The following is a 231,222-nucleotide window of genomic DNA, read 5'->3' on the forward strand; positions in this document are numbered from 1 at the left end:
GACAGGGCCTTTCAGTCGGTGGCCCCAAGACTGTGGAAGATTTTGCCCCTGCCACTTAGTGTTGCTGACTCTGTGGAGGTTTATAAAAAGCAGCTGAAGACATTTTATTTTCCCAGGCTTTTATGTGATGATTTTATTGCGTTTCTAATGCTTGCTTCTTTGTATAATTTAAGGTTGATTTTTTCGTACAGCGCTTTTGTGATTTTATGTCTGTGAAAAACGCTCTATAAATAAACTTTGCTAACTAGATGACACAGACTTAGAGAAGATATGCAGCATATTGAAGGACCTAAGCTTCCTCTACAAGTAGAGTCTCCTCTGTCCTTTCTTTTAGATAGCTTCATTGTTGCATCTCCAGTCCAGTCTGTTTTCCAGATGAACATCAAGCTATTTATAGTCTTCTACCACTTTCATGTCTTCTCCCAAACAGTGTTTCACCTAACCATGTTTCTTTTGAAATCTACAATCATCTCCAACAGCAACAACAATAACAATAACTTGCATGGCCAGTGCTGATCCAACGTCGTTTAGCCTTACATCACATCCAGAAACCTTATGTCTTCTGACATCAGCCTGCCTCTCCGTCCTTCACACCAGACTGATAAATGTTAGTAAAAGAGCTTTCAGAGTCACAAACAGGTTTCTTTGATATGCTCTTCATGTCCACATCTGCAACACTCCATTCCTGGACATATTTTTAACGAATATACATATCCAGTTGTTTTTATTTTATTTTTATTTTAACCCTGATCTTTGTGAATTAAGAATCTGTGAAAGTTTTAGGAATTTTCACACATCTTCAAATCTTCTAAAATAGTAATCTTGGTCCTGTAACATTTGATACACAATGAACCAAAACGTATTTTATAAATTAGGGTGTAAGCCCCCTTTCCCTCACTCTCTCTACTAAAGTCAGAAATATCTCACAAGGCAGCACAGACAAAATGGCAGCAACACCTCCTCTATCCCCTGAAGTTTATTTAAAGAATACTGCAGCATAGACATTACTCGGCCAAGATGTTAAACACTCTCCAGATACACAAGCACATCTCTGCACCCCATATTGTACCAGCTCATCATCTGCACTGTTTGCCTGGTGCCAAACTAATACATCTGCAAATGAAAGCACGGGAGCCAAATTTCAAATTAAGTGACCTCCAGCAGACCTGGGATATCTGCTGCTTCCAGGCACCAGGAGCTTTAAGGAAATCTGGATTTAGGGGGCTGCCAGAGAAACCATCTGTGTGCTGGGACTGCTTAAGCTCCATCAGATGTGCTGTCACCCTTAACTCTGCTTCTCCATCTGCACTTCAATGTTTGAAAACTGACTAAGAGCAAACAGTAAATTCCCTTTGCTTTTGGTATTCTCTTAGTATTCATCAATGCTGAACTGTCTAGTTGTTAAAGTCACATGGATGTAAAGTCAATACTGAGAGTTTCTGATGTTAGAGTCAAGATGGGAGTTTCTCACAACAGAGATATGTATTCCATCAAGTTTAGATTTGGTCATGGTAAAAAGAAAGTCTGCCCTCTTTTATTGGACAGAATTCAACTGTGGTGATAGAGAAGCCAGTCCACTGAGTTTACTCTTCTCAGAGTCACTTGTTGCTGCTCAGAGATCCAGGGAAATCTGCAGTCTGTGGTGCCCTACATTGTTTCTTAGCATACTAATATGCTAGATGGGAATTTGTGGATTTGTTTATTAATTATTGATTAAGAAGCATTTCTGTTGCAAAAATCTGGCTTCAAATCCTCTCTGATTACTCTTAAGCATGGAGATTATTAGTTAAGCAAATTTGGTAGACTGAGCACTAAGACATCCCAAACTGTGACAGAGATGGTTCATTCCTTGATTTCTTCTCACATAAAGTATTTAATTATGTTTTTACTTGCCTCTGTAAAATTTCTCTGCAGCTGTTCAACTTTTGACCAGATCCTCCAACTGCTTCCATGTTCCAGCATTACTGATGACTCTTCACCGGCTCCCTGTTCAATACAAATTACGGTTTAAGGTTGTTGGGTTTTTTTTGGACTTTTGCACCTTTGAAGAACCTTTATAAATTCCTGAGTCTCTCTGGCTGTATGCCACCACGACCCTGAGGCTGACTGATTCGTGGGCTGTTATCTATCCCTAAGTCAAGGCTGAATACTAAAACAATAAACTGAACTCAGTCTTTTCCATCTACTTCATGTGGACTCAATGGTGCTGCTAAAAAAGCAGTTGAAGACTGTTTTTCTTGTAATATTTTGCTATGAAGCACCAAATGATTTATAAGTGTTATCTAAACTACATTTTCATTCTTATCCTACAGTTTTAGATAGGTTTTCTGCTGCTAATTTAATTTTACACAAACATTTCCACTTCAGCATCATGTTTGTTTGATGAATAAGTGTTTTTTGAAATTCTGATTCCAAATCAGAATCATATTTATTGGCCAAGCTGTGTGCACAAACAAGGAATTTGACTAAATTAGACTAAAGATGAATAGGTATATGGATCAGATTCTCGTGTCCACTGCTAAATATGGTGAAAGACCTATGATGTTGTGGGGCTGATCACTGAAGCAGCATCAATGAGGACTAGAGAAATTGTTCAGAGAACAAGATCTCTCAAAATCCTCCTATAAACAGTTCAGAGGACATGTTATGCTCTTATGTCTTCCAGGTGAAGTTTCAGCACAGGCTAGCTTGTTTCAGTGTGAAAATGAAGATATGAACAATGGTTTAAGTCTATAAGAGTGTAAACAATTGAGCAACAAGATATAGAAATATTGGTAACTTTCCACTTTTTAAACTGGCTCCTAACCCTTCTCCTTTTAACTCTAACCTCAAAAGTTGGTAACCCTGGTAGAACACCTGTGCTTCTGCTTATTTCAAGCATTTTGGTCATGATTGATGGTTGTTGAGGAGCCTAATGGCATCAGAACAGTATCAGACACATGATCTGTAAATTAATTACAGAAAAAAAACATACACTAAATTAGCTAAGAGCATAGGAACCAACATGAGAACAATATTGGGAGGCAGTAAACTAATTCTTCTTCTTTGTAACCTCATGCATTAAAGAAACCAGAAAGCTTAAAGGGGTGAAGGGATATTATGTAAAATCGACTATTTTGAGCTATACATCATGTTGTAATGTTATTCATTGATCAAGAACATACCTGAAATGTTACCTTGATTCTTTCGTGCATGTAAACTGCAGGACATTGACCCTGAAGGCCTTGATTTGAGAACCCATGATCTAGTTTGAAGAATAAGCAGCTCTTGAGGATTGGACTTGGGCACCCTGCAGTACAATACACTGAATAAGTAAGTATACTTACTTATTCAGTGTATTGTACTGAATACAATACAGTACAACTGTACTGCAAGAGAAGCAGAGCTTTAAAAAATTAGAAAATGCAAAAGTAATTTCAAATATAAGACCCAAAATACAGAATTTAGACAAAAGTAACCGGAGAATCTGTACATTTTGTCTTCTTTTGAGCTCAAAGATACTTGCCTTTGATTTAAAGAATAATCTTTTCCGACCGTCAAAGATGTATTTCCAGCTATTGATTTCTGAACCTCCCTGTTGGGAGGTTTCCGCCATACAAAACATCTGATTGGGCAAGTTTCAGTGGTGCCACCCTGTCCCCCAGTGGTCATATATTGGTACTGCAGGGATCGGATTAAAGAGCATTGCTAGAAATACCCGGAAGGAAAGCAAACACTAATAGACAACAGTGTGTGAAACAGAGGTAATATAGCATAACGATGAGTGGGGCTGTGAATTTTAAAAACTGTGGCTCTGTGCTGATAACAGGAGCAAACCGCGGACTCGGGCTGCAGATGGTCGAAAGTTTGGCGAGTGGAGGTTTCTCACCGGGGAAGATTATAGCCACGACAAGAAACCTCACCGGTGCGCAGGTACTCTGACTCTTTAAAATGCAGTTTCTTATAATTCCCTGCTTTAATTCCCTCATCCATAAAATGATAATATAATTTGGAGCCATGACGAGCTCTCCAGGATAACAGAAAATATGCAGAAAGGAAATTAGCTTTACAGCAGTCAACCAGATGTCGCTATTGTGCTCTCACCAAAAATAATTCCTTGAGAAGTGACTTTTTGTTTATTTTTGACTTACAGAAACTTCAGGAACTGGCCCAGAAGTACGCCAACGTCCACATCGTAACTTTGGGTAAGACCAAGAGGAAGGAAATAATGTAGAAACATGACATGATGAAATAGAATATGTTCAGAAATCTAACATTGCACAAAACTGTGATCATAAGATTTTTACAAAATCAAATGAGTCACAAAATATAAACGCATCATTGTGTCTTAAGTGTAATATTACAAATGAGACATGAGGAAAAAAAATAAGAGTGATGCAACAGTATGCAAAATATCTGCCTGGTGAAAACATCCAAACATACAAAATATTTAATTTGTGTCTATATTTTGGATTTTCAGTTTAGTTTTTGAAGACATTGATTTACTACTTTGTTTTTTTTTTGTGGTAATGGTGCCCTTTATTCAGCAGTAGCTGAAAGGAAAATGGAAAAGATAGAAATGAGATAGAAAATGACTATCAAGAAATGAACATTCTCTAGATGGAAAGGAAAATGAACAGAATAATTCACCAAACAATAACAAAAAACAAAAGTGTTAATAAAATAAGACGAAAACTGAAAGTCTTTCAGCTTATCTGTCCGTTAGACCATCTGTCTTTCTTTATTCAACGATAGCTGGAAGGAAAAAGGAAAAGGCATCAATACATTAATTCTTCCATTAACCTACCTGTTCATCAATCTACCCATCGAAATTTGAGTCTGGAATCATTGGATTTTGCACATGACAAGGATTTTGGTTTGTTTTGGGTAATCTGCTGTGTTCCTCATGTAGATGCAGTGAATCAGGAGAGCATAGAGAAATGTGCTGAGGAGGTCGGCCAGCTGGTGAAGGAAGAGGGCCTGAACTGCCTGATAAACAACGCAGGCATCAAGGTGGTGGCCGACTTCCATTCTGTCACGGCAGAGAAAATGATGGAAAGCTTCCACACCAACGCTGTCGCTCCTCTGATGATAACGAAGGTAATTTGAAGCTTTCCAGAATTCTGACGGCAAAAAAATAAATAAAGCGCTTTCAAAGAAAACCACTCATCTGTTTTCCCAGTCATAAGCGGGACACTGCGTGGGTTATTTCTGATTGTATAGGACACTAACACAAAAATGACCTTGGTAATGAAATTTTACTAAAGTCCCTGAGCCCCGAGCTGTCTGCATGTCATAAATATTAATTAGGACTTTTGGTTGTGGTAAGCCTTAGAGGACAGGCCAGAGGCGACAGAGCAGCACCCTGTGCAGTTGAAAATATGAGCACTAATCAGGGGCCTGCCAGCAGGACAGATTCTTGCTGACACAAAGTTTGAAGGACATTTTTGTTTAAACTGCAAGGCCATAGTCCTGCATAAAGTCCCTCAGTAATGACTGGGAACGGTGACTCACGTCGAGTGGAAATCTGGTACTGTTCTCTTGCTGAGGGCTTTAAAACTTTATCCTTCTATCTTGTAATAAGTAAGAGAAAGCTCTAACATTTGATGTTTGTAGCCTTATATTTTGTCTTTATCACAGCAAGTATTTTGTTTTCATTTGAAGATCTGATAGTGTTATGTTTTGGGGTTTTTTCTCGGAAAATACTGGAAATATTTTCCCACTTGGAAAATAAATGATTAATCGGAAGCGAACAGTTGGACACAACCTTTTAAAATGTGATATTTTGTGTTTCACATAATCAAGACTTTTGAAGCCAAGGGTGAAATACTTCAAAGGGTATTTGTAGATGTTATACCAAAAGAAAACACAAAACACATTGTTTTGAGTCCTCATAAGTTATTAAGAGAGTCTTCTGTGTATTATTCTACCAGCTTTGCACATGTAGAGGATCAGCTTTTTTATGCAAAACTGCTCAAGATCAGTAGATTTGCAGTGAAGTGCGGTTCTACAGAGTTCTGACTCTAAAGTACAAAATGTATCACACACTCTTTAGATATTTGTTTGTAACGCCTTCCATATCGTGATCATGCAGAACTGACTCATAATGTTCCAATGGGTTGCATTGAATTCTGAGGTTGGAAACATTTAACAAGTATGGATGCTTCAGCAAGTTGCTGTGTCTTTTTAGTTTTTATATCTAGCAACTAATATTGGCTCAATCTGATATCAGGAGTATTTTCAAAAGATTTTAACATTTTTCCAAAATGTTAACACGGACTCAGATTTTCTACATGCCATTTTTTGCTTTCTGGAAGTGAGGCCAGCTTGGACCTCTTTGTCTCTGACTAATCAGCTGATTGGTCATGAGATTGTAACTGTTACAATCAGATGCACAACATAGATGGCACCTTTTTAAAACTGTATTAACAATTATGATGTGTTTTACAAAATTAATGGAAACCTTCTGTTGTTATACTGCCACCAGAGGGAAGCACTAACATAGTCTGTGCATTTCAGATAGCAGCTTTGCTGCAGATTCTTGAAATTAAAAGAAAAAACTACAAATAAAGTAGCAGCTGGCCATTAAACTGGTTGTGCCTATTGTACATTTGAATGTAAATGTCTGGTTTTGATTGTGATCTTGATCTACAATGTTTTATTTTTTGTCATCTGTCAGGCATTCCTGCCTTTGTTAAAGCGGGCAGCAAGCAGAGGAGCATCAAGAACAATGGGGATCCAGAGAGCAGCCGTTATTAACATGTCATCTCTGCTGGGTTCTGTGGAGCTTAACTGGGGCGAGAATTCCAACAACTTCAAATGGTACCCTTACAGAACATCCAAGGTATTAAAACACTGGACCCACTGGACCTCATCATAATGGTACCACATATATGGAGTTTCTTTTTCTCTTTGCACTTGTTGACTAGTTGACTCAAATTTAGCATTTTGACTACCTGGCTGTAAAGAGAAGCCTTTGGTGTGTTTGTGACCTAATTAACTGCACGTATATGAAAACACACTAAGATAGAGATTCCTCTGCTGCACTGTGGAAAGATTCCCATGATTTACTTTTAAAGACAAGGAAAGACCTGTTTGGATTTGTTTTTGGTTTATACTGTCAAGATTTCTAGGTGTTCTGGTTTGAAAACATAATGATATTTGGGTTACCTGCTGCTTGTCTCCTCAGAGCGCTCTGAACATGGTTAGTCGCTGTATGGCACTAGACCTGGAGCCTGATGGGATCCTCTGCATGATGATACATCCTGGCTGGGTTCGCACAGACATGGGAGGCTCTGAGGTAAGAACCTACTGTGGGTGATGTTTGTGCCCTGTTTTTTTTTTTACAGAAAGCTATTAAAAGCAAAAAGATTATCAAAATGAGATTCTACATTTAGGGTTAATTTGAAATAACGTGAAAAGTGCTCTGTAGAATATACTAGCCTGGAATCTATCGGCTGTGACGGCTTTATTTGGAGTGTGGAAGGTCGTTCTACTAATTTTGAGGAGCATTATGGTGACATAACGGTGGTCTCTTTTTTTGTTTTACTTTTGTTTGTTGCAGGCGCCTCTGAGTCCTGAGGAGAGCATTGCATCGGTCTTGACCGTGATTGGTGGGCTGACTGAAAAGGACCATGGGTCATTTCTGGATTTTACAGGAGAGCAGTTGCCATGGTGACCTGTTGATCAGCATGTTAACAAGCAGTATGATTTTAACAACATCAACCAAATAAAATTGTAACAACAGTGTGAATTTATATTAATAAATGTGCGTCAGAGGCAGTGAGTTGCCAGAAATTGCTTCTCGTCCGAACCTACGACAAACTAGGTGGGAAGTCTATCTCTAAGTTCCACTTTTGCTTCAACAGACCTTTTATTTATATAAATAGGTATGTTGATTTGATATAATGTGGTCGTCACTTGATGACCAAAAAGACCCAAATTATTTTTGATCATCAAGTGGTGATGATGGCTAAATGTATGCAGGCGTGAAACAGTTGTAAAGTAAAGGCAACCTGGTTATATTGCATGTTCCCTGTGGAAGCACTGCCCTACATAATCCTTAGAGAACGTTTGTCAATGAAAGTGTTTATCAATTAATCAATTTATTCTTTAAGATAAAATATTTTTCTCAACTTGTGGTCTGGGTCATTATTGAATTTGCTTTTTTTTTTTTTTTTTTCTTCCTGCAATGTCTCTTCAAACACCAAGAAAACTGACTGAACGCATATTTTCTACACTGTCTGCATCGTAAAACAGCTATGAGGCCGTATGTGAAGAGGATCATTCAGCAGCTGGTTTCTATCGATAGCATCACCTGAATGTGTGTTTTCTCACTTCCAAGTTTATTGAAGTGTGAGGTAAATTCCAGAAAGAGACGCTGTGAGACACTGGCCTTGTGCCCCACTTTAAACAAACAACATATGCAACAGGCTAATGCCCTGTAGTAACCCCGCATCGAAAGCTTTACTGTTCCATGCACTCAGATTGTGCAATCAGCGGACGCTAAAGTAGATGGACAGTAGCAGGATGTGGTGCTATTTTTCTCAGCTGAGAATTTACTTGATATCCAGGACTCTGCTGTTAATAAACACTTAAGAGATGCCTCATCCTTCAGCTAGTCATCGACTATATACATGTTTAAGGTCAACATCTCTTTGAGAAGCATCTTTTTGGTGCTGAAATTCTATTTGTCTGTAAAACAGTGTTGTCTGCTGTTTTTCACAGATTTAAACAAGAGGATTTGGAACATACGGCTAAAAATCAAAGTGACTTTTTAAAATTTATGCACAGTTGAAACATCAACCTGAAATACATAGTTTCGGAAGCTTATCAGACAAAAAATTAATAAATAAAAAAAATAGAACATGTTTGGACAATTAGAGGCAGTTTGCCAAAATAAAATAAAAAATGGTTTCATATCAGAACCTATTTGGGGAGTAAAACAGCAGTTGGTTCTCCATTTGTTTCTGTAAAAGCCTACTTATAGTGTATAATTCCTTCCGAAGCTGGATGTTACCGTGACCGTGAAGGCAGCATCAGAAAGTTCAGGCAGTGCAGACTCGTCCCAGCTGGAGGCCGAAGGGAAACTGTTACAGTTATAATCTCATGCAAATGTTTCACTTCACGAAGTCCTGTTTTCACCAACCAGAACTTATATGAGCGCTTTTTAAGTTACCTCTGAGTCGAAAACTAGTATTTTACGGGGGGATTTTTTTTATTCCTCTTTTATTTATGCTACTCAAAGAATAAATGTTTGTACTGCAGCCCCTTTTGTTAATCATTGACGTCCTGTTCTAAACAAAACACGCGTGATCGAGAAGAATCAATAGGACAGTACGTAACCAGTGCACGTTTTATTTGCCTCAGCCTGCATTAATCCCTCCGCTTTAAAGTAGTTTAACTCTTATCTTCAGTGTAAATCAGGCATGCACCATCGCATATGGTAAAAAATCAGCCTGCGGCTCGTCTCGGTGTGAGTGACCTCTCTCCGTATTTGTTGCGCCCTCGTCGTCAGCAGCTGCTCACGAAGCGCCGAGCGGGGCCGCCGCAGCTGCCCGACAGAGAAGATGGGGTCAGCGGGTCGCATGTGCTGGGCGCTGCTCGCAGTGGTTCTGCTGGGGCTTCATCACTCCGCCGGCTTCTGGATCGTCAACGTCGTTTTCCCACCCAGCACTAAACCCAAAGTACCGAGCAACAACACGTCGCCGCTCATTATAGGTAAGAGGAGAGGTCTCTTCCGTCATTTCAGGTCGTTTAAATGTATACTTCACCGAACGCGATGGATGTTTGAGGAACATCTTCCCTATTCAAACTTCCTGATAAATTATCTGTGGGGGATATGAAATCTATCAGGGCGTCTGATCTGACTGTATTCTAATATGTGCTACTCATCTATATTTTTAAAAGTAACCATCACGCCCTGTGAACTACTTCGCATTTCCAAACTTATGTGTTTTTATTCAGATTTAAAGTCATAAACAAAAAAAAACAAACAAAAAAAAAAAACAAAGGTTCACAATTTTGAAGTGGGCCACAAAACTGCTAAAACATACTATTTCTCATAAAAGAGAGTATAGCTCTGGGAATCACCCAAAAGCGTCCATGGTAACACTGGAGAAGCTGCAGAGATCCACAGCTCTGGTGGAAGAGTAATAATTATTTTTGGTCAGTTCCACAGATCTAACCTTTATGTAAAAGTGGTAAGAAGAAAACTTTAAGAAGTCTTGTTTAAAGTATGAAAGAAGGTTCTCTGATCAGAAGAAAACCAATGTATATCCTTTTGCCCTACATCCTAAATGCTACATATGGTAGTGAAAATATATATAGGGCAACTCAGGAAAAAGAAAAGGCTTTGAGACAGAGGTTCACCTTCCACCAGTAGTCTAAGCATAGATCCAGAGCTGCAAATCTCCACATGTTAGAATGGTCCAGTCAAAGTCCAGACCTAAATTTAATCAAGAATCAGTGGCAAGACACAAAAATTGATGTTGCTAGGCACTCCATCTAATATGATTGATCTTGTGACTTGTGGAAAGCTGATAGTCATATGCTTGAAGTCTTGCAGCTGCACCTGTAATGAAAGATAGTTTTTCAAAGTTTTTGACCCAGATAAAATGTGGAAAAGTAAAATATTCCCTCCCAAGAAAGAGTTCTCCTCCTCAGTGTTTTTCATATTTTTCTTTTTCAGGTTAAATGTAATTCGATTCTTAGATCAGTCACAATATCTACTTGTTCAACGTAGACAGTTCTTTCATTAAGGTGATGTTTTCAGCATCAGAGTTCGATTAGCTCCTGTAGGACTCAACACAAGGATGCTAAAACACCTGACTGTGGGAAACGGACTTCCTTATTTGGAGCATGATCAAATAGAGCAGAAGATACAAGGTAGATGGTAAATAACAGTTACTCTTCAAGAGCTCAAAGAGCAGGTTTTTGTTAAAAACAAGTTTGAATGTTCAGTACTGGGAAAATGCCATGAGTCATTCCTAGTTTCTTTGTATTTTCCTTTCAAACAGACTGAATGTCCTGCAATCAGACCATTATCAGATGAATGTTCTTTAAACCGTTTAGCTCTGACTTGCATTTTTTAGACATAAAGCCTCATACACCCAAGGGGTGACCCAGTTATTCAAGACTTGAGATTCAGTTGTCACATAATATGACATGAAACAATACCAAAAATGAATCTTCAAGGTCCTCAATAAAAAAAGACTCATAAAAGACACAACACAAGCTGGACATACCAAACAACTAATTAAAGAAAAATCTATGATAAAATTCCAACTGTTATCTGAAAACAAATTTGTGCCTCATTGATTGGCAAAATAAAATGATGTGGCCTGAAAGATATTAGAAAAACGTGCCTATGTTTGATATTGCCTCATGCTTCTTGTTGTTTTAAGTGGGCTTAACTACTCAGCCACTGAGATCTACAGTATATCCAGTGTGGCCATCAAGGACAGTGAAACGCCAACCAGCAGGCCAAGTACGATGCTGCTAAATAGAGATTTGGTACATACAGATTTGATCTGTTTTATACTTTTTGTGTCACACCTAAATGTTTCAGATTCATCATGGGTGTTTGAGTATCAAAGATAACCTGACTAAACTCAAAATGTAGCTTTCACTAACTTTGACTAGGCCACTCTAAAACCTTAATTTTTGGGACATTCACAGGTGTTTGGCAAATTTAAGATGATGTTTAGGTTTGTTTTGATCAGAAGTGGTTTTGGCTTTGGAACCTTCCTATGGATGCTATTTCTGTCTTGTCTCTTTCTAATTGTTGAATCATCATCAGTTATTTTTCACTTCCTGGCTGAGCTGTCAATGCACGGTTGGCATAATTTTGTTGGAAGGTCATTCCCAGGAAAGTTTCACCAATGTTCTGTGTTTTCTCCATCAGTGGATAATACCTCGTACTGTGATTTGCTTAGAAATTACTTTATAAAACTTTCTAGTCTTATATACAACAATTATTTCATTGCCACCTTTAAATTCCTTCAGCATAATATGTTTTGGTTTTAGAGCTGTAGACTTCATGTTGTCTGAGAGGATCATTTTAACCAATTTCTTGAAAGGCTTGGCAGTAACCAAGCGGGGGTTGGCTTGTAAAATTTTACAAAAAAAAATCATTAATCACAGTTTGCATGAAATGTAATTACTAACGGTTGCATTCAAGCGATATTTTTGCAGATCAGTGATGATTGCAATTCAATGCAGTGTGTTGATAATGAAGATTTATCGTTCCGCAGGTGACCATTTTGCTGCATTTCTTTGTTATTAAATACAACACCTTGAAGTATGTGTATGATGTTTTCTGTTCAGTGCCTGGGAACTTGGGGAACCGTCTTGAAGCCAAAATAGACAAACCAACATTGGTTCACTGGTTCTGCTACAAGAAAACTGAAAACTGGTTTCCTCTGTGGATCGACCTCAACATGTTCATGCCAATAGGTGTGGACTGCTGGATAGATAACATCAGGTAACACACACTGTCTTAAGTTGTCCAACAACACCTGTGATTCTGCTGGTGTCTCGTTCTCTCTTTTACATTCAAATCAATACTTTGTTTTACTCTGAATCGATTGATATCCCGACTTTAAAACTTGTCTATTTTTCAGTTATTTTATCAATTTATTTTGTCGCTCATGTTTTTTCTTTCCTCCCTTCAGACTTATTTACAACAGGACAACACGACGCTCATCCAACTCACCAGGGGTGCAGGTCAGAGTGCCGGGATTTGGGGAAACCTACTCCATAGAGTTTCTTGACTACAACAAACTGGCAGGTAAGACGACTGAACCAGGGTTAACTAAAAGCCTTTCTACTTCAACTCACTAAATTGATTTTAAATTTGGTTTTCATATGTTTGTATGCAAGTTACTAGAGTATGACTCTGTTCTTTCGAGGTTACTTTCATACTATGGTGGAACATTTGGTCAACGTCGGCTATGTCCGGAACGAGACGGTTCGTGGAGCGCCGTACGATTGGAGATTAGCACCAAGTAAGTGGGTGTCCTGTTAAAACGCCTAATGTGGGCCAAGTTTTTCATCCATTTTTTATTGCAACTGTAACCACTAGCATTGAAACAAACTTAACACACAGTACAACACAACCACCACCATGCTTGACAGTTTTGTGATGTGTTCTTAGGTCTAAAAGTCAAACGCAGGTTAATGAACTGGTTATCAATCATGTAAAGCTAATTAATCGTTTATCTCAGTGCCTCTGCATCAACAGAGGGAGGAATTTCAGGTGGTGATTCTGGAATGAACCTGGACGTTTGATTTGGTCCAGAAAGAACTCATCGTCCCTCTCCTGTCTTCACAGATGAGAACACAGCCTATTTTCTGAAGCTGCAGGAGTTGGTTGAGGAGATGTACAACCAGTACCAGAAACCAGTTTACCTACTGGGACACAGCATGGGCTCCCACTACGTCCTCTACTTCCTCAACCATCAGCCAAAGGCCTGGAAGGACAAGTATATCAGGGGTTTTATTTCCCTTGGAGCTCCGTGGGGGGGCGCTGTTAAAGCACTCAGAGTTTTGACCTCAGGTAAAGTTTACTGGAACAGAATCTGCAGCAGATGATTAATGGATTATAGCAGAAACTTGATGTTTTTTTAATTTGGCACCAAGTCAGGATGTGCTGGTGAGTTTGTAGCTTCTTGCTGTTCACTTCCTACTAAAATTCACTGCAGGTGAAAATGACGGCATTCCGATGCTTTCCAACGTCAAGATCCGCGAGGAGCAGAGGATGATGACCACTAATCCCTGGTTGCTGCCGTCAGAGGAGGTTTGGCCAGAGGACCATGTTTTCATCTCCACCCCAGCCTTTAACTACACCCATCGGGACTACAAGCGTCTTTTCACAGACATCAGCTTTGAGGATGGCTGGTAACTGAGAGCTTTTATGCTCTTTTTATAGCTTCAACCAACAAAATTATGCTTTTAAGACACTTTTATATGGATATTTATTTATTTTTTCCTGCACCAACTTTATACAGTACACATGTGAAGGAGGATGTTTTGGTCAGAACCTTTTGTCTTGCATGTAGATCTATTTGTTGGTAAACTATTAAAATATTTAACTCACTCACAAGATTTGAAGCATCTTCGTTGCATTCCTGAAAACTTTCCACATCTTAAGTAAATGGCTTTTGGCATTTATCTAAGCTGAAATTAAATTCAAATGTGTTTTGACATGTTTGTTTTAGGGATACGGACTATCTCAGCTTTGACTTTCTTAAGATGTGGTGTATCAGTGCCCCATGCTGGTGATGGAAGTTATATCCTCCACCAAAGGGTTTTTTAGCAGCTTCAGTTCCTGTAAAGCTAATTTGAAAATGACTACAGATGCTTTCAAAACAAAATCATGTGGATTATGTAAGAATAAACAGCAATAATAATAAAACAGGTCTTTTTTTTACTGATTGCAGGCACATGTGGGAGGACACCAAGAACCTCACCAGTGCTCTCCACCCGCCCGGTGTAGAGGTGTGGTGCATGTACGGTGTGGGGCTTCCGACGCCCGTAACCCATACTTATGACGAGGAGTTTCCCGACGGGGACCCGGTGGACTTTGTTTACGCCGACGGGGACGACACGGTGGACAGCTTCAGCATGGGCTTGTGCAAGCGCTGGGTGGGGCAGCAGGAGAGGCCCGTCCACGTGACAGAGTACAGAGGCCTGGCCCACCTAGATATGGTGTTCCATGAGAAAGTGCTCAATCAGATCCAGCAAATCCTGGAGGGTAAATCTGATGTTCCCGAAGAGGTCGACGTCCGGTCAGATGCTATATAGCAGTCCTGTGTTTGATATTACTGGATTCCTGTGTATACATGTAAAAATAAGTATATTTGGTCACTAGGTTCAGCTCTGAAGGGGTCTAACTCTGACCTTCTCATTTAAACTAAAGTATTGGTTTATCTGTTCTCTGTTTATTCCCATATATATATGTGTGTGTGTGTGTATATACATATATATATGTGTATATATACATATATATATATTTATATATATATATATGTTTATATGGCTGGTAACTTACATAAACACATACGTATTTGTGTTTATATACATATGTATATGTGTATATTTACACATATATGTGTGTATATATACATATATATATATGTGTGTATAGGGTCTACCTTTTTAGATCCGCATCAAATCAATGTTATTTTTAAAGCATATGTTCCACCAACTCGAAGGTAACAGCTGTTTTTGTAATGTAAGTTTTCTTTCGAGTTTATTTTTTTGTAGAGTTCAGAGATAAAGTGGAATAAATTTGGCAGTTCAGTGTACAGTTTAGATAACTTCACTGAATATTGTCTGTTCCTCTAAACTAAACTATGCTGTAAGTTTAAAATCAATTTAGTGAGTTGAAGTAGAAAGGCTTTTAGTTAACCCTGGTTCAGTCGTCTTACCTAAACTTACTGTGATGGTGTAAAAAAAAATTGGATAATCTTTTTATATCCAAAATTCACTTTTAAGTTTGTCTGTGATGTCTCTAGATTTTGACATGGAAAGCAAGTGTTCCACGTGTATGAAACTGAGATCAACGGTACAACAGTGTTGTCCAGATTTATAAACAGTATACAAACAGCTGGACTGATGAAACCAACAATGTGATATCCTTTAAACTCTAATGATGACTGTTGGATGGTCAGGATACTGCTAGATAATCTATTGCTGCATTCATGATGCCACTATTTATGTCCTCTGGTATCGATTTTTGACATGCAATCATTTAAATACTGGATAAAATTGCAGTGGATCTAAAAAGTGTGTACATCCATATAAAAATGCCTGTTTTTTGTTTAAAAAAAAATGGCACCATGATTATTTCAATGTGTTTTTCTGTCTTTAATGTAACACATAACCCATACATTCAAATGAAACATCTCTATCTAAAGGAAACATCTGGCATTAACATTGTTACAGATGTGTGCACAACTTTAAATGAACATTTTGTTGAGGCACCTTTCAGGTCAGTTTCAGCATACAGTTTCCTTTAGTTCACATTTTGCCAACAATTAAAGAGAATTTGATTAACCTGAATAAAAATTAACCCTGTAGGAAAACATTTACTTTTACATCTTTTAGGTAAAGCTATAATGTTCAGAGAAAAATTAAAATAATGTCATTGTATATATTTTTTTTCAGGAAATTGTAAAGGATAGATGTCATATTAAAGATGCAAAAATTTCCAAAATATTATTCACGGTCTCCTTTTTCAATTCACAAAACGCTGTCATTTTTATCAAACGTGTGTGTGAACTTTTTGTCTCCTCCATCTTTCTAAATCAAATTCTTCATGGTCATCTGTTTTTCTTTGTTGGGGCCTGCCATGCAAAGCAATGGCAGGAACCTATTACTATTGTCGGAGAGAAGCGTCTCTTTAATCTTTATTTTTCTTCCGTAACCGTTAATGCGGCTCGTACCGCTGGGTGCACACCTACAAATGAGGTATCAAAACGTGCAGAAAATTCACGCCATTGGAGCTATTACTTCTGGTGGGATTTGGGCTTAACGTGGCGACATAATTCGCAAAAAACTACGAAAAAAACCCCATTATAACTCAATGGGAAAAATCCTAGAAATACCCTATTTTTGAGGATTTGCTGTGTCGTCACAAATTCACCTAGAAATGCCATTCAAATTTCATTTTGTAGATACGTCTGTGATCTCTTCGAAAGTGAAGACGGCTCGTCGATACCAGTTACGGTTTGTCCACAATTTGCCTCTAAGCGACCCAAACTTTCTCATTTTTGCTCAAATTACAGTGACAGCCGATCTCGGTTCAGATCTGGGCACAACATTTCTTTCTCTCATCGCTGTAAATGTTCTGAGTGAGGTACAGATATGAATCTCGGGACTATCGCAGAAGACATATTGAACTGTCATACGCTTAAAACGCTTTTCGAATATGTATTACGGTTCCCGAACAAGAAGGATTTGTTTCCAATGCTTTTTGTCAGTAAAACGTGTTTGCTCAAACACACAATTGTGTGTTTGAGAGCTCAGAGCTCAGAGCTCACACCCTGCTGAGACCATTATTTGCCATAGCAACGGATCTCAAGAGGCTATTGGCTGCTGGTTTGGACTACGAATACGCATCGCTGTAGTTCTATCTATAGTGGACCGCTCAGTTGAAACAGAGGTTGACTGAACTGGCCTTTACAACTAATTGCTGCTATGGGCTGTATATAACTGATTTAACTCAGTAACTGTTACACATGGGATTAGTTTTGAACTTTAAAATTAAGCATTTTGAAAATTTCACAATAAAAGCCCTGAATATTTTTACATGACGTAATTGCTCTTTTTTGGCTTTATGTGACTTTTTCATCCAAAGCACTGTTACACGTGGTATTAGTTTGGCCCTCTGAAATGAAGCATACTGAACATTTCAAAATAAAAGCCTTGAATATTTTTACATCAACTACTTGCTTTTTCAGCATTATATAACTGATTTAACTCAGTAACTGTTACACATGGGATTAGTTTGGCCCTTTGAAATGAAGCTTAACAAAAATTTCAAAATAAAAGCCTTGAATATTTTTACATCAGAAAATTGCTCTTTTGAGCTGTATATAACTGATTTAACCCAGCAATTGTTACACATGGGATTAGTGTGGCAATTTAAAATTAAGCTTGATGAAAATTTCAAAATAAAAGCCTTGAATATTTTTACATCAGGTCATTGCTCTTTTTGGCTTTATTTGACTTTTTCATCCAAAGCACTGTTACACATGGTATTAGTTTGGCCCTTTGAAATGAAGCATACTGAAAATTTCAAAATAAAAGCCTTGAATATTTTTACATGACGTAATTGCTCTTTTTGGCTTTATTTGACTTTTTCATCCAAAGCACTGTTACACATGGTATTAGTTTGGCCCTTTGAAATGAAGCATACTGAAAATTTCAAAATAAAAGCCTTGAATATTTTTACATGACGTAATTGCTCTTTTTGGCTTTATTTGACTTTTTCATCCAAAGCACTGTTACACATGGTATTAGTTTGGCCCTTTGAAATGAAGCATACTGAAAATTTCAAAATAAAAGCCTTGAATATTTTTACATGACGTAACTGCTCTTTTTGGCTTTATTTGACGTTTTCATCCAAAGCACTGATAAACATAGGATTAGTTTGGCGCTTTGAAATGAAGCTTAACAAACATTTCAAAATAAAAGCCTTGAATATTTTTACATCAGCTACTTGTGTTTTGAGCATTATATAACTATTTTAACCCAATGACTGTTACGCATGGGATTAGTTTGGCCCTTTGAAATGAAGTTTAACAAAACTTCCAAAATAAAAGCCTTGACAACATTTTAAATCATACTGAATGGTGCACGTCCGCCTCGCTTAACGTTCTTGCGGTTCTCCGCGTGCCACTGATTACGTCGCGGCGTTCTTTAGCGTCGACGCCGATTTGTGGCGTGACGACGCCGGGCCCAAGCCCGACGGGCGCGCCTTGGCAGGCCCCGGCTAAATTTCTTCCGAAATTTTCTAGTTTGTTTTGTTGCTGTTCTTGTTTCACACTGAATTTATTTTTAATATGAATGCTTTTCATTTTTGAATGCTTCCTCTAAATAAAGAATGTTCAGGCTCCATACTATTCCACGCTGAAATTTAAAAGGCTTTATGAACGACTGAAGATAAAAACCTGAGGAGTAAAAAAAGAAAAAACGCAGCGAAATAGTTATTTCCAATAATCGTTTTAAATATTGATTCATGTGGCTTACTCAGCATCACTAAACTGGAACCCTATACAATCTATTTACACAAAATAAATTTATACAAAGTATTTTTCACAAATATTACTTTTTGTTATTAATGTGTTTATCCTCGCAATTAAGAAAATGAATGGTAGAAAAAAGACTGGGAGAAAAATATTTACAAAATGTATTTGATTGTAGGTCAATAAGAAAAAAAAAAAGCTAACAATAAGCTTTACGAAAATCTTTGAGATTTAGCAAAGAGCCTTACAAATTACAAATGATCTTGTGTTTTAGGTAAGAGAAATGAACAAAGTCTGAAAACACTTAAATAGTGCATACTGTTTCCCTTTTTTATTCTGGAAAATCGTAAACTCAAATTCCAGACATTTCGGGATTGTGAGGGAATCCTGTGCACTGACAAAAAAAAACAACTAAACAACTAACGCTTGTATCGATTATTCGTCGCTCATCACGTCTGGATCACATCTGCGGTCGATTACTCATGGCTGCTGTTTGAGTTGCTCGGCAATCTGCACCTCGTGATCTGCAGTTGTTTACTCGTCATCGGCATCTGAAGTGGTTTGATCAGATGATCGAAGGCATTTAACCCGACAGCAGAAACAGCCGGCGGCAGTGCCCGCTAACAGACGCAGAGGAGCCGACAGTGACCCACCGGCTATGCCACATCGGGAGCCATGGCGGGTTGGCACCGGTTAACAGCCCTCCCCGTCGGCTTGTTGTTGTTATTGTTTTTGGAACCGAGCAGAGGAAGACCCGCAGAAAAATGCCTCCAGAACAACTCATGTCAGAGCCAGAGACCCCCTGTCGTCCTCAGTAAGGCGTATATTTTTGTCCTGTGTCATATCCGGGTGTAAAATGTCATCTTAGAGTTAAAACCAAATGCTGCCAGGTTCTTTTTTAATTCATGCTGGGGTACAGGGTGTACCAGCAACGAGGAAACTGTATTCAAGAAAGTCCACGTCTGTAGATTTCCGCGTTGAGAATAGAGGCGTGTTGGGCTCAGATTTAAGGTTTTTACTCATGTAACGGACCATTTCGCTGTTTTACAGGATTCCCCCTCTGATAAGGTTTAGTTAGGAATGTGACAGGTGTTGTTGAGTCGAGTTCAGTTCGGCATCACGTTGCGCGTTCACACGGCGTTTTACGGCTACAGCCTCATGGTGTATTCAAGTACACTTGATAACTTCGGACACTTGACAACTCCAAAGATTTATCATCAAATGTCGAACTCTTTTGCAAACACTTCCCAAATAACACCCTTTTTTTATTTTTATTTGTTTGTTTAACCATTTTCTATTGGCTTTGTTCAGTAACCTGACTAAACCTGCTGTCTGTTGGGTTGGGTATGTTGGCTAAATCTCCTGAAGAGTTGTTTGTAAAAATAAATTATTTCATCTCAGAAAGCTTTAATATAATTTTAATAATACAAGGTTAAAATGTGTAGGTAAATAATTCTTTGAATACTGTGTCTTAATAATTTATATTGAAAAAAGTGTGAACCAAAATCATAAAAATAACTATTATAAAAAAAATCTTAAGTTACTGTCATAACATATTCTGTCTTAGTATGTTGAAAATAAATGATGGTAAATTAACATAGCAGTCAATTTGCCGTCACTTTTAACAACAGCAACAGAGGACATTATGCCTGTAAACATGCATTCTTTTATGGACATTGTAGTTAGATCCTAAAATTAAGATATAAATTGTGCCCAGTAATCAGAATCAGAACATGGCTTGCTCTAGCTAAGCTTGTTTTTGGATATCAAATCAGAAAATTTTTGGAATATAGGTTCTTGAAATCAGACTATTCGATTTAAAAAACGAAAAACAATTTTCCAGTAAATCAAACTAAACTTCAGAATTAAATTTCAACTATGAGCCTCAGCTAAACAATTATTGTTTCAAATTATAATTATAATCACTGTCCAGTACCGTGGACAGTTGCACCAAGGAAATGATGCGTCAAACTAGGATACAAATATGTAGATTTTCAGTCTTGTGGCACAAGGGAAGAAGAAATAAAAATTAATATTAATGTCTGTACATAAATCCATTCGTAATTCTATACTTTGGTGATTAGACTATTTTCAGATATGATTTGATAAAATTTGAGTATTTTTAAAGTGGCCAATATAGAACAAGTTGGAGTTTTGGTTAGTGGATGTAATTTTATCAGGTCAGTGTACACCCGTAAAAGCTTCTAAAAACGATAAAAAATAAAAAATCTTGATATTTATGGGGGGGAAATATCCTTTGCAGTTATTTTTAATATGGATATCTTTTTGCACGATTTGACTTGAATGCACCACGGATTTAAAATGTGGTGGTAAACGTTGGTGTAGAAGCGCCTGTAAAATCAAACACAACACACCTCCAGAAACTTTTTTTTTGTCAATCACAGTGAAACTATTTCCCTTATTATAAAAAACATTAAAAGTATTTTTTTTTTTTTTTTTTTTTTACCTGTAAGTCGACTTTTAATTATCCAGTCAAAAAATCAATTTCATTTTTTAACGGAAAAAACACTCCCAAAGAATACAGTTTGTGATTTGTAAAATCTCCCTTTAATTTATGAAATCAAAAAATAATTATTTTAATTGTATTTTGAGGTAATTTATAGGTTAGCATGTAGCATTCAACATCTACTAGGAGGGGTGAAGGGATATTTTGTTTCACATGAGGTTCTTTAAATGTGGCTGTTTCTTTTTTCTACTCATATTTTGCACAAAAGTAACTGTTTTACACCATATAGCTCTTTCACAATAACCTTATCGTTAATTCTCTTTCAAACATTTTAAACAGTTGTTCACATTTTAGTAGCTAAGACATCTAAATCAGTTGTTACTGAGGAAATGCAGAAAGAAAATACATTTTGACCAGTTCTTTGCCACTTTTTCAGTTTATATACCAGTAGTTTATTTACACTCCTCTCTGCTTTACATTATTCCTCCATTGGAAAACAAGCTGGAAACATGAGGAATGACTCAAGACCTGTTTATCATGTGTGAGGCCTGAAGAGTCCAGAAGTCTTCTGGTCATATGACTCCACTCAGCCTGAATTTGTCTCCTCAGCACAGCAGCCATTTAGCTTTACTGATTACCTAATTACACCTCTGGGGAGTTTTCCACTGTGTTTAGTTCTCAATAACTCTTCTTTATGATTCAGTTTAAAACATTTGTCTAATTTTCTGGGGCAAAAAATCTCGTTCTGTGGTTGGAGAGTTGAGTTTGGAGACGTTTATCTCTGTTCAAACCACAGGCTCTGTCTGAACACATTAGCTTGATAAGGCTGTGGAGCTGCTCTGATCTCCAACGTGTTGTCTGATTAAACTTGTGGAAAAGAGAAATAACAGCCTGATAAACTCCCATTATTTTGTAACTCGGGACAGATTTCTTCCAAAAACATTTTTCGGAGAATCAGCACCCTTCACTTGGGACAACTCTGTGAAATCAAGAATCGTTTTCACAACTCGGATCAATGTGGTGTCTGTTTTCAGGGAGATTATTTCTGAGTGTCCTGCCGTTTGCTCTGATTGCGCAGCAGCCGGTGGAGAAATGCTGCAGCAACCTTTGACTAAGATCGATGTACAGTGTACAATCAAACATGTGGCCCTCATGTTTGACTTTGTGTTGCGTCACCTTTTCACGATGACGAAAGGCTGAATGATGATCATATGTATGGCAAAAAATACTATTCTTGATTTCACTGTCTTTCTCTTTTTCAGTGTTTGAATGGAGGGTGCACATTTACACATTAAATAGCTAATAATCTTGATTAGTCAGGGTTAGGGTCTGTTTATTTTTGTTTTTAGCAATGGGGTAAAATTAAGTGAAAGGAAAACATTAGAAGTATTGAGAATTTTTATAAACTGAAGCGATCAGCAGCTGTATGTTTGCTCAGATAGTGAAACGGTTCATGATTTCAGCTCATCATCACCTGAGCTGCATTCCAGTTTCACACCCTAACTGAATAACATGTCCGGACAGATTTCTTTACAATTGGAGCCTTGGTATTAAAATGCTTGCAGAATGCGGTTGGCCCTGCTTAAAATCAACAAGACGGCATTGCTGCGTCAAAACCTGGATACTGCAGCTTTCTTGCTCCTCTTCATGTTTCTTTTTCAATGAAACCAGGCAGGCAGGGATTTCCACTCCACAGCACGTGTGTGTGTGCGTGTGTATCACAGCTGGAGTCTGAAGATCGCCTTTTACTTTCAGTTTTCAACTGTGTGCTGATATTTAATTACCTGTAATGTTCTCTGTTCTTTTTCTCCCTGGTTTATCTGTGTTCATGTCTTCAATTGTTTTGCAGCGATTATTTTCTTTAACCTGCCATTTACATGAGAATTACATTTAATTAGATATTTTTAAAAAATAAACATGTTACATTTTCACACTTTAAGCTGCTTTCATAATGTTTTCAAATATAAACAGGTTTTTAATTTTACCCATTTTTGCACAAATTTCTTTCAACTTTATTTACTGATTTTTAAAAAAAAAAAATTTTGTCAGATAAAAGGTCAGCCATTTGGTCCTCTAAGCAGTTGGATGTATTTTTGTGGTTTAAAACATTCTCAGCAGACTCTTTGGTCAGTTTGTGAGGTGACTCTGCGTGTTGCTTGTTGCAGTCCCGGGGGATCTGGGGAACCAGCTGGAGGCAAAGCTGGATAAACCCAGCGTGGTCCACTACGTCTGCTACAAGAAGACAGAAGACTTCTTCACTCTGTGGCTCAACCTGGAGCTGCTGGTGCCCTACGCCATCGACTGCTGGATAGACAACATCAGGTGCGCGTCTCTTTCAGAGCCTAATTAAGGTTTGAACGGTGTTTAAAAAATTATAGGCCTTATTTCTTATAGCTGACTAAAAAGCTTCCCAGCGGTAAAAAGTGAAAAGGTCATTTGTTTTCTTCTGTCAGAAAAGGCTTTTTGCTTCTTTATTCAGGCTTTACGTAATGCTGCGTGAAGAGTCTCTAACTCCAGTCCTCAGCAGCTACTCCACACACACCTGAATCAAATAAATGGCTTCTTAGCAGGCCTTTCCAAAGTCAATGGGATGTAAAAGAGGTAATTCCACCACCTGATTCTCTTGAGGACAGGAGTTGTAAAATCCCTGCTGCAAACCAACTCTTATTGCTTTAGACTTTTATTTTTAAACAGACGGTATTAAAGTCTGTCACTTCAATACTGCATTAGCAAAGTTTTTCTTTGGACCTTGGCTGTCATTAACTCATTAACAGCATCGAGATCTTAAGTTTGGCTGCTGATTGGCTGGTTGGAAAAATCAAATTTCTCCCCAATCCAGTAATGCACCACAGCTAAGAATCTTGTACTGCTGCTCTTTGGTGTGAAAGTTACTACTGAGGAAAGGAGATAAGAATATCTATTTTCAGCATATAGAGGGTGATTAAAATATACAGTACAGACCAAAAGTTTGGACACACCTTTCTAATTCAATGGGTTTTCTTTATTTTCATGGCTATTTATAAGGCAAGAAATCCCACTTATTAACCTGACAGGGCACACCTATGAAGTGAAAACCATTTCAGGCGACTACCTCTTGAAGCTCATCAAGAAAATGCAGAGTGTGTGCAAAGCAGTAATCACAGCAAAAGGTTGCTACTTTGAAGAAACTAGAATATAAGGGGTATTTTCAGTTGTTTTACACTTTTTTGTTTAGTGCATATTTCCACATGTGTTATTCATAGTTTTGATGCCTTCTGTGTGAATCTACAATGTCAATAGTCATGAAAATAAAGGAAACTCATTGAATTAAAAGGTGTGTCCAAACTTTTGGTCTGTACTGTATGTGTGAGAGAGAAAAACAATATTAAGAATATTAATAATGTTACATAAAAATACTTAAATGATTCATCACGATGACAATGATGATGACAAATTATGGTGACATTTTAATTCCACAGCAAACGGTCCTAACAGTCCTGCAACCTGTTCCTTTAAGCTGGATAGTCATCAAATGTTGCAGCTGTTGGTTAAAACCCAAACATTTGCTCTCACATCTGCTTGGTGGACACAAAAACCAGGGATGGAGAAGTTCCATTCCCACATCATAAATAATGTGGTGAACTCTGGGACTGAAAACAGGAACTGTTTCTGTTCAAGTTGAACTGCCAAAACTCGGTGGGCCACACGGATGCAGAACTGATCCAAATCTGCGTGTGTCTACTTCTGCAGGCTGATCTACAACAGTACCACACACACCTCCGACGCTCCACCAGGTGTGGAAGTTCGAGTCCCGGGGTTCGGAAAGACATATTCCTTGGAGTATCTGGACCCCAGCAAGCGCAGTGTGGGTGAGTGAAAGATGCCTGGGAGAGACCTCTGAGCTGCACCAACCTGAGGACCTTGGACCTCAACAAAACTCAAATAACTTCTTCTCAGAGACATTTCCAGGTCCCACAACATGTAGCAAACACATGTTAGCTACATAAATTATGGATTATCCCATTAATAGATAAAAAAAACTGGAAAAAATGTTTGAAATCTTCAATTTGGTGCAACCCCTCATTCCGACCAAGCATTGATAGAAGAATAAGTCATTTTTATTAGAAAAGAATTAGATCTAGCCTCAGGATGAGCGGCATATGCCAGGGCTTCAGAAAACAGGGAACTGAGAGAAAAGCTCACAAGCCCACGGCGAAGAGTACGTCTGCTTTCAATCTGTCTGCATAGCCATCATTAACAGAAAGCCTTAAGAAGTCCTGTTTGCAGTCTACAGATGGTTTGCCACAAACCATGAAGGGGACACAGCCAGCATGTGGAAGAAGATGCTCCGATCAGATGACAATAAAATTAAACGTTTCTGCCTTTTATGTAAAATTTTGTGCGCTGCGGAAAACAAACACTGCACTTTAACACACTTTCTGCAACCATGCACATTTATTGTGGTAGCATCATGCTGTGGGATGCTAGATACTGTAAAAACAAAAACCGAAAAAGATTAGAGGCTGGGTTGGAGTCTTTTCTCCACCGTCCATTGGGTCAGCGACCGTGAGCATACAGCCAGAGCTACAGTGGAGTTGTTTAGATTAAAGCATGCTCATGTTGACGTAGTCCAAGTTCAGGCCTAAATCTAGTTGAGAACTTGACATATTTACCATCAAAGTTAAATGATTTAAAATACAGAGTGATCTCTGCAAAAACCAACTGTCACAGATGTTCTCTGATGAACACAATACACTGTCAGCTATTCTACAGTGAAACAAGCTAAGCATATTTCCACAATTTGTTTTTTAAAGAAAACAAATATTGGGTGTACATAAACGTATATGTGCCACCTTTATGCTCAACATTGCTAAATTTTTATTTATTCATTTTTAACTCTGTGCTACAACCATCTGGTGTATTTATCTAACATACCTCATGTTTGTATATTCCAGGCATGTATTTCTTCAGCATTGTGCAGGCGATGGTGGAGTGGGGCTACACCAGAGACGATGACGTGAGAGGAGCGCCGTACGACTGGAGGAAAGCTCCGAGTAGGCACCGACGCTAAAACAACAAAATGTCACAACTCAGCCTGTGGGCAGAGCCTCAGTTCTGTTTCTTTGGGGGGGTTTTCTAGATGAAAATGGAAAATATTTCAAGGATCTGACGAAGATGATCGAGGAGATGGCGGAGAAGGCGGGGCGCCCCGTGCTACTCATCGCCCACAGCATGGGGAACATGTACACGCTGTACTTCCTGAACCAGCAGACGCAGGCCTGGAAAGACAAATACATCAAAGCTTTCATCTGTCTAGGACCACCATGGGCCGGCGTGGCCAAAACCTTCCGCGTGGTCACATCCGGTAAGAGACAATCAGGAGCGTGAACGCTGTGCTGACATTCAAAACATCAAAACCAAACAAACATCAGAAACCAAAAATATGTTGCTTTAAAGCATGGAAGCATAAACAATACCGATGCTTTGAAAAGGCTTGCAAAAGTAGTTTTTTAATTGCTTATTTTGTGAATGGAGAGTGTACATCTTTCATTCAAGCTCACAAAAAAATCAAAAAGTTATTCAATTTTTTTCTTCTTCTAATTGTTCAAAATGTAAACAGAGGCCTGTGAATATGAATGTGAGATGGGATGGGATTTCTCTTCCATTTCAGATAAACTTTGTTGTGCTTCTGTCCATCAAAGGCTGCGTGAAACTGTAACATAAGATCCAGAAGAAACATCTTGCACTTCTCAGGAAACCAGATAGTGAAACTCTGGGTCAGAAATAATCTCCTGATTTTCAGTTCTCTGTACCTCATTTTCTTTGTTCCCCAAAATTTAGGTGACAATGACCACATCTCGGTGATCAGCCCACTGAAGATTCGCTCACAGCAACGGACCGCCGTCTCCACCAGCTGGCTCCTCCCGTATGCCCACACCTGGCCCAAAGATCAGGTCTGTAATCAGTGACTTAATACTTAAATTATTCACATCTGACTCTGAATATTATTTTAATTGCCAGCATTTGGTCTCCTCTCCTCCATCTTTTGTTCAGGTTTTCCTCTGTAGATAGTCTGTTGACCTTTTACCTGTTTATTACCACATTGACCAAAATGATGTCCTACTGAAAGAAATGTTACAAACAGCACAGGGATCAGAACTGGTAAAAGTTCTTGGATTAATCCCATTCTGCTGCCTTATTTAATCTTTTTGTTTTCCACCTCTAGGTTTTTGTCCAAACCCCCACCAACAACTACACCGTGCAGGACTACGAGAAATTCTACTCGGACATCGGTTTTGCAGAAGGCTGGCTGATGCGTAAGGACACCGAGCCGCTGGTGTCTGACCTGACCGCCCCCGGTGTTGCCGTCCACTGCCTGTACGGCAACGGCATCCCCACGCCGGAGGCCTTCCGGTATTCGGACAAGTTCCCAGACGTGGAGCCTGAGGTGATGTACGGCAACGGGGACGGGACGGTCAACCTGCGGAGCGCCGTCCAGTGCAAGCGGTGGGTGGGGCAGCAGAAGCAGCCCGTCACGCTCAAAGAGTTGCCAGGCAACGAGCACGTAAACATGCTGACTAACATCACCACCGTGGAGTACATCAAGTCTGTGCTTTTCTCCCCGTGATGCTGCCAAAAGCCTGACGTTCATGCCAACAAATGTCCCAACTCAGTGTTCAGATTTTACTTGAGAAATCCTGAAAGCTTTTTTTTTTTATATATATATATATATATGACTAATGCGTGTAACCCTGAAATCTAAGGATGTCGAGATGTTTTTGTGGTTAAGACTTAATACTTTTCTATCGGTCTTGGATTTTCACAAAGTTTAGATTTTATTCAACAACTTGTTACAGGATAAAAGAATGTGTGTCAAAAAGCGGGGGATGATTTATTAATGCTGCGAGAGATTTCTGAAGCTCTTTGTAACAGAAAATTTAAAGCAGATTATGATCACCCTGTTATTTTTTTTTAAATGATTTTGAATTTTTGTGTCTTATTTTCATTTAACTTGTGAAATTTGTTGATTATGTTTTGCACAGAGCTAAGCTGTTGTGGTTGGCAATACAGAAGTATCAGACTGCCGCAACTCCAACACTGCAAAAACACAAAGTCTTACCAAGCATTCTTGGTCTAGTTTCTAGTGCAAAATATCTTAATACACTTGAAATAAGACAAAACTATCTGACAAGTAACTTTTCCGCAAGATACAGGAGCTTATTTCAAGTAAATAATTAATATTAATAAAAAAGTACTGTTACACTGACAGGTTATTTCACTTATAACAAAACATTTTTCCCGTGTTATAAGTGACAGTCTGCCAGTGGTACTAGAACTTTTTTTTTTTTTTTACTTAAAATGAGCGCTTGCTGAAAAGCTACTTGTAAGTTACCTTTGTCTTAATTCAAGTGTATTAAGACACATGAGCAACTAGACAAAAATACTTGGTAAGATTTTGTGTTTTTGCAGTGAGACTTTTTTAAAGAATGATTTTATGATCTACATCTTGGTTTGTAAAAAAATATTCTGAAAGTTGAGTAATGCAGGGAAAAGATCACACACATCAAAAAAAGGAACGGCTAATCTACTTGGTCCATTTTCCTGTTTGAATCTTTTTGTTTGGGTTTGGTTTCAAAGAGGTGCCTTAAAAGGCTTTAATTGCATGAAGCTGGAAAGAGGAGACTCTTCCTGACCGACATGGATCATCTCCTAGATGTTTTATACTTTTCCTCGCTGTTTTAAGTTGTTAAATGTTCAGACCTTTTAGAGAAACCCAAATCCTGCTGTGCAGATGTGGAGAGAAAACTCTGGACCTACGTGACTGTACTGTGCCATGAAGCCCTCACTGACCAAAATGATATTACTATAAAGTTTCACTTCTGCTGTAAGTGATTATAAATGTGTATCATAAACGAGCTGCCTTCTGTAGAGTAAAATACTTCAAGTGAACCACTCATGACTCAGTTTTATTTTTAGTTAGAGCATCATAAAACACATTTCTCTCATTTAGCATTTGCCATTATTTATTTTTTTCCTTGTCTATATATATTAGTAATCTTGATACTGCATAGAGCTGAGTAATGTCATGTCATATGACATAGGAAATGGCTATTATGTGAAATTTAAATCGCTGCACAGCTTTCAGGATTTACATGTTTTCAACTTTGTTTATTCTTTGACTTTGAAAAGAGTTATTTTGTTTTTTCTCTTCTGAATTTACTTCCCTTACGTTCAGCATTTGCCGGTTTTAATGGAGCAATGAGACATAGAGAAAAAAATGCTTCCTCATTCTCATAAGTCTTATAAGCAAATGACCTTCTCTATTTTCTTGTGAATATCAGCCTGTGACTCACTGAGGTTTCAGAGCTAAGTAAAAGCCCAGCTTCCTCTCAGCGACGCTGTCTTTGCATCATAGCAGCTTCCAGCGCACGCAATAAAAATTGGTTTTGTGAAGAACAAGTCACCAACAAAAAGATGTACAAAACAAGTAGCAGCTTTATTTAGTTTATTTTTGGTACAAAAAAAACCAACCTGTGGCTCTACACTGCCTGATGATGCTTGTAAGCCGTCGTCTGTAACATCTGTTTTTTTGCAGCTGTGAGTCGCAGACTCAATGCCAGTCTGCTCACTCACGAGGTCTTTAGTGAGAAACGAAAAGTCTTGTTTCCTGTCCTGCAGCGAACTTCTACACAGTCCAACCTCAACAGAAACGGCCCTTCTTCACGATTATCTACCATAATCTGTAACAAGGGAAAAAAAGGGGGAAAAAAATGAAATAAAACCACATTTTATTTCAGACCAACCAAAAACATCGGTGTACTCCACTAAAATTTGATGTGGCAGGTCAACAAAGTAGAATGTAATTGGGAAATAAAAAGAAAAAATATGTAGTTGTTTTTTTATGTTTAACTAAAACTCTGAAAAGCGTGGTTTGCATTTGTATAAAAAACCCCTTCAATCCGACTCCACATTGACCACATTTTGAAAACCTTTTATTCCACTTCACAAATGCACTACCTTAAATTGGTCTATCAAATAAAATCCTGATAAAATATGCGGACTTTTGTGAAAAAAAGTTCAAGGTGTATGAATAGTTTGTAAAGCAATGATCATGCCAGTAATTTGTGTTTCAGAGCAAGGGTCACAACGGGATTTTGTTTTATTTTTTAAAACACAAAAGATATCAAAAATCACAAGAGAATCACAGAGAAGTATAAAGAAAAAGCCAAGGTTTTGTAAAGTCATAGATGTCCACCTGGTATTTTACTTTAAATAACTTCTTGAATGTTTTGTATGCAGAAGGCTTGGTGACTGTTTCTTTGTGGCCTCTCAAAGTTAACAGTCTGAAGTTTTACAGTAGAACAATTAAAGACGCATCAAATGGACTGAAAACTGCATTACACTCAGAATATGTCCCAATGAAGCTGGTGATGTTCTACTAAAATCCAAACAAAAAAAATTAACTGAACTATTTGCATATATTTCCTTTTGAGCATGAACTAACCGGTGGCAGAAAAAGATAAGTGTGCACCTCCCTGGTGGTTTTGGGTCACACGTAAATTATGTCCTAATAAAACACCTTCAACTCTTTCCTCATTTATTGGTACTCCTTATCAAGATATGTACAAAAAAAGGCTTTAAAAATTTGTTTACAGCAGCATTTTTTGATATCTTATCAGGTGAATACGTACAGTACGTATCTGCCTGACTTGAATATTAACTTGTCTTTTCCGCTTTGAAGAGCAGCTTAGAGACATTTTTGCATCATATTTGTGCTGCAGGTGACTGCAGAGCCATTTAAAGATTCATGGACACATGATCAACATAGTAAATAAAAAACTATTTTCAAAGAATTATTTAATATAAATTATTAGGGCTAGCAATAAATGATTTAGATAAAAAAAATTATAATTACAAAAAGTCTATTTTTCAAACAATTTGATTAATTAAAGAGTTAACTAAATCTCTTTAACGTGTGAGATTGTGCTGGTGCAATAAAAAGGACAAAAGTGGTCCAACAACTTCATGCAAATATGTTTTCTGTTCCCTCTGTGTAATTAAAACTGGCCTCAATAAGTATCATCTTGTGACACAATAAAAGCAAAATTTTACATACAGACTAATAACATCTGAGCACCTGCAGCTCCTGTAAGAGTTCCTTCATCTTCTCCGTCTGGTCTCCCACACACCAGGCCAGACTCACGTGGAAAGATGGTTCCTACAACACAAAGCCGAGAGAAACCTAGTGAGAAACTTAAGAAGGTGGGCATTTCTGGCTTTTAAATAATTATCTAGTTTTACTTTTTTTACGTTGTGATTTGTGTTTGAACAAAATTTCCTTCTTTGGTCTGTTTCAGCACTTGCTTCTGGATTTTAATTTAATTTCATTTACAAATCAAACTGAAAACAGTTATTGTGACAGCCTAAAAGACATCCGAACCCAGTTCCACCTAAACTGTTCTTTATGCCAATTTCCCAAGTAAATATCAAAATAAAAAAGAGTTTGAGTGAAATTTAACTGACCTTATAAAAAGTGTCCAATTGAAACTCGGTCATTGTTTTGTCGACAACTCGGACCAGATCCAACAACTGAGCATGACCGGTGGACACTTCCATCCCCAAGAAGGTCCTGATGTGGAACAGCATTTAAAGACACAGGGAAGGGGAAACGGCGGTAATCATTAAGGTATCAGTAAGCCTAGATAAAATGAAATATGTCTGAGGATAAAATGTATCCTCAGAAAATAAAAAATGACCTGTTAAGTCACAACTTAACTGTGAACCACAGAGAGGATAGAGGATTCAGAGAATGGCCAGTCAAATACATTCTGTTGCAATATTCTACCCAATGTACCATGTACACTTAGTATCAATTAATGAAGGCTTTAAAGTCCTTCAGTATATTTGACTTCCATATAAACATGTACATGTTTATTGAGGTTATTTTGTTGCGCTCCCATAAAACATTTTGCTTCTTCTCACAGCCTGGTTATTGCTCAGAAATATGGGATGGTGTGGCTTGAACATACAGTTATATTGTAGTGATTTAATGCGTTGATTGGATGAGCATCACCTTTTAGAGTGGCAGCATCAAACAAGCATGGCTTTTCTGACAATTCATAAATTAAGTAACATTTTTTTAAGAAACTTTTGATTTAAATTTGAATATTTCAAGTTAAATTAAAGTAAATGTTTCCAAAGGAAATTTTGAGATAAATGCTTTGAAGACATTACCTTGTCCTCTCAGCGTTGCAGTAGACCTTCAGCATTGCTGCTGAACACGCAAACCTGCCAACAGGATAAAGCTTTTATGAGAATGTCAACAGAATGACAACAGCTGTGATTTTTTTTAAATTGTTTGTTTCCTGTAGACTTCATATTTATCAAATTCATCACATGCCATCAGTAACAACTAGTATATGTTAAACAGTCAAGAAAGACTACGCAAGTAAGTATATCTGAAAATGGAAAAACTTATAGTTGAGGAAAACTATTGTTTGGAGACTTGGTATTGTTACATTGTGAAAGTAATACAGCTTTCACAAAAAAACATGCTTATTTCACAAAAGATTTTTTTCTTTTATCAATTAATAATTTAAATTTATTAAACAACCAATCTAAAACTTCAACTTTTGGGATGTCTACCATTGCTCAGGATCCACTGTACACAGTTTTTAAGAAATTGGCAGGAAGTCAGTTTCATCTAACAACAGATGATCTATGGTTGACACAATAAGTTACTTTCCCTTTATTTCTAATACTTCCTGATCTACTTAAGGATTAAGATGATGCTGAATGAAATTGACTGTGCTTAGGCTGTAGTTGAATAGACGCAGGGTCAATAAGACACCTCTGGTGGTTCAGTTTGAGGACAACATTAAATCCTAATTAAATCCACAATTCTGTTTGCAGAAATGTAGCTACAAACTTGGAAAGCATCTCCACCGTACTGTTCAGATTCTTAATAGTAACGCATTAGTTATTTGTGTGCACCTCCCTCACTATGTTCTAGGGAGTACAAATATAGATTCCACACAGAAGTGCGTGTCTTTGTTACATCTTTCACATATGCTTTGAACTTTTTCTGGTACTTTTGTGTGTGTGACTTCTCACAAACAAGTTTAGATTTTTCTTCTGAAGCGCTTAGCTAAAAATCTAAAATTTGAATTCAGTTTGTTTGCCTGCAAATCAAGGAGTGATAAACAAACCTTCCGCATTGAGAAAGGCCCGACTGGAGGCTTTGTGTAAATGGCTGGATCCAGTGGTGCCTGAGCACCACCGTCTGAGACAGACTCAGGTGGAACTCCTCCTGCTGCGTCAGCATCAGACCATGAGCCCCCAAGGCTGACAGCAACTCCTCTAAAAGCTCCTCAAATTCCTCCTCAGGAGGGTCTGACACAAAAATGAGCCACATAGTTAAGAACCAGGATAGAGAAGGGTGTACAAAAAACTGTTCTGGTTGCTTCTTACAAGGCAGGTAAACATAAGTGGCCCAATTTCCTCTCTCGTGCTTGAAGGAGCGGATGCGTCCACCATGAAGGGAGCTGTCTTCATTCAGTGCTTCATCGTCGTCATCAGGGAACATGCTCAGGAGGCAACCGGGCAGAGGCAGTCTGCAGGACATGCACGTTTTATTTTCACCTGAAATAATCAGACTGAAGAATTTGCGAATTAAGTTTGTATTCCTATGGAGCAAGTATTTGCTCTTTAAACTGTGGATGTCCCACCAAAGAATGGTTATGGCTTTGTCGGAAATGGTGAAGCTGTCAAATATATTGAATTTCTAACATTTCAAATATCTAATTTTGTCCAGCTACTAAACAAATGGCTTTCATTTGCATTTAATAATAATAATAATTTACAAATACAGACAGACACAACTTTGTACTTTGCACACACCTCGTTTTAGGATCCAGCTCCTCGGTTCTGGCTTTCTTCTTGGTTGGAAGGTCTCGGGTTCCCTCATCTTCCTCCACTGATCTTCGGCTATTTCGACTCCTCGCTTCACTTCCGGGTTCACTGTCCTCCTCAGAGCTGCTGCTGTAACCAACCAACATCCCGAACCATCAGGGCATCGTACAGATAAGTTAGATACTTGATATAGACCAGATGTTGGTTCCAGTCGTAGCTTCAAAGCCACAAAAATAATTACGTTTCCGAACAGCCTGCTCTATTCCGATGTAAACAACCGCTTGTTACCTTAATTCATGTCCGACCGAAACAAACAGTCCGCCTCTAAAGCGTTCTGCTTAAGCTGAACGATTTAGTGAGTTTCTTAGGTTAATTAACAACTTTAAAATATATATTTTAAAATGTGAATATTAAAGATTATCTCAAACTGGGAGATAAATCTATTCCCAGTTTAACCTGAGAAGAAGGTCAAGTGGATGAAAAAATGTCAGATTAGAAGATTTTTAATTACATTTGGCATCAATTTCCAGTTTTAAACCCTGTTTTGAACCCTGGCTTAAAACCTGGTTTAAAACTTTGTGATATTTTTTAACATAGATTTTTTTTTCTTCATTAAAGTAGTTTGTAACTTCTTTTGGAAGAGACCATACACAACGACAACATGAGAACTTCAGTCCATGTGTAATCAGATTTAATGTTAGTGGTTAATGTTCACCTTGATCTTTCTGGTTGTATAAAATAAGAGTAAGACATTAAATAATGTCATTTGTTAAATTACAACATAATATACCAAATTTTATTTAATTAATTTCCCTTTGGGACCAATAAAATATTTTTTAATTTGAATTTAATACGGACAGATTTTATGAATTCCCAGTTGCTGCTTAATGGATTATAAAGTAGATTAGATTCTGTTTGTAAAATATAATGTTCCTCAAATCAGCCAATGAACTATTTATCAGAATCCTCAACAGTATTTAAGTAGGAGCTGTTATATAAGAGACCACTGGCATAATATTAACAGAAATAATGAATATTTCAAAATAAATTGGGATCACATCCATGTGACTTGAGAGCAGACATGTGAGACCCCAATTCTGGATTCAGGTAGCAGTGGATCAGGATGACAACAACAAGAACAACATCCTCATATAAGTCCTCTTAAACTTCAGAACACACTGTTGTTGTATCTTCATTCTTGATATGTGTCCATATTGGCTGAGATTGATTGTTTAGTGAGGAAGAGGAAGGTAATCATTCAGACAGGAGTGTTGGTTATTTGCTCTCTTTTTTTTTTTTTACTTTTCTCCTTAGTTTCAACATTTATGATATTTACCTTTAACTTATACCTAAATTTGTCCACTGTGGTACAATAAGATATATTTCTATTCTATTCTATGTTTTCATAGTCTCAAACTGTATTATATAACATTGTTTTTCGCTTCAATTTTAACAATATGCTTATTGGCTAATTGTACCAAATTGGATTTTAATTGTTAATTAATTTATTGTTTTAATTTTCAATTTACACGAGGATGCACACCATGCCACCGTGACATTGTGTGACATTGTCTCGGGAACATACGACAATAAACGTGAATCGAGCTGAATTGAAAGCCATCACACACACCATGCCCACTGTGTGTCTGTCTGTGTGTGTTCATGCCAATTAACTCTTGTGTGTTCATGTTCCCGTGCGCGGCCAGGGGCTCCGCAGCTAGCCCTCAGTTAGCCTCTAATTAATAACAAAATCACCATCTTCTCGCCAGTCGAGAGGATGCATCATGAGCCCGATAAATGATTCGAAGCGGAGCCGTTAAGGGTTGATACGGGACAGTTTAATGACCCTACATTTTCGGCCCCCGGCTCCTGGAACCCCAGCGCTACAACAAGGCGAGCATCAGAGCTCCGTCTGCGGACGTAAAGAGGAAACCCTCCGGTTAATTTATTTTTGGGGAGCAGCTAACCTTCGTCATATTGAACCGTGATTTCCCCTTAGGACTGGTAGAAAGCTCCAGGTATGTAAATGTGTTCATTTCCCTGCCGTTAGGAACGTGTCACCGTTGCTGTCGCTTCGCGGTCGTTTGTGTTCCCGGGGCTAACCCGGTGTTGTGCACAATCTAGCACTCACGCCAAAAAGAGAAGCTACGTCGTAGAAGCACACGGATGAAAGGAACAGCTCTTGAAACAATAGTTTGAGTGATAATTTAGAGTTCGTCTCTATCTGTACAGCACTAGACAAAGAATTTGAATCTTCAATATTTAAACGTGACGCTCTAAGCTGCGAGGGGAGCTGTTTATAGCCGGGAAGCGTTTTCCAGCACAACACCTGGCTAATGCTTCCTCTGTGGCTCTGTTAGCATGTGGCTAGGCTAGCAGGCTATCTCTCCCTGGTTACCCTGATCTTTGCCTGGAGACTTAAAAAAAAAAAAACGTTACGATGCGCAGACTCCGTTCATCAATTATTTCACTTCGAATCGCCCAGCATTTGGAATTGTGTAAAAACGCATCGTAAACACACAAAGACGAATTGATTTTCAAAGAAAACATTCACCCCTTTAAAATCATTCTATTCCAGTTGTGTTGACTTCATTTGTTTAGTGTTTTTGCTCTTAATAAATAAGGCGCGTCCCACAAAACACTTACGTTTGTGGTACAAATTCCTTTTGCACCAATTTGTATTGAATTTAATACCATATCCCGTGCAGGGAATTGCAGAGCTGGTAGAAATTGAATTTGCTTTATTGTTATGAAATTTAGTGCATTTCATATTGTTTATAAACACCATATCACACCATTGGTCTTCTCAATGTATTTAATTACTAAACACAAGACTCAAGGTCGTTTTTAGTCCAAATCAGTCCAGTAAAAATGCTGTTTAGAAACAATCAGATTCAGGCCAATTAAGAACATGCGTGGGGAAATGGTGGAAAGAAACAATTATCTTTTGACTACAAGAAACTTGCATCTGCAGAAGACTGAGCAGGTGATATCATCTGCCTTGACTGGATGTGTTTTGAAAAGGACGTGAGACTGATGCAAATGGTTTTGCCAAATAATAGCTGTCAAGAGAAAGAAGAAACCCAAGATGGGAACAATAATGACTGATCAAGAGTGAAAGGAAATGTGGTGGGGGGAAAAAAAGATGCTCAGAGATTACTGTCCGCTATTTGTCTATTACATCCTAATAATAAAGAATTATAGTAGTATTAGTAGCCTAGAAGTAAAAAACACACAGAGCACCACTTTAGCTATGTCACTCTGACACAATATTTGCAATTTTGTTAGCATTGCGTAAATGAAAGAGAGCAATCCTGCAATTAAACATATTATTTAAGCATTTTTTCATTTTTCCTCACTGATTACCAATAAAAATGTTACTGTACTGTCAAAGCATACAGCTGTGTTTTACAATTTTCTGGAATAATGGATTTCAAAGAATCTTAATTAAATAAGATCACAGAAAATTTTATTTCTGTGCTGTGTATTTATGTTCAGAACATGAGACATGTCGTGTCTCATGTTCTGAAAATCCCAAAAATTGTTGCATATTCAGGTTTACTACAGAGCCAGACAGGTTTAATGCCTCTTATGGAAAAGGTAGAAAATTTAATTGATGAATTTATGTGTTATTCCAAGTCCAACATTACATTTGAGTAAGGAAAACAATCACATATTAGAATATTTTTTTAACTAAACAACCAGTGCTACAATATTTGGTAGCACTAATAGTCCCTACAAGTTTGTTACTTGAAGTCTGCTTATAGAGGGGTAGCATAAAAATTCTAGATTAGTTTGAAAACTAAAGATTGCATTGTTTTGATGTTCTTCTGTTGTGTCAAAATCAGCAGTGTTGATGTGTGTCAATGTAAAAATTCATAATTTTATTTTTATTAAACTAAGAACAGAAAAGGTACGCAATTCTTTTAAAAGATCATGTTGATATTGCAGCTTTTTAAATCATCAGTTGCCTCCATTTTCCACCCATCTGTTTAAGGCAATCATGTTGTCTGCACCACATTAGATGTGCCCCTTATGTGTACCCCTACAACTAGAGTTCTATCAGTAGAAATAATATTGTAGAGTTTCATCAGAAGTCTGTGTGCACTGCACAATCTGCCTCAGCTGCTGTAAAGCAAAGATTGCAACATTACTAAAGACCTCTAAAAGATCAGGTTGAGCTAAAGTTTCAGAGATTTCAGGCTAAAGCTAAAAACGGATTGCTAAAACAACCGAGCAATCTTTTTCATTAGAGTCTGGTTTCCTCATAAAGTACTATGAGTACTCTGTTTCTTCATGTGGTATTTCTGACAGTTTGTGTTTTCTTCCAGATGTAACTCAAGGATAAAGTGAAAGTTGTGCATCTCCCCCCATTTTTCCCAACATCTGCTTTTCTTCAGTGGGTTCCAGTTTAAGCCTTAATAGCCTGGTCACGGCTCCTTCGTCGAGCTAAGAGATGGAGTGAGTTTTTCCCCCTTCACACATTCGGAAGCCTGCGGCCAATTACTCAAAATGTCTCTCTTTCCCTCTTTAGCTGGGCCACTCCAGCTGGCAAACTGAATCCGTACTCGCGAGCCCGCATGACGGAGGCCTGGCAGCAGCACGCCGTAGCTCCGCCTCCGGTTGTCCACACCATCCCAGCAGGAGCTGAAAACGCTTTGAGCTGTACAGTGTATGGGATCGTACTGCAGCCGGACTCCTCATCGTTGCAGCAGCAGCAGCATGGAGGCGGACAGCAGCATGCGGGAGCTCAACAACATACAGGCGGACAGCAGGGGCAACATCCTTCTCAAGCCCAGCAAAGCTCTTTGCAGGTGGGAACAGAGTCAGGACACAAGTGTGGGACGTGTGGACACGACATCTCCCACCTGGCTAACCCGCTTGAACACCAGTGCATGGTGAGTCAGGACAGGTCATTCCAGTGCACTCAGTGTCTAAAGATCTTCCATCAGGCCACAGACTTACTGGAGCACCAGTGTGTTCAGGTGGAGCAAAAGCCGTTTGTGTGTGGAGTGTGTAAGATGGGCTTCTCCCTTCTTACCTCGTTGGCTCAGCACCACACGTCGCACAACAGCAGCAACCCCATGAAGTGTTCCATATGCGAGAAGACGTATCGGCTGGGCTCCTCCGGGAACACGACACCCACATCCTCGAGCAGCTCCCAGCCGTCCAGCAGCGACGGGGCGTCGGCGAGCAGCAGCTCGTCCATCTTACCTTTCCCCTCGGCTCGGGACCGACCATACAAGTGCTCCGTCTGCCAGAAGGGCTTCAAGCACCTCTCAGAACTCACGCGACACGAGAGGGTGCACACAGGGGAGAAACCCTTCAAATGCGACACGTGCGACAAGGCTTTCAGCCAGTCGTCGCACCTACAGCACCACCAGCGGACGCACAGCAACGAGAGGCCGTTCAAGTGCGCTGTGTGCGAAAAGAGCTTCAAGCACCGCTCGCACCTCGTCCGCCACATGTACGTTCACTCGGGCGAGCACTTGTTCAAGTGCAACTTGTGCGAGCTGCACTTCAAAGAGTCTTCGGAACTGCTTCACCATCCCTGCCACCCGCAGGGTTCCCGACCGTTTCGCTGCGCCACATGCGGTAAGGGGTTTAAACGGCCGTCAGACCTGCGGCAGCACGAGCGCACGCACTCCGAGGAGCGGCCCTTTCACTGCGACGAGTGCCAGATGAGCTTCAAACAACATTACGCGCTCGTGCGCCACAGACGGACGCACAAAGACCCCTCTGACCGGCCTTTCAGATGCAGTTTGTGCGACAAAGGCTTCATGCAGCCCTCGCACCTTCTCTATCACCAGCACGTCCACGGCATGGACAACCTGTTCAAGTGCGCCTCCTGCCAGAAGGAGTTCAGCCAGTCAGGAGAGCTACTCAGACATAAGTGTGGGGAGTCATCCAACTCCTCGCCGGACAAGCCGTACAAATGCGACGTCTGTGGAAAGGGATACAAAAAGAGCTCCACCTTGCAGCGCCACCAGAACTCCCACTGCCAGGAGAAGCCGCTGAAGTGCTCGCTCTGCGACCGGCGCTTCCTGTCCTCCTCGGAGTTCGTCCAGCATCGCTGCGACCCTTCCAGGGAGAAGCCCCTCAAGTGCACTGACTGCGAGAAGCGCTTCAAGTACTCGTCGGACCTGAACCGCCACCGGCGTGTGCACACGGGAGAGAAGCCCTTCAAATGCGACCATTGCAGCAAGGGTTTTAAACAGCGCGAGCACTTGACCAAACACCAGAGCACGCACTCCCGGGAGGGCCAGTTCAAGTGCGTCTGGTGCGGAGAGCGCTTCAGTGACTTGGGCTCTTTGCAGGATCACACTGTGCAGCACACGTCCGATGGAGACGGTTACAATGTGCCACAGTGCATGTGAACCATGACTTTTTAAAAAATTTTCCTGAATAAACAGAACCATCAGCATTCCACCCACAGGCTGTTTATGAACCCAAACGTCACTCTCGTTCAGGGCAGCCCTGGGCTGCATACCGTTTTCAGATTTCTTTGATCACAGTAAATTGGAAATTCTAGGTCTGGTTGAACAGTCAAGAAATAAACTCTCCAATTTTCATTTTTTTAGGTATTTCTCTAACGTATGAAAACACTGAGAGACAAAAGATATATTCAAATTTATTTAGTTTTGTAGCAAAACTAAACTTAGATGTTTTAAAGAACATTGGACAAAAATTGCACTTAAACTAGAGATGCATCAATTAGTCAAACAGTGATTAGGATTGGCCAATGGTTTCATCATTCAATGCTACGAATTTAGAGATGGACCATATATAAAATCTCACTCTTAATTACAAAATCAATCTGTGGAACATCACAATCGCAAAGGACCATTTGTATGCAATATTTGATGCATAAACTGGCATGGTCTTGGAACCTCTTCCTTTTCTGTGTGATTCAAAACTATCAAACAACTGTTAACACATTTTATTTTCTCTTTTATTTGATATAGAGGTTTGAGAGGAAAACTGGAATCAATAGTTAAAGCCCAAATATCGGTCTCAGTCCAGAAAATCTTGATTGGTGCATCTTTAATTAAGATGAATCTTTTGTATCCCATTGAATCATAGATTATTTATTACATATAAATCATGTCGGTAAACTAAAATACAACGCTAAGTTAAACTTAATTTCAAAAATGTGTAATTGAAAAAGTTAAAGATGATTTAAAACCTACAAATCATGTCTTGGGACGATTTTAAATCCCTCATATTTATTTAGATGCACTGCAGAAACATTTTTAATATCTCCTTTATTTTCATAAAGGATGGCCTGGCATTTTCTATCAGAAAATATTTCCGGTTTAATTCATTCTTTTAGGAATCTTCTTGAGTTAAAAGAATGTTCAACTGGACTCTTCTCTTTTCTTCTATTTATTTGTCCAGCCCATGCTCAGTGATAGCATTATGGAGGTTAAAACAGATTTATTCCACTGCTAGTGCCGCTGTCAGGCCTCTTCTGGTTCATGATTACTCTAAAATATTTGACTTTACACATTAACTCCCAACTACGTTCAATTGACATTCAATTTTAAACTGTTTTCCCATTTTGCTGGTGTGAACCTGAGGGGACCTCAAAGCGACATTGAGCATCTACAGCAAAATGTTATCTCTACAAATCATTCAAACATTCTTGCTGTTTGCTACTAAAACATGCGTTCTAGTAATACGAATGGATCCATTCGATCCTCCTAAAACATTTACTGTTCTTCGATTTAATTTGTCCGTTTTGCCTTTTTTCTTTCCCTTTTGTTTGCCTTAGTTTTTCTCCCTCTTCTCTTATGTTTAATACTTTTAGAAAAAGATGAGAATTACCAGCAGAGTATTTGAAACTTCTGCTCCTTACCCACAGTTATGATGAAAAGAGAGTACACCCTCCTTCAGTTCTAGAGTTTGACATATCAAGACATAATGATAATGAGCTGGTCTTTATGAGGTTCCACACTTTTTTATAGGCTGACACACAACTGAGTTTAAGCTGTTGTCATTAATTAAACAAAGATAAAGTAGAAAAACTAAGTGCACATCCCGGTTCAATCACCCTTAGCAGTAATAACGTTAAAGCTTTTTTTGTGTCATTATATCAGTCCCTCAAATTGTTGTTGTACTTAACGCTGGTACACTGTCCTTGGATTTCTGCAAACACAGTGCCGTGAATTATAGCTCAACCTCTCTACGTCAGTCTTGTCTGTGCAAATTACTCTCCGTTGTTCCAGAGGTTTTGTAGCTCATTCAGATGCAACATTGTGAATCTCGTTGTCCCGCAATTATTTTTACAGAGAGAAGAACTGTTCTTCTTCAGCCCTTTCAAAAAAAAAAAAAAAATCACAGTCTTCAGTCTTTTCTAACTATTCTGTCAGGAACTTTAATTTGCTAAATGAGGCCTGGAGAGTCTGAGATGCAACTCTTAGATTTTTTTACACTTTTTTTGAGCACTGCACAACCCGATGCAGAGATAAATACTGTTTGGACACTAACTTATGGAAACTTCTGTTCCTTTCTTTTATATAGTCTGTTTCACTGAAGAACGATGGACTACAAATTATGCTGTAATAAGAAGTTTATGGGCAACTTCCATTTTGCCATTGTGTTATCTTATTTTTCCACTTACTTTTCCATTTTCACTTCATCTTTTACAAGTAGTGACTGTGTGGAATCTGCTTTGTATCACTGAATTCAGATCTAAATCACTTTAGAACCGGGCTACATCCTGACATGTGAAATTAGAGAGTGTACTTTCTTTTTATTGTGACTGGAGCTTCACATCTAACTGTGTATCTTTATAGTACCATTGTGAACCTATTGTCACATTCAGATAGCAGAGGGAATAAACGTGCTCCCCATGTTTATTTCAGCTGCTGCTAGTATTACTGTACCAGTATATGATGCTGTGCCATGTAGGGTTCAGACTTTCTACAGAACTGAATTTAACCACCAGTTAAAGTCCAAATGATTCAATCTAATGAAACCTGCCAGTTTAGACATATATAGAATTATTCATATATTTAAATTCATTGTTCTCATCATACTCCTGCAGAGGTCAGTGTTGAGGGATAATACGTATTGAATCCTCTCTCAGCGTGTACATATGAGCCAAAATGATCGGAAATATCAGAAGTTGTTTTTCTGAAGATTTTTCCTAAATTTTTTACTATGTGAAATGTTTCGACAAATGCTCTCTTTTTTTGTGGTTGATGTTTTTCTGGTCTGTGTAGTTTTATGGTGCCAGTGTGTTACCGGGACTCTCAAAGAGAAACCTTTGTGAGAGTCTGATTGTGTGAATGTAAAATCTGTGTTTTAAACAGGTGATTTCAGAGCGATAAGAAACAGGTGATTTCTCAGCGATAAGAACTGATTTGACTGTCTCTCCGCCTTTGTTTTTTTTTTTTTTTGTTAAAGTTTGTCCAAGCTGAGCTGCTCCTGTAGGACGGTTCTGCACCTCTGTGCTAAAAGACTTAGGAGTTTATTCTGTTGTTTCCTGTTAAGTTGTGTCTGTCGGGGCGGGTTTGTTCCTGAATCATCATCTAAAATTGCCAAGAGATTGTTGTGTCTCTCAAGAAGCCACTTTGTTTACGTGTTGACTGTGACTGCCTTCGTTTTTTGTTTTTTTTTGTCCACCTTTCCTCTCCTATACGGTTTGAGTGCAGTATTAAATACATGTTTTGAAGACTTTTCTACAAAATGAGGAATTGTTTAGTCCATTTCAATTCAGCCTTAAAATGTTTGCTTTATGCCTCGTCTCTTAATCATTCAATGTTAAAAAGCTAACCATAAATCCTTCTTTTATTACTTTATCATTTTTGCAGACTTTGAGGTCAAGTTTGACTGTGTTTTTATGGTTTGTGCTTGTTTATTTGTTATCTAGATCTTTTATTAAATTGGTATAATATGTGTTTTGTGGGAGTGGGAGACCAGGGCTTTGGGGTTAGTTTAAAATTTAAAAGTTTGCATTTGAAAGCTTTTCAGATCCAGAAACATAATTCATCTGTTCAAAGCCAAAGAACTCCAGTTGCAATTGTGTATTTTATTTGTATTGGAGTATTGCAAATTCTCAGAAAAAAGAAGTCTATCCTTCATATGTTGTTGGTAGAAAAGGAAATCTACTCCATAGCTATCAAAGGGAGTGGGAATCTTCTTTATAGGCATAATTCCAACCTCAATTATTACTGGTTTTACTGGAAAAGAAAAAATACCATCATCAGTCAACCCAGTCATGCCCACTTTCGTACCTCTAAACCCCTAACCCCGTTGAACCCTGATGTTTTCCTCCTCTCTGCATGCTTGCAGTTAGTTTTTGTGTTTGCTTTTTTTTGTTGTTCTTTCCCTCTTCACAGCACTTTTCCTTCCTGTTTTACAGCGTTTTTATTTTTTAATTGTTCTGTGGTTTATGTGAACGTTGAAGAAAAAACTTGGAAAACAAAAAACTTTGTTGCATAGTACAGTTCATTCTGAGATCATCTGTACGTTTGTAGCATCCATTTACACAGAGCACTAACAAATAAAACTTTTTTTCATTTATAATTATACGAGTGGTGACGTTATCTGAAGAAGATCAATTTAGGTGGCTATATAACTTTTCATTTTCCTGGAGGTTTCAGTTTTTAGATTTTTATTCATATTCATTACTAATTCAAGAGAATTCAGAGTTTAAAAAACATTTCCTAGTTAAACAACTAATTTTATCATGTAGCTCTCAAATATCAGTAAATGGAGTTTATCTTAATCATAAGGATTTTATAACTTAATTACAACCTTTTTTACTTGTTTATTTTTCTATAATTTAGTCTATATAACACTACATGTCATTCCACAGCCCATTATGAAAGCTCTATATTTTAAGTTCCAAGAGTTGAATAATTAATTTAATTATTACATATTATTATTATATTGGTAAGGCTGGATGTAAATATATGTATTTATTTAATGTATCATTGAGTACGTAATTGTTAATAATTCATAAGGTACATCGTAATAAAAAGTTAAATTAATTTGTACATCACGGTTCAATTTCATATTATTTTCAAATTTATCCGGTTATTTCATGGGTCTGTTGCTATACTTGAAATAAAAACCTGACTCTTTAACCTGTAAAAAGAAAATAAAAATAAATCATGTGTCAAGAGATACAAAAATATATTTTCTAATTGATATAATTGTGTTTTTAATATATTGCGACACATACAAAGAATAAATACGTTTTTTTTTTTAACTTTACACAACCGTAGTCATTTCCTGTCACCAGATGGCGCTGCGGCCTTGTTGACGCTTGACGCATGGCGCAGTTTACCCCGGATACCAGCGGTTTCACATCCCGGGTATCTCCCGCCCTCCTGCTCCTCCTTCGCCCGCTCCGCCTCCCTTCCTGCGTTCTCCACCACCGGGGAGGTCCATAGGCTGCCGAGCTAACTCCCGAAACCCGGGCCCCTGAAGTTTGCGTGCGGCACCGGGAAGACAAGGTCCCGCTTGCCCCGCACAGCCGCTTGCACATGACGCGGGCTCCGCTGATGTTCGTACCCGGAGCCGAGCGCTCCCCTACGGTGCGACATCTCGGCGCTACCGTGAGCTAACAACATCGATCTTCGCTGCGGCTTCCACCGCCCCCTCTCTGCCTCTGGTCGACCCCGCTACCGATCTGTCATATCGAGCGTTGATTGATTAGCTGGCTCTGGAGCTCCGGGGGCATCCCGCCTATCATCGTCCATCATTCGGTGCAGGAATCCCGATCAGAAAGCCTCCTTTTCTCTGCTTCTCTTCTGCTTTTTTAGGGTCCGCCTCCTCTCTACCTCAGCAGCCCCGATGCCGCCTGGTCCATATCCCTGTGTGTAGCACCATCATCTCCTACTTCTATTATAAACCTTCATCGGGTCTGTTGCCTTTAATAATCCGACCAAGAAGCGCTTCAAGGCGACTACAGCCTGCGACGACCCCCGCGGACATCTCTGGTCCTCAAGTCTGATTTTTCCTCTCCTCTCTGCAAACCAGCTGGCTGGCGTGTTCCACTTTCCTCCCACACGCAGCTGCCCCACCGTTCCTTAAATCCTCACCAGCTTCCCAGAGTCGGTCCAACCATCCACACCGCGGCAGGCCTCCGTGACGCCCGACCCGCGGCGTCCGAGCCACGGGTCCCACCATGCCGGGTCCGGTGGCCGGGAGCAAGGCCCGTGTGTACGCAGACGTCAACACCCTGAAGAGCCGGGAGTACTGGGACTACGAGGCCCATGTTCCAAACTGGAAGTAAGGATATTTCAGCTTAGCTGTATTCATCTGTGTGGAGATTGCAGAGGGGAAATTGTGGCAGATGGGGGTTTATTATTAAACACGGAGCTGTGAGGGTGTGATGACACCACGGTTGTCCTCCAGTCTGTCTGACACTTCGTTCCCCCGCATCTCTGTCCTTTCCTCCGTGTCTGTTGTCTAAATGCCCTGAGATCTGAGCCAGAAACTCCTTATCTGTGGATGAGATTTTGCAACAGAAGACCTGATTTCACGCAGAGCCTAAACAATACTTTTTTGTGTGATTTTTGTCACACATGCTGCTCTTCTGTTTGTCTCTGCAGCAACCAGGAGGACTACCAGCTGGTCCGTAAGCTGGGCAGAGGGAAGTACAGTGAGGTGTTCGAGGCCATCAACATCACTAACAATGAGAAGGTTGTGGTCAAGATCCTCAAGGTGAGCAAGTCTCATACTGCTGCCACTAATATTAGAAAAAAGAAAAATCAATTGGGAATTATTTCATGAATTCAGAATCATATCATATTAAAATTAAACACTATATAAAAGTGACTTTTTAGTTCAGAAATGTTTTGCCATGACATGCACATTCCAGGGGAACATCGCTGACTTGACAGTCACTGACACTCCCCACAAGGAGGGTCAAACACAAAAGGTCATTGCTGAAGAAACAGGATGTTCACAGGGTGAACAGCCTGTATCAAACATATTAATGGGAAGTTTGGTGGAAGAAAAAAGTGCAACAGAAAAAACTGATGCATGTGGTTTTTCTGTCAGTTTCCAGTTGTTGAGTTGTTTTCTGCACCTGTTTCCTCCTCACTAAGTCTTTTCCTCCAAATTCCTAAGTCTTGTCTAAGGTTGACCCAAAGGCCTGCTGGAGGTTAAAGCAAACACTTCTGTACATCTTTCATCTTTCAGTCATGCAATAGAGACTCTTTTGGATACTGAGTCTTGACAGATAAAAGTAAATGCCCCTTTGTGATTTGACACAGACAGGCATGCAGCATGTGATTTGTTTTGGGATCCATTTTCCACACTATTTCTTGGCACTGTTGAAAAACAATCCAAAAAATCCAAAGTTTTTTGGATTTATAAAACTTAACATTGTCCAGGACCAGATAAGTATGGACTAAAAAAAACCCTAAATTGCTTAAACAAGCTGAATTATTATTTGTCTGTGTGCAAAATAGTAATTTTACTGGAGGATTGCAGAGGAGATGACTGGACAGATCTGGATGTTGTCTGCAGTAATGTGGTTGATGCTCTGGTCCATCCACATTCCACCCCTTACCTGTGAAAAATGAGACCCTCCAGACAGCTGGCTTACTCAGCATTAGAGATAAACTGGAGATCTCATAGTTGAGTCCTTGCGGTTCCACATCTGAAGGGTTGATTTGGGGTAGTTTGAGTGTCTGATTAGGAATGCCTAATGTGAAGGAGATGTGGATACAGAACCCACCAGGGGGACCGTATGTTGGTTCTTGCCTTAAAACATTTAGGGACTGAACTGGACAGTCTCTCCTGGACATACCAAAATAGCTGACTAGTCAAATGGCCAGTAATAAAATCAAATAAAAATCCAGGTATATATTTTATACGTTACATCCTCATCTTTTCAGGCTTTGATCTTTAATGGTCAGGAGACGATGAATTCAATTTTGTTGAGTTTTAGTCAGATGGTTTTTTTGCAGAACATGGAACCTGGAGATGATATTTGGGGGTTTTAAGATAAAAACAAATTAATCTAAAATCTTCAAGATGCAAAATAAATGCTGTAGTAAGCCAGACTCAAAGAACCAAGCATTTCAGGAGCCGCCATTTTACAGCTTGAACAGGTAGTCTGTCTGTAGTCGCAGCTTTGGCTCTAATTGCAGACGAACGAACCTCTCCCGCTGCTGTTGGAAATCCGAGCAGAAGATTAAAAACACAGCCATAGATTGTTGCTGCATATCTGCACATGTAAGCAAATAAACCAACTTGGCTACTACGGTTCTTGTGCAGCCAGATGATTACTTTCTACAAATGTTTTCAGTCTGTAGGTTTCAGTGCTGAAGTGGGTCAGTGTTAAAGGTGTCCTACTCTGCTGTGATTGGTCGGTTGTTTCGCAGATGAGCATCAGCAGACAAGGATCTGGGTGTCTGGACGGGCTTTAATTTAATGATCTGGTTCTTACAAGGGTCTACTTGATTTCAGTCTAACCTGACAGGCAAAACGAGTTTTACACTGTTGCTACAAACTAAGTACACCCCACGATTCAACAGCCTGTAGACGCCACCTTCAATAGAAATAACCTGAAGGCATTTTATATCCATCTTCATCAAAGTGCTGTGGAGGAATAAAGACCTGCTCTGCTTTCAGACACAAGGCCTCACATCTGACTCCAGCACACATTAATGTGCAGCAGACTTTAGGGTTGACTGAGAGACGCAAAGCAGACCCAAATTATCATCTTACCACCGCCGTGCCTGGCACTTGGTATTCCGAACAAGCAGAACCTGTTCAGGCTTTTCCTGCTTGTCTTGTCATGAATGTTGTCATTTAACATGTAAACTGAGGGATGCAGAGGCTGATGTCGGGCCCTTTGGTGCTTTGCAGTTTCATTCAGTTTTGCACTTTTTAATTGTTGATGTGAAATTGCTCACAGATTGATTCCTGGGAGGATTGGCAGCTTTTTAAAAGATGTTTTCTTCTTGGAAATACTTTTTCTCACTATCAAAATATGAATTTTAAAAAATTCAGGAATCTGCTGATGCTCTATCACATTTTCCAAATAGATGATCAGCATTCATTTCTTCTTTGTGGTTGTTACTGATGTCTCTCCATCTTGGTGTGGTGTTAGCAAACAACTGTATGCGCTAACCTAGCAAGATGCCCAAACTCCTGCTTTTATAAAGGCGCTCACTAGAGCCAGGCAAGATATCACACATTTGTATTACCATTACTGTGTCAGTCTGTGTGATATTAGTGTTGCAAAGAATTCTGTGGAGTGCAGTTTTTGTAGGTAATTATAATCCAAGTGTCAGGAACGTACAATTTTCATGCAAATAATATATTCTGCTTGCTGGATGGAGTCTCTGTGTCCAAGTAACTGAAGGCCATAGAATGTTTTGGAAGCATCATAATGAAAGAGTAACAATGAGTGAAGAAATAGGCAATTTTTCTCAGCTCATTGTAATATTTAGCAATGAAATTTGTCACTATATGGGGTCCTTAAAGGGTTATTTCTTTAAAATAACCACTGAAATAAGCTCCTGTGCTGCTCCAGTTCCCGTTCAGCCGCAAAGATTACAAGATGACCCAAAAATAAGAGGAGGTGTCTCAGCCGAGAGGCGAGGATTAGCCGTCAGTCAGTTAAATGTGAGCGTGGAGCTGAAGGAGAAAGATGCTGAGGAGAGCAGAGAGCAGCAGCGCTGAGGAGAGCAGCATCAGCAGATTCCTGAAACTGCATGTTGGCAAACATTCCTGCTCTCCCATATTAATGTAATTTTGCTTCTTCGTCTCCCCATCTGAGACTTCGCCATTAAATTGTTAATTTTATTTATTTATTTATTTTTTTTTGCTTTTCATCCATCGATTCAGCCTGTCAAGAAGAAGAAAATCAAGCGAGAGATTAAGATCCTGGAAAACCTGCGAGGGGGGACCAACATAATCCGTCTCGTGGACACAGTCAAAGACCCGGTGGTAGGCCTGCTCGTCTTATGGTTTTTAATTTGTATTTATTTTTTTATGGAAATACAGCTCAGATTAAGAGCTGGTGTTGGGAATGGAATATTTGAGTGAATTACAATTTTTGGGGTTAATAATCAGACGTTTTGCTACTTTTGCGATGCACCAATATGATTTTTTTCAGTCGCCTTAAGCTTTTAGAGCCTTCAGTTTGTGATGAAATTAAAACGTATGACATCCATAAAGAGAGTCTACTTGTAAAGTAGTACTAACACATTTTGATATTGAAGTCACTGGAGATATTCTGTGTGCAAAATAAGATGACACTTTAAGCTCGACTATTGAGTTGCTTGGAAACTCGCCTGGCTAAGTGTGTTTATTTAAGTTTTTTATTGTATTTTGAGGACAAAACGAGCGTTTGGGCTCTGACATGCTTTTGGATGACCTTTTTCAACTCAGACAAATCTTTATTTTACCAAGAACTGGAAAGCTGTTGAAAGACAGATTGCTAAAAAAAAATCTTTGATATGTTGCGTGTTTAGTCGGCGTGTGCTTACAAGCACATTTCTTTGATGCTGGACTCGGTCAAAAACTAGAGAACAAGAACAAGTGAACTTGAACTTTTTTGTTCGGAGTGAAAATATTATGAAGAGCTCGGGAAGGAAGAATACTTTTTAAGCTCTGACTCAGCCAGGACGCTCTGCAGCGCTGCAGCAGGATCTCTTTTGTGTCTGTTCCTGTAAGTGAACCGGGAGCAAGAAAATGAACATTTATGGTTTATAGTTTTGAGCAGTTTGATTGAAACAGAGCTTCAGCAGCTTCTGTCTGTTTTTCTGACTCTGTGTCTCTCTGGTGGCCACGCAGTCGAGGACTCCGGCACTCGTGTTTGAATCCATCAATAACACAGACTTTAAGGTACAATCGCCGCCTCCCTTTTCCTCTTGATGCCGTCTCCTTTCTGCCATTCTTTAGTTAGATTTTGCTACAGCAGCCGCCCTGATGCAGCTTTTGTTTCATCTCTGCAGGAGTTGTACCAGAAGTTGACAGATTATGACATTCGTTTCTACATGTACGAACTACTGAAGGTGAGATGTGCTTACTACGCCTTCCTCCCCCTCTCCGTTCCCTCATTGAGATCAGATCTCAGTTCCTCTCTTTTATTTTACTTCTTTTTTCCATGTTCCACCACCAGGCTCTGGATTACTGTCACAGTATGGGAATCATGCACCGCGACGTCAAACCTCACAACGTGATGATCGACCACCAGTTAAGAAAGGTAGGTGGTGCTTTAAATAGCCTCCCATTTGTTTTCGTTTCCTCCACTGAACCCCCCCCCACACGCTGAATATTATCTGTCATCCTGCTGCTGAAGCTCCCGGTTTATTTTCCTCTGCGGCTTTTATTGTGTTTTTCCCCCATTTTGAAGAGGAGCAGGTATTGCATTAATGCGAGCTTTCAGCCCTCGTGTGGGTGCATTTGGAGTTAGATTATTAAAACAACAGCGGAGGTCATTTCCATCTGAATAAACAAGCTTCCTGTTGTTACAACAAACATTTTCCCATTTAATGAATGTCCCTGTTTTCTCAATGTGAGAGGAGCGCCTGAAAGAACAGACACAGTTTGAACAAATGCTCCAATTTTAAGGGGTTTCAAAATGCCTGAATTGTGGATAAAGTTTCTTGAGAAGTACATGGAACTGAGTCTGCTGCATTTATCAAATGTAATAATCACTTTTTCAAAAGTAGTCATCTGCAAAGGTGATTTAAAACAAGAACTGGGTGCTGAAACTGAGGTGAGAAATATACATGGCTGCCTAATTAACTAAAATTGAGTCAAATGTTCCCTGGCAGGTTTGAAAGTCATCCCCAGACTTTCTGTAGCCTTCAACAAGCTTCAGGGATAATTCTGATCGGATATTTGAGCTCCTCTTTTGTAGAATTGGTTCATTTACATGTACAAACATGTAGTCCTGTTTTTTCCATTATTCCATCCACGCTGTCCCACAGCATGATGCTACCACGAACGTACAGGATCCATTGTATTGAAAGCCTCAACTTGACACTTTTCTACTTATGACTGTAGATTATTTCCACTAGATATTGCCTTTGTGGTTAGAAACTCCGTCCTTTGAGGGGTTTTGTTCATTTCTGTCGACTTGTTCCCTCAGAGTGCCTTTAGTACCAAACTAAATTCAAGGTTGTAGAATTTGGTGGCAGTTGTTGTTCCTGGTTTTATACACTTTTTTTAATGCACCAGTACAACGTGGGAGTGTGTTATGATTCAGCACGCTGCATCTCATTGTAAAGGTTTGTGGGGTTTGAACAACTGGTGACAACTTTCTAAGAAAACTACTGGAGATTTTAGTCCTAGCTGAGCAAAAGCATAAGTTTGCTTTGTCCAGCAGGGGGCAGCAGATGAACACAGGAGTGCTGCGGCTGCATGTGTTAGAGGTGCTGCTGTGTTCGTTTGCTGTTCAACAAAGGACTGATTCTATTGTGTTTCCTCTACAGCTACGCCTTATAGACTGGGGGCTGGCAGAGTTTTACCACCCGTCCCAGGAGTACAACGTCAGAGTGGCCTCTCGATACTTTAAAGGCCCCGAACTTCTGGTGGACTACCAGGTAGCATCAACCTGAAACCAAACAGCTTATTTATAAAATACATTTACAAACCAACAGGTTTGCCCAAAGCTCTTTACAAAACACATAAAACCAAGAAATTAAAAAAAATATTAGAACCTTCATAAAATTAGGGCTATTAAGGAGGATGTTGACTGAAACTGGGCCATTGGGTTTGTGAGAAAAGGTGTTTTAGAAAGAGACTTAAAGCAGGAAGTAAAGACGTCTTCATGCATTGTTTATCGGCAGGTTGTCTCAACCAAAGTGGCTTTATCTGCAAGGCAGAGCTGATTTGTTTATTAAATTTTGTCTCTGAGTCCATATTGTTGCACAGGGTTGGGTCTGATGCCTCCTGTTCTTTTCACCAGCTGGGTGTCTTTGTGTTGCAGATGTATGACTACAGTTTAGACATGTGGAGTCTGGGATGCATGCTGGCCAGCATGATCTTTCAGAAAGAACCATTCTTCCACGGACAAGACAATTACGACCAGGTACCTGACCTGAACACAGCGGAACGCTCATTATTATCAGTTTACCACCCATCACAGTGGGTGGTAAACTGATAATTGAAGGAAAATGTTTTTTAGAAGTCTTGTTTTTAAAAGGTTTATGGTCTGATTCTGTTTGGTTTTGGTTTGCAGCTGGTGAGAATTGCCAAAGTCCTGGGGACCGACGAGCTGTTTGGTTACCTGCGGAAATATCACATCGAACTGGACCCACGCTTCAAAGACCTGCTAGGACAGTAAGTCCACTCCACATCTGACCGTCCTCAGACTGCTCAGAGGCACAGCTGCTGGAAATGTCCACAAGCAACTCCAGAGACAGCTAGCTGCACAGGATTAAACACCATTTGTTATAGAAAGTGAATGCAGTCAATTCAAAAACAGAGCAATACTCTTTCATGTAGAGTATAATTCCTGAGAACCCAGAGCACAAAATGAAAAATCCTCTGGTCCCCACCAAGTCTTTAAATGAGGAAAATGTGTGAAGAATGAACAAAAACTAACTCTTTAAAAGTGGCATCACAATCAACAAAAACTTACTTGAAATGATCTCGAGATTCGGCAGCAATAACTAGAAGTAGCTGTTTATCATTTTCTTATATTGTCATTCAATTTGTCTCATTACAACAGTTCAATCCTGCTGAGGTCTGTACTGTACTTTGACTAGGCTATTGGAAAATCTTGACTTGTCTTTTTCAGCCATCTTCAGCAGTAGTTCTGCCACTCTGTTTGGTGTCATTGTCTTATTTTTAGCCCAGTTTGGGCCAAGCTTCAGCTATCAGGTGAACTGTTATTTCACGTATTTCACTGTGGAATACCCTTTTATACAGATGTTCAGAGTTGATTCAGATTGATTCAATGACTGCAAAGTCCCCAGTTCCTGTGGTTGCAAGACAAGCCCATATTATCACCCCTCCAGTCCTTTGTTGACAGTTGATACAAGGTGTTTGCACTCATACATTTGGCTTAGTTTTCCCCAAATGTTGTAGTTGTACTTGGTGAGACATCCAGTCCTAAGTATGTCTGTAACTGTATTAAAGGATTTCCACTTGTAGGTAATCTTTCCTCCCCTTGAGAATCATAGACTTTGAATTATTCAGAAACAGCCAAGTAATCCTTCCCAGATTGATGGACAGAAACCATTTCTTTGTAAGGTTGTTGGTGATGTTGTTCAGTTTCATTGCTATAAGACACACCTGTCTGCTGCGGAGCAGCAATCTCTTGCTACGCTGATGGTAATGAGCTAGTCTGGGCTTTCCACCTGCAGCTCAGATGAGCATCATGACCTGCGAAAAAGAAGCCTTAATATTTGACTAATCATGAATGATCTGGTGTAGTATTTGTTCAAACTTTTACTAAGCTTAGCAAATGTGTGCATGCTTTATTTCTGTCTATGCAGGCAGAGCAGGAAGCGATGGGAACAGTTTGTGCAGACTGAGAACCAGCATTTAGTGAGTCCTGAAGCTCTGGACCTGCTGGATAAGCTGCTCCGCTACGACCACCAACAGAGACTGACAGCCACTGAGGCCATGGAACACCCCTACTTCTGTAAGCATCACATCTACACTTTCAGTAGTTCACCAAAAATCTGGTGGGGCTGATCTAATTGAGTAAATGTGCAAAACTGAAAGTGGCTCCCCTTTTTTGTCCCTGCAGATCCTGTAGTAAAGGAGCAGTCTCTATCAAACTCTGACAACAACATGGTTTCTAGTGGCAACAGTACAGCACGATGAAAGGTAAATGTTGTTTAATATTACTGCAGTATTTTTTTTTCTCATTGTGAAAAATGTCAGACGCAATGGCTTAGTTTGTTCTAGAGTGGATGTGCCTGATCTTCTGGAAATTGTTGCTCTTCTAAAAGTGTTGTTGATAGGTGATTTTAACTATTTCAGACATTTTCTGGGAGTTGAAGCTGATAACTAACATTTTTTACAGAGATCTAATTATTTTTTTGTCAAGAGTAATCAATAAAATAAGTGTTTCTTTGTTAAAAGCAGTGACTTAGAGTATAATGTATTTATTATGTTTTCGCTATCGATTTATTGTTCAAGTTTTACTGGTTCAATTTCGGGCTCCTTATAACTAACTTGGCATTCAGAGCCTCCCGTTCAAATTGCTCAGTGACTCAGTGATTTGTTTGTAGGTGTAATCATTAAAATCAATGGTCCTTCATTTTTTAATTATTATTATTTTATGTCATTTAAAAAAAAAAAACATTACCAAAGCTATCGACTTGGTTTAGAAAAAAAAAAAATCAAAGAAATAGTCATTCTTATTTTGGCTGCCTGATGTTATTCTCTTTAATTTCACTAAGTTTATATTTGTTTGTCTTTATCTCAATGGAAGGAGGACCCGTGTTCTTCAATCATGTCAGTGAACTCTAAAAAGTTACCACTACTCATTTGGTCTCATTTGTCATGCCTAAAAGATTCCTCCAGAGCTTCTTCCTTTTATCTCTAGAGGGCGCTATAGGTCAGTAAGACCTATAATACTGGAATAAAAAACAAATGTTGCCTTGCAGCTTGGCCTCGGATGCAGCTGACTGCTACTAAGAACAATTCAGCTTTTTGAACAGCTTTCTGGATCATCAACTGGATAACACCATCATGATGCCGCTAAAGAGCCATGGCGCCGTCAGAGGAGAGCTTTCTTGTAATCGATTGCTCTCTTTTGCTCTTTTCACAGAAGTGGAAGGAAGATGGATGTCTGTTACCTCAACTTTGAAACCGCTTGTGTCAGAAACTTGTGACGAAGTGTACAGCAACAAATGGCTCAAAGCGACTCGGACCAGTTTACACATTCACAGAAACGTTCACACGGACAAACGTCAATGCAAGCACACGTCTCCAAACACAAACAGATGCAGAAACAAACACAAAAAAACCCGCCCTCCTCCTCTTCCTCTGTGTCGGTTTGTGATTGGCTCGTCCTGGTTTCCCGTCTGGCAATCTGACCAATGACCTCGAAGCTGCTGCTCCCCACTCCTTTGACTGCTTCCTGTCCTGTCCTGTCTGGGTCTCATGTAGGTCAACGAAGACATTTAAAGTCCTCTTGTTTGTCATCCTTTCATCCCCACTTTTATGTTTCCTTCTTCCTTGACTGCATCAGCATGGAGAATGAACAGGAGGTCTGATTTTTTTTTATTTTTCTTTCCCTGCCCATCTTTGCCTTTCCATCTTCCTCCTCCCCAACAGACCACAGGCGTCTTAGCACTACTCCAGATCTGATGGCATGGTGGACTCTCTAGATAATATGATAAATATAATATTAATGACAAATAAATGATTTTTATTTAGATGAATCTATTATGTTGTAAGTGGTTTTATTCCTCCTGGGCAATAATTTGTTAAAAAGATGAAGATTTATTTGTTTACAGAATGTCTAAATGTGGTGAAAAAGTTCAGGTTGTTCATGTGGGGCAAACTTACACACAGTTTCTTTGTTTTGGTTAAACTTGGATTGGACATGTGGACTAATAAGCCCCATTTTAAATTTGCTTTCTTGTTGTGGAGTTGTGAGGGAGGAGTGCTCTGCGGGACGGGAGCTCCAAGCCTCCCGTAAATAGTCGGCACATTTGTGAGCAGGCATTTAGGAACCCCTGAATGTCTGCCACGGGAGACTTAAGGATTTCTCAAACATGCATGAAAGAATCAAAGCGACACTCCAGGTATGTTTGTGATGAAGAAAATACATTATAACTTGATATAGAGTTCAGAAGAGCAGATTTTTTACCTAACATTCCCATCACCCCTTTTTTTTATATAAAAAAAAACAGGAAATGTTGGAAGTTTTTATTTATTGTGAATTTTCTCTAATCAAAACAAGTTATACATTTCTCAGGTATACTCATAAATAACACCCTCTAATAACTGGTTAAATGTCCATCAGCAAGTTGCAGAAAAACCAGATGCTTTTTTGTAGCCTTAAACAAACTACTGACATACTGCCTGGATATTTGATGACTGTTCTTAGCAGAACTGGTCCGGTTTCTTTAAATTGGTTGGTTGCCTAGTAGGAACCAAGCTGATAATTATGTCTGATGGGTATAGAGTTTATCTTCTGTCTTAGGAGCTTCAGTCACTGTCTTGACTGTTGGATGCTTGGGATTTGTCTGTAATGTATCATCTCACTCTCGGTTTGAACCCTGTTCTAGATGTTCCAGTTCCAGTTCCAGCAAAGTGACTTGTCAGCATCACCTTTACTGGTGTGTAGGTTTGCAGAGGTGCAGTCAGCTAGTATTTAAGCTAGAAATGTTTACATTGCTTTTAGAAATCATAAACATGATCAGCTTCATTATGACAACTTTTAGACTTGCTGTGTTGAACAAAAGTTATGAAAATCCATATAGTTTGTCCCAGATTAAGGAATAAGACTCTGGACAGTAGATTAGTTATTAGTTGATTAATTTTCTCTCTGCAGGTGTGTTTGTCTATTACCATTCAATGAGCACAAATTCAAAAACCTTCATCAAGTTGCCATTATTGCAAATTAAATTGATGCAAAGGTTGAGGATTTTTCTGGACAGGAAAAAAAACTCAAATAGTGAACTTTCAAAATTTTGCTTGAGAGTGGTACAGTAAACATTTAGATTGATGTCAAGGTTGCAAAAAAATTGACCCAGGGTGGCACAGTACCCCAGTACAGGTCACCAATGAGTTGTTGTTTTTCTTGATTGCAGCTCTGAGGTATCACCTTCCTGCTTGTACAGAAACCAGAGCTTTAGCTTCCTGTTGGACAAACTGAGGCTCACATTCAGATCCACCCTGAAACACACACACATCCACTTCTCACATGCACCTAAGGCATGAAACATTCAACAGACGACTAGTCCAATTAATACTATACCCTTCAGAAAAACATTGGTCAGCTCTCTGCTGTTCTAATGTAAAGCTGAGCTGTAGTTTCCACCTAACCTTACACGGCTTTATGTTGTTTTAAATGAAGTACGTTTCTTACTGACTTTTCCTTTGGTACATTTAATCTCCAAATGCCAAAAACAATAGGTTCAGCTGTAAGGGGTCCTTTTCAGCATGCATCTTTAGAATTGTGGATGTTTCAAAACGTTTCACAGTTTTTATTTGGCCATTTCTTGAAGAACTGTGCAAAGAGTTGATATTTGACTTGAAATTTTAAAAGAATCCGGTGTTGCTTTCTGTTGCTTTTATTGAGGCACTCGTAGGAAGTCGTATGTTTTTTTTGCTAAATTCTAAAACAATGAGAAATTTTATTACATTCTTCAAATTGAACAATCGTCAGATGCCTGAAGGTGCCACTTTCATCTGTTTGGTGTACATATTACTCAAGGACCACTCAGAGAGAAAGAAGTCATTATTTTAAAAAATAAATAAAAAAGAAATCTGATTAGTTTACAAATGGACAACAACATTTTCACCACAACACGTATCCTGACGTCATGTTGTCATGTGCAGACTGTAAGATACTTTAAGAAGTCCCCAAAACCCTAAAATGTCACCATTGGCCTGCAGTTTGATTTTCTGCTGTTTGTATGAAAGTGCATATATCTACAATTAAATTTGAGCAAGTAGAAAACTTTTATTCTCTAAGGAAAACATTAAGGCTTAACACTGCTAGAGTGATAAAGACCAGGGTTTCTTGGATAACATTCTTTGAACAGATAAATGTAAAATGTAATTATTCTGACGTTGTTTGGGGGTTCTTTGACCTGCTCACCATCACAGAATTTGCCATGAATTTTAAGAATCAAAGGCTGCTTGAGGAAAACTTTAACTGTAAAAAAGTTAAAATTGAAACAGAAGTGGTTCCTGTGACATGAAAAAAGTTCAGAACACATCAGTACGGCCAACAATATCTGGACAGGAATTAAGAAATGGAAAGACCTGGACCTAGTCAAAGCTCAGATTGCATGAGGACTAGGCTAAACGTTTCTCAGGACGATGTCAGAGACTGGTAAGTGTCCATGATCAGGTGACTGAAAGCAGAAGAGCAAATTCACTCCGAGTCAGAGTCGATGGCCCAGTGAATGAAGAGTGTCCCTTTCAAATAATTCGAATAATCACCACAACAGTCCAAAACAAGCCTAAATACATTTCCATCTCTATGTATTTTTCCACCAGCACCACCTGCACCCAAGCATGGTGTGATCAGTTTATGGAGTCTGCTTGGTGGAACATGAATTAAAATCGATATATTGTTGTTTTTAAAACGCTCATTTGCTTTATTCCTCGTTGTTGCTTGGCTGTTACATTCCCAAATTTTCAGTTTTGTATAGTAGGATGTACATCTGATTTTAGTGTTTTTGCAGTAATTTGCAACTCAACAAGCACTTAATTCGAGCTTGCATTTGTCTCTTCAGGTTTTCATTAAATAAAAATATGTATTTTTATTTGAAATAACATTTTCCAGTTTTAGTCAGATAAAGAATGAGTAAATTCTCCATTTTATCTGAATTTCCCATGTTTTGTTCAATAATATAGGCACAAATGTATGAATACTGTGGGGGAAAAAACAAGCAGACCAGCTAACATTTCACAAATGTAAAATTTTATTTTATCCTGTAATTCAAACGGGACAAACATGCCATAAATTTATATTAATCACGTGTTGAAGTTTTCTTCTTAACTTTAATAGAGACATCATTGTTGTCATGTTATATCATTATTGGAATAAGTCAACCAAAGTCCAGAAGAAAGAAAATATATTATATCTGTCATAAAGATGGACACTGTAGAGACAAAGTGAAAACAGAAATGTAGCTTAAATGATTTTTTTGAGAAGCTCTCCACTTTCATCTCAGGCACTCCTGAAGGGCAACCACTCAATCCTCCACCAACATATTTGTACACACAACCAGCTGTCCAAATTCAAGTTATCCTCTTTTCCGGTTAGACTGAAAAAGTTGATGATGAGGAGAATCTCCCATGTCTCTTCGACAGTCAGAAGTGGGTGGTAAACTGGTTTCTGCTGGTTCAACACTGGAGTCGGTGGGTCAGCTAACTCGTTTTAAGCTGCGCTTGCGCCTGAGACAACAGGGGGCACATTTCCTCTCCGACTTGACCCCCGGTGACGCTGGGGCTTGAGATGAGGAGCCCTGCTTCCTGTGTGGACACAAAGAGAAACCGGACACAGAGGCTGAGAAACGAGAGGAGGAAGTGAGACCAAGTTTTTGTTCTCCAGAGAGACACTAAAGAAAGTGCTGAATTATTAACAGCTGACTCCCATGGCTCCTGTTAGAGAACGAGGGAGTGATCTGAGATGAACAGATGACCAAAACCTGCACAAACAGGCTGGGTGATCGCATGAAAACCAGAACAAACCTGTCCTTAAGGACCAGAGTCCTGCAGGATGTAGACCTCTGGTAGGGCTCAACTGATTAAAATTAAAGTGTTAATAAAAAACAAAGACACCTCTTAATGTCTCTTTTATTAAAAGTTATGACTTCTCAAAATCATATAATTAAAAAGTTAATAGCAAGAAATTAGTAGAAAATGTTACACATATCTAAATTTGGGATATTCTACTGCATTTTCTTCATGTTTTCACATTCCTGAAACTTTTGCATTTTTTGTCATGTAGCAACTACAAGTTCAGCGTAATGTATTTGGATTTTTTGTATTGAACAGAAAATATAGGACATGGACAGGAGTTAACAGTTTGAATTCAGCAACATCCAGTTTCCAGTAAACTCTGACCAGAAAATAATTTCCACAGCAGAATGAGCCCACCACCACGTGTTGAACAGGACATACATTAAATGGGACTCCTTCAGGCTGTTCCATAAAGGGCAGGTTTGTGGAGTGCATGAATAACACTCTTCTTCTCCCACCTGAGCCGTGAACCTCTGCAGCTCCTCCACAGGTAGCAGTGGGGTCTTAACTGATTTGTTGATTAATAATCTCCTAGCTTGGCGTGTCAATTTAGGTGGACGACCATGTCGTGTGTTTGGAGCAAGCTTTGCTCATTCCAACTGTTTTTGGCTGCAGCGACTGCAACAAATTATGTTTTAACCAAGCTGGATTGTGTTTGTCAACAATCATGATGTTTGTAGCAATATTTTAACATATATAACAGAGGTTTCGGTATTTTCATGACTTCTTTTTCAATATAATAACATTTCCACATTTGTGTCACACATTTGCCGTTTCTCACCTGGCGATTGCAGCAGCTTCTCTGTTCCTGACCTGCTTCATCACCTTTAGCATGTGGCAGATCTGCCATAGGGTCATTCTTGGGCCGTGGCAGGCCAGGCGGGGCAGTGGGGCACAACGAGGGCCCCGGTACTTGAGGAGAGACAGGTAGTTGCAGCCTGCAGGTCCTCTGCCAAACAGCTGCAGGGGCTGGACGCTGGCATAGCAGGACACAAACTGTGTGAGATGAAGCAGATTTTTACTTCCTGTGGAGAAGTAACTTTGTCACTTTACTTCATGTCTGTTAAATTTTCAGTGCAAATCAAAGCTTCAGATTTATTTAGTTTATTTTTTTTTTATCCAGTTCAAGTACATATGCTGTTCTCAAATGTAGAGTAGTTCTCTTTAAGCCATAATTTCCAGGCCACAAGGAACTATTTCAACTTTTAAAATGCAAAAAACAACAACAATAATACTATGGAGGCAATGTTTTTTGGTTTTTTTTCTGAAAACACAAAACCAACATCTTTAAATGTTTAGGAATTAAATAAAAACATGGGAGCTTATTTGGACATTATTGAATTTTCAATTAAGTTAAATTTATTTGGAAGAAAATTCAACAGCTTAACCGATTTGTGATGATATTTATTTCCCTGGTTTACAAAAACAAGAGATTTTTAAAATGGGTAAGCAATGAAAATACTTATAATCGTAGGGTCCACATCAGACAGAAATGTAGTTAAATTATGAATTTATTTATACAATACAATACAGGGCCTACTGTACTTCATTAATGCTGCTGCTGTTTCTACAGACCGAATTAACAAAATGCAAAAAAATGTGTGCTCAAGTTCTTCAATGCGACCGCTACTATAGAAGAACAATAATAAAACAATTTTACCGCTATTGGAACATGGAAAACATGCGATAAACATCCAAGTTCTGCTGTTGCTATTATCTCCCCAACCTGTTTATCAGCTGAAGCATAATTGAACCTGTAGCTGACGCAGCCAAACAGGATAAGGTCATCTGCATGTCATTAACACTTCAGATGATACACCCACATCCTAATGCATGCAACCATTTCATCAGTGTACGCGTCTACCTTTTTTGAAACTCACACACACACACACACACATATGCCTACAGAGCTGTACTGATTCATTTACAGCCTTTAGGAAAGCTGACACTTTAAGGCCTTGTTCTTTACTTTTATTGTATCACTGACATATAACAAATTTAAAAAGTCGTCAAACGTTCATGTTTGCGCTTTAAGCATAAACTTAATTCCTATTAATCAGCTTAATTTTTTTTTTTTTACATTTTAATATGCCCTTTTTTCAAGGTTTTTCAAAGTTTTTCTTGGCACTTTGGCTGCTTTTTCTTATTTTACTTATTGCTAGTCATAGTTTTGACTATTTTCAGATCAATGTTTTCTGCTTTGCTTTTTTTCCCCCTGTCATTTATCTCAAACCTGTAAATCAATCAGATTAAAAAATAAAGGCTCCTAAATTCAAGGCATGACCTGGTCTGGCACACACAGCAACGAAACAACTTTAGATCAGAGTTTTAGTCTCTTTCCTGATATAAAATTAAATTTTTGTCCAACAAGTTGTTCAGCTCTGTGACTCATTAATATATTATGATAAACCCTATGATCCTCTCCTCTTGCTCTCTCCTCCTTTTCCTCTGTCCACTTCATCACTGATAAAGATGCTTTGGCTTTTCTTTGACAACCTAACAGGAAGATATTTGAAATTTAAAAGCAAAATTTAGAAACTTGTCTTCAGTCTCCCGGCAACCAGCACAGCCAGCCTGACATACAGTAATAATCTTTTTTTATTATTATTTCTCAGCTACATAGCTGTCAAATACTGTTTATCCTGCCTCAGATGGCATTTTAGATCTCACAGTTCTTTTTCTGTTTGTTTGTTTATCCTCAACTGTTCGCAATTTTGAGGTGCATCTGGGGACAAAAAGAGTGAAATAGCATCCAGGTCATGTTAAAAACTTCATAAAACCTTATAGAAGCTAGTTAGTTATAGTAGTTAGCGTTTACAAATGACTGACAATCCATATTTATTTCTTTGTAGCTACATACAAATCGATACTCACAGGAACAACAGCAGCCATGGATGTGTGTTGATCCAGCAAGCTGATGAGAAACGACCATCAGCTTGCAACGTGTTCCCATCTTATAGATGTCGAGATGACCAGGCCTTAAACCAGACCAATCGCTGCTGAGAAACTAAAATGTCTCTCCTCCCACATCTGGCATCACCTCAGTTAGGTTACTCTCAATACGAAAACACACACACACACCCACCCCCACACACACACACACCCACCCCCACGCACCCACACACACACACACACCCCCACCCACGCCCACACGCACACACCCGCACACACACACCCACACACCCACACACACGCACGCATACCTGACAGACTCAGATTACAAGAACACTAACATGGTTTATTATTAAGGAGTCTTTTTGTTGTGCCTGGTATATTTAGAAGCTGCTGTAATACTGGGAAAAACAAGAACAATCATGTACAGTAGGTGGGGTGACCAGGTTAAAGAGTAAAAAAAATCAAAAACTGTAGAAACAATGACTGCACCAAAAGATACGCAGACAAAGTAGGCAGTAGCAGGTGATCATTGGAAGAATAAACATGTAGAAATCTGTAGAACTCTTTAATGGGACAGAAACAAGCCAGGTGTCACACAGACATGACACAAAGTGATTCTGGACAATGGGATGGACGCTTCGCTGCGCTTCATTCCGCCAATCGGGGCAATCTGATATGCTGCTGACGGAAAATGACAGACCCCTGTCAGCCCATTTTTGGCCATGTAAAACTGCAGCTACAAAGAGGAGGAATTAATTATGGATGTTGTTTGTTGTGTGACCATGCCGCAAACAACGTCAGAGGTGAAGTGCAGTATTTTGTGAACAGGCCAAAAAGTTACATTTTGACATCTGCTGTGTGACACGGCTTGCGGTAATTACAGCATGAAGCTTTCTTTTTTAACAAAGGATTTTGTTTAACCCTGCATCCATAAAGACCAGATTTATGTGCAGGTAACTGTTGTCCAGTCGACTGATTTTGCTCCTCCAGAGGATTTTGTTTTATCATCTAACTAACCCTGCTTTAAACACAAGTTTATCACTGACATGTTAGTTGTGTTCCTTGTTTTTTTGCTGTTTGTTCACTAATGTTCTCAAACAAACTTCCAGATCACTTGTATTTACACAGACACAAAATTACACACAGCTGGACTTCATTTACAAATAACATGACTGCTAAGGAAAGACCGATTTTATTTAGGGGTAACAGAGAGAAGTAGTCTGAACTCAAATTCATACCACATTTTCTGATTTTTATTCATAAAATGATTTTAAAATCATGCATCTTTCTCCTTTGACGTGAACATTATATGCTGTTTTGCAATCACATATAATCCGAACACAACTGAAATTTCTTTTTAAAGGTAAAAATGGTAACCATCAATTGAACATGAGAGTTTCTGCTGTGTTTTGGTGTCTGTTTTAGTCTGGATCTTGTTGAGGCATTGTTGTTGGTGCCTATCTCCAGCTGTCATTGGGTGAGATGCGGATAACAGCCTGGTTCATTCAGGCAACACAAAGACACACGGGACAAACAACCAGGACAGTATTACCATGCACTTCCATGGCGCTCCAAAAGAAAGCCTTCTGGAGTAAAAATAAATTGGTAAATATGGAACCCTCTGCCTTGAATCCATCAGGGGTGTCAAACTCCAGCCCTCAAGGGCCGCTGTCCTGCAACATTTAGATGTGCCTCTGCTGCACCACACCTGAATAGAATAATTAGGTCATTAGCAAGGCTCTGGAGAACTGATCTAATTAAGCCATTTCATTCCAGTGTTTTGTACCTGTGGCACATCTAAAAACTGCAGGACTGCGGCCCTTGAGGACTGGAGTTTGACACCTGCACCATAAACCAATGAGAAATACATTGAAAACTCTGAAAACAAGAAAGGCACAGAGTTTATATGGAATTAATTTTGAGTTTGCTTGAGAAGTCTAAATTTCAAAGAATATTTTGTGGCAATTTTTTGAAAACTTGTGGCATGGTTGTGGAAAAAGTACATGAAAAGAGGAAAAAAGGTCAAGGCTGGTAGAGAAAGCACTAATGAACATGTGCGTAATAAATGTAAAAAAAAATATTTTCTTAACTTAATTTACAGAGACAAACTCAAAAATATAATTTTTATGGTCTCAGGGGTGATTCCGGTGTTAGGAAAAAATGAAGTTACGTCCGTACCTAACTTCAGGAATATGTAACATAAAATAATACAAAATCATATATGTGAGTGATATGCTCTATGCTGGAAAGTCCAGGATTCTAAACTCAGCTTGGGGTTCATGATGAAGCTGGGAGTGGGAGAGGATGAGTGACAGAAAATGTGTTTTTGTGTGTGGACTGTGGAATTACAAAAGTCTTTACTCGTGTGTTATTCTGGTCCTGCGCTGCCACCTACTGTTTTCAGTAAGTGACAACCCAGGCACAATTGGATGAGCAGTTTTTATTTTCCAACATGGTGGAGGACCATGTGAGGATATAGAAGTAAGAATGAAGTGGCTCAAAGATCAGGACATTTACATTTTGGATTTGGAGAAAATCCCCGGATCTTAAATTCACTAAGAATTTGCGGTCAGTTCTCTAAAAGCAAATAAAAAAACCTAGACCAACTAACTGTGATGAATTTCACACACAAGACAAGAACAGAATTCATCCCAGTTTGTTATAATAAATTATATTTTTACACATTTTATTGACAGAACAAACAGACAAGTGTCTGGGTCACCTAAGAGAAACAGATGTTTAAGCACACAGTTGTTTTAAAAGCTATCTTATAAACATATATCCCTGCCAGCAGCATGTAGCCTCACTCATATGTTGACTCCTCCTCCTTATGTCAAGGTCACCTAGTAAGATTTACCATGAGTGGCAAAAGGCAACAGTTCCACTGTTTTGTTAATGAACTTTTCTTGTCTCTTATTACCTTTTCCATTTGTGGCAGATCTTATAAAGTATTTTCTTTATATATCGTTGAATTGTTCTATTTTGTGGAAATCACTTGCAGTTACTTTTCCTAAAAATGCCCTGTGTAAGTAAATCAATTTCAACGTGCAGCTCTAAACAGAATAAATAGACTGACGTCTGGACTTGGCCATTAAAACACCTTGTTTCTTTTCATTTTCTTTTTTTATGCTACTGCTAAGTAAGTATTATTGTTCCAAGATGCAGCCTTGTAAACCTAATTCATGGTGTCATGTTTCTTATTTAATTCTTCATAAGATGGCGTTCTTCAGTCTTTCTCTAAATGCCTTTAACTTGTTATAATATCTTATAACTTAAAACGTATGTGCACCTAGCATGCAGCAGCTTGTCACTTGTCTCCAGTTTACCAATAACTTTATGCATGAGGTGGGAGACATTGTCCAACAGTGACCTTATTTTTGCCAGTTATTTTGTCTCCCACCAGCAGCACTTGAGGAGGCATCCGAGGACAGAGTTGTCCTTCCTGACCGCTGCCTTTCAGCTAGAGACAAGCTGCAGATAACAATACTTGTCAACTTAATCTTAGGGTGAGATCTTCCCAGCTCTTATGTTTTAAGCATTAATTTTCACAGTTAAATTGTTACTATTGTTTAACATTGTTTTAACCGTGACTTTACCGATCGATGGTCCTATTAAGACACTAGATGGCGCCCTTGAACAGTCTCTTCTGTCAATATCGCCTTCAAAAAAATCCTGGAAATGTAGCTTATTTCAGAACTTTATTATATATATATATATATATATGAATATATATATATATATATATTCATATTCATATTCATATATATATATATATATATATATATATATATATATATATATATATATATATATATATATATATATATATATATATATATATATATATACATTTGTTCTAATTAACTGCTGTTTAAGCTGCTTCTTTTCCTGGGTTAGTTATACTTACGAATGTAACATAGATTAAAGTAGCTTATTCTAATAGAAGGCCAATATATAAACAATATTTGAGTTGCGACTTAATTTTAATAAACGGCGTATTTCCGACAGCAAATAAAAATAGCAAAGCTCATCGGTACGCCACCGATATGTTTTCACGTCAGGATAAATACTTGTCTATATATATAAGAAAAACATGATAACTCATGGTGACGTGATGGCACTCGCTTTTATTGATGAGGAAATGATGACATGACGCTACGAAACACGTATGTCACTTTCCAGTTGCCGCCCATGTTACACAAAAGTGTGGATAAGTGAGGTGTGTTAATTTGTCATCCTATAAAAAATATCAGTGAATATATATATAAAGTATCATGGTTGGTTTTTGCTCTTCACCCATCTCAAAGCAACAGGTGCCACTAAATCTGATGCTGCATTTACGGAACTTTGTGTTTCCTGGATCATGCTTAAATGTGTTTCATCACTATTAAAATAGGCAATAGTTTAAAACAAATAGCAACAGCATATGTGAGTGAGTTAGGTGTGTAAGGCTGTTCTACACACGTGTTCGTAATGTTATCCATGACTTAGTTAAACTTAATTTTTTTTTTCGTACACGCCTCCAACACCCCGCCTCTTGCGCCTCTTGTCATTTTGAGACTCAGCGTGCGAAGACTCAGTGAACGTCAGGTGTCAGGTCCTCAGAGGAGGTGCCATCAGTTCAATTTTTTCTGTTCTTTCGGACCCTTCACACACACACACGCCCTCACCCCACACTCAGGATGTCTCCGTCCACGTCCCCCCGGTTCTTCACCGAGAGGGAGGTGGCCCGCCACAGCACCAAGGATTCCTGCTGGGTGCTGCTGGGGACCAGAGTCTACGACGTAACCGCCTTCCTGCGGATGCACCCGGGCGGCGAAGCTCTGATACGGAGTCGCGCAGGGAAGGACCTCACCCAGGTGATGGAGGGACCCCCGCACCGGCACTCGCCGAATGCCCGGCGGTGGTTGGAGCAGTACTATATCGGGGAGCTGGACCGGGAAAGCGGCGCAGAAGAGGTACAGGTAAAACGCTCGTTAACTGGCCCCACCTGTTGCTTTCATCCTAATCCTCATCTCCGCTACTTGAAACACGAAGAATTCAGCATCTTTAATGGCTTTAAAATCTGTCAAGATTTGGATGCCTGACTTTCAAACAATAAGGTGGAAGTTTTTTTTTCCTTACTCAAGAAAAATTATTTATTTCAGAAAATCTATTGACTGGTGTCTCCCCCCACCATGTAGCAAACGCAGCTTTATTTATTGTTGCTTGGAAGTTTCGAGTGTATTTGACAGGTGACTTCACTCTTTCTGTTCAAATGTCTCTCTAACTTTAACCTGCTCAATGTATGGAGGCGATCAGCCGGTGACCCTGCTCAGGTGTTAAAATAGCCCATCCTGCTTTAATAGGGTCCTTCAACTTGTCTGCATTGTTGGGTCGGGTGTGTCTGAACTCCCTCTTGACAATACCCCATTGGTGAAACTGGTTTACTCACTGCATGTTCTTTACACCTTGGCAGTGTGGGCACATGTGAGGTCCTGCTGGAAAATATGAAAATCTCCATAAAGCTTGTTTAAAGTTTCCTGGTTGGCAACTGCGCTGACTTTGGACTTGATAAAACCTAGAGGAACAAAACAAGCAGATAACATAATTTCCCCAATTATCATGAGCTTTCAGTGGAACCGCTTGGATTGTGCGCCCCTCCTCCTCCAGACACTGAGAAATTGATTTCCAAATCCAATGTAGAATTGACTAAATAGAAGACTTTGTTCTAAAGAGCAACAGGCAAGTTTTTTTTTTCTTCTTACCCCAGGTAAGACGGTTCTGAATTTGTCCCTGAAGTGGCTTAACTAAAACAATACAACAGTCGTAGCCTTATGTCCTGGGAACATTTTTCTATGGTGGCTCTGATTATCTCCCCCTGATAATCAGATTGTCTTTGCTTCACAGCCCTATTTACACTCCATTTATTCCTGCTCATTGTGCACTTTTTTCCTATCTGTTTTCCCTTCCACTCAAATTTCCAGTATGACTGAAAATGACCCATTGTATTTATTGTGAACACACACAAGAAACACACACATTTCTTGTGTGTGTTTTTTTAGCAATATCCTTTTTTTGTTTGTTTGTTTTACTTCCCTTCCAAGATGTCTCTGCTGGACATCTGTGAAATCAGTGATTTTTAATTTTTTTCCCCCCTCATGATTGTTTTTGTCATTTAATGTCTGTATTTGTAGTCATTTTCATTGAAAACCAAAAGCCATACAGAAAATATGAGCAATTTTGTGAAGGTATTTTACTGTAATGGAAATTGAAATACAAAACATTGCTTGTAGTAATTTTCCCTCAGATTTTTTCAGCAACCTTCTGATCCAATATCATAATTTAGAAGATGTTTTTTTTGACCTCTTTATTTTGGAGCAGCAGGTCTTGTTCTGTATTTGTGTGCAAAATGGTTTTAATGAGTTGCATTTAATTTAGGATTTGTAAGCAACTGTCATAAAGTTGATTCTCTTGACTTTACTGGGCGTTTTCTGTCGTCCTAACAGAAGAAACTCCCTGCTCTCCTCCTCCTGGACTGTACCGATTGTAGGGGAGGGAATGAGGAAAAGCTCAAGGCAGGTTCAGTGGTTGTGTAATTCCCGTGTGGAGGAGGGGCACGCAGGTGACATGGCGGACCCGTGCGCTTGGTGTTGCGTGGGTGTGGAGGGCCTCGGTGTCAATGAATGATTCAGGCGAGTGAGAAGAAAGGAGAAGAAACTGGTTTGTCTTGTCCCATTAGAGGGGGATTTGAAATGTGGCGGTGGGGGGAGTTTGGTGGAGAAAGTGGAAAGTTTGCTCCTCTTGCTGTGGCATCAACTCAACCAGTTTTTGCTTTTAGTATTCCTGTGTGTGTGTGTGTGTGTGTTAGTCTCTGTGGACAGTTTTGCATAAATCTCTTGGTGAGAGAGTGCACATTTACATGTTTGCCCACTTACTAATCTATCCAGGCTGCATCTAAGGACAGAAAGTTCCACCAAAATAAGTATATCCTCCAGGCTTCAGGTACGACATACAGTACAGACCAAAAGTTTGGACACACCTTTCTAATTAAAATGGGTTTTCTTTATTTTCATCACTATTTATAAGGCAATAAATCCCACTTATTAGCCTGACAGGGCACAACTATGAAGTGAAAACCATTTCAGGTGACTACCTCTTGAAGCTCATCAAGCAAATGCAGAGTGTGTGCAAAGCAGTAATCACAGCAAAAGGTTGCTACTTTGAAGAAACTAGAATATAAGGGGTATTTTCAGTTGTTTTACACTTTTTTGTTTAGTGCATATTTCCACATGTGTTATTCATAGTTTTGATGCCTTCAGTGTGAATCTACAATGTCAATAGTCATGAAAATAAAGGAAACTCATTGAATTAAAAGGTGTGTCCAAACTTTTGGTCTGTACTATACATGGAAATGATTTTTGGCCTGCTCTTGTTTCAGTTAATCAACTTTCAGTTTGTTGGTGAAACAGAGAATGTGTCAAAGTCACACTGCATGCATTTTCACACCTTCTCACTGTGACTGGGTTGAGACTTTTTTTCCCCCCATTTCTGACGTAATTGATTCCATTACTTCAAAAGGTTTTCTGTTTGGAGAGAAGTCAACACTGGGGTCAGTGACTTACACCAGTTTGGGGCATATAGGGAGGCTTTGGCCTAAGTGTCATTCCCCCAATAACCTTGAAATAAAGATGCCATCAATAATCAGGACTACAGAATACGAAATACAACTAATAACCCTTCGTAGTTTTATATTGAACTTACAGATTCAATTGTATTTTAGTTCTGATCAGTTATTGAGCAATCTGGCCAACTAAAAGATAAACCTGAATGACGGCAGGCCTTTATCTGCAGACGAGTACGTCACCATCTTTTATCTTTGTACAAGGGATTTGTACTGAAAGGAAGATTCGGAAATGTTCTCAGTTTAGAGTTTGATGCAAATCTAATCTGAGTGGTTAATTTGTTTCATTTTCAGTTGGTGTTCATGGTTTATATTTACTATGCAATGGTTTGAACTCTGATTCAAGTATTCTTCAGGTTGGAATGAATATAGAAAAACAACTAAGTATTGCAAACTTATTGCTAAAGTTTATTCTACACGATAAATAACTAAATATTTAAAATGCAGTTTCCTCAACCAGTTTGGATTTTATGGTGGTATTTGTTTCCTATTCTTCCATCCTTCTTTCTTTGTCTGTTAATTCAGGCAACATTCAACCCCACCATTAAATCAGGCTTTTATCATCTTGTCCTTGTAGCCAGTCATGTCTGTCCTTCAGTCCAGCCAACCTTTTGTCCATTAGTCCTCTCAACAACCTTTTCATCCATCAGTCTGTCCAACCATCTAAGGCCTCAATCAACTAATCAACCCCTTTATACATTCTGATGTCTAACCAGTCCAGCTTTTATCAATCTTTTTGTGTATTCATTCATCGTATTTAAACTTTATGATTGGGAAAATGATCTTCTCCTTATCCACCCTCTTCCTGCATCGGACTGTAGTCTGATTAACTATGACACGTTAGCTTTTTCGGCGTTTGAGACTGTGAATGTAGTCTATTCTATATTTGGCAGGTATATTTCCTAATCTGATGTCTCTTCCTGTTATTCTGAGTATGCTAAAATGACATTGCCAACCACAAGTACTTGGTTGTCTCCAAAACAGGATGTTATTAGCAAGACTTCATCCTGTAATAGTGGTATACTCAATAAACTAATGTATCGGGTATAAACTAATACCCGATAAACTGAAGTAAGAGCTTATCGGGTGTGGGGAGATAAAAATATTTGTAGGTTATTAGTATCAGAAGGGCAGGAAATCATAATATCTTGTAACCTGCTTCTTTTTGGACAAATGTACAATTGCATGCCAGTGGGCATAGTGATTTGTTTTATTTTTTTCTTTTTACTTTGTGTCTGTCCAAAATAAATAATAAAATAATATATATGTGTATATAGTCTTCCAGGTATGGCAGGTCTACTTGCTCTGCTCATTTTGTCTGATCTGCCAGGAAAATGAGCAGGAAGGACTACATTGTCCTTGAGATTAAATTGCGTCCTCTTTTTACTTCTGTAGTCATTACTGTAGACAAATATTGGGTATAACTGTAAGCCAAAATGTTAATTTATAACCATATCCAATTACTATTTTAAAGTTATATCACCTACATAAGACTGTTGCTTAAATCACTCTGACTGTGTTCCAATGTGGTGGAGCTGAAAAACTGAATCATAATGAACTGAAGCATCAATAACCCAGTGGAAAAAATGATAAGATTTGCAGCAATGCATCATCATCATCATTGGTCAGATATGGTTTTTATCTTTTACTGCTCCCAGTTTCTGCTTATGGAAGGGCAATAAAGCATGTGCTGGTTTATAGCTGCTTTATAGTTCCACTTTCATGGCAGAAGTTCAACTATTTTTCAGCTTGTTCAACATGGATAAACTGAGGATGCTCACCAGTGAAATACAAATATGTAAGAGTAGTGGATATTTTAAATAGAAAATTAGCTTATTGAAATGTTAACAGTTAGGATAAATGTGATAAGTCTAATTTATTATACTGCTGTAAGAATTTAAAAGACCAAAAGGCACAAAGTAGGGCATAAGGAACTACATATCTTTTGCTGGTTGGATTTACAGGTGGTGTCTGACAATAGTCACGTTACTTTCAGATTGCACAAATAATAAAGAGCAGCTATTTCAAGTTATTGATCAGCCACATCAAGCGTGACTTTAGTTAGTGATTTGCCAAAATTTATAGAGATGGATTCCATAAAGAATGTAATCTTCCTTTTGACCTTGGTGGGAGTTAAATATCTACTCTAATATATGGGAATAGATGGTCTTATTCACCATGTTCTGAGATGTAATAAAAACAAATTGTTACAGGTGTTTGGAGGAGGGGAAACAAACCAAACGACTAAAAAAATTAAATAAGAAATCAAGTCTGAATAATGAGCTAAAACAGCAAATTTGTTTGAGAAACTTCAAAAACTTTTGCAACAGCTTGTTGTTGGACAATTGTGATTATATAAGTAATTGACTATCAATTATTCTGATGATTAATCTGTCAAAAAATGGCCCATCCAGAAGATTTTGCATTTAACCACTTAGGCCCTTTTTATTTGAAATGCATTAAAAGATGCAAACCTCCCACCCCCCAAAATAATAAGTTTGTGGAGTTAGAAAATAAGCATTGTATTTTATTGTATTGCCTAAAATGCTATAACATAGCCTTCCATTAGTGAATGCTTGGTCATTTGTAGCAAAAGATTCATCTGCAGCTAAAAAAATACTTCTAACATCAGCATGTGAAAAGCTCAGTTCTTTCTGCTTAAATGTGTATATTTTGTACAGTTCATTACTACCTTAAGTTGTTCATTCAGCAAATGGCCTTTGAGTGTGTACTAATGTTAATGATTGATTTGACTAAGTTAGTTGACAATTTTAATCAGTTCATTAAGATGAATTGTTTCCCTGGTTTGCAGACCTAATGTAAGTTTGATAAAGTAACACTTATAAACAACAAATAAGAAACATTTCCTTATCAGGCTACATGTTGGTACACGGTTAAAGCTGTTGTGAATAATGTGGATGCAGGATCTTGCTGGGTACAGGAGTTGATTACTGATTAAATGTATTTTGCATTTCATTGAAATCAGGTTACTCTTTCCTGCTCTGTCATTTAAATGCTCTGGAAACACTTTCAGGAGAAATTGTGATCTGAAATTCGGACCTCTTGGCAGTAAAACAGAAAATGTGTCATTTTTTTTGTGTGTCATCAACCTATCCCCACACTGTTTTAAGCAAGCTAGCTTTCAAATCAGAATTCAAATTTGTCATTTTATAACACTAAACGTGTCCAACACGGCTGTCTGGACGAATTGTGTTTTCTTTTTTAGTAGAATGTTTGGCTGACAAAGAGTCAGGGAATCATTAATTACAAGTAGTTTTTAGATTATCTCCATTCTAGTTACAGTTACAGGAGTTGTCTGGTAGATTTGGAGACAGAATTGATCTCCTGACCTTTAAGATGTCAGTGTGGATGGTCCAGTTTAAATATCAATCTGCTGGAGCAGAACCCTCGTAGCTGCTTGTGTCTATGACTATGTCAACATGTGCATGCATGTGTGTTTAGGAGCAGTTTTACAATCAAACAGAAGGCTGTTTAGACCCTCAACAGCTTGAACTGGTCAGCAACAGAAGATACATGGCTTCTGTTCAGAACCAGTGCTGGCAACTAGTTAGTCTGAGGGGAAAGTAAAACCACAACTTGATCCAATTTGGAGAAGGAGAGAAGGCGTTTTCCCAAAAACAACATTTTTATTCCTCAACTTTGCTGATCTGAAAGTTTGTTTTGTTACTTAGCTTTATTTAAAACGACAACAGCAATCACCTTAAGAAAATGTTGCTACCCATCAATCTGGGAAGGGTTAGGAGTCCATTTCCAAACAACTTAGTCGACCCGTTTACGTCCTGAAATATTTTTCGGAAAACACTTAAAACGGCTCCATATCTCACCAGGAGGGAGGTTACAGGCCATTTCAGACTGAACCTCAATATGTTAAATGTTGATGACAAGACGATTACAAAAAGTTTAAAAAAATCTTGTTTGGATAAGTGGAAGGAGAAAGCATATTATCTCTAATAGGAGTCCTGTAAAAGTTGTATTTGAAGGAATGATAATAATTCTCCTTTGAACAAATGAGACAAAAGATATCTGGGTATAATCTACAGTTCTGGGCACTTTAAAGTCACCAAGTCACTGATCTTTCTTATTTGGCTTCATTTTTGTTTAAAGTAAAATGTTTAATCTTGTTTTTGCACTCTTAAGGTTAGATTAAAAAAAAGAATCTGTTAAAGACCAACATTTTTGCAATATCCAGGTGCACCTTTGTTTGCTCTTTGCTGCTATCTCTGGCTTTATCTGAAATCAAAGCCGCTCTGCCTACCAATGTCAGAAATGCTCAAACATCTGACTCATTTTTGTTCCACCTGGAAAGCTTGTCACCATTTCTTTCTCACTATCATCGAGTTAAAATGTAAACAAATCTAAGGGTGAAGGGTCACAATGTAGCCACAAGGGTGTGAGCTTGGCAGGATAGTAGGCGCATTGTTGAATTAAACAAATGAATGAAAGAACAATGGGAACGGTATGGAGACCAGCAGAATCTGTTCATGTGGAGTAGAAAAGAAGTTGGATAGAGCACTTTGAAGGCTTTCTGAACGTTCAGAGAAACAAACAGTAGGAGTACAGCAAAGCTGAATTGGTGCAGTCCAGGGCTGAGCATGATGCCGGGTTCTAATAAGTGTTTGTGGATGGAATGCTGCGAGGCGAGTGGGTCAGGCTGGTGGAGCACAGGAATGTAGATTTTTATTGGCATGGCTCGTTCTCCACTCAATGATGGGATTGTCTTCTGTATGAAGGCGCAAGGAAGACGGGGAGGAAGGAACAGACACTTTGGTTAAAAAAAACAAAAAACAATCCCGTAAAAAATGGGTCAAAGTTGAACAGATTTAGAATAGTATAAATATTACAACATGGAAACAAGGTAGTAGTCAGAAAGAGGTGGATGGTTTTTTTAAGAGCATGTGGTTGGGTAAATCTGTGTTCTAGATGAAGACCTAGGTGATCTACAAGCCTCATTATAACCACAGGAGTTAGACCACCATCAAGAAAGTCTTACAATATTACCATCATAATACATGTGGACATGTGACAGTCTTTTGCACAGAACACTGTATGAGCGTCGATTAGTCGCTTCAACTGCTGCTGGTACAAAAGTTTTAGCCAGCCCACACACTGCTTTATGTTTTCCTTCCAACCTCCTACTAATATTTTAAATGTTTTTTGGTCAGGTCTTTGGACTTTGATGGCTGTTTTTCTTGTTTGTTTTCTGTCCAATTTTTTTATTTTTATTTTTTAAATGACAAGTTAATAATTAAAAGGCCTAAGAAGTATCAGTTATAATAAAGAGACTTTCAATTAGTAGCTCTATGGGAGTCACCTTGTTGGAGCTAATATCCTTTTTTTGTCTGTCAACAATATGGTTTATGGGTTCAGTTAAAAAATGGAAACGATGTGGGTCTTTGTGGGAGGTTGGTGGTAACAGGATGTCTAAATATAGATTTAAAAATAGGTTTTGCTGTCCATGTGTTATAACACAGTTTTTATCCTTCTGATTTTAGTGACATCAGCAAAAAACTATCCAAAAATGATCAAGTACCAGGGGGCAAAGACAAAAGAAGAACTTTAAAGACTTTGATAAATCCTGCAAAACTGTAAATCGAAACCACTTAAAATATAAACTGAAGGGTTTAACTTTGGCTAAAAGTGTTTTTGTAAAGCAAACAATTTGACTTTCTACGTTTAATAGCTTTAAAGAATTACACCAATATTTTAAAAAACTAGATAATTAACCTCAAACACAAATTATGTATTTTTAACTGTTACTTTTGTCAACATAAATATAATTCATGCTGGTAATTAATCTAACAATGACTATTAATTGAGGCCACAGCGAAGCACAGATTGTCCCAGGTTCTCGGATCCAACTCATGCGTCATCAGTTTTTCCCAACAAACCATTCGGGCGGACTGCCTCTTTTACAACTCCTGAGAGCTGCTTATCACCGTGGTGATGCATTACTTGGGATATTGTTTACCCTTGCTGCTATAGAGACACTGCAATTAGTGCTCAGGTGGAGGCCTCAAGTGGCTCCGCTCATCGCCACGATTACACCTGAAAAGTAGCGAGAGGGCAAGGTTCAGTAGGGAGGAGGGCGGGAGGGAATATATGTGGAGGAGTTTAATAAATGGACTAATACTGATGCCAGATGTGACTGTTTGATTTCTCTGCAAAATAAATCCAGATGTGATATTTGTTTAAAATTTTATTCAATACTGGTTTCCTGTTGTCCTACTCTTGTAGGTATTTGAGCCTTATGATGTATTGACCTTTTTAAAGCAGACAATGTACAATCAAATCATCTCGATCTCAAATTTTTGAGATTTTCATTGAAAAACCTTTTTGTTTTTGTTGGTGTTGCACTTAACTGGTCCTATAATTACACTTGTGTAGTTTTTTCCCCCTTTTGTTTACCATCAAAATACAAAAACAGCCATAAGATTTTAAAAATGGACAACAAAAACAAGCTACAAATCTTACTGAAAGGCTAAATAAACAACCTGATTTCTTAATGTAGTTTTTTACTCTATGAGTTACTTGGAATATGACAAAAGCTGTATTTTCTTAACACGGGGCTTTTGTGCATTTTGTTGGACAAACGTGTGTCTGCAAACAAGCAAACAGTTTGGCACACATGCTAAAGTGAAGCAGTCAGCCACACCCAAACGACGAGATCCCACAAAAGGCAGGAGAAACTATTTAGTTATACTTGTCTCTGGAAGACGAGGCATTGTCTTTTATAACACTTGGCTGTACTGACCCGTCAGGCTGTTGTCATTATCTCTCTCTGTGTTAGTTATATTCTATTACACACATGTATCAGACTGTACGTGTAGACAGGACAAAGAAAACTGTGATGTTTTTACATCCCTAAACCGTCTTCAGCTTAACAGGTTTAATCGTTTTATAGTTGAGATGTGGTTAACTACAACCGCTTTAAAATCATAGCAAACCATAACATTTGTTTATGTTAAGGGCTGCAGATGTTACTTTAGCAATTTAACTAAGGAGGAGAAATTATTTTGTTTCAAATGAATCATTGGCTGATGGATGACTGTGAAGCCATCCTAAGTGACATTAATATGAATGCATCAACTTATAAATTACCAATGTTACATAATTACCAATTTAATCAGGTTACTTTGTACTTTATCATAATTTATTAATGCATATTAAAAAGAATTGGTGCAGAAACATGTTAGTAATATTTGTGTTCTGTTTTATTTTCTTTGTATTGATGCACTGGATAGTTGATCATAAATAATAATGGGGGAAATAAAAACATTGAGTTGATGCCTTATGTTCTCATGTAGTCATTTAGTAACATGTTGTTTAAAAACTACTACAATTTGAGATTTTATGCATTTTTATTCATTTGCCATTTTTATTTTAATAAAGATAATTTCCCTTTTGGTACATTTAAAGTTAAAATAGAAACCACTGTAAAACATCTTAAAAATGAGGGAAACCCCCAAAATCAACAAGTCTGTACTTTAAAAAGAGTTATCTTAAACTACAGGAATAAAGGTTAATTATGCAGCTGAAATTCTGCATATATGACAAGTTATCTTTAAATTAAATACTTTTTACACAGTCCTTAGTACTGTAGATCTGCAGCAAGAATGTCCTGGGTTCAAGTCGCAAGGTAGGGTTGATTCTGTGTGAAGGTTTTTCTCCCCCAACACCAAAAGGCTTACATGTCTGACGATGGATCCATGAGGACACCAGTGCCTTCATGACAGTCAAGAAGTTCAAGTTTCATATACTGTATATTGTTTTAGGATCTAGTGGCCATTATAGAACAAGAAATGGGTAGGAAAATACAAAGGAGAGAGAAGGGAAAGTGGGAATCTGACCCAGGAGGACCACATGGAGAACGACAGATTGTGTAAGCATCTTACTGCCCCTTGACAAAAACAATGCAAGTCCTAAGGAATTCTTTGTACTTTAATTTTTCTGCATCTTAATTGTTAAAATTACTTTAAAATGTTAGAAAATTGGGGAAAATGGTTCAATGTCATTTGTTAAACTTTTCAACATCATGTGAGAATAATAAGGTCAAAAGTCTAATAATTAAAAGAATATGACCTCATAATGGGATGTTTAGTTACCCAGAAAGTTACTCATTAACAAAGAGCCTCTTCCTTAATTTTTCTTTACTATGGTAGAAAACCACTTTAACTTTTTCTTTTTGCCTTTCTGAAACTCAGACATCTACTCTTCTTCCCGTTTTTTATTGATAAATATGTATTTCCACATTGCATACAAACTCATCCGCACTAATTTGAGATGCAGCTTACAGTTTATATTTATCTTAGCCCTCTGCATGCAGCTCTAAAACAGGATCCCTCTATAAAGTTCATTAATGATTTATTTTACCTCTACAATGAACCTTGATTTCATCCAGGAGAACGGTAGGTGGATGTCTGGCAGTAATTTCTTCTCTTTAGGAGATGTAACGCTCACAAAGCAAACACACTAAGTGGATTCGCAGTGTGTTTTGTTGCAATTTGGCTCTGTGTGCTTGTGTGTGGTAACGCGACACCTTGTTCGCATGTTCGCTGCTACAGAGCGCCTCTGATTGTTGCACATGCTCAGATCAGGCACATGGAGAGGGGCCACAAAAATATGTGAAATCCTGAGTCCTTGTCACACAGGTTCGATGGGTTCTTTCAGTCGGGGAGGCCAGTTTCTTATCTGCAAACACTTGTCCATTCTTGTGTCGTCACCCTCACTCTCTTCGCCTTCCATCATTTGTTTTTGGCTGCATCTCCCATCTCTTGTTAAGCAACTCAGACATATATATATATATATATATATATAGTAAACTGAAACCAAACATGAGGGTTTATTTTTGAGTTTTGCATGCTAGCTTTGCACAACTTAAGCCTTGTTTACATTTGTCATTCATAAATTATGTGCTGTTGGAGAGGTTGACTCAAGATTTTGTTTTTGTTTTTAACAATGGACAACAATGAATGTTTGTCATTTATAACAGATCTCTGCCTTGTACAGCTGTAAACCATATCACTGTGTGGATACATACTGTATATTTGTTATACACTAGTTCAGTTTAAAAGTATGCTTCAGGAAATATGAATTAGCAGGACAAGTTTGAAAAATAAAATGTCAAACGTAAACATGCAACTCAGAATAAAGACAAATACGGTAAAATAAAGAAGTCTTTATTTGGAAGCTTTAGGGTTCCTTTTCTGTCTTAAAAGTGTGGAATTTTATGTCGCTTCATTTTGGATAAGTATGCAAAAATTAGATATAGAAACCTTTTTAGTTTCCAGACAATATCCATTTATTTATCTAGAAGATGCATGACTGCATAAAATTCAATAGCCTGTCACTGCTGGAGTCACTTAAACCAGTAATTAACGATCACTAATTTGATAATGGCAGCATTTTGTTAGATTCTGCAGCTCTATCTATAATATAAACCTGCTATTAATATAGTAATCCACATATTCCATTTAAGCCTTTACTATAAAAAACAGATACAGGATGCATGTCCTCAGACTTGTATAACCTCCATCAGTTAGTTGATTCAGTCAAAACACAAATATGGTAGTCATGCTAGTTTCCCTCAACCGGGAAAGCTGAATTAAAATTATTAGCCAGTTGTTGAAAAGAGACCTCACTAACAACCCAACTGAAGGTGATGTGGAAACCAACAAAAGTTTAAGCAGGCAAGGCCTACAGCAACTCTAACTTTAGTTGGTTGACCTGTTCTGGATTCTGGTTTTCAGTAGGGTTTGCCTGGAAATGGTTTTCCAAAACCCTGAACCGGAATGCAAACAGAGCTGTGCAGAACCCGATAACAAGCTGCTGAGGTAATTCATTCCTTTGAATCAGGTGTGTCTGAACTTTTAAACATCTAAAGCATACAGACGAGAGTACTCTGGGGATCCAGATTGAGAAATGCACATCAATAGCAGCACCTAAATTTATGGAGTTTAGAGAAAAAGCAGAAAATCTTTGATTATCAACCTCTAATTCTAAAACGTGTTGACTCCCTTAACGAAACATTGAATAGTTTTCGCCCAACATGTTACTTTGACACGATAAATTATGGTAGAGGAACTTTAATCTCGAGGCGTTTCAGCAATAGAGAGCAAGCGTTGTGGTGCAAAAAGATCAGCATGTGTAGATGTGAGGTATGCGATATGTGTGACTGAAACCAAGCAGTAGAGAAGTTAGTCAGTCGTCTGCTGTGTGAGTGTCCATCCTTGACATGTGGCCTGATTTTTCCTCCTGATGCTGACGTCATTGTTAAATTTTATTTGTTGTGGAAGGAAATGACTAAAAACTTAGTGTGTGGCTGTTTTTTTTCTTTTTAGACATCGAGTATTCTTAATTTGTTTAGTAATATGCTTAGTAGTTCACTCTATAGTTAGTTATATCATGAAACTCAAGTCTAAAACTGATATTAAATTATCTTAGGCTGATTTTAAAGTTTAAGCTTCTTAAAGCTTGTTGGTGAAGGTGTTTTTCCTCTTTATTTGTAAATAAATCAGTTTGGTGACTTGTTCTGTGTTAGTGAGAACCAATCATAAAAAATTACGGCTGTTTCATCATTATAAAACTCTTCAAAGTGGGAACCTTTGTCCTGTTATTTCCACAATGATCTCACGTTGGATACTTTCTGCTGTCACACCCAAGTATGAACGTGCAAACATGCTTCTACAGTTGCTGTGTTGTTTGTACACACCTATATTACTTTTATCCAGGTTCTCTAGTCTGATCCTATCATTCTTCAATTTGACCACAGTCTGATTTTAGTTATTATGACTAACATGACTAAGGTCTAAAAATCCTTCACTTGCTGCAATAAATAGGAATAAAGAAACCCTTTTGGACTCATTTAGTATAGAGCTGTCATGTTTATGAACTTCTAGTTTAACAAAATGTCATTGTGTTCAATGATTAACTTTTTAGTTCATTGTCATGCAAGTATATATATTTAACTCCAAGAGTGAGTGACTATTTTAAGACAAATGACTCTCATATTCAGAGAGCACATGAGTTTGATTATAAATGTAGATATGGGGCCATGGTGGATAAACTGTTCAACCTGTTGTTCAAGATCTCGTAGAACCACTTTCATCAGCAATAAATCATACTTTGACATCACGGTTTCTATTTTTCTTTCCATCATTGATTCAGTTCATCAAGGTTTATTGACTTTTGTCTCTGCACACAACAGCATCTCATCAGGTTGACATCTGGACTTTGATAGGAGAATTTCAATACCTTGATTCTTTTGTTTTTGTCATTCTGTTGTAATTTCACCACTGTTGTCCCAGTTTGAGGTGAGCTTGAGCTGCCGAACAAATGGCTTCTCCAATATCAGTGGTGCTGCAGAGGAGTTCATGGTCGACTCAGTGAGTTTAAGGTTCTACGGTCGCAAAATAACCCCACATCATCAGCCCTCCAACAGTGTGCTTTACAGTTTGTTAGTTTTTTTTTTTTTTTTTTTTTTTGCTGATTATTCTGTTTGGTTTTCTCTGCTTTGTGTTATGGCCAAACATCTCCATGTAGGTTTGAAAAGTCTCTAAGTAATACAACTTTCTGCTATTGCAAAGTGAAAATCTTTAGATGCAGAGGAACATTTGATGGTGGAATTCAATATTTTATTACGTGCTAAAGTCTAATGACTCTTAATTACCGAGTTATGGTTTATGTTACGTCTTTATCTCTAATGCTTATGGACCTTGTGTGGAAAAGGTGTATCTGAGGTTATTTGCCAGACATGGTTTTCTGCAGCTGCAAGGAAAAGAGATAAATTGGTTTGCATTAAACATTAAGACATAACATAACAATGAGGTTAACGTAATCATAAAACAATAGGCAATTTTTCCATCATATCCCTGTTTTTCATATTTTACCCTTAATATTTTTTTAATGAATTCCTTGAACATTCCTTGGAAAGAAATTGATTGCTAAGAATTTGTTTTCTTTGTTTCAAGAGATTTTGTTAGAAAATCAGATGAGCACAAAAAGGGATTTAAATTTGACGGTTTTCATTTGACCACCTCTGAACACTGGTCAGCAATTCAAACATTGAAAATGTGACTTTTGATCCGTTTCACGTATCAAAAGGTTTTTTTCTGTTCTATCCTTCATGTGAAAAGTAGGACCAAAAAAAGGCCTTCTCAAAATAAAAATTTGTATCTGATAGAAAAAGCATCTAGATTCAAAATATGTGATTGAGAGCAGCTTAGCTTTATTTATTCTGTGTGCAATGAACTTTGAACTGATTAGGCCTTTCCTGGGAAATACCATTTTCTGGTTTTCGTCTCAGGTCTGACCAGCCAAATTCTAATGACATTAATGAAGCCAAAAACAACAATAAAAATGATTAGCTGGGGGGGGGAAATCTGATTTCTGAAGGATTTGACTTGACAAGAACGGATCAGAGGTCATGAAGGGAAAATTGGTCGATTGGTGCATCCATGTTTCTAACAAGTTCCTCTAAAGTGTGAGCTTGCACAACCCTGACTGTGGGAACAAAATGCGTAGTTTCAAAGGTATGGGAGTTGCTGATGTCATTCTTACAACACCATCCTATCTTTATTGAAGTAATAAACTCCCCCAGCCAGACTTGGGTCGATTTGAGCCGCCCTTCCTATACCTGCTTTGTAACGAGAGATGTTATGAAAGCTCATTTTGATTTTAACCTGTAAAGTCTTGTCTTTTAAAAATGAGCATTCATAAACATGGTGGTTACTCCTTATATTTATCATCTCAGATGTTTGGAAAGAGTCAAACTACTTGTGTATATTAACCTGAAGAGCAATTCTGTCACAAAGAAGGCAATGATCTTTGCGTGAGAATATTTTTCTGATTTAAAAAAAATAAATGAATAAATCAGGTTTTACAGTGAGGAAACATTCAGTAGTTTCATAACTGTTATACTATTTGATCAGAATTAGCCTGACAAACCAACCAAAGCCAGATCTGCTTGAATATCTTGTTCCCAGAAGAAACGACTCTAACCTTGGCCCGTACAGAGTCCTGTGGTCCAACAGGGTCCCTATCTGTGGCAATAAAAAGCTTAGCAATAAAATGTAATGAGGAAATGAGAAAGAAAAAATTTTAGAAGTGACATGAAATATTCTTGAAATCTGTTTGGTTCTCACACTAAGCCAAAAAAATCTAAACTCAGACACTACAGTAAAACCCATCTGTTCCTAACTGAGTCCTAGATTTAAGCAAATCCAACTTCAAAAGAGCAATTCATCAATCAGCATAACATTATGACCACCTACACAGCACTGTTCTGTATTTAACATTAATCTTGCAGTACAACAGCTTTGGAAACTGAATGGTAGTCTAAAACCTGGAGAGGTCTGTTGTATCACTGGAGAGCTGAACCTCCAATGACACATTGGTTAAATAAGTATTTCACTTACTAATCTGTTCCACTTTATGAAAAGCAGTTTAGGTTTATTTCGTTTTTATAATCGGTGTGCAATATTTTTTTATTGATGAATAAACACCGACATAGATCTGCTTAATTCTTTAGGAGATTGGTAGAGATGCAAAAGATAATCCATAAACTTTTTGAAAACATTCTGTTCATTTCTCATAGCTTGATCTAGTGTGTTATTTGTTTTATAGCGCCTTTTTTAAAATTTTGCTTGTGTGCTAACAAATGTTGCATAAAACTTTAAAGCCTCATAAAGGTGAAGTGGATCATTCCAAGAATATTTTTTCTTTTAATGTTTCTGAACTATATTTAAACCCAGTTCAAAAATCTAGTTCATGTGATAATTAAACAAATGATAAACCTTTGAGCCAACTCACCACCGCACTATTCAGTTATTTTATTACCTGCCTAATTCCACTCTTTTGCTTCCTCTTCTTCCTCTTCTTGTAAATCTGGTGTTGTTAAAAAGTATTTGTCAGATTTCTGCTGGGCGTTTTTTCTTCTACTTGAATGTTTCAGATAAACCTAAAGAATTTTAGGAACAAATGAAAAACAAAGTCACTTTGTCTTAAAAGACACAATGCTTTGAGGAAACAATGGAACAGGGATGTTTGGCCTACAAACACTCCAAGAGCAGATTGAAGAGTCATCCAGGGTGTAAAAATAAAAAACAATATTTAAAAAGCGTTAAACACTTTTCATTGTTTTGTTTTTAATTGTTTAATTAAACTGGTGTTCCTATCAGGTTGTCGTCACAAACGAAAACATCCATTCAATCCATCTTCCTCGCCCCTCATCCTCCTCTCCCAGTGGAAGCGGACTGTAGTGTCTGTGTTGTGATGGTACCAGGCCACATCGCCGCCCCACTCCAACTGTCCTCTTTGTTTTTCTCATTCTTTCATGGCATTTGCCTCCTCTTCCTCCTGGGACAGAGCACGCCTTCTATTTTACTCTTCAAGCTTGCTTTCTCTGTAAATTGAGCTCATTCATGCTTTTTATTAAGATTGTTTTTGTTCACCTTGAAAAGGTTCCGTTAGTCTGAGAAGAGTACAAAAGAGTATCATTTATACTCTTTTTACTCTCCAATGTAAATTATTGTCTTAAACAAATTGGGGTGAGAGTCCAAAGAGTTTTGTTGGATTAATAGCGTTTTAAAAGTCTCAATGTTGTCCCCTTCCATTATAATCCCATTAATAGGTGTATTTCTCAGCCTGACAATAAATAGACCAATATAAAGTGAGAGTAATGTCAACATTGTTGCCAAACCACTCATTGTCTGGGTTCTTTTCTGAGGAGTTTACTCAGGCACTCCTGGATCCAATACGAACTCCCTCCTGTTTTCTTTATCGCTAACAAATAATACTTTCTTTTTTTTTTTTAAACAAAAAGTATGTAGACTCAAAATCTTTCTAGCTTCATAGTCCCACATGTGAATGTTTTTCATTCATTTACTGTAACTAAACATGTTTGAATACATCTTGTAATAAAATATGAGATTCAAGCTCTAAATTTCCAAAGAAAACTTTCATGTTATGACACTAATACTGACTTGCTTTGTTTGCTTGCCTGCTTGTGTCTGAAACCCGAGACTCGGTCCTAGTTTGACCCATTTTTAAGGATTTCTTGCGTTTTAATGGAATACTGCCACAGCGCTTTTTAGAACACTAACATGGATTTAAATGTATTTTATACATTTAAAACAACTGATCTTGTTTTATTTAATAGTCGGTACTCAGCAACATTTCAGTCTCTATAAAGAGGAAGTCTTAGTCATCTTATGACCGCTGTTCCTTTTGCGTTATAAATGTTTGTGAGTTTATAATTAAAACTGATTGTTGGTGCTGATTTCTGCCTGATTACTTGCTTTTCCTAAAGATCTCTTAAAAGCAGGGTTGTGAGGAGTATGTATGCGCAGACAGTATCTGCAATAGACAGCAGTAAAGTTTAATTTCAGATTGAAGACTCAGAAAATTTCTCAAGCCTTTTTTTTTCTCCCCATCAGCTGAACAACGCGTGTGTTGCACATGGACTTTGTGTGGGCTGATCAGTCCTCTGGGTTGGTTCAGTATATCTATCCAAAGGAAGTCAGCAATTTTTGGAGTTGATAAACTGGCTAACACTCAGTTAGAATTGCTCTAACACTCTGCCCAGAAGAATGCAAGTTGTCTTAGCTTGCATAATATAGATTTTCAGAGGAAACAGTTGAACTTAAGATGGTGGACACTCTCTTCAATGGGGCCTGATCTTACTAGCTCTTAGCTTGACTCCTTTATGAAAATTTCTCCTGGATTCCCTGAACTTGGAGCCCTCCAATGAGCTGTGGACTCTGGTTTTCATTGTCAATAGCACCAGCTTTCTCCAGACCTGCAAAGTTTGTAAATGGTTCATGTGTTAATATTTTGTTGAAACCTCAGTTTTGTCACAACCCGTTTTATGGATTTGTAAAGGAATGGGTTAAAATACTAAATAAAACAATGGGAACATGTAATAATGAAAAATTAAGTGAAATCATTATGAGATGTTACTAAATGCAAAGTAAGCCACCGAAAAACCAAATATGAGGTAAAGCCTGTGTGCCAGTGACTCGATAAGAGTAGCTTGGCTTCCTGAGACCGAACATTTTTACCAATCCATGTAATTAAGAACTAAATTTGATTTTATTGTGTTACAACTAGAAATGGAGTGGAATGTAAATAATTGAATTTCAGTCTGTCTAGCATGATTACAGCTAGACATTCTTTACAACCACAAACTTTATTTAATTTTACTGACTGAAGATCCAACTTTGTTCTAAGGGTGTCAAGCTTGTTACTATGACAACTTCTCTCTCAAAATGTGAAAAATACTGACCTTATTTTTTGGGGGCACCATTTGCTCATTGAGTGAAACAGTTCAACATAAATAACAGTGCAGTGTGAATAAGTATTGTTAGGCAGATTACTGTTCTCACCAGATGCTCAGGTCAGACTCAGCTAGGAAATTAAACAGTTTTCTCTGATCACATTGAGTTACTGGTTAACAGCTAATTTCAAATGTCATGCACAAAGAGAGAAATTATTTGTGCTGCCACTCATGTACAGAGCTTGCGTCAACAAATAAAACCTCGAAGGCACAAAGCGTTTTCACACCTAATGTATATATTTATTGCATAAAAGTGAAAGAAATTGTGTCATTTATACTCTTTTTACTCTCCAATTACTGCAACCCAACAGCACACTTCTTTGTTGTTCAAAGGTGAAGTCATATAACTAAAAATAAAAAGGCTTGCCAAGACTTTCCTGAATCACTTCCTGGTGGTTAATATCCTGTCCAGTGTATGTGTGCAAAGGAGGAAAAAAAAACCCCACCTGGTGGCACAGTTTGTAAATTTGCCTAATGAGCAAATATGGATGCATTATGACTTCCAAGCCTTTCCGCATTCACTGAAAGAGAAAACCATCTTGTGACATAAAATGCAAAATCAGTTGGACTCTCTTGCAGGTATTGTCTATGCTGGCTGGCATGTGATGCCTGCAAAAATGGATGCATTTATGGCTTAACAATTTTGTTTCTCATCATAAACAAAATTGATGTAAACTTTAAAGGGATCTGAGTTGGGATCAGACCTCCATTATAACTTGCAGAAATGTACTTTATTCTGAAAAATAGCTCAATATGACAGTGTACATCATTAATATCTGCAGGAGCGATCCGTCTGGAACGCTCTCGAAATAGGCGGGGATCTGACAGTCTAATTGTGTGCTCCAGCTCTTTAGCGAGTCCCACATCCAGCTCATCCAGAGAAAAGACAGATGCTCGTTCAGATGGCTTCTGACAAAGTCTTTGCTTCCGTTGTTCTGGAACGGGTGACTCTCCAAAATTTATCAGACCTGCATCGAATCCTGAATTTACAGTGTTTTGTTTGGAAACTGTTGTGACAACATCAGTGACGCACAGATATCCTACAACAGTGCCAGCTGGAACTGTTATGTCTCAAGGATTCATTCTGGAACAATAAAGTCAGCTGGTTCACAGCCACAGCATTACTTGGAATAACCATGGCTTGTAGCAACACACCAGCAGGAAGGGGATTTAAGGTTGAAGACTCCACTACCAAGAGGTCATCAGGAAGATGCTCTCTTCTCTTCATTCTCTTCTTTTAAATCCAAATTTCTTTCTGCATCTCTAGGCAGAAGACTGTATATTCCTAATGTCTGGACATGCACCTCAAATGTTTCCTCACATAGTTTAGCCAAGCGTTTTGGAAGATCGGCTTTTGCATTGGTGCCAATGATGACGGATTTGGTCTGGACCAAATCAGAGCTAGGATTGACAAAGTAGCTGGAGCTCCAGTCACTTTCTTAGGAAACTCCATATCTACTATCACAGCCGAGATATGGGTAGCTGGAATCAGTCAAACCCCATATGTCTAGTTTACTGACAGGATGAATGGATGCGTCAGACAGGTACTTCCTGCACCAGGATTCAAAGATGATGGTAACTCAGGAACTGCTGTCTAATAGGGCATCACATAGCTGTCCATTAATTTTTAAAGGTTCCAAGGACGGTGGCCCTAATAGCCCTTCTGGCAGCCCAACAGGTTGTAGGTTAGCCACTGCACTCTTTTTCACTGTAGCACTCTGCTCAACGCTTTCATCAGTAGGAGACTGTGCACTTGGGGTTTTAGCTTTTTTGAGTGCTTGAATAAGCTTCTGAATGAATTTATTTTGATTTTCAGGACTTCTGCGTTTACTTGCCATGTGTTTCTCCACAGCGGTAGCAAAAACGTTCATCCGCGTCGTTACTTCCTGTCTCTCCACTCTACTCTCCTATCCCTTCCTGACCCTCACCCAACCACGGACCAGTAAAGTTGCTTTGCTCTACCCCACTTCCTCTTACAAACATCAGCCCTTCAAAGTAAAATATGGTGAAGATTACGTTCATATAAAATGGTTTTAATTACATTTTTCCAAATTCTTTTAACTTATTATACCATATAACTTCAGTACGGCTTTTTGTTAACACTTATTTATAAAAAATGTAACATATTTAAGCAAACATGTTTAACACAGTCTAAATTATTATTCCTTCCACGAACTTAACTCGATAAAAAAAATACTTTTATATTGGACTGGGTTACATTTGCAAATCACTGATCTTAAACCCTAATGGCGAAAAGTACTATAATCAAATAGAGAGGACTCACTGTGCTCTTTAATGCATGTATCTTTTGGGTGATTTACACTTTTTAAAGTTGTAATTCCTTCCTTGGGATATCTCTCTTGTCTACGTGAAGTGTTCCCCCTGGTTTTACTTGCATCATAGTTGGTGTAATTCCAGTAAAACGTTGCCTCAAGTGTAATTTTTTTCTTTGTTGATGTTTTCGGTCTCTGATTCAGCTGCACATGACTCTGTTCTCATCATAGTTTTGCTGTCTTGCTTTGTTCCTTTGCTGAAAGCCCTCAAAACACCATTTCTCCTTTAGTCAAGTCATGCTGAATCATTCTGCACGACCAAATGTCGGGACTTTTTACTTGCTAGTTCATTGAAATGATCATTTATTGAGAAACAAAATGACAACCAAAACAAAGTGTTTCACAGGCAACTTTGATGTTTTCTATTTTCTTTATTGTTTTTTTATTAACTTTTGGCAGATCATAATCGATTATGCTTCAACTATTTATTTTTCATTATTAATTGAAGTCACAATCCAGCAACTGACTATAATTAATTTCTGTTCCCTCAAATTCATTTGAAGAGCTAAAACTGTCTCTGCAATTCCAGATTATCCACAAAGCACCTATAGGTAAACAAACTAAAGCCAATCGGTGCGTGTGGCTCATTTTACACCCACATGATGGTACATATATTACACACACTGCATGTTCTGTGTACATTTACATAGCAAAAATACTTAAAAATCTTCCATTTGTTAGTATTTCTCGTAGAATTGTCTGGTATTTTGCATAACCTTCTCAAAAGGATCAGTGACACGAGACGAATGTTCAATTTATTCACAGTAGACATGATGATATAGCACAAACTACAAGTTCAACATAGTTATAAGACTTAAGTGTAATGAAATATTACTGGTCTGTTGTAGTCTGAGGAGAACAGTCACGTTTTGAATTTTGGATTAGTGAATATTTCCTGAGTCACTGATATTATCATTGGTTGAAGTAGCAAAAGTTGTGGTGTTCAGCTTGACTCCAAGTTATGACTGCAGTTCTAAGAAGTGACAAATGCTTTGAGACATGAGTAGTTTAAACAGTTAAAATAAGTATTAATTGAATTTATCTCTAAATCATCAACCCTCCACCACTGTGCATCACAACTGGAGTGAGGGGCTGGTGGTGATTTTCTCCTGACTTGTTCAAGTCGTGGTTATAAAACGAGCCCAGAGCATCTCTCCTGTATTTCTTTTGTAACAACAAAACAATTGTGTGTCATTTGGTATGAGCTGTTGAACTGTGCTTTAAGCCTAGGATTTCTACTCTGATCTCATCTGCCCATCAGGCATTGTTCCACAAGTTTTTATTCCCTCAGAGGCAACTATGCAAACATGAGGCGTCCTGCTATATTCTTTTTGGTGCAAAGATTTTCTCCTGGAGACACTACCGAGAAAGGCATATTTGAGTGTGTTTTAATTATGGGACACCAAGAAACCTTTGTGTTTAATGGAATAGGCTATTGTCCTGTCATAAATGTCAACATTTATGTTGGCTAACTGAGAACTTGAGGTGTTGAGTTTCTCCATAATTCCCTCATCATACTGCTCAGTTTGACCTCAGGGTGAATTTGCAGAAACTTCCAAGTCCTGCCTGGAGAGTTTTGCACTTGTAAAAAGTATTTCTTTTGTAAAATGAGCCGCAACAGCAGCGTCTCTAAGTACATTGCTATTGACTTTCCCTCTTGGCATTGTGGAAACACATCTGTATGTTCCACAGCAGCAAACTGAAAGAATATCTGGTGTTATAGAGCTGGTTCCTGATGATGATGATCAGTGATTAGATGATCAGTGTGTGGGATAAGCAGCACCTGCTGGTCATTTTCCACATTGGATGGAGCAGCCCGTGTCTTTCCATTTTGACTTTATCTTTGCTTAATAAATAACGAGTATGAAATCAGCCGAGCATCATCAGTGTGTGCTGTTTTAATATCTCTGATATTTTGTAACAACAAAACGTCATGGATCAGCTTTATCACTGAAGCAGAACCACCCAGCAATAAATCTTTCTATTTTAGCGTAATAGTGCAGATTGGCTCATGTTCTATCTCTATTGGTTTCCATTGAATTTGATGCTCCTCTTAAATCTGTGGCTTATAAAACCATTATTTCCGGTCAGATTCCTTTAACCTGGATGACCTGCTTTAAGCTCACCCTGCTGGGGTTTCAAAGCTATGTCTAAGCAGAATTAAAATAAACACACTTGTTTCAACTATTGGAAAAAATAAACCCTCCTCGCCTTTTAAAGGAAACCCAGTTGGGACATTTACGTCTCTAATTCTGACATCATCTCAAAGCTTCAGAGTCTGATGACACACTGTTCAGGTCACATTTGTGTTTGTATGTATAAAGTGGGAAGAGGCGCCGCTTATTAAACAACACCAAGGTTATTTGCTGCCGTTACAAAGGGTGTGACATTTATTGCACTCACCAACAGAAAGCTGTGCCTCTGCTTTTTTTTTTTTTTTTTTTTAAATGGAAGATGTATGAAGAGTAAAAGGACAAAAAAATGTTTGTAGCTATTGCTGAAAATTTTTTTCTGAATTTCATTGTTCTAATTTTCTTCTACAACAAAAATCTCATACCGACTGAACTCTGGACTCATATTTTTACCCAAACTGGTTTAGGACCTTTGTCCTTCCTTTAAGTTCATAAAGATGTATGATAAAACCCAACAGGAACTTAACTATTTCATGACCAGAAAGTTTGGTTACACCAGAAATGTCACCCTATTAATATTTTAGGTTGAGGCGAATGTGAAATGGACGTTATTGCATATCAGAGGTGGTCTATATTCAGTATTAATTTTTTTGTCTAATCTTTGTGATGTATGCTGTTTGGGTTTCCATAAGGTCAGGATGAATCGGGAGCAAATGTAACCCGACTGCATTGATTTGTTTTGCATAAATTTGTCATATTCTTGATGAATTTCAACTATTTCATGCAGAACTGCTGCTGAAAACAAACAATTCAAATTCAATGAAGACTTTAGTAAACAAACGCCTGCCTTTTATTTGTTTCGGCCACAACAAGCTGGTGAGGTATAAAGTTGCAACACTAGGTATTAAATTGCAGAAGCAAAGTCTGTAATAAACTACAGCCAACCCTGAGCATGTGTCTCTCAGCAGCCTGGTGATGAATATTTAACCAGACTAGACCTAAAGGATGTGCAGCAGCATGTCATAAAGCTCAACAGATGTTCCAGTGAGTTTGTCTTTTAGTACTGCTAGTAGTAGGTTTCCAACAGTCTCCTCTTTGAACATGGTTTGGGTAAAGAAAATGGAGAAAATCAAAAATATTTATATTCCCATACTTTCTTCACTCACCCAAGTTGCATCCATCCATTCAGTTTTTTTGTGTGTTTTTTTTAAGGTTACTTCTTAACCACCATCCGTTTGCTGTACCCCATTAATTCACACAGGGTTGCACACACACTCATTCCTAGGAGCTGTTTAGAGTGAGTGATTAACCACACATCTGGGAGGGACCTGTGTATTTGGGGAGAACCCACACAAACCATGATATTCTTGCTGCATGGCAGCAATGGTGCTACCAGTTGTGGAACTGAATGTTGTATAAATGTCTATTAGACATCCAGAGTGAAGTTTGGCTGGAAAAACAACAGATCTAAAGCTAGGAAAAGTACAGAATGTTGACTCAAACTGTGGAGAAACCCTGTAGTATCCACTACACCTGTAATCTGGTATTTAACTTGTTGTTTACATCTGTTTTTTCTAGTCGCTTCAGCATTAATTCATATAAATATATATATATATATATTTCCATTGGAGACACCGAGTAAAAACGTCGGGCTACGCTAGTGTAGATTTTATCATTTTTTGACAATAGATTAGGCTCGTCTGATCAGAAATGTGATTTAAGAACATTGTTACTGATGGAACAGTTAAAATGGCGTCAACGTCATCACATCTCTGTAGTGTTTGTCCTAATATTTTGTTTCATTCATTTCAGCATAAAATATCAATATTAAATCCACAAATGTCATCCAACCAAAACAAAATACCCTAAACTTGCCTTTCTTGATCTCTGAACACAACCTGTGCATTACTGCCGTTTAGTTTTCCACAAATATTGAAGATACTATTTAAAGTATAGCGGCTGAAATTTTGAGCAAATGTGTAAATAATAACTTTTCTAAGGAATACAAAAGATTGAGTTGCTAGTTTGGATTAGAAAAAGCAGGATGCATCTCCTACATCTTACCTGAATATTGTGGTTGCATTGGCAGATATTTAGAAAAATATGCATTTTGAATACAAGGTGCCTAATATTTAGCTTGGGATCTGGTTTGCACTTTTTTTATAACCTACTGTATAAAATATTCAACTTGCAAAACAATTTGTGCCTTTCTTTTTTCTTTTTTTTTTTAGAATAAGCAATTTTTGTTTAATGAGCAACATTAAAACCAATTGAAGTCAGTTTATTTTTATGGGGTAAAAATGTTTCTATGCGTACGAGTGCCAGGATGAAACATTAAATATTTGGGGGGACGTGGATGAGATGTTTGTATCTGGTCTAAGTCTTAAACGGTGGACTGACCCTCCAGGTTGTGGGTCTTGATTTCTTATCAAGTGATTGTAGGATAGAGCCAGAGATGGACGGGCGAGTTGCTATGGTATGTTGCAGTGAAGATGTCAAAACTCTCAACCTACTGGTCCATCAACATTCCAGTCCTTACTTGTGGTCATGAGATAAAAGTTATGACGGAGAACTTTCTGCAGAGGTGGGCAGATCTCATCTTTAACGATAAGGGCTGCTGCTCTTATGCATTAAAAGGATCAGCTGAAGTGGTTTGAGAATCTGATCAGGAAGCTTCCTGGATGTCTTACGTTTTAGGTTTTAAAGACACATCCCACTGGGAGGAGACTATGTATGTCAAGCTCAGAAATTCTTGGAGGAGAGAAGAATATCACTTCTGCTCTGGAAACCGAAATGATTGTTTCCCCGTCTCCTTCAACTCACCTGATTATTAAAGGTTATTTCTTTGCATGTCTTAATTTCTTAAATTGCACATCTGATGTGCAGTGGGACAAACACGTTTAAAACTTGCAGGAGGAGTTTACCGCCTCCGCTTTAAGAGCACCAACTCGCACTCTAAAAGCCGGCAAATGCCTCAGGTTTCTAAACATAAATGAGAAAATGTTTAAGCGTCATGCTGTTTGAAAATCATGGCAACTGGAATAGCTGACGTAGCTGCTCAATGGTCACCGGTTGTAAATTGTTGCAGGTCATAAGCAGCAGCGATAACAAACGACTTTTACATTCAGGAGAGAGGAGCAAAGGTCAGAGTGGAATAATCAAATAGACTGGCTCATAGCAAACATTGTTCATCCTGACCCAATCATTAGGAGTCATTTTCAGTTCATCTGTTTCCTTACTACTTCTGCAGCCATTTTGTTGGCAGAAAAATGGCTTATTTAATTTTTTTTATACTCTTGTATAAAAACTGCCCACTAACCGACTTCTTGTATTTCTGATCACCTATTAAATGTGTTTCCTTCCGTTTCCTGTTTTCCTTCTAGACTCTGAGAGTGAGAAGAAAAGCCAGTGAAGAGGCAGAAGAAAAGTCTGCAGAAAAAACAAGTAAGGTGGAAGATGAGGATGAGAATTCCCCTTACAAGCTCTGCAGCTCCGTGGATCTAGACAAGGTGTGTTTTCAGCATTTTATACAACATCGTTCAGTCTCAATTCACCCCTCATTTCTTTATATCTGTGGATGCTAAAGTTGAAGGGGAGAGAAACGGCAAGCGGGTGATGTCCAAAACCCAAACTGTTAGGATTGCCAATGGCTGGATGGATTTTGAGTAAGAAAACAAAGAAACAAAGAAAAAGTCTCTTACTGTAAATGGTGTTTCAAAAGATAAAACGTATAAAAACACTAAAGACTTTCATACGAAACATCCAGAACTTGTTTTATTTGAGATTTGTGTTGCATTTGGCAGCTTTTTCTTAACAGTTTTCACAAGATTCTCACTTTGTAACTTTGAAATATAAATAAAGGTCTGAGATAAATTTTTCAGTGGATGCAAACTATAGCAATCAGGGGTTTCTTTGTTGATGAGCTTTTTGCAAACAAAAAGCTCATCAACTAAACATATAGACCAGTGATATATGTCTAGAATCTCAAAAATATCAGTTTCCAGAATTTACTATTTATTTTATGATCTAAAATATAAAACACTGACTTTCATTTAAAGGACACAACGAAGGAAGTGAGGTATAAAACAAGAATGCATTTTTTCCTTTGGTTGAATCTAATAAAATACCAAACTGGAAAGACTAGCTGAAATCCACAATTTTTAATAAAAACTCTGTAAAAAGTCCATAAAGCTGTCTTTAAAATGTTACAAAGAAACTCTAGCTGCTTGGAAGAACTCAAAAGTGGCTTAAGCTTTCCACAGTGCTGTTTCTCCGTCAGTCTTGGCCACTAAATTGGCTGAATTGGATTTAAGCTGCAGGTAAAATAACAGAAGATCCCGTTTGGGGTCAACAGCCGTTGAGTTACTGAACCGGGCCGCTCTCAAACTCTAGTGTGTTTGTAGACTTTGAATTTCCCACACTGTCAAATGGAGGCATGTGCAAACATGTGAGAAACACACTAGCTACCACCCAATGACATGTCAGAAAATGGGGCCTTAATTCATTTTCATGCAAATGCTAACATTGTTCAATGGAGAGGTGAGATTGGTTCATTCATTTAAACTGTGTTTTTTCACTAGCTGCTGCAAACCCAGGTCACTACACCCCTCCATGTGTCCGTGACAGATTCAACCTGTCTGGCTGGCTTTTTTTCGTCTCTAGGCAGCGTTTGTATTAAATAAGAAGCAACATTCTAGACTCTTCAATGTTTTACGAGATGCATTTGTCCCAAACAGAGTTCTCGGCTGTTGCTTTGGGGAAAGAAAAACCAAAAACTGTCAAAGCAGCTGGACACTTCAGCCTTTAAGTTCTCCCAGTAACGTGCACCCTTTCTTCATGACACTCCCTTCACAGAGCGGCAATGTGGTTTGATTTCGTCAACCCTGGGTTAAATTCACCAGGCGTTTGTTTAACTCTGCCTGCAGCCATCAAACTGCAGACATGTGGTGAAACAGTTTGGCGGCCGCTGCAGTTTTTCATAAATTTCCCCATTGGGTTCCATGCCAGAAGTCTATGTCATGATATTTGTCCTCACTGTGACTCAAGAATGTAAGGTATGTTTTTACACATGGCCTTGTTACCTTGTGTTGCTTCTCACGTGACAAACGCATGACGGTTCATATTAGATCACCTGCCCTCCCTATGCAAACAAACCTCACCTTTGAAAAATTAGACAATAGTTTTCAATTATTAAATTGTACAGTGGGCATTCATTAAATTAAGTGTATCATTAACAGTATAGACATTAACATAATGTGAAGTTTGAACAATATTTATGTATCTTGCCACCCAGTTGCCCAGATAAAATGATTCCAAGTTGAACAATGTTTACATTGCATGCATGATGGTTAATCCCAGTAAACCAATTAGACACAAAGTGAATGACTATGTATGAGCAGGATTAGCTGGACTTGTAGAATCAGAAGGATTCTTTAAGCATCCTCGTTGTGTTCAAAAATTGAGAAAATGGTAACAAAAATATTTTTCATGCAACAATCCTTAAGTATAAAACTATTTAGCCACTTGAGCTTCTTGTGGACATGTTGAGCGTCAGACTATGACACAAACTTCTACTTCTAGGAATAAATCTTTTGTAACTGTGAACTCCCGTCACCTCAGGAATGAACAATAAAACCCTACTTTCCATGAATCATTAAACTTAAACATAAACAACTTAAACACCTGAAGATGGCTTTCGACTAGAGAGCATGATGTAGTGCCATTTCACAAGTTTTGGGGGGGCATTTGGACAAACTTTAAAAAAGATCAGCAGCCTGAAATAACTATAATTTGGACATTTCCTATATTTTTTGATTCCTTTAAGAAAGGAATAAAAAAACCTTCTTTTTAAGACTTTTTCTGGTTCTCCAAGCTATCACCCCGACTGCTGCTTGCTGCAGGGGAACTGTTCTCTGTTTAAACTGTTTCTTTAAGATAACAATTACTTTCAGGAAGTTGCAAGAGTTGTTTGCTTTTCTTTACCACATGACAAACATTTTCACTTCTTTTTTTTTTTTCTTGTTCAACTTGATGCACATAAAGTATTTTCCTTTGACAAGTAACACAAAGCAGCTGGTTCACAGAACTCACTCTACCGGCTTGTTTAATTTAATTTCCTCGTATAGCACTGTTTTCCTGTTTGAAAAACTGATCAGAGCAGTCAGCTGGTTGCTGCTGTCACTGAATAGTCCCAGAAAAAGATGTGCCAGATAGCTAAGTCGTGTGTGTTTGGGCATATATTTACATAAAGCTCACTGTTGAGGTGGATATGGAAATGATCAGGGCTTCTCATAATTGTGGTATTATGTTTGTATTTCTCTGTGTATGTATCAGGGTTTAGGACAAATTCACCATCATCTGAGGTTTGATCAATATCTTTTAAACCACAATTAAAATTTTGATGATTTGCAGATAAAATCTGAATTTCCATCTCACCTCTCCAAGCTGAAGCATTTCTGTCAAAGCTACAACACTGACTATCAGATCAGTGTGGTTCTCCACAACACAGCAGTATGGCCCAAACGAGGCTGACAGCACAAGGAGCTATAAAATAAAAGTGTCGGCCTTTGGACTCATTGAAAGTCTTTAATTATTACAATCGTTATTGGGTTGAAGTAAACCTGCAGCATCGCACGCAGACAAATACACTTACCATTAGACTGCTTCCTGGTTTTAGCCAATCACTGGATGTTTAACTCTCTGCTGCCACCTGCTGGAGGGAATATGTAGCTCTTAGTAAAAACTTGGTTGTGCGTCTGTGCAGGATCTGGTGGACTGGCGGAAACCTCTGGCCTGGCAGGTCGGCAACCTGAGAGAGAAATATGATGCATGGGTTCACCAGCCAGTTGACAAACCCATCCGACTTTTTGGAAACCCATTCATGGAAGCTGCGACCAAAACGTCCTGGTAATAAATGTTACTTATTATGCTAAAAATGGCATATTCATCTCCTAAGTTGTAGTTTCAGTTTGAAAGATGCCTTTTTCTGCAGCAGACCTACAAATGCATCCCATTTATTTTGTTGTTAGAATTTTTATATAAGTTTTAATTTATAACAAGAAGGGTTACTAAACTCAATAATATTTGTAATGTAACCGCATTATTTTTTACCTACATATTAAACCAAGTTAAAAGTCTACAAGTTTTAACATTAAGAGTAAAATAACGTGACATAAAATCTGTTTAATGTTTTAACTTTTGTCTTCCCTAATATTCCTTAAAAATCTTAAACTGTTTTAAAAAGGAATTTGATATTCACTTACTACTGCATATTCACTGACTACTGGCACAACCCATGATCTTTTAGTTTAATTTTATCTAAGGCTCCAGAATGAGTCCTCTGACTACGGTCTCATCTGCAAGTTCAGTCAGGTTTTCCCTTGTGAAGGCACAGATGTGTGTTCAACAGTATGAACAGAAATGGGCTGAACACACAGGCTTGAGGAATCCCTGGGCTCAATGTGTTGGGAGATTATTTTATCACAATTCAGACTAACTGGTCCCTAGAGACATTTTTCTCTAGATTCTTAACTAGAGAAAAATGACAGTCTTTAAGCCAACCAGGAAAACTTTCTCTGTTGGTCTCTGCAGAATTAAAGTAATGCTGAGTGCTGCATAGCTACCTGTAATTGTAATGTTACAGGCATGATTAGGAGTACATAAATCTTACTTCAGGATAAGATTTATGTAGGGTTAGGGTTTAGAATCTCTCAAAATGGTTTATATAAATAAATGAGATGAAAAAACAAATACTGTATTGTTAGTATTGGAATAATTTATGTTTGAATGAGTCAGATTTTTAAAGTTTTAAAACATATTATTTGGACTGGATGTATTCTTTCTCTCACTTAAGGGACCAATACCAAACAAATGCTGATGAGGGGGGAAATTATTGAACCAAAATCCTAACAGACTGTAAATAAATACTGTACAGTCCAAATATGACCCTTTTATGATTCTTTCTGGTTTGTTGCTACAGGTACTGGGTCCCAATAGTCTGGCTTCCTATTGTCTTCTATCTTAGTTGGCACTGCTACACCACCCTGGCTCAGGGCAACACAAGGATAGAGCTCACCTCAGGTAGGACGCAGTCCTGCATGATGCTGCTGATGCTGCACAAGCAGTATGTAAATTTGTCTTCATTGCTGCACGTTTGGATTTGCAGATTTCTCCATACCGATCCCTAAGCATGTGTTTCCGGTCCTTTTCATGATTGGCTGGTTCTTGTGGACCTTCATTGAGTACTGCATCCACCGCTTCGTCTTCCACATGAAACCGCCGGCTCATAACTACTACCTCATTACGCTACACTTCCTTCTGCACGGGCAGCACCATAAAGTACAAAAGCTTTTATCTGTTGGTCATAAACCACTTTTTCTAATTAATTTCTCTTTCATTAGGTCAAAAAAATCTAAACATTTGTTGCAGACTTTTCAAAAATTAAAGCTTCATATTATAGAAGACACTTAATTATTTTCTTTTTATTAATTGCAACAGCATTTACTGAGGCTTATAAAATGTTTTTTAAACTGATTCAGAAATGTAATTTCTGATCCTTTAATTTTTTTTCAAATCTGTTGCATTAAAACCATAAACTTGAATGTATTTTACATTGATTTTTGTGACAAACAGAAAGTAGCAAATAATTATTAGATGAGTGCGTTTTATTTTTAAATGCAGATACTATGAAAGACAAAACAGCTCTGCCGGTCAATGATTAAATTACACACAGTTAGGTCACCACTAAAAGTAATTTGTTGCACTGGATTTCCTTTAGGGTGTCTGAGTAAAGTATGCTGAATGCAAATTCACAGATTTTTCTGGTTGCGTTTCTCTCCAGTCTCCCTACGATGGTTCTCGGCTGGTCTTTCCTCCTGGGTTGGCCTCCATAGTGGTGGGATTGTTCTACATGTCGCTCTGTAAGACGCTGCCGGAGACCATCAGTGTGTCGGTGTTTGTCGGCGGGCTGGGCGGCTACGTCGTGTACGACATGATCCACTACTATCTTCACTATGGCTCGCCAAAGAGAGGCTCATATCTGTACAGTCTGAAAGCCTACCATGTCAAACATCACTTTGAGCACCAAAGATCAGGTGAGCAAATCGGTTTAAGTGTCACATAAATTGAAACGGGCAAATTGTTGCCACTACTAGTAATCAGTTTGGACCTAGATGTGGTTTTGAACTTCTTTTTTTTTTTTAGAACTCTTGTAAACCTTCAACCCAGTTTATAGTTACTATCAGACTGTGGCTGTTCAGTTCACATAACTGCTTTTATAAGGTCTTTTTGACCCCCTGCTCCAGAGGAAATACTTAGAGTAACATAAGGGGACACAGCCGCTCTAATCGGCACAGGTTATTGTAAAGCTTTCTCATCCTAACTTCAGAGCCAGCCAACCCCATTCATAAATTATTCTCGCTTTTTCCCTACTTATTTGATTAAATGCTGAAAACCAGACAAACTTGATCTTCCCGACTCATTTCTAAAATTTCTGCCACAATATATCAGTAAAAAAAGTAACTAATGTCCTAGCATGGCTAGGATTTATGGCTTTTATGGCTGGGATGCCTCCCCATGCCTAAATGTACAATCTGGTGTTGAATTTACTTCTTCTTCCAAAAGTTTTTGTAAAAATTGGATCTTAGTTCTTTATAAAATTTAGAATGAGGCAGAATATTGCCATGTTGTGTTCAATGCAGACAAAAGACAGGTCTTTTGGCAGGTATAAAGGGAAAGGGCAGGGGTCATGAGGGCCGGTGTCCTCCGCTCCAACACACTTGAATCAAATGACTGAATCACCTCAATGCCCAGTCCAGCTCTCCAGAATAAAGCTGATGATCTCATTATTTGACTCGGGTGTGTTGAAGCAGAGACGTCTAAAAGTTGCAGGTCTGGATTTGAAAACCCCTGGACTAGGAGTCAAGCTGATGGCCCGTTTAAATAATTAATATGTTGCTTTTGTTTTTGATAGTAACTGCTTCACTCCATTAACATTTCTACGGTTCTTTAAACTACGATCACTCTGTTTTCTGATCTCTCTCTTGTGACGCTTCTCTTTGCAGGTTTTGGAATCACCACCACGTTCTGGGATCATCCCTTCAACACAGTCATTCCTGACGAGAAATTCTAACGTACGAATGGCTCTCCTCAAGGGCCTCTGGACTTAACAGCCTCCCTAATTAGTGACCCGTCCACCTGTTATAACCCCCCCCAACCCCTCCGGCATCCATAATGCTGCAGCAGCCAATGCAGCCATACTCACTGTAACACATTGTTTTCTACAGATCAGCCATACGAATGTGTGAGAACCAGTCTGATCTCTATTCTCACTGTGATTGTTTTTGCACTTCTGTGCCAATATTAATCAAGCAAACGTTAAACAGGTTGCCAGTCAGGAGTAAAGGGGTAATGCTTTAATAGTCTTTCAGGATTACGTGGAAATAATTTTTAAGAAACATTTGAACAGGTTAAAGCACAGAGGGAAAAGAAAGTGATAGATGGTGGATGGATGTGGCAACGGGTAATGTTGGAGAAAGTGTTTGAGCATCAATGATTCATCTTACCAGTTAAACCAACTTGGGTTAATTCGGTGTCCTTCCAGTTTGAAGGTTCGTCTCCAACTGCAACAAGACAAAACTCGCTGAAGACCAAACCTGTGAACAGACAATATTTTTCAGACGTCCTGATCAACTCCAAAGTCGGGCTTTAATTTATTAATCAGCAGGATTGAGGTTTTACTGTAGTTTGCAGGTGTGAGCTGCTGTTCCGGATCTTTGAAATGAGCACAATTCCACTTTAAAATTTGCTGTTTTTCTCCCTGTTTGATTTCACAAAAATGTACAAAAAATAGTATATATTTTTAAGATGTTTTGTACAAAAGAGGAGATGCTTTCATTGTAAGAGTTTGATGTCTGTGCATCGATGGATGGATTCTGTGTGAGTGGATTTAACGAGTGTTTTTAGGTGTCGTAGGGATGGAGCTGAAGGAATGAAGCCAGGTTGGTGGACGTCCTGCTGTGGGGATCTCGGGGTCAAAGGTTACAGGGAATTTTACACTCAGTTTGTTGAAAAAAAAAAATTAAAAGTTTCCCATATTTAAGCAAGGTGGCCAATGAAGACCAAGCACCGTAAAGACAGTTTTGTTTTTCTCCAAGAAAATTCTAGTATGAGCTGCACAGTTGCAGCTACTGTCATCTAGCGGCAACTGGTAGAACTGTTTACTCTCTTCTGATCATAACGAGTAACATTCCTGGAATTGACCATCACAACAAATTAGGCATAGAAATAAAAGTCTACAGTTTTCAGAATAAAAGATATTTGACTAAAATACATCTTAGGTTAGTTAAATATCGTTAACGGGAATCATTATTACAAATAAGTCGCATCCTGTATTGCACTGTTTGGTTTAAAGATTTGTTTGGGACCAGAATCTGTCTGGTTCCTTCAAAGACCTCAATATCACAGTGATGCATTCAGATTGAATTTTTCAGCCTTCATTGAGGCACAAGAGCCTTACAGTTTTGTGCCCAGGTTTTTGCATTTTTGGTTCCACTTCAGTGTGAAGCTCCTTGTTTATTAGACCCCTCGGATCCCTGCAGAGGGTGACGATTGAACGATCTGACTCGACAGCAAGACGTCCTGGCAGCAGCTGGCCGATCTCCAGCCGACTCCCTCAGCACAGCAGAGAAAGGAGCAGAACATAACTCATAATTTACAAGCATAGCACATGTAAAAGTCTCTTACAAAACTGTCTTATGCAAAGTTTCAGCCTTTACAAGCTTGATTGTATAAAAAGAGCATCTATTTTAGATAACCCAGTTATCACAGTTGCATTTGTTTTCTCAATAAAAATGTGAAGCAAAAAGTCTTATTGAGGGCGAACAGGGATGAGTTATAACTGATCCGTCATCAAAAATGTGAAATTTTGCCTTTTTTCTTTCTTTATAGATGGTAAAAATGTCAAAATTTCACTGAAGAGTTGATTTAATCTCTGACCTCTGAACAACGGGGTCTTTTTATTCCAAAGAACCAAAATATACAAATATGTATTTTTTGATGTCTATTAATTTTAGACATACTAATCTTATTTATGTGATAAACTAAAACTTCTGATTTTCACTTGTCTTTTTTTGTGTTAAAAGAAATGCAGCATAAATTTCCAATAATCTGTTTACTTTGAGTTTTAAATTTCTATGCAAAGGTAGACATGTTTGTAAATAAATGTCTGTATATTTCTGACACTGGTCTTTCCTGTGATTCATTTAAAGAACATAAAGCTCAAATATTTGAAGAATGGAAGCTCCTGGTGTCACACCCTAAACTGCCAATTAACACCTGCAAAGGTGTCAGGCTGTGACTGGTCTCCCAGACTGGGCCAGCAGGACACAATTATGACTGGGCAGATGTCCAGAAGCTGGTTGTTCAGAGTTCTGTGTCCAAGCATTTTCATAGAAAGTTGAGTGGAAGGAAAAAGCATGGTTGGAAAATGTCCGTTCATGAATTTTGGAGAGCTTTACAAGGAGTGGGCTGAGGCTGGAGTCAGTGCATCAAGAGACACAAAATGTGAAGCCCCCTCCTGAACTAGAGACATCAGAAACAACTTACCTAATCTGAGGAAAAGAACAGGACTGTTGCTCAATGCTCTAAGGTTCACTTTTCAGATAAAAGTAGTGTTTGCATATCATTTTGAAATTGGGGTCCCAGAGGAAGAACGGAGAGGCAAAGAATCGCTGCCTGCAGTCCGTGGTTTGGGGCGCCATGTCATCTGATGGTCCACTGTGTTCTCTGAAGTCCAACGCAGCTGTCTACCAGGAATGTTTAGAGCACTTCATTCTTCCCTCTGCTGACAAGCTGTGCATAGAGATGCAGATTTTATTTTCCAGTAGGACATGACACCTGCCCACACCAAAGGCACCATACACTGGTGCATTCACCACGGTGTTCCTGTTCTTGATCTGCCGGCAAACTCACCTGACCTGAACCCCATAGAGACTGTATGGACTGTTGTCAAGACGAAAACACCAGAGAAAATAATGCAGTGGACCTGAAAGCAGCGATCAAAGCACTCTGCGCTTCCATTACACCTACGCAGCGCCACAGGCTGATCAAGAGGATGCCTGTCAAGTAGAAAGCATAGAAATGATCAGTCTTTTGAGAAACCTGATATTTCTGCTTAAAATATCCTTTTTTGTATTTCATTATCTATAAGTCATAATCTCACTAAAAAACTTTAGCCACTGGCCATCTCCAGTGGTCTTTGAGTGGAAGGTGGGCTACATCCTGAATGACCAAGCAATGATTACCTCGCTCCAAAGAAAAAGCAGCTGTCATCACTTTGCATCAAAATGACCTCAACAACTTCAAAGTGAGATTCAGCTGCAGTGAATAAATCTTTAGGATTAAAATTTTGCAATTTTTACCTTTTTTAAAAAAAATTATTTTTAATAAAAAAGGTACAATGAGAATTAAGAGAATGCCAATTTGTCAGACTGCAGGAAGTCATCAGATCCAAGAGTGTCCAGCAAGAACCGTAATTAAGTTTATCAGCAGGAAGCCAACAAACTGCATCCCCACCAGCGCAGAGCTTGCTCAGCCTCGGCAGCAAGTGGGTGTGAGCACAGTTGAGGCCAAACGCTTTGGACAAGAAATGTAGGAAAGAAGCCAACTCTATGAAAGTACAAAGATGAACTGCAGAAAACTGGTCCAAATGTAAGAGCACAGAAGTCCTGGACATATGGTCAGGAAAATCCAGACCTTTTACTCAAATGAGTACTTGTGGTCATTACTGGAAAAGATTGATCACCTCCAAACAAAGCTAAAACAAGAATAGACCACCTATCAGACAGGATTTGGTCCAGAAGTTAACAGCATTGACATATTCGAATGGCAGGCTGGTTTGAACAACCTGTGATATAAATGGGGGGGTTGATTAAAATTTTGCAATTTTAACCTTTTTTTAAAAATTATTTTTAACAAAAAAGGTACAATGAAAATTAAGAGAGTGCCAATTTGACAGTCTGCAGGAAGTCATCAGATTTCTTTGGGTCAAAAAATTAGCAAAAACATAAGCTCACTTCTATCATTTAGGTGCCCATCTATGTATTTCAATTACGTGTTTATTAATGTTCACCATTTTATCTATTACTTTCTTCCTCATTTAAAATTACTGCAAGGATTTATTATTAACATCATCATCATTCTCCTTAGTTAAAGCTGGTATTTTCGTTTCTTTAGATGGTCACATTCATCTCTAACACCACAGAGGTTCACTTGGTGAGCTGCTCCAAAATCTCAGAAACCATTAGAGCATCGCTAGGTGGCAGCACGGTGCTCCTGGTGCATCTGATGTTGTCATGGGGTGGAGGAGGGGTGCATCAACCTCCTCCTGGTTAGAAACTGAACTGGACAAACCCCCTAAACACACAACATATAACGTTACAGAAAAAATTACAACTTTTTGGATTTTCTCTTAAAAAGTTATAAAACAGGGGCTGCCTGCCGCCAGAGGTTGTGGACCGACTATGCTTCATTTCATAAACATCTTAAAGATTTTTTTATTTTTTTTATTTGTTTTTAATAATTTCAAAAATCTACTCATTGCAGATGTTATTTCAGCGAGTGCCAGCTGTGGGGCAGTAGGACCCTGAGCTACTACTGCAACTGTAAAACCGTCAACTGGCAGGAGGGAGGAGTCTGAAACAAAACCAAACAACCGTCCACACCCTGCAGAGCCAGAGAGGTTCCTCCACATTCCTGTCCAACAACACCACACTGAGAGAAAGCGAAGAGGAAGAACTGTCTGGAGGTGGGTAAGAGTCTGCAGACGGACTTCTCTCTGGTTTCTACTCAGACGGTGCTGTCTTCATGCCGCTTTCTGTTTATGTGCATTCAGACAGGAGTTTACGGAGGGCCTGACGTAGGACTGGAGAGCAGAACCACCTCATCATCATCATCATTAGCGCCCTACTAGGTATAGTATTTCCTGACTCATCCTCTTCCTCATCCCTAAATGCCTTCCTGAGTGTCAACAGAATCTGTTCAGGAGCACTTCAGCAACAGCAGGAAGTGTTTAACCGCTTTCACTTCACTCTGTGTGTCTTAAAGTCACGGCGCAGTCACAACACGAGTTTTTTCTGGATCCGGAGTTTCACTGGAAGACACGCAACTTCCTGGAGAATTCAATGCAGATCCGTATTTTATGTCTGCAACCACGACTGAAATACCAGCAAATGTAAAGTTGGCTCAGGGTGACATGCAAATCTATATGGCTCCCCATGTCGCTATAAAAGAGCACATGATGCAAATGAAAATTGGGACTGTTACATGACTATAGAAATATGTTATTGCTACAGCCTAAATTCTTATTGATGTCTATCAGAGGCTGGTAAAACCTTTAAACAATGTGGAGGACAAAACTGGTTTAAATACACCTATTAATGGTTGCAGACTGGTAATAACCCAGTAATGACAACTTGAGATTTTGCTGTTGAAGTAAAATTGTTTTCTGAGCAACTTTCTGTTGTTTTTAAACCAGAAAACGATACGAAATGTATTGTGGCCTTAGGTCTTTCCTTTTATTCGTCTATTAACATAACAAGCTGCACTGTGTTTCTGTTATGTCAGCTACTGTATATCAAGATTTGTATTGGTTTTACTAACATGCATACCCAAATGAATAATTTAAATTCCTCGACCTTAAAAGAAATTATGGAATCAGCTGATATAAATAGAAACTGTTAAAGCTTCCTCTTCTTCACCTGGATTGGTTAAGCGTAGAACAGGGTGGATTTTTCACTTTTTAAAACAATTATATATAATTTCAATTTCTCCCCCAGTAAAAAAAAAGCTAAGTGGTAAAAATACAATTCAGTTTTAATCTGTTTAAGTTCAAAGTTTTATTAGTTCTTGTGAAGATAATCACCAAATTGAAAGAAATGCTGATAAAAATTCTAATGTATTTGTTTAACATGTCTGAATTTGCTACCACTTCTGAAAATCTGTGCACATGAAGACCAAACAGACTGTGGAGATGTAGCTGCACAGATGTCTTCTTGGAGAGTAATAATGACAGGGGTATAAATGTTCACTTTGGTTGTGGTTTGCTTCCAGTCTCACCATGAGTAAGGCAGCTGATGATGAAGGTGTGCCTGGTGGCCGAGGTGAACCACCAGGCACCTCGGCTCAGCAGCTGGGTGGAGAGGCTGCGGGCGGGAAGCTGCCGAGCAAACTGAGCGCTTCCTCCTTTACGCCGGGCTGGACCAAAGTCAGCTGCCCCTGCTGTGCCTCAGAGCGGGTCGAGCCGCTGGTTCGGGTGAAGCTCGGACCGAAGGTCGTCCCCGAGACGAAACGCTGGCTCATCAAACTGATTGGCGCTCCTCAGAAGGATGGAGGTAAGATCTCAGTTTCCAGTGGCTCCCTGGAGCAAAGAATACATACAGCTGATTAAATGTTTATGAGCATCTCAGTGTTGCAGCAAATCAATTCCAGTTCCAGTAACAGGCTAGATTTAGTCTGCATCAGATTTCTCACAGGATTTAGCAAACAAGCCAAACAAACAAACTTGTTAACACTGGGTTCTTACTTTGAAACACTCGCTTCAGGTGCAGGGTTACTGGCTCACCCAGGCGAGGACGCCACTGGTAACATCATCATGTTGTCTGCGCCGCGCTGTACGTTACTGCGAGCCACGGAGGAGCTGGGCTTGTGCAAGATCTACCACAACAATGAAATGGAGGCCTTCGCTTACAACGACAGAGACAACTTTAGAGATTCAGGTAGATAAGACAAACATGTATCCTGATGGAACATGTAGAGTGTCTTATATTTAAGGTCAGGACTGAAATAAGTAATGGTGTTCATTAAGAAAAGAAAATGCATCATACTTTTATAGCAATCTTTAAAATTTTTTTGGTTTTTTCCCCTCCAAGAGGCCACTGTGTAGCACAACACAAACGAACCCCTAATGTTTTCAGTTGTCACATTTAATTGATTCGTTGCATAGGTCTTCTATTGTTGCCAGATGACAATAATTATATTTACAGTTTATTGTTACATATTTAATTGGAAGAATTGCATTCAGATAATGATCTGGTCCTCAACAGCACGTTTGCTTTATGCTACTCTTTGAGCAAAGTTAACGGTAAACCTCTACATCAAGTGTTAGGCCAGCTAACAGTTCTCTGGGAATTATATTGTTTTGGTACCAAACCTTTCTTTGAAACTGAAAAACTGTTATTTTTGTTGTTTTATTTTTAACAGACTAAGTAATTAGGACAAATTGTGTCTTTGCGACCCATTTAAAACAGAATTTGCAGAGTTTTGCCTCCTGAAAAATACTTAAATTCTTGGAATCGAATGTTTAACATAGTGAGTCATTATTTCATCATAAGGAAGCAGCAGCCATAACGCTGCTGCCAAGCAATTATCTCTGTGCATGTGCAGACATCATCAGGCCGCAACCTTGTGACAACTAGTCCACATTTGGAGGTGGCAGCAGTAACTGCATCTAGGTTTTGTATATCTATTTTATCTTACCCACAATGAGGTTTTGTGAGTCACCTGAGGTAATAAACCTGGCAGTAAACATCAAAAGCATTAAGAATAGCGCTGCTTTAGACATAGAAAACCAGCATATTCGTATGATGGTTCTACATAAGTTTGATGTTTCCAAACTCAACTTTCCAGAATTCAATTTGCTTAATCTCCATTTTAAAACATAAAAAACTGAAGTTCACCATGAATTTATGGCAAATATTTCTACAATAGAAAGGGTTTTATGTGAAGTCTGGGAAACTAACTGGAAAGAAGAACAAAGAAGAGAAGATTGAAAATACCTTAAGGATAAAGGGAATAAATGACAGAACAAGACATAAAAGGAAACAGAAAGAAATAAGAAACAAAGTGGGTAGAGTACAAAGCAGGGTTTCCCCCAGTGAATTATAAGCCTGGCAGGCCACCAGGCTTTACTTGTGCAGTCAGTAATGTTACACATGTAACATGTGTAACAGACAACATGGAGGTGTTTCTAACGTTGGCTGAGCGACAGTACATCATAAAGTACGAGCTGGACGGTATGAGGGCCCAGAAGGACTTGAAGATACCCGGCATGCCCGACAGCCGCACACTGCAGAAGCGAGACAACATCTGTGAGTAGCCTCATTGTGTTTCATATCAACACAGAGAAAGAAGACACTCACATGCTACTGAATCATTTCGTATTTCCTCCAATACAAAAGACAATCTACCAGTGTTAGCTTGGATTTAAGTCTCCAGAGATGAATAATGCTGGTTCTACAGCCTGTTGGTGCTCCAGAATTTAACACCCCAACCCTGTTTGTGGAAAATTGCTTTCTTTATAGCATGCTCTTGTGTTCTTCCTCTTTTCCCCTCCCAGACAACCCCCAAATAAACACCATTTATCCAATAAAACCACAATCCTTCTCCTGCCTATCTCCAAACCATCCATCAGGCCTGGTTTCTCAAAGAATCCAAGCTGAGCTGTGCATCTGGTCTACTCATTTCTAATCCTGTCAATTTCAATCAAAACTAACACCTTCTGTTATGTCATAATCTGAAAAAAATGTGAATCGGTTATAGCAGATCTTGCTACATACAATCGATCTATCATGTTCCTCCCTATATCCCTTTATTCCCCTCTCTTCTGCATTAAGCACTGCCTTAAATGTTTGCCCCCAGGTAGCAGGGATGAAAAGCTCGAGACCAGTCTTGAGCTGTTTTTTCTGCTCTTGGCCTTGCAGGGTGCGGTCTATGTCCTGGAAAAACCGGCCTTGAATCCACACCTAATATGACCAATCTTTATTACTCTTACTGTTTTTTTAAATTTATTTATCATACAACTATTATAAGCTGATAACTTCAGTTTAGAGATTGTGCATCAATGAGTGGCTGAATTGTTAGTATATTATAACAAGTACTAGATTAACACCAAAACGTAGTTTTGGTTGAGTAATTGTCCTGAAATATTAGTCGAACTCTAAGAATTTGGCCTCAGTCTTGGAAGAACCAGCATTGACTCCATGCTTGCCAGATGCCATAAACTCATCCTGCCTGGATACCTCTAATTGGTTCAGCTTCAACATTCCTCCCATCTGATGGATTCTGTCTTGTTTCTTATAGACATTGATTCCTCCTCTCCAGACTCTCCTCTGCTTGCTTCCTTCTCTCAGTAGAGATCAGAGTATTGTCTGCAAACAATAGAGTTCACTTCAACTTCCACCAGTCCATCACCAATGCTTACACAATATATTCTCACCACCATTTAGACATAGCCTGTTATTCCTACAACACCTCATCACTATCTCACCATCTTCAGATGCCATGCACCACCCTCAGATATTACTTTTCCTCCCCTGACCTTCCTATAAATGACCACAGATCATTTGGACTATGTGCTACTGCAGGGCAAAAGCTAGGACAAGCAGGTGTCATTGTAGACACATTTCCTCTCCACAACCCGGGCAAACTAAAGGATCTTAGTAAATCTTGGTACTCTGGGAATCAACTGGCTCAGCCACTGGGTATGTCAATATAAATTTACATTTAAAACAATCTTCTGCCTTCCAAAGGAGTACATGACTAGATTAGCTGACAAAACTGTAACACTAATGCAATACATGCCTTCTGTCCATTTTCCCAGATAAAGTTAACGAATATTTTGGTAGTTCTGTGGCCTTCTACTTCAGCTTCCTTGATTTCTACACCTGGTCTCTCCTTCCACCGGCAATACTGGGCCTGTTCATCGCATATTTCTCAAGTAGGTTTGACGACTTATATTGATGGCTTTATGGCTTCATTTAGTGAAATGGATTTCACTGAATGGATTTGATGTACCTACATTTCCTTAGTTACATCAAGTATCTAAATTTCCTTAGCTACTTGATATAATTTAATAAAGTGATGAATGCAAACGATCAAAATTGTGCTTATTTTGTAATATAGTGAGACATTTTTTCTTCCAAATTTTTAAAAATCAAAAATCCATACTTCTCCAGACCCAAATTTAGATTTCTTTTTTTTAGTCCTTACTTTCTATGTGACATGGCTATGTACAGTACAGACCAAAAGTTTGGACACACAGTTTGGACACGACTGTGTGTCCAAACTTTTGGTCTGTATTCAGTACAGACCAAAAGTTTGGACACACAGTTTGGACACGACTGTGTGTCCAAACTTTTGGTCTGTACTGTATATGGAACCTGCAAACAGCAGCACAAAGAATCAAGACATACAGTAGATGGACAGATAGATGTCAAAGAATTATTGATCAAGACACTTAATAAGATTACAAGAATATCTGGTGCCTAGCCTGTAATAAGATATCCAGAGTTAAACATTTTCCTCAGGATCATGATGATTGTCTTGTTTTGGATCTAGCAGAATCAAACACAGGATGTTCATTTACATAATGTATAAATATGTTCCTGCCCATTGCAGGAGAGGTTCAGCGGGAAATGCTGCAGTCAGTCTCTGGGTCTCAGCAGGAGGAAGTCCAGGATGAACCAGAGCCTCTCATCAGCGGTCACATGCTTCAGGCCGTGTTCAGCATGCTCTGGTCCACAGTTGTCATAGAGCTGTGGAAACGCCGCAGTTCCTCACTGTCGTACCAATGGGGCACACTGAACCTCGCAGAACGCTTTGCAGAGCCACGGCCAGGTTTCCACGGCGACCTCGGGGTCAACCCTGTGACCGGTCGTGTGGAGCCACTTTTCCCCGAATGGAAGAGGGACCTGCGTATGGCGCTGGTGTCTGTCCCGGTGGTGGGGCTGTTCCTAGGTACGTTACCCAACAACAACCAAAGTGTGAGTCAAATGCTTCAGGTGTCTGATATACGCGTTACATTTCATCCTGCAGGACTGGTGGTTCTGGGGATGATGTGTTTCTACTGGGCAGAGGCCCGGGTGCAGTGGCTGCACAAAGATTGGAACTCCATGATATCTCAGACTTTCCTCTACGTGCCTTCAGTCCTCCATATTCTTTACACAAATATGCTTGCCAACCTATACAGGACAGTTGCCAATTCTCTGACAGAATATGGTGAGATGCATGAAGAAAACATATCAGGGAGAAGAAATGTATTAATGCAAATATCTATCAACTTAGGAAGGAGGCATGTGTTAGAGATGGTCTATTATAATTTATTTTGTCTAAAAAACTCAAACTGTAATATTTTTCTTAGAGAATCACAGAGAGGAGTCTGCCTACGACAACCATCTGACAGGCAAAATCTTAGTGGTCAGTTCTCTCTCTCTTTTGCTTTCTGGATATTCGCCCATTTTTAGCTCCAACCAGTCTACACTAATATGACTCTTTCCTTTTGCTTTTCAGTTCACCTTCTTCAATAACTTTGCAGTGCTCTTCCATATTGCCTTCTTCAAGCAGGATGTGACGCTGCTTCGAAAGGTAACAAAGATGTTCAGTCCAGCACTAGAGGTTCTGTGTCCAAGAAAATATTTCCTATAGTGATAACAAAAACTTACATTCCAATTTTTGTTTGGATAGGGGACATGAATCTACTTTGCTTCTTCGCAATCAAATTTTTTTTCTTTGGGAGGAAAGAAGTTGCTTACTCAGTGTGCAATCAGTAGATCAACACCATAAATCAAAATCTGCCATTTGTTTTTCTTTTACTTTCCCCATCAATTAAATAAGAAAAATAATTTTATGCATCAGATATAATGCTTGTTTGAGTCTGTTATCTTAGGACATTTGTTTTCCTAATAGGAATCTGATTTTTTTTTCTTTTAATTTAAATAAAAAATATATATGATTTAGAGATTTTTCTTTGTTTATTTAATGGAATCATTAATTTATTGCTAATTCATCCCTAACGTTCTAAAAAGATTTTTACTTTTTGTAAGTTGCAGGATTTTGATTACAAACGAGCTAATTCATGAGTGACTACAAGATATACAATCAGATTTTCACACGCTGTTTCAATCTGTTTAAAGCGTTTAGCTTCTTTGCTGATCATCTCTCAGCTGGTGAACCAGGTAACAGAGGTGGTCATACCTTTCCTTGTGGACCGATTCATTAGCGCCCCCCACAGGACAGAGAGCGAAGATGACCCAGAAGAGGACAAATTTCGGAACCAAGGCACCCTACCTACTTTTCCGGTGAGTGCTCCGAATCACATTAAACATCTCACAACAAAGCTTTGATTCAAAGCAACCTGCCAATCTGCTTTTTCAATCACAGGGACTGTTTGCAGAATACATTGAGCTGCTGGTGCAGTTTGGGTATTTGAGTCTTTTCTCCTGTGTGTTTCCTTTGACTGCTGTCCTGCTGCTCCTCAACAACCTAACAGAAATCAGATCGGACGCTTACAAAATTTGCAAACTCTTCCGCAAACCCTTTTGTCCTCCTGTGGCCAGTATGGGTGTGTGGAAGGTCAGCTGCAGTATACAACCATATTAAAACCCCCAAAAATATTTGTAGACCTCTGCTTATATCAGAGTCTTCCATTTTAGGTTGCCTTTGAGGTCTTGAGTTTTGTATCAGTGGTGTCCAACGCTTGGCTGCTGCTGCTGTCTCCACGCCTGCAGAAGATGAGTCAGGAGGCCGGGATGAGCAGCAGCAACCTTCTGATGGGGGCTGTTATGGTGGAGGTAAGAGCGAAGGTGGGATCCCAAATAATCCCTTCGTTGATGTCTGCTGGTGTAATTTCATCTCTGTGTATTTGCAGCATGTCCTGATATTAGTAAAGGTGATCATGGCAGCCCTGATACCAGATGAGCCTGACTGGATCCGGAAAAAGAGGGAGCATATTGAATACACATCCATGCAAGCCCTCAGACAGCAGGTTAGCTACCGTACTTTTAACTGACTTTGTCACATACTTGCTTCATTTCTCAGCTTTCTGAAGTATTTTGCTTATATTTTCCAGAAGCTGAACGTTCAACAGTCCTAATTTTGTTTCAAGATTGAAGTAGTGCTCAATGCCTCTGGAGGTAAAACCAAAGAGGACAACAGAACTCAAGAGTGTCCTGTATCGCCCCACAGCTGTGACTTTGCTCCAAGTGTTCTTGTTGACTTTACAACTTCACATAGTGCTTTTGCTATTTAAGCACGTAACATTTTATGCATAATGCAAGTGCAATTAACAAAAGCAGCTAAAAGTGTTTTTATTCTTAAAAATGCAGCAAATGGATTGCCATGACTGCATTCACTGCATAGGAGTCTTATGAGAGACTTTACTAAGGATACAAATTATACAGTTAATATTTAAAAAAGGGACACAGTATTTGAAGTTACTCATTGTGCCAAAAACAGGCAGAATATTTGCCTCATTGCTGCCACCTGGTGACAATAGGCAGTTAGTGTCCAGGATTTATATCAAGAGGACAATATCATTAAAAAGAAAGAGTGAGCTGACTTTAAAGCTACTTTTAGCAATATCTGATGTACATTGTCTTTACCCTGGTATTTAATAATAATAATAATAATAATAATAATAATAAAGTTACCAGGGATTCCTCTAGTTATGCTGTAATAACTCTTGGTGCATCTCAATGCAATACATGCTCAGAAACATTATGACCACAAAAATTCCATCTCTCGTAAACGTAACAATAACAAGACCTACCATATGAAATTGTAATTTTGCAGTACTAATATCTGAGTGACCTAAATACTGTTCATGCCACTTCTCACACACTAAACCACTTAATTTTAATGTCCAAAAAACACTTGAAGGTTAAGGGATTATTTTTATTCTGATTCTCATCGGACAAGAAGAGTTGCATTATTGTGCCTAGATACAACCTCTAAATTGCACATCCAAGAATCTGACTTTCAAATAATATCTTAAGAGGGTTTTAAGTACTGTCGTAGCTCTCCACACTTTTAGGAGGTATTTTTTCCTGGAAACTTAGCTGCTAGCTGCTTTTCTATTTAAACGCAGGTACAATAACTTGAATAAAACAACAGATACATGTGTTAAATAAATAAAAGCATTTTAAAATAGTTATCCACATTTTTAAGCAATTTATTGAACTAGATTAAAAAAATATTCTACTCGACTTTATCCATCAAAAGTATTCGCCAGCAAGTTAAGCAATGCCAAAGAGAAGTTGATCGGTATGCTCTGCAACTAAGTTTCTCTGCAGGTTACCAGTCAGATCTTCAGATGCTTAAATTATTTCATGATTGATTGTACCACAGAAAACAAAAAATTAAAAACAAATTCTACAATATTTGTACGTGATTTTTACTAAATGAATTCAAAAGGTGAATTCATGCTTTGAAAATTAACATTTGTTTGCATTTGTTAAGTTGCTGATAAATAACTATTCCTATCTACTGAATTGAAACCCTTGGTTGTAACAATTGATAGTTTGTATTCAATTATTTAGACCTAGCTATTAAGTTTAAGGGTTTAGACATTGTGTAACAACATGGAAATTTCCAAGCCTCTCAAAAGAAAGGCAAAAATGCTTTAACAGTACAGTTTTAAAACTGGAACACTAATTTATTTTTAAAAAATTAATACGTAAACGATGTAGGATAGGATGAAATTTGTATTGAAATTTACTGTATTCCCATTAGCTGTTTTTAAGTCTTATTGTTAGAAAAAAATACTACTATCTTGAATTCATATCTAGTGGGAAAAGGTTTTCTTTGCCATCTGCTGCAAAACTAAAATACCACAAACAGCTTTTTTCCCCAAATTTGCTTGGCATTCAACTGCTTGGGACAATACACTTGAAGGTCGATTAATAAAAGGTATAAACTGGGCAGGTACACAGGCTTCTGAAAAAAATGTTGAGTACCTTAAAATATATCAAATACATAAATTAAGCCACAAACACACATCTCACAGAACAAAACCCATACTGCTAATATATGACAGGGTTTACTTACAGAGTATTGTCCGTGGGCTTTATGGTCGCTTCCAAGGAGTGAATACTCTTCCTTCCCAAAGTCGAAACACTAAGTTACAAATTTGTCAAATTTCCGGCGCCATGTTGGCTTATGCTAGCGAACAGCTAGCTTATCCCAACGGCAAGCTAACAGCTAGTTGTTTTTTTTAACTGCACTTTATAGCATACTAAAATATAAATAAATAAGAGTTTAATTTGTTACATTTTCATATACTCCGCTGTTTACTTGACGTAAACGATAGAATCAAGCATCGGATGCCACAACACTGAAGTTAGCTTAAGTTTGTTGCACCGTTTTCATGGACTACAGAAAAACTACGGAAGGAGATTGGGCTCAGTGAAAAAAAGGGCCAAATTCAGGCTTTTTTTTCCCTCAGAATTTTGACATTAAAGTCATTTCTATAATTTATCAGCGTAATTAAGTTATCATTTATTACTGCGCTAAGAAAAGAAAAGACAAACTAAAACGTAAAGTCAAATTTTTATTTTTTTGCTTAGTAATTTTCAATTATGGTTAAGTGTTTTCTTAAATATCATTCATGAAAACATTTGTATTCTATGTTTCAGGTGTCAATAGGAAATTAATGCTACGGGAAGAGACCAAAGATATGCAGTGATATTGTTTTTAATATTTTGTTTTATTTTTTTATTTGTTTGTTTATTTTTTGTTTGTGCATCAATTTTGCAGTTTTATGGCCCCAACTGCATTAACTTAAAAGTCAAATAATGCATGTTGTTATCACGATGATACGTGTTCACCGATGATGGGTTTATTTTGGTATACTTAAAGTGCAGTTTTAAAACCGACAGTGAAAGTCGGTTTTTGTATATTTGTTCAATTTTGACTTATTGTATTTAAGTGTTAGTAGTCTTTTTAGCCACCAGGGGTCGCCACACACTGACCTTGATGGTGCTCCAGCTTGTAACATGCAATCCTGGTGGTTGCAGGTCTGAAGAGATCCTTTCAACCTGCTGCAGCTGTAGATTTGCAGACTTAACACAAAATATGGATGTGTGTGTATTTGCGTGTGTGTGTGTGGATGTGTGCGCGCGTGTGTGTATACTGGGTGCGCGGTGGAGGGATGTGTAGATGAAGACAATCTGATTTGAGGGTCAGGTTTTAAAAGATGGTAGTGTTTGCTGGTTGTAATAATAAAGTCACTTAAAAATGTGTTTATAGTGGCGTGTTTGTCTTTAAAGAATTAAAGTTACTAATTGTAATTTAAACCCTATTCTTTTTAAAGGTGTAGCTGAAGTTTTTGTTCTATTAATTTCTCTACTTACGTTTACTCAGCAGCCAGACATTCTTGTAATCTTTGAAATAGTTCTCAGAAGGTGAAATATGCGTTAAAATTTTTTTTTCGTTGGAGTGTGGCTGTTTCTTAAAGTGTAATTCTTAAATTGTAATTATAGTGTAATTGTTTTTTAGAATTTAAGGTAGGATAAGTAATATTCTGGAGAAACACAGCTTCAATAGAATTAATCCTTAATGTCCTGGATGTGAAATATCATGCAGCAGAGTGCTTTTAGCCAGATAAAAAAAACGAATATTTTTTGAGAACAAAATTTTTATGCGAGTTCATTAGAAATAAAACTCTCTTCATGCATCCATTCTGTTGCTTTAATCCATTTTAATAAATAAATAGAGAAAAATAGGTTCACAATCCAGGTTAAAATACAGGTCAGCAGACATTAAGAGAGACAGGACACAGGAACAAATAATTTCATCCCTCGTTTGCACGGGTTTGAAGCTTTCATGGCTGATGAGATATGAGTCATAATAGGATTTTCACGTGACGGGTGCTCTGTCTTTAGGCTGGGAGCGAACAATCACATGTCAGTGACAGTCACTGGATGCTGTTCGCTGAGCAGATTCTGCTTCTCTTCATAACAGTGGAAAAATATAGCACAAACAGGGCAGTTATATGGTAAAATAATACTACACAAAGGGACTCTTCAGCTACACAGTAAAAAGTCATTGTGTGATGGCCTGAATCTACACGAGTCCCCAGATACTGCTTGCAGAAAGCTACCGGCTACAGTGTTCATACTGTGTGCAATTCATCATTCAGTGGGTTATTATTAACAGTTAAGCAAAAACAATAGCTGTTCTGTCAGACCCAAGACACCTGGAGGTATATTGTGATAAATATCTGTAGCAACATGCAAAGTCCCACACATCTGTTCAGATAATTAATATCGTTGTCTTGTTATAAAATCATACCCTTAAGAAAAGGAAAGTTATGGAAGTATTTTCAAAACACAAAACACAAAGACCTGCATCCCTGTTATTAATACACAACAAGCTATTAAGTTAATAAGACTGTGGACATAAGAGAGCAGCAGATCACATGTCTCCCCGAGTCTCAGGCGTGTAATATACAGTGTCATATCATAACAGTCTTTATCATATGAGCTTATGTTAAGAGCTTTGAAACCGGAGTGACAACATGTGCAGCAGAAAAGTGAAACACTGGACAGCCGATAAATCACACCATCTTGAAGTCAAACCAACCCTGCAATTGGTTTTCCTTAATGGTTTGTTTTAAACCACACACACACCAAATAATTCATTCTAGTTAATCCAATTAATCTTGAAGAACAATTCTGCCATTTTACATGTTTTTTTTCCCATGTATTTGGGTGTAAAATACATATCTCCCATCCAAGTCTAAAGGATCTCCACTGGAGATTAAAGCAAAAGCTTCTATCGAATATGTTGTTCTACAGAGAACCCAAAACTGGAGGGACAAAGCAGTCCTGGCACAAGAAAGCAAGAAACCTTTTTAATATCTACAGCTTCCCATGTCACCCCATAACAAAGGATGCGGTTCATGTCAGACGTGGTTTCTAAATTGTTTTAAATCTAACCTCAAGTGTAAGAAAGCCTCCCATTGAGACACAGATTAAAACTGTCTCAATATTTATTACACAAGGACAAGGTAAAATCAGTAAAGCGGTGTGTGAAAAAATAAGTGGTAACACTTTATTTGACGGGTTGTGAATAAGACTGTGATGACGCTGTCAGAAACATGACATAACACCCGTCATGAACATGAGTAAGTCTTCATGAATATTTATGACTGATATCATAAAGTGTTATGACAACTTTAAACTTATTAAACTTTAGCTTTAATAACTTAAAGCTACACAATTTTTTTAATTTAATCAGTAATACTTTTATAACAAATTTATGTCAGATCATGATTTCTTGGTTAATGTCAAGTTGTCATAATGAAGACATTTTGAATAATGTCAACTTTGTATTAAAAGTGTCATGATTTACCGAATGACACTTTATGATATCAGTCATAAATATTCATTAAGACTTACTCATGTTCATGACAGGTGTTATGTCATGTTTCTGACAGTCTTATTCACAACCCGTCAAATATAGTGTTACCAAATCAGTACACTTTAGGTCTGCACAATAAATGACACATCTATAATTTTCATAATATCACTGCTTGCACTATGCATATTGCAAAGAACTGCCTGCTTGAGGCAATAAGTGTTAGCTGATTATTTAAGTGCCATGCATTTTATGCTCCCTATGCCTGATTTTCAATAAATTAGAACATGCATTCTGATGAGGCTCACATGTCAGATTAAATGTACCTTTTGAGAATCTTCCAGTAGGTAATAAACATACTTTTTTATTAAGCCCACATTTCTGTAATATAATGTTTTTAATTGGTCTCAATGGTCTGATGTCGTATCATAATTTTAAATGTGTTTTCATATAAAAAAAAAAGGAAAATCATCATAACAGAAAAAGAATTGAGAACATCTGAGTTACTGAAATTAATTTTTCAGTAATATTGAAGAGAATATGATGACTGAGTTTTATAAGGTTTTCAATAAGTCCTTGTTGATGAGATGGGAATAATGAATTTTATATTTGTTTTGATAGTTGGACTTGTTATCTGGGGTCTTTGTTCAACCCAAAGCAGAAAGACATCGCAGTAATACTTCTATACAAGCAGAAGCTTCGGTAATTTGTTGCTCTGCTGACACCAGGCCAACACGACAAGACTTAAGCTATGACCGTTGTAAATTCATTGTTTCTACCCATTAATGTGGGAATGATTGTAAGGTCCATTATTCTCCAGTGAGAAATATGTTTTGTATGGAAAACATTTAAGACAGTTGCCTATCTTCTCAGTAAATTCATGTCAGGATTAGCCCTTGCAATCGTGTACACATCTAAGTTAGCATTCTAGATATTAAAGATTATGACATGAGAACAGAAAAAAAAGCCTGAACAAGTTTGTCTTGTTTGGAAAAGTTGAAGGAGAAAGCTTCTCCTCTTTAAAATTAATGTCCCAGCATGACAACGGTTTGCAAAGTTGCATCTGAGTTAATCACAAAACGTCTCAAGCACTGGGGCTGCAGTAAGATGTTTCTCACAATGCTAAACACTGTTTGTATTGAACACCAAAATAAAAGTACAGCACAAATGCCTCATTCCAGTTATCAAGCACGGTGGTGAAGGGGTCATGATTTGGGCTGCAATGATTTTACACCCAAATACAGAAAGAAAAAGCATCAGATCTTTTTTTCTGCAGTAAAATGGATTCAGTTTTTCACATTTTCTGGTGTATAATCTAAAATATACTTGAGAATATAGTTGGCAGGTGGCTGATGACGTATCTTGCTGATAACATGCAGCACAGTGGATCTGCTCTGGACTGGACTGACTACAGTACAAATCCGTTCAATCTTCATAGGCACCTTCGAGCAAACAAAATGGTTTCTAGCTTATGTAATAAAATAAATCTTGCCCTCACATTTCTCTCACTAACTTCTTCAAGTCCATAGAGGTTGGAGCAGTTTTGTCTTGAAGCTACAAATTAACAAACAGTTTTGTTTTTTATTCTGCAGTCTCTCCTTTACACAGCAGCAAATGGAAATTAAGTCCTTGGTACATCTCACTGTTGACTCTTACTAAAGTAATGTTTATTACATGAGCACACTGTTGGAAGTGGGTGTTTGTGAAGCTGTACAGGCGTGCTTTCTTGCTGAGAGCTGTTTTGCTCATCGTTTCTGAAGAGTTCAGCTGCGTGCCACTTCACAAGGTCTGTGTTCGGGCTTCAACCAGCTGCTGACTGCTAAGCAGCCCGACCGTCCCCAGAGAGAGCGACCCTGAAGCCAACATTTGCTACAGCACGTGGCAGCAGTTGTACTGAGCCAGTGGCAGGATCTTGGGCTTGTTCTGTGAAGGTATGTTGAAGGCCAGGGCTTTCTCGCACAAAGGGAACTGGAAGAGTCTGTCTCGGAGCCTGATGCTGTGTCGTTTCCCTTGCTCCGCCCTCGGTACCGACTCATCCCGGCTTCCTTGTGGATTTTGGGCTGGAGATTTTGCAGTGGACTCGTTCTTTTCGTTCAGTTCTTCCTCCCTTTCTGTTTTCTCCCTCAGGCTGGCAGAGGACGCAGAGATGCAGGACTGACAGGATTCAGGAGTTGGGAGGAGTGGGGGTGGTTTGCCCGTGTTGTTGTTTGGTTCCATCTCTTCATCCTGCCCCTCTTTCCTGTTCGAGATGTTCAGCTGACAACAAGACACCCTGAAAGCTGGTGAGGATGGAGTGACTTCGGATATCAGAGTGACTTCAGATGTCTGACTGAGCGTCTCATCCCGGTGACTGACTGGCTGATCTGAAATCACACAGCCGCTGTCTTCATTTTCTCTCTGCATCTCCTCTACTTTGTCCTCTTCTGTATTTTCTAACTCTTCCCCTTCTTCCACACACTCCAACCCATCCTCAGCCTCCCCTTCCAGTTCTCTCAATTCCTCCCACTCTTCTTCTTCTTCTTCTTCTTCTTCTTCCTCCTCTTCACAGATCTGCTGCAGTGCAGGAACGTTCTTGCCCACAGGAGGCTCTTCAGCTGGAGCGGGTCGGAGGTTGAAGCCGAGGCTTGGCTGCCATGTGCCAGGAAAAGTCTGCTGAGTGGAGGTCCTCATAGCCAGCAGATCCCCACACTCTGGAGCACACAGTGAGGAAGATGAGGCAGAGAGGGCCCCTGCTACCCAGTGTGGTGGCGCCTCAGGGCTGAGAAGGGCATCATCCAGGCCCTGCAGCCACTGGTGAGCCTCGATCTCATCGAGAGACGCACGGCGACACGGATCCTTCTGCAGCATCCTGGAGATCAAACTGAATATAAAAAATGGATTAAATTAAAGCTGGGGTGTTGTGTAAAATGTAAGTTATAAAAAGAATGATTACTGAACCTTATAAAGACAAATGTTATTCACAATTTCACATAGTAAAGTAGTATATGAGCACACTCAAACATTTTAATATCCAGCCACCATTCCCACCCATTCAAAAAAGAATAATTTTGAATTTGATGGCCACAAAACATCTTGTCTGGTTCTAGTTGTTCAATAGTCCTCGGTCCTTTCCTTTGATTGAGTGTTTAGTGTCAGAAAGCTTGGATTGTTTTCACCGCACCATTTCAGCACCCTAGATCTTCTACTACTAAGCTATGGTGTTATAATAATGTGGGTTTTTATTGTCTTGCTGAGATGTACAGAGTGTTCCCAGAAAAAAGATGTTGTCTAGAGGGGAGCATTGACTCATCTGCAACACTGTTACTCTCAACTAGTACTTGTTAACACAAACAGCGCATAATAAGCCAATCAATTGGCAGCAATTTAAAGCTGGATGTAGGGAAGACAGCTTAGAGAAGTGAAACAGTGCATCAGAGAGAAGTGAAAACTTTTAACTTGGTGTGGTTGTTGGTGCCATTTGGGCTGGTATTGTCTGAGTGGTAATAAAGCTGAAATGGTGTAACGGTGTGGGGAATATGTTATCAGCACTCTTGAGGCCCGTTAGAGTCCAGTGAGCATAGCTAAAATATTACAACCTGTAACAATTCTGACTGTCAATTTTACAAAACGTCCAGACGTTTTGTAATTCTTTTGTAAAGTCTCACATAAATTGACTTAAACTGGTTTCAATCCATGCCCTCGCCATACTGCTACCTTCTGTGTTTGAGGCCTGCATGTGTGAAGGAACGCGTTTCTTCCCAGCTATGTTCCTAATTGTACATCATGTGAATGATGATGTATAAGGTCACATGATAAATCTGGTGTCAGATGTTTCAGAACATCTTTGCAGATGATCAAATGACCCATTTGGTTGGAGGAATAAAAATAAAGTGTTTAAAGGTGTTTATTCAAAAAGCTGAGCCAGAAAAGAACAATAACTTTTTTTTGCTCTTAAAGCAAAGTATGTGACTCACAGGTTTCACTTCTTGCTTTAAGCCTCAAGAAAATCAAATTACCTGTAATGATTTTTGTATAAAAAAAAAAGAAAAACTTGAAACAGCTAATTGTTCAGATTTTATTGATAACACAAGGCTTTCTTGCAGCACTGTATGAAGAATCATACAAAAGCAGCAAATAAGTGGAGGAGCTGGACCTTTAAAAGTATCTTTATTGCTGACACGGCTTTTTGAATCTGTTCTGTATTTCAGGTGTAGTTAATTTCTTTGTTTTGTCAACACAGACGGAATAAAAATCTGCAGTGTAGTATAATTTTAGAGTCCATTGTTTTTCCTTTCAGTTCACCCTGCTGCTCCGGGAGCTGGGAGGACAGTGTGTGTGTTTTGGTTTGAGGTGTGAGGGATCGAGGTTAAGTGTGAAGACAGACATGCATGCTCGAGTTGTATGACTGACAATGATGTATTGTGGGTTGGGGTTCACAGATGTTAATGACAATGTCATGGTCAATTTTAGCCCAAATTGAATTTGCAACAGGCTGGAGAATTAAATTATTTGTACGTATGTAAAAAAAAAACCAACACATCTATAAACATCAAATCTAAAAAGACAAAACACACCACTTCTAGTTAGGCAAAAGTCAGGTTACAGCTGTTGCCCTAAACTTGCTCATATGTACAGCTAGAGATGTGACTATAAAGTTTCAAAGAGCTAAAACTGAAACAATGCTGAATATGAGCCACATGTCTCTGCCACCATGCACAGTAAACGGGATCGTAAAGAAGGTGAAAACTCTCCTAGGATCACTGTTGGAGAATTGCATAAAAAAGGTCACAAAGTCTCCATCAACGTCTTTGGGCACCATCTACATGGCAACAAATTATTGGGGGTGCGAGCTGGGAAATGTTTTCCCTTCTCCTACTTTTAAAATATTTAAACTTGAGGACTTTGATAATCATTTCAGGTATTTTGTTGGAGCGTTGCGCTTTATTTGGAGGAGTGAAAGTTTGGAGTGGCAGTTGGTGAAAAAGTTGGTGAGAAACAAAAGACGGATTTGTGGAAAAGCACCTCCTGGCCACTGTTAAGCATGGTGGAGGGTCTATGGTGCAGTGGGCATTTTCCTCCTCCAAAGGCAAGTGCATAGCATTATGACATTTCTGAGATATTAGCACATTTCAAATAAAAATCTGGTGGCCTCTGCCAGTAAACTGAAAATTGGTCATCGCTGGGTTTTTCAACTGGAGTCCAAATCAACAGAAATGGTTGACCCGACACAAAATGAACCCAGTTTCACAGCCATCCTGGGAGTCAGAATTAAATCTTATAGAAAACCCAAAGAGAAAACAGCAGACAGCAGCGTAAAAACCGGGACTCTGGGCGCCCAGGGAGAAACAGTAACAGCATTGTGAAATATTACAGCGAAGCCTAAGGGTTTCTATTGGCAAAAGGAGGTTCTACAGTCTTAACAGCAGGGACCAATAATTGTAGCACAGTTGATTTTGTATAATACTTTTTCCTAGCATGGGATTTTTATCCACTGAATACAAGTGGTCGAATTACAAGTTGGCTTTTTATAAATGTTGAAATGTTCAATTAAAAATTTTAATTCCACATATGTACGAGTGGCACAATAAATATTAAAAAATGACTTTACTTTGTGATGTATGGATGGATTATAACTCCTCAGTGTTCAGTCAGTACTCACTCTCTGCAGACGTCTGAAACGTGTTCGGGGACGGAGTAGCAACAGTCCAGAATCATGACCAGAGTCTCGCTGTCGTTGGTTTCCTGGAAGGGAGGGACTCCACAGACCAGCATGTACAGGATCACACCAAGAGACCAGATATCTGGGACACACAAATAAACTGGTCTTAATGTCTTAATGAGCAATTAGAGCCACTGATTGAAACAAAGAAAATAACTCACAGAGAATAGTTTAACAGTTTCCTGTATCTAAAATGAAAGAATCCCACAAACAAGGGGAACAATGCTATTTATTAATTAAAATGATACAACATGAGAAAACTACACAAATTGTATTACAAAATATATGCAAGATCAGGTTTGTGCAGCATTTTCACTGCTGAATAAAAAAATGTATCCTATATCTCCTTAAAGGAAAAATCATTTTAAAATATACATGGAAAATGGCTTAACATAAGTTTCACTTACTTTAAAATTTCCTAATAAGACATTAGCTGTACAATGATTTTTTTTTTCATAGTTTCCTGTTTTTATTGAAGAGATTAAGGGCTGAACATGAAACTTTCCAGTATCTAACTTAGTTAAACTCCTTATTAATGAAAGGGGAAACATTTGAGTGAAGCAAGCTGCAGAAGACTAGATGGAAAATATGATTGAAAAAACACATTCACACATGTTAACCACTTGTGACACTTCTGTTCTTTTTCCGTCTCCTCCCTTTCCTTCCTCTGGCATCCTGGTGCAAGCATGGTTTTAATGCAGACTCAGGACAGCGTGAGCCAGACGGGAACACACACTCGAGCTGAGCTGAGGGCTGAAGGCCCGTAACAAACAGAGGTCTCGTTGTGGTTGTGTGCTATTCTGAGAACGATCATCCTTCTGTCTTTCCTGCCTCTCTCTGTGTTTCTCCCAAACACTGGAGGCAGGAACACAGGCACATAATGTTCACTTCCAGTTTTAACCCCAGCGTGACACTAGAAATATCTCACACACATCTAGGTTTGTCTATATAAAGATAATAAAGACTTTTTTTATTTATTAGTTGTTTAAGAATAGCAAACATTAAAAGATACTCCTTACTTTATTCTTGGAGCTTCTTCTAGTTTTATCAGCTTATTTTAGTTCAAAATAATCAAACAAAACTAACATACAAAGGTGCCTTTTAATCAGAAACAATATGCTACGAGTTATGATAGCTGTATGACAATCACAATATGAAACTTCTACATAATCAAACATCTTTATGCAGTTTTGTGCAATTACAGTTTTATTTTTCAGAGATTCTGACCATGTGAAAAATGCTAATTATTCATGCTAAATACTTTGTGCATCTTTTTTATGTTGGCACACAATATGAAAACCAGCTTGATGTAATGTCTGAATCCAATTAAAAATGGATCCATGTAAGGACACAATCAATAAGTTTCTCCTCTGTCCAGGGACTCACATTACTGGGAGCAGGGCTGATGAAGCATTCAGGCACTGGCCCATATTAAGCTCATGAGGGCCCAAACAAAAGCCCTCAGTTCTCCTCATACAATGTACACTCAAGCGCACGCTCACCTCCTTCCAGAGCTGCGTTACGCAACAGGGAGGAGAAACCTCTCGAGTGCTGGGAGTGCTTTCCTCTCACTGGGGAATATCACACATTCCCACCACACATTAGTGAGCTGCTGATGGCACAGCGATCCAGTCCAGACACACACACACACGAAAAAGCACACACGGCATCTGCTAAATGCATAAATATATCAGGGTTTACAGTGCATTGGTCAAGCACTCACAACCAGTGAACTTTTTAACTTTTGGTCATATTACCACAAAGTTTTATGTGTTTTATTGAGAACTGATGTGATAGACAAAGTAAAGCATCATTTTGCAATGGAATAAAAATTATGTTCTTTACCATTTAAAATCCTCAATCTTGTGCACTGGTATTCAGCCCCTTTTTAGTATCCTATATAAAATTTGGTCCTTTCTTTGAAAGTTTAAACTTCTGAACACACTGATCAATCTATCAACAGAAATCAGAGTTTGATACAACTATAAACTAAATCAAATTAGGAATCTGAAAATTCATGTTCACAAATACTGCACAGAAGAAAGACAATAACATTTGAGTGAAAGAAAATAGTTTAGCAAGCCATGTATAATTTCTACATTATTACACAATAATGACCATCACCAAATTGCAATTAATTAATTAAAATAAAAGCTTGCAGTTGCAAACCAACAGACTGTGAAAAGGGTTGAAGAGGTCGGATAATATTGAGAATTTTGCAGGACTGGCTCAAAGTTCAGCAGCAGATCCAGGCTCTGTGGGTTTATTAGACTGGCACTTCCTTTGAGGTGCATATTTCAAGAGAAAATACGTCATAAAGGGTCCGTTACAAAAGGCCATCCAAGTTCAAATGAAAAAAAAGCATCCTTTGGCGTATATTCGGAAGCTGAAGCCAGACGGGGCTCACTCCTTCCTTCTGGTCACCAGTAATGTGGAATGTATGAGGAAAGTGCACTAACAATACCCTCTGATTCATTGACTATAGTGGACTGATAAGGAACATTTTTCACTTTACAAAATACAAAATTAAAACAATTGAACAACATTCTTAGCTAATTTACTTTCACCCATTACCCTTCATTCTCAGTCCTAAATGTAAATATCACATGTTCCTATTAATCTACCACTGTGTCCTCTAGGAAGACAGCAAAAGGCTTTTCATAGTTAAAAAAAACCCTGACATTCTTTTTATTGGGTATACAAAAAAAGGGTATCCAGTCTGACGTGGGAAGACCTAGGAAAGTGTGGGTTTCCCTCCTGGACCATCTGACAAGACTTCAGCTAAGCAGAGAACAATAGAATAGAAATATGTACCTGAATGCTGCATTCTTATTGTGTAAATTCAGTTCTAAAGAATTACATTTTTCAGTTTTCATCAATGTCAGCAAGAATAAATGATGGAAATATTTAATTAGTTAAACAAAAGTTATTTTCAACAATACTCTCTCTTCTTAAGGTGCATATGGTCGTACTGACGTCGCCACGGATCCTGTGATAAATGATGACTTTTAAGCTTCTTTAAAGAGAATAAAGAGATAGGAGGGAACATTTGAACAGTTAATAATTGTGACCAGCTGAGGGGTAATACTGAGACCCAGTGTGGTGATTATTGCATCTTAAAATAAATATTTCAACTGATTAGCTTGTGAAAGACGAGCTTTAGTTCTTGAAAAACCTTGTCTTATGTCCACGTTCCAAATTAGTGGGAAGTGGACATTAGAAAAAGCTTCAGGACATGCTGAGTATTAAAAAAAAATCTGTTTGTAGATTTTGTTACAAAGCTCACTTTTTCTTTTTATTATTATACTGTGTTGCTGTGGAGATGGTGTCCTTTCCAAGCACTGGAACATTAATTGTTGAGATAAACAAACCACCAGCCTTCAGGTTGATGTGAAAATACAAAGGAGTTTTGTCAAAAAAAGCCTCTCCGGCTGTGCTGCTCTTTCCTGATCTATAACGGGATCAGTGAGTGGAGGGGGCTTTCCATGTGCCCCTCACAACCAACCTTCGGCTTCCACAAAACAAGAAAGAAATGAGAGGTGCATGTGTTGTGGCAGCAAGCTAAGGGGATGTCATGAGGTGTTTGCACGCTTGCAAAGACTTTAACCCGAGGAGCTGAATCTCAGAACGCAAACTGTCAGACTCGGTTCATCCCACTGTTCAGATTTTGCTATTTTAAAAAAGCAAAGTTTGAACTTTTCAAAGTGAAGATTGTGTGTGGGGTATTTATGGGCAGTCAGTATTTTCAACTCCCCTTAAGAGAACATTGAGTTGCTAACCTAACCTTGCCAATCAGCTGATTTAGGGGGAGTTCTAGATTGTTCCTATTTATCTTCATTCTGCATTTTCTCAAAGGTGTATTGAGGTAGTGTCCCAGCTGCTCCAATTTGAAATTCTTCTAAGTGATGTCTATTGTAGGAAAGATAGTGACTACTCAAAAGTAGCCAACACGACCCTAATAAAAAAATTAACAAATCCTTTTAAAAATGTGACAGGATTACAAGAACTCCACAACTCTGTCAGCAGTTCTTTTAGGTTTGCAGTCGATTGCATGAATAAAGTTATGGACCGACCTCATATTACTGCATGCAGCATTTACGCCTTGTGAACATCTTCCCTCTTTCTCTGCGTCTTACGAAACACACATCAAACAGAGCACACATGTACAGTGAAGGAGGCCTGCTTCGAGCGCCACAGAGAGCAGTCACGGTGTTTGTGACGGTTTATGAGTCATCTTGCTAAGCCGAGACATCGCTGAGGGACATCTCTTCCAGCGTGCAGCTCAGGATTACATCCATAAATACATATGTGCTTGTGAGTGAGGGAGTCAGAAGAGTACGGTTCTATAGAAGTGATGACAAAGCCATGTTATCGGCAGGCTGAGTCATTCTGGATGATGTAAAATAGGGCAGAGAAAGGGTATTTTCTTTGCAGCGAAGCAGAACATGTTCTTGCGAGGAGCTAATAAAAAATTTATTTAATAGGACGTCCCTTCAGAAACAGGAACCAACCCGAGGAAAAAGGAACTAATGCAACTCGCGAGTTTTGCTGAAAGTTAAGTTGTGTTTCTTCATCACCCCTCCCATTGTTACATGAGGCAAGGTCACATGACAAAATAAAAACAGATAATTCACAAGCACTTAAATTACACATGCTGTCATTTGGAGCCATTTGCAACTTAACCTTGCTTTCATGGATAAATGCACCAAATGTCCTTCTACAAGAGAGCACTAATTGCAGTGGGGTTGCATTTGTATTCAGTGCAGATGCGACCAGAGTAAAGAAGTGGGCCAGATTCTGCCAAAACAAAATCCAGCCTAGTCCAGCTTAGCAGATAAGACCACCAACCTCCCTGAAGCAGACACCCTCCCCCTCTCCGTTCTCCTCCAACCCCCAAATGGGACACATAAAACCAAATCCCTCAGCTCCCCTTCTGTTCCTGCAATGTCAAATCCCACAATCAGTGCAGCCTTCCCAATCAGAGCGAGCAGAAAAGGCACGGAACTTCCTGTTTCCGCTCTGCGACCTGCTGTGCAGGGAGGGCTGCAGTGCAGAACGTGCCCGGTTGGCTCACAACTGGCTGACCCAAATACAAACGCTAATCCTCAGCAGACGAGCTCAGACCCCGGCACATTCACACATCGGCACGTGAATGAAGAGGAACGAACACGGAAACACAAGAGGAATACCAACACAGGGTCAGGAGGGCAGAGATGGACATGCAGTCTTTTACAGTTGCCAATGCTAGAAGCACCGTGTTACTCTGAAAAAAAGTATTTTTGGTGCCATCTTTTATTGAAATAGCTCTAGTGGAATTAGAGATGCTGACAACTGCATCCATCATACCAATGTAGCAACTAGATTTTTTTTAAGCCAAAAAGTGCTACAATAACTCTTCTTCTCTCTGGTTTTATTCTTTACTTTAATGTTTTTGAGCAGCTCCCAGAAGTGACAAATTAAATCAGCAGACTTCATTCATAAGTTAAGTGAACTGGAAATGCACTCTCATGAATCCACAATGGGTATACATGAATGCATACACTCATCATCTTTTAAAGATGTTTTTACCTTGTTGGTTATTGACTGACCCCTGAAATAAATGGCAGAATCCCACTTTTTTAGCCCTGCATGGGCTGCAAAATGTAAACTGATATTAGCATGTAGTTCAAATGTCATGTCAAATATTGGCTGCGACAAACCAATCAAACTATTTTGCCAAATTGTCCACAACTTGTTGTCTTGGAATTAACCCTAAAACTATTAGATTTTACTAAATCACACAGTACAAAAGTGAAATAAAAAATGGGCTAATGTTGTACAAAGACAATTAGTTAGTAATCTAATTCTAGGATTGTGAAATTAGCTAACAGATAGTTTTCAGAGTTTATAGAAATTTTTGGTCAGAAATCTTTTTTTTTTCTTGAAGCAAACATCTAAAATGTCTCAAAAACTAAAGCGTTTTTGAAATTTCAAAATGATTTAGACCCACAAGAAAACAATCAATCATCCAAATTCAACATTCTGTAATGGAAATAAACATGATTTAGTTTCTCACCCACAGCTGGAGCATCATATTCCTCTCCCAGCAGGATCTCTGGAGCAGAATAAGCCAGCGACCCACAGCTGGTGGCCAGCATCATCCCAGGCTGGAATAAATTGCTGAAGCCAAAGTCTGTCAGCTTCACGGCACCCTGCTGGGGGAAAAACACCACGTTTTCCGGCTTCAGGTCCCGGTGCACCACGTGCAGCTGGTGGCAGTACGACACTGCTCGCACAATCTGGGCAAAGTGACGCTTGGCGGTGCCCTCCACCACGCCTCCTTCGTGGCGCAGGATGTAATCGTAGAGGTCACCGCCTTCGGCCAGCTCCATGACCAGGTAGAGCGTGGTGGGAGTGTCGATGACTTCATAGAGCCGAACCACGTTGGGATGCTGCACCAGCCTCATGCACCTATAAATGTGCAACAATAGTTGATTTATGTTGCAATTCAAGAAATACAAGCTGTGGTTCTAGTGTAAATGTAAATAACAGTGCTTTGTATGCATGTACATTTTGCAGAATGGATTTGTCATGTTTTCGTGATTCCTTTCTTTCTTAAAGAGATGGACAGATTGTGGTTTTCTTCACAACAGGAACATTTTATTATTAACAGCACATTATGCTACATAAGGAATTGTGCATGCTCACTTGCATGCACATTTGTCGGCCCACTCTCAACACTAAATGACAATGAGTTGTCAGGAAGTTTGTAGCATCAAATTACCAGCTGTTGTTTAGTCTCAGAAGGTGAGACTATTTATACTACAAAAATAGTCAATGACTATGAAAAAATCCTTTATTTTTATCTGATTTGTCATTAAATTCTAAAAAAAGGGCACCACTCTAATTTAATCCAGTTAAACTACATTTGATTTATTTATACAGAACCAATTTAATGACCAATACCTCAGGCAAGAGTCATTTATTTTAGGGAACTCCTAAAATAACTAGCCTCCTAAATCCCTCCTAAACGAGCGTATGGCCACCATGGACAGCTGACTGCATTGTGTCATTAACTTTGAGAGGATCGCTCATACCAAGCATTTATGTGGCTGCAGTAGAAAGGAACAACTCCCTTTGAACAAGAAGACACCTCCAGTGAGCTCAGGTGGTTTGAGAGGACAGACCAAGTCAGCGCAATAGCGTTCAGTTTGTTGATGCGCCTATTGATTGATACGGATGGGAGGTCTTAGATCTGATTAGGAAAACTTTGTTTCTCAGTATCTGACATGCTGATCACCAATCAAAAAGAACTGAGCAAATTCTGATCACTGGCCATTAATCTCTATTTTTTTGGCACCAAATCAACTTAAGCTACTTATGTCAAACTGTTGTGCCAAGATAATTCAGTTTACTGCAGATAATGTTTTCTTCTTCTTTCCGTAACTTCTAGCATTTACAGTTTTTTTCAGATTTCTTTCTCATTATCTTCTGTCTCCTTTCATCACTCTGGAAGTGATAACTTCTCCATGTAAAACATGGTGACTGCAGTGGAGTCAAGTAAATTAATAAATTTAGCCCTTCATAACCATAATGATCAGTGAGGGTTGAATATGCAGTGAATCAAGAGTTTTGTCTTTCATTGCATTCTTCTTTTTAACATTACGGATTAAAGTAGCAATAAAAAGAGGACAAAGCCTCAATTTGTCCATCAATTTCTCACTCTACTTGACCGTCACTTGTGCAAAATACACCAAGATGCTTAGACGTCTCACCAGTTGACCTGCCACCGACAGGAAGAGATGTGAATACGTGGGTTGAGGGATTGTTGAATGCTTATTCCTGGCATCCGTTTACAGTGTGGAAAAATTTTAATCTGATTATTGAGAGATTTTAATATAGATTTGAAAATCGTCTGATTCAGGTCACTAGACAATCAATCAGTGTTTCCCAACAATTATTGATATCAAAGCACCATGTGGTAAATTGTATTGAAGTAAAGAATTTCTACACCGTAAAATTTTACTTTATTATTTTGAATTCTTCAAAAATCACCAGTTTTCTCATCGTATTCTCAAATAAAATATAAATAAATAATTTTTTGAATCTAATTTCACTAGAACAAACACAGTATGCATTCAAATAGACGTGTCATCTCCTGTCTTTTTTGACAATATTATTAATATTTTTTAATCTGTTTCTTGTAGAATAGTTGATTACAAATTTAAAACTTAATTATCATTTCTCACCTGACTTCTTGTAAGAGGTGGCTTGTTGCCATGACATCCAGTTTAGTCTTATCGATCATCTTTACAGCCACCAGTTGCCCTGTGTTGACATGACGACCCAGTTTCACAACAGCAAAGTGGCCCCTTCCCAGCGTCCGGCCCAGATGGTAGAGGCCGCTGAGATCGGAGCGACCGGAGAAGCCTCTGGGGTCCACAGGCCCGTCCAGGGCTGAGGTCAAATCCCTTGAGGAGTCCATGGTTGAAACAAAAGGGTGGAGGGAAGTTGGCTGAGTCAAGAGTTCTGTGATGCAGAAAGTCCCTCAATGCTGGGGGGTTGCCTAGCAGGATAACGAAAAAGACGAAACAATGAAACGAAATGACTGTGAGGATAACTTTGGCCTCTGGCCCAAAGGGAGAAAGGCTTTAGACGAGGTCAGCTGCTGTTAATGCCCCATCCCTCGAGGCACCGGACCAAAAGTAGACCAATGTTCCACTTCATTTAACAATGGCAGACAGACGACAGAACAAGTTCAGATTAAGTACTGAGAGCGGATTACAGAATTACAGCACAATGTGAGCAGCAGAGGGAGAAATATTCCGTTATCGTCTCTGATGTTAGAGGGCTTGTGTTTGAGTTTGTCTCAAATATCACCATCCGAAGCACAAATGGCACGTCGAATCAATACTGTAACAAGAAACCGTAATGTATAATGGTGCTCAAGTCCAAGCGAGCATGTGTTTGTGTCAGGAGATGACATTAAGCCTGGTGATGTCATGATTGTATCCTCCATCCCCAGAGTGGAGAGTTCTTCACCACCACCTTCCTCAACACAACCATCAACATCTGGAGCAACTGCGTCATTGTTTTTGTTTGTTTACCCCCGGACAACAAACATGGACCTGAAGGTGCTGCTCCATGTCTGCCATACAGGAATATGGAAGAAACACATTACTACGTACAGTGGACGACCTGTGATGTTTTGGCCTCATTTTTCTTCCAAAGAACTCTAAAAAGTTTAGTAAATGATAATATGCTCCCTTAAAAAAGTTTACTTTTCAACTTCTACTGTTTTTGCATATGTGCCTTGATATTGCAAGTTTTGTTCAGTCATTTTGATTCCATTATAGTTTAATTCATATCTCTGATTATTTTTAATTATTTTATTGTTTTTGATCCTACGAGCAGCTTTTTTGCAAGATTTCATCCTCTTTTTAAGGATCTTAAACTATTGTTCTTGCTTTACAAGTAACTCTTAAGTAGCACAACCTAATACAGACATTGCTCGCGGAGGAGCTCTCAGTTTTTAAAGGCGTCATGTCTAAAGTGTACATTTTCACCACTTTGTGCAAACAAATTGTGACGACAAAGCCATTCTACAGTGTGATCAAACCCTTTTCTTATCAGTAAGACCAAAGGAGACATCAAAGATGGGATGGATTACAAGACTGTCAACGGGAACCTCAACGAGAAGGCGGCAGCTCTTGTTGCATTTCTTGGGAGATGAAAGAAATACAAAATGATCATCTGTCACCCTTAGTCTGGAGTCTCAGGTGAAATATTACCTCATATGGTCAGGGTGATCATTAGGAAGGTGAAGAATCAGCCCACAACTACACAGGAGGAGCTTGTTCATGATCTGCAGGCAGTTGAAAATACAGTCACCAAGAATACGACTGGAAACCCAACCTCACAATGGATATTAACTTGGAGTGCTCTGCTATAGATTGCACATGTACAGACATGTATTAGCTGTCTGATTCAGAGAAGGTCTAAGGCAAAGTGTTTGAGTCAAATTAAATTAATACCACCAGGACAACAAAGGAGAGGCTCAAAAACAACCACATTAAGGTCATGAAGTGGCTTACAACAGCTCCTCCAGATCTCAATCTAACAAAAGATCTGAGGAAGGAGCTGAAGCTTTGAGTTACCAAGCTCCAGCCAAGAAACCCAAAGAATTAGAGAGTTTATATACAGAGGAATGGACTAAAATATCTTCTAAGAAGTAAACACATCTGGTGACCAAGTAAGGAGAATGTCTTACTGCTGTGCATATCATCGAAGTTTCTTCACACAGTTCAGATTCATGTTTTGCTCAGGGATCAAATTATTATTTTATTCAATGCCAAACCATTCCTCTTGTAACATTTATGTTATTCTTACTGGATTTTTGGCTTTACAAATGTAGCAGTGAATCAATTGTGTACTCTTTCCCACTTTATTCCTCTATCTTTTTGAATTAATTTGCATCTGATAATCGTAATTAATAAATGAGCATCTCTGGTGATTATCTGGCATCTTTCAGCACCTGTATTGTGTCTTAAAGAGCTTTTGTTTTCATCTGATCCAGATGTTTATCTTTGTCTATGTTCAGCATATTTGTGGTTAGGTTTTACATTTTTTTCTGTTTTCTATATATATAGTTTGCAATCTGCTGTTTGGTTTAACCTTTGATTGAATCTACTGAGTCTAGTTCTAATTTATTTAACCACTTATTCGAATGATTTGATTTGCCTTTCCATAACAGCCTTTCTGAGTTTTATAACCAAATGTCTTTTTCAAATAAATACATTTTTATCAGTTTGATAATCATCAGCAGCACTTCATCACTTGCAGCGTCATCAAGCAGAGCTGCGTTATCAGCCTCTTTAACACCCCTTTAAACAGCTTCATTGGGCCAAGTTCACACTGACAGGCCTCCTTTTTAAATAACACTAACAAGGTTAGTGTACATCAGTTTGTTTCAGCTGGACTTGAGGCCAGCTGTTCAAACTGCAGTCCCAACTTGGCACACAGTCACCATCCTGGCTGAACAGCTCATCGGCTCCTCCGCAGCAACATCACTCCGCTACACGTCGGACAAACAACAGCAGCGGCGCTAACTTACCATTGTTGCGCAAATGTCCCGTGATAACTGCAAGCGGCTCCTTATCTCCGCAGCCTCCCAAAGCCTCGGTGTCACCGCTGAATTCAGACGCGGAGAAGGACGGCATCGCCTCCTCGCTCTGCTCCGTCACTGCGCTCCATGTCGGTCGCGGCTGAGCCACTCTTTCCACTTCTTCTTCTGCTTGATGTGACTCTCTCCAGCTGAAGAGCCGCGCGCCCGCTCTGCAGCGGCTAAATCAATGAGAACTGGGCGTGCACGCGCAGTGCCCAGCAGCGTCCTTCTGACGTCAATGCATTCCAGCTCGCCCTCGCGCGGCCTGCGCGCGGCGCGGCGCGGCGCGGCGTCCAGCGGCGGCGAGCTTCTCGTAGCGGAGTGGAAAATAACTGAATGAACTCATGTGAAGTCCAAGAAATTATGTAACGGACCCCTGTGAGTTTGTTCTCTGATTTGCATCGAGACAAAACGACCCACAACACCCCATATTTATTGATACACGGTCTGATTATGAGCAAGGTGATTCACAGTCTGGTCTTTGCAACTGTTTTGTATCTTTTCGGACAGTCAGATCAGAGGGGTCAAAATTATTTGCAGTTTGGGCCATATCAAGATCATGAATGTCCCCACGGGGCCGGTTGTGGCAGAAAATACTGTTAAAATATTAGCAGATTGCAAGCATATTAATCAGTGGTTGAGCCTGCATTCAGTACTTCTTAAATTTAAATTATATTGAACATCTCTTCACACTGATGTAAGCTTACAGTATACAGATAAAATCAGCTTTGATTTGATTGATAAAATAAGTGGGAGTGGATGTCTACCCCAACCCTGGCACCTTTCTTGTTTACGTCATTAGATCTTGCTTTGGTATTTTCTCACAGTGCTTGTATTTTTCAATTTGCATGTTCTTCCTGCAGATAAACAGGAACACATCACAATGCTGTCCACCCCATACTTCACAGTTGGGATGTTGTCTCAGGCAATTAAGCTTAATCTTTTCCCTATTACTGTAAAGATGGTCAGTATTAATTTTTGTTTCATCAAACCATGGAAAATATCTTTAAAAATCCAGTTTTCTTTGAGTGAAAACTGTAACGTGTCCTTTTATGTTGCTTTTGTAATCATGACTTCTCTCTTGCTGAGTGGCCTTTCAGCCTATGTTGGTACAGAACTAGTTTCATAGAAGTTAGTGAAACTTTCTTACCTGCTTCAATTTTTTGCTTTTCTTCTGGGGCTCATAGGGACATTTTGCACCAAAACACATTCATTTATGGGACAAGGAACCAGCCTCAGGCCACTGTGTGATTGGTGGACGTTCCCATAGTGTTTATACTGGCATGTAGCCAGTATAAACACTGGAATGTGGCATCTTTAAACATCTGGAAATTGTAGTGAAACATGGCCTCAGTTATCTTCCTAACTTGACAGATTTTGTTTGTTTTTTCTATGACATCACGCCAGAAAGCAATGTGTTTGAGGTGATGTAGTTAAATGCATCTGCAGGTGTATTTGACATGACATAAATGTTGGGTAATACCTTGTTAGAAGGTTACAAATCCACAACATATTCATCTGGGCTTTCCAAAGTTTTTCAAAGGCAAAATAATCCTAATGTGTGCAAATCTCTGACTTTGAGGACAGTAATAGAAATTCTTAAAGAAAAAAAATATCTATCAATAAGAAATAACTTTTAAACCCTAGAAGACCTAAAACAGAAAATGTATAACTTTGTGTAAAATCAGACAGAGAGAAATTGTCTTTTATAGAAACTATGTAAATGTCCAAGTAAGTTTTAAGTAAACATGTTACACGGACCATTTTAGCCTCTTTGTTTAATTTTTTTCCTCTTTTGAACTAAATCTGTTTGCATCTTACAATTGTGCTGCTTCTCTTTGTGTCAGGTAATTTCATATTTAGTTTTCATGTGTAATTTGCCTTTCTGATCATTTTTGGCCATCCTTTTGTCAATAGTAGCATCCATGCTCATCTTTCATCTTCTTTTAGTTAAAAATCATAATCATCTTTGTATTGATTTGTTTAATATATATTTCATTGTAGTCAAAATATAACATCATTTACAATAATTTTATCTCAAATAATTGTTTGGTATTTGTTATGATTCTCTACGCTTTATAGTTTTTTTTCTCTCCTGCCACCTTGTATTTATGCAAATCTGGTCTTTAACTATAACATCTATTTAACATTTCCAGTAGCATTTTTATAAAATTAGGGGTTGTTGACTTCAGAGTATTTAGGAATATATTATAAGTCTTTGCATTTATTTAAACTGATGCCTCTCAATTTGTGAAGGTTTTAGATCTTAAGCAAGTTACACTTTGAAGCTGCATCAGTCTGAAATGATGATCTCATCCCTGTTGTTCTTTGTTTCCATTCACGGTATATTCAACAGCAGAATAACAGCGCCATCTAGTGGTTTATTGTTCTCTCCAGCAAGAGAAGTCAAAGAGAAGTGTTTGAGTCTTACTCTTAAACGTTCTTCATTTTTTTAAAAAAAACTATAACAGTAAACAGTAGCAGTAACCTGTAATGATTAGTTTTATTTCATGACTATTGCTTAGTCATGCTATATATCTCAACATTCGGTTGAGATATATATATATATTTGTAAATACATTATAGGAACGTAACCAGCAAGCTGTATGCATTTATGACAATATTTTTCTCAAACCAAGTCCCATTTTTTCAGTAACCACCAATCTCATTATTTCCAACAACATTGTGGTTTATTATACAGTTACGAACGTGAAAGTCAAAAATCACAAAGAATAAGAAATTATTACAATTTCTAAAACATAAAATCATTGCCAGATTCCCTGCCATTGAGTAGCCATGGTGGCTAATATTCATTTAATGTATATTTCAGTGATAATATTGTTTAAGTCAAGTCAAGTCAGGTTAATTTGTGTAGCACATTTCAGCAGCTTTACATAACAAAAATACAAAATTACAAAGTTGTAAAGAAAATACCATACTGTCAACAATTGAACAAACATCGCATTTTTATGAGTGCCATCACCAAAATCATACACATCAAATATGTTGGTCAATGTTTCATTAAAAGAAAATAAATAAATAATCTTCTTTACTCTTTATTTAAACAGAGAGGGAACAAAGTCACATCAGGAACAACACTAAGAATAACACCTTAAACTCAATGTTGCAGTGAGAACCCAAAAATATAAACGTACAAGGAAATGAATTGTTCTCTGAACTTCATGTCTGTACATCACATAATAATAAAATACTTTATTTGTCAAAGGCTTGTGTAAATAAAAATACTAAGTGCAGTAGATCACAGAAAAAAAATTGCTCATTTGTTTAGTGTAAATGTATATGATATATATTTTTTTAAGTGCTGTGACTTCACGTTGCTTAAATGGCACATTTCCAGTTCATTGCAATATGTTACCCTGAGTTAGTGTGTGATATGTTAATAGATTCACGTCCTGAATCCTCTATTTGATTCCAGGGCCTCTGTCAGTCTTTCCCGCATGATCTCTTTGGTCGAGTACAACGGCAATTCAAGAATGGAGTGACATGTCAATGACTCTGGGAATTGCTCATCATCGAGGCCACCCAGGATTTGTTTTATTCTTATTGTCATCCTGATCTGATCCATGCCAAGAACAGGGACTTTCCGAAACCCAGTCAGAAACACTGCGGAAGACATAAAGAAAAAATCCACTCAAAAGACAATCAAATAATCAAATTTTTATGATTTCATGACAAATAAAGAGGAAAAACCTGCGTCACAGTTATTAGAGCTCTCTCCATTTCATGTCTTCAAACTACAAAGCAATATGTTCAAAAATAATATACATGCCACTGGTTTAATGAGATGCAAGTTATCGGAAGTGGGGCTAAATAGCTTTTCCCTGCAACTTTCACTGCGTTTCCTATACACAACAGCAACATAGGACACTAAACTCTCATGTCAGCTGCTCTTGGTATAATTTCTACCTGGGAAGAATGAAACCCTCATCAGCATTTTTATCAGCAGCGTGAAAGGAGGCAAGTGGGAGGCTTTTCTGTGCAGTGGAGCTGTACACAGTATATAAGGATGCCTGCGTCTACTCACATGAAAAGCCTTGCACACGAAGCACAAAGTAGCTGTGTGTTTATGTATACTTTACTAAAGGCAAGTAAGCACAACAAAGCAGAGTTTCGAAGCAGCATTCTGGTTTATTAAACAGAAAAGTTTGTCATTGTTATATTCTGCTAAATATGAGTGGATTGCACATAGCTATGTTGGAAAAATATTGGTGACATGGAATTTGAGCTGATTTTTAAATGGTTTTAAAAGTTTTTCCCTTAAGACTGTGTTCACTGTGCTTTAGAACAATATAAATAAACTCAATTGATTTTAAAAGAATCGATGACTTTGTTCGCCAGTGAATGTCTTAGGTCAAAACTTTTAGACAAGAGAAATATAGAAGGTTACTTACAAATAAAATCTTTTTTCTGTTCTTCAGTAAGTTCATCAAAAACTTCCCAAAACATCTGTATGGTTGGGTGTTTGTCACTGACCCACTCATACTGTGTGTTCTGTGTAGAGTAAGACAGAGTTGTGAGTTTTATTGCTGCAAATACAAAGAACAGAGCAGTGGAAAAAGTAAATCATTCAGATGAGTGTACCTGTTTGAGCTTCACCCAGTTATAGACGTCTCCACCCACCAAGACTCTCTGCAGCTCCTCTGGTCTAAAAAGCTTCACCAGCTGCTGGTCACACACCAGGAAGAAACCGCGCTTGAACTCCTGAAACACGCCTTCCACTGACTTGTTGAAGGCATAATTCACGTAGGCATCCACAAACTCCTTCCTGTTTGGCAGGCAGAAGTGTTAAAATTAGCCAACTGAATTAACAATGAGACCTTTTTGGTTTGAGTGGCTTACTTATTTTGGTTTGTGACCGGCTTTCCTGGATTACTAGGATCAAGGTCAACATCTGTCTCATCCCAGTTAATCTGAAAGTAAGGAATGAAAACGTTTGTGAAATCGCATGAAAAACTCTGGAGTGAATAATTAAGATTATCACCAACCTCGAAGGTGATAAACAGGTCTTCCAGGTCGTCTTTGTAGTCCAATATGTACTGCAGATGCCTTGAAAAAAAATCCAAAACCAGAAGTTATTGAATCATCTAGCAGTCACGATTTTATCCAGTCTTTTAGTGAAATTTAAATATTTTCTGACCTGCCAACTCCTTCGTTGAACTCCATCATATCTTCCAGAGTTGGCTCAATGTCGAGCAGCTTTTTGAACAGAACCAGTGGGAAGGGAAATTGTATGAAGCTGTTATTGTATAAGGCCAATCCACACAGAATCCCCAACAGGTGGAAGTTTGCCTGGTCTCTCTCTGCTGCCTGCATTAATAAAATAATATCAACAATAATTCTGCCTCTAGTCGGAAACGAAACATTTTAAAGATGAATGAAAACGTCTTCTTACTTTGGAGGAGAACCAGGCTAGTGTTTTAGACTCGTTCAACATGAACATCTCTCCTTTTTCTTTAACTATGTTGAGGTGGTGAAAAAAATCTGATCTATAGACTCGTGTGACCTTTGAGTCTCCATCAAGGTACACCTGAGAAATACAAATTTACAAACGTTTAGAGGACAAGGAGGTCTTGCTGAGCTTGAGCATTGATGGTAAAACTAAACACTCACCACAAGTGGCTTCTTAAGGTCAGTTTGATGAGCAGAGGCCAGCTGAACGAAGGTTTCCTCCAAAAGTGAAGCTCGGCTCAGGTCGAGTTCAAAAAAACAATTTGACTGAGGAGTCCATCCAAAGGGAGGAACAAAAACCCTCTGATGCTCCTCCTAAGGAACAATTTTGAAATTGAAATAAAAACAAAATGAAAAACTTTGAAAGACATTTCTTTTCAAATGTACAGCTTCATTTCGTGACTACTTCACACTGTTAATCTTGCACCAACACTCACTTTTTGAGGAAAAGTAAAACTATATATTTGTATTATTGTTAATGTTTGATGCCAATGTTTACTCACCTGAGTCCAAGCAGCGTTCAAGTCAAAAACCATTTTCTTTGACTTCAGATCCATAACAAATGCAAAATCACAGAGCATGAGGGGTTGATTATCCCTCATCTGAGGAAATAATGACATTAAAAAATTTAATTTTTAATGTGACTACATACTAAAAAATATTCTTTTTTCACTAATAATAATTTGTTGCATACATGAAAATAAATTTAGAAATTAACCTCTAATTATTTACCCTGTTTAGTGACATTCTACGCCAGAGCTGCAGATCTTCTTGAAGAAATGTTGGGTGAAACTCCACCCAAAATGTCTTTTCAGGGATTTTCTTCCTGTTGGCCTTTAAATTAGACAAACGTGCAGCGTCAAAAAGAGTAGGCATGGGTAGAGAACTATGTACCTTTTTTTCCAAAATGAAAATTAGATAAGATGTTGTGTGGGTTTGATACTAACCTCGAACAGATTCTGGAGGATCAGCAGGATACACTTGAATGAGTAGCGAGAAACTCTCCATGAGAGGGCCGTCTTCCATACATTTACATGTCTGACCATTGTAGAGGGTAACAGTGAATACCACCAGTCTCCTGGGCAGGACAGGATTGATGAGAGAGAGCTTATCCAAAGACGGTCTAGTACTGAAGTCTTTATTTATGTACCATTTTATGATTTAACTTTTATTAAAGGCAAGTTTCACTGTACCTATAATCCGGAGGCTTTCAGGAGAAAGTTTTTGGAAGGCAACACTAATTTCCTCAACCAGCTTCAGGCTTGTTGAGGAGGTCTGTGGCTGACAATATTTCTGAGTCACATGAAGAAGCTCAGTCAGAACCAGGAAGACCCTCAGACCCTCCATTCCCACCGGTTTGTTATCAAGACGAGGAAGCAACAGCAGGACAGCCTTTTCCACCTGTTGGAACGAAACAAGAACCTGGGTTTTAAAAGTCATCTTCCATTACTAATCAGATCATAAATGTGCATGTTTTTATTTTATAGTCAAACCTCGGTTTGAAGAACATCCTCAGTTAACAGGTTTTCAAACACACTTATGGCCAACGGTAAATCCAAACCAGGGTAGTTTGTTGAGGTCCGGAAATGCTTATCTTTGCTAAAATAATTCAAAAAACATCTAATTTAAAATAAGAGCAGATACCAAGAAATTCAGATTAAACCTGGAAAGTCTGTATGTACCTTTGGTCAAGGAAACTTCGATTCACAATTGAAGCAGAGGAAAATGTTCTATGAATTTCCCTGTAAAGATGTTAGGAGGTCATTAGCCAAATTACATAATGTAAAAATGTAAAGACTACTCAATCATAATAACATACTTGGCAAGTAAACACCTAGTAATGACATGAACTGGATTATTCTTACTGTTTTGTCACTTGTCCCAACCTTGCATCAGAGGTCCTTTGATCCACCAGTTTTTCAATAGGCTGTTGCGTTATGTTGATCTTTGAGTTCAATCCGTCCTGGAAACAAAATAGGGTAAAAAAATATTCCTCAAAGTGGGGAAAAAGATTATGTGTTTACATAAAAGGATGAAGATATTGCTAAACCTTCACGAATTTGTGGTGTTACCTCTTTAGGTCTCCAGGTTGCAAACGAACTATCTGCTCCAGCGAAGATATTTTCAATCCGGTGACCGTTTGTGGGACCTACAGAGAAATAATAAATGTTATTTAAATATGTGACATTACTTTCCTCAATTATTGAGAGAGTAATATTTAATAGATTGCAGAAATAATCTTCCTTATCTACATGCAATGTAGACTTAAGGTTGACATAAGGTGGCTATTTTGTTGGTAACATTGTTCATGGACCATACATACAGTTTCCTTATCTCAGAGTTGAACTATTTTTTTGTGATGTATTTATTGCTGCTTCTTGGCTTTTTACTCCCTTGAAAAATAGTTTTTTTAATCTCAATTTAACCATAATAAAAACCTATTTTTAGGTTTACAACCTTTACAAATAAAATTTGTAAAGGTTAAAAAAAAATTTTTAAACTTTTGGGTTTACAAATGTACAAAATACTCCTTTTTCAGTGGATGTGCAAAATGTAGTCATTCTTACTTTACAATCTGTAAAGGTACAGTCAGCTTTCTTTGAAAATAACTTTTAGCTCATAGAGTGACATTTATTGCTGCCATCACTGTAAATGTAGTTTAAATAAATGAAAGTTTCTTCAATAATTCATTTTTACCTCTACCTTTACCTTAGTATAAATTGACAGGACTTACAGAGAGGTATTTGTACAGGTAGTGGGACAGACGGATGACTCTCCTCGTCACGTCCCAGCTGCTGATGGTCATTACAGCCAAAGGAGTACGCCTTCATACGGTCTGTCAGCACTAATGTGTGATATCTGGAAGAGTAAAAGCAGCTTGGTTAATAATTATAAACCTACAGTTTACATGGCTATGAATGTAATTTTAATGCACACTCTTGTATGTGCCTTTGTTTCAAATGCAGCCTGATCCAGCACAAAAAGTCAAAGATTATTTCATTCTGATACAATTCTGATTGCATTTTTTTTATCGCTCTTTTTGGCAGAATTAGTGGGCTACACTTAAACTGCTTGGTTTCCTGGCACAAATATGCTTGTAGGCATATTTTCAACTCAGTTTAGGTCAGGGATTTGAGGAGATCATTCCAGAAGCTTAATGTTGCCTGGCTTTTTCATTACAAATCCCGTTTTGATCTGTCTGGGATAGCTTTCCCATTGAAACACAATTCTGTCAAAGTTTCAACCATTTGTCCATAAACTGTCCATCCTAATAAAACAGAGAATATCTAGGATGTTTAGGAACAATCAAGGTTGGAACTTATGATAAACTGGGAGATGCTGGAGCCTCAGTGTCACCGTGGACTGAGTGTAATGCCCAACATGGACGAACCAAATGCCATCTAGAAAAACAATTTATGGTCATAATGACACAAGGTTAGAGGTGTTTGGCCATGGTGACAAGAAAAATGTTTTGGGAGGTTTAAAGTAAGACCTTTAGATTGTTCTACATGTGAAGCATCATGCAGATGGCCTGTTTCACTACCACTGCTATGGACGCACTGCAGAAAGTGGATGGAGTAATGAGGGACAATTTCCAAATTAACAGTAATAGAAACTTTTTGTAGTATTAGTCTCGCTTTAAGTTATGTCACTATAAGGTAGATCAGTCAGAAAATATCTCACTGTGCACATGAGGTCATAATAAGCGTATAAAAGTATGTTAAAGTACCTCCCACATGCAGTTTTGGTGACCTTTGCCCCCCAGAGCTCTCCAACAAGCCGAGGACGGAGCTCATTTCGGAATGAGTTGTGTCCAAGCTGTCCGTATCGGCTGGAGCCAAACGTAAACACTGCACCGTCCTGAAAAACCAGGAAACCACATTGATTAGTTTCACTTTTCATGTTGACAATAAATATTGAAATTTCTGTGAAATCTGAAAAAAAGACTTTAGGATCACTGACCTTTGTCAGAGCAACAGTGTGTTCCTGTCCACTGGAAATATGAATGACTTTCTTCGTGTTCAGATAATTGACTGGCACTGGTGTGGTTCTATCTGTATAAAATACAAAACAAATATTTTGAGTTGCAGTAAAATAATGTTGGACTTTTTCTTAGAGCATACCAGTCTGAACCAGTGGCGTGCAGTCAGGGGATGAAGGCGAGACACTTCCTCAAATTCATCATGACAAGTAACGCAGTAAATCCATCTTTGCACTTGTTTTCTGTATAATTTAAGTATTCTTATGGTTAAAATCATTGAATTTACACACTGCCTTTTGAAATACATAAGAAAATGTTGAGGCGAGGCAGTGATGAGCTGTGCCTCACCTGGTGGCGCTGTCGAATGCCTATTGCTGTCTTTATATTTGCAATATACACATTTAATTTCAAATTACACATTGTGACATTCAGACTTATTTATTTTCAGACTTATTTTATTTAAGTTTGTCTAATAATGTGTGTTAAATGTTTTCTCTTTCGCAAAGAAAAATCACAGGGAAAATGCAGCGTGAGGCAGAGAGTACCATGCCTCACTGATAGGTGGCAGTGCTGAGCCTCATAGACTGGTTGACAGGTGGAATGAAAGAATGAAACATCGAGAACCAGACGAGGAAAACTCTCCTCTGTGCAAATTATCTCTGTGGAAGCAGCCAGACTTTTAAATGTATAATTACAACATAATTAAAAGCTGTTCAACAAATAAAAATTAAAATAACTTTAAGTAAGGTTCATATATTTGTATATCTGACTCCACAGCAGTGGCTCACCAGTCATCAGCCACACACTGCATGTCACTGGTCTGAATAGAAGCAGAGGGTAATAATATATCTGTGCAGCACCTTCAGTGTCTCCCAGTCCGAGCTGTCCACAGTCATTTCTGCCCCAACCGAACACGCCTCCGGACACGGTGAGAGCAAAGCTATGCTCTCCTCCTGCAGAGATCTGAACCACCGGGATGGCTGACAGAGATCTGATGTGTTGAGGTGAACTGGCTCCAGAATTACTCCCACCCAGTCCCAGCTGACCCCTGGAGTCCTGGCCCCATGTGTACACTTGATCATCTGTGAAAAAACAACACCCATTGAGTTTTTTGTTTTTTCTTCTTGGCTGCTGCAAGAAGGATTAACCAGAAATTAGATCTCAAAATAAACCAAAAATTAATGCCAGCCAGGAAGGTCCTGATTACCCCATCTTTTTTTCTTTTTTTTTATGATATATGAGTTTCTTCGTAGAACCCAACTTAAATAAAACAAACATCAATTTGTTTCAGAAACCTACCACTAATAACTATTACACAAAACCACACTTTAATAATTGACCAATTATCCTAATAAATGATTACTAAATCTATAATATCTCATATTTCTAACCAAATATTGAAATAGAGCAGACTGCAAGTTAACAGTACCTTTGGTGAGTGCAATAGTATGATGGCTCCCACAGGCAATCTGGGTCACTATGATGCTGGACAGCACTGGTGGAGGTCTGATAAAATACAACCACATTTACAAACACGTTCTAAGATCATCGCAGTAAAATAAAGGATGGTTTTGAATTCCCTGTTACCTGGGAGTGAACGGAGTGATATTTGGGTCCACGCAGAAGATTTTACCTCCATCAGACAGAAGGCAGACAACATCATCTCCACAGCTAACAGCCTGGATCTTCTCACCACAATCAACAAACTCTGCAAATTTAGTAACAGCACATGAGTACAAAATTAAACTTTATCTCGTAAAGTCACTATAAAGGATTAGTACTCACTTTGCCTCCCTCTTCTCCCATCTCCGCTCTCCTGTGTGCGGATTATAGACGCGTCTCCAGCATCTTTGACGAAAGCGAGAACATTGTGAGCAGCAGAAAGGTCCCTGATGCGGAAGCTGAGGTTTAAAAAATGAACTCGATCTGAAGTCGGGACATTTGAGGCCTTTTTCTGGCGAAAGCTCTGCCGATAGTCCTCACCCCACGAAAACATGTTGGTGAATGAGGCTGTAAAGGGTTTACAGCTGGTCCTTTTATTGACTCAGCTGTAAGAAAAACGAAACTGGGCTTGTTTTTTTTTTCCAACAGCTGTGAGGAAAGGAAAACAAAACTATGACTCTTGATAAATATGACACGCCTACAGGTCTGAGCAGTTATCGCCGTAGAGAAGGTAAACGAAAGTGAAACCTTCAAGTATTCACTGTGTAAGAACTGCACTTTCTGCATACTTTTAATTTCCTAGTAAATAGAAACACATACAGGAATTTTTACTGAGAACTCAAATCTACTTGTAATAAACTTGGCTGAAGAAAAAAAATGACATAAGCCTTGTTGTGATTGTTGAGAACAGAATACATTTTTTAATTGGTCCCAAAGTACTTTACAAACTGGTCGACTTTCTTTAAATAAATAAGGCAAACATAAGTAATCCTATCTAAAGTTTTGAATCCATAATTTAAGCCAGTTCTCCAAGTTCTTATGGGGCCTTAAGTAGAGTTACATTATTAACCTTAATAATGTTAATAAGGACATTAATAAGGTTTTAATGTCCTTAATAATATTAAAACCACTAAGTTTTTCAATGCTAATTTGGGGAAATCTTGAAGAGCAGAATTTTACTGGCTGAGATTAAAATCAGACATATAATTGGTGATTTGTGAACAAATTCAGTTCAAACAAAGAAAAGATTAAACACTTAGCATCAGATTGTCTGTATGAGCACAATCATTTTATAATGAAGGTGATTGTTTGCACGTTTACAAAGTACAGCTGCCAGTTTTTTAAAATCTTACATTTTAATTTGAAGTTATTTAAAATATTTTAATCCGAATGTTAAAAGTGTTGCATCAAAGTCAGTAGTACTCTCATTCTCAACATTTCTTTTAGCTCTATGGTCTGTGTTGATATTTAAACATCATTTTGTGAAACGTGCACAAGCAAACACAATTTTAGAATTAAACCTTTGAGTTTTATTGGCTCCAGTGGCCTTTATTTGATAGTGAATTGACAGGAAAGTGGGTAGTAAGAGAAGGGGGAAGACATGCAGTAAAGGTCAACAGGCCAGGAATCAAACCTACAACTGCTGAGTTGGGGACTTGGGCCTCCCCATGTGGGCTGTGCTTAAACCCTGCGCCACCACAGCACATCAGTCTCCTGAGTTTTATTCGTTGATTTTATTAAAGAAATATACTGATCTTTATAGAGACAATGTAATTGTAAAAAATAAAGAGTATTGGTAAATAATGTTATCCTTCTGCCCACACTTTTCAGTTTATAGTTTACAACGTTCGTTTTTAACTTAAATGCTGTTAACTTAATAGCAAGAAAAGAAATATACATAAAGAAAATTGACCCACATTATCGTCAGACTGAAGGAAAAAGCTACAGTTCTTCCTTCAGTCCATGACATACAGTACATGACATATTTGTATGACATGTATTTGTAATACAAATGACATATTACATGACATATTTATTTGAAAGAATCTCAGATTATTTTTAAAATCTCACTTATTCCACATTAGTCTAATAATTATTTTTAACATGTCAGTACAGTAAACCCTCGTTTTTCGCGGGGGTTGCGTTCCGAAAAGAACCCATGATAGGAGAAATCTGTGAAGTATTTACCTTGATTTTTTACAATTATTATACAGCATAATTAAATACTCTACATTGAAACCAAAGAACAAAACTTGTTTTCAGGCCCAAGCAATTTTAAAACAAATATAACTCTTTCTTACAAATAACTACAGTAAAATAATCATTTTAATCATCAATACGAAGTACAGTAGGACAAATTGTGACTCGCGTATTTCACTGTTCCTCTGACTGTGACGCTGCGGCCTGACTCCGCTCTCTAGTGGCTTTTTCTTCAGAAGCCTGTGGTGCAGGTGTGTTTTTTCGAAAGAAGAACATAGTTATCAGTAGTTGTTGTCGCTCTTTTTTCTTCTGGGCAAAAACATTTACCAAAATTTGCTAAGCTGTATTACATACTGTATATTGAAATACCGTAACTGTTATTAGGCACACAGGTAGAGAAGAAGCGTGGAGACTGTTTAGCCAATCAGGATGCAGAACACAATGCACTGTGAAAACAAACTGCACAAAAAAATCCGCGAAGCAGCGAGACCGTGAAAGGTGAACGGCGTTATAGCGAGGGTTCACTGTAAACTAAAGTATAACAATGAGTTATAAAACATGACAGTAACAATTTCTTTGCAGGTTTTGATTAAAACTGTTTTAGTTTAAAACCTGTTTTTCTTTATATACACATAGTTAGAGAAGTGCTGTGTCCGTGAGTAAAAACATCCGCATCACTCAGTAAAGATCCAGTCAGGGATTCATCCTGAATCAAACGCACTGACTGATCCTTTTGTTGCTAAGAGCTTCGGTTAGTTTGGCTTGCATGATGTCTTTGGATGAATACAGCGGCAGTTCCAGGGTGGAGGAACACGTGTGGGTCGCAGGATAATACTGGTCATCCTTGATGGATTCAACTTTGATGATCATCTTTATCTTGTCCAAGCCGAGGATCGGAACCCGTTCAAACCCAGTGACGAACCCTGATGGTGGTAAAAGAGGTTATCAGTGGATATAAGCTATACAGCAGGAATAAATCTGCCTTTACGGAAACTTTCTCCAAAGAAGTATTAACTTTAGATTAGATTAGATTAACTTTAGATTTTTTTTTTTTGTCACTTTTCCACAGACAAAGTATTAGTGAGTGGCATATTTGTTTATCTGGCCATCAATAAATACAGTCTGAACTTTGTTGATGACATAATATTCTGTCCTTTCTAATGCTGTAATTCAGCTTCAACTAAACACCAAGCAACTCATAATTTCATAGAGGTGGACTAGTCCTCGAATCTATGTTTGAAAATCTTCGATAAATATTTTCTGTAAAAATAGATGGAATTGTGGAGAAAACAATAAAATAGTAAAGCAGCATCCAGGGCACGTTAAAATGGATGCCAAGGACTTATAAGTTTTTGTCAGAAATTACGTTGAGTCCAAAAATTTGTTTCCCGTATTATTTTATTTTAAAGTTTTCATAACTGAAGTGATTTTTTGGGACAATTAGTTTTTCTGGTTGCGTTTTTCTAAATAATGTTTCATACTCACACAGAAAGGTGTTCTTCTGATTCTCCTTTAGTTCATCGAAAACTTCCCAAAACATCTGTATGATGGGGTGGTCGGCATTGTACTCGCCCTCATAAACTGTGTTCTTGAAAAGAAGACCAAAACCTGGCATTAGCGATAATTCAAACAGCTCAGAATACATACCATCCCACAGAAAGTACCTGTTTCAGCTTTTCCCAGTCACAGAAGTCCTTTCCAACTAGAGTTTCTTGCAGTTCCTGTGGTGTAAAATGTCTCACCAAGTCCCGGTCACAAACTTGGAAGAAACCTCGCTTGAACTCGTAAAACACAACCTCCACTGACGTGTTGAAGACATAGTTCACAAAGGCGTCAACAAACTCTCTCCTGTTGAGTTGATAAAATTGTCATTCACAAAAAATGGGTCAGACACATATTATGACAGGAATTTAACTGCTTACGATTTTTAATAACAGTTTCGGACTAATTATCAAATAGTGGATTCCAAACAGCCGGTGTGGATTTAGTTCAGCTGTGGAACAGTAAAACAGATCTCAAGGAAATACATATAGACTTAGGTTGCCCAACCTACATGTGTTTTATGGATTTGAAGAAGAATTATGATCATGTCTATTGAGGTATCTTATGGAGACTAACAACAGAGTATGGAGTATCTATGTGTTATTCTTCAGTTGGTTTATAAGGTTTCATTTCCAGCTAAATTTTGTTTTTCAAAATTGCCTTTTTTGTGAAAAACTCTAATATATTTATAATTTAACTAAATAAATGACAACAAATTGAATCGTTATGAACGGCTCATAAAGAAAACCTCAGAAATAATGAAATTATTTCCTACTTGTTTTCGTTGGTAACTTGCTTGTCAGGATTTTCAGGGTCAAGATCAATCTCAGTTCCATCCCATGGGATCTTTAAAGAAAGGAAATGCTGGTGTTACTTGTCTCTACATTTATTTTAAAAAAACTGTTAGATATCGAAGATCTAAAATGAATGGTGACATTTCTTTTAACTTCAACACTCACTGTAAAATACATCTCCTCTGGGTCTTCATCTGTGTCCAGGATGGACTGCAGACCACTTAAAGAAAACAACACAAAGATCATTTTTATGATAAATATATATATATATATATATATATTTTTTTTTTTTTTTTTTTTATTTAAAACCATTTATAAATTCTACCTACTTGCCATAACTTGGACTGAATTCTTTCAAATCGTCCAGTGAAGGCCTCACTCCAAGCAGCTTTTTGAACAGCACCAGTGGGAAGGGTAAGTAAATGATCACCTTGTTGTACAAAGCCAGTCCACACAAAACCCCAAACAGGTGGAAACGCTGGTCCTCCTGTGAAGCCTGATATTGGTGGTTTAGATCATTAATTAAATAAAAAAAACCTGATAATTAACTGAGCTTAAAATCAGTTATTTCTAAACTAACAAGTCTTACTTCAGAGGAGAACCACGCCAGTGTTTTGGAGTCATTGAACATGAACATCTCAGATTCAGCAGACATCAACTCATGAAAGACTTCATGGAAAAAGTCTTTTACGTAGACAGGATCAATTTCATTGTTCTCATCAAAAAACACCTAGAATGCAAAAGGGAACCAATAAGATTTCTTCTCACACTCCACAGAAGCAGTTAATTACTCAATTATGCTTAATAAGCTTCTAGTCTTGTACCACAAGTTCTCTCTTGTAATCTTTCTGATCAGCCTCAGCCAGCTGTTCAAATGTGTCGTTTAACACAGACGCTCGGTTTAGGTGCAGTTCCAAGTAGGGAGAGTTAGGGTAATACCTTAACCCTAAACTCAGAAACATTTCCATGAACACCTGGTCCAAAATACGCAACCAAAACTCCACCTGTTAAGAAAAAGAGATCCAATATAAGTACCCAAATTTAGTTCACAGATTGCAAGCTCAGTAAACACAGCATAAATAAAGAAGCAAAGTTTTGTGGTATTGTAGTTTCTCAAAAAGGTGTATGTGTTTTTTATCTAGTGTACGTAAACTTCTGGTTTTCAACTGCATATATACAAAGCATATACAGACATATGTATATGCATACAAGTATATACAGAGTCATACAATACATTAAATTATTATTGAAAAGTTAATTTATTTCAGTAACTTGATTCACTAAGTGAAACACATTATAATAAAACAGCAGTTACCTGGGTGAGATAAGTATTCATGTTAAAAACCATTGTCTTTGTTTGCAGATCCATCACAATCGGGAAGTTGCACAGAACAAGTGGCTCATCAAACACATACTAAAAAGGTAAAAAGCACAACATAATCTTTGAGTTTCTAGTTATTCAGTGTTTTTACAAACGAGATGCCTGTTAATTTCCAAGTTAAATCTGACAGAAACTTTCTTACCCTGCGTTTTGATTTTAAACGCCAGATTTCCAGTTCTCTGAAGAGAAACTTTTCTTCAATCATCACATAAAAATCACTTTCTGGCAGCCTTTGCGACTCAGAAACCCTGCTGTTAACCTGTCAAAAGGACAAGTATAGGACCTTAATTATCATTTAAAAAAAGCAAACAAACATGACAGTCCTGTTCCAGATTATGATACTGACATTGTACATATACTGAAGAACTTGAAGCAGGTTCCTGACACCATCACTGCGAGGAGCATGCTCATCGGACAAGATCAGACAGAGAGCTTGCCTCCACACGCTGACAAATCTCTTCATGGTGGATGACGACAGCGAGGACCACCACTCACCTAGAGATGACAACATTAACGTTTACCACACAAAGCTTTAATCACGTGCCAAAGTAATTTCAGCTAAACTAGGTAACGGTACCTAAAACCTTGAGGCTTTCCCTTGACAGGCTTGCTACAGCAGTAGCGACCATCTCAGCTAGCTTGCTGCGCTGCTGCTTTCTGTACTTCTGGATGACATGAAGAAGCTCATTGAGGAGCAGAAAGATCCTCAGACTCTCCACTCCTACTGGGTTCTTATCAAGGAGAGGAAGCAACTGCAGAATTGCAGCTTCAACCTGAGTGACAAATATGTGTTAGTTCACACACAGGTGGATTAAAGGAAAAAAACAGATAGATAAAAAAAGACGGATGGATAAGGAAAAAAACAAATGGAAGTATATGAAGCAAGTTATCATGTAGTTGTCTGAAAAACAAATGTATAAAATTGAACAGGAATAGAGACAAACCTCTCTCCAGACAAACTGGTCTGTCTTGACCAGTTTCTTAAAATGCCGTCGGGCCAGTTTCAGGTTCAGCCCATGGTACTTTGACGAGGTTTTTAAATGTTTATCTTTTCTGAGCGGAAAAGTAAAGACAGTCAGCATAAATTATGATCTTTGATTTGTTACTAGACTGAAATAGATGCTACTTCAATAATTGAATAACTGGTCTATGTTAAAACATCCAATATACTGAAAAAATAATCATACATTTCTGAAGATTAATAGAAGTAATACAATCTTTAATTAAGTTATGTCTACTTGAATTAGAATATACATGACTTAAAGGAAAATGTTATGTTTTGACTTTTAAGTTACAAAAATTTCAACAGTTGCATGTTTACCTTTCTTCAAGGAAGCTTTTGTTCAAACAGGATGCAGATAAAAATGTCCTGTGGATTTCCCTGAGGAGAATAATAATAAATGTTTCAGTAATTTTTATTTAGAGTAACAGAACTTAACATCATCCTAGTGGTAAATACTCACTGCCTAATCTTTCTCCATGACTTTTCATCACATTTAGACGTCCATTTATCAACCACAACTTCTAAACTGTGCTGAGTTGCTTTGCTGACTGTGTTAGTGTCTGAATTTAAGCTAACTTCCTGTAAATGGAAAAGAAAGTGAGGTGAGGTAATTGATCCTGTTGCATGTTAATGTCTTTGTTTGGCAAACATCGTCACTGGTACCTCATCAGAAGAGCAGGCTGCAAATGAACAGTTTTCTCCAGCAAAGATGGTTCCAATTCTGGAATGAACTGCATCTGAAACTAGTAAGGAAGTAAATTACTACATAAAGTTAACATGCAATAGCGTTTAGATTTTTTTCTTAATCCTATACATAAAGTTACCTTGAGGTAGACGAACAGGTAGCGGCACAGATGGATTGCTTTCTTCTCTGTTTCCCAGCTGACCTTGAGTTTGACAACCAAAGGAGTAGACCTTTTGGCTGTCTGTCAGAACTAATGTGTGATACCTGGATTGAAAGAACATTGTAAACATTATAAACACTACACCGATGAATTTTTAGTATGAATGAAAGGACAGCCTCCAAATTATTCAACTTATTCAATGTCAGTGCTAGGAGACAAACCTATTTAAGTAACCCTACTAAGACTGCTTAGGATAGACATCATATATGCAGCCAAATTTAGACCAGGAACATGTCAAAGGCTGAAAAAAAGCTGTAGTCCAGATGCAACCTAGTTGGTATGTATTTGAGTATGAATAAGTAATTTTGCATTGGAGAAATAAATTGAAACTACTACACGCAATATCTCTTTTCAAACAATAATTGAATGTGGATTTAAGACAACATTTTTCCTTTAAAGTTTTGATGATACAACAAGGTGTAATTTACCTCCCGGATGCAATCTTGATAACTTTTGCCCCCCAAAGTTCAGCAACAAGTCGAGGCCGGAGTTCATTTCGCAAGGAGTTGTGTCCAAGTTGTCCATATTGACCAGAACCGAATGTGAACACTGCCCCATGCTGAAAAATCCAAACACACAAATGCTCTTCAAGTATTTGTGCTTCAAAACTCTACATACAGTGTATTTTTTATGCAACACTTCAAATAAGAACAAATGTGAGGAACAAAAATTAAAACTTTACTTCTGTAAACTTTGGTAACTTCAAAGAGATTTCAGCCTTATTCAATTCAATAGTCAATCAATTGTAATAACAGTAAATGACAAATTGTATTTTTCCTCTTGAAGCCCATTATATAAATGATATTTATAGATGTTTAAAAATACTCTAATAGTCTAATTTCCAGAAATAATTTTAAGTCTAAAATATGCAATTTATAGTTTAACTAAATTTGTCAAAAAAAAAAACAACATTTTCTTCTTTCTAAAAAAAAAAGAAAAGTGGTTGGATGCTTTTATGTTGCTGCCTAACCTTCGTCAAAACGACGGTGTGGTCCTTCCCGCAGGAAATGTCGCCTGTTTTCTTCAGATTCAAACTATGAACACAAGCTGGTGTGTACATGTCTAAAAAAAAAAAGTGAGATTTATTATGTAAGATATGCAAAGTTACACATCTGAATATGTTATTGTTAGCCACAAAGCTATGAAATAATTTCCAACAGCACCTTTTGTGTCTCCCAGTCCGAGCTGTCCACAGTCGTTCCTGCCCCAGCCGAACACGCCTCCGGACACGGAGAGGGCGAAGCTCTGGTCTCCTCCCGCAGAGATCTGAACCACGGGGACGGACAACAAGGATCGGACTGGCTGAGGTGATCTCGCTCCTGAACGTCTCTTCCCCAGTCCGAGCTGACCCCTGGAGTCCAGGCCCCAGGTGTACACCTGACCCTCTGTAGGAAGACCCCAGGATTAACTACTGAATCCACATCACTACGTCATGAACTGTTCATGTCATGTCTGAAACATTTTAACTAATCTTAAGACTCTTGAAATCACAACATGATTATGGTGCAAAAGTGAGTAGCCAAGAAAAGCTTAGTAATAAGTACTTATGTCATTGTGATGAAGGCAATACCAATAAAAAGAAAATATTAGAAGACTGAAGTTAATAATATAATTTGCCATCCAAAATGCAGAAATATTGAAAACCTTTTGTCAGAGCAACTGAATGCTGGCTCCCACAAGCAACCTGTGCAACTGGTATGTTAGAAAAAGCATCCAATGTCCTGCAAGAAAGTAGAAGAAAAATCTTAATCAAACCTTAATAAGAATCAGATGACTTGTAGGATGAATTGAATATATTTGTATGCCAGCATAGTAACCTTGCTTTGTTTTCTCACCTTGGTGTGTACGGGGTGCAGGTCATGTCTACACAGAAAACAGAGCCTTTCTCAGACAGCAGCATTACTACATCGTCTTCACAGCTCACTGCCTCAATCCTCTCCTTACACTTCACAAACTCTGCAAATACACAGAGACAATTCATATGTATCGGATTAACATAACAATTTATTCATTACCATATCGAACTGATGTCAGCTATATAAAGATCTCCTCTTGAGCATGGTGGTTGTAGCATCATGCTGCGGGATAAGTCAGTGGTGGATTGTTCAGGTTTTAACAGGACAATGTTAACAATAAGCTTCAGAAACATTCTGATTTGACATACTTTGTCCTGATTTTAAAAACAGTAACTCTTTAACTCCAATTTCTGGCCTAAATATATGATCTTGATTCCAGTTCAGCGCAGAGCCAGAAATGAATGACAGAAATTGAAGAGCAAAGGCAGAAAGTAATAGATAAATAAATGTACAGCAACTCATGAAATCCCATATTTATCTCTCCTAAATCTATTTTTTATAAACATTATGTGTACAAGTGTGGTTGGTGGGGCAGAGTCGAATGGCCAAAAAGGAATTGTAAATTTGGAACCAGAATGAAGTGGGGGGATCACAAATTCAATATCATGCACCACCCAGGAGGTTGTTTTTTTTAATTTATTTTATTTTTTTAAGTATTTAAAGTTATAGTTTATATCTACGGAAGAGGATTAGGGCCACCGGAAAAAAACCCCCAAAACTTTAAAGTCAGAATTCTGAGATTAAAGTCAGAATTCTTTTTTTTCTCGGTGGCCCTAATCCTCTTCCGTATGTACAGTATATATCCTATTATCAGTCCGCGACAAATGAAAGTATGTCGTAAAAAGCCTAAACTAAATACAAAGCAATGCCACTGATAAGTGAATAAAAGCTGCCCATAACTCAGAAATGACAAAAAGAACAGGTTTCACTCGAAACGCATTTATATAGTAAAAAACCCGCACAGATACTCACTCTGTTTTCTTCTTACTCTGTTTCCATCTTTGCTCTCATCAGTGCGCAAAATGAACGCATTCCCGTTACTTTTAAGGAAAGCCAGCACGCTGCGACCTGCTGAGAGATCCGTGACATTATGACCAAAATTTAAATAATGAACTCCTTCATCTGTGACGGGGTCTCCTTTCAGACAGAAGCCTCGCCGACAGTCTTCTCCCCAAGAAAACATCTCGCCTGTGAGCCTCACCAGGACAACAGCTGATGTTTATTATGTTGCTCAGCTGGCTGAAACGAAACCTAGCAGAAAAGGTGAGAAACAAAACTTACGCGTTTCTGAGGAGCAGGGGGCGGGGCTAATCAGCTGGATCGCTGAAAGTAAAATGAAAACGAAACTGAGCGCAGAATTTATTTTCAGCTTAGCTTAAGTTGAAAAATAAATTAGTTTAGTTTAAACTAAAAATAAATGTTTTCTGTTATGTTTTCTTCGCATTTACAGACGTCATACCTAAACGAGTTTAAGATGTTCATCTCTCAAAAATGTTTTCTTTTCCCCGAGATAATTAATAATCCCGTCAAATCTTTTACTGTAAAGTTTAAGCAGGAAACACTAATTATTCAGTCAGAATTGAAATATGGAGTCCATCAGTAGAAAGGAAAGCTCCCGTATTGTGTGTGAAATGCGCTCAAGAACAAACTAGATTAAGTTGTAATGATGCAGATCAACCACTAGGAGGAGGCAGAGTTCCCCAAAATGGCCGGTGGCTCTTCCTTAAAACACAAAATATTGCTTTTTAGAAGTCGTTAAAATTTGCATTGGAATTTATATTTTAGAAAGTGAATTCTCAAATACAGTTAAAAACAGCAACAAAAAAATCAACAGAACTGAAAACCTGATTAGATCATTTTAATGGTAACCTAAAAACTGAAACCTTGGAAGAATGCGTGGCTGAGCATGGTCAGTGAAAACTTACATTGACCAAAACATCAGACTTCGTTGTTAAGGGAACAATCTTCCAGAAATGTTAACCTTAAAGAAATCAGTGAAGCTAAATGCCAGAGTGATCAACAACAGAGTCAGGAAAGGGTTTGAGCTTAACTTATGAAAACAAACATAACGGAGTTGAAGAGAAGAGAAGGTCATAATTAATCTTCTCTCCTGGTTTCTGCTCTGCTCCTCTTAGAGTGAGGAAACAAATCAACATGAGAGGGATTTGGAGGAGTCACAAAGATCAGCTGCTTGTGCAGGCTAAGTGCTTGAAAGTGTTTTTTTTAGAGAGTCTGAATGCAACCTGACCTTTTTGACCTCTGCAGCACATCAGCCAAGTTGCACGAGTGACCTCCCGGCCTCCCCAAAAATGCTGCAAACTACTTCTTCTTCTTTCTCTTAATTATAAAATATTTCATTCACAATTCTTCTTTCATAACAATGTTGATTTATGAATAAAAGGAAAATGATGAATCAGAAGAAGTGGTAAAGAAAAGACATTCTGGAAAATAAAACAAACGTAAATAGATAAATAGCCATTCAAATACATAAGTAAATAAAAATCCAACATTTGTGATGGATACCACTATTTTATGTTCTGCTGTAAAAAGTTGTTTAAGAAAACCAAAACTGAAGAACTAACTGTTGAATGTACAATATTTCCATAGGGCTTTAGTTTCTCTGCGTGTGTGTGTGTGATCTTGTTTTGGCTACAATGAAAGAACCATTTTTCCAACAAATACTAAAGCCAACTTTGGGTCTCCTTATGGGACCCGAAGCCCAGACCCCATACGAAGAGATGCTATTTTTGGATTAGCGTTTAGGTTTAGGATTAGGATGTGATTTGAGTTTAGGCTAAGTTTGGGGTTAGGTGTGTACTGGTGAAGGTTAAGTTTAGGGTGGAGGTCAGGCTTAGGTTATAGAAATCAATAAAAAATGAATGGAAGTCAATGCAAAGTTCTTGTGAAGATAGAAAGACATACTGGGTGTGCGTGTGTGTGTGTGTGTTTCTGTGGTTGGTTATCGATCAGGAGGACGGACTGTGCAGAGCTGTACCAGGACCAAAACCATCAACAGTATCATCTCCTTAGTTTCAACACAAACACAGCATTACTGCAATATTTAATTTATTTTTCCTTCATGTTTATATAATTTTGTTTTACCTCCAATAGTATTTTTCTAGATTTGTTTTGTTAGCTGAGAGTTAGACCACCTACCATATAGCCATCCACGGACAGACAAAGAGATAGATAGATAGATAGATAGATAGATAGATAGATAGATAGATAGATAGATAGATAGATAGATAGATAGATAGATAGATAGATAGATAGATAGATAGATAGATAGATAGATAGATAGATAGATAGATAGATAGATAGATAGATAGATAGATAGATAGATAGATAGATAGATAGATAGATAGATAGATAGATAGATAGATAGATAGATAGATAGATAGATAGATAGATAGATAGATATTTCAACTTCAAGTTTTGTTTTGAAAGGGACAGGAAAATACTTTAGTGGACTACTTTAAAGCTATATTCCGAATACAAAGTTTGAGGTAAAAAAATGGTTACATTAAATGTCAGAATTAACTTTACACACTAGACTTCTGTGATGGGCTCATATAAGATGATTCTTGTCATTGTAATATGGCCTACGCTCTCTGTATCTGTTCGAAGCAGAACATTAAGATCCAGTGTGTAATGTGACTACTGAAAGTGGACAAAACCACAGTTACACTGACCAGATATCAGGCTTCAAAGGGCCTCGTCGGCAAGAGGATGGAGTAGAGATTAAATGCTAAACACACACACAAAGAGCAGAAAGAGGGATGAGAGATGTGGACCTTGTCCGACAGCTGAGATATAGCACAAGAGCCCTGGGGAGTTTCAGGGGATTTCCACGGAGGGAATTAGACACATTGTCTGATTTACACTAACACTTTGGCTAAACTTACGATAAAAGTTCACAAAAAGAAATCCATATGTCTTTGTTTTTGAGTTTGCCGATTTTTTGTCAAGCAAAAACAATATTGCTAAAAAGTCTAGAACACCATAAATTAATTTATTGAAAGTAAGTGCTTTTAATAATTAACTACAAAACATTCCCTCTTAGATGGAGAACAAAAGAAAGACATGAAGTACACAATGACTTTTGACTTGAAAAATTAAGCTGTTGGTGATCAAGGACGGATGAGGAGTTTTAAAAAAAAATAGGGCAGCCAGAGGGACTGGCTGAGACAAAACACATTAATTTTTTATCTTTTTTTTCACTGAGAGCAGAGCTAAGGAATGCAAAGAGGAATCTGGAGAGAGATAACGAAGAGAGGAAAGTGGATGGTACTGTACTGTGTGAGTTTGATTGTGCAACTGTTCGTGTCTGCTCGGGTCTGGTTTTTTAAATCCCGCATGATTTTGGCTAGTTAAAAATTATCATCAAAAAGCGCCATTTTGGTTCTAATGTACTATGAAACCTTCTTGTAGGACATGCACCGTTATGAAAAATAATTTCCATGCTTCAATTTTCCTTTGGTTTTGTTTGGTTTTTCTTCACACTTGGATGTTTCAAATAAAACTGTACATCGGGCAAACATGACAAAAGAAAATATAAAGAGCAGTTTGGTTTTCGATATTGATTGCATTCAGTAAGGCTAAATGAAATCTAAATCAGCCTGGTACTATGTTTAAAAATAGAACTTAAACAGAACCTGTCAAAAATCATAAAGAAAGCTAAAAGATATATTAAAAACAAGACATGTCATATGCCTGATATGAAAGAATGCAAAAACAGTGACTATGCAAAGTCATTGACCTCTGTCTGTCTGGAAAGAGTCAGAAATCAATTTCAAATGATTTGGGACTCCAACAAACCAGAACAAGAGTCATTAAACAAGAGGAGAAACATAGAAAAGTAGTGAGTGGTCTCAGTTGTGGCCAACCCATACAAGAGGTCACAAAAGAATCAAGGACAATGTCTAAATCACTGCAGGCCTCACTTGTGTATGTTAAGTTGAGTATTCACAACAACAGCGTTCAAAAATAGGAAAGACATTTGACCATAATGACATCCATGGAAGGGTTCCAAAGCCAGAACCACTGCTGATCAAAAAGAACCTAAATGTTTTTCCCACATCGATATGTCTTTTGGTAACAACAACACTTTGGGTGAAATACTCTGTGGACTGGCAAGACAAAAGTTAGTATGGTGTGAGACCATTTACATCTTGTGCATAACTAATAGAGAGAAAAAACATCATCCCAAAGGTCAAACATTGTTGTGGTAGTTTGATGATCCGGAGCTGCTTTGCTGCTTCAGAACCTGGACGACTTGATGGAATTGATGGGACCATGAATTCTGCTTGCTTCTATGAAATCCTCAACGTGAATGTGTGGCCACCATGCAAGTACACTCATGTTAGCGAAGCAGCACGAAGCACACTAACACATCTACCTCTGAATGACTAAAATGATTTTGGAGTGGCCTAGTTAAAGTCTGGACTTAACTCAGCCGCTCATGTTTGAAAACCTTCCAGTGTTGCAGAACTAAACATTTCTGCAATGAAGAACTGGGAGTTTTGGCAAACTTTTCGTGACACTTGACCAATCATTAAGTTCAGTAGCGTTTGGTAGCTTTAGCTACCTTTTTCTCTTATCAAATGAAAGTGTCATTTTTCGTCTGATGTAATATTTTTTGATGATCTTTGCACATATTTTTAAGATTTAAAAATATTTGTTTGAGATTGCTTCAAGTTGTCAAAAACTGATAACAAGGGTTCTTATTTCCAGTCTGCAATGGGGAATTTATTTGATTACCCATATTGTAGCCTTTAATTAAAAGCATTTGATCAAATAGCAACAAAGACAACAAATGAAAGACTGCAAGCTTTTACTGTATGAAATCAGTCCCAAAAACATACTGATGGCATTAGTTTATTATCTCACACTTCTGGATACAAAACATTTCAACAATATTTGCTTTTTTGTGTAACTCAGCTCAGAGAAAGAACATTACAACAGTTCCTGGATCCAACTAAAGAAAAAGAAATCATTTAAGTTACATGTTTTCCTCCATGGAAAAGCTCAGTTACCATGGTGATGAAGAATTATTTACATCTCAACCATAACGACTCGGCCACAGAGCCAGTGCGACCCAGCAGACATATTTTAAAGCCTGAACACGCAGCCAAAGTTCTGTAATATTTACACACCACAGACACAAGTTAGAAAAAAAAAAATCACATTACTTAAAATGAAAAAGGTCACTTTATAAATACCTTAGAGGCATCTTTCTGCATGTTCTATCTGCAAACACTAGATAAGAAGTAATCACTTGTAATTAAAAGCTAAGTGTAGCTGAGTAACCTGAAAGCAAAGATGTTTTTTTTTTTTACATAGAGACAGAGTGAGACCTCTTCACCTTCAAATAATTCCAGTGAAAGCAATTGTTGTCCGCAATGAGACAATAAATAATAAACCTTCCCAAACATTGGTGGTTTCTGGCCCCCCATCCCTCCTTCTAATTACGCCCTGGGCAACTGCCCATGTTGCCCATATCAAAAACCACCACTGTTCACAAAGTAGTTCCACATCAGAGATATCTGCAACAACCAAAAGGTGCTAAGAAGATGGACAATAAAGCTTTGACCTCATCTCCAAAAGATATTATCACATTTTTCATGCCATCACGGTGAAAGCATTTATGAAGATTTTGCCCAATAAACACAAATGGATTAAGATTTTCAATCATCTTTCCAAAAAGATGATGCTGTGAAAAAGCAACTTTTTTTTGTAATAAAGTATGTATGGGCATTTCCTGTTGAGAAAAACAACAAAGATAAGTTACTAAACTTATGAAAAATATATTTCTATGTAGCGAAGAGCTTGGACACACACCCTTTATGATATGATGTGAATGTTTGTTAACATTTCTGGATACATTTCTGATAAATTTGATGAATTCGGACAATTGGGACGATCTGAGATGATCTCTAAGTTTAAGCTGATAATGAAACCAAATTAATTTCATTGAGGTGAAGAAACAGTTTAGCTTTAGGGTTGGTGCTTTCTGCCATTAGATGTTTTCTGGGCACAGAAAAATAAACAAGTGTATATAGTCTTTGGAACAATGATCAGTAGCGATATTTTTTGCCTTTTTGTCCAAATTTATCCAATTTGCACTTGTCAACAAACTTTAGAGACTTTCTTTAACCAATGCATTACAGTTCAATAAGTTTTGTAGGTAAATATTTAGCAAAAATTAGCAATCATAAAAATGATAAAAATTCTCAAAGAGGATGAATAATTGTATTAAATTGTGTGGTATTTTTGGTAAGATTTCATCTTACTCTCTATGGATGATGACCGCCCGATAAAACCAAAGCAGTAATGAGAAACTTCCTTATGGGAGTAACGCTTTTTCCTTACAGAAGAGTAGAAGCAGCTCAAAGAAAATTATTGAAAATCAGCAGTAAAAATAAATTCCCTAAGGTGGGTATGAATCTATGCTGAAAGGTACAAAACAGGTAAAACTGCAAAAGTGGAAAATAACGCAGGCGTGAAATGACCATTGCTTCTGTAGAAGAGGTTTTTCCCACAGAAGTAGCTGAAGCAAACAAATGTGCTATCATTCACATTGTTTGCTGAGAATTAATGATCATTTTAACACTACAAATTCTTCAATTTGGAAGTTGGTGCCAAAGGCAAGAAAAAAAAAAGAGAAAAATGAAGACGAAAAAAAAGCCCACTTATAGATGTTTTTCCACCAGACAATTTTAGCTGACTTAGTGACATCTGTTTTTCTGGAGCTAGGAAAGAAACAGCTCTAGCATCAGCCCTGGTTTAGCACTAGAAGCACAGTGAATGTTTGATCCTCTCTCTGTTGTATTCTAAATTATTGTGGAGGATTGCAGCGCTTGGAGACAGTTTAACCACACAAACCCCATTACTTATATCGGTTTTCCTGCATCCGGATGTCTGCATGCCCAGCTTAACTCAAAAGAAATGTTCTGATCAGAAATGACCAACATGAGCTATACTCTCCATTTCAAGAATTATCTTTTTTTTTTCTTTGCCAAGTTTTAGTGAAATTAGTTCTAATGAGATGTTACAAACATTTTTTTCTTTAAATCAGGGATCTACAAACATTTGAATCCAAACGGGAATTTTTGCTTTGAGTCCAGCTGAGGAAAAACTCATTTACAGCTTTTGGCCTTTCATAATATTTGTCAGAAAGAACAACATATATAGCTTTTGATAAATGTCTAGGAATTTTCCCATAATTTACATCTATTTTTTTTCTTTTTTTTAAAAAACATACAACTTATGTAAAAAGGCGATGGATACATTTTCTTCAATGGGATGTTGACATTTGTGAAAAATGTTATGTGTTAAAAAAACACAGTTTTCAACCTAATGACAAATAAACATCTAAAAATATTACCGGTACTTTCTGTTGTGCTAATTCAATCCAATTATTCCATAAAAAACAGAAAAACTCTTAAAACTTGCATTTTTAAATTATATCTATGTTTAAGACCATAGATATAATATGTTAGTAACTAACATTAGGTCAACTAATCATTGAAGTTATTAGCCATAATGGAAAATGGAAGAAATGGCTCCAGAACCGCTGGTTGCAAACTGTTGCTTTAAATAAAATTAGCAGCCCAACTCTGTGCTCTGGCTTGACCTGCTGCCACTATGCGACGGGAAATACTGAATAAACAAGCTTCTTATGTCCCAAAATCAGTGCATTGATTAACATTTAAACCAACATTTTAAACAAAGTGGTCACAGTTATTACCTCTGGACTAGTAAAGACTCGTTGTTAACGCAGAACCGGTTCTATGGTGACATGGTACATGTTTTCGGTGGCAGAAACAAGAAGAGCTGGTGCTAAGCAAGCACCAGCTCTTGCAGTGTTTTTGGTCATTTCTCGCCTTTTTTTAAAAAAAACCTTCAGGGATGGGAAAATCTTGATTTGCCTTTAGAAAAGTCAACCAAAAGTAACAGAATAAAACTTTAAAAAGACCTTCAAAAATCCTTGAGAAATAATAATCTGTACAACCTTAAGAGTCCAAGGAAATGCCACACGCTGGAAGCAGAGTATGAAGAAATTCTCGATGGTTGAAGAATTTTGCACAGTATTGTAATTCCAAACTAACTTTCAAACCACACCGTACTCCTATCTACATGACATTTACATAGAAAAGCCAGGACATTTGCCTGCAGACAGTTTTGTTGAGATTCTGAAACTGTAAGACAGTTTTTTGAAATCTAAAATTGTAACTCTTTAACCTGACTCTACAGACACTCAGCAGTTTTACTTTCACATCAGGAGTAAGCTGCATGTTTAAAACCGCAACTCAGATGGAAAGCTGGAGCTTGCTGAGGTTCCTCTGGTGCATGTTGTGGTGCCGCACCAGCTCATCGCTGCGGGCAAACTTCTTCTGACAGTTCGGCCACCGACAGTTAAACGGCTTCTCACCTGAGACAGGAGGATGGGGAAGGTGACAAACGAAGAGTGACGTTATTACACCAAGCTCTCTCACAAAGGTCTCTGACATGTATTTAGACATCAAATGGATAAAGAAGAAATGGAAAAATAAAAGTTTTACGCACTTGTTTTACCTGTATGAGTCCGTGTGTGTGTCTTAAGGTGGTCAGACCGAGAGAACTTTCTCTGACACGTCTCGCATTCGAATGGTCTAACTCCTAAACACATGTACAATAAGCATGCGCACACATTCAAACACACCAACAGGTCATAAAACGTTCACAAAAATTCAACAACAACACACACACACACACACACACACACCCGCACACGCGCGCACACACACACAAAGGGAGACAGAAAAAAACAGTAGAGCAGAGGCTTGCAGGGAAGCCATTCCAAAGTTTGGTGAGCATTTAGCAACTTTATCTGATATAATTCACTAAAGAGCATCTCTGTTGTTTTTTTTTTTAAAAAAGCAGTCTGACTGTTCATAAGATTGGTGTCATGCAAAGAGCAGAGATGAGCTCTATGAGAATGAGCAAAGAAAACAGCAAAAACAGCAAAGAAAAGCTTAGAAATAAAATGAACAAAGACAAAGAGGCTGGTGTAAGCAAAATGGCTCGAACCTGTGTGCCTCCTCTGGTGTCTTTTCAGCTGATCAGAGCGGGAAAAACTGCGGCCGCAGTCTGTGAAGTCACACCGGTAGGGTTTCTCCCCTGGAAAAAAAAAAAAAAGAGTAGAAGAGTTTGAATCATAGTTTACTTCTTGATCAATTTTTTTATATTGCTGATGGATTACATAAACATCTGACTAATGTCCAACGTATTTGTTGAGAGATGAATACAAAAGTTTAAAAATGGTGGTCTGTAATGCTTGGCATGTAGATGGTGTCTAAGGTTTTTTTTTTCATGAACTTGCTGACTTGATGCAACTCTTAGTGGTTCTCTAGCAGCAAGCTTTGTAGATCTACTTTACTCTCTTCCCTTCTTCTGACTGGGTGTAGAAATGGGCAAGTTTAGGCAAGTAGCTGTGTTTATTTCCTTACTTATGAAGAACGACACACATACAATCTTAAAGAGCGGTTAAGACTCCCATGATATTAAAAGTGAATCAAAAACTCAGTTGAAGTTTCTTAATTATTTGTCTATGCATATAATTTACTTTGTATTTTACTTATTTACCTGATCAAATTCTTATTTAGTATTATTTTGTTTACCATATATATTGATATAAATCTTTTTAGTTTTGTATTTCTATGTTTACTTTCTATGATTGCAAATAGCAAATTGCTTGATTTGCCATTTTTATTTATTTCTTTGCATCATTTTCGTTTTTAACCTTTGTACAACAATATCCTGTCTGCATGAGAAATGTTCTACAAATGTTGACCTTATTAATTCTCAATGAACTGATTTAGTATTTATTGATACTTAAACCTTATAAACACAGGTGGTCATGGATTAATAAATAAAATACTTTAAACTCTATAATCTATCTTTAAGTACAAATTACAAAGCTATTTCAATTACAATTAATTTCTAAAAGTTTTTTTTAACACATTTTTAACAATAAAACCCAGAAAGAAGAACATTTTCATTAAATGTTAGATTATAGGATTTAGAAAATAACTTGGTGAGATATTATGCAATGACAATAAAATGTTCTTCACTTAACTATCTCAGATGCTAATTACTGTACAGCAATGATGTCCAAACCTTTGGATACCTGGACCAAATTTGGAAAGTTCAAAGTACTTTGGGAATTATTTAAATTTCTTTTCAATTAAAATGCAAAAATAATGTGATTTTTTTTATTACCTTTTAAATTTACCAATAAATTAAGCATGCACTATTTTAATAGAACAACAAGAAAAACAAATAATTAAAGATCCAAAATTTTAAAAGGGTGTCACAGGTTTAATTTTTTTTAAAGAAATAATATGCAGTTTCCTAATTCATAATTTTTCTTTCTTTTTTTTGTCTATTCTGATAAGCTAGAAAAAATATGATGTTACTCTTTCTCTGAAAAAGTGGGAAGTTTTTATTTGACTAATTGTCGCTGGATGTTTGTTGGATGTTTGTGGTCTACTTTTCATTAACTACTTAACATCTTCCATTTTAAAAAGATTTAAAAAACGTCACTGAAAGTAACGCCCCAAAGAAAATTACACACTGCGTCCATCCATTGCCGGTGCGGGGGATTCAAATTTGTGTCATTGATGAATTGAAGTTAGTGACCACACAAAATTATTTCAAGGGCCAAAATTGTCCCCCCGGACCACAGTTTGGACACCGCTGTTGTAGAAGGTAATACAAAAGTGGGGCAGGAATCCTGGCCTTATCAATATGTCATACAATATATTCCTCAGATAGTTATGTTGTAATTCAATTTGCATCAGATGAGACAGAAAACACAGCTATCCAAATGTTCTAAATAAAAAGTATTTCCTAGCCGCAACAGAAAAGAGAAGCAAGTAGTTTTGTAGTTTCAGTTGTATAAAATCCGATAATTAATGTAACTGTGTCTCTTATGCTTTTGCTGCTCTTACCTGTGTGTTTGCGGTCGTGCATCTGCAGATGCGACAGTTTGAAGTAGCGCTTGTTGCATCCGGGATAAGTACACATGAACGGGCGCTTTTCACTGGTGTCTGATCGAACTATGGCTGGAGCGATGCTGGGAACCCGCCGCATGTCCTGTAACCACGAAAAAAGCAAAAAGGTGAAATTAACCAAAACTCTGGAGCCATCAATAACCAAAGGAGTAAACATGTAATTAAAAGAAGAGCCTATTAAATATAGCCGGCGTGTAAATTAGGGGCCTGTGATCTGTTCGGGGAACATTACAATGAAATAGTCATATATTCATGAGATGGGAATTAGCAGTAAAATGACCCCAGAATGACTGCATCCCAAAGGGAGCAGTTAGTCACGCCTTTTAGGCAGACCCCCTCTCAGAGAACCCCACTCCTCATTTCAGGCGTCACTGGAGGAGAATAACACAATTTAACATCCTCTATCCTGACTCATACACACACAACATGACCCTCTTTTATCTCTCTATTCTCAAAATGTCTTCAGTCCTTCAACACTTTCCATTTCTCCGCCTCTCCCTCCGTACCGCCGCCGTCTCCTTCTGCTTCCAGCCATCTGCTTTCAATTTCCTCAGCATTTAGCGTAATGACCAGGAAGATAGAATGGCTGCCGCAGATGCTAGCACTGTTAGCATCTAGAATGCTGTGTATCTGGAATTGAAATGTTTGAAGTCTTTAAAGTCAAAGTTAAAGATTTTTTTTAACTTTGACTTTTTATCAGCATCTGCGGATACAAGAAGAGCTGAATCTACATGACTTGGTCACAAAAAATAAATAGAATACACAGTTTAACTAATTAGGAATTGATAAATTATTTAAATATTTTAAGTTCTGGTTTAACTGCATTTTAAGACTATAATTTATGATTTTTATATCCATGGTCTTTATGATGATTTTTAACAATGGCAAGTCTGTTTAAATATCTGCCGCAAAAGCGCTACTGAATTTAAGTCTGGACTTTAACTAGGCCACAATAAAACCTTTAATTTGGACGACCAAAATGCTTGAGCTTAGAGTCAACGACTGAGGATTTCCTAACACAGAACCGAATTAATTGTTTTCAATCAATTACAGCAAATCATCCATTTCCTGAAGCAGCCAAGCAGCCCTCAGATCATCACACTACTTTGTTTCTCTTCTGTGTTTTTTTGTTTTTTTTAATTTCTCGCTAATCTGACATGCTATGTTGCTTTTGGAGATCCTTAGCTTACTTCATGTTTTCATTCAGGTTCTGTTTAAGTAATTTTTTACCCCCAGGTCTGGCCTGAGACCAGAAAATGTGTCTCATTGTTTTTTATGTACGATTTAACAACAAGGCCAATTATATTTTCATTCCACCACTATCTGGTTTAGATAGCCTTCTTTTAATATTTGTTCCTTTTTCATAACACAGTATGAATGTCTTTTAATAGATATATATTTGTAATTCACATATAGCTGAATTAACTATCTATAATTGATATTGAGAACATTTGAATAATCTGTTTTAAACCTTTATAGAGTAATAAAAAAAAATGTCACATAAAAAAAAATACTCACAAAGTGGAATAAACAAAAGAAAACAACTCTGTGGCCTCAACTGTATTATCATTGGCAGTGACTGTGAATTTGGGTAATCCCTGCAATAAAACTTAAACCCTAACGTTACTGTGCTCCAAGTCAATCTGTTACCTCACCTTTTAGCAGCTTCTAAATTATACTTTAAGGGGCACAGGAGTGAGCTATTGTTTATACTTTTTGTCCTGAGGTGGACCCTAAAGAATGAAGAAGGAACAGGATGACGGATGAAACAGGCCCCTGAAAGAAAGATCTTGGTAGTGGAGTAAAAGCAGGTCTGGAGAATCTCCTGCTCCCTGTCCTTTGGAGCTGTTGACAGACGATAATTAAAATCTAATGATTTATTAACATGTGAATCCTCGTATGGAGACTGTATCATTACACAGTTTTAACTCTATGCATGTGTTTCTCCACTGCAAATGTAGTTATATATATAAAAAAAACCTCTGTGCATGTAAAATGTCCATTACATGTCCTGCTGCATATCAGTGTTTTCTCCTTGCACAGCCTGCTCATTGTATTAAGACACTATATATTTTTACCAGTCCTGTTGTGTGTTTTTTCCCCCCCTGCCTGTTGCAAAGTTTTCATCATGCTCAATATGACACTAAACATGAACTAGAAAACAAGGTGCAGGATAACCGCATGCAGACAGAGCTGACCAGATGATGACCTGTTGACGATAAATAAAGTGCAGCAGCAGTGCGAGTCCCACCTGAATGCCCCTGAAGACTCCATGTGTGTGTATGCGGTACTGTGTGCTGCAGCTGTACACCATTGGGGTGCTGGGGTCACTGTCGTAGCCCGGTGCATGGCTGAAAACACACAAAGACAGACGGCCATCATCAGCTTTATATCCACGAGAAATTAAAGTTTGTGAACGTTTTTGTGCCGCAGTGGCCTGAAGACTCAAAAACTATTCAGTCAATAAAATTTCAACAAAAAAACTTGGCAATCAAAACCTGTCCTTATAAAGGCATGCATGTGGACAACTAAACTGAATGTAAAGCAGATCTCAAGATCAACAACATAATTTAGTGCAAATTTAAGTCACACTGGCAGACTGGTAGAGCATGAAGCACTGTCTTACTGAGTGCACTCATTGTGTGTAGCTTTGATAAGGTCAGGGAGGGAACATTATTCAAAACCCGTCACATACAGCCTTTAATGCAAATCGCAGACCACAGTTAACTCTTGATATAACTTGTTTTCATGCATGCGGGTAATATTTCACTGTTATTTTCTTAGGACCCCATTAACGTAGTTGTTTCTGTGGTGTCTCTGTTTCAATGTCGTTTTTAGAAGAAAAAAAAAGGACCTAGAAGTCTTTAAAGCTGCCTAAAGGATGGTCTGATGTGTTTGAGTGCATCCACATGCAAATAACATGACTTTAAAACATAGAGACCTAAGGAAAAGGAAATCTTTAAGATACACTCAGCGGCCACATTATTGGGTACACTTAGCTGGTGCCAGAATGAACCCCCCATTGCAGGTGTGTCAAACTCATTTAAATTCTGGGCCATATTAAAAATATGAACATTCTTAAAGGTCCGGTTTGCCAGAATGTATTGATAAAACCAACTAAACTGTTAAAATAGCTGTTCCTCCAGAATCTCTTGTTTTTTTGCAGTCAAAATTGCAGATTTTGTGGTGCCAATTTATAAATCTTTGTAAGAAACTTTTACGATATTTGCGCTAATGTACGATGTTAAATGTGACCTTTGGCCACGGTTTGTAACGTGACATAAGGAAGAGGCAGCAGTCACTTAAACCCAATGTTTTTCACCAAATTTGAGAAAATATGCAGTAAAATCAGAAAAAATTTAGAAATCTGCTGATTATGTATGAACGTCGTGAGAAACTGGAGAAACTTCTTGATGTAATTAGGAGTCTGGGAGGCCACATAAAAAGCTACAGCGGGCCAGATTTGGCCCCTGGGCCTTGAGTTTGACACATGTATCCTATTGCCTTCAGAACTGCTTCAGTTCCTCATGGCAAAAATTCAACAAGTTGTCAGAAACATTCCTTAGTGATGTTGTGTATATTGTCATTAAAGCGTCAGGTAGGGATTGCTGCAAGTTCTGTAATAAGTTATGATCTGGTAAGTCTGTATGTCCATTGTAGTACAGTGAGCTCATTAGGAAACCAGATTTAAAAGATCTTAGCTTTGCAACATGTTGCATTGACCCTTGACCCTAACCCTAGTCCAGTAACAACCTTCAAGTGTTAGTGCCCTGCAGGTTTTAGATCTGTCATTGCTCCAACACAGTCTGGTAATGAGTGACACAATTCATTCAGGAGTGTTGACATGAGGCAGAGCTCCAGTCCTGGAGACCTGCTATCCTGCAACTTCTCCACTGAATCAAATGAAAGGCTCCTTACCAGGCCTGTGCAGAACGAAATGACTGAATGCTGGTTAAGGAATGCAGCCACTTGATTATCTACATATATAAAAACCCAGCAAGAAATTTGAGAACATTTATACATCCACCCATATCATAACCACCTTAGAGACCATTTAACCTTGACAGTCAAGTTTTTGGGCTGTAGAGGAAGTTAGAGTACCCGGAGAGGCATGCACAGGAAGTCCATGCAAAAAGACCCCAGGCTGGGTTTCTGTAGTAGTGGCAGCAGGCTATAGAAATGTACAAATTGTCTTTTTAATGCATATTAAGAACATAAAATTCTGAATATTTTTCATTATATTTAGTATTAAATAAAATGGTAAATTTATACTTTATCGTTCTGCTCAGATGCTGTACACTACAGTCACATTCTCAGATCTGTTGATAACTTGCTGTTCGGTGCTCAAGTGCCCTTCCCTGGATTCAAACCCACAACTTTCAGATTTAGCTTATTTTGCCATTGTCGTCCATTGTCCCAAAATAAGAAGTAAATAATTCGAAATGTTCCTTATAACTCCTCATAAAAGCTTCTTCAAATATTCTATCTCACACTATTCTTTCTGTAGATCCTTTAATAATCGACTCTCATTATTTTTTATCACTCATAGAAAAACCTGCTGTTGCAGTTTTCACTCTGAAAGCGCAGAACAAAGCCTGCTCTGTTTGACACAGCTGCCTGTGTCGCCTCTCGTATCTTCTTATGATAACACACAGACAAACAGAAAGCTCCTGTCTATGAAATGTGTTATATTTCAGTGTGTCCAACTGAAGAAGGAGGATGGGAGTACTGTGCTGCTGCAGAGGGAATGAACGCCATACAGCCGAGCTCTCATAAGGTCCTCTTTGTCTCCCTTGATTTTTCCCAGGGAGAGGAGGAGACACACTCCTGCAGAGTTTAGATTAAACTGCATGATCCTTGTCTTATATATGACTAAGTATGTCAGTATTTCATTTTAGTTAAAAGTGGGTTAAAACATTAGGCTCATTGGATCGGATTTATGGAGCAGCATTTGAACCGTAGGTTCTGAGAAGCATGATGAAAATATGAAACACATCCAGGAGAATATAAGTCTTACTGTGAAGATAATTTCAGAAATAGTGCTAACTGTGTACGTGTTTCTGTCCAAAGATCTGAAACACCAGTTGCCATGCTGCCTGCATGTCAGAGTCCAGCATCTGCAGTAGGATGAAGAAAACGTTACTTAGGGCAACATGTTGTAGCTTTCAGCCCCAACTGGTGGATCATTGCTGCCATTATTATTTACACCCCTAAAATTTCTACAAAACAAACAAAACTGGAGCAGCTTTTCTTTACTTTGTACTTTACTTTTATAAGTTGATCACTTGACCAGAACCTTCAATTGGTAATCTATTTCTTGTTTCCCTGAGGTATAAAATGGCGTGACACAAAGGATTGATTCCTTTCACCACTCCTCAACTTAAGAAAGACAACAAAACATCATGCCTTCCAGCAGGGGAAACGTGCCAATCTTCAAAAGTCAGGAAATGTCTATGTGAAAACGGCTACATGTTTCCATATTCCACTCTAAAGTCAAAATCAAGAGGCGGTTCAGACTGAGGACCATTAGAGCCGTCAGTGACCACTACGACCGCAGGAGGACTTTGAATCAGTCATTCTTTGGGGTCCATTTACACTCTTCTTGGCAAACGTTTGGATCAGCTTGAGGCTGAACTTTCTACTAATCACAAAAATGACAAGTGGATCTCATGCTGTAGAACATTGAGGGCTTCTGCTTTCTTCTCTCAATCACTCATTAAGGTTTCTTTTGGTTTTTTACTTCCATCACTGCCTAAGTTGGACTTGGTGTACAGGAAACTAACTTCCCAAATCTGACTTGATGGAGTGCTATTTATCAAAGTATAAAGCTGAGGTATAGAGAGAATGGTATCATTTGCTGTTTCAAATATACAAAACAGCAAATGATTAAATAAACAATATAATACTTCTGCCCTGTACTAGAAAACTGGAACTGTGTTTTCAATTGGTATTTTGGAAGATTATGGAGAAATCAACACAGAAAAAGTTCACAAAATCCATTTTCTTCCTTGGTTATTGCAGTCCATAAACTTAATCCAATAAAAACAAGAGAGGTGAGCTGAAGAGAAGAGAAAATAATAAATAAATCAAGACTCAGTCTTGATCTCAGGACCTGAGCAGATCATTCAAAGAATCGTCAAATATCTCTCTCTCTGTGTTTCCAGCCTTGTGAAATGTTTAAGACTAATTGTTGATCTACTGGCAAAAGGGGGTAGAACAACATATTAACATCAGAGGTGCCAGTAAGTGAGGCACCAGCTATTTCGTAGATTCTTTAAGTAAGCAATGATTCAGTAGACATCATTTAAAATATCCAATCTCTAGTTTCACTTTACATCTATGGACAAACACTGGGCGTTGTTCATCACTTCTGAGATATTTAAAGCCTGGAATCAGCCTCAACTCCCCTGTGCTTCCTCTTCCTCACGTCTTTCTCTTTGGCTTGGCTTTCCTTATCTCCGCTGACCGTCTCCTCCTCTGGTTGCCCTCCATCCTCTTCCTCCTCATCCTCCCTCAAGCCTCCCTTCCCTCTCCTGTCGCCTGCTGCCCATCACTGCCCAAACAGGCAGCTGGATCTGCAGCAGAAATCTAAAGAATCACCAATTAAAAAAATACTGATGTCTCACTTTTTAATATGAAAATGCCGTTTTCTCACAGTGGAAACACACGAAAACCCCTAAAACACAAAAACATTTATTGGTTAACTATGAAAAATGCCTGTTGGCTCAGACTAGAAAGGCATTTGTGAAGCGGCACAGACTTTGACAGGCTCTGAAGGTCATGCTGACATGCGGTTCATAGAGAAAGCTTTCTAAACACTGGACGCTGACACTTGAGGGATTTCAAATGTATTTCCTAAGCTATTTTGGCTTAGGAAAAATAGCTTAGCAGAAAAAAGAAGGCGCTTTCTGAAACAAGTTTTCAATTCATAAAATATTCCCAGTAAGCAAAAGACAGAGATGTCCTTTATTCTTGATAATCTTCTGCTAATTTTAGAAGGAAATAGACTCAAGGAATCTCACTTATTATCACATGAATTATAATTAACTGGTAACCACTGGTACACAAACAACAATGTTATTTATTTCTTATTTATGTGTTGCAGATAAAATCATTGTCAGGACATTTTGTGACATCTGGAAACAATTAAGGGCATTTCAGTTGAAGAAAACAAATGTTTAGAATAATGTAAACCAGGGATTTTAAAAACGTTGATAATCATCCTTAATTCAAGTTTAATGCCAGCAATTTTCCTTTTGAAACATTTCTCCAAAAACTATTTTAAAAAAAAGAAGTAATGACTGAAAAGCAAAGTTTAATTTCCTATTTGTTCAGTGTCTTTGACCTTTTCTTTCCACAGTAATCACACTTTCAACAGATCTGTACAATCGAGAAATCACTCAAACAGAACCTGCCTGACAACACAAAGCAGGATAAAAAAAATCCTAAACTTGCCCCAAATAAATTCAATTAGAGGCGAGAAACAAAGGCAGGAGCATCTATCAGTCTGGACATTTTTACAAAACCATTTCAAAGGTTTTGAGATAAATCAGGGATAGTCATTACAGATATAGAGGGGAAAAATGGAAAAGTGGTGAACCGTTCCAGGAGTGGATGACCAAAAAGCAACCATTTTGGATTTCCCAAAAACGACATCCCAGATTAACAAAGCAAAAACTGAAACTTTTAAGAAACAGAATATCAAACTAACAGTCAAACATGCTGGAGCTGCTTTGCTGCTTCAGATCATCATCGATCTGTGATGGGTATTTATGGCCATAAGCTAAAGCACAGAATAATGATCCAAATCACGCCAGGAAGTCCGCTTCTAAACAGATCAAAACATTTTTAAACATTTTGGAGCAACCTAGTCAAGGTCCAAACTTAAATCTGACAGATTTGGGGCATTTGTGATTCATTTATGAATAAAAACCTTACAATTTACCAGGATTAAAACAATTCTGTATAGAAGAGTGAGCCAAAATTCTTCCAATCTATTATCCAACTCATTGTAATCGACTGATTCTGTTCCTTCAAGCGACTCACAACCAGCTACTAGTTTTAGGGAGTATTTAATTTTTCAGACAGAACCAGATCGTTTTGGATGGCCTTGTACCTTTAACAAATGAAAACTGCATTTTGCCTCATTCAGTTTATCTTCATTTGACAATAAATTTTGAATTATTTAGGCATGACTAAATAGTACAGACTAAAACATTACAAAGAGATTCTCTTTGCTCAGAAAATAACTACAAGTTTAATGAATTATAACCCTAATTCTAATTACTGTACTGTACTGTATGTGCTAGTACCTCCAGCACATACAGTACGTACTAAAGCATTGCGTCACTACCAGGCCTCTGCATGAATGATGACATGCTGAGGAGGTGATTCTTATTTTAGTTTCCAAACTGGAAAATGACCACAGTTTCATTTCAGCGTGTGAAAAGCAAAACAAATAATTATTTAATAAGCGTAGAGTTGGAAGCTGTGAATTAGAGATTATTAGAGCAGTTTTCCTAAACTTATATGTGGTACAAAAAAGCAACAGAAAAGTAATTTGAGTGCTTGTGCTGCCATTTCATCCATATCGAAGACTACCACTGCTTCCGAGTTTCGATGATATCATCACAATTCCACTGAGCACATTTTCTCATCACAACACTGCAGGCACTAAGGTTCAGATTTGCACTGGGACCTGCTTCCTAACTCTAACTGTCCTGGAAGCTCAGAAAAAGCTGTAGAAACACATACAAGAACTGGGTTTTCAGTCAGTAACTCAAAGACAAAAATACTGATGGATATAGTCAACATCATGTTGTCCTGGTCGCTGTGAATACAAAAAGTTTCTGATGCAAAAAGCTGCAGAAGTTGGTGGCCATTGTTGCAGCTGTCTAACATTTTTTTGCTTTGTGAATAAAAGTCAGGTGAAGTAGATAGCAGGACCAAAAAGGACACAAAATCTAAATGCAGTTGTGTTGATTTCTTAGCCGCTGGCTTCTTCAGCACAGGGTTTACTAATTTTGGCTTTTTCAAAAAGAAAGCGGTTGTCAATTTCCTACCTCTTAATGGTGGATGCCAGTGTATTGACAGGATTCCATGCCACACACTCCAATTGAGAGGTCATTTGATATAAATTGTCACCGCTGTGGAGGAAAGACAAAATGTAGAAGAAAAGCTCGTGAGCTGCTACTGATCAAGAGGCTAAAGCTGTTTTGCCGTTGTAATAGTTGGTATAGAAAGACCGGAGATTAAACGCTAATAATTTCTACGTTTTTGCATACCAGACTATTTTTTTATTGGACATAACAGACTGCATGATTATCACTCAGACTGTCCACAAATATGTGCACGCACAATTTCTGTATTTTCCAAGCTGTAGATTTATAGCCCTCAGCAGCTGCAGGTTCAGCGCAGGTTGAATAGGGGTAAAGTGGTGCCTGGTACCTCGCTCATTACAGAGCTATTATTCTACAGTAGAGCAGACAGGCAAGCAGCCAGGAGATGCTGAAAGTATTTCTGCTGAGATATTGCAAGATCTGAGTCAAATGATTCAAAGCATCTTTTAAAAAATAATGGGTCTATTTATAGTCTCCGTTGCTCATGGATAAAAGCCCACCTCCTATACTGTTGACAGGCATTTTATTAAAGTTTTTTTTTGTTTCATTTGTCCTGAATACACAGTTTGCCCCACAGAAATCCGGTTGCTTTGCAGAGGAGAAATGCACATTCTTTTCATTTCTTTACAAAAATACATAAAAGTGTTTCTTTATCCAAATGATTTCCTGTTGTATTTCGTAAAGAAAACAGAGTGAAGTTCATAAAAGTTCACTGTTTTCTGTAAGTATGCTTCTTTCGTATTCAACAAAGATATGAGTCAATTTCATTTCCATCCTGCAATATTCTGATGTTACTTTTAGGTCTACGTTTTGGTTCATAAGCTTAACATGTGAAACAAAGAGTCTACAAATTATTTAAAAAATAAATATCTCCATGGTTTGCTGTCAGAATGTAACATCTCAATGACCGATGCGTCAGTAAGTAAAGCAAAAAACATTGTATCTATGACCGCCAAAAACAAGTAAACCATATTAAATGAAGCGTTTTTATTATAGCTTCAGTGTCCATTGACCATTGGACACTGAATGGTCCAATGGTTGAACATTTTCCAGCCGCTACTGAGCCTTACGCTTTCGTCTACACAGGCTTGACAACAACATGAGACTTGTATCGGATGTTTTAAAGGCTTTTATTAGCAGATACATAAAGTTCATGCAAACAGTCAATACTTTCAGGGCTGATCCTTCTTCACAGGTTCTGCAATTCTCTCTGACGTCTCGGATACCAATGTTTGGACTCAGTCCTGACTGATGCTGTCCCAGTCAGTCATGTTTTATTGAAGTTTGTAGTTGACCACTGTTTTTTCCAGGGGGTTTTACTGCAGTTAAGATCTGGGCAGTTTCTCAAAATGTCAGTGTTCTGATCTTGCGAGTCACTTTGTTATCACCTTTGCCCTATGACACAATGCTGGAAACAAAGAAAAACAAACTGTGCCTGGAAAGAGTTGCTCTGTCAGGTGGTTTCTATCTCACTCTTTATTCATGGTAGGGCACTTGGAGGATCAAGATGCTCCATTGCTTGAACCAAATAGGACTCATGACCTCCCGTTTTCTTCTCTGGACAAATGTAGTTCTGGATGCACCAGACTTATCTCAAAATCCTTCTCATTCTTGTTATTTTCAAGTGTCTTTTTTTGCTGCAGGTTTACTCACACCCACCTGCTGACACTGTTGAGCAAACTCTGCTCCGGTGGTAAGTCCGATTTGTGAGTCCCTCTCGTTAGGAAAAGCTTGTTGGACTGTCACCTCTTGTGGTGAAGTTCTTGATTATCAAAATGTCTTAGCAGTAGTTTGCTGCATCTGAGGTCATCTTGCTGCAAAGTAATGAAGGCTACACACTTTTCTTTGGAGGTAGCCAAAAAGACAACAATTGCTCTTTCTTTCTTTCTTTCTCTCCTTTCTTCCTTTCTTTCTTTATTTCTTTCTCCCTTTCTTCCCTTCTTTCTTTCAAAAAAATTAGACTGATGATTAAAATGACAGAATGATATCAGGTTGACTGTTTCACAGCTTCCCGCAAGGTTGTTAAGTGATACTGACTTTAAAAAAATAAAGGTCTTTGTCTTGAACGATATCCATGTCGTCACTTAACTGGCTTGATAATTTTGGAAAGGTTGTGAGTTGTCACCATCAAAACCACAAAGTTCGCAAAGCACCACATTTTTGATATTGCAAAAACCTCTGGGTAGTTTGGCAATAAATTGTTGTTTATTAATTGATAGAACATCCTGCTCAGTTTTAGGCTTCTCATTCTGTTCCTTACTTTGATAGAAGCCAGAGAGCTTCTCGTTTTCTCTCTCTGCTCGGATTAATAAGCCCTGTGCATGTTTCCACTTCATGTTGTTCCAAGCTGATGGCCCGGAGAGTAAATACAGGCCTGATGGTACCAGGCTGCAAGATTAGACCACTGACTTCACTCACATGAGCCTTACCAGTCATGTGTGTTTATGAGTGTGTGTGTGTATGGGTGTGTGTGTTGTGTCGATATCAGTTATGTTTATGACAAAGAAGAACCTCAGTCTAGGAGAGTCAGGACAGTCTTTCTCCCTTAAAACAGGCTCTGAAGACTCAGTATTCATCCCCAGGAAAGGGATTTTTTTTTCCTCGTTTTCCATATACAGAAAACATCGGATCAGTGGCATGTAAAGAATTTCTCATTTAGAGACAAAACAACAAACTGTTTGGGGAGCGTGTGATGAGGAGGTGTGCCTCCTAAAAATGTACTGCTCATTAATTTCATAGCCTCAACCCCATGTTTTATTACATCTTTGACCTGGATAGCCCGAAAGTTCAGAAATTTGTCTGAGGTAGTTACAGCCAAAGTTATCATTGTGGAACATTAGAAAAGTAAAACTCTTGGTCTTTCGTTTCCAAACTGCACAGACGGGCAGTAGATTTGCAGCAGTATTTTACAGAAACCTTTGGAGGAGCTTTGAAAGGAAGGGGAAGTATATCAAGTTTTTGACTGAGCTTACTAGGTAAAAACTGGATAGAAAATAACCTAATGGAAAATAGAATTCTTATTTGAACAAAAGTATTTTTACTGCAGTCAAAAACTTATTTTATCAATGTATTTTTTACATTCCTTGGCTATTTGGGTATTTTACATACAGAGCTTTCATTTCACTGATATCTTTTAAATAATTTTAGTTTCCTTGAGAGGCGATAAATGTATCTCGCCTTTAAAAATCTCATACAACTGAAGTAGTGTTGAGTACTAATAAGTACATAGTACATATAAATCATCCATCCCTCGACCAAGCCGATGAACGGTCGTGGGCAGAGTACAAAATGGACAGATGACTATAATACTTGTCAGAGAAGACAGTTCAGTCAACTTCATCAGTTGTAATATTTTGAAATCTTACAATATCCTGCTTATCCTGTTACAACCACAATTTTCAAAGAAATTTTATTGTGATTTTATCTGATAGATGGAAAGAAAGTTGTGCATAATTATGAAGTAGAGGCAAAATTATGCAAGGATTTCGAATGGTTTTACAAACAAAATGAACTGGTACTTTATGGAACAACATTCCTTTCCAATTGCAATTGCATGTCATTTGGGTTATATGTCAATGAACCCTGTAGATTATGACATTTTTTCCAATTCTAATTTGAAAGATTAGTCATCTGAAAACTAAGGATCTATAATATGAATATGAATTTTAATTTTAGTTTCAATCTTACCCAACGTTTCTTAAACACACCTCTGAGGCCTCCGCAGAGCATCTGTGTTTATGCCAAGACTTCACAGTGAGTCACACTGTTGTGATATTACTATCAATCTAAAATTATACACCTGATATAAAACGCCGTCAGTCATCCGACAAGTGATCAAACCACTTGTGGAAATACAGAAGAAAATATCCCTGGACAGACCTAGTTATGAATAAAATTAGTGAAATCACATTTGCCAATGCAGGAGAGACTTAAGAATTTTCACATATTGTGTTTCATCCTAAATGAAGAGAAAAGGGAAACCAAAGGAAGGAACACAAAATTTAAAAAGGAAGCCACAGAGGCAGTCAAACCTGTCCAGAAGGTGAACATCCTGTTCAGAGCTACATCCTGCTACCTGCCACTGAATTACTGCTGTTTGACCAAAACAATCAACAATGGATCCAGAGTTATTTCCAGCTTCAGTTTTTGCTGTTTGTTTATTCTAAGAATATATTTTGGAAAGGGTGTTTGGGATGTCGTAGAGGTGCAGAAGGCAAATGTTTGTGTGTTACCTGTTGTAGGGGTTCCTCAGCAGCAGCGCCTGGCTGCTCGTGCAGCTGTCCGACGGTGTGTGACAGCCATAAACGGGAGGCGGTACGGGATACTGCTGCTCACCTGGAACACACCCACACAGTCAGAGACAGAAAATCACTACCTAGGTTGTGTGAAAACACACCTTCAGAGTTGTAGTTTGAGGAATCTCAATCTGAACCCTGCACATTTAAGAATATTTGTTCTTTTTTTAAGAATAATGAACCAACTGTTCTCAAAGGAGGTACTGGCATCCAGAAATTGTACTCAAGTAAGAGTTGCCCTACTTCTATATATTTTTACCTAACTGAAAGTAAAAGAAATTATCATCCAAGAGATTACTCAAGGGAAAGTAAAAAAGTATTTCACAAAAAGATTACTTAAATAGTGAGTAACTGATGATGTTATCAGATGGAGAAACAATTTTATGTGCAAATTCTGGTAGTTTAAAGATAAATCTGGCTGATTGAAACATGTTTGCTCTTCATTCAGTGAAGCTACTCACAGTGGGTTGAGGATCCATCAATTTCACTCAAGTAGGTAAAATCATAATTATTATTATAATATTACCGTACTTAAGTAAAAGCAAAAATTATGGTGCAGTAAACATACTTCTAAAAGTGTGTGTTTTTTTAAATGACCCTAGTAATTGTAAGTGAATAAATGGAACTGTTGGTTTCTCAAATTAGAGTAAGCATATATATGATTGTCACATGCAGCTTTACAGTGACTGTTAGAAGAAACATTCAAAAATAATACAGTGGTTATTGAGGTAAGTCCTTGGCTCAACTTGCAAAGTTTGTGTATCATTCAGTCACAAGTCAGCTGATATAAATGTTGAAACTACTAACTGAGACTGGAGCTCCATCAGAAGTTGAAATGTGCTTTCTTCTCTATATTTCTATGTTGTTGTTGTTTTTGTTTATTTAATTGTTTTTATTATGACCCCATGTGCGTCTTTAATAAAAGTGAACCTACTAAATGTGCGCATTGGTACGAAGGGTTCAGAATCTGTCAGACCTCTACTATGTCAGGACGAGGCACGTTGCTTTTTCAGTCACAGCATGGCCTCTTTTTAATTATCATAAAAGTTCAAGTAATTCCTGTGTCCCTAAACGCCCAACTTATGATTTAATAAATAAACCTGGAAGAAGGCTATTCAGAGGGGTACATTGATCTTTAAATTAGATGAGAAGTTCAGTAAGAGAGTTAAAAAGCTCTATTTACAAAGCCACCACCTATTTACAACTTTCTAAAGTAAAAATATCAACGGTTTCAAAAACACACACACACACACACACACACACCCACGCACACACACACTCATAAAATAAAATAAATTCAAATAAATGAAACATGGCTCTACATTGTGAAACTGAAGTTAGAATCCTAATAGGAGTTTCTAAATCAGAACTAAAGATCTATTTTAATGGTTTTAATTGAACCTGATCTGCATTCGATTACTTGTAGCTCCAAATCTACATTTGAACTGGAATGAGATTATTTTAAACAGTTTGAGACTCATAAATCCCCAGCGTAATTAGTAGAACCACAGCTAAAGAGTCATTTCAAAGTCATCTTAACACTGACCATTTAAGATTGAGACAAGTGTAATGCTGAAAATAAAAATATAAAATTAAATCCCTAATGTATAAAGAAAAACTCACTCTTACAAGCTTACAGCTTACAAGAACTGCCACTTCCTCTTTCATGTATCACATATATTTTTTATGATATCCAAAGATATTCTTTTGTTTTAGCTTTTTTTTCTTTTTTTCAAGTTGGTTGTTTCATTTAGGAAATTATTTAACTTTTGTTAAAACTAGATCTCATGAGTTAAAATGCATCTGAAAAGATTAAACAACCACAAGCTCCCTGAAAGCTGATGTAACTCACATGGCGCTTCAGAAATTCAGCATTTGGCTTTCTTTCTGGAAACTTGTTCATCAGACCTTGTGAAAAATGGGTACGAACGGTGGATTTAGGATGAAGCGCTTTCTTGACGATTTTTCTGTGGCAACTTAACAGGTTCCCAAGTGTCTCTCCGCTTTTATCATCCTGGTTTTTCAGGAAGTAGATTAATCATGAGAATTTGCCAGAAATTGCAGCTTTCATTCCGCCAGACTCGCACATTTAAATGTTTACTAACAACGTGCAGAGGCGAGGGATTAGATTGTGGGTGGATGAAAGAATAGATGAGAGAAGGAGTCGAGGGAGTTTGCGAGTCAGGATGTGGCTGATTTATACCTCCGACAGGCAAGGTCACAGCAGAGACGTCAGAAAACGGGACAAGACACTCCCTGGGCGAGGGCCGAGAGGCTACCAAATGCACGGCCCTGCTCTCACACGGGGGCTCAATGTACGCAAACAGTATAGGGTCTAATGAAAGCAGACTTTGACTCTTTGTTGCTTAACAATAACAATAATAATATCAAATCGGTATCAACTCTGGGTGAAGTGGATACTGAAGGTGAACATTGTGTTTACTGTAATTTTCATTTATCAAATCAATCAGCATAACTTTTTTTGTTTGTTTGTTTGTTTGTTTTTTTCCCCAGTGGGTCACTATTCACACAAGCACCCTGAGGAATAATCACGTTTGGCACATGTTGTTGAAATGTTGCTCGATTCACAAGTCGGCAAAAATTTAAAAAGCCATAAACTGCAAACGATGCTTCATTCTAAAGAAAGGTAATATTGATGGCGATTATTTGAACCAGTGCAGTGGGAATGACTAAAGTATAAACAAATTTAAATGTCAGGTATTTTTTTAAGGCAGAAATCCCTGCAATGCTGGGCTAATATTTAATACACAAATGTTGCATATAATTTTGTAGTTAATAAAATAATTTGTTGGTTATTGACGTTTCATAAAGTCTACATGAAAGTTTCATTGTACTATAAAAACAGTGTAAAAAGCATAGGTATTGTGTATTATAAAAACTAAATTTCATAAAATCATAATGCACTCAAGGTCCTAAAACATGTCAAATAAAATACATTGTAAACAATCGCTAAATGTACGGTAGGATTTTTGTTACTTCTAAGTGTTCACCACAAAGGGTAGTAATTGTATTTTTTCATATGACCAGATGCTTGAAAGTTTTTTCAGATGTGTAATGAATTTACTTTAATAAGTGGCGCATTTGCTGGAGTCAAATAACTCCCAAAAGCCTCTTATGAAAGCCACTTAACTCGCCACATAATTTGATTTCCTCCACCTGACTCTTCCAGATTTTACCTTGCAAGAATAAAACCATGTGAAATGTGTCTTTGAAAAAAAAAAAAAGAAAAAGACATGAGAAAAGTCTTCAGCTTCAGACGAAGGCCTTGGTGTTTTCCAGAGACTGAAACACTGTAGCCCTTATGTAATCAGACATGCACATACCCATTGTGTTCGGCTGGGTTAGGGCGTCTTCGTGCTTGAAGGAGTGGCCGGAGAACTGTGAGCTGTGGTGCGTAGGAGTGTGCCCGTAATTACCGGCCCCGTCGAACGCCACCGTGCTGTAACCTACAGTGGAGAAGAAGCAGTGAACACACACATCAACTCAACATTTTCTCAACGCCGTTAACCGGTGGAAACGCTTCTAAAACGTGACGCAAGTTGGATTTGAACAGAGGGAGTGAACTTAATGTGTTTTTGAGAAAAAACCTCACATTCTGTTTCTCAACTTCTGCCAGAAATGACTTTATTATGCAACTTGGCAAACATTAAATTCTTTTATTATGACACATTATATTTAACTTTTATGTAACTTTGTGCATTCATAGATTTCAGCTTTAGAAATTTTTTGTAAAAATTTGAGATAATTTTTAAAAAGAGCACCCACATAAACTGGTTCCTGGCATTAAGAAGATCCTTGCCTGACGCCCTGGACCGGCTCTGACTCATGACTCCAGCTGACCCCTAAAGGGCACTGCTAGATCTCATAAATCACTCCCATGCACACCGATACACACACACACACTATCTCTGACATGCATGTTTCATTAATTAAAAATGCAGCACTTTCACAGACTTTCACTCTCTGAGTCAGTGGGTGAGCAGACCAAAAGAGGGAAAAAAAGAACCCTAATTAAACGTTTCCATTCATCTTCCACTCACCCCTGACTCTTGTGAAGGGGTGTGTGTGCGTGTGTGTGTGATGTGTGCGCATGTATTCCGATACTTTTTGTTGCCTCCTTGATGTCCAGCACCGAGGTGGCAAGCGGTGAGGTCAGTTTGTATTCAACTGGAAAACCTAAAGTCTGGAAAACCCCACGGAATGCCCCTCAAAATCAGTAGGAGATTAAGACTTTAAATGATGATTTCAAACCTCCTGCACACAGACTTGAACTGTATTTCATAGATTTAGACCGCTTCAATATCCCATGTTGAGTAGCTATTCACCATCAGCAAAAATGCTGAAAATGCTGCTTTTTTTTTCCCCTTTTTCTTTTTTTTCCTCCTTTATGGAGAATTCCCAACTTTTAGCTCAAGAAGATGGAACATTCCTGAAGAACATTTAGAAATGGAAAAAGAGATGTTGATATGATGAATTCCCGGTGTGACCCCTCAGCGATACGAGCTCTACTGTGTGACCCGGGTCCTGCTGTTGGCTGGTTTGTTTGCATGTGCTCAACCAGCCACAGCAGGGTGCAGATAAAACGGGTTAGGGGGTCGGCCCGGCTCTTTGATAATAATGTTATTCCTGAATTATCTGCTCAGAAAGCATGTTATTACTAATTAATCTGCCGGCTAATCACTAACAGATTAACTATCCTGCCTTCACCTATGAGGAGCGGGGATTAGGTGACGACAGCTGGAGAAATGAGTAATTTGATGCAATGAGCTTCACCTAACCTATAGGCGTGTTTGCATCGTATCTACGGGATGCTGTTTTTTTTAAAAAAAAATTTATGAGGTAAATCTGTAAATTGGCTCGTGTTTCTAAATCTAGAGCGTTTTTGTGCTGTTGGAGACACACGTGGATCCGTTGTGAGATGTGAGACATGCCAGACTCTAATAGTCGAAGTGATGAATTAGGAATCACTCAGCCGAGCGTCAACACACAAAAGAGTCTCTCCTTTCAGTGAGAAGTTAGACAAACGGACCCTGGTTTTTATTCCTCCTTTTTAGATTTAATTTTACAAGCACTGTTTCAATTTTAGATCTGCAAAGGAAAGTTAAATCAGCGTGAAAATGATTTAAAGAGTTGGACTTTCCTTTTATTATTATCTATGTATGCCTAAGTCTAGAAAAAAGAAGCAAAGCTATTTACTGACTCTTTTGTCCAGTTTTATTTGATCTGATATGGAATTCCTCCTGGTAACTCAAACAAGCAGAAATACAGACATAGTCAATCAATTTCACCTGCAGATGACATTAAGTAAAAATTATATGCAGGAGAATATAAATTACAGTAGACTTCTAACGAACTACCATGCACAGCATCATCAAGCGTAAATGGGCATGAAACATTTTTCATAAAATACTTTTTTACAATTAAGCTTAAAAATTGTTACAAGTGACAAATATTATTCCTTTATTAATTATAATGAATAAACAGTTATTTTGCTGCCTGATTTATTTAGTTTTAATTCATTAATTATCGACAGAATTTTTTAATTTGCCATTTTTATTAATTAAATCCCAATAAATCTTTTCATTCCATGTGCTTCACGCTGTAGTCTTACAACGTCAAATCTCATGCTTGGAAGATGCTTGAGTTTTAAAAGAAAAGAAAAAAAAAAGTTCAAAGAGGAGAAAGTTTCCCCCCAAAAAACTGTGACCTCAGAATGAAGACGACACGATTTAGAGTTTGTCAAATGTAAAATAACTATCTGAAAAAAATCTAACTGAGCAACTTGAGCAATCGATAACACTGTGAAGCTTGTTCCGACTCCCGTAGTGAAATGTTTTCCTGGGAAAATAAAAGATAAACTCTGGATAAGTCTGAGATGTTCAACGATTGAAAAATAATTTGTGATGTGTTCTTTCACAATAAAGTAGGATATTTTTTTCTTAAAAAAAAAAAAAAGGATTTATAAAGACCTAACCTAGCTTCACCAAATGATGCTCGAATAGCTGACAAATTTTATGAGGCTTTTACAACCGGAATCATCATAAATTAAATGTAAATTCAGCGTAAATGTTCTCGTGGGACTAAAAAACTCGCAGGGCAAAAGCTTTGCTGCTGCAAACTGCAAGACAACTCTCTTTAGGGTCAAACATTAACGGCAACACCCTCGGTTAGTGATGCTTTGATCCACGCTGCTTCCACGGAAATAGAGTTTTCCATTATTTTCTCCACACTGTATCATATTTGTGGTTTTGTTTTGTTTGGGGTTTCTAGATCATTTTTATGTGCTTCGAAAAAGTGAACCTAGACGCCCCGGTACTAATGGCAACAGAGCTTATTCAAAGTCACTTGATATAATTTAGGAACTAAATTATATGCTAAGGATAAATCAACACGAGTCTATTTGTGAAAAATTCCCCTCGATTTGAATTGCTTTGTCTACATGTACGAGTGTGAATCTCCCACTTGTGAACCTCCATCAGTGGATTTAGGGAGTGAAAAGTGAATCTAAAGCAGGGAAGACGTTCGTCCTGCAGTCCTACTTTACCTGTCTGGTTGCGGGCCACTGGCTGGGTGTCCATGCAGCTGCTCAGGTACGACGGGTTGCTGAACATCCTGCTGGGGGGCTGGTGGTGGTGGGGAGCCGCCACGGGCGTAGGCTGGCTGGGTGCCGTCGGAGCAGGAGGAGGGGCCCCAAACGCTGCCCCATACCTGCAGGCCCCGGTGCCCGTGAACTGACCCGAGAAATGCACAGTGAAAGCACTGAGACCGCAGTGGGGGTCTGTGTCGTGGTGGAGGGGGTCCCCTGTGGCTCCCCAGCTGGGCTCCTGTTTGATAAAGGAATGGGGCCCCAGAGAGGAGTGGGGAGCAGCAAGGGAAGGATAAGGGGAGGCGGCGGTGTGGAAGTCCAGGACGGGAGCCCACTGAGGGGCCGTACTAACTGGCAGCGCTGTGCAGCCCGGACTGGAACCCGGTGGGACCGAGGGCAGCAGGGAGTTCAGGTCACGCACGTCTGAACTCATCATGGTCCAGGGGCGAAAGCCTAAAAAACTGGAGGCAATTTTTAAATCAGTCCTGTCTCCTTTCACGCGACACCTACTGGATCCTTCTCTCCGAGCTCTGAGTCCTTCACACTCTGGAAGCTCCTCAAGTCCAGCTAAAGTTCATGGCAGCTTCCCCCCCCCAGCAGTTCAGATCTTCGGTTTCCATCCAGAGCTATCAGCTTAATGGCTCTGAGGGTCCATCCAGGAAGCAGAAGGGCTTCGGCTCAGAGGTTTCTCTGTGAATGAAGGAAGAGGAGTGGAGGAGTGAGGAGGAGTAGACCTCTTTTCCCTCCACTGTTCGCCTGAGGTTCTGTGTGTGAGAGGAGGGTGGAGGAGGTGGAGTCAGGAGGTGAAGTGGGACAGAAACCTCTGACTTCATTCATCTACTGTCCACACACACCTTCACACTTACATCTAGACAGAAATTAAAGACAGAAATAAATGAAGGAGAAAAATACAGCAGATAGTTTTATCAGTATCAAATGATATTCTAATTCTTAAACAAACAAAAAAAAGAAACATTAAATTAGTTGCTGGTTTTTATGCCTTAAGAATCATAAAATTACACATTTTTAAATTAATGACTGAAGACAAAATCACAACATGAATCCATCAAATATTATTTGCAATCCGGAATAAATCAATGAAAATGTTACTTATTTTGAAATAACAAACAACATTTCCAATGAAACAATATTTCATTGCGGAGATCTGGAGACAGTCTGAGGCCCAAAAACTGGTTTAAGTAAATTATCAAGCATAACTCACATGTAAAAGGAAGGCAGATTTACCCTAAATATGGAACCGAATTTTTAAAATGTGTTTCTCGATAATTTCGGTGGGGAAAAGGAGGGTGTAACACTTTAATTAACCCGCTGATAGATTAATTGTCGGGTTCCGCTTGAGCGCCCTGCGTCTCAATAAATCTTCCGCTCCTGCTTTCAGGCCTCCAACTCATTCTGGATGTTTACATTTATTTTATCTTATTTACACTTTAAAATTATATATATATATATATATATATATATATATATATATATATATATATATATATATATATATATATATATATATATATATATATATATATATATATATATATATATATATATATATATATATGTATATATACACACACACGTGGCTGTAAATGTATGAAGTCTAAATTAAAGTAATATATGAAATTGTTTATTTTAATAAACAATAGAAAAATAAGGATAATAAAAATAGTTGGAATTTAATCCAAAGATTTTTTTTAAAACAATTTGCTTTAAAATACAAATTGAATGTGGGGAAAATTACCTAACTGGGCTAAAAGCGTAGTGCTTCATGATGCCTATCAATAAGGTAAATATCTGCTTAAAAAAAAAAAAAAAACTCCCGCTTTCTCTTGGCATCTCTGTGACTGAACATCACAGGCCGGTAAAAATCCGACTGGCTTGCATTAATCTGGATCGCGTCGGGGCGCATGGAGGGAGGATAACGGTTTCCTCCATGCAAATATCCAGCAGTTTTCTCAGCATACAGCGCTGAGTAAAAACATCTGCACACAAACCGACTGCTTCTTATTATTTATATCAAGCAAAATAAGCCGCAGGTTCCGATAAAAAAAATAAAAAAATAAATAAACGGACGCTTTAACGAGAAAAACGTCCTTAACAGACAAATTAAAATCAACTTAACCCTCTCTCTCTCTCTCTTTCTCTCTCTCTCCATCTATCCATCCATCCATTTTCTAACACCCTTGTCCCTTAGTGGGGTCGGGAGTCTCTCTCTCTCTCTCTCTTAATTTCTTCAACATAAACAGGATGAAGATGCATCATCTACTGAACTGAAAGTGGAGAAAAGAAAAGCGCTCAGCAGCGCAGCGCTTTGTGACCTACAAAGATAATTTAGGATGACCTGAGGGAGGAGGAGGATGAGGAGGAGGAAGAGGAGGGGAATATGAGAGATGAAGCGTCCTCACTCCGTAACGGAAACATTCCCTGTGAACTCTCTATTTTTACATCTCAGAATGCGTCTTTAATTGCTGTTTTTGTTTTTCATGGCTCTAAAAATAACACTGGCTGATTCATGCTGCAGATTTGAATTTGGGTTATTTCTGTAGTCGTTCGTGTTGAACATTTAACATCTGATTTCTTGTGTTTCTGACCCCCCCCCCCCCCCCCCCTAACATCTGATAGTCCTGAGAAATATCTCGTTTTAACTGGGATATCACAATATTTAATATAAGTGGCATAATACATCATCATCATCATAATAATAATAGGTAATAAATATTTCATCACCTATTTCTGTGCCTTGTATTCTACCATTTTAACTTTTAGTTTACATCCTTAATGCATTGGGAATTTTAGGTGGCAGGTCACATATAGTTATGAAGAGAACGAAACATGACACATCATTTTCAGAATTTGCTTTAAATAAAAATCGAAAAAGAGTGTTATGGGTTTGTATTCCACACACATTCCCCAAAAATATATACATATAGAAATACAGTATGTGGATGTAACGTGAAAAAACTATGAAGATGTTCAATGGGGTGTGTATAGTCCTGCAAATTAACTCTGCAGGTGGAAAAAGTATGCTGGGAGGTACACCAAAATGTGTTTAAAAGATGTGGAAACACTTTTTAACTCATGCTGTAATTCCCTGTAACATTAGTATTTGCTTAGCTTCACGTGGCATGCTTATTTGATATATTTGAGTAATATTAGCAAGCTACAACGTCTGTAAACATGACGTACTTCTTTAAGGACATCAGGTCTACCTTCAGTGCAAAAACGTAAAATTTTTCCAAGAGCATTTGTGTTATTTCTAGTCAAAATGTCTAATTTCTAGTCAAAATAAGTCTTATTACACTTAAAATAAGACTCATCCTGTAAAAAGTAACTTGTTTTTAGACAATCACCACTTGTTTCAAGCGAACTTTCACTAAAAAATAAGTAGAATAATTTGCCAGTGGAGCAAGTTTTTATTTCCTATTACAAGGAAATAGATTGTGCATTTTTATCATTACATTATTGTTTGAGTTTGCTATGACACGTTCATAATGATGCTCATAAACGTTGCACTTTTCCATGCAAAGCCTTTCACATAGGCAAGCAGGAATACTTGAATTAATGACTGAGCTCGCTATGACATGTTCATAATGAAGTTCATAAAGTTTGCACTTTTCCATGCAAAAGCTGCACACTTTTATCTGCACTTTTATGTTTGTTGACAGTATAAAATAAAGTTTTGTACTTTGTTAACCAATGGTGTCTTCATTATGAAAGTCTGGACAGAAAGCAGAGTAAATGTACATACTGTGAAACACAGATGTAAATAATAACATTGATTGAATGGTCTTATCGTCACACAGATAGACCCAATGTCATCATCTGAGGACATTGGGTTTTGAGATAACCACTTATTGTAGAAAGCTAAAATTTCATTTTTAGGCTAATTGGGTCCTTATAATCCCAAATGACAAGGAAAAAATGTATATGCAAAAACAGACCCATTGTCCTTATATGAGGGCATTGGTTTTGACATAGTTCAAAAGCACATAGAAAGCTAAAATTTAATTTCAACTAAAATTAGGTCATACTAATCCCAAATAGTAAGGAGACATAAAAAATGCACATCAAACAAAAGCCCGGGTCTCAGGAGGTTAATAAATAATGATATTGCAGATGATAAGGATAATATTTCAAACTCATCTAAAGGAAAGTTATTTGTCGATTTTAAATTTCCTTTTCGGCTTCAACCATTTTTGGACCAAGAAAATTCTAAATTTACACCAACAAATTCTGTACAAGTGTTGTGTTGCAAGTCATACCTTTATGGTATTTAGTGATAAATTAAACTTTACTTGGATTAATCTAGTTAAAAAAAACAGTTTTAAAACAAGACTTTGGTATTTCAATATGCCACTCAGAGGAAAATAAAACCAACAATTTTGGCTCAGTATACACAAAAAGATCAAATTTCTACAGCTTCTACAACTCTAAAATCTACATTATATGTCACGCATGAGTACTGACAAAGTTATTCCAGAGTTTGAGGTATTAGAAAGTTTCCAAAAAACTCAAACATTATCAAAACAACAACAAAAAAACCAACTAATTAACAGGTTTTCACTTTTTCAGAAGTTTGACCTTTAGACACAGAATTAATTAAACAGAAGTCATGTTTATTTGCGCTCTGCACAGATTGTGAAAAGAAAGCTGCATTTATAAGGGTAATTTATGACAATTTAGTGAAAGATTTCTCTAATGGGCCTTGGACAAACTGCAGCTGCATCAGAACATTCTGTTGACCTCTGACCTCCATCCCCTGGCTGACAGTGGTGCTACACTACATAATGGCCACATGCCGGCTTCATCTGTGGACATAAATGCAGCTTCTAGAAACGGTCCAGTTTTGAATATCATTTGCATGAAAAGTTGGCAAAACTGAACTCATATTGGACCAGATGGCCCAGAGTTGGGACTTCACATTGGGATTCTTAACGTTCAGTTTTATTTTTGTGGCTCGACAGGAGGCTGTAACGTCTGTAACTTTCTGTTTTCTGGCCCTTTCTCACTCCTTCCTGTTGTACAGTTGCTTTGTCCTTGAGAGATGCCCCTGCTCCTGATCCAAGTCAGGAGGCACGGCTGAGGTTATCGGCTGCTTCCAGGGTTGCCAGCTGTCTGGTCGTCATGGCAGCAAATAAATACACACGGAGACACTGTTGGACTTACCTTTTAGCAACATGCATTGTACAGAACTCACTTGCTAAACTGGTTAAAGATAAAAGTTGTCATCTTTAAATACAAAAAAGAAGCATAAACGAGGTGAAAACACACCAGTTTGAATGTTTCAGTAGCAAACAGCTGGAGCATTTAACTCTCTGCATTATCAAGACAGCTTGTTAGTCAAGCAAACTGTTGAAATCTAATACATCTTGATTTGAGTCTCACTTCTCACTCTGAATGGTGAACATACAAACTCCTTAACATATCTCGATTAAAGCTGGTATTCCCCACTCTTAAAGGAAGTGTCCACTCAGATCCTTTCTTCCCATCACACTCATCCTCTGGAACCAATTACAGCACTGATACGTCTCAATTTGTTCAACACTCAGGAAGGAATACGGTGGAAATATGTGCCGACGATTATTTGCGATAAATCATTGCGCATTTTGTGCTGCGTTATGCATGCTGGGGTGTATGCGTGTGTGTGTGTGTGTGTGCATGTAAAAGAGCCTTTCTCTGGGTTGAAATGAGCAGAGAGATGGTGACTTCACCATCTGGAAATCTAGTCTGGTTCTCCACGAGCGGAGCTGCTGACCCACGATTCAACTCTTCAACTCTACGAGGAGAACAGGCACATGGAGGTTAGCGGGAGGAGAGGAGGCAGGCGGGAGGAGTGTGGTGTTAAAAGTGCTTGTCATGAGGAGGAGCGCTGTGTCAGACCACTTTGTTCGGCCGTCAAGAAGAGACAGGGAAATAAAGAGGACACGACCATACGAGTGTGAACATAGACATGCAGACGGACAGAGTGGAGACGCCGGACATTGCCTTTTCCCTGCAACACTGAGCAAATCTTCAATTAAATGAGAAGCCAGTCCAAATACAAGAACATTTGTATTTGGACTTTCACAAATACAAAGTCCAAATACTACTTTCACATTCTGACAGTGAGAAAAAGCCGACAGATTTGCAGTTTTCTTCCAAGTTTTTACTTTAAGAAAGGGGGGCAAATGATCACCAGTTTTAAGTAAAAATAAAAAGAAAGGGCATCCTCTCTTTTTAAATCTTTTTTAAACCTTTGTGTATTGTTAACCTCTAAGGTGCTCCACATTGTTGTTTTAGAGGACAATATCCATGCAGGAGTCATGTTTTTAGTGCATGTGGTGAGAGGACTCAAAACCAGACAGGAGTCTTTCATATTGTGAAGGCCTAGTTTAATTAATAACAAACAACTACACCTAAAAACGGAAAAATCTCAACATGAGCTGGAAACCTGAGAGAACAGCAGCAAACCCAAGCAAGGATGACATAAAAGTGGATGCTTAAAGGAGTGATTACAAGACTTGACAGGTGAGTTAATTAATTGAACAGCTATGAGGGAATCAGGACTACACGAGAATCTTGAGGAGGGAACTTCAAATTTACTCCTGAAGACCTAATGCCCTGCAACTTTTAGATGTGTCATTGTTCCAACACAATTGAATTTAAGATATGTTCCATTAGCAGGTCTTTGCAGAGCCCTGTGACATCCACAGGAGGTAATTGGAGCAGAGGTGCATCTAAAACCTGCAGGACAGTAGCTCTAAAGGACCAGTGTTGGAGACCCATTATCTAGGCACTGTAACATGCACAAACAAAAGGAGTGTCCAAACCAGAAACAGAACATAAACAAGCATAAAAAAGAATCAAGATACCAACCAGAAGGCAAAGAGACAAGAATAGTAGAAAGTAAAGAGAAAAAGTTAAAAATTTGTAACTCAAGTCAGAATCGTAACCAATACCTAAAAATATCCAAATGCAAAAATAAACAGAAACAAGATAAAAACCTCTTCAGGATCATGACAACAAGAAGGCAGTTTTTACCCTAGAAAGATCAGGGAGGAAGAACAATCACTTAAATAGTTGACAGCAGGAAACTTTTTGGACCTATAAGACTAGCTGGAGGACCTTTAGTTTTGGTCATCACTGGAAGGATGTTTTTAACATCAGCTATAGATGGCAGAGAGCGCCGATTCTTTAATAAGGATAGGAGCTAATTACAGGTATGACATTAGGAGGTATATTTTAGGCAGAAATTGATAGCATGCTAAGGAACCATTACACCTGCAATATATCTAAAACATTGAGGACAATGGGCTCAGATTAACATAATTACAGACTACTGGTGTAAGCCAGAGGCAAAAATTATTTTGCTTTTTGTGAATTATTATTATTTGGCACATTAAATTGTCTGGTTTTATGTCAGTCTTATTGAAACTTCAGGGCAATACAGGAGCTCTTGAGTGCCCCCAAGTGCTCAGACAAATTAATTACATTTAGCTAAATCAATCAGAAAGTAGGCCAAGCTATCAGTTTCATTTTCAATTTCAAGCATCCAGCATGTTGAGGTGTGTGAATCTTCATAAAGTGAGCTGGTATGAAAGAATGTTAGTTTATGTCATATTATTGGGTCCTTGCTGTAACATTTAAGTCATAGTGGAGTCAATTCTGAAGCAGCCATGCACATGTGCAGCATCAGTAGTTCTCAGGTGGCTGATTTCCTCAAAGTGACGCCTGATTTTCTTGGTGATTAGATTGTGCATGCCACATTAAGATGATGCTGGAGCATTAATTTCCTAAAAGTACCAGGTCTTCTCATGTAACAGAAACAAAAGATAGATGTAGTCAACAAGATGGCGGCGCGTGTAGACGCTGCGGCTCGGAGCTCCCGTGTTTTCGTTTTTTTTAGCCTGTTTTTATTGATGTCTTCGCTCAACACACAGCAGATTAGAACTGTGGGACATAGGAACACAGTTTGGACTTCACACACCCACCAAGCTGGACTTTATTCCTCCAGAGCTGCTACGAACACCTGGGACTATGATCATTCCCCCCATGCTGCCAAGGCGACGGAGGAGGCAGCGCAAACAAAAGAGGGGTAAGAGAGCCGGCGTGCGTGCTAGGCTACAAGCTAGCCCTCATAAACCGGCCCTCCCCAGCCTCTTCCTCGCCAATGCCAGGTCCCTCGTCAACAAAATCGACGAGATGCGACTCCGGATTACTTCTCGCCGGATGGACAGCTGTGTGACTGTTGTCACAGAGACCTGGCTGGAGGATAACATCCCGGACGCAGCGGTGGAGATAACGGGGCGCGCTCTGTTCCGGGCGGATCGGACTGCAGCTTCGGGTAAGGGCAGAGGCGGAGGTTTGGCATTGTATGTACACAATGCCTGGTGTACAGCCACACACTCTGTCGGAACATTCTGCTCTCCTGACTTGGAATATCTGGCGGTGAAATGCAGACCCTTCAAGTTGGTGAGAGAACTCTCGTCCATTGTGATCGTGGCCGTCTACATACCACCGAGGGCTAATGCTAAGCTAGCATTAGAGGAGCTGTACTGCCTGATCAGCGAGCAGATGAACTCCAACCCGGAGGCGGCCGTGATTGTGGCGGGGGACTTCAATCACGTGGAACTGAAGGCTGTGTTTCCCAAATTCCACAAATCCATAAACTTTCCCACCAGAGACAATAACATTTTGGACCAGGTCTACTGCAATATCCCCGGAGCCTACAAGGCTGTAGCAGCTCCACATCTGGGCATGTCTGACCACATCTCAGTGGAGCTGATTCCTGTCTACAAGCCTCTGGCCTGCAGAACTAAGCCGACCACCAGAATAGTTCAGGTCTGGACTGAGGAGGCCTCCTCTGCACTTCAGGACTGCTTTGAGCATACAGACTGGAGTGTGTTCAGGGACGGCGCAGACTTGGAGGAATACTCATCGTCCGTTCTGTCCTATGTTCAGTTCTGCACCGACGCTGTCCTCCCTGTTAAGACCATAAAAGTGTTTCCAAACCAGAAACCATGGCTGGACAGCACAGTACGGGCCCTGCTGAAAGCCCGGGATGCTGCCTACAGGTCTGGAGACAGGTTGGCTTATAGCAGGGCCCGGTCGGAACTGAAAAAAGGTATTAAGCAGGCCAAGCTCCAGTACAAACAGCAGATTGAGGAACATTTCATCAACAACAACCCCCGAAGCATGTGGAGAGGCATCAGAACCATGACGGACTACAAACACAGCACTCAGCTGACCAGCCGCGACCCCACCCTGCCTGACACCTTAAACAGTTTCTTTGCCCGCTTTGACACGGCGGGCAGCAGAGAAGCCGCACATCTACCCCAACTGGAAGAGCAGCACCAGCCCCTCGTCTTACAGAAGCATCAGGTGACGTCCACACTGAGGAGGATCGACACCTACAAAGCTCCAGGACCGGACAAGGTGTCAGGCCAGACGCTGAAAACCTGCGCCGACCAGCTGGCAGGAGTGTTTCTGGACATTTTCAATCTGTCCCTGCAGCTCGCCATGGTTCCTGAGTGCCTCAAGTCTTCCACCATCATCCCTGTACCGAAGAAGAGGTCCATCACCAGCCTGAACGATTACCGGCCCGTCGCTCTGACCCCGGTGATCATGAAGTGCTTTGAGAGGATTCTTCTGAGGTACATCAGAGACTTCATCCCCGCAAACCTGGACAGCCTTCAGTTCGCCTACAGAGCGAACCGGTCAACAGAGGATGCTGTCTCCATCACTCTGCACACAGCCCTGACCCATCTGCAGCATCCCAACACCTACGTCAGGATGCTATTTGTAGACTTCAGCTCAGCATTTAATACCGTCATCCCAGACAAGCTGGTGCTGAAGCTACTCGAGGTGGGGCTGCCCGCTTCACTGTGCCACTGGATCAGAGACTTCCTCACCAACAGGCCTCAGGTGGTGAGAATAAGTGGCTCAACATCGTCCCCACTGGTCCTCAACACAGGCACGCCGCAGGGCTGTGTGCTCAGCCCAGCTCTCTTCACCCTGTTTACACACGACTGCGTGGCCATCCACCCCACCAACACAGTCGTGAAGTACGCGGACGACACAACAGTAGTGGGTCTCATTTCAGACAACAACGAGACCCACTACAGAGAGGAGATTCTGCAGCTCACTCAGTGGTGTTCAGCCAACAACTTGGTGCTGAACACAGGGAAGACCAAGGAGGTCATTGTGGATTACAGAAGGTCCAGGAGGACGGCTCACACTCCCCTTCTCATAGATGGAGAAGTGGTGGAACGTGTGGACAACATCAAGTTCCTGGGCCTCCACATCACTTCTGACCTCTCCTGGAACACAAACACCTCCCACCTGGTGAAGAAAGCACAACAAAGGCTCTTCTTCCTCAGGAAACTGAGACGGGCTGGACTTTCCTCACGGCTGCTTGTGAACTTTTACAGGGCGATGATCGAGAGCATCCTCTGCCTCAACATGACTGTGTGGTATGGTAGCTGCACAGCACTGGAGAGGAAACAACTGACACGGGTGGTGAGAACAGCACAAGGCATTGTGGGATGCCCCCTCCCAGACCTGGACTCCATTTACACAGACCGGGTCAAGAAGAGAGCTGGATCCATAGCGATGGATTCCAGCCACCCGGGCCACAGACTGTTTGTGCCGCTGCCATCAGGCAAGCGGTACAGGAATATACGGACTACAACAAATAGACTGAGAAACAGTTTCTTCCCCACAGCCGTCAGAGCCATTACTCCCTGCCGCCCCCCCCTCCCACACATATCATAACCTCGCAGTCACACATACATATCCCCCACCCCCACACAGCCATATTGTTCTGCACTTTGCACTGTCACATTATCTGTACTTTGCCATAATTGGACCTGCTGCTACTTCTTTGGTGTGGTTGAGTGCCTTTAGTTAATTTAGTTGTATATATTGTTATTATTATTATTGTGTGTTTGCTTATTTATACTGTATATATTTGACCTTTTGCACGGGAGCTGCAATGGAAATTTCGTTGAATTCTGTTCAATGACAATAAATGCTATCTATCTATACAAAATAGTGAGGTGAGGTAAATGCCTTAAAAAATAAGTCTTCAAGTCACTTGTAACCACTTATTCCCAATTCCTAACATAAAGATGTCTGGTTCTCATTCATACACAATACCAGTACAATACAGTACTTGTACATTATACTTACAATCAGTTTCAGGTCGCCTGTTGAACATTAAGATGCATTTGAGTCTTTGGTTGAGTGTTTTGCTGATAAATACTCTGATCCATCATGATAAGTCCTCTGATCTCTGATAACACTTAGACTGAGAAACAATCCAGCAGCACCATGAGGGACGGCACGGTGTTGAACTGAATTCGCTCTGCGATTCCTCTCTGTACTTATTTTGTTCTTCACGCTAAGAAAGAAGGAGAAAACTCACTTCTTATCCCAGAGGAACACTTTGGCATTTGACCAGTTGACCAGTCTGCTTCTGAAGATTGATGGCCTCAACGGCCAATGGAAAACATTCCTGCTCGACAATCAACAAATTATCTTCAAATGAAAACTGGACAAGCTTACCCCCAGTGCTTTCTCTGGAAACACAGAGATTCCTGTGACCCAGGAAAGATTTTGTTTTTCCACACGCAGCAGACTGGCGCAAAGGGGAAGCCGCTTTAAATTAAAGACCTCATCGCCAAACATCCCAACTGCTTTTTTTTTTTTAACTCTTCCTTTCATTTGATGAAGGAACAATAAAATTACCCAGCTTGTAATTTTTGTGAACTAATGTGCCAGTAGCTGCTCTATTTCAGCAATAGAAATACTTTTGTAAGGGTATGACACCATCTTCCGAACCTGTGTGTGTTTATGTTAACCAGGTGTACGCTGTAGCTTTGACTAAAATATGCACATAAAACTCTCTTTTACCTTCCTGCAAACTAATGTGTCCACTGTAGATCCTCCCGTCTGAACTTTCTTCTGATATAAAGGAGGATGTCTAAGCTTTCTGCATGCAGCTGTCCGACAGCCTTCCAGCTAACATCAATTGTTTCTGTCGGTTCTGTTCAACTTTCATCGTGATGCCAAAAAAACACCATAATTGTTAGATTTGAAATAAATCAACAGCTTAATGAAGCTGCTAGTTCTAGTCACAATGTACAAGAGCAATGCTTTTTAAATGACTCACGGGAACACAGACATGCCAACATAACAATGCAGAAAGTAGGGAGTAAGACTGTATCTAGATGAAAGCTTTTTTTTTCTCGAGAGAGAGAGAAGCGGAAAGCTGGAGAGATCGAGGCGTTGAATTTGAGGCAGGACTATAAAGAGAAAAGAGCTACTGGTGTTACAAAGGTAAATCCGACGGTTGGATGTTTTGCATGTGAAAGTTGGCTCAGCATGAGCTCTGAAATACTCCCTGGGTTTGATATCTCACAGATTAGGAGGCAGGGAAAGGTTGTGAACTGGTCACATTCAGGTTAGGATGACAGATGCATCACTGTCTTTGCAGGAGAGATGAGTCAGGCTGGAAAAAAGTCAAAGACTTTGTTATTCTTGTTTTCACAGGCAGTGGTAATGAACATTTGAGAGTCCATAAAGTGCAGCAGCTGTGACCTTCAACCAAGATTCTGTTTGATTAACGCTCATTTCATATTTAACATTGTTGCTGGGAAGATTCTTTCTGCAAACACAGGTGGAACAGGAATGACCTGACAAGACTGTAGCCCCCGTCTTTCAATGTGTTTTAGCTAAGAAACAAAACATTTCTAAAATAAATGGAAAGGAGCCCCAAAAGTTTGGTTTTAGAATTTAAATATGGAAGCACAGTGGATCTCCAGATTATAGAGCACCACTCCTCATGAATCGCTGAAATTTGCAAATACTTGAGACGACCTCTAAAAATGACTCATGACTGCCTATTTTAAAAGTTCAAACAAGAAAAAGGTATTAATATGCATTAATATATACCCTGGAAACTGACTTAGCACTTCCACGGAAACTGCCATCCATGATCTTCCCTGTCGCTGCTCTTGGATGTACTGCCAAACAGCACCAAGATAGTTTTTGTAAAAGCTACGTACAGCAGCTTTAACTTTTTAGATAGAGCTTCCCACCACTGTGAAGATGCTGAGACACAGTCATCCGTCCATCACTGAGTGGCTCTTCTCTAGCTTGCACCCAATTTTCCAACTTCTTACAAGTCAACTTTGAGGACAAAAAGCTGTTGTTCCCTCTTTCACTTAACCTGTCTGAGCTCCTCATCAGTGTATGGCTCATTTAGGATTATTACAAAATTTATAAAGTAAAAACTTTATAAATTTTTTACTTTATAAATTTTGCCTGTCAAACACTGGGGATGCAGATGAGATATTAATCTATGCATTGTGTTCCTCCATTAAAAAAAAAAGTGCCATTGATACAAACGATTTTCTATGGTCAAAATGTGCTTAGCAGTGTTATTTACTAAAATATCATTATAAATCTGGAAAAACTATGAAAAGACCTAATATGAATTATTTATGGATATATCTTTATAGATTTATCTCAAATATACTGGACATCTTTCCTGTGGTCTGCTAAGATACTGACTGCTCAGAAATACACAGCAAAACCCCGATTAAAAAAAAAAAAAAGACGCAATAACTATTATTTACTTTTAATGGCATATTTTCCTGTTTTCTGTATTGTACAGACTGCAAGGAGGTATTTTGTTGTACTAAAGCCAGAACAGACGGGAATGTAGAGAGAAACACACACATATGTTGGATTGCCATCAGCCTCAGCAGGCTGTGTGTGAAGTAAGTTATGTTCAGGCTGCTTCAGGCGATTTTTCAAAGATGCTATCTACGTCTCCGAGCGGACGGCTGAGGGAACTAGACCAAATCAGTCTGTATATATATTTTCAGCATTAAATATCAGAGCAACAAATCAACTCTCTGTTCTTAAAATCCAGCCAAGTCTGCACCGACAAAATCTGAAGCTGCAGACATGAGTTAATACGCATACACTGAAAATAGATCCAAACATCTGACCTCCCTGAGATGCTTTGATTTAGCTCACCATATAACTTGAAACTGTCTGATTGTGAAACAGCCTGGAAAGAACGTGTAATTCATCAGTGTCTTGTAAAATATTATGTTAACTACGCAACCTTGCGTGTTTGTGCCATCTATATAATGAAGCTCAAGATAATTAAACTGGAGGATTTACGCAGGTAACATCTAGAGTTTGCACAGGTCAAAGGAAGTTCATTGGGAAGATTGTTTTCTTCCAAATTAAAACAAAGTTCTTCTAAACAAGCTGACATGAGTCTGATAAGTATAATCTACTGGTAAAAAACAGACCATAAATAGGATAAATAATTATACTCATACTGAACTATTGTTTGCCTTCAGTCAAAACTTGACTTGGGTCTTTTCTTGAGTTTATACTACAACTTGTGGCATTTTGCTTCATTAATCCACATGAAAACAAACACGGACACAAACTTTATTTTTTTAATGAAAAACATGTAAGATTATGATACATAAAATCTAAGTATTAATAAGGTTGTTGGGACATCATTAATGTAAGCATAATAATCAGGGTTTATTGTTGTAGTAATTTAATTCATTTTAGGATATTTTAAAGATTTGCTCAAAATCTTTGATTTTTAATGTGCCTTAAAATATTTAAGGCACATTAATATTTTAAGCTGTAGAAACACTTTGAGCTTTATTAATACTGTAGAACTTTTATGTCTCTTTCTGAATTATTTTTAGTTTATTTTTAGAATTATTTTGGATCTTAAACCACATTTAAACTATCAATTTCTGGGTGAGGTTATTTCTCAGGAACTTAATTTCTGGGGAACATTTCTGTAACTGTGGCTCTGGCCCCAGAAGGCCCTTTAGACTCTTGTCATTTTTTTGGGGCCAAAAATGATAAAGAATTAAGTGATCTTTTAATATGTGAAGGTAATTAATAGTGTTGAATAAATATTATTTTTGATAAGGTAACTTATTTGTCAATAGGATGCAAACAAACCACATACTTTTTTATGTCACTTTCTATAAAAATAGAATGTCAGATTGAAAAGAAAAGGGAATCTAAAACCCAAAAATATATTTCTTCAAAAGTTGAAAACCTAAATACTGTACTAGGGATTAGAAAGAGTAGTGTCACTTTTGGTTAGCTGGTCCAAAAGCAAAAGTGGCTCTTAAGCTGGTAAAGGTTGATGACCCTCTTCTGGGCTGTTTATGTGGGAATTTTCACTTTAAGTTGTTTATGTAGACCGCATCCCATGACACAGTCTCCCTCCACAGCAACTAAAGAGTCCAGAATACGAATAACAGTGAAATCAAATCTGCATTGTGAAAGCAAACTAGCAGCGCATACACAAGCATGATTGACAGGGCTATGACCCTCCTCCTGGCTCTGATTAGCTGTTTTTGACCATATCTTCAGACAGAAATAGTAACACTGGGAGGATATGAAGAAGCTTGATTTTTGAATCTTTCCGATTCTGTCACGACATGGTGACAGCTTGAACAAATACGTAAAAAAATACTTTTTTGTAAAAGTTACACACTGTAGTTCTAAATCATGCAACACTTTCATCCTTTAACAATTATAAACCATTTGGGGGATCTATCGTATAAAATTCCAGCTAAAAACACAGGTTTCTTACTGTAACACCTCAAAGTACAGTAAAGTTTTCCAAAGTTTTGTATTTTAATTCTGCTGTATAGTGTGAGAATACTCTACATATCGAAGGTGTTGTAGATTTAGTTCAGTCGTGAGGCCTCCTGCAGCAAACTGACCGCTTAGTGCTGCTTGCCATGATGGAGTACCAGGCACATTCCTGCCCTTTAATAACAAATGGGCTGACAAGGAATGATGATGGTGTGGTATGGGTTCAGTCACCAGGCTTAATGATAGATTATTTTCAGAGAGGTCTGAAAGTACATCATGCTGTGAGTAAGATTTGATAACAGGAACTTTTTTTTATTTTTTAATTGAATAGTCATGGAGCAGTCACTCGTGAAGCCTAGTAAAAGAGCCGCTGCTCTGCTTGCCCGCTGTTCTCCTGACGTCTCTATCTTCAGTTTTCCTACCATCACAACTCCCCAGCAGATCTCAAATCTCCTGTTTGCCATTGTACATGTTGTTTTTGGAGAACGGCCCGACTTCACTTCCGACATCAAGAACCCCACGAGAAAACAAACATGGCTCGTCTTTATCGGAGACAAGACCAAAGGAGCAGCGGGCCGGAGCTCCACTGATCAGAATCTGATGACCTATGACCTCATTTTTCCCCAACATTAGACAGGTCATTACAATGGCACTGAACATAATCAATCAACAACCAACAGATTAGCATCGTCTCATTATTAACTCCCTCAACATAATAATTAAAAAGTTTAACTTATTTTTATCATTTGATTAGTTAGTTAACATAATTTAGGATTAAAAAATATAAATTAAAAGTAAACACAACATGCAAAGCATTCATGTCAAAACAGAACGATTTAACAGAACAGGAAAAAACGTGAGCGCAGACAACAGTCGCAACAGGAAATGAGTAAATCAAAGTTCTGACCCATGTGTATCAGTAAATCAGCCACTGGAGTCATTTCTAAAATAACTGCTCAACAAAATCTAAATGTTAGTCTTAAAAAATAAAAATAGAAAAACAAACTTTTCCTTTAAAGCACTGGAGAAAAACCTGCAGGGACACAGAGGAGGTTTGTAAAACAGATTTCCACGACATGAATGCTGCACATTTCTCAATTCTCTGGTTTCCTGAAGAGTCACTTGGCTCAATACCCATTTGTGCACAGTTACCTTTAGGACAGTTTGTTGTTTCAATAAAGCAAAAATAAATTAAATCAGTTGTCCATGTTGAAGATATCAGGTTTGTTTGTTTTTTTTAGTTAAAATGCATTTCCTTTTTTTTATTAAACATACCCACATGGCTCCCCTTTGCTCAATGTGCAGTGTTGTGGTGAGTAATATGTAACCATAACAACCCACAGTGTGAGTCTGAGGATGATTTATCTGAATAATAAAATGAAATATGTCTATTGTCTTTCAAGGGAAGTTGGCTTCATGTCTTCATCAACACTACGTATCCGCTCACTTTGCTCAGACTCCGGTTAACTGAAATAACACTACTTGTATTTGTAAACTTAGAGGGGACGGGAGGGGCGGGCCAAGCAGGACTGAGGGATTTTACTGGATAAGCCCAATGTCCGTCAATAAAATCAACCAATGGGTCATAAAAATTATATTTCATGTACTTTTTTTGTTAAATTATGACAGCCTAGGGCCGCCCCGTATACAGTATGTGCATTAGTCTGTATCCCAGACGGCCAGTCCTCCCCTGGATAGAAGTTCAAACTGAATGGAGCTTTTTTTTTCTGTTCAAATTGTCAACCCGCCACAGTAGCGGGTGCGTTTTTTCCAATTTACACTTCATACTTTTACCCGCATTTGGCCAGTGGCGAGTGCTAATTTCACCCCTGCCTTTACTTCATTTTACCTCATTTTACCTCAGTGTATCAACACTCAACTCTACTTTCAATACAATCTCTTGACTTATGGATAGTTATAGTTTTATGTGAAAAAGTGAATAATAAACATACATACATAGGTAAACATTCATGATGATATAGTTACAAAACAGATGTGACAATTCATGTTTGTCTTCCAGCTTTGTACTTAATTAGCTTTTTTTTTATTCTTCAGACTAGTTTGCTACATTGGAGATAAAATTATTCAGTGTGTCAATGATATGTATTAGTTTAAATGATGATCTGCATTGTGAAAAGAAATATTTTTTTTCCATCTTTTATTTTACCAATGTCTTCAGTCACACTAGGCTCCAATACAGTAAACCAAAAAGAAAGCATTTAGTGGTATTACAGTCAATATCCGGAAACTGATGATGGCTGATATCCCGGTGCTTATGTTACCAGTCCATGTCTCTGACACTGAACTGGACATTTAGTGAGATCTCTGGTGTGGTACATACTTCCACAGAATGTGTGACAAAGGTCTCACTTCAGTGATGTTTTTGGAGGGAAGAGCTCAGTGGAGCTTCGGCTGGATTAAGAATGAACAAAAAATCCCTCTGACTGGCCCATTAACCACCATGACACATCTTCGTTGTGTTTGGATAGTAGAGCTGCAACACAGATGAATGTCTTTCATTATTATGATTTCATTAGCAGAGGCAGTGTCGTTTTCTCACTCTCTGCGGTCCAGGGCTTTTGTGGGGTTTCTGTGCACTAATAAGGCCAGTTATTGGCTGCCTGTTTAACCAGATCGGGTCTTCCCCAACTGGGAACGTCTAGGTGCCCCAGTGGTATGCCGGGGAGCCAGGGCTCATTAGATAAAAAGTGAATAAAAAGGCAAATCCAACATAGATTTTTAATCATCCCAGTGGAGAGTAATAAGCTTTTTATTATAAATCATAAACAGCAAAGTCAAAGCATCAGCTAAATGAAACAAAACAGGACACAAAAGCCCAAGCTAGACTTAAATTTCAACCAAGTGTGTGGTAAAGTAATTTTTCCAAAGAACGGGCAAAAATATCGGTCTAAAAAAGTGCAAAGCTGGTAGAAATACTCTAAAATCACCGCTACACAAAAGCTTGATGTTGAAATACATCTAAATAAGATCTACCTGTAGTTTTGGTATAACAATTCTTCAGATTATTCTAAACATTTTTGGGGGCACTCTTCACCCTCCATACCAGAGTGGTAAAGTCATCCTAATGCAGTATTGTTATAGTAGTACGTTTCCAGCATACACCTCCACAGTTTTACTGCGCTCAGATAACCCATTTATACTGAAAGAACCTGATTAAATTTCAGGACTAGTTCTGCGAGTCAAGACTTCACACAAATCAGGTGCTACATGACACCACCTGTCTCAGCTATCTGAAACAAAATCTAAGAAAACAAGGTCAACTACTGTAGCAGCTACGCATGAGTAAAATCTATGGATTCAGATCAAAACAAACAGAACTAAACAAGACATAAACATTTTGGATATGGTAATCAGACGCAGTTATACCATAATGAAGCTTGACAGGTTGTGGTACGCTGCGATTTAAAGCAAAGTGCAAAGAGTCAAGCAGATGTATGAAATTCAGATATGAATCATCATGGAAAAAAAGAAAAAAAAAATGTAATCATGAATGCACTCAAACTGGGATTTAAGTAGCAGGGAATGGGACAAACGTATATCCAGAGAGACAAACAGACATAGGTTGCAGCTGTGACAGGTTTATGTGATCTCCCATCGACTCATGCACAGGAATCCTGTTGAGGAAACTTAACTCACAGGCCAACAGACATCGGACGCAGCATGTACATTTATGCACATGTTTGCACATGCCCCAGAACCACGATTAGGGTCTATACTCCATCAATAACAGAGTGGCTTGGTGTTCTGAAGTTGAGTCCGAACACTCACTCTCGCATTCCTACAGATATATAGGCATCAGTGACAGTGCTGGTCTGTGGGAGGACCATGTACCCATAAGAAGTTAAGGCCTTACCAGGAAACCAGAAACGTATGTTTTCCACCAGGGTGGTCCTTTAAAGAGGATAATTCAGTTAGATGTGCAGGCCTCAGAGTAGCACAGACATGAACAGCATATCTCTAAATTTAGTTTAGAGGTATCTTTACCTCTTAGCTACTTTATTTCTGTATGCTGAACTCAGTCCTCACGTTTTGTGAGCATTTCCTAGTGGTGAGAAAACTCCTTCAGGTCTTAACTCTTTCTTAAAATTATTATTGAGTACTTTGTTTGTGATTAAGTGTACCTCCAAGTTTTAGTTTCATCACATAAATGAAAATTAGCATCTAAAATCATCCAGTTTAAACTTTGAACAAAAATGCTTTTCTTATGCTTATAATGAGAAGGCTGTCAAAACACTTTTATCTCTTTTGATCTTTAACTTTTACCTTATTGTTTTTATTGATAATGAAGGGGCTAGGGCAGTGAATAGTAATACATTCATAAATGGATGGATGGACAAATAAAGAGACAGATTAGTTCATGGATGAACAACAGCCTAGATGGTCTGATCAGTGGATGAAGAGAGTGATGGACAAACTAATGGGTCTAATGATGGAAGGACAGATTGCTTTTTAAGATGTCTAGATAGATGAACAACTTGATCTACACCTGTGGATGGATGGATCTATGTACTGTCATATTCAATATATTGAAATGTGCGGCCATAAGTTTCGTTTGTAGACATTTATTGTGCAAGAACTTTTTTTTTTTTATTGGTGTGATGTAATGTTTTAATTTTAAATATGTTTTCATTACCTCTAAGCAGAAAATGATCATAATTAACAGAAATAAAGGCTTTCAAACATCAATCTGTGTAATTCATCTATATAATCTTATTTTGGGAGCGATAAAGTTCCTGAAATGAATGGGTTTTCAATGATGCTCTAAATTGTTAAATAGGCTTGTATGCATCTTTGTATAAAACGTATATAAAAATGCTGGAAAATCACCACCACCTCCTGCAGGTATAGATGAAGGACGACAACCTGAAGGCTGGATGGACATCTTACTAGAAAAACTTATTTCAAAGGATTTCTGTATTTATCATCTACACAATGGGACAGAAAATATGATCTTGAAATACAGATATTTTTCCATAGCGTACTCTATTTTACCATACTTATATTCCAAACCTGGATCATTTTAAAATTCCAGAAATTTCAAAACTACGTCCAACCTTATCACACTTAAATCTGGTTCTTTGCTAAGACGTCTATTATGTGCACACTACTGATCAAAACTTCTATTAGAGGTTAAAGGTCACTTCAAAAGGAAATATGGAGATAAAATGAAAGACGCAAGACTTGTGCAGTACTACTCATCCTTTCTCCTTCCCTTGCTGGCCTCATATAGACTCATGAATGTGAAAGATAACTCATAATTTGTAGAGTCAGATAACTGTTCGAAAGGGAGAGTTGGCTGCAACATGAGGTCCAGGCTTATTTAAGAGACTATAAATGATGCGCAGGGCGACCTTTCAACTCTGCTAACCCCTAACAGCAGGGCAGCGTTTCAGAGATTATCTCTGCCGTCCTTGCGGACTGAAAGCCGAGAGGGCTGTGTGTGCAGTTGATTCACAGCTGAGGACACACTCTCAGAGAGACGGGGAGAGCAGTCAGTCATGTTAAACCCTGCAAAGAAAAGGTGAGGCCTGTTATTTATCAGCGTCGTGAGGTTTCACTGCAACAAAAATGTGCAGCCACAAAGCACTAAAGACAAACTATATATCAAAGTTAAGAAAAAAATATTGCAAGAAAGACAAAACTGAGGCTTTGGTTAAAATGAGTGTTGTTTTTCCTTTCAACTGAGGTTTAATTTCTGAATGGAAACGTGAACTGATTCACCTTTGCTAAGAGTCCAGGTTTTCAAATCCTGTTAGTAAAAAGCCATTTATTAGCTGCATCGCAGTGAAAAGGGCGTATTGAAAAAGTAGCGGCTTATATTCCCGAAATTACGGTAATTACCTTCCACCCAGAAGCTTGACATGATGTGTTATGAGAAGAATAAACTATCACAGCTTTCACAATCAGGTGCTTCTCAGTAAATGTGAATGTCATCGGTGTTAATTTATAGATTTATTACATAAAGGGATATATTTCAAATGGCTATTTCTGTTCATTTGGATTGTTATGACTAACAGCTAATAAAAAATCAAAAGAAGAAAATTAGATATTTCATCTGTTAAAAAATGTAATGCAGAAATAACACCTTACTGAAACAGTAGTTACAGAATTACTGCATCAAAGCAGCGTGAAAAGGTAGCAATCAGCCTGTAGCTTTGCTGATGAAATCAGGGAAACCCAAGTTGATGTAACAGTGGCCTTCAGCACATCTGCTCTATGATGTTTCGCATCTTCCTTTTGACAATATTCTATAGTTTCTCAGCAAGGTTTAATTCAGGCAAGTGCTAGCCAGTCAGGAACAGTGATATTGATGTCTTCATTCTAGAATTCAGGGGTGTCAAACTCCAGTCCTCAAGGGCCGCTGTCCTGCAACTTTTAGATGTGCCTCTGCTGCACCACACCTGAATACAATAATTAGGTCATTAGCAAGGCTGGGAGAACTGATCTACACAAGGAGGAGGTAATTAAGCCATTTCATTCCAGTGTTTTGTACCTGTGGCACATCTAAAAACTGCAGGACAGCGGCCCTTGAGGACTGGAGTTTGACACCTGTGTAGATGGTATTGGTAACATGATGGCTGTCAGTTGTAGCTTATATCTCCTGTACATCTAAGACTGTGGTGGCTGCAGTCCATGCTTCTCAAGATGTAAATGAGCAAAATTCCATGAAGGCTGTGGTTACCACTGTTGCTTGTGCATTCTCAACTAATACACGTTTTCCTTCCACTCAATTTTCCACCAGTATGCACCAGTGAACAGCCAGGTGAGCAACAATGAAATACTGTGGCTTGTTCTCCTTGTGAAGGTGTCAATAACCATCTGCTGTCCATAATATAACAATTTAGTATGAATGTTCAACATTTTATTGGTCTCATGTAAAGTTATAATGTTGCAAAAAAACTGAATTTTGGGATTTCATTAGCTGTAAGGTGTCATCAAATTCACAGAAAAAACCCCACTTGAACTATATCTCTTTGTGTATAATACAGCTATATGTCATTTTGACTTTTCAAAGTGAATTACAGAAAGCAAATTACCTTTTTAATGACTATTTAATTTTCTGAGATGCATTTGTATAAAATATAAGTTAGGAAAACTCAACTATTCTAAATATAAGCTTTAATTTTTTTAAAAAGTGAAGGTTTTAGTCCAAGTTTTAACAGCACTACAAACAAGAAAATGACCAATTAATAATTCTAGTTTTCACCTTCAGCGATGGGATTGTGGCAGTTGATTTGCTACTTTCTAAAGCAATTGTTAGTGTTGTGGTAAAGAAAGAGCTGAACCAAAAAGCAAAACTCTCAGTTTCCCTCTGTCTACATTACATGTAGACATGAGACATGGATCATGACTGAAAGAATGAGATCCTAAACGCAACTGAGCTTCCTCCAGAGGCTAGCAGGACTTAGCCTTACAGAGATCGGAGCTTCATCATTAGGGAGAGCTCAAAGTGGAGCCACTGCTCCTCCACATCAAAAGGAGTTATTTTAGGTGGTTCAGGCATCTGATTATGTTGTCCCCTGGGCGCCTCCCTTTGGAGAGTTTCTGTGTATGTCCCACTAGGAGGAGACTCTGGGTAAAACCCAGAACTTGCTGGAGGGACAATATATTCTGTCTGGCCTCGGAACGCCTCGGGTTCCCTCAGACAGAGCTGGAAAGGGCCAGGGATGTCTGGGTTTCCCTCCTGGACCTGTTACCCTAACAACCATATCTCGGCTGGAAGGAACAATGGATGTTGAGTTTTGACGATGAGAACTTCTTTTTAATTCTTTGCAACTTTATATTAAAAGTTGCTCTTTAAGATGTGGAAATACTTTCTCATAGAGCCATTTAAATAACCATCTTAACAAATTTATAATAAACAATTCTGGTAAAAGTTAACAAAACATAAAGGATTTTGTTAGATTAATCATCAACAGTGGTTACAGCCTTAAATTGGCCCATTGTCTTCTTTAGGAATTAGTTACACCTAAAATTTATCTCTCAGTAATGTCAAAACACTCTTTTAAATGAGTGGCTATGACCAGAAAATAGTACTTTACAGTGTAGTGTCACATAAGACCACCATTATGCATTCACTATATAATCATCTGGTTGTTTAAGTATTTTTACAGGACAAAGGAGCAGCTGCACTGCTTCACTTTAAGGCTGCAGAGTACACTCAGAGTGCCAGGATTGCACTCAGCCTCAGTCTCAGCACACATCTTCTGCACCGTTTAATACGACTTCCCAGCTCGATTTATTGTGATGGCTTTTGAGGCAAAGAGGTATAATATGACAAAAACATGGCCCCATAACCTCAGGATGTTCAACTGTGTTTTGAGGTGGTAAGACCCATTTAGCCGGAGGACTGGCAAAGATATTGCTTTCCTCCCATCTCATGTACAGATTTTCAATAAAATAGAGCATTAAATCAGGCTTAGGTTTAAACTTGTGGGGGTTTTTTTTGTTACTGTACTTTATTGGCCTCAACATTGTAGACAGAAAGCATTCCCCTTTCTGTACGTTTGTGTTCTAGCTGTATGAAAGATGACATTCTACCAGGATATATATATAGGCAAATTTCTGAATTACGGTAATGTAATTACATTTAAAAGGTATTTCTTTTAAATGCAAGAACCTGGAAGTTTGAGAATCTTAAGATATGTTTGCTTTTAGACAATAAAACATTTTCTTGGGCATTTTTTGAAAATGTGCATACACTGACAGTTTTTGATATGAGTTATATAGGCAGTTGCTCAGGGAGACATCAAAAAGGGGGCAAAGTCACCAGTCAGTAACTAGACGTTTGCTGTCCAGCGCTGTAAGTAAACAGCAAAGTTCAGATTTTCTAAAATCGGGTTCAGTAAAGTAGTTGTTGAAAGTCAGTATCTTATGTAAAACAGACATTACTGGAGCGTGTGGGAACACGGAGGTTTACTGGCAGGACGAAAGCTAACAGCTAGTCAGAGAGCTGTAACCCATGGAGCACACTTCAGGTTTCTACATGTTTTTCATTTCAAAATTCAATACTTTTACACATTTACAGATTTCTCCAAATTTTTTGCACTAAATTAAAGTTAAAAAATGCACCAAGTTAAAAAAAAACATTTTTTTACAAAGCTGAATTATATGTTTTGAAATCTGTTCAAGACCTAAAAATAAAACAATACAAGATTTGAATTTATAACTTACCAGGGAATATAAAGCAATGCATATTATTTGTTAATTCTTTTAAATGTATATAAAATATTATTTTATAATCTAATGTGTCTAATACAGTGCTCTCAAACTACAGTCCTCAAGGGCCAGTATCCTGCAAATGTTAGATGTCTCTCTGCACCCCTGGCTCCAATATTAGCTCACTAGCAGAGAGCTTGACTGCATGCTAGTGAGGCAGTTTTGCTATGTTTTTCTAGAGAATAGGACAAGAGACACATCAAAAATCTAAAAGTTGCAGGACAATGCCCCTCGAAGATTGGAGTTTGAGATCATTGGTCTACTGCAACTTAAATTTCACAATATTTATGTTTGAATAGTAAAATTATTTGGCTTTTTTCGAGGAGTCGAGAAAATGGAAGTCGTGCTGGAGGTGGGAAAATGTTTTTCCCACCTCTAGGGGGTTTATTTTCACTTTAAATGAAACTCTACAACACAGCATGTACTGTGGGATGCATTGATGGAATGTGAATGTCAGCGGTCTCTTTATTTACTCTTCATATAAAACCATGGGCAGTAATTAACAGCAGGTATCCTCCCTATCCAGAGGGTAATTGACCATTTCAAAGCACCTTCATAACCAAAGACTGTGTACGCCTGTGCCATAAAACAAGCCAAGGAACCGAAACTGAGGGGAAAGGTGGCTGTGAGTGTATTAAAATTAAGACTTTTATATTCCACACCTCCCACATCCCCCACCCACTCCGTCCCTTACTCCCAGAAAGGATAAGGGTCAGCAGCAATGGGCTCAGTTGTCAAAACGCTGCAGGTTTCTTTATGAGGTCATTAACATTCAAGCATATTCATTATGAGTAAGTGTGGTTAGATGGATTAAGCACAGACTTTGTGCCACCATGAAAATGTTCATTCTTAAAATTACATGTATGAGAAGACTATTTTTTTTAAGTCTTCAGAGAGAAAATTAGTTTTTTCTTCACAGAGTCAGAAACAGCTTCGCACACTGATTATCTGACAATACAATTTTCTAGAGCTGTTATGAAAGTTTGTTTTTAGAGGGTCGTTTCACTACATAAATATGTTAATTTCATCCTGATCTGTTACATTTATATATCAACTTCAGCCAAAAATTACAATTTTACCTGACAGATATTCTTTATTTCACTGACTAAATGTCTGGGTTTTAATCTTTCGACTAGGGCTTTCATTTCAAAAAAGTTTTTTTGTTTTTTTTTACAAGAACCACCATAAAAAGGATATAACTTAAATTTTGACACTATAATAAATTGTTTCAAAACATTTTCATCATGACAATTTTGCAGAGCTGTTAGTATCAATTTATCAGTCAAGAGAAGGGAACAGAGTCTTCCACATCACAATGAAGACAGTTCTCAATCTATGCTGATAAACTAAAATTGGACATTTATCGAAAAGTTTCTTAAAAGTCAAGACAGAATCTTGTCAGTAAGGTTGCCAATAGGCTAACAGCAATTTCCCTCTAAAATTGTCTTTATGCAATTCTTTCAAAAAAAAAGAAAAAAAAACACATGGAAGTGCCTGACTATCTTCTTCACATTGTCTTCAACATTGGGTATCCTAATATTTCTTCTGTGCTGGTGTAAAAAAAAAAATCTTACCATCTCTTTCCATGAAAATGAACAAGAGGTTTTCCACTGTAAATTAGCCTTTTTAATGATGAAATTATGAACAGCTCCAGAACTAAAACCGACAGAAAATCTGTGTAGAATATACAGCCGCAAAATCTGACTTTCTGTTCATACCAGGTGTAGCAAAGCTCAGAGCTCAGCTCCTGTCTTGGTCCCAGGAGAGGGAACAGGAGAGATCCCGCAGAAACTTTTGCGAGGCAGTGTAGGCAAATAACTCTAAGGTCGAATGATAAATTCCTTGTGCATTCAATAATGTTATTGTTTTATAATGCTACGTCAAGATTCACTATCTTTGGATAGTTAATTGTTGTGGAAAGAAAAATTTAAAAAAATACATATTTTATTGTATTGTTTTTTCCTGCTTTTACTTGAATGCAAAGTCCGGTTATGTTTGTGATGCAGTATTTATTTTTGTCTTTATAAGATAAGTCACTGTATAGTATACCTAAACACTGTTCAAACAGGGCTCAAGTTTTCATAAAACAGCCATTTTTGTCTCGGCCTCCCGATAAGTCAAAAAATCACATCAGTTCATCTGTAGGACAGAAATGATTTAATAACAGAAAAACTTAAATTACTTAATTTTCCAACCAACTGAAACAAAATCCAAGAAAATCGTCTAGAATGCGACAAAGATAAACAGCAATCATACCAAGGAGAAGCCAGCTGTCTGTGCTTCATGGTCTTTATATTTCACAACAGGAACATAAAGTTAATGAGATGCCAATTACAGTGAGCTAATTGGTCTGTATGTTCCCTAATTGATTTCTCTTAATTAGGGTTCGTGTATTCGGTGCTAATTGCTACCTCTATGGCTGTGTCTCTTAATTAGCATTAATAGGTGTTACCAGTTGTGTTCCAACATCTAATTTCACTTTTAACAACAACTGCATGGATTTAGACTAAAGGTTCCTTCACATTTAAAGCTCCTCTGAGGATATGAGGTTAATGTTAATTGCCATATTAATTAATGTGTTAATTGCTCGTAGAATCTTTTTTTTTTTTTTCCCCAACAGCACTTTTGTTTTGTGGTAACATGACTGGGCTGTTTGCTTTGAAATATTTAAGGTTTATTCAGAGATAAAAAAACATTTCACTGTCTTTTTATACCCTTTTATATCAGGCTACTTCCTTTAACAAGGCATTGGTGGCTCCAAAACCCACTGCTAACAAAAACGCATTATGAACGTTCTTAAATTATGCAGAGTAAAATGATTTACAAAGTTCTGCTTCAAATTCAACTTATAAAAACACACAAAACCTAATCCAAACATTAGCTTAAACTTCTATTTGTATCAATATTGCCTTCCTCCTGAAGCAGTTGCCCAAATCTGACAATGAATGAACAGCAGAGTTCTGCGGATAAAGCAAAATTTTATGTACTAAAGTTAAATGTGTAAAGTTACAAAGCAAAAATTTGTTTATTCATATATGTTTTCAACTAAAGTTTCCTTTTAGAACAAAAAAAAGGTTTTACTTATTAATATTTAAACCTAAGGCACGATAAATGAACCAACTTGTTAAACTTGTGGATACATCAGTTTTGTTCAGCTGTCAGTTCGTCGTCTTTTGGAGAGTCGAAGCCTCTCGCTGTTGAGAAAATGTTCGATCTTAGAGATCTGTGCTCTGAAAGCTGACTGCTGGGTTTCCCTCTCCTGGGAACAGGACAGATCCCACTCCGACTCTGACCCTGTAACTGGAGCTGAGCTCTGAGCTTTGCTACACCTGGTGTGAACAGAAATTAGAGTCACTTACAGTAAACACATTATAGAAAATTTGAGAAAAAATGTATCTATGGGATACATAGAACCATATTTATTTACAGAGCTTGAATTTTTCACATTTGCCCATTTCCCATCATAAACCTTCATGTATTTTATTGTGCTGCACAGCAACACAAAGTGGTGAATAATTGTAAAGTGGAATTAAAATGATGCAAGGTTATTACAATATTTTATAAATAAACTGTTACACATGTAAATAGTTAAAATAATTCACTTTTGGATAAAAATAACTCTGAGAATCCTTCACAAACATACTTACTCCAGGTTGGTCTGCAGTGAACCTTTGCTGCTTGTATTAGAGGAGAGAGTGCGTGGAAAAGAACTGATGGACAAAGAAAGTGTCTTGTCCTGTGAAAAAGAAGACAACAAAACAAACCATAAATCAAACACTTTTACCTTTTAGCATCTTATCCTCAAATCCTGTCTGTAAAAAGATGTGGCAGTTAGAGGTTTGATTCGTTCTCAGAGGAAATGCAACACTAAGTCAAACATAGATGTGAATCAAGTATCAAGCAGGAGAAAATGACATGTAAGAGAATCCAACTGAGAGAGTAGCCAGGCTCAGACTGAACTCTGGTTGATGCTCCCAGAGTTTCGAGTCTGCATGTAAAAAAGAAGATTTTGCTTGTCACTGTTATTTATTAAACTTTTTTTCCCCCCTCAGTGCTGTATTGACGGCCAGTGCCTGGATTTGATCAAATTCAGAATGACAGAGCAGAGTTGGTGACAAAGGAGAATGAGGGTGAAAAAGAGGAGAACAACAAGAGGGTGGAAAGTGAGTGAGAGACAAATGATGAAGTGAGAAAGGAAGAGGGAAAGTGCAACAGATAAAGATGGAGTAAGTGAGAAAGAAGGGGTACCCGAGGATCATTAGCTAGGTTTTCTTCCACAGGTCATTCGTTCTGTCTGTCTGGCTGTTTGAGAATGTCTGTGAGGTCATTTAAGTACTTTCACTCAACACCTGACTCAGCAGGATCCCCCAAAACAAAACTTTGTCTGAGCATTTCATCTGGTCTGGGCATATACACAAATTTGCTCCTATATTTAAAGATTGTGAAAGGAAATGTCAAAAAGCCATTTTTGGGTCAGTGGGAAGCTCAGAGTGGAAGAACGAGAAGTACCCTTAAGGCACTTTGCATATTTCTAGTTCATATATTCTCCTCTGAGGCTTTTATGTAAAAACATTTCACATTCCTTTCCTGTTCAACATCAAATTAATCTCCTTCCCTTGGACAAGTACCTCTATAGCTTAAAATGAAACATTGCAATGATGATTTATAATACACAGAATATACTATATTTTGTTTTGTTGTTTTAATATAGAAAAGTTTGCTCCTATATTTAAAGATTGTAAATAAAGAAGAATAAAGAAGCACTGTGTGGAAAACTAAGTCCATCCAATGAGTCAGAAGATTCTTGGATCATTTTTTGTCGTTATATCTCCCAGGAGTCTTTTTCTGAATGACTTTGTCAGTCCTCCACTCTTTACAGTGTTGTTTTGGTTTACTGATGTTAGCAAGCACTAATATCTGCACCAGAAACTTTATCACTTAATAAATAAATAGACTCAAAGAATCTTAAGCTTCTTCCTTGGCATTGTCATAACATACTTATACTATTGGGGATCAGTTAACCAATTGATTTGTTTTGGAGTATTACAGTGTCATTTACTTTAGTGGGTTCTGTTTTTTAAAGGCTGATTTTGCATTTTGGCCTTTTGTAATTAAAATGTTGAGTTGCTTTATCTCATTTGCTCCGTTGCATCTCAGTTGAATCTTCCTTCATAGCAATTTACCGTTTCTGCTGGTTCCTCTCTGCAGTTTTCTTCCCTCTGTTGACCCGTCAAAGAGGATGTAGCTCCAGAAGCATTGAATAGATCTGATGCTCTCATTATGAGCAAGGGGACTTTAAAAAAAAGACAAGAATGACAATAAAGTTAGAACAATCATAATAGCAGAGGGTAAACTTTGTGCAGTTGATATGTACGTCAACATATCACGAGTCATACAAGGATGAAAGGATTTTAACCATCACCTTTGTTGTGCTTGCTTTCGTTGAACATGGGTATAGTGCTGTGGGAATGTCCTGTGCTATCTGTTTGAGACACATCGGGAGCCTGAAAAACCAGAGCTTCATGAACGCCACAGGAACCCCAGACGTTATATACATTTTATTTTTGTGCAGCATTTATATTTAATACATTTAAGAAAATCTGTGGTTTCTCTGCTTCACTGAGAGCAAATTTCTGTCTTTGTTTCTGTTTTGCTTCATGACACCTTGTTGGTGGAAAGTGATGCCTTTGTCTAATTTCTAATAAAACTTCTAAAAAGTGCTGCTTTGGGTTTCTGTCTGCATGACTGTGCAACTTATTCTCATTTTTAAAGATAGAATTCTTAAACTAAGTTTTCTGAAATGTTTTGGTTAATTGTCACTTATTAATTTTTTTTGGACTCATTGTTACACAATGTAATATCTAGAAAGGTTTTGAAATTTGAGTTCTAAAACCTTGCCTTTGAAATACAGATATTTTATTATTTAATTGTGTTATACCTGGTTTAACTGTAGCAGGCCGGCTCCATCTGACTTTGGTCCCGAGCAGAACCGTTTCCTCTGAGCTGCCCCCCAGTCAAACACGGACCTGCAAGGCTTTCTGCTCATCAGGGACAAATCAAACGAAGCATCAGGTCTCTTCTGGTGAAGCTGTGAACGGTCAAGCTCTGGCCATCCATTACCGTCATGACTTGGCAGAATAGAGAGATTCAAATCGCCTTTGTCTTGGGTTATTTCTTTAAGCCCAGGATCCTTCAGTGTGTTGGTTTTTGTTTCCTCCTGAATGTTTTCAGGTGAAACATCTGGTAGAAGGATAGCCTCCATGGATACATCCTTTAAACAGGATGTTGACGAAGGTATATGTACAGTTTCACATGTGTTTACATTTGGCTGAATCCACTTCCTCTTTTGTGCATCATCTTCATCATTAGCCACAGCAGAAGTCAGCCGCACACTCTCCTTTGCTGAAATTTCCGGTGGTGGTTCTCTCATTAACTCAGACTCTTTCCTGACGGGTGCATCAGTATTTTCATCTGTTTGGATGATATCGGCGTTGACGTGTGGAGAATTATATCTTCCAGTTTCAGTTTGGTTTGTTTGGCACACCTGGATGTTGTTTTCTTGCTCCAACTCTCCAGCAGGATTCTTCTGGGAGGCACATTCAGCAGGAAAAGCACCCAATGTTTCCCTGGATGGGTTCTCATCTCCTGGAATCTGACAAAGTGTGATCGACTGAGCTTCACTACATGAAGTCTGATCCGTTGTAGTTAAGATATGTATCTCATCTTCAGCACAGATGCTGTGTTGATCTGAAGTCACTTTGTGTTCATTTGTGCTGACAGTAAATTCACTGTTTACATTTCCATCCTTCTCTGTGGTTTTTAGAGAAACACGTTCTGTGGAGTTAAGGGGTTCACAGACAGTTGACGGCAGCTCAGTATCCATGAAGTCATTGACCTGCCCGCCGAGGCTCGCTTCAATCATATCAGCAGTTGTGAGAGCTGGTATCTGTGTTTCTGGACTTTCTGGTGCATGCTTTGCTGACTCTCCTCTCTCTTTCACTCCATCTGTTACTTCTCCCTCACCTCTAGCTCTTGTTTCTGTTTCTGGGTTACTGGTCCTCTTTGTTGCCTTTGCTGACCCCTCAGAATCCCTGTGCATGTCTGAACTATCTACCATTTGAACTGGGGTTGTTCTTTTTTCTGCAGGATTTCTTTCACTTTTCACATTTTCCTGAAATATTTTTTCCTCCTGCTGTATATTGTTGGTTTTCTTTTTGCTATCCTCCCCTCTCTCATGTTTCTTATCATTTCCTTTTTTGTTCTCTTCATATGTTTCATATTCAAGTAATTCTGTAGATCCATTCAGTGAAGCGCACCCAGGGTTTGATGTACTGACACAGGTAGATTTACTCAGAAAACTCTGATCAAGTCCAATTAAGTCACTTGTACCAGCGGTTTCTGTGTTTTTTTCAGAATTATCAGGGATGCTGCTTGTGAAATATGATAACTGTTTAATCATTTCTTGCTGATTATTCACCTCGTCTTGACCTGGGAAGGAAAGGTATAGATGTTGACAAAATATGCTGTTTTAACTGCATTGTACTCAAAAACCCCACATCGTTTCATCATGAACTGATGGCATTTTTGGCCTAAAGATAAATAAGTTTAAGGTCCTCAAAATGGAACCAAAAACTATCCTTATCTCCTGTTTATATTCAGAAGGCTGACCTCCATTTGCTCCAGTAGAAGCAAGCTTTGAAGCTGTTCCTGTGTCCTTCAGACAATCCTGGATTTTGGCCTGAGAGGAAGCAGCGCACTGCAGACTGTCGAGGTCAGGCAGCTGAGAGCTGGAGTCTGGATCCTTAGCAGTTTCCTCAACTCTGAATCTTTCCAAGACTGAGCTGAAAGGACTGAGCTGGGTCGCAACAAGAGGACTCTGACTGTTGTCTTTCATCTATGAAAGAAAATAGTCACTTAAATGCAATGAGATTATGGAATAAACTGTCAAAACCTTCAAAACTAACAGGATTTCACACATTTGTGTTCAGTTCTAACACAAAACTGATCTAAAGTTATTATAGTTTATTTTTGACAGTTCTATTCTAGAACGGTCAACTGTTAAAAGGAATATTGAGAACTTCAAGTTGGCCATGCAGGTCAAATGTTTTCCAGTGCAATAGATTAACCTCAAATACAGAGTCTATTTTATACAGTTAGAAAGACATAAACATTGAAAATCATTCAATTTGTTTTTTAAATAAGAATTTTTCTTATTTTTGCCTAAATTAGAATACCATATTACTTAAGTGAAAACGTGATGATTTGTAGCATTGGATGCATCTGCAGCTAAAAATACTTCTAACATCAACATGTGAAAAGCTCAACCCTTTTTGCTTGACCTAATGTCAACACAGCTAATCTGTTGATTATTTTTTTGGATGAACCAATTAATAATTGAAGAGCAAAAGGTGAATCTGAGATTTTTTTTGTGTGTAACAGAATTTGAACCATGCAGGTGAAGCTAAAACTACCTGGTTGGGACACATTTAATGTATATATATATATATATACACTTTGCTTGTCCAGTTTTGGCTTAATTACTACTCTGAACATGTTTTTCAGCAATTACTCTTTTTTTGAGTGCCTACACTCCAGCTAACAAATGATCAATTACTAAACTAGTCGACAATTATTTCAATAATCAATTCATCACAATTAATTATTTTAGCCTCAGATGTGAGTAAAAAGCATTTATTACCTGTGGCTTCCCGGCTTGCTGTGCTTGTGAGCTGGCCTGCAAGATCAGGTCTGCGCATTTCAGCTCAAGGCCTTCAAAAGCTTCTTTCAATGTTTGAACATCTGACTGCTCATTCTTAATGTGAGTCAGTAATGTTTCTCTCTGTGTGATCACAAAAACAAAGAAAACACAAGATTGAAAAGCTCTTGCTCTGAAAAAAACTTTACATTAAAAGTCTTTACTTCACCTCCACTAAAGCGTAGTCTCTGTTTTACCTCTTTGTCCCAGTTAATCTTGGAAGCAGCGTAGTTCTCTGTCAGTTCAGCCACTTTGTCTTCCATTGTCTTTCTATTCTCTCGCATCACTTCGCGTTCTTGCTTAAGGGCCTGCCGTAAAATTAATTGCCCATAAGATTTCAATGCAATACTAAAGTTTTATGAGTTTATTTAACGTGAACAGAAGGTTTTAAACAGGGCCAAGAGAGAGAGAAAGAAAGAGATAGCACTGCTTGCTAATACAAATCAGGTTTCTTGTGTCATTTTAATTTAATAATTTTAATAAATTAATGAGTGAGAGAATTAAAATGGAGGGAGGTGGGGTGGCACAGAGCAAATGAAAGAGAACAATAAACTGCAGAGCCATAAATGGAGAAAAACATACTATCATTCAGCTGCGGGGGGATTTTATTCACAAATGTACACGTTGTGATATACTGCACCATATTCAGCAAATTTATGAGATGGAACAGAGACTGGCATTTATTCATGTCTTTGTACAAGTGTTTTCATAGTAATTTAAACAGATCCAGAAGAATGTCTTCCTTGTGCAGCACTTAAGAAGGTGCAGGGTTTCCAAGAAGGAATGAATTTGTTTCAGTCAAAAATAAAAGCATACACCTCCACAGTTCTTATGCAATGCAAAGAAATAACGAACAAATGGGAGTAAATTTTTTATCTGTGCTGATAATTCTTAAATGTATTTTTTATGTCCAACAAATGCTTGTAACGAGATGATAAATCCTGAATTGTACTAAAAATTTAACTAGTTGTCACTCATTCTGGAAAGTTATATTTTTGTTTTTAATCAATATAGTTGTACATCCTCTTTTGTATTATCAGCAAATTGCAACATAGTTAATTCTCTTCTATTTTTACATTATTCAGAAACTACATTTTTATTGATTGGTTTGACTCTGTTATGTGCATTTTAGACAATCTTGAAAATAATTAGACTCAGAGAACAAAACAATTTTAACTGTCAGAAGGCTGATTGTAATTTGGTTCTCATGCAGAAGACCAGTGATGGAAATAGAAACTTTTCCATTTGCAAGGAACTGGCACATCTGAAAGGACACCAGAGGGCAAAGTAGTGGGACAATGAGTTGAGTAATGTGTGACAAGTATTAGATGAAGCATCCAACTGTTAATAAAATTAATGAACAAAAGTCACAAGGTGAATCTGCAATTGTCAAGAATCTTTTACAGAGCTCTCATGTTTTCAGTGTGGGGAAACTTGTGTGACTAAATGTTAAAGTTCTAAAAGAAAAATGAGAAAACTGAAAAAGTCTAACCTTGAACATCTCTGTTTGACTTTCTAGCTCCTGTTCGATTCTCCTTACGGTCTGTGTCTGACTCAACAACAGCTGCTGGTTGTGCTGCAGGGACCTCATCAACTTCTAAACACAGACCCACAGAACTAAATAAGAACATCTTTGGAACAGTCATTCTTTTCTTTGAAAGCTTTTACCACTAAACCAAAGATCTTGTGTGACTGAAGATGACCTACGAAAAGTTCCGTTTTGTGTTTCATATTAAGTTCAAACATCCTTTAAGCCAGGGGTCTCAAACTCCAGTCCTCGAGGGCCGCAGACCTACAGTTTTTAGATGTGCCACAGGTACAAAACACTGGAATGAAAAGGCTTAATTACCTCCTCCTTGTGTAGATCAGTTCTCCCAGCCTTGCTAATGACCAAATTATTCTATTCAGGTGTGGTGCAGCAGAGGCACATCTAAAAGTTGCAGGACTGCGGCCCTCGAGGACTGGAGTTTGAGAAGCCTGCTTTAAGCAATTCAGGCTCATGGGGTCATAGATGTCTATTTTTTCCCTTTTAACATTCTTTATATGTTAAGAGAAGCCTAAGAGGTCTGCATAAGTAGCAATCTAGTTCTTTATATAATGAAAACTATTTCTTTTTCTTCTCTTACATAGCCAATTTAGTAGACTTTTTTAAGTCGTTTTCAGCATTGCTGGACTGTACAGCTTAATGAAATCCACAAAAGTCACTGGCATACCAACATTACCAAGTTCCTCTATTCCACTCAAGCTTTGCCCTGAATGGTACAGAGAATTTATATTAATACAATAAAGTCCACGTGATAAAACAGGAAATTTCAAATTTGTACTATTTTATAGGAAATGTGATTCTGTGTATTTTTCCATTACATTTTCAGAACATTTTACAATTATTCTAAACAAAAAAAAATAATGTTTGTCATGTTTCCTCTTCCTTACCTGCTTTTCTTCTCGTTCAGCAACATTGTCCTCCCTGAGTTTCTTGTTTATTTCAGACTCCTAAAAAAACATAACTTTGTTCTAACTTTCCAAAGGTCCAAATACACTGTTTTGGGACTTATTTAAGATCCCTGTTTTACTGATGCCCATGTTACCATGTGGAGTTTTTGTTGCAGCTCCTGTATGTGCTGTTCCCTCCCTAAAGGACTCTGGATCTTCTCATGTCTGACTGAGTTAATCTTTTCTTTTATGAGCTTGTTACTGACTTCCTCTAACTCCTGCGAAAAAATCAGACAAAATGCAAAAACGTTCAGACTTAATAGTTGTTGCAAAGTCAACATTTCAAAGTAATCAGGTTGGCATCTTTAGGAAAACAACTTTTGTACCATGATTCTTGTTTTAAGCATATTATCCACTGTGGTTAAAGTTATTATAAAACTGTAATAAGTACTGAGATTATGATGAAGACTGAACTGGATTATGTGTAATTGCATCTAAATCTGATTGTATGTCAGATTGGACTTCCTTGGGTTGATTTGATTGAATCTGAACCAAATTGGGATCTGTAATGACAATTGTGAACTGATACTGCATAAATAAATTGAACTGATTTAAAGAATCTTTTAAAATGCAGTTGTGTTATAAAAATGTCATTGTCATTTTGACCACCCAAATCATTTTACACTAGAGCCACATTCACCCATTCGCTCACACGTTTATGTGCGCCTATCAATACGCAGATTTGATAGGCAACTTGGAAAGTTTTCAGGGGAACAACGGCAGGTGACAGAAGGAAGCTGGAATGAAATCTACAACTCTCCGATTGATGACAACTCCCCCCACTGAATCACAGTCAAATGTAATTTGTCTCGTCTTCATACCTTCTTAAGTGAATCAATGATTCCTTCTTGTTTTTCTCTGGCAGAAGTCAACTTGTTATTTATCTTCATGGCTTCATCAGCTTTAGGAAAAATACATATTAGATTGCCATCAAACATGACTGCATGACATAAGTATGAAGTCTGACAACACTGAAGTAGGACAAGTAGAAGAGACAATAAAGGTTATCATTTAGACAAAGAGATTGTAAAAGTACTTCATCTTTTTCCAGATCCTAAACTGCCTTGTGGGCTTATGTGTATTACAGCCAGAAAGAGAAGAAAAAAATCTAATATAAGAGGACATAGCTTGTCCAAACCAACTAACACAAAGATATGCCATGAAAGTAAGAGCAGAGTAGGATTTTTAAAGGGCAGGGAAATGATGTGATAGATTGGTCTTATCTGGTGTCAGCAGAGTGGGAATTCTTTCTTGGCTTACATGTGTTAAACATTGCTGCCAAAAAGAGCACATTTTTCATTTTTCACAGGTTATCAAAATAACCCCAAAGGGGCATTTAGACAAACTTGACAATGACCTCTGCTTGTAACTTAAATTGTAAAATAATGATGTAGATTTAGTGCAAAAGATTGAGAGTCAGAAAACTTGTATGTGAATCAATGTGCTGCTGCAATACCACATGAGCCAAACAAAACTCCATCTTCAGTTTGAACATCATTTTCAGCACTTTATCAAACAGCAGAAGAAAGTAACGGCAACACAGAGACAAGTTCAAGCATTGAACTTGATCTGATTGTTTTGAGCTAACTTGGCCTGCATTTTACAACCTAAAATGTACAATTTTAGGTTAAACACAGGGGATGTGTTAATCATGAAAATGTTTTAGATTTTTTTTTAAATGTTTATTTCCGTATTTATTGTCCTCAAGGGCCTGTGTGCTGCAATTCTTAGATGGATAAATCCAGGAAATACAAAAATAGAAAATTTTACTTTTCTATTTTAAAAAGTAAAATTTGTACAGCATCAATTACAGTTTGAAGACCAAACTATAAAATAAATAAATAATATATAATAATTATATTATTGAATTATCAATAAAATAATTTACAGATGTCACTTCAATAAAATATCAATGCTCTTTTGCATCTATTTTTTTATCTAGTCATATATTACCATTCTGCTCCAGTTTGTCATGAGCCTGCTTGACCATAGCGCACTGTCTGGAAAGAGCACTGAATCTTTTCTCCACCTCTGCCAGTTGCTTCAGGTGGCTGTCCTTTGTGCGACTCTGCAGGGCCAGCTTCTGTTCCTGTGGAAGACCCACAGTTAAAATTAACCAGAGGGGAAATTCCAGTTAAATGTCTGTCTTCATTGTTGCTTTAAAAGAGTGGAGGCTCTGGCAGGAACAAGTCATCCACGTCAAATGGTGAAGATGGGTACACACAATTCAGCAAACAAATCAACTATGCACTCACATCAAAGCATGCCAAAGACCTGAACAATGCTGTGGGATGCTTCATTGACAAAGACATGATTTCATTAAACCTGTGATCCTGAAGCTGATGAAGGCAGCAGTTCCACTTTACTAAATGCCATCAAGAAAATTCTTCCCAAATAGCAAAATCCCCAAGATGTTCTCAGAGGTCAAAGCTCGTGTGCAGAAGCAAGGGACAAAAGGGAGTGTAGTTTTCCGCAACAGCTGATTTGTGGACCATCAGTGGTGGAGGTGGAGAACTATACATTAGTCTCACAGTGCGTTTCCTCTCTCTGGAGAGGAAACTGAAGTCCTTCGCTTATGTATCTGCTCTGTCTCCTCAAACCCTCAGTCGGTTGTGGTAGTTGGCTGCTTGTACTTTATTCCTGATAAAGGGGAGTTTTTTCTCCTCACTGTCTCTACATGGTTGCTCAGTATGAGGAGTTGCTGTAAAGTCAGTGAATTCGACGCAAGTGCTTGTCTTCTGCCATTACGTTGTCCAGGAGAGTGAATGCTGCAAGTCAAGGGTGCAACCAGTTGGGCTTCTTTAGACAGAAATTTTTTTAAACTACTTTGAATAATTAACTGGGATTACTGCCCTGTTTGATAACTAGGATCAACCGGAATTGAAATTATATTTTTGCAAATTTCCTCAAGATGAAATTTGTTGTGAAATGGCGCTATATAAATAAATTAAAATGAATTGAATTAATTTTATGATCATTTCTGTTTTTCATCAGTTTCTGTTATTACCTTCTTCTAAGCCACAGGTGTCAAACTCCAGTCCTCAAGGGCCGGTGTCCTGCAGTTTTTAGATGTGCCTCAGGTACATCTAAAAACTGCACTGGAATGAAATGGCTTAATTACCTCCTTCTTGTGTAGATAAGTTCTCCAGAGCCTTGCTAATGACCTAATTACTCTATTCAGGTGTGGTGCAGCAGAGGCACATCTAAAAGTTGCAGGACAGCGGCCCTTGAGGACAGGAGTTTGACACCCCGTACTAAGCTGTATTAAAAATGCTCAGATATAAAGCACGAGTCTGTGAAAAAAGTCTTTTTAAAGGCAAGCACAAAGAAATTAGGAAAACTTGTCCTGAATTCTGTCAGACACAGATTACAACAGAAGAAGAAGCAGTCAAAAATTTAAGATGATCCCTGTTTAATGGAGCTAGTGGCCGAATGTTTCAGAAGCATTAAAGAATCAACTCCGCTCATGCTTCAGAGCACTTTATTGCTCTTCAAACTGCTGCTATAGTTTGATTGTCTGTATCAAGCTGATTTTTTTCCACCTTCCTCATTTTACCTCCCTTCACTTTCATCCCTCTCTCCAGCTCTCCAATCAACCAGCTCTATTGAACTCCCTCTGAATCTGCTGCCAAGAAGGTTAAACTGAGCGAAGACCAGTTATAAAATATTTTAATAGAGATATTTCCTCTGCTGTGGTGGCAGTTCAAAGAGTCACACACTCCCCGTCTGTTACTCGTGATGAGCTCTTCCCTCTCAACCAGTGCCTCCTTAGCACCAGTCCCTCATCTTCCTCTTTTTAATTCTCCTCCCTCCCAAGAATCACCTGTCAACAGATTGTATAAATGGAGGATCCCTCCTTACCAGCTCACTCGATTTCTTCTCCAAGTTGTATTTCAGCAACTGTGTAAAAAAAGAAAGAAGAGAAGGTGCATTCAATGACACTTTATTTTTTCTTTTAAACCAGAAAGTAAGGATGACACAATTTTACAGAACAATTTTTCAGAGTAACACAAGGGAAAAAGAAACTAGTTAAGTTGCTTTTGTGAAAAATATTCTCCAGTGTCTAAGAAAGTTGAATTAAGTCTTAGGCTTATTTATTTCCAAAAGACAAAACAAATACTCAAAAAATACAATAATTTTAATTTGGAGCTTTAAAGTGAGACAGGAATGTATGAGACAAGAAACAAATCACTAGGCCTCAGAAATTGTTAATATCCTGTTTCATCCTTCCTCACTGTTTAGTTTAGTTAAGGCATTAAACTACTTGAAGAATTTCAGAAAACCTCAGAAACGGAGTTTAAACATTGCTTTATTTTTTCCAACCCGGCAGGCTCATGTGAAAGTACAAAACGAGTTGAGAGTTACGGGAGGCATGGTGGATTAATGCATCGCAATTACACACTGATTCACAGGAACTTTAATTGACCGCCTGGTGAATTTCTATAGAATTAAGATTTCAGAGTGTATCTTTATATTGATGCTGGGCTGCAGGCAAGATTCATCCTAACTGTAGATTTTATTTTTACTGATGTTTTTACCCCAGTGAAAGTAATGCTGACTCAGTGCTCTTGTCCCCATTTTTTTTTTTAAATGTTTACATTTTGAAACCATTTTAATCTGCACCAGTATCAGTTTCAAATTAGTTTAAAATTTTACTATGAATAAAATAAAAACAATGCTAATTTCGATTAAACCGAAACATTCACACATGGTAAAGTTGCATCATGTTTGAAGTAACTTCACTCCTGATTGTTACTCATGTGAAAATGTTTTAAATTAAAGAAATTTATCACACCAAGGCACACTAATGAACTTCATTTAAACCAAACACCACCTACATTGCCTCCCAGATGGAATATCAAAAACAGACTCTATTGTCTCTGTAACAAAGCTGGGTTGTTAAAGTGCAGCCGGCCATGTGGACAGCCGTATATCACCTCTGTGTTGTCAAGCCTGCAGACAAACTGCCCTCAAGTCAGACCTTTGTCCTTTACTCTGATCAAGCATGACTTTTTTTATCTACTTGTCCTGTTGAGTGCCTTAATATGAATATGTTTTATTCATTTATAAATAAAGGGGGAAAAGGAAAAATAAAGGCTTTTGCTTCTAGAAAGAAAACAGAGAAAAAAGAAAAGACTGAATGCTGAACTTCTCAATACCTGCAATGACTTCAGCTCTTCCTTTAAATTGTTAATCTCCTTGTCCTTTAACTCTGCACTGACCTGGTATTTCCCCTGAAATGTGATATTATTATTGTGAGTGTCAAAAACAGCAATAAATACCAAAGCACAGTACGGAAGAATCCCCTCCAAGGGCCAAGACTTTGTGCCTGACACAAGTGAATTTACTACTCCATTTTAGCATTAACTGAATGAAATGCACTTTCTCCCAAAATGTTTCAGAGAAAAAATAAGCTAGTCGTACCTTCTCCTCCTCAGAGTGTTGTAATTTGACTTGAAACTACAAGAAGAAAGATAAATTATATTTAGGATTTATGAATTAATACTGTGATTAAAAAGCTTTGTTCGGATTTTAAACTAAAACACACCCTTTTTTTCACA

At 38.2% G+C, this 231,222-nt stretch overlaps 13 protein-coding genes across 19 annotated transcripts; 7 read left to right on the forward strand and 6 right to left on the reverse strand.

Moving 5' to 3' along the window:
- The first annotated feature begins 3,656 nt into the window (after positions 1–3,656).
- Positions 3,657–7,732, forward strand: LOC116711625 (C-factor). Its single transcript, XM_032550991.1, has 6 exons — positions 3,657–3,912; positions 4,133–4,184; positions 4,892–5,079; positions 6,659–6,823; positions 7,169–7,279; positions 7,544–7,732. Exons 1-6 carry the CDS (start codon positions 3,760–3,762, stop codon positions 7,655–7,657), a joined length of 783 nt encoding a protein of 260 aa, XP_032406882.1. The 5' UTR covers positions 3,657–3,759; the 3' UTR covers positions 7,658–7,732.
- Positions 7,733–9,323: 1,591 nt separating this feature from the next.
- On the forward strand, positions 9,324–14,974 carry lcat (lecithin-cholesterol acyltransferase). Its single transcript, XM_032578611.1, has 7 exons — positions 9,324–9,699; positions 12,307–12,463; positions 12,654–12,769; positions 12,891–12,986; positions 13,313–13,537; positions 13,683–13,878; positions 14,421–14,974. The coding sequence occupies exons 1-7, from the start codon at positions 9,549–9,551 to the stop codon at positions 14,782–14,784; spliced, it is 1,305 nt and encodes a 434-aa protein (XP_032434502.1). The 5' UTR covers positions 9,324–9,548; the 3' UTR covers positions 14,785–14,974.
- Positions 14,975–19,242: 4,268 nt separating this feature from the next.
- Positions 19,243–28,057, forward strand: pla2g15 (phospholipase A2, group XV). The gene is made up of 7 exons (XM_032586238.1): positions 19,243–19,545; positions 23,364–23,520; positions 24,928–25,046; positions 26,133–26,231; positions 26,318–26,542; positions 27,019–27,131; positions 27,404–28,057. Exons 1-7 carry the CDS (start codon positions 19,407–19,409, stop codon positions 27,803–27,805), a joined length of 1,254 nt encoding a protein of 417 aa, XP_032442129.1. The 5' UTR covers positions 19,243–19,406; the 3' UTR covers positions 27,806–28,057.
- Positions 28,058–29,655: 1,598 nt separating this feature from the next.
- Positions 29,656–34,378, reverse strand: usb1 (U6 snRNA biogenesis 1). Of its 2 annotated transcripts, none has more exons than XM_032586268.1 (7): positions 34,078–34,378; positions 33,649–33,791; positions 33,387–33,570; positions 32,413–32,466; positions 31,702–31,807; positions 31,316–31,396; positions 29,656–29,918 (listed from the first exon to the last, which is right to left on the reverse strand). In XM_032586268.1, exons 1-7 carry the CDS (start codon positions 34,233–34,235, stop codon positions 29,808–29,810), a joined length of 837 nt encoding a protein of 278 aa, XP_032442159.1. In that variant the 5' UTR covers positions 34,236–34,378; the 3' UTR covers positions 29,656–29,807. The 2 variants fall into 2 exon arrangements, with proteins under 2 accessions (XP_032442159.1, XP_032442151.1); XM_032586260.1 differs by having other exon boundaries at positions 33,649–33,833.
- Positions 34,379–34,498: 120 nt separating this feature from the next.
- On the forward strand, positions 34,499–44,625 carry znf319b (zinc finger protein 319b). Its single transcript, XM_032586226.1, has 3 exons — positions 34,499–36,107; positions 38,421–38,550; positions 38,624–44,625. The coding sequence occupies exons 2-3, from the start codon at positions 38,546–38,548 to the stop codon at positions 40,464–40,466; spliced, it is 1,848 nt and encodes a 615-aa protein (XP_032442117.1). The 5' UTR covers positions 34,499–36,107; positions 38,421–38,545; the 3' UTR covers positions 40,467–44,625.
- A 761-nt stretch (positions 44,626–45,386) lies between these two features.
- Positions 45,387–56,424, forward strand: csnk2a2b (casein kinase 2, alpha prime polypeptide b). The gene is made up of 13 exons (XM_032586248.1): positions 45,387–45,965; positions 46,084–46,335; positions 46,659–46,770; positions 49,912–50,013; positions 50,863–50,913; positions 51,024–51,083; positions 51,191–51,274; positions 52,509–52,619; positions 53,006–53,107; positions 53,258–53,358; positions 54,519–54,667; positions 54,776–54,855; positions 55,805–56,424. The coding sequence occupies exons 2-12, from the start codon at positions 46,232–46,234 to the stop codon at positions 54,850–54,852; spliced, it is 1,053 nt and encodes a 350-aa protein (XP_032442139.1). The 5' UTR covers positions 45,387–45,965; positions 46,084–46,231; the 3' UTR covers positions 54,853–54,855; positions 55,805–56,424.
- An 11,495-nt stretch (positions 56,425–67,919) lies between these two features.
- Positions 67,920–103,909, forward strand: fa2h (fatty acid 2-hydroxylase). Of its 2 annotated transcripts, none has more exons than XM_032548284.1 (7): positions 67,920–68,324; positions 95,223–95,348; positions 98,603–98,745; positions 99,818–99,918; positions 100,004–100,176; positions 100,679–100,931; positions 101,901–103,909. In XM_032548284.1, the coding sequence occupies exons 1-7, from the start codon at positions 68,043–68,045 to the stop codon at positions 101,966–101,968; spliced, it is 1,146 nt and encodes a 381-aa protein (XP_032404175.1). In that variant the 5' UTR covers positions 67,920–68,042; the 3' UTR covers positions 101,969–103,909. The 2 variants fall into 2 exon arrangements, with proteins under 2 accessions (XP_032404175.1, XP_032404184.1); XM_032548293.1 differs by having other exon boundaries at positions 67,920–68,318.
- Positions 103,910–106,521: 2,612 nt separating this feature from the next.
- On the forward strand, positions 106,522–117,908 carry ano10b (anoctamin 10b). 2 transcript variants are annotated; one of them, XM_032586283.1, is made up of 16 exons: positions 106,522–106,642; positions 106,730–106,807; positions 107,947–108,227; positions 108,438–108,611; positions 109,845–109,982; positions 111,258–111,374; positions 111,494–111,610; positions 112,291–112,629; positions 112,708–112,890; positions 113,033–113,088; positions 113,182–113,256; positions 113,805–113,969; positions 114,052–114,243; positions 114,324–114,461; positions 114,539–114,655; positions 114,740–117,908. In XM_032586283.1, exons 3-16 carry the CDS (start codon positions 107,954–107,956, stop codon positions 114,761–114,763), a joined length of 2,109 nt encoding a protein of 702 aa, XP_032442174.1. In that variant the 5' UTR covers positions 106,522–106,642; positions 106,730–106,807; positions 107,947–107,953; the 3' UTR covers positions 114,764–117,908. The 2 variants fall into 2 exon arrangements, with proteins under 2 accessions (XP_032442174.1, XP_032442183.1); XM_032586292.1 differs by having other exon boundaries at positions 106,530–106,646.
- A 2,716-nt stretch (positions 117,909–120,624) lies between these two features.
- On the reverse strand, positions 120,625–137,090 carry snrkb (SNF related kinase b). Its single transcript, XM_032590174.1, has 5 exons — positions 136,818–137,090; positions 133,954–134,270; positions 131,781–132,175; positions 125,666–125,807; positions 120,625–122,887 (listed from the first exon to the last, which is right to left on the reverse strand). Exons 2-5 carry the CDS (start codon positions 134,187–134,189, stop codon positions 121,897–121,899), a joined length of 1,764 nt encoding a protein of 587 aa, XP_032446065.1. The 5' UTR covers positions 134,190–134,270; positions 136,818–137,090; the 3' UTR covers positions 120,625–121,896.
- A 2,719-nt stretch (positions 137,091–139,809) lies between these two features.
- Positions 139,810–148,447, reverse strand: LOC116729702 (probable E3 ubiquitin-protein ligase HERC4). Its single transcript, XM_032578385.1, has 23 exons — positions 148,105–148,447; positions 147,907–148,027; positions 147,749–147,825; positions 147,180–147,401; positions 146,301–146,392; positions 146,068–146,198; positions 145,072–145,196; positions 144,410–144,486; positions 144,203–144,300; positions 144,020–144,079; positions 143,831–143,936; positions 143,531–143,738; positions 143,285–143,415; positions 143,070–143,171; positions 142,841–142,939; positions 142,500–142,652; positions 142,282–142,416; positions 142,027–142,196; positions 141,875–141,935; positions 141,729–141,799; positions 141,471–141,654; positions 141,281–141,380; positions 139,810–140,492 (listed from the first exon to the last, which is right to left on the reverse strand). Exons 1-23 carry the CDS (start codon positions 148,313–148,315, stop codon positions 140,275–140,277), a joined length of 2,952 nt encoding a protein of 983 aa, XP_032434276.1. The 5' UTR covers positions 148,316–148,447; the 3' UTR covers positions 139,810–140,274.
- A 1,945-nt stretch (positions 148,448–150,392) lies between these two features.
- LOC116729760 (probable E3 ubiquitin-protein ligase HERC3) lies at positions 150,393–158,685 on the reverse strand. Its single transcript, XM_032578505.1, has 23 exons — positions 158,415–158,685; positions 157,422–157,542; positions 157,231–157,307; positions 156,750–156,971; positions 156,557–156,648; positions 156,015–156,145; positions 155,506–155,630; positions 155,345–155,424; positions 155,142–155,260; positions 155,000–155,059; positions 154,623–154,731; positions 154,256–154,451; positions 154,025–154,173; positions 153,821–153,937; positions 153,613–153,711; positions 153,122–153,301; positions 152,887–153,027; positions 152,627–152,793; positions 152,463–152,517; positions 152,279–152,349; positions 151,626–151,809; positions 151,447–151,549; positions 150,393–150,884 (listed from the first exon to the last, which is right to left on the reverse strand). The coding sequence occupies exons 1-23, from the start codon at positions 158,623–158,625 to the stop codon at positions 150,673–150,675; spliced, it is 3,021 nt and encodes a 1,006-aa protein (XP_032434396.1). The 5' UTR covers positions 158,626–158,685; the 3' UTR covers positions 150,393–150,672.
- A 4,618-nt stretch (positions 158,686–163,303) lies between these two features.
- On the reverse strand, positions 163,304–190,254 carry wt1a (WT1 transcription factor a). 4 transcript variants are annotated; one of them, XM_032551093.1, is made up of 9 exons: positions 189,478–190,254; positions 186,257–186,379; positions 182,850–182,952; positions 178,561–178,644; positions 171,750–171,849; positions 169,436–169,580; positions 167,514–167,603; positions 167,019–167,102; positions 163,304–166,875 (listed from the first exon to the last, which is right to left on the reverse strand). In XM_032551093.1, exons 1-9 carry the CDS (start codon positions 189,953–189,955, stop codon positions 166,754–166,756), a joined length of 1,329 nt encoding a protein of 442 aa, XP_032406984.1. In that variant the 5' UTR covers positions 189,956–190,254; the 3' UTR covers positions 163,304–166,753. The 4 variants fall into 4 exon arrangements, with proteins under 4 accessions (XP_032406984.1, XP_032406974.1, XP_032406967.1 ...); XM_032551083.1 differs by having other exon boundaries at positions 167,010–167,102; XM_032551076.1 differs by lacking the exon at positions 178,561–178,644.
- A 26,308-nt stretch (positions 190,255–216,562) lies between these two features.
- LOC116730295 (uncharacterized) lies at positions 216,563–223,261 on the reverse strand. The gene is made up of 6 exons (XM_032579386.1): positions 223,112–223,261; positions 220,352–222,307; positions 219,836–219,917; positions 219,597–219,706; positions 218,061–218,149; positions 216,563–217,742 (listed from the first exon to the last, which is right to left on the reverse strand). The coding sequence occupies exons 2-6, from the start codon at positions 221,870–221,872 to the stop codon at positions 217,565–217,567; spliced, it is 1,980 nt and encodes a 659-aa protein (XP_032435277.1). The 5' UTR covers positions 221,873–222,307; positions 223,112–223,261; the 3' UTR covers positions 216,563–217,564.
- Positions 223,262–231,222: the final 7,961 nt, after the last annotated feature.

The sequence above is a fragment of the Xiphophorus hellerii genome, chromosome 2 (genome assembly GCF_003331165.1).
Source record: "Xiphophorus hellerii strain 12219 chromosome 2, Xiphophorus_hellerii-4.1, whole genome shotgun sequence".
In the NCBI taxonomy this organism is placed as follows: domain Eukaryota; kingdom Metazoa; phylum Chordata; class Actinopteri; order Cyprinodontiformes; family Poeciliidae; genus Xiphophorus; species Xiphophorus hellerii.

Bases quoted from the DNA above. Each gene is read 5' to 3' on its own strand.
- LOC116711625 (XM_032550991.1), top strand. From the start codon at position 3,760: ATGAGTGGGGCTGTGAATTTTAAAAACTGTGGCTCTGTGCTGATAACA. The intron at 3,913-4,132 runs GTACTCTGACTC...TTTGACTTACAG, and splicing joins GAAACCTCACCGGTGCGCAG to AAACTTCAGGAACTGGCCCA. The intron at 6,824-7,168 runs GTATTAAAACAC...TTGTCTCCTCAG, and splicing joins ACCCTTACAGAACATCCAAG to AGCGCTCTGAACATGGTTAG.
- lcat (XM_032578611.1), top strand. From the start codon at position 9,549: ATGGGGTCAGCGGGTCGCATGTGCTGGGCGCTGCTCGCAGTGGTTCTG. The intron at 12,770-12,890 runs GTAAGACGACTG...TGTTCTTTCGAG, and splicing joins TGACTACAACAAACTGGCAG to GTTACTTTCATACTATGGTG. The intron at 12,987-13,312 runs GTAAGTGGGTGT...CTGTCTTCACAG, and splicing joins CGATTGGAGATTAGCACCAA to ATGAGAACACAGCCTATTTT.
- pla2g15 (XM_032586238.1), top strand. From the start codon at position 19,407: ATGGCGGGTTGGCACCGGTTAACAGCCCTCCCCGTCGGCTTGTTGTTG. The intron at 19,546-23,363 runs GTAAGGCGTATA...TGCTTGTTGCAG, and splicing joins GAGACCCCCTGTCGTCCTCA to TCCCGGGGGATCTGGGGAAC. The intron at 26,232-26,317 runs GTAGGCACCGAC...GGGGTTTTCTAG, and splicing joins CGACTGGAGGAAAGCTCCGA to ATGAAAATGGAAAATATTTC.
- usb1 (XM_032586260.1), bottom strand. From the start codon at position 34,235: ATGTTGGTTGGTTACAGCAGCAGCTCTGAGGAGGACAGTGAACCCGGA. The intron at 31,808-32,412 runs GTAATGTCTTCA...GTTCCACATCAG, and splicing joins TGCAACGCTGAGAGGACAAG to GACCTTCTTGGGGATGGAAG. The intron at 31,397-31,701 runs GTCAGTTAAATT...TTTGTGTTGTAG, and splicing joins AATTGGACACTTTTTATAAG to GAACCATCTTTCCACGTGAG.
- csnk2a2b (XM_032586248.1), top strand. From the start codon at position 46,232: ATGCCGGGTCCGGTGGCCGGGAGCAAGGCCCGTGTGTACGCAGACGTC. The intron at 46,771-49,911 runs GTGAGCAAGTCT...CCATCGATTCAG, and splicing joins TTGTGGTCAAGATCCTCAAG to CCTGTCAAGAAGAAGAAAAT. The intron at 53,108-53,257 runs GTACCTGACCTG...TTTGGTTTGCAG, and splicing joins GACAAGACAATTACGACCAG to CTGGTGAGAATTGCCAAAGT.
- fa2h (XM_032548284.1), top strand. From the start codon at position 68,043: ATGTCTCCGTCCACGTCCCCCCGGTTCTTCACCGAGAGGGAGGTGGCC. The intron at 100,177-100,678 runs GTACAAAAGCTT...GTTTCTCTCCAG, and splicing joins TGCACGGGCAGCACCATAAA to TCTCCCTACGATGGTTCTCG. The intron at 100,932-101,900 runs GTGAGCAAATCG...TTCTCTTTGCAG, and splicing joins CTTTGAGCACCAAAGATCAG to GTTTTGGAATCACCACCACG.
- ano10b (XM_032586283.1), top strand. From the start codon at position 107,954: ATGAGTAAGGCAGCTGATGATGAAGGTGTGCCTGGTGGCCGAGGTGAA. The intron at 108,612-109,844 runs GTAGATAAGACA...CATGTGTAACAG, and splicing joins AGACAACTTTAGAGATTCAG to ACAACATGGAGGTGTTTCTA. The intron at 113,970-114,051 runs GTGAGTGCTCCG...TTTCAATCACAG, and splicing joins GCACCCTACCTACTTTTCCG to GGACTGTTTGCAGAATACAT.
- snrkb (XM_032590174.1), bottom strand. From the start codon at position 134,189: ATGGACTCCTCAAGGGATTTGACCTCAGCCCTGGACGGGCCTGTGGAC. The intron at 132,176-133,953 runs GTGAGAAATGAT...GCACATTTATAG, and splicing joins CACCTCTTACAAGAAGTCAG to GTGCATGAGGCTGGTGCAGC. The intron at 122,888-125,665 runs GTGAGTACTGAC...TTTTATATTCAG, and splicing joins GTTTCAGACGTCTGCAGAGA to TTTGATCTCCAGGATGCTGC.
- LOC116729702 (XM_032578385.1), bottom strand. From the start codon at position 148,315: ATGTTTTCGTGGGGTGAGGACTATCGGCAGAGCTTTCGCCAGAAAAAG. The intron at 147,826-147,906 runs GTAACAGGGAAT...GTATTTTATCAG, and splicing joins ATCACTCCGTTCACTCCCAG to ACCTCCACCAGTGCTGTCCA. The intron at 141,655-141,728 runs GTAAGCCACTCA...CCTGCCAAACAG, and splicing joins CCGGTCACAAACCAAAATAA to GAAGGAGTTTGTGGATGCCT.
- LOC116729760 (XM_032578505.1), bottom strand. From the start codon at position 158,625: ATGTTTTCTTGGGGAGAAGACTGTCGGCGAGGCTTCTGTCTGAAAGGA. The intron at 153,712-153,820 runs GTAAGAAAGTTT...TTACCTTTTTAG, and splicing joins GTTTAAAATCAAAACGCAGG to TATGTGTTTGATGAGCCACT. The intron at 152,794-152,886 runs GTAAGACTTGTT...CACCAATATCAG, and splicing joins TGGCGTGGTTCTCCTCTGAA to GCTTCACAGGAGGACCAGCG.
- wt1a (XM_032551083.1), bottom strand. From the start codon at position 189,955: ATGATGAGTTCAGACGTGCGTGACCTGAACTCCCTGCTGCCCTCGGTC. The intron at 178,645-182,849 runs GTAACACACAAA...TTTCCTCCACAG, and splicing joins CTGAGGAACCCCTACAACAG to CGGTGACAATTTATATCAAA. The intron at 166,876-167,009 runs GTGCGTAAAACT...CTCCTGTCTCAG, and splicing joins GACTCATACAGGTAAAACAA to GTGAGAAGCCGTTTAACTGT.
- LOC116730295 (XM_032579386.1), bottom strand. From the start codon at position 221,872: ATGATTAAACAGTTATCATATTTCACAAGCAGCATCCCTGATAATTCT. The intron at 219,918-220,351 runs GTATAACACAAT...CTGGTTTTTCAG, and splicing joins GCCTGCTACAGTTAAACCAG to GCTCCCGATGTGTCTCAAAC. The intron at 217,743-218,060 runs GTAAGTATGTTT...TGTTCACACCAG, and splicing joins TCACTGCAGACCAACCTGGA to GTGTAGCAAAGCTCAGAGCT.